Here is a 268,777-nt window from a genome sequence, read left to right as displayed (position 1 = left end):
TTCTCCTTCTGTGGTTCTCCCCAAGGTTTCTCTTTTCTCCTGCCGGGTTTTTGAGTTTTTCCTTACCATGCTAGAGAGTCTAAGGACGGGGGACACCCACGCCGCTCGTCGCTACCTGCTGCCGACGCTTATTGGACATTATATTTGCCTGGATTCACCTGAACTTTAAATTGTCATATTTATTGCTATGTTTTATTGCCTTAATGTTTGGAGCAGCCCTGTGAGGCAACTTCTGTTGTGATATTGGCTATACAAAACCATTAAACTTAAACTTAAACTTAGGCAAATGAAAATGAAACGGTTGGACCGCTTTCATCTGTATGTCTTGAGTCCTTCTTAGTGTTTTTAAAACAGAATTAAGTAACTCATGCCCCTAGAGACCATAAGCGCCACTGCAGGTGTCGTAGCATGTCTTTTTACTCATTAATTTTCCGTAAGAGTAAATACTACGCTGACAGAAAAGACAAAGGGAGAGAGGGATATTGTACATCCAATTACACAATGGAGATCATTTTATTCACTCAAACTTGGCTGTAAATACTGTGGTAGTGGTGCTAGCCCGCAGTTAGCTTTGCCTGTTAGCCTGTTAGCTTCTTCTTCGTGATTCTATTAGTGTGTATTGCACCTCCGGGTCAGAGCAAGGAAAGCTGCAAGTGTGGTTCGCTGGCCAGAGACACCAGAGGGAGATTATCCCCTTAGCGCTTGAATTACCCCAGAAGGATTACAAAAATATTTATTAAGGTAAACGAGTTACTTAGTTCTGCTTTAAGCTGGACAATGACTGACATGGCCATAGTGTCTCTCTGAACAAAGCGCAGTGCTGAGGCAGGGTTAGCATAATAAATATCTCCTGAATCTCTTCCACTTTGTAGGCTGTCCCATTCTCTACCCCAGTAACGTTTCACACCAAGTACCACCTCATAAAGTATTTGACCTTCCAAATACCACGAGGCACAGATCAAGTTCATATCAGTACTAAATCACATCTAAAAACTGTTTAAGTTGCACTTAATTGTAAACACTTATTAAATGCATTACTAAAGCCTGTATTTTACATATCTTTAATAAAAAGAATAATATCTAAAAATTGCAACCATCAACAGACGTTTTAGTACACGTTCCACTGATATATTTTAGTATCAGTGGAACGCATACCACCGTTTGAGAACCAGTGCTCCACCATTACCTCCTGGACGAAAGCTCTCTAGTATGGACTCCGCTTTCTAAAATGTTTTTATCCGGTGGGAGTGTCGCTTGTGTTATTGTGTAATTACAAGATCAATGACAAGAAGAAAAAAAAGCTTGCCCACTTTACAAAATGGAGGCGGCCAATCACCCCAGCTAAGTGAAAATAATTTCCTGTTCTATTCTGGGTGTCATCTTATCAGTCGAGCTTTGCTAAAGGTCGACTAATCCATCTTATGTTTCTTATCAATGTTACAGCAGGATCAAATCTTTCAACTCTGTAAAAGGCTTTTTACAGAGAGCTTCATCACTTTCTCCAAGAACTGACACATATGAGCCTGGATAAACAAAAGAAAACAAACGATCGGGCAATTGTTTATCCACAGGTCACTCCAATCACTGGACTTTGTCTGCTGACTACTGACCATTCAAGAGATCTAATATCAGTTTTGAATTGTTTGGACAACATTTTGAAATGGTATCACTTGTGTAACATCAGACTATCGAAATGGCTCTCCTCACCTTGCCCACAAAAGTGATAAAATTCAAACCCTTTTTCAGTGCTATGAAACATTTCAGCGAGGAGACAAATCATTAGCTTTAGTCTAATCTCTGCTATTGCATGACACATGCTCATAGGCAGCTGTTGGTATCTGTACTGTATCTCTGAAAGATGGGGCCAATGTCTTCTCCTTGCAGTTTTTTTTTACACAGAAATGCTGACTACACTATCCACCATCTTGAAATAACAGACCATATGTGTGCAAGCTGTACAAATGGATCACTTCAGCACCATGGACAGCTCACAATCGGATCCACTATAAGTAATGTGAACTGTCAAAAGAAGAACGTATCTGGCAGAAATCTGAATTGAGCACTATGGCTGCTATGTATTATGTGTGCTCTTATCATGCCCCAGCACACGCAGCAGCTTATAGGAAAAAAGGCACCGCAGAGAAGCAGCCTGACACCACATTCATGCACTCTGTAACTTCGGAAGACTTAAGACAAAGAAGTAAATCCCCAGCAGTTACATTCATTATGAGTTGAATAATCATGCAGAAGGGTTTTGTGGAATGGGTATTCTTGTGTAGGCCTTCAGTCATACAGGAGTTATCCATCATAGTAGAGATGTTTAAATATCATTGACTGGACTGGGTTTTGCAAGACTATAAATCCCTACTACAGTAAGACACAGTTTGATTTGAGCTTAGTTGCGTTCATTTTGTCTCCTTGTGCTACTAGTATATCTTTCAGAGTTCATCTGGTCAGACATTAGGATCAGAGGTGTTGAAATCTTTACCGTTACATATTTCTGATGACGGCCTGCAGATGGCGGCTGAAACACGTAAAGGTAAAGATTTCAACATCTCTAATCCAAGTGTCTGACCAAATGAACTCTGAAAGTTATATTACTGTTTGATATGACCTTAAAAACGTTTTTGATAGCAGAGCCTTACAAAGTTACTTCCGGCAGGGACCTATGACCACCTACTTTTATAATGTAACCATCGTTATGTGCAATGATGACATTTCTATTTTTGACCACCAGGAGAACCGACAACATGATATACCACGTTTCATTTTGCTTCTGTGGCTCTGTGGCAAAGTATTTGTCCACTGATCCGGAGGAGCGCTTCCTCTACCGATTGTCATTGTGTTTGGGCAAGAGATGAGATTTGCTTCCCGACGCACATGAGTGCAGTCCACAGCTGACCCTCACCCAAAGCCATAACAATAGCTGTGGTGTTATAGCTTTAGTTTAGCCAAAACTCAATCAACTAAAAGCGAAAAGCTGCATAAACTCATCGATCTGCACAGACCCTTCATGCTTTAGTTCACAAGGATTGATGCTTTTGACGAAGACTAGACATATACTGTCTGCAGTTTCTTGTCCCTCCTACTCCTGTTGGCGTCTGAGGTGAGGGCTCTGGGAGTGGACCCTTGATATACAGAATCTGAAGAGTGAGCGACAGACATGCACATTCACAACATACTGTCCTGTCCATATAATATAATCATTTAAATTTCAATTTTATATGGAAAAGGGCAGGGTTGTTATTTCCTCATCCATAATACTTTAATTGATCAATTGATGATCTGCAATTGGCCAACTTAAATGATTTCACATAAGTTCTGCTTCTTAAAAGAGATGTTCAAGTTAACTTTAAAAGCCTCACACACTCCCAATGACTACAGCAGGAGAGCTCTCCAAAGCATAAAACAACTCCCCTTCAAACAGAATCAGGTATTTAGAAGATCCCAGATGAACTAATGAACACATGTTTTCTTTATCAAATCTTGTTTATGATCAAAGGCGAGAAACAGAGCACAGTCGGCATCCCTTCTGGTGGCAAGAGTGCACGGTTATTAACAACACTTTGAAAGCATTTTAACTGGAGTCATCAAAACAATGGGGGCAGTTAAGCATTAAGTATTTATAGCTGGTAAACTTGCCATGCATTTAAATTTCTGTTTGTGTAAAAGTATATTACAGTAGAGTGTATCAGTGTTGTTTTTGCTGACTAATAAAAACCTTAAGCCATGTCATATAATGAAGATGTTCTGATTGAATAAAGAAAAGGAAAAGATAGCAAAAATAATCAAAATGTGTATGCTTTGCATATAGTAGTAGTGTTCTTGCCAGATCTGCCTCAATGCAATAATACTAAATGTAGCTCTTTCTTAGTAAATAAGTAAGTAAGTAAGTTTAAGCAAGTAAGTGCTTTATTTGTCATTGTACATTGTACAACAACATTTTGTTCAGACTTTGGGTTAGTCGTAAGTGCTGTGATTGAGTCATTGTGGGCCAACCTGGCCAGCATGTTTTTGGAGGTAGGAGAAACTGGAGCATCTGGAGGAAACTTGGCTGGCTGCCTTTGGTGCTCCTCTGAAATGGTGCATTGGTCAGCTCCTACACCTTTCTCTTCCTCCTGCGCAGCTCCCTCCGCTCCACAACTCTCCTAGTTTGTCCCTTTTTGTTAACTGTAGTTTTGTTTTCCTCTTCTGACGCCTCCACTGTGTGGCAGGTGTGGGGGGCTCTGGTGCTTCTTTAGTGTGTCAGAAGATGAACATTTTTTAGGTCTCAAATGTCTAGCTAGCGTTAGCGGTTTGTTTGCTTTTAAAGGAACAGGCCAGTGATATGCGTACTTGTCTGGTCTTCACGTGCGCTCCGTCACGCAAAAAGACCAAAGATGTTGTTTGCATTTAGCCTCTCCTCCTCTCCTCTATGGGGCCAAACATGGGTGAAGTTAGAAGCGACCAAGCTCTTCCACGTTTTCCTTATTTAAATACGGATACGTGGGTAGTTACACGATCCAAATATAGGTACACAAAATTAAACCTAATAGGATCAAAAGGGGTGCTATTGTAAGGCATAATAACACCTTAGGAGCACTTCGACGTCCGCGCAGTAATATCTTATTCTGAAAATGTGTTATTCCGTGTTACAATATAGTACCTCTTTTTATCCTTTTAGAAAACCGACATATTTTATTTTGTGTAACTATACTTGGATCGTGTAACTACGCATGTAACCGTATTTAAATAGGTTAATTGTGGAAGAGCTTGGTCACTTCTAACTTCACCCCCGTTTGGGGCCAAAGGAATATTCTGGGAGAGGCTAAATGCCAACAACATCTTCGGTCTTTTTGCGTGACTGAGTGCACGCGTAAAGACCAGACAGGTACGCATCAACTCATCTAAGCTCAGGTAAGAACATATCTCAGCATGGAAAAACGTTTACCTGTTCCTGCAGTAAAAAACACAGCAAAGATGTACAAAAGATGTATCCAGTGAAACAGTGTGGAACACAGAAACTACAAACTAGTGTAATTGATGTAGAAATAGAAATAAACTGGGTGATTTTTCTTTTTTTTAAGATGTCTCGTTTGGCAAATTTGATGTCAGACCATCAGATGTACTTTGAAAAGGCCATTCTCTTTTGAAAGTAGCTCCCAAACCTTACGCATTTTCATAATGTTCATTGTCAGTGTGATTGCTGTGCGGAACATCAAAAGTTTCCGAATCTCGTTATGTTAATAGCCATTTGGAAAATGTCAGTAACTACCACATTTGATTAGTTTTAACTAGAACCCAGATGGGAATCAAGTTTAATGAATAGCGATACATTTTCTAAGTAACAAGAACATTATGTATCCCGCATTGCTATTCTTCAGCTGCTGTGTGGGGCCTTGTTTGTTTATTGGGGTTGCCTCAAAACTGATTGAAGTTGACATTTGGGGCGTTATGTCGCAATTTTCCCCGGATCATTATGTGATTATGAGGATGCACATCAGCCATAATATATAATTACTCTGCATAATTGTAATCATCCACTTATTTACATATGAAGTACTAAATCTGACAGGTGACTAGGCTCATGTCTGTCTGGCTGATTGTCAGATGCATTACAGAGAGGATTTCTAATGGCCGCCGTGCTCAGTCAACATCATAAGTGGGTCACTATCGCTTTGAAGTTAACCTCTGGCCCAGCCTTTCATGACTGGTTCTGCTGTCGATGCTCGAGGTTCAAGCTTGTTTTACAAAATGGAGGCCTGACTGTGAGACGATGATGATAATGCTTTGACCTCTGCGCCATTAACTGAATGCAAAATGAAAAGGAAAAATAAAATGGGCTCTGTGGGGCAGACTCAGTCCACACATACTGTGCTCTACACAGGGTGAAAATACTAAAAAGAAAAGTAAAGTCACTTTAAAATAAGTTGAAGGACTTACTTACAAACACTAATAAATATTGCTCTATTCACTTAAGCAACCTACTTTCCTTATTTAAAAAAATATATATTTACATACACATAGTTTGCAGTGTATATGTGCTTTAATACATTTCTTAATACATTTTTCTCCTCTCATTATTTCTCAGCAAGCTCTCCGCTTCCTAGCCAGCCTTTAAGTGTACGGCATGAAATTAAATCCCATGCAATCATGGTGCACACAACTTTCATCAAGATTTAGGACAGAAGTTAAGCTTTGTGGCATTTGTGGCTATAACAAAAAATATTTTAGTGATGTGCAGCAAGTAGAGGAGAGAGAGAGAGAGAGAGAGAGAGAGAGAGAGAGAGAGAGAGAGAGAGAGAGAGAGAGAGAGAGAATAATGCCATTGTGAATATACTTGGGTAAAGGGATCTAGTTAGCTCTGCTTGTGATGTGTTTTCCTTGAGGAGGATGGGGGTTGGTGGTGCCATGGCAGAGGTGCTCTGTTCACTTACAGTGACGCCAGTGCACAGCCGAGTTCAGCACCTCGAGCCATGACTGGAATATAAAGGTCAAAGTCAGTGCATGTGTTCTTCAAAGGTCTCTTGTTACATTTAGGCAAAGGGGTGTATGAATATAGGGGTCAAAACATTAATTATTGTAATGTTCATTGGCATATCACCTGAGGTACCCGAAACCCAATATCAGGCTGTGATGCTGACTCTGCTGGCTTCTTCTTCAGATATCATAGTCTGTAAACTTGGATTACCTTCAATATGTATTATCAAAGTTGTTTTTTAATACATATATAATTATTTTGAACCTCTATAGAACAGTGTGCAGACTGTGTAATTGGTATTCCATTAAAGAGGAACAATATCTGACAAAATCTAAAGAAACTATTACAATGCATTCTGATTATGTAACATGATTTTTAATTTGACATTTAAGAATTCAGTCCACTGGTCCAATCCTGCAATGTTGAGCGTTTAAAAAGTGCCATGTACAGGTTCGATACTGGGGCTAAGTGTCCTTAAAGAGCATTGTAGGACTGGGGCAGTCTCCCCACTATTGACTCATGATAATGGTGCAAACTCTGGGGGAGAAACACAATCTTGACATGATCAGGCTCTTCATTGTGTCGTCCGTATGTCTGAAAGTGACACCAGCCCACGAGGCATGGTCCAGTCAGGCTGAAAAACATGTCCTTCACCTGGAGAGGAGACAGAGGTGATAGAGGAGACAGAGGAGACAGGAAGCAGCATCCACCCCTGCCCCTCTCATGACGGGGCAACAAGGATCTTGCTACCCACATGTGTCAATCAAGATTTTTGGGGGGCTTCTTCTAACACAACAACTTCCTTTGCAGAAAACTTGACTGTTTTGAATTTCTGTTCTGTGTTCTTATTTAGCTGAATTTCCTGATAATTGTTTTTTCATGATTGATACAAAGCAAACTGTTATGTATACGATTAGCCAGCCGAGTTATTGAGGGGCACATCATAGTTTGTTTATTATTAATAATTATTATTCATAATTATTTACGGTCAGACTGTTGCTGTTGGATGTTTTTGTGCATCAGACTGAACGGCAATGGGTCTCCTTCACTTGCATTTGTGAAATGCAGTTCATCTTTCTTCCAATGGCATAAATTACACTTATATAGTCAACAAGAATTTATCTTGTTTTATTCGTCAAACTTTGATCCAACCGCTTTGTGTTGTCTTTCTTGTTTTCTGAGAAAGCAGACAATGTTAGTATCTTGTAGCTTTTTACACCATTACTAGTATATACTATACTCTGCAGTGAATGTGTGGCAATATCTGATGTAACAGCACCATGAAACTCAACTGTCCACACGCAACAGTCAATCCGGTCCATATTATCTGTGTGAGAACATTTTAACTAGTGCTGTGTATGTTTTTTAATGTTATAGAAACTTTGTGTTGCTGCCCGTCTTGGCCAGGTCTCTCTTGTAAAAGAGCTTAGGGCTCAAAGGGACTAACCTGTTTAAATACAGGCTAAATATGTATGTTAGTAACTCTGTGCCATTCAGGCGTTATACATGTAACTCTGCTGTTGGAGTGGAATGGAAGTTTATTTGTATAGATCTCTTCACATGACACAAGTCACTGAGGGGCTTCACGCAATGTTAGGGGTACGTACAGTATGTAGCCACAGTCTATGCACGGATCTGCACCAACGATCCCTATGACCACCACTGATTCATTCACGCACACATCATTCATCCTGGCCTACATGTTTTTAGTGGTAGGGGAAACCGGAGTATACCTACAAGAAACCTGCGCAGAGAACCTACAAACAGACAGAAAGGCCCTGTCGGGGGATTGAACCCAGGACCTTCTTGCTGTGAAGCCCATGCGCCACCGTGCAATCAAGTACAGTATGGTAAAGCACTTTAGGATCAGGGCTTTATACATTTACAGGAGGTGACGAGTGATGAGCTGTGAGAAACAGCGACAGTGAGATGCCTCGATAAAACATTCATGTGACAGCACAGATGAATAAAACATACAGAGATGATCCATGGGTCAAGCAGTCAGTAAATGTGGGTGTGTGTCACCCTACTGTATTGAAACAGGACCAAAACAAAACACATTTGGCTTTCAAGATGCAACGATGCTAAAGAGGCACGAAGTAAACCGACCGTGGTAGATTTACAGTATGATAAAGCAGTTGATTATGTATGCATTGGCAGTGAATAGAGGCCTTGAATAAATGATATGGCTATTGTCAGGCAGAGATAATCAAAGCTCAGGAGATAAGGAGCGGACATTTTGACAGGTGCAAGGGGAAAAGGGTGGGAAACTACAAACAGAATTTTAACTACAATGAGCCAAAGTGTCTAAATGATGCAAAATCTGTCAAACAGGAAGTAAAAGGTTGCAGCATTATCTGAGTCTATGCATTATAATGATTAGAAAAAGCATGAAGCATTATTGTCTGTAAACTTCTCTGCCTTGGTAAAAGTAATTGTCTATATGACTCTGATTATGTCTTCATATCATTATTACACTGTATTTTACATTTTATAATATTTTATATGTGGCAAGATCCATAATAAACATTGTACTGTGATTGCACAGCCTGTAAAGCTTGCAAGGGAATCCTTTCTCTTGTGCTTTGATCGGAGGAAACACTCTTTTGCTGCTCATAATTCCTGTGTATCGAGCTCTTTGTTCACAAACCGTGACTAATGTCTAATATTCAGTGGAAACGGGATCACACTGATCAATGTGGCTCAAGGCTTTCCAAATGGAGCAGCAGACTCCATATTTCCCAGCATTTACTAACTGGTCTAGAAGTGCTCATGCCCTGAGATTCATCTTTGACTATTTCCATTCATCTTTTAACACTGGTGATTGAAGCTTTTCTCATCATTTACTGTGTGCCTAAGGATGGCAACATAGTGGACAGTAGATTTGCCTCCAACTACACATTAAACAGATTTTACCGACCACTTATTCAGCCTGGAGTCACCACAGCACTGGAAAGATGTGGAATCTGACCTAGATTTTATTATATCAAAGCATTAAAATTCCATTATCAAGAATTATTTAATGAGGATGTAGTTTTTTAAAATACAAACACATTTGTTCTACTTATTTCCTGAATCTCGATGAGACTTTCTTTCTTTTGGACTTTCTCAATTGAGGCTGTGAGCCTGAAAGCACACACTTCCAGGATTACTTCTAAATCTTCCACGTGTGCTTTTTTTGTGTGTTTCCTTTGAACTGAATAACTGACATTTGCCTGGCTCACCTTGCAGCACTCCACAGTGGAAGCAGACAAAAAGCTGCCGGAAATAAGTACTTTGTGATTGTTGTGTAATTTTGCAGAAAGAAAAGACAGACTTTTGCTTGGAGGCAGAGCAGCAGTGGTGTCGGAGCTATCTCGGGTCCCAGCAAAACATGAACGCTCTCACCGTTCAGAGCGGGAATGGCTTTGTGCAGCTCAATTATCTTTCCAACTAGAATAAAGGTGTTTTGTCGAAGAGTTCCTGTGTGTTTCTACAATTGGAAGCACTAAGCTAAACATAAAAATCTATTGTATGTTATCCTTCTGTGCCTGAATGGTTTTGACTTGAACTTAACCTACAACTTCATCCCGATGATTCATTTCTCACCTTTTGTTGGCTGGACGACTGAGGGTTTAATTGTTCTTAAAGGAACAGGCCACTGTTTCTCCATACTGAGATATGTTCTTACCTGAGCTGAGTCAAGTTGATTAAATACCTGTCTGGTCTTTGTGTGTGCCCGTGGAAGAGCTTTGTAGCTTCTAACTTCGCCCCATTTGGAGCTATAGGAATACATTGGGAGAGGTCAAATGCTATCAACATCTTTGGTCGTTTTTGCGTGACTGAGGGCACGCACAAAGATCAGACAGGTACGTATCAACTCGTCTAGCTCAGGTAAGAACATATCACAGTATGTAAAAACGGTGGCCTGTTCCTTTAATAAAGCTCTCAATGGTCACAATGGAAAGGTACTTCTTTGCCTTTCGAAGTCTGGATTAACTGAGAGGAAGGTTTATGTCAGGAAAGGAATTAAGTCATGTTGTGATATCAACCCATTGCAAAAACTGTATGTTTGTAGCGGTGTAAGCAACATAATACATCATAATTAATCAAATATTCCTTTACCCTTCAAGTAGCCATTTTCTTGTGTACGTCAAAAAATATAAATCTACCGACCAGAAAATACATCCCAAGCATTGTCTCATGCTTTTGGACGAGACGCCTCATCCATCTTTGTTTAACTAAGTGACTTGTTTGAAACTCCCTATCAGGGGCATGGGGACCCCAGGATATACCAGCACTTTCCAGAAGGTTCTTAATCAATAAGAGACTGCATGTCTGCCCACATCTAAGCCACAGCATCTGTGGCTTTATTTACTAAATACATTTAACTAATGGGTAACCAGCTGGTGGGTCGGGACATAAAAAAGGTTGACAGGACCATTTTCTGCAGGTTTTTCAAAAATGACTGCAGTTAAAAAGTGTTGATAGGTTTTTAAACAGTAGTTTTTCTATCGATCATTGCCTTAAACAGCTGCGCTACAATGGGGCGGCATGGTAGCACAGCTGTTACAGCTCGTGCTTCACAGCTAGAAGGTCCCGGGTTCGATTCCCGCCTGGACAGGGTCTTTCTGTGTGGGGTTTCTGCATAGGTTTCCTTTACCACTAACAGCATAGTACCAGTGTTCTGGTATGGGGCGATTTCAACAATAAGTATTTAAATATTCTTTTCAATGAAAACTTTTGCATTTGCAGTAAAAGGTTTGAATTTCATAGTGTTTTTGCTTGATTTAACACAATACACAACTAAATACCAATAATAATGGGAGTTTAACAGATAATCTTCTAAATACTTGGCCTGGCCAATTAATTATTACAAGGGGTCACATGAGTATAAGCTGTCTTGAATCAGAGGGCCGCACTAAAAACATGAACTTAATTGTGCTCAACATTCTCCCATCGCAAAATGCACTAAATTATATCTGGGACTCGCTTTCTTTTTATTTGGGTCACAGTTTATTATTGACAAAAAATCTCAAGTTGTGATCTGTTCTTGGTCGTATTTACAAGTATTTTTTATGGCGGTCACTGTCATGGTGTTGGTTACTATAGGGTGGGCTCGTGTTGGTACAGCCTATGAATAAGGGATTAGACCTCATGTCCAGTGGGTATCTGAGCGCAATCCCTCTGAGATCCAAGGTCTGCGCTCGAGGGACATCCTGCTCATTCAACATTAACTGCAGCTTAAGGTGAATGAGAGCACACAGACGTGAGAGATGAGAGGCACCGGTGGGGGGCGACAGATAAAGGAAGAATGGAGTGAAGATTGAGGGATTTGGGAAGCAGGTCAGGCTTGAGGATCGAAAAAAAAAGGGGGGGGGGGAATCAATGGACGAGTGAACGACTGAAAGGGAATGCTGAATTAAAAGAAGAACGTCAGATAAAACATACTTGAGGTGTGAAGACTGGAGCTGAGGGAGGAGAGGCAGCAGCGGGGCCAAGGGGTCAGGGGGCGAGGATGAGGAAGAAGCTTGGATGGTCAGAAAAGCTGGAAAAAATAGAGCCAAACAAACCATTGTGAGTGCTCTATGTAATGTAGCAATTACAGAAGAAAAACATGACCAATGAGAAGTGAAACAGGTACCGGTAATTCTCATGTTCAGTTCTAGTCATAGACCAATCATTTTTTGATGCAGGTGACCTTCCTGATGTTTGGAACTAAAAATGCATCTTAAAAATGAAAAGTCAATCAGTGGATATTCTGTAACTACAGACATGTATGGACATCTCTGTTCTGATGTCCTGGAGTTACAATGTTTTTTTTTCTCCTTTTCTCTTTTCTCATCAATAACATTCTCGCCTTGTATGCTCTGAAAGCACAGTGGGGCTGGGTGTACACACCATGACACTTCCTTTGAAACAATTGCAAACAGAAATGTTCCCTTTCATTGATTTCCATTAAAGTGACTTTGAGTCTGTGGATATGTTCTAATTACCGTGATGAGCCTCTGCGATTCAAGGACTTTTATGACATTTACTGCTGTTGTTTTCATTTTGCCGGTATACATGTCAAACGATGTATTGCTATACGTTGAAAATGTCACTGTTAAACTCAGTGCGGCCTTGTGTGACAGTAGATATCTCCTTTTTGGTTCACAATGATCCATTAGAAGTTCATTCATAACCACTAGTGTCCACTAGTGGCACATTAGCAGATTTTTCAAATTTAACAAAAAATCAGTTTTGACTGGTAAAGGAAGTCCTTAAAAATGTTGCCTCTGGTGGGGGTAGAAATAAACTCAGAAAGTTACAATTTCAGGGGAAACTTAGAAACGGCTAAGAACATTAATTAGGCAAAAGTTGCCCGTGACCAATTCAGCCCCAGTTTGCCATTCCTACCAGAGGCCGTTTATAGCCAGATTTTGCAGAGAAAAAATAAAAAACTGAATTCAAGACGATCAAGCTGAGGCCAGGAGCTGATTATTTTATATGTATCTAAATGCTCACATTCACACGGGGTGGAAATCAGCTTCAACAAAGACATTTGCACATGGTATGTGATCAGCAGACTGCTCAGGGCAGTTTCTGTGTGAAGTGGATCAGGTGCATTTAGTAATTACAGCGTGACAGGCTAATAATACATGAACAAACTCGTCTGCTCAGAGCGTCATAGCCCTCTCAAGGTCACAGCTGTTTCACTGTCAGCACATCATTTAGCAGCAAATATTCCATCAAATATAATAATCAAATATAATAGTCTAAAATATAAACAGAACCCTTTTTTATGATCAAAAATTTGTATCACAACCTTTTCAAATTTTAAACAATTTGGCAATGTTTATCTTGGCAGCGTATAATCAACATGTATCTTGAACTTTGATTTGGATTTGTTTTGCCTTGCCAGATAAATGTGACTTTTTTTCTCTAAACTACACCTGGAACTTTTCTGAATGCATCATGAGAGTCAGTAATGAAAGAGGAGGATTTTGAGACCTGTCTTGTGTTTGCATGGATCTCAGACTGGCAGACAGATCTTAATTATAGTGTAATCAATGGTGCATAAGCTCCAGTGAACTGCAGGGTGAGCCTGACAGAAACAAACAATAACTCCATAGCATGTATTCGTTAAGACCTGCCAGGGCTGTCAGTGAGAGGACATCTCCCTTAGCTTCAAAAGAGAGGACCAAATCTCCAGTCTGGCTCCAGAAAGGCTGTCAAGGCACATATTTATAGTGATTTAATTGGGTGGAACTATACCATAGTAATTCCTTTTTTTTTTTTTTTTACCATATGACAGCTTTTTTCTTCTTGCCTGCAAATTCCAAGTGTAAAGAAGTGGTGCAGATTTCCTGTTAAAGGAGTTTCAAGGTTCAAAAACAAAATGTCAAAGTCAGATTTAAAGTGATCTAAAACAAGCCATGAGTCGCTGTCATATGTGTCCTCTTATCAAGCAGCTAATGTAGCATAGCACTGTGTCAGCAAACAGCACAAGTCCATGGATCCTCAATGGGAGCTGTGCTTTTCATGCCTGTCTGTTTTATGGAAATAAGTCTTCACACAAATTTCTTTTTCATGTTTTGGTCCAAAAGCTGCTTTTTCAGCAAAAAGTCAGAAACTGCCTGGTGATGAACTCCAAGCCATATGCCTGAGAAAAGATAATATCTGCTTTGAATAGAGTTCAGCCGTGTCCATGCCTATGCTATTAGGGCTACAGGAACCATGACTTTATTGTCATGGTTACTAGTGTCTGCTAATAAACTACTTTCAAAATGATAATAAAAAAAAAATACAAGTGTTAAATTGCCAGACAGTGTCCATAATTAGAACTTTGCAGACACTGAACCAAATGGATTTGCAACTTAAATATTTCAGTGAATGATGACACAAAACTTGGCTCAGAATCCTGAATTACATGAGCTGAAGTACTTTTTTGAGAAGCCTCTACAAAATCTGGTTATTCCGTTCTAATCATGTTTTTGACCTCTCTTGTGAAGTAACCGTTTTGGGCAAATGTTGCTAATGTTGGAGGCTGATAGTTTATTCCTTCCATATTTTTGACAGTGTACACTGACACTGGAGGCAAGGTGGGTGAAGCCGATCCTCTGATCACAAGACGAACCCACACGCTACACTCACCCTTCATTCCCGTCTGTACACCTTTGTTGTGTATAAACTTGTTTGATGTGTTCCATTTTCCCTTCAATTACATGTTTTCTTCATATTGCACCTTTTTTTTTTTTTTTACTCGTTCTGTGTATTGTGATAAGTGGAATCTGTCCTGAAGACATGTTTACTTCATCTAACTAATTACAACTGCCTGCGTATCCTTTGCAACAACTTTTTAACATTTCTCTGATTATCTGTGGCAGCATTGATGTTTTCGGTTCACATAGTGCCTCTTCAGTGCTGATAATGGAAGTTGAGGAGAGGGCTGAGGCGCAGCTCACTTCCCGAGCCATGGGTACTTTACGCTTTTTGTTAATTAGACTCTCTAAATCCCCAACGCTCCTCTTGGCAAGTTTGACACAACCTGATTTAATTGCTAACATGCAAAGATGTGATAAAAAATATCTGCTGTAGGGTGTTGAGATTATGAACGCTCTCCTTGCAACGGTGTGAGCTTTGGGGATACGTAGCATTGGAAAAGCAAATGTTTATGTGCATGAGCGAGTCAAATCAGATAGAGACGTGTGTATGGTGTGTGTTAAATAATGCAACATCAATACGATATCGAACTCAGTGTCTTCAATGCCGTCAGCCGCTTCCTATATTGCCTTGAACATTGAATTTACAAGCAGAAGAGCAGAATAAGACATTGGAGGGAACAAATTTGACAAGTGGGTTGACATCTTTATGTCGACTGTGACCTTCACTGGTTTATCTGCAGCAGGCTCTAATTAATAGTTTATGCTCAAATACATAAAATAATATCAATCAAGTCACACAATGGATCTGTGCTAGTCCTACACCTGGATAGTGGGGATTGTGTCTGTAAGCAAGTCAAATAGGGAGATTTTGCATTCTTGGGTACATTCTTTTGAGCAACAAGTCAAAACAAGTCTAACCATAACTGAACAAATACCCCAAATAAAATGAATATTTAATACTGACGGCATTTGTTTCTGATACCATTACGGGCTTATGGGTTATGTAACAACATTTATATACATAATATAAGTATAATTTGGTCCATCGTGATGCATTAAGTCAGTGACCCCAATTATTGCAAACCCATTACCAAGTTGCCCTACAAAGTGCACCCATTTTTCACCAGCAAGGGTCACTTTTCAGAACTAGAGCAAAGATAGGCCTATTTCCATATTACAATAATCAGGTCAGATATTAAAACCCAGACTTGATCCCCTCTCCCCGCGGTGTTTACCAGTAAAGACCCTGCTGCAAGGCCACAAATAGCAGCGCTTCCAGCTGATCTACACTGACCCTCTCCCACCTGGGACTGCCCCGGCCAATCAGCTGGCATGAGCCATACACGGAGGTTTGCGAAGAGAAAACACATATGGAAAATGAGGTCACGTGGAGCAGCGGCATACAACACGTTTTCTTTTCAGCTTCTCTTTGTGAGTCAAATAAAGTGGCCATTTTGATGGAGCGGTTTGGACATTGATGTTTTGCTTGTTCGCTTAAATAACTCTGGACCGCAGGGAGAAGTAAAATCATTTTGGTTGGTCTCTGGTTTCCCTCTTGAGTTTTCCCCCTGTAATGTATTCATTAGTGGAGCAATCTCTCATGACGGGGTTGTGTTCCGCTGTATTAGACACGTATAAATAATAATCAGAATCGCATATGCATGGGCAAAGGGGAATGAGAACGTTTGGTGCACTCTGGCCTTATTTGTGCCGACACATGCATGCACACACATATTTGAATAATTCATTTATGTCCACTCTATATAACACATATTCAAATAATTGCATATGAGAAAGTCTGTACATGTACTGTATGAGTGACGTATTTAGAGGCACTATGTATAATAGTCCCTTGTTAATTAAATGTAACTATACAGTAGTTTTATGGTTGTACTTTAACTTTTTGAAAGTAAATGTACTTTCTGAGTGCACAGAACAAAGTGCCTTGACCGCAAGCTAAATAGTCACTCACTCTGCCAATGAGGATGCCCTGGTTGAATTACAGTACAGACAAAGTACTGGAAAGCCTTTGTTGTACAATAGAGGTACAGTGGGAGGAAATACTGAGCACACAGTGTGGAATTTCTTACATTTCTGCCGAAATTGGTCACTAAATGTAGACGATTTTTATTAAAATCACAAGAATGATTAAACAGTGTCTGCTTGAACTAATACCACCCATTTACACTTTATCATATTTCTATTGGCCATAACATGTAAACATTCACAGTGCATGGAAGTACACCGCCCAAATCTCACTTAACTGCAGCAGTTTTGTAAAGAGGAATGGTCTAAGATTCATTCTGATCGTTGTAAGCGTCTCACCTGCAAAAAGAAAAGCACTTAATGCTGCAACAGAAGTGTCAGCCAGCTATAGTACAGGGGTGCACTCACCTATTCCCATGCTGTTGTGAATGTCTAAGGTTTTCTGCAAAATATCTTGATAAACGTATGATTTCCTTTGATGATATCATGTTGTCCTGAGCCCCACACCATGATTTTCCCTGTTCCATACTTCAAAAGGAGCATAGGGTTTGGATGTTGGTGTGTTTGTTGTCCACACATGACGCTGTGTGTTCCTCCTTAACTCTTCAACTTTGAGCCCCACAGTCCACTGAATATTTTCCCAGTAGTGCTGTGGAGCATCCAAAAGCTCTTTCGCAAACCAAAGTTGAATAGTTTGGCTCCCATCTTCACAGACATTTTCAACACCTCCCTGGAGTAATGCCATGTGCCGTCCTGCTTTAAATTGTCCACCTCCAATTGTCCCTGCTCCCAAGAAACCACGGATCACAGGACTTGATGACTACAGGCCGGTGTCGCCAGTGGTCATGAGGTCTTTTGAGCGCTTGGTCCTACCACACCTCAAGGACGTTACCGCCCCCCTCCTGGACCCGATGCAGTTCGCCTACAGAGCCAACAGGTCTGTGGATGACGCAGTCAATCTGACCCTCCACTTCCTCCTGGAGCATCTGGACTCCTTAGGAACCTACGCCAGGATCCTGTTTGTGGACCAGCTCTTCCTTCAACACCATCCTCCCTGGACTGCTACGAGACAAGCTCTGCCAGCTCAGCATGCCCGACTCTCTCTGCAGGTGGATCTCTGACTTCCTGACGGACCGGAGACAGCACGTGTGGCTGGGGAAGATTGTCTTGGACACTTGGACTACAAACATTGGAACTCCTCAGGGCTGTGTACTTTCCCCCTGTCTCTTCTCCTTGTACACAAACTACTGCACCTCCAGACACCAGTCCGTTAAACTGATCAAGTTTGCGGACAACACCACCCTCATCGGGCTCATCTCGGATGGTGATGAGTCCATCTATAGGAGAGAGGTGGACCGGCTAGCATCCTGGTGCAGCCACAACAATCTGGAGCTGAATGCCCAGAAGACAGTGGAGATGATCGTGGACTTCAGGAAAGACACAGCCCCACCGCCCCCCCTCGCCCTGACAGACTCTCCCACCGCCACCTCCATTGTGGACTCCTTCCTTTTCCTGGGCACCACCATTACCCAGGACCTCAAATGGGAGCTAACCATCAGCTCCCCCATCAAGAAGGCCCAGAAGAGGATGTTCTTCCTGCAGCAGCTGAGGAAACTTAAGCTGCCGACCAAGATGAGGGTGCAGTTCTACACGGCCATCATCGAGTCCATCCTCTCCTCCTCCATCACCATGTGGTACCCCGGCACTACAGACCGAGAAAAGCATCGACTGCAGTGAGGGTGATTGGCTGCGAGCTCAGTACTCAGTGCAGACTGTAACCTGCACCTAAATCCGCAGCTATCACTTATCACTGCAACACTTTATATCACTTTATCACTTTATACACCTACACAATATGTAAATCCAATCCTGTTGTTGTTCTTATATATATTTTACCTCTTATTTTTTTTAATCTTATTTATTTTAATATTCTTTATGCATGCCCCTAAAGCCCTCTGTTTAAAGTTGTATAGCTTATTTTCATCTGAACTCTGTGTTATATGTTTTTATGTTTAATGTTGCACGTCTCACCGAGAAAAAATCCTAGTTTGTGAACCTGTTTACAAACAATGGCAATAAAAACTATTCTGATTCTGATTCTTTGGGAGGAACACACAACATCATGTGTGGAGGGAAAATGGAACCGCACATCAACATCAAAACCCTATGCTCACTGACAACACAATGATGAGGATGAATCTCTTTACAAAACTGTTGCAGTTCAGGGAGATTCAGGCGGTGTACTTACTTATTCCACGCTCTCCTGTGAAGTTTACATGTTATGGCCAATAAAAATATGATCAAATGTAAGTGTTTGGGTGGTATCAGTGCAAGCAGACACTGTTTACTCATTCTTTTGATTTTAATAAAGATCAGACCACATTTAGTGACCAATTTAGGCAGAAATGTAAGAAATTCCACAAGGTGTACTTTCCTCCCACTATATACATACAGTAATAGTATTAACTGTTCTGAGTATTGTATTTTTCTGTTTATCTTCTGAAAGCTTAATTTACATACAACAGCAAACAATGGACAGTCACGTCAAAGGCCCTCGAGATCAGCCAGATCCCTCTTGCTTACACTTTTATTTCATCATCAGGTTGGCTACAGATTTGCAGCAACTTCTCCGTCTCACATTACGGCGGCTCTCCTTGAGGTCACCGTTGCCAGGGTGACTGGATTGGCTTCATCCCAGGGCTCGTATCTAAAAGTGACGGTTTGATCAACGCCAAGTCTCTCCCGCTCTCACCTCACACCATTGAGCTGTCTGAGTCTATCCTGAGGAGCCATCTGTATCTGTCCCCTGCTGCAAAAGGACAGCCAGCTCCGCGCCTCACGCCTCATCCTGTAAAAGTCACTTCTCTCCGCGCCAAAACACTGTCTGACAGAGGCCTCAATGACACACAGAGGACTCGAGTGTTGTTCTGCTTTGTTGGTTCCATAGGTGTACCTGGATCCTTCAACTCTTATCATAGAGTTGTTCAATTAATGCAATATCAATGGAATCACAATCTAGATCGGTATGTCATTTTTTTAATTGAAAAAGCTGTGGCAGTAACAATGGAAGAATATGGGTTTGTTTGTACTGAGTTATATACAAAGTTATATATTGTCTTCGCTGATTAGCAGTGTAAAGTTTAAACACTATTATACAGTATAATCTCAAATCTAAGCTGAATCCTATGTGGTCCTTCATCCCAGTGAGCTGATGTCTGGCTTTTGGGTCAGGCTGGGGTGACGAGGTCTCTCAGTCGTGGCACAGGAACAAAAACAAAGAGTAGGATTTTAAATTTAATTCTGAACTGAACTGGGAAGAGAATACAGGACAGGAGTGATTGTTAGTGAATAAATTGTGTATTAACTCTGTCATGGAGCCATAACTTTGGCACTCAGGCACCTGCTCTCAGGCACCATGTTTTGGTTTGCATGTCAAAATGATGCAAAACAGGATACCTAACCCCCTTCATGTGGAAGCATAGTCAGACTTGAATGGTCAGACTAGGCTAGCACAAGATCTTGAATTAATGTCTAAACTTCTCCAGCATGAGACATCCAGACTCCTGCATTTTTTTCATCGACTGTATGCTCTTCGAGACCTTTGTGTTTTCGAGTACAGTGATGATGTCCCTTTGCATGTGCCCTGTAATGTATTGTGGTATCAATTCGGTTATGGTTATGAAACCAAGATCATGTTTAAAAATTACAGATCAAACATAGGTTTCAGTCATACATTTTTTTGTTAAAGGCTTACATAATACGCTGTTATATTGAATGATATGCTGTTGGTTGGCAGCAGCCATCTACTATCATATCTGGTGTAGCTTGTTCATTTGTGCTACTTTTTTATGCAATTATCATATGCCAGAGTGATTATTGTGCAATGTACAACTCAGCCATGGTCTGCTCACTAACTGTATGTCATTATGTTCTATTTGGAATTGCTAAATAACAATTAAGCCTTAGTCATTGGAGTGTATATCTCAATTTGGCATTGAAATTGTTACATCCTATATTACTTTGGTGAGGATATTAACAAAGACAAACAGCCATGGCCTGATGAGTGCTTCATTCTCCTTAATATTTTCTTACACACTATTATTAGAGGAGATCCAGGTACTTGAGTTTTCCTATCCATAGAATAACAGACTGCAACTCAAATAACTACCGGCACGGTAGTACAGCAGTTGGTAAGTAAGTAAGTATGTAAGTGCGTTGTCATTGTACAAGTGTAAAAACGAAATAGGTGAAGGTTCAGGTGTTAGTCTTGAGCCACTGCGACTGAGCCGCGCCGGTGTGGTTTGTTCATTAACATGCACTGTCCCTAAATTGGATTGAGACAAAAACTCAGACTTAATATATATCTGTGAATACTGCACTTCATTCATTCTAAAATCATGATTTTAGATTGAATCGAATGAACTAGCAAGGCTGGTCACTTTGACTATGATCTCTTGGAGAAGTTATTCTGGTATTTATAATCACAGTTATTTATGATTCTGCTTTGACTTTAAACTTTAGCTTTATTGTCTCTGAAGGGCCATGTATTCATGTGTATTCCATGTGTCTCCATTTTGGACTGAAGTAAGTACTGAAGAAATGGAGGATCCTCCTAGTCTTTCCGCTTTAATGTTTGCTTAGTTTTTGCAAATTCTGTTTTCATTTCCCTCGGCTACTAGGAAATGTAGATTTCCCTCAAGCCTTAAGCTTGAGTTTTTCATTCTAAGCCTTGTAAAGCAAAGCTCACTGTTTATATATGGGATGTATCTGTGTGCCTGTCCTCGGGCTTCTTCTGTGATTGTGAATGATTAGTGGAAAAGTGCGTCTGCTTTATGTAAATGTGCCGGCAGGAATATGACAGGGAGTTTTGAACTTTTTAAACTTACACTTGAGCCTCTTACAAAGTTGGAAAGTTGCTGCAGATACTATAGAAAGAGAAAGTGTTAGTCAATGGCACAGTGTTTGTACAATGAAGCTATAGTAACACAACCTGTGTCTGGACTTTAATAATGTCTGCTGCGAGCCACTAGTACCACATGAATCAAAGCACCTAGCTTGGCACAACAGAGACTCCTAACTGTAGCTTTCAGTAGTCTGGGCGTTTGTTCTCCACTGGCGAGACAAACAGATGGACTCACTCAAACAACTCATGACACAAAGTTAATGCTTATCGGGCCACTTTCAAACAAGTATTTGACAATTCAGTAGAACACAGTAGAAGAGATAAATAACGTCCACTACACTTGGTAAAATTGAGGAGAACATATTGTGTATCACCTTTACATTGGACTCTTCAGATGAGAGAATTTAAGTTTCACCCCGGCTCAGAATTATCATTTTTAATCAAATAGGCTTACATTTGACTACGAGAAGAGCGAGAAGAAGATTGTGTCGATAGAAGTGAAACATCCAAAAATCTATGAGCCCAGTCTATTTGACCATTTATTTAGAAACACTCTGACCAGGCTCAACAGAGTTTTCAGAATTGAAACTTGCTTTTGATTGTACCTGGCTATAAAACACCTGCTTCCATCAAATTAATGAAAGCATCTGTGTCCTTTTTCCTCACACTGACTTAATGCAGCCGTGTCTTCCTCTATGGCTCCTGTCTGGCAGCACTGACCTCTCTTTCATTACACTATTCACTTCACAATTCAAATGTTCAAATAATCACAATCTTGCCATTGTGACTCTAAAAGATCTAATCTAATCTAATTAATCTGATCCTTCACATGCAGTCTAAAGCGAATTCAACCCACTTAAAAAAGGAAGGCAAATTTTCAACAGCAGCTGAGATTTCACACTTTCTTTATACTTACACTTAGCCTATTCCCCTGACATGCACCTTATATTAACTCTCATAAAGCTATACTCAGCTCAAAGCCTCAGATCTACTTACTTTTGATTCGATTAAATTGCACTCTTCACTTGCCCATAGGATGGCACCTGGGCTATAAGGAAGTCTTCCAAATCAAATAATAAAACGCCTATTACAGTCTCAGCTTTTAAGAAGAGGTGCAAAAGAAGAGACGAGTTTTGGCTCTGAATATTTTACTTGTGTCGGTTTCATTTCACACAATCAAAATCAAAAGTTATGAGAAGCTGAAAAAGATTTCACAAGCCACTTTGGAAAGATGCGGCCTGGATACAACAAAGCCGGGCCAAATGAATTGACAAAGTGTGATATTTTACAAAGTCGGAGCTGATGCACAATATACGGCTCTTAATTTGTGGATAAAAGCCAAACGCACATCTATAACAGCTTCTGTGCCACTTGCTGCTTCCCTAAACAGCAGACACAGGAGCTGCCAAGGCCCAGCTTGGCACAACTAAAATAAACTCAATAGTCAATCTAAATCCCTGGAGAAAGATTTTAGATTTCAAATGAGAGTTGAATTAACAAAGAGGGGTGTTTAGCGCCATTGCATGTGACGTAGACTGCTGCAAATGCATGACATTGTTCCAATTAACATCTACTTTTGTCAATTACAAAAGTGTATGACTTGCATTCAAGTTATCTTCAATAGAGTAATGAGTGTGAGTAACAAGCTCACAAATGCATGTTTCAGTTGCTGTAGTTTGAAGTACAGTGAAAGTGTAATTGATTGATTTATTCCACAACTTGCTTCAGATCCAAGGTGTTGGCCTTTTTTGCGGGAGGGACATCTTCAAGTCTGTTCTTTCAACACAAATATTAGGAAATGCAGCAATGGCCATAGGTTTGATTGCATTGCACAGCTTTCATTGCTTACCACTGAGAGCTTGAGCCCTGGATCTAACCGCTTTGAAATGTCTCTTCACACTTCGTCCTCATTTTATATATTAAAAAAAAGAAAAATGACAAAAACAAAGGTACCTTTTGAAAGCTTTGTTTGATGACTTTTGAATTACTGTCAAATAAATCAAATAGTTATTGTTATTGTTTCTTTGGGGTGTCTGGAGGAAGGAAAAATTGATGACGTTAATGTCACTGCTTTATCCTGAGATAATCGCAGGGGGCAGCTGACCATAAAATCCGACCCACCTTGTTATTCACTGACATTTGGATTATTGGAATCACTTACAGACTCAGCAGAGGAAAAGGCCAGTCTGCATGTTGGTGTGTGTGTAGTTATAAGGCAATATTCAGGGAATATTATGACACCACTAAATTATGTAAAACATGCATATTTTAAACTTAGAGATATGCTAAAAGTGATAGTCGAAGACTGCAAAGTGAGAAGAGAGTGAAATGTGAAAGCTAACAATGCTCTCCTCATTGCAAAATGAGGAGAGCAAGAACAAAGAAGGATGAAAATGTTTCGCTTTCCTTTGCTCAGCTTGTTCTCCTTCTTTTCAACCTGGCCCCCTTATGCAGGAGCACATGGAGGTGGGCTTTGAGACGCAGCTGAAGTGCGTGAGCCAGACAGGTGTCTGTCAGATCTTGTGTGGTCGCCGTCGCTAATGGCTCTGTATCTTGCATAGAGTTGGACAGATTTCAATGCTAAGCAAAGACCGCCTTTGCTTAGCTCCTTCCTCCTCCTCTCCTGATTGGACAGGCCGGTTCTCAAGAAAGCTTGTCTCATTCAAATTTAAAGAAAATAATTGATATAATTGTCAGTATGATCAACATGCAATGTTTTGGTCATATGTTCTTAGATATCTAATGTAATATTAACAATTCAACAAAATGTTGAATTAGCCTATTCCAGAGTGACAGAATTTGTACAGGTACTTTTAGTAGAAATTGTTCATTAGGAGGGAGAGAAAATAAACCAATAAATAAAATATGTCATTCCATACAACTCTGTATATATTTTTAGCATGTCATTTTTTAGTGTGCCTTATTGTGTGCCTTTTTTGCCTTGTTCTTTTTAATTATAGCAATTTTGTATTTTATTGTACGTTGATCTTGAGTGTATCAAAAGGCACCTCAAATAAAATGTATTATTATCCATTCTCATCCATTCTCATCCATTGCTGGGTCGTGACAGCTGACCCAATCACACTGCACCCATCTCTTATGATTCCTCTGCAAGTGGTGGGTCCACAAGAGGAAGGCCTCACAGTCGTTGGGGGGCGATGTAACCCTCTTGGTGTCTTGGCTTTCGAACCGCTCTTTGTCTGGCCTGCAATCTCGGACCTGTTTGCCATGGGAGACCCATCCAAAGCTACAACATACCCCGACAACATCCAGGATCATTCGGGTGCTCAATCCCCTCCACCACGTTAAGGGGCGATGGTGGCGCAATTGGTAGAGCAGGTCGTCCTATGATCGAGAGGACTGGGGTTTGAATCCCGGCTCCCACATGTCATGTACACACTGTCATTGTGTCATTAGGCAAGACGCTTCACCCAACTTGCCTGTGAGAATGTACTGAGAGAGTGAATGTGTGGCGGTGGTCAAAAGGTCTACCCCGAGGGAAAACAGTAGCTACCATCGAGTATGGAGGGAATGAATAATGCAATGTATTATTATTACTTGCGTGATTTACACAACTAGCTACATATAGTTTGTGCAAAGGTATTAAATATTCCCATTGAATGCATGTTCTGTAACTGTTTACAAACTGTGTAACAATAATCAATAAACACTGTCTGCTGCATTGATAGTGCACAACCTTATTGATTTCTCAGATGAACTGATATTGAAGGGAGGCAATCCCTGAGGACTCTATTAGATGTGTCTTCTCACATGAATGCACAGTCACGGCAAGAACAATTATAGAAGCAGTAACTATCAGCTTGCAGAAATGTGCCATTGTTTCACATCTACAGGTTTGAAAAGGTTGACCCACCAAGAAATGCACAATAAGGTCTATGTCAAAGATCACCAAGTCTGTGGGCATCTTGTTGGTCTCATCGTGGTTTGCAGCAGACATATATTACAATTTTGTGTATGTATGTATGTATGTATTTACTATCATTGACTCAGCAGCTGGTTTTCTTCACTTTATATACTTATTTTTAGCTAATGTTTCTCTGTTAGCTAACAGAGTTTCACTTCATAAGGTTTCCCGAACTCTATGAAGTGAAATTAAACCGCATGGGACTACGGATGGAAAAAAAGCCTTTGGCTACCATCCGGCGTGTTTACATGCATGTATTTCATGTTTGTTCATTAACATGCACTGTCTCAATCAGATAAATAAATAAACTTTAGGAACAGATGTGGACAGCCTGCAGAAATACAAGCAAGCGGCTTTGATATGGCAGATAACCATTTCTTTCCCAATGGTACAATGCGGATGATGTAGCCTACTTTCATATAAAATTAAATTGCCTCTCTCAGAAAGAAAAGTGCTTGTGGCTGCAGCTTGACTCAATACATTTTTGGATATTGTAAGAAACCAAAACACTTTCGAGTTCAGGATTGTGATGTGATATTGCTCAGCATCATGGGATCTGCAGCAATAATAAACAACGGATAAAAGAATTTAGTAGGTAAAATACTGGACTTATTGTTCACATCAAGACACTTGGACACCACAGTGTGTAAGATGTATTTACCATTAGTGACTCAACAGGTAACGGCATGATCCCACTTCTTTTTTTCTGTGTAGCATATGCTGTTTTTAGCTAATGTTTATCTATGGAATTGATGCAAACAGCCACAAACATGGCAGATCTCCATGGTAACAGTGGATTTTCCCGAACTCTTAGAAAGAGCAGAAAGTTTAAGGCAAATTTTACAATGTTTGTATAAACATGACAGCTTCAGCTAACTAAGTATGACCAAACAGCGTCCATAAATCCTACCTGCACTTCTTCTGTCTGTAGTCACTGTGAGATTTTCCACTGGTTGCTTTCACATAAACATACACATGATGATGAGCAGACCCTAAAGGCGCCAGGCCCCTGGAGGAGAATGTTGCTTCACAGTGCAAGATCACAAGATAATCTACTGGCACTGTACACTTAATGCCAAGAGAGTTGTTGTTTAAAATATGCTGGTTATGAATACTATGTCTCAGTGGTAAATAGTAGTCATATTTTTGCTAAAACTTATGCAAATGTGAGTTGCTATGACTAGTGACCCACATTATCAAGGCCTTTAGTATGATGTAATGTGCTGGGCAAATAAAGATTGATTAGCAGCCTGCCAGCAGACTCACGTCACGCCCTGTTGCCGTCTAACAAGAGTCACTCGTTTTACCAAGAATGTAAGCCAACTGTAGGCTATTTTAATTATTACCTAAATTGCGGCTACATTTATATCTATGAAGATGCTATTGTGTAAGATTATGGATGAGGATGGAGGATTTCCCCCCCCCTCCCAAACAGTGAGTAACCCACTTCGTGCCTCTCGCCATAAACGCAGTTTTGGTCCACAGACAGTCGTGCGCAGTGAGCGAGGGTGAATACGAGAGAGGCAGAGCGCGCTCCTCCTCCTCCGCTTCCTTCTCCCCGTCTCTGCTTCGACCAGCGCCACTCGTCCCAAAAAAAGCCAAGCTAAACCGGCACTGACGGCAGACTCCTCACATCATCAGCCTCGCAAAATGGAAACTGAATTTAAACAGCTGTGCCACGTCCATCGACGAGACTTCCACGCCTTCATCTCCAAGGTTTTCTGAGCGTATTTCGTAAAAAAAAACGAGAAATAACTTTTGGGTTTTTTTTTAGCCCAGAAACAAGCCAAGTGTTTTGCACTAAATTGCTTTAGAGGAAGACTGCGTCTCTGTGGATGGATAATTTGATATCGGTAAGTTTTGTCAAATGGAGGCTTGTGGGGCATAAGCTGGCACTTTGTACACGCTGCGTGCAGTTACACCCCGGTCCGTAAAGTGCAATAGTGTTTTCCACTGTCAGACTAGAACTGTAAGTTTGACCCATTTGTTAAAAATACCGCTTATTAAAAGGAAGAAGAAACAGAATGATTTTTTGTGTGGGATTTAGTGTTTTATAAATATCAGTTTCTGGTGATTCAACAGGTTCTATCATGAAAAAAGGTCTCTTTATCAGAGAAATATGATAAAGTCCGTGATCATAACCTTTGTTTTGTGTTTTATCTTATGGCGCTTATTTGCACAATTGTTATATTAATCTACAAAAGCTCAAATAACCAACACTGGCCCTGACTGTTCCTCAATCATCCCAGTGTCATGGAGGTGCTGCTATGGGCTGCCTGTCACAAAGGCTCTAAAACGGATCTTGGAAATGTAACGTTATCTTATTAAGTAATTATAGGGAATGTGATGCTTATTGGAAATTGCACATAAGAGCACAGTATCTTAAAGCTATCTTTATCAAATAATAGTTTTACTATTATACGTATGTGTGCGCATCAACGCCTTTGACTCCAAATCTAAAGTCATTAATGCACTCTGCTCTTTTATCGATATTCTCACCTCTCACTGGCTTCTCGCTCCAGCTGTTTTTGTTCACACATATCCAGACAATTGTGCACAGAGGTTAAATTTAGAATTGTCCTGTCCTCTCCTGCAGATGGTGACTGAGCTGAGGTCAAAGTGGTTGTGAAGGTGCTGGACTTGTTCCCCCCTGTGCCCCCGGCCACACACAGCATGGCGGGAGTAGCAGCATGGCTTCCCTTTGCCCGGGCAGCGGCCATTGGCTGGATGCCTGTGGCCAACCTGCCCATGCCAGTGGCTCCCACTGAGAAGAACAAACGACAAGATGAGCTCATTGTGCTTAATGTGAGTGGTCGGCGTTTCGAGACTTGGAAGAACACGCTGGACCGGTATCCTGACACTCTGCTTGGCAGCTCAGAGAAGGAGTTCTTCTACAACGAGGAAACCAAAGAGTACTTCTTCGACCGGGACCCAGACGTGTTTCGCTGTGTCCTCAGCTTCTATCGCACTGGTAAACTCCATTACCCTCGATATGAGTGCATCTCCTCCTATGATGAGGAGCTGTCCTTTTTTGGCATTATCCCTGAGATCATTGGAGACTGCTGCTACGAAGAGTACAAGGACAGGAAGAGAGAGAACGCAGAGCGCCTCATGGACGATCAGGAGGACAACAAGGATGCTAAGCTGCCCAATATGACGTTCAGAGAGACGATGTGGCGCGCCTTTGAGAACCCTCACACCTCCACTATGGCCCTGGTCTTCTACTATGTCACCGGCTTCTTTATAGCGGTGTCGGTCATCACAAATGTGGTGGAAACTGTCCCTTGTGGTTATGTCCCCAACCAGAAAGAAGTGCCATGTGGTGAGCGCTACACTGTGGCCTTTTTCTGCATGGACACGGCCTGTGTCATGATCTTCACAGTGGAGTACCTGATGCGCTTGTTTGCAGCCCCCAGTCGCTACCGCTTTATGCGCTCTGTCATGAGTATTATTGATGTGGTGGCCATACTGCCCTACTACATCGGCCTGGTGATGACTGACAATGAAGACGTGAGTGGCGCGTTTGTGACGCTCAGAGTTTTTCGCGTGTTTCGTATTTTTAAGTTCTCGCGGCACTCACAAGGCCTGCGGATCCTGGGCTACACTCTGAAGAGCTGTGCCTCAGAGCTGGGCTTCTTGCTCTTCTCTCTTACAATGGCCATAATTATCTTTGCTACCGTCATGTTCTACGCTGAAAAGGGTTCAAGCTCCAGCAAATTCACCAGCATCCCAGCCTCCTTCTGGTACACCATCGTTACTATGACAACACTCGGGTAAGAGACGACACCTTTTTGTCTGCGTCTGTGTGTGCGCTGTTAGCGGCAGCTCTCAGTGTGAGTAAATGTTTGACTGATCTGAAATGTGTTTCTCTGTCTGCTCTGATGACCTACAACTTTTTAGTTGTAAACTGCTCTTTTCGAATTGTGCCGGCCACTTTCTGAATAATAGAAAGCTTTCAAGCAATATCAGTTAACTTTGTTCTGCAAGTGCACTATACATGTCTGTGCAATACTGACAGTATTGGCATGATTTCCACAGTCTAAATTCAACCTTTATTCAATTGCTTGTCACTTGTTTTTTCTGTGAGCTCAAGCATGGCAAATGAAAGTATGTTGGAATTATATACTGGGGTATCATTTCATTTGCTGTTGAACTCTGATGTTTTGATTCAGACGCTGTTACTGTACTGGGGGCACCTCTCTGGTCAGCCCCAACCTGTTTTGCTCCACTTTATAGCCATCGTATATTCCTTCCATCATTTTACTGCTGTGACTGGAACCACAAATAGATCATTAATTTTACCCTGCATGCCTCTGCTCTCACTTCCGTGTGATACTCCACTATTAAGCCTAATGGTAATGTGTTTTATGAGCGTCCCCTGCAGTGGATGGGTTTGCGTATTCGATTCAGACAGGGAGGTTGACAAATTGCAGCATCCTGGTAAATGTCAGACTCATGCAGGCCTTAAATGGCTGGGAGCCCATAGCTGTGACACACTTGGCACATTGTCACTGCCTTTCAAGACCACTTCAGAAATCTGATGTTTGGGTCTGAAATGGATCTTATTGTCTACAGCCAGAAGGGGGAAGTGATTCTCACATTGCTTGAAATGTTTTGAGATGAAAGATATTGCTGCTCTTGTAGTACAGATCTGAATATCGTTAAATGGACTGTCTTGATTGAGTTTGCCAGACGCTTTTTCTTGCGCAAAAGATAGAAGCAAAACTTTGAAAAAACTCAAAACAAATCAATCAACCCAGTCCATTCGACAATATTTTAACCCCTACTTTGAAAATGCCTGGACAACTAAGACAACAAGTATTGCTACTACTACTACTACTTTCTAGAAACTGCCACAGTACTGGGACAATTCTACTAATACAAGCTCACAACTAAGAAAAATTATAAGCATACTTTACTCTTAAAGTATGACATAAAGTAATGTTTGCTGTCCCCCACCATGGTTGGAAGTAAATAACACTGACTCATGGAGTCCTAACAGCCACCGATTGGAGACACTTTTCTTTCCTTCTGTGACCTGCTCTTCCCATTGAATGAGACCTGAGCTGCTCGCCTGCTCTCCTGTTGCATTTTGGGTCGCTGAAGAGCAGTGTGTGTGTGTGCTAAGAGAAGGATAGTGGTTCAGCCTAACCTCATCAATAAAGCTGGGGCCAAAAGTGTGTGTCACAGTGACTAATGGTGTGGTCCAATGCATCTGCTGACCATTGTAGACCCTGCTTGGCATTCCTCTCCCTACTCATAGGTTACATACACATTAATACACAAAATATAATCAAATATAAAAAATAAAGTCTAACGTGATAACATGCAATTTTCATTTGGTTAAAGCACTGGACCAAAAATGACTAACAAAGTTTATTTATGATGACCATAGTGTGATGATGCAACAGGCAATTTACAGAAACACACAAGCACCTGGAGAGATGGTATGGCCAGAGTAGAAGGAGGGTTGGATTTAAAAGGAGGCGATAGCAGATAGCAGCAGAAAAAAGTCTAAGGCCAGTGTGAGATGCATTTGACAGGTTCAAAAGAGGTTATGTGTGTGTAGAAGGGTGCTAAGGTTAAAGCTATAAGACCCAGAGGAAGACCAAAGAAGAGATGTGTACTAGGTCATTAAAATTAGAGCAATAAATTGCTGTTACAATCTCTGCCCAAGACTGAGGCATGTTTTCAGTGGTCTTTTTTGAGGACCCTTTGACCCTTGCTCTGATTATGCATTATGTTTCTTGGCCGCTGCTGGCAGCACTGCTCACATTTATACTCTGGTTTGTGGTTCTTAGACGATTCATTTTATTCATACATCAGCGTGTGTTCACCTATATACCCAGGGCCAAAAAAGGATAACTCCCTTTTTATCAAACAGTTAAAGACATGCATATCTGTCTGTCTATCTTTTTTTTTTCAGCAAAGCATAGAAGTTTTTAGTCTGATCCCTGGGCTTCTTCTGTTTCTTTCTGCAGGCTCAGTCCCTGCAGCTGGCAGTGAGCTTGGCTGTATAATCCACCCCGAGACATTCATATCATCTGCGCTGTTATGTTTAATTTACTGCTATCTTGTTCCTTGGCCCTGGTGTTTGTGATGCACTTGAGGAATGAAATACAGTGATGTATCCATCTATTTTGTATTGAGCACGACTGGCATGTCCCTTCTGTTGCTGTTTACAAATTACGCACAATATTATGGCCAATTGTGCCTATTTACAAGACATAATTTAACCATGGCACCTGTCAGCGGATTCGACACATAAGGCTGAATGAACTGTTGAAATGTTGGAAGCAGGAACGTGGCCATGCAGAAGGATTGCAAAACGTTTCTTTATTTTTATAATTTACAAATAAGGAACAGTGATGAGCTGGCAACAGTCCATGTCTGTGGGAATTCTGGTCTGTGATGTCTGGAGAGGATGTTGGTGCTGGTTCTAATGAAAAACGGTCAGAATTTCCACTAACTTTATACTGTTGTAGTGTTGTTAATCCAAAATCTCTTAACTTTGTTCTTTGAGTTGAAGGTAATCTAAAATACACCCCTGTAAATTAATCATAATTTCAAATGACACAGGATTTATGTGAAAGCATAAAAATGTCCACAAGGCCAACTCTGGAGATGCTGTTCTATTCTATTGAAATATCATCAGCCGCTAAACAGCTTACCACAAATCCTGCAAATGAAAGGCAGGCAGGTGCACAGTGCCAGAGCTTTGGAGAAATTGTTTAGGCCATAGCACCCAGGAGGGGTTTTATTTTTCACAGGTTGCTAAACAAATTGATTTTGACCTTTTGATTATTAACTTCATGCAGCAGTCGCAATTGTATAACCCTGTCCAATGACATTGCAGACGCTTTTTTATTCCAGTACTATTAAACAATAAGTGTCATATGAAATGTATAAAAATATACAGTATGAATAGAATGTATTAGTTTTCATTTAAAATAGATGTGTAATGTTAAATCCGTTATAGACTAAAGGGCAAATAACTATACTAGAAATAAAGGTACATTTACGATAACACAAATCTCATTAGAAATAATTAAATTATCGCATCAAGTTGAAGTTTATATCAGTGGAAAAGTAGCTAGCTCTTCCTCATAGTAGCCAACAACTTCAACCCTAAGTACAGCTTTCTTTCCAATGGTCTTATGACCATGGATTTTAGCTTAGCATCTTCAAAATAAATGTACCTTGTCTTTTTGGTTATGATTTTTTTGAGTGTTTCTTGAAAATAAAAAGGGACAACTTTAAGTTCAGCACTTTTTTGTAGACTTTTATTATAATCTACCTGCTTTGTGAAAGCACAAATAATAGAATAATTCTCTTACCATGTGAGTCACCCTTTCCACTGTGGTTATTTGAGCAATGACTAACAACAGTCTGTATCATTAATTTCAGTAACACCTCTGCACACATTGGGCTGGTATCTTGTATTGATGCGGGCTAGAGTGCTTGTGTTGTTGCGGTCATTAGTGTAGCTCAGGTATGATTAATATCCTTATCAAAGCGCTGTTTCTTTTGATCACTGGGGCTCTAAGATCAATGCGCAGCTCTGAGTCTCCCTCACTCCCACACACAGCCCTTTAACTCCGCTGCTGCAGTAAAGAACTGCTGCAGATCAGGATAAAGCAGTATGGATGTACTATGTAAACCAGTCATCTCATATCAGTGGTGATTCACTACTCTTTCCTTTTAGGCCTGTTTGATAAATAGCAACAGCTGGCATTGCAATCAAGATCACCCTACAGCACTGGCTGTCAACCTTTTTATTGCTGGAAAAACTCATTATTAAAGTCATTTTTACATTTATTTTAATCTGAAATAGTCCTAAATACCCCCTGGTTGAGAAACACTGCCCGACAAGATTGGCAGATTTGGAGGTTATCCACTCACAAAGCAAAACCAGTTTAACCTACCATTAAACATAACATTAGCTTTGGGGGCAAACATCTGTTGTGTCCTGCTAAGAAAATGCTGTCACAAAGAGGTAATCAATGTTTTGTCAATATTATTTTCACCCTTCAATGGCCATTAAATGTTATATCTGGTCAGTCTGTGTTAGATCCTTTCCCTGTCACATTATGGGTTGTTTAGATTTATAAACAATAATTTCAGAGGCGGACAGTTTCTGTAAAACAATGATCAATGCAAATGAGTGAGTATTGATTTGGGCGGGACACAGTATGTGGCAGGAGTTGTTGGCACTAATAGCTAAATGAATGATCACCATGTCAATTGATTTGCAAGATGGTGGACTTTGTTTTCTTTTGTTCTGTTTTTAACAAATTGCATTATTAATTTTGTATTCATGTTTGTCTTTTATTAACATTGGTCGATGGAAGTTATGGGGTCTAAATGCATATTTCTCAAATTTGGGTGGTCAGATGTTACGTACCCCTGCTAATACATCACAGTTGCCAGGAACACGACCATGTTATTCAGCTTTAGATAAACTGATATGGTTGCTTGACATGGAAGTTCACTTCGCTCTTAATAAAACGCTACAATAACTCCTTAGAGAAATAATTGCACACATTTTAGATCTTCTTCAAATTAAGGGCATGTTTGTGTGTCATCTCTTCGTTCTTTGATGCAGATGCATGGTTGTTACCTTTGACCCTAAAACGGTTCCTATACTATCCTGGCCCCGGACTGAACCTGCTGGGATCACAATGATTTATGATCACTGTGGCACAAAAGCGTTTATCTCAAGCTGATCGCCGCCCAGTCAACTTTGACCTATGAGATGGTGGTGCTCTTGTTGCTTTCCACTCCACCAGAGGGAAAAAGCGGAAAACAGGCTGCAATATAGAAATGTCAGTCCATTTCGGCCACTTTTGCTTCTCTCGGGGCAGTTGCTCAGGGGAGACGGGGTTGGGGGTGTAAAGTGGGCCGGTGCAAATCCCAATGACATGCACTTTAAAAAGCCATTTTGAGATCCTTAACCCGGCTCATGGCTTAAGTGTAAAAATAAATCTGGGTAATTGTTTTCTCTCTAAACAATAGTCTACTCTGAGCTACTGTTTACTGTGCCCCCTTTTATTAGCACTCTGAAGTAAGCCCTTCCTCTGTAGAGCATACATGGTCATGTTTTAATAATGTTTAGGATCTGGAAGATTGCTCACTGAGGAGTATATAGCTTCTGCCTTACATTTAATGTTGAAAGAATACAAAATATCTCATTTTGGCTCGGAGTGTGTAATAGCAGAATCGTTAGCATGATTGCACTGTGGGGTTATTGCAAATCCACAAACAACTAGCGTGCAGCATACGGTATATTCTATTAAAATCTTGTATTGGCTACAAATTATAGGTATAATTATTCAAAAATAATTATAGCAGGGTAAAAATGTGCCTATTTGTTCAGCCTCCAGCTACCTGTGAAAAAAAGTTAAATCCTGTCCGTTTATGTCACATACAGTAAAATACACATCTGCTGTTGTTCATACCTACTGCTGATAAAAATAATGTTGAAGGTTGCTGCAGTTACCTGCTGTTAGTGTTTTGTGTTGGCCTGAACCAGTCAATACCTCCAAACAGTCTCAAGTCTTTGCCAGAAATTAGTCTTTTCAGATTCTGAAAAATATTGTATTTTCTTTCACGCAGCACTCTGGGCTGTTGGCCAGTTTCAAAAAGGACCTATTGAGCCCCAGTACTTTCAGGTTTGTGTTAAACATAGCAGCCTTAAAAAGACATTGGTGGGTGAGCTGGCGGCACCATAAGACTGAAGGATAACTGACAAGTAGAGTCTTTGACTTTCGAGCATTGTTGTTTCATCATTGACTCACCATGCATGCAAATGGGGGACCATCAAGGGGCACTGTGTCCTCAGTAACTTAATTTCAGCAAGTGCATGGGGAGCAGTGGAGTGATGGTCCCGGAGTTAAGGCATTGGGGAGACTTGTAGGGGTAAAAGTAAAACCAAATATCATGCAACAGAAAAGACTATTCTAACAATAGAAAGAACCACTACCACTATCTTTGATAAAAACTGCACATTTTATATCTAATTATATGACTATGACCACTAGCCATAACTAGAGGGTGTAGCTACTAATTGCTGCTTCATGCTAAATACTACCGCTACTACAATAACTACTATTACTTATAAAGCTCCTTCGAGTGCTAACTGCCAGTGTCAGTGCTATCAATGATAACCCATGCATATCAAAGAGAATAGCTAGTGGTGGTAAGGGCCTCTTGAAACCGCACCACTTTTCGCCCCCTCCACCAGTTCAATTAGGAGCTCACTCTACAGAGAGGAGTCTGAAAATGAGGCAGCAATTATCAGTTTCCGGAGTGTTTCGTTGAAACCTGGACAAAGACCTCTGCTTTCCAGGTTTAAGATGCCTTTGCAAAGAAAGAGCCAAATGATTCACAAAGTCTGGAAACTTTTACAAATTGACAGGATGCAGTAGACCCCAAACTTTTCTGGAGAGCTTTTCTATTCAATAACTATCTGCTTTGACTTTCTACAACACTTCCAAATATGTTGGGACATGTGCTGCTGGGTTTTGAATGTTAGTGAATTCAACAGATAAATACTTTACATTTGAATTGTGGCTCAATTTGAATTTTAGGCCTGCAACAAGTTGGTGTGCAACAGGAGCGTAAAAGGAGAGTGTCATTTTATGTGGAGTGAGTAACGTTTCACCTCTGTCAAGTTCAAAATGAACCAGTATGTCTTATTGTATTGGCACGACGGCCGAGTGGTTAGCTCTCATGCCCCATAGTAAGAAAGTCCTGGGTTTGAATACTGGACCGGTAGTGGAGTTTGCATGTTTTCCCCATGTCTGCATGATTACTTACTTGATGGGGGAGTATAAGTGAATTTGAATGATTGTTCTCCAAGCTGCTCTCCAAACTGTATATGTAGGCCAAGTTATAGAAATAAATCACCTATCATGTCCCTATGGAGTGTGTTATCTGTTGGATGGATCGGATTAATTTGAGCAGACGTCATTGTTCCAGTTATTACTCTGTCTGTCTCCGTTCTTTCTATCTTAGTGACGTGCATGCATTTGATTTTGACAAACACACATGCTGCCTTGGTGAATAAGCAGTGTCCTACAGTGATTATCCTGGGGTATTGTACAAGACCAAATCTGTAGGGATTAATACACGTTTCTGCAAACATTCTCTGTGCCTGTTGATGTGTGTGTGTGCGTGCGTGCGTGTGTGTGAAGGAGCAGGTCCAGTATTTTTTTGGCTTTTTCTGATCTTCTAGCAAATGCAAATATGTTTCAAATAGAAGCAACTTCAGCTGGAACTCAAAAACAGATTGGGCGCTGGAAAACAAAGGTTGGTCATTCTCGTAAAACTGGGTATTGCATAAATATCGGTGAACATCTCAAATCTTTTCCTCCTCCGGGCACCCATGGTTCTCACTTACATTCAGATTCCACTGAACACAGACACTGGATTTAAGGTTAAGTGTCTTGCCCAAGGATAATAAAGGTGGAAGATCGGCAAACACTATAACAACCGAGCGACCGCATCTGTTGTTTCATGTGACTTACATCTAACTCCTCAAGTATTATGAGCATTGTCAGAACAAGAGTGTAGGACATGCCCTTCAAAAAGCTAGGCATCAACTTTTTTGGGGATCCAGATGTCTTTGTGGATTATCCATGCTGAGGGATTAATGTGTCTGTCTGACAGCACTGAGAGCCAGGAACAGCATAAAAGTCATGGCCTGTAACACCATTAATAGATTTCAGTAAGCCCTTTTTCCTTTCAGGGGTTGACTGCTAATATTAATTCAATCTCTGGAGTAACCTCTCGTCTTCCGCGGTAGGGAATGCGGCCATGGTCCACTGGTGTTCAATAAGAAGTCTACTCAGAGCGTTTTCACTGGAGACAATCTGCATTATGTTTTAATCTTATTAGCATTGAATTACCACCGCATCAGAGGCCTGACACTGGCTCATAAATCCACCCAGTTTGAGGATGATATGCAAGACAGACTTTAAATAAAACACTCAATATTAGAAACGTTCATGTGCGGTATTGTTGCTTATTGGTCGCCAAACAGGCAAGGTTCATGAGTTACATTTCTTAAAGAGGGGGTATTATGCTTTTTTCAGCCACATAGCACCAGTCTATAGGACACAACAATGATGACGAAACCTTCTGTTGGTCTGTCAATGCAGTAAATTAGAATAACTGCCTTGTATAAAATTGCTCTTTCAAAATGGCGTTAGCAAATGACTTGAAATAGGCCTCTGTCTCTTTAAGAACCTCTGACCCTTTCCGACACGCCCCCTCCACACGCTGTCTGTGGCATCACAACAACACTCCGCTCGTTGTCTCAAGTATTGAAACTACGATCGGTGCATTTTAATTTTTATTGTTGGAAAGGACCTACTGTTTATCACTTTGTGAACAATGGCCACACAGGATATTATTTGGAAACAAACCTTCCACACCGGACGCTTGGAAGGGGCTCTTGCCTGAAAAATAACTGCTGTTTGGAGGCTATCTCTTTGCATCTGCCATGCCCTATGGATCTCTAACTATACCCCCATGGACGACACCAGGATCTGCAGGAGCCCATACGATTCAAAGACGGACATTATCTGTGCAAGTGGACAATGGTTTTTCGAGGTTACCCGTTAGCTTGTTATAATCGACTACAGCTCATTGTTGATGAAAAGTCTGTAATAAACCACAAATGTGTAAAGCCAGGCTCATTGTGTGATCATCGTAAAGGCTGCTTCGAGTAGTTGCCGGCTTTATTGACGTTATTTGTGCATAATATGCTGCCTGTTTTCAATGAATGTTGTGAAGGTGAAGGTTGTTAGCTTGTCGCGGCTAATAGTGCCTTAGCTCCGGGAGAAACCACTCGGCTACGACTCACTGTAGATGAAATGAGAGCAATAAACTACACAATCAACAAGCCAGGCTCCGTGTGTGATCATCATAAAGGCTGCTTCAAGCAGTTGCCTGTTTTAGTGACGTTTTCAATGCATAATATGCTTGTATTCAGTGAATTTTCCCGTTAGCTTGTCGCGGCTAGCTTGTTAGCTCCGGGAGAAAACCACTCGGCTATGACCCATTGTAGATGAAATGTGAGCAATAAACTTCCAAATCAACAAGCCTGGCTCCGTGTGTGATCATTGTTAAACGGTTCTTTATGTGTGTGGTGGTTTTATTGACTTTATTTGTGCATATTTCTCGTTTTCACGTGATGACTCGAGGTTTAGCTTAGCATTAGCTTTCTCCGGAGGCTCTGTGCATCATCAAGGCCCAGCGCAGAACCAGACACTGAAATAAGTGTTCTTGTCACCGGTTTTAATCCTGGGTGTTTCGGTAACAGAAACACTGATGTGTGTCTTTGTAAAAGTCTGCTGTGGCTCCGGTTCACAACACATGAAGCTAATCCTCCATGATGACTCTGTTTACATCTTAGGGCTAGACACTGCGGGGAGGGGGTTCTGCTGAGGAGCAGTGGTTGGTTACTCGGCTGGTGACGAAAGGTCGGAGGCGTATCCTGGAGGTCGAGGGCGTTTCCTGAAGGAATCAGGCGTTTTATCCCTAAAATGGCTGCCATCAGAGTTTCTACAGATTACTCGAAAATACGTGAATGTGCCAAGGCAACACTTCAGGCATGGTTTTAATGAGGGAATGACTTAATAACATGATGTAAAGCTTGAAAAAGTCGATTTTGCATAATAGGCCCCCTTTAAGAATAATACACTGTTACTCTCCTAAAATAGTAAAGTGAAGTGCATGCTATATGTAAGTATTTCTGTGGCCGTAATCTTCAAAAGTACAGTGTAGCAAACCCTGCCTTTTTTTTTTCCTGTGACAAACAAATCAAAGTGAACGCTTTACAAGGAAACACACTCTAGCTGTTGCAGGGGAGACGGTGCATAACCTTGATGCCATAAACATGCACGGTTCTTTCATACACTTGAGGGACAATCAAATACATGCGCAGCCATAAGCAAATTGATTTAGTTTCCCTTCAAAGGCACCCTCTCTTTGAGCGATATATAACATAACCTCCATGTAATGTAATGGACTGGGTAGAACGCATTTCATGTCACACAGACAAGAGGGCAGGGAAATACGAATATCAGGGTGAATTTATGGAATATAAATCAAATGTATACCCATCTATTTGTAAAATCCATGCTAATCACCAAAGCAGGCTTTTGATTAGCTGTGGAGAGACCATAATGGAACTAGCAAAATAAAAAGAGATATCACGATTGCGTATCTGACTTGTACCAGGCTTTCATTGTCAATGAACTTCAGAATGCACTCAGTCAAACATTGAAATCTTGCTAAATCGCATCCTTATCTGCACATTTGTCAATAGAAATGACTGAAACCCCTTTGGCCTGATCTTTGTATCTGATACATTCAAATTATACAAATGCTTTCCGTTGCTGAGGCACATTTTTCCACAGTTGGCTGGATATTGAAAAACAGTCTTTGAATAAAGTCTATTCATTTGCTTTACAGTAAATGTTCCATTTGCCGAGTGATGGATCGTGTGTTTGTTCTGTTGCTTTTGTAATTAGAATAACACCACAAATGATGGTGTCAACCCACTGATTGATTAAAGATAATCATCTTTAAATGAAGGCACTCCACATTATTCTGAAGATGTTAGGGTTTTTTATTGTGGCTTATAAACAATTATTGTAGAGAGAATAGCACAGTTTTGAGAGCCCAGAGCTTTACCAATAGATCAAGTCTTGCAATGGTAAATAGTTCCAAAACTAAATCAAATTGAGGATTATTTAAATCAAGTCTGGTATCTCTTTTGTTATGCATTTGATCATTCGATCATTTCAAATTCCTATCCTTCATACCTAGATTACAAAAACAGAAGGTTTCATAAAATCAAACACAAACCAATCGATATTACGTTCAGGAAAACTGCACTGAAACATGAATAATGCTTTTGTTACTCACGCTAAGTTCCCTTTCCATAAAATAGACGGCTACATGGGTTGTCCCTCACTTCTCCAATGACCAGTGTAGTTAATGGGAGTTGGACCGCAATGATAGCAGTGGCCCTAATGTGTGGATATAGATCAGCCGGCGGTGATGGATGCGGTGGTCAAGTGCTTTGGACCAGAATGGATGTTCTGTGGCCAGGTGGAGCGGGCAGGCAGCAGGTGGCTGGAACAAGAGCAACAGATGCCACTAGCCCTGCTGGATGGTGGTTCAACAAACACTTTTTAGGCCTGTTTCATGTTGATCTGATGGATGGTTTGAGGCAGTGTACACTCAGCGTTGGGGGGGGGGGTTGGGACCACTGGCAAAGTAATATATTATTTCCTTAGTGTAGTATAACTTCAGCTCTCTAGAAAAGCTACAATCAAGTTCAAATTGTTGTCTATATATTCTACGCAGTTGGTCATGTTTTGAAGATTAAGATATTATGAAGATATTATTACTATCTGTGGCTTAATCTAATACTTCCAGTCTCGGGTAGGGAGGGAAAAAAAAAATTGTCCTTATGAATCCACATTTTTCACGGATCGGAGCTCTTGTGGGGAGAGGTCACTACCATTTGTTCTACACACAAGGCATGCTGGGAAACGGCAACAAATCTGAGCCAGGCCACATGTACTGTATGTTACTTATGCCAGGGTGAAAAACCATACATGTTCACAGATGGTGCTGCAGTCACGCCAATTGGCCTGTTTTTTTTCTTTTCTTTCTTTCACAGAAACACACTTTTACATGAATCATTGTCCGTAATCGTTTTGTTCTTTAAACAATGAATAGAGTCTACAATAGGGCTCAATATTGGTCCATTTCCGTAATTGTCATGGGGCTTTTTCATTTCCAGGTCTATAGCTAATCCTGTGGCAGTGACAGCACCTGGTTTGGATTTTGGCGGAGCACAATGGAGTGTGTGTATGTGTTTATTTGTTTGAGCTGAGGTCTATCCTAGTATCAATCAAATAATTAAAAGCAAGGTTTATTTTTTAGATGAAATTACATCAAATCAAAACTCTCGACCAAACATGAGAGACAATATTTAGCTTCTTTTATTTTGCGTTATCACCCTCCCCTAGGTCTTCTCTTAAAAGAGATGTCTAATAATAGAAACAGCATTGGCTCCTTCATGAGGATTACAGTTGTTGTGTACAAGAACAAAACAAACGTTGGCGTGTTCTGATTGCACACATACTGTATAGATTACACAGCTGCAGCCAAACAAATGATAATCTATTTGTCATGGTCACACAATGCTGCTGCAGGATGTTTATTTCCCTGGAAGGCTCTCCTGTCACAAACATCTAATACATTTGGGCTTGATCATTTAATCAATAAAACAAAAGTCGGTTGAAGCTGGCTGTGTAGTGAGGAACACTGTATTTTCTGCTCCGCTTCTCTTGTGAAAATAGGACAATGGCTCACCGCCTACCTTTTTAGCAATTTAAGAATTTGCATGTTTGGGCCTGTATGTGAACTTGTGTTTTTACTAGAAATTTATATGCAACAACACACACTCACGCCCTCTGTCTCGATTGGGACACATAATATTAGTTCATGTTATCCCATATATTCAGCGTCCCCCTTTTTTTACATTCAATCCCAAGGCTATTTTTAGATCTGCCCCATTAAGCGCTAAGCTGTTTGTATTTCATGACTGGAATTATGGAAAATGGCGCAACAAATCTGGATATTTGTCTGGTTGAAAAATAAGAAAAGCGCGCCACACCCGTACAACAGGCTGCAGCTGTCACAGTGACAAGTCCCCAACCCTCCCAGGGTCTCTGACTGGATCCATTATTGCCGTGCTGCTATTTTTAGATTCTTTGTTCATGATTGCCGACTAATCTTGAAGTGCACTGGTGTGAAGGGAAGGGGAAAAAAAGAAATTAAGAAAGCATCTGTGATTATGTGACTGGTCTGTTTGTCAAATGGCAGGTCAAAAAACAACGGCTAATTTAAAATAAAATACAATCAAGCTAACGCCACATTGCTGCAAAAATCTATTAAACCGTGATCTGGATCCAGGCTCTTTATATGGTTTCATATTCAATTTTCATATCAAAAATTAACCATAACTATAACTTAGGACTGGGTGATATATCGATATTTAATTATAATAATAATGCATTGGTTTTATATAGCGCTTTTCTGGACACTCAAAGACGCTTTACATGGCACTATTCATTCACTCCATACTCGGTGGTGGTAAACTACTATTGTAGCCACAGCTGCCCCGGATATATTGATATTTTAAAATGAGATATGGAACTATTGCATATATATTATCAATATAGTTTAAATACTTTTTTTTTATTTAAATGTGAACCTTACAGAGCTTTGTTTATGTTTACATTTTATAGTGAGTTTTCAATAAAACTCCTCACATTTGGCTTTGACTTTGACTTAACACTTCACAGCTCTCACTTTGTAGAAAAAATATCAGGATACAATATCGCATATCGATCTTCAGCCTAAATATACCAGGATATGACTTTTGGTCCATATTGCCCAGCCCTACTATAACTAACATATTATTTAAAACAATGCACAATACCTAATATTGATGTTTTTGTGAAGATGTATAGCAATTGTGATCATAGCTGGGTCAGGGCACAGAGCAATTCATCAGGCTGTTTGTTTGTTTGTTTGTTTGATTGATTGATTGACGGAATAAATGCTTTTGCTAAGTGGAGGCCCGTCCTCTGTGATTCATGTGAATGAGTTTCACAATCCAATAGTGAGAGATCATCATTTTGCTGTAGCCTGGAAACAAGGCGAGACACACGTAAAGGTTGTGTTTGAATGGAACGGATGTAAAGTGAATGAAATTTAAGTTTGAAGGTCCCAATGAACAGAAGATTTCACTGTTTTAATGCTCAGTTTAGAACTCTGTAATATTTTGGGGCAAGTCCTGGTTTGACCTGTTTGTTGTGTCTTGAAATTGTCAGTGTCTCCTCCCAGTGACGATGTTTTTTTGTTCCATGAGGGGGATTTATTGATTTATGTCATTCATTAATTTAATCTATTATCATAGCTCTTCCAAACCCTAATCATTTTGGGATTAGCGGCTGATTGAATGGCTTTAGAGCTGTAATCCTCATTTGATTTAATCATGATATGATTTTGGTCGCTGCTGTTTCCATTGTGCACTCCATTTCATTCCAGCACTTTGGGTTTATGCCATTACATGTTCAAGCACTGGCACCTTTGGCAGCAGGAAGAAAAGCAAATATTGGGGTCAACAGTTATCTTTCTACTTTGATCTGAGAAATGGATTTCAATTATGCCGGTAAATTGTGCTTTTATCTGTACACCAATGCAATTTAACAGTGGCGGGGAAAGTCAATTACTTTGGACTTAAAATCTAGATATGCACTCAGTACGTCCACACTATGTATGTTGGAGGATACTGAATACATGATGTTATTGCTATTGTCTCGCAATATAGAGAAATGCTACGATGAAAATATAGTAGTATTAGACGTGGCATGTTTATTTATACCACGCATTTCATGTACACAAGGTAACTCAATGCAGTAATAGCTAAATCATTACACATCACATTTATATATTGTCTTTTCTCCCTCTGTTTGAATTGAAAAAGCTTTATATTAACACACATTAGAAACTGACTTGTATTTTTTTGTTACCTAGTATTAACCCTATAATTGATTTCGGAAGTACATGCCAATAGCTTGGACCACTTATGCTGTACGTACTTTATGAATATTCTCTGAGAGTAGTTTTACTTTTTACATATCACACGTTTTTCATCCTTCAGAACTGCTTGTATGTTTCTCTTAGCTCCGCCCTTAGGATGTGCTTTGAACACCTATTGGCATATATCACACATAGGGACTAAAAATAGCATCCATCCACACTCTCTCTATCACCCCTCCCCCCCAGTGATTTTCTCTCTATTCTCGACACATCCTTCTCCCTCCGTCTCCTCCTCAGCGCCTCCATATCCATTCACACGCACATTTACATACAACGGCTTCTGCATGTCGCAAATGTATCAATTAGGCCGTTTCAGAGCCGCCGAGTTGGGCGTGATGATGTGATTCTCTTTTCTCTGCTTCTTTTATCGCCATTGTCTTACATGTGTCTTTCTAACTACACCAATGTGGCAGGAGAATCACTGGCAGGTGCATGGGCATTACCGTTTATGTGATACCTGTTAGCTATATACCGTAAATTTGATAGAAAGTTGAAGTTAAGCAGGTAAGAGCGAACATGTAACAACAGACAGATGTTCAACGGCACTATACTTTGAGGAACACAAAGTTCTGCTTTGGTTTCAGCTGTTTTTATTGACTTCTCTCAAGGAGAACAAGGTCACAGAATGATGTCCTCTGATTGGATGAGGTGGCACAATGATGCCGTGTTGTCTTGTTCTTGTCGGACCAGTCTAAACTGGTCTTTCTTTCCATTACAACACAAACACAGCACTTTCATAAACTGACATATACCCTAATCGGTAACACTTTACTTTATGGGCCGGTACGTCTGTGGTACTTATAGTGGTAATTTCAGGATAATTTCTAGGTTATTATTGTGGTACTAAAAGTCATAATTACTAGTCATTAGGGTTAGGGGTTAGGGAGACACAGAGTTACCACTGTATCTCTCATTGCTAAGTGATACAGTGGTAACTCTTAGTAATGAAGGTCATACTTCCATGTACTTTGGTACTTTATATGATAGTTTCTAGTAGTTTCAGTGATACATCTATGGTACTTATTGGTAATTCAAGAATACTACAGCAGCAATTCATAAGTAGTAAATGTGGTACTTCTACATACAGACGTAATTTCTAGGATTGTGTGACTATAAAACAACATAAAACAGCATTAGGGAAAACAGGAAGTACAACCTTCATTACTAAGAGCTACCACTGTATCTAGAAGTACATAACTTGTAATTCTCACTATAGTATCCTTTAAGTACCACAGTAAGTACCTAGAATTACCACTGTAATTACCACAATAAGTACCATTATAAGTACCACCGTAAGTACCACTGTAAGTACCACAATAAGTACCTAGAATAACCAGTGTAAATGCCACCATAAGTACCACTGTAATTACCACTGTAAGTACCAAGGACTTACCGGCCCGTAATGTAAAGTGTTACCCATTAATCATCTTGAAATCTACGTTTATGAACAAACACACACATACACTTTTGTGGTCCAAACCGTCTCGTGTTTCGTGAATTGCGATTAGGATTATTTTTGAGGTGCAAAGCTGTGCCAAATGAGCTCACCAACGGCACCACCCCATGGCAGTCTGATAAGCGATGCACTAAGAAGTAAGAATGTAAGACGTTCGAGCATTCAGCCATACATCAAACAGTGAAGTTTCTATGTTCTGTTTGAGTCTGATTGGGTTTCCCATATGAGCCCAAAACATGCGCAAAAGGATAATCCTTCCACAAGGTACTACTGGCTAGATCTGGGGATGAGCTGTGATCTGCAAAGGACAAATTTCCCCACGTTGACAAAAAAGTAAAGGATTATGTGTGACAGTCAGAGTGGCCAATGGCGCAGATTAGCAACCGTATTTCCATCAAGGTGAGGAATCTGTAAATCTAAAGTCATAATTCTGGTTCTGCTCAAAATAATTAGCGTACAAAGAATTTCAGTTTGTTTTGTATGCTACACGTTTAAGCTTTTTTATTCAAATATGAACTTTAAACTGCAAATATGAATTTAATTACCGGGCTGCGTTGATAAAGGAGTGTGCTGTAATTGTGTTTCTTTGCTCATTCTGATCCAGTGCTTGGACCTTAATCAAATGCTGCTGCGTGCGTCTGGCTTGTACAAACACACTCGTGCTCAGTTCCTGTCTACAGCAGACACCTGTTGTGGCCGGCATCGAACAGCCGTAATGATTAATATGTTCACAATGTCACATCTCAGTGGCTCATGAAGAGTGGGGCCAGAAAATCCCTTAAGACAGCATTGTACTTTTTATTGGGAAGATGAATCTGTAACCTAACCGGAGGCAAACCCAACCTTGTTCAGAGATTTTGACCTATAAAAGTCTTCTCAAGCCATCAGTTATTTCCAGTACCATGTTTCTGTTCAGTTAATTTGATTTAACAGCATTCAATATTGAGCTCAGTTTTAGTCTTTGTTCTATCCTAGACATTAGGTTGTGTTTAACAGTTAATGCTATGCTTCATATATTCCTGCGAATCGGGAAAGGTAGGCGGTAGTGCTAACATTCGGCTACCACGCTGCCTTCAGTGGTTGTTTGGTGTCCCACCAATGCCCTTTAGTTTGGCTCATATCTTCGTCTTGCACTTTTTTTTTTGTATAAAGAAGTGATTGTGCGTGCTGTACCTCCCCACAGGCTGCTCTGGGCTGATGATTGCACTGGCCGTTTCCCTGTGTGGCTCTCCCCTGATGACAAATTCACACATCCGCCATCCGCCGCCTCTTTTCCACAAAATCAATAGTCTCTCCACAGTTTCTCTGCATAAGCGGCACAATGGTGGTGTTTGCTGCAGTTTCTTTTTGGATACAGATGGTTTAACAGTATAAAACCTTAAGACAGTGTTGGTGGTGGTGTAGGTTCCAGTGTTGATACATACAGGGTTCTTCTTCTGCAGTTTGATTCCTGAATTCATATAGATGAGGTGTTCTTTATGCTTTTAGTACATTGGTTAAAATGGCATTTGAAGACTGCAACCTGGCTTGTGCAGTTTTGAACCTGATTTACTCATGGTTTTCATTTAGACTGCTCATGTTGGTTAAGTTTGGTTTCAAGTTGGTGTTATCCCTGCATTTCCCTTTTGTATTTTATTCATTTTAATGATGGGTCTGGATTTTTACTATCTGAAGAAAGTGACATTTTAATAGTAGGATTTATTCAAAACATTTTAGGTTCAACTTTCCAGAAGAAAATGGGTATGTTGGGTGTATGGATAATTGTTATTTTAAAGGTGCAGCATGCAGATAGAGAGATACACTATGTCCGATATAGCAAACAAATGGCTACATGAAACATCCATCTATCATAGGTCTGTGGCTGATTCTTACTGTACTCCTCCAATCTATTATTCATCAGCGCAGAGGACGGCGGGGACAGCCATAATGGTTCTTCTGACAGTGCAGGAAAGCTCTGTGCACATATATTTCTGAAAAGACTAGATGAGGAAAAAGTGCTTAACTTAAAGGGACGACTATTTCGTTTGTCGTGATGCGTGACGAAACACATTACTTTCCTATAACTGTTTGTGATGTGTCAAAACCCTCAGCTTGAACGTTTTCCTCTCGATAAGAAACCAAGCAGTGATTACAAATAGTACGGATGTATTTTCAGTTGGAAATTCTTACTTGCAGCTGATCTCAGCGGTCAGCCTCTGTGGGAAGCCAGTGTGTATGTTATTGTCAAAGCATTGGAAATATAAAGGTAGGCAAGGTGGGTGAAGTGCCTTGTCAAACTGAGAACAACGGTCATACTTTTTTTGTTCTTTCTGTAAAAAAAACAACAACAAAAAGACGTTTTCACAAATAATTAGCCACCGCAGTCGAACTTTGGCTTGTGCTTTACTTTATTTGATCAAAGACTGACACAATAGAGAGACAGCCTCGGTGGGCACGTACACGGCAGTATAATGACACTGAGGCGGGCTGTAATCAGAGGCTGCCGCTCCCCTTCAGAGCGGCTGTAGGTGCGCTGTTGGGGTCAGGGGACAGCGCTTCTGATTGGTGTAGGGTTGTCATGGCGCTGGCAGGAGAGAGGCTTTTGAACACTCTGCTGACACCGTCTCCCAGATTGACGGTGGCTGACCCTTCACATCTGACCCCTCCCTTGAGCTGGTGTCTCTTTGTGTTATTTTGGGCACAGAGGGCGTCGCTTCTGTCGGGAAATATAATAAGAGAGAAGGACAGCGTTTCAGACAGGACTTTTTTCATTATTTTCAGCCTTTTCTTTCCGAGGGCATAGCAACTAAGTCTGCCTCCTATTGTCGGGTGATTCAGACGATGTTACCCGTTGGCTTTGGTCTTAAAGGAATAGTCCACCATTTTCACATACTGAGATATGTTCTTACCTTAGCTTTGACGAGTTCTTTAGGACCTGTCTGGTCTTCACTCGTGCCTTCAGTCACGTAAACACAGCGCAGACGGCGTTAGCATTTAGCCTCTCCCTCTCTCCACTATAGCTCCAAAACTGGTCAAGATAGAAGCTACCAAGCTCTTCCACGTTTTCCCTATTTAAATATGGTTACGTGAAGTGTTCCACTACAAAGTATAATTACACAAAATTAAACAATGTGGATTTTCTAAGCGGATAAAAGGGGGAACTGTATTGTAAGGCGTAAAAATACCAGGAGTAATTTGGCATCTGCACAGTAAAGTGAAGATTACTGCGCAGTAAAGTGAAGATTACTGCGCGGATTTGAACTACACCTGGTATTATTACGCCTTACAATATAGTTCCCCCTTTTATCCGCTTAGAAAATCCACATTGTTTAATTTTGTGTAATTATACTTTGTAGTGTAACACTTCACCTAACCATATTTAAAACGTGGAAGAGCTTGGTAGCTTCTATCCTGACCTGTTTTGGAGCTATAGTGGAGAGCGGGAGAGGCTAAATGCTAACGCCGTCTGCGCTGTGTTTACGTGATTGAAGGCACGGGGGAAGACCAAACAGGTCCTTAAGAACTCGTCAAAGCTAAGGTAAGAACATATCTCAGTATGTAAAAACGGTGGCCTATTCCTTTAAGCCAGATGCCATTCCTGAAGCACCAGTCTCTATTAATCTGGACACAATAACTAGACAAGCTTTTGACCTCTTGATGAGTCAAAGACTAAGCTACGTTCACATCTTTACTACTGCAATTGCTTAAGTAAATATAAATATTACAGTAAGTGGGACACACATATTATATTTGTATTCATTGTATTGAAATATCTTGGCTTCTAACTATCCAGGATGCTCTGCCTCAGACCCCATAGTTATGCAATACTTTAGGATACACATGAGCTTCATGGATCACGAGACTCACATTTGATTTATTACCTATGCAGGGATGGGGAGAGGATGTAAAGCCCCACATGGTCCTGGATTGAACCCGGGACCTTCTTGCTGTGTGGCAAGGGCACAAACCTCTCTACTGCCATTGAGAGTGATAAAGGGAGATAACTTGATAACATGGTCAAAAGCCTTTTCCAGTATCGAATTGCCATTAATGTCATTGGTTGACAAATATGTATGTTTTATGCATTTTCTGTCTGGAGGTGGCTACTGTAAATCATCAGGGTTTAATGGCTGGTGTTTAGACAATGCCTGTTATTTGTGTAACTTTTACAGCTTTGTTTTTTTTTTTTTTTTTTTTTTTTTAACAAATACTGCTCTACTGTAGTTTAGTTATGTCATTATTTTACAATGAATGAAAGTTTGTGAATACAGATGTAAACTCTTTTTTAAAATATAAAATATTTATATTATATATATATATTATATAGAATCATTTGGCTATTTTAAAAGGTTATATTGTTAGACTTAAGATTTATTAAAAATATATATATTTTTATGAGTGGAATATTAGAGGAAAGTCTTGTGATCCATGAAGCTCATGTGTATTTTAAAGTATTGCATAACTATGAGGTCTGAGGCAGAGCATCCTGGATAGCTAGAAGATATTTCAATACAACGAATACACATATAATATATATGTTCCTCTTATTGTATTACTAGAGAAACTACAAAAAAAAATATGAGTGGAATATTAGAGAAAGTAATTTAAAAAAAAATAATAATAATAATAAAAATCATTCCTGATAAAAGTCAGTCGGACAATTTGATAAAACACTGATTTGCAGTGACAGTTGTGTTTGGGGTCAAAAATTAGCCCAGGACATGACAGGCATGACAGAGACTGATCAGGTGATCCAGCAATTGTGTTATGTGAATTGGGTTTTGTGGTCCGTAGTTGCCACATAAACCCTTTAAACGTTTTATTCTCTCAAAATCCCTATTGTGAAAATGAATAGAAAATTCTATTTCCAAACCTACTGTTGAGCTCTGCAGAGAGTGTGATTAGCCAAGAAAAGATGCAAGATTGTTATTATCTCTCAATAAAGTTACACAACAGACTTGAAATGGTTTGTTGCCACTTTACGTCAAATTAGTCGTAAAAGTTGCTACTCATATTAAGTATCAAGCCGTAATATATACACTGGAGTATTATAGCTTACTCCCGCCTTCCCCCTCTCCACTCGATGCTTCTTGTACATAAAAGATGCTGAGTGTCGTAGGTGGGAGAGTTGTGTAAGTGAGGAGGCGCAGAATGAGATGGTAGGTCAAGTAGCCCCGATTATGTAAAAACTGTCAGAGGCTGGAAACACATGGTGCAGCACCTTCAGAGAGATTAGATTATAAAAGCTCCCAGCGAGTGGGATACTTCACATGTACACTGATCTGGTGACTAAGTAACTGATTCTCATGCATTTGTCTCAATCAAAATCTGCCTTTTAATATGTTGTTTTGATGCTTTTTGCGGGTATTTTTGAACTATCATCACTATCATTCACTTTGGTTTAAAACAGCGATATAGATCTGAAATGGCTTTAAGTCTCCCATAGCTATTCCCCCGGTTCAACAAGCACCCTCGAAGTCTCTAAGCCCCTCCCCTACTCCCCTTCACAAAAAACCTCCATAGCCGGGGACATCAGAGTGGGCTGCTGCATGCTGCTTTGTAGTAGTGGTTGCCTGTTGGTCTCTAGCCGTGCAGAATGATCTTTTTTCATCTGTTACTTCTAGCTCTTTCATGCTGCTAAGTGTTTTTTGGATGTGCGTGTCTGCTGGGCTTTTGCGTTACAAATATGCTGTATCAATCTGTAATTCTACTCAAATTCGAAAATTAAACTGCGCTGATATCCAATAAAAAGTATTGATATTGGTGCATCCCAGACCATGCACTTAAAGGATAACCACATCCCCCCTTCATAGTTCCCAGGTTCTCGTGTGTTCTGTTTTTCAGCTCTTTGAACTTTGGAAAAGAACCATTTCAAGTGTCCAGAAACTGAAAGGGCTGACTAGATAGGGAACACTTCTTTTGCTCTTCCTTTTGAACACACAATGCAGGACTTCGTATCAAATACTTAGGGTGTAGTAGACGAGAGCAACCCATTGTACATCGATCAGGAAAAATCCCGCACACTGCCAGAACTGGCAGAACTACATTTTATTTCTGAGGACATGAAGTCAACGTTTCGGCACTATATGGCCTTCATCAGGCAAAAACACGTGTTCGAAGCAAGGAGATGAGTAAAAAACGGTCTGTTGAAAGTACCAATCACACATGACTCCTCTCATTGCTATTTCCATGCCTCCTTTATTTAAGTTCTCGTGTGGTGTTGTGACCCGCTGTGAGCACAGACGAGCTACAAAGGAAATCAAATTACCTCCTGAATTACAAATCTTTGCAAGACCTTTCTTTTCCTCCCACATGTGCACTTGTGTTTTTGAAAAGGGGGTCTTATATGATATTGTGTTTCTTATAAATAAACTGAAAAAACTGCTGTGAGGACCTTGAGTGGTAGGAGGAGGTGGGTATGAGTCAGTCTCTTAGGTGGGTAGGTTGCATTTACTTTTGTTACATTTTGAATTGTTGCTTTTAGAATTATTAGCCGACATTATGATTCCTAAGAAAGAACAATATATGTCAGAGCAGAGTACAGGACTGAACCACACTGATTCTTGTTATTGTAAGCAATAAATATGAGATTCTTTAGATTGAAATACAGTCTAAACTTATTTTTCTGAAACATTTATTCTTTCTCAAGAAACTTCTGTATTTGGAAGACTACTTCTTCCTAAGTGGAAGGTTTTATACCAGGGTTCAAAATCGGACAATCTTGCTGTTAACACACCTCTAAATTACTATGATTTACTATGTGGCCAAAATCAAAGCAACTAATGTGGTCGCAAAGGGGTATAAGTGGAAAAATAACAAAACGAGGTACTGTATTAAGAACTAGCAGAACATTGATCACCAAAGGCTGGGATATGAATTGTAAGTACTTTGATTGATCCGAGCGCTCTTGTCTGCCACACTGGGATAAGGAGAGTGGCACGCAGGGAGTTGAAGGTGTAGAGCTGAGATGAAATAACGGATTAACTGTGATTTCCCAGAAGAGACCGAGGCTACAGAACAAAGAAGGGGCTGGTGATGGAGCAGTGAACGCAATGAGGTCTTAATTTATTGAATCTTTCAGTTCAAATGTTGTCGTCACTTGACCATAATGTAACAAGAAGGTTAAAGTTAACCTGCAGAATCCACTGTGGGATACATGGAGCATCACAAAGGTGCTTTAATTGGATTATTACATTCATGCAATCACAGCAAAGCCTCGAACTGAACCGAGCCGACATTTGTTGTGATGTTGGACTTTTAAAGGGTAAATTCATTAATTGAATAAATGCCATAATATTAACCTCTTAACTCCCACCTGAACCAAGCGCATTTTCTCCAGTTTGGCTTTACAAAAATCTAAAAGCTTCTTGGTAAAAATTGTCAAAATGGCAACAAAAATGAGATGAGAACGAGAATGAAAACGCAACAAAAGAGCGAGAAAAACGTGATGACAAAGTGACAAAAACGATACAAAAAAGTAACCAAAGAATAGCAGAAAAGTGACAAAAATTTGTGACGACAAAACAACAAAAACGCCACAAAAAAGCAACAAAATAGCAATGAAAAGAAATGACAAAAAAGGTGCAACAACACAGCAACAAATCAGGGACAAAAGATCCTTCTCGATGAGTTTTGTAGGTCTTAGCTTTCAAATGAGGTGTTGCATTGGCCTATAGGGCGCACACTTCTAGATTTGGGTATAGCTGAACTGGCGAAACTAAGAGGTTAAACAATCCTTGAAAACAAATAATGACCAATAAGCACTTCTATCTATCAAATATCCGAAAGTCCTGAAAATGGCGTTCATAACTCCAAAAAGGTATACGACTGAAACCCATGAATCTTAGTTCTTTGTGGCTGTAGTAATAATCTCGTTATTGTTTTCATGATGTGTTTGTCCTCCTAGATGCATAAAACATGCAGCATCATGCAATTTTGATGCAGATTACCATAAATTATGTTTGTTTAAGTCCATGCTCAAATATAACTGTCCCATAAAGCACTTAATGGCACCGATCAAAACTAGCCTGCATGAATCATTGTGCCACGGCCTCTTTACCCTGCCGTCCTCGGGTAGATGAATGGCATGCCTGAGGTCTTGAGCGGTTACTTAGCTAGCAGCTGGGGCCTGTAATGATAGAACTAAATTAGCCTCAGGAGCACGTTTGCTAAGGTCCCGCTAACCTTGGAGCAACTAGTAAATAGCCTCATTCATCTGCCTGAAGTCTGCAGTTGAATCAGGCCTGAATCATTGATAGAACTGTATCAATGAGACCTGAAAACGTGGATACAGGGGCAGAAGCAGAAGCAGCACTCTTCTTATATCACCAAAGTTATCACCAAAAAGGCAGATTTGACTATGTGCTCTGTTGCAAGTATGATCCTAAAGGTTGTCCAAGCTCGCTCCATTGTAACAAAGTTTTTCAAAAACTAGTCATTTGGAGGACAAATGACAAACCTTGTCCAGATTAACATAACACCTCACTGACTTGAAGCGTAACCTCTAAATGCCATCTGTAATCACATCTAGAAACGCAAGTTCATCGCCATAAAAATGACAAAAAACCAAACTATAAAAGATGCTATACCTGGAGGCCGTGTGGTGATGGATAGATTCGGTAGCCAACCTTCCATCTTGTTCCCAGCGGAAACCAATGAGGAGGTGTCCAAGGCTGCTTGATCTTAGATTAGATGACTGTGCTCTCGCAGTGGGCTTCCTGGCATAGCACGGCTGCCTTGCTCCACACATGGTTTCCCCACCCATGCATCACATACAAACCTAGTGCTACTTTTCTCCCGAGTAGCACGATCCGAGCACTATTATTTCTTGTATCTCTTGAGTGTCTGGTGTAATTTATATTTTTGGTGTGAGTCATATATGAGAGAACAAGTGGTATCTCAGTATCTTTGTGTAAAGCCTGTATTTATAATGTCAGTGTGTTACGTTTGCCCTGTCTGCTGCACAAAGGCCTGCTGGTGTAATTATACTGTGTCGGGCTCGTATTTAAAACGTAAGGTTGACTCATGCCAGCTCTGTATTCAGTGACGTGTGAGCGTTTCTCACAGGATGGAAACGGTTTTGAAAGTGTGTTCTGAAGAAAATTAAAGAAAGCAAGAAATCTATCATGTAAATTAGCATTTGGGGCAGGAGAAATAGCCTTTGGAGTTGTTGTAAATATAGTTGCAGCAGCAGCCGTAACAGTAATAGCAGCGGTAATAATAGTATTTGTTTGGGATGCACCGATACCAGCATCGGGTATCGGGCCGATGCCACATGCTTGTACTCATACTCGTACTCATTAATCTGGTCCCGATACCATTTGACGTGCTGAGGAGAGAAAAGAGCAACAAACTGGAGAATTCTTTAGTAAATACAATGTTCCACGTAAAGCTGACTTTACTACAGACTACACTCCCTAAATCAGAGTCTGTGCTGGATTTAACCAGAACTAAATGTTGTTAGTGCTGCAGCATAGAGTCTGCAGTGTTTTCAACATACAGGCTAATGTTGCTAACAGTTCTGGTGATTCTTAACCCGCTTTATGCCCAGGGGCTTAATTCATCTGTCAATCTAACCCAGCGGCTAAAAAGTACTCAGAAAATCCAAATTAAAGAGATACTGCATGTCCATATTGAGCGAAATTGAGCTGTAGCAAAACAATCAAGTAGTAGCGAAAAGAGACCATTTAGCTACAGTAATAAGTAACCATCTCAATACTATTGTTGAATAAAAATAGATACATTAATAAAGGTATTGAGGTATTGGACAGGAGCTGTTCTATTATGGACAGTGCAATAAAAAATAAAAAATGATATTGAACGAAAAATTGTAGCCTACTTTACTCAAGGAAATATAAATGAGTAAATTAACTAATTACTAAACAATCCCCTGTGAAAAGGTCAGTCGATAAAACCGTCAATTTCAAAAAGTGTGTTGTAGAAAATGCCTTGTCCATGCCAAAGTACTCACACTGGTATCGGTTTTAGAAAAAGTGGTGCATCCCTAGCAGTTGCAGTTTTTAATCCAAATCATGTGGTTCTCGGCCATTGCTTTTTCATCTAATATGTTTTGACACAAAGGGGCCGTGTGTTTCTTTGATTGGTTGTTCCAGTGCATGTGTGTCACTTACGCCCATCAAACATGGGAGAGATAAGGCGGGATACATATCATACTTTATACAGAATATGGAAAGCGTGTTGGCTGGCACACGCTAAGGTAGTAGCACCAGTATTAGTAGATTATCATATATATAGATTCATTGTACCATTAGTCACAACAGCAGCTTGATACAGCTATTTGAATATTTGTAAAAAAAAACGGCTTCCTTCTCTCGTCCCGATCATGTGAATCTGGCTCGCACTGCTATAACAGATGGACCGCAGGCATGACGCTGTCCTATGGGGCCTGAACGCCTGACTTCCAAGCAGTGGGAAACAGGAGAGGAGAGGATTGGATCGCCCCAGGAGCCAGGGTAAGTTCATGCTAAGGCCCATAATGAAAGAAATATAGGGCAGAAAGGCAGGACAAAGCATGAGGGCTTATATGAGGGAAAGGAGGTGGAGAGGCTAATGGAAAAGGTGAGGAGCTGAGCCGGGCCATAGGAGAGGGTTTAGAAGGGCTCTAAGTGAGAGGGAAATGGATGGTGTCCAATTGGACGAGGTGTCACAGTGTGGTAGATGTGGTTGTAGACTAGACGTATTTTACAGGCTACAGAGCGCAACAATAGGCAGGCCAAGTTATACGGTGCAGCGTTTCTGTCGGATTCCACTTCCCCACTTTCACCTATGATGACGGTACAGCTTCCACAAGTTGGCTTTATATCAACGTGCCAAATGTGCATGTTTGCCAAGTGGACAATGGATATTTTTCCTCCACAAAGATATACTACCTTTGTGAAATACTCCCTGGCGATACTTCATTTTCTATGTTGTAATTTGTGTGGGGGTTTGATTGATTACGTGTCCTCCCAAAGTGAAACTTGAAAGAGCTTGAATTTCTGGTACACCAATTCATCCGGATTATTATTTGTGTTGTTCATTTGTCACTTGCTGCATGAGGTTTAGTGATTCAGGACAGTGGTGTCACACGGTGCTTCATTTTGTAGACTCATTTTTTCCTATCTAATTTGGAGAAAACCTTTTTGTGTATATTGATGAGGAAGTCTGTTTTTGGGGGGGGGGTTTTGCTCTGATTTTGAAACAAGCACCTGTAGCTTTGCCATATTTTTGCATTCCGAGGATGAAAAATTGGGGGAAAATAGAGCATCATCATTTGTAACAATCTGTCAGTGTAAAAAAGTGTTTGTCTGCGTCTTGCTGGTGCTGTGCCTCTCCTCCCTGTTTGGTATTCAGTCCTATATGAAATAATAACAAACGATCAGAGACATGCAGTTGCGGTCAACAGGGTAGGGCCATCTCATTCGTTCTCACGCCGTCTCACACAGCGGCACACTTGCATATAAAGCCCGCAAATTAACCCCGTATCCACGGGGCCTCGAATGCAGCACGTCTGAGATGTGTATCTCTTCTCTCGTCAAGTTGGAGATTTGGGAGATTTGCATTTGTGTCCTAATGACCTCTATTAGGAAACAAACCGTGAAGCTTTTACCTCCTGCTTTCCATGTTTTGTTGAAAGGACATTATCTCTCTTCATTCAGCCCGGTTTGCCCTTTTCTTCACCATTGGAAAGAAATGCAATGCTCAGTGTGTTTGGCCTTTAAGCTCATTAAGCCTTGTTCAAAAACACACCATTTATATACAGTAATGTGTTTTCCTGAAATGTTGTCAGATTATACTTAATTTTTTATGTCTCTGGAATGGATAGATGTCATAAGAGTAAAGCATTGGAGCATGCCTTTATTACTTCTACATCGTGCATTTAGAATTTTTTGAGACTAATGATGACACTTTGGATGCTACTTGCCAAAAGTTTTTATCTCATCCAAATCCAGTTCTTTCTTCCCGCATAAAATACTCGCCAACTACCACACTAATAAATCTATCTACCATTACTGTAAAACATGTAAAAAAAAATACTTCTGAAAGTCTAAAATGTGTGTGTGTGTATTAACTTGTTGCCTGGAGTATAGCACAATTACATACTGTAGTGTATATAGATGTGGAGTTGCAGCTTTGGCAGCATCGCCCGCTGTGGCTTTAGTCCGGGACAGTGATATCTGGGGATAACCTCTACAACAGGAGACCTCTGCTATAGTGGGTGTCTCTGTCCAGGACACAAGTACAAGTTGCAATGCCATTTATTTTTGCTGTGGCCTCTTTATATCTGCATTATTGCCATCTTACCATCTTCTCTACAGAGATAAATAAAAGTATAACTTAACTTTCATATACCACAATCCCAAGTCTTGCCCACTTAGTTGAATGGGCAAATCTGAACAAAATATTGACGTATTAATGTGGGTGGCATAGGTCCTGCTCCTGTTCTCTGGGCCAAGGGAGGCTTTTTGTGTGGAGCTTACGGGCCTGATCTTCTGTTTCTAAACTAGCGTAACATTTTGCGCTTAGTAGGAGCACACTTTCAGCTCTTGCCACTCCAGACTCAGCCCTTTTAAGTGCGAAGGTACGTGAGGTGGAGAAACACCCATGACCAATGGCGATGTTATTTACAACTGCCTTTTCCTCCAACCAGACTCCGGCAAGGGGTTGTGGGGAATGGGGGTGACCATGTCTTTCTCTCGGGACTCAAACATTGTCAAACAGAGCCTTTAAAGCTTAAGGAAGAACACAAGGCAAGTGGCACGAGAGGGCGACAGCTATGCCACATGGAAGATGACCATAGCACTTGCGCTGTCCTTATGCCAGGCACAAGATCTGGCCCGACATGTTCTCCCTATGTCTGTGTTGGTTTACTCTAGGTTTTCTAGTTTCTCCACCAACTGAAGCATGTTTTACAATATGGCCCTCTGGGGCAGAATGAATGAAAATGTGCTTGTGAGTGTGAGTGCAGTACAAGATGGATGAACATTAGCCCATGGCTACAGTCCGGCGTAACGTGCATGTCTCGTGTGTTCATTAACATGCCGGGTCCCGACCAAAAAGGTGAACCAACAAACAAGCAATATATTAACAAATTACTTATTGAATGTAACTGTAGCTTGACTGTATGGACATTAGAGAAGTCTCAAAAGGAGATTGTAGGTTCTATCCTTGAAGGAGTCTGCAATATTTCCCATTCCTACTGTGGGTGCTCCAGCTTCCCCCTCTGTTCAAAGATTTGATGCATGCAGAGCAGTCCTCTGAGGACCAAGATAAGGCATTTACTGTCATCACCAGAAAATCTCATTATTTCTATAACTGTAAAACAGGCATTTACCCGTACTCTCATGATAATAGTTGTAGTTTCTGCCTTTAACCAGCTTCACCAATAACCTTTGCTCCGAAGTGCAATGCACTGTATGTTTTTCTATCAGCATAAAAAGCATAGTTTAGCAAAGAAACAGTCATTTGCATTACTCATTACACAGATTCCCACTCTCTCTTACGATCATCATTTCATATTACTCCTCAGTTAGATTAAAATTAATTAGTCAGTTTAGTTAATTACCTGGACGCTTGAGCATAATGGCATCTTCATATAGTGCCGAAGCAAGCACAGCTGTCATTAACCTCTATTCTTGTCAGAGCACTCTTAAACCCACTTTACTACATGGCGTCAATCTTTTACTGAGCAGTCTCCTGTAAAGTCATATGTGCTTCATAAATATTTAACACTGTATATTATTTTGTATCAGTGGTGTAGAAAAGAGTGTTTTTCTTGTTAGTCTTTAACTGTCAATGTCAATGAACCCAGTCTGTGAGCATATATCAGTTACTTTTATTTAAGTTTAGTGTTGGAAAGATCAAACTAGCTATATTTTTGATCCACCAAACCCAGGAGAGAAAAGTCACAAGGAAAGACTTGGGAAGTGTTTCTAGAAGGGCCTTGTGTTGGCAGTATTGGTGGGGTTGGTCGTATCCAGGTGTGTCTGTGTGTGTATGCACTTATCAGTGATGGGAGCTTGTTCCCATTCATATTTAATGAGCAATGAGTCTGTGTTGCTTCCATTAATAGAGAATTAGACTGTGAATAAACTACGGTACTTAAAACCCCGTGCATTAGGAGTGCGGGGTACTGCCTGCATGTGACAAGACAAAGCCCAATAGTGCGGCGAGGCCAATCACTTTGAGAGCTGGAGATGAGCAGACTAGAATGAGGAAGTAGGGGAAGCGAAGGAAGAAGAAGAAATGGGTAGGGAATGAGACAAGGGACTCTTTCAGAGAGCACAACACTGTCAATGAGAGGCAGTGAGCCAGGCCTGCAGTGCAGAGGTTTCCAAGGGATTTATTAGCATGCAACTTTAACTTATGATCGAGTCAGGCCATACCATACTGCCGGCATGTGTGTGTGTGCTTCAATTTGTGTTGAGTTTTCAAAGTCATTTTTCCTTATAGACATGATTACACAAGTTAATCACAAAGCCGCCGGCTGCAAGATTGTTAGCACTTACAATGTCATTAATTCACAGTTGGAACGTTTGAAATTAACCAACATTCAAGACATCGGAGAAGCGAGAATTGCAGTTAACATCCATTTGATTCTGGTGTCATGAAGCTGTTTCCTTTTTTTTTTACTTTGTGAAATCATTAGCCTGCTGGTGTGCAATATTGAATCATTTTGTTCATTTGTCCTACCTAAACCAGCACAGCCTCATCGTCCAAAAAGTCTGACCCTTAAGCACCCTCTGAGCATGTCCTCAAAGTATCGAGGCAGGAGGTGAAGAAGAGGTTGCCATGTTTTAACAAAACTGTCTGAATTTTGACTTACATTCTAAGCTAAACGATATTTTCCACGGCAAACTACTCTATTTACTACTCTACTGCTATCCATATGCGCTCTAGCTTTGTTGTTGGATTTGTGTACTCCCCTTTACAAAAATATGATAACCAAGTTATTTTTTCCCCCAATCCAAATCTTTTCCTTTGAGCTTATAGCAACAGCTGCATGCCAGATGTCGCTACTCTGTCTCCCTCTCTGGACCAGACTTCGCTCCCTCTGAGTGCTGCCTCTGCTTAACAAATCCCAAAATAAATCACACCAGATTCCTTATAATGTCTCCAAAATGGTGCTTTTTGACACACACTTCAAGGATGTACCTGGATGATTGACTCTTTGCACTATCTCAGCTCTGCCATTCCTCTGCAGCAGTGGAGGTTTAGGGGGAAAAAAGAATTCAAACTGTTGCCTTATTATTCAATCATGTTCCTTCTTATGGTCAGTGCTTTTATGTTGTTTTACTACAAACTTGCAACTATTACTGAAGCAAGCACTTGTTGACTGAAGTTTTCTTGTACATTACAGGTTGGTATAACTAAAGTTTATCCCCATTTTATTTGAGTATGCAAAACATTGCTGTTGAGCGTAAACAATCTGCTGATTGGTTTATGCTTCACTTAGAGCTCCATTATTATGAAACAACAATGTTCTTCGTACAATTTTAGCCACTCCTACGTCCGCACACAAGCATCCATTTGTGCCATCTGTTTACTGGATCATTAGCTAGCCAGATGATATTTCAATTCTCACAAAAAAGGGTTGGGCATAGTGATTTCCTCTATAAAGCTGATAGTATTATAACCCATATTAACCCATTTAGACTCCTGAATGGTGCCTCAGTGAGGAGGCTGAGGAGCTGTCCGTGGTGCTGCTGCGGATGCCTTTGTGAATGGTAACAAGGAAGCATTGAACCCTCACCTCAATTTCCACCAAAATGACAATGACAAAGATGGTATGTTGCACAAGTAAAAGGGCCCAAAGTCATGCGCCATCCGGGTAAAAAATGGTCCACATGCCGGAACAACAAGCAGGCGGCCTGATGCAATGGCTGGCTCATTGGTCTTCCTGTCAAGAGGGCAACCAGAATGTATTATTAACCTGCATTGAACGTATTTGATGATTCATTGTCTATCAGACTGGTCTTATGAATGTGTTCATTTTATTTATTTTTTGTCTGTTTTTTTTCCTATTTCACATCTAAAACAATTAGGGTCAAAAAGTTTTAAGATGCCAGAAATTCTATGAACATTTTAAGAGAAATGGACTATAATGAAAAACGTATTTGTCATTTCCATAAAGCCTGAACTGCTATGATATTGTTTGGTGATTTTGAGCATATACAATTAATTATGGAAGAAAATCCAAACAACTGTATTTATTTATTTTTGAGCGGTGCATGTGGGAGAGAGCTCTAAAGCCCCGTCTCTGGGGTGATTTGAATTTAATATGAAATGACGTCATGTGACTGTCATCTAAATACTGCGCATTTGTTCTATTGGACACATGTATATGCAGACTTCAGTGTAATAAGCTGTTAGATCATGTCTCTGTTCTTTTAAATGATTTGTGTTACTCCCAAGTCAAAATACATGTTATCATTGGTAGGGCATCTGGCAGAAAACTTTGCTTTCCTGGACTAAATATTGTTTTATTTTGATATTTAGGGCAGCTTACAATGTGACCTTCACTTACCAAAAGCGTGCTTAAAGAGTTATTAAATCCTGCTTGCATTAGTTGTGTTTGTTTTGCCCCTGTGTCTTTTCCTCTTGAGGATTTTTGTTGAAAGAGGATTTATGGCTTAAACACAGACAAATGGCCATGGAAAGTGAGTGCTTATGGTGCATGCAAAACGACATGAAGCTTAGCCTTGTTTATGCAGATCTCTGTAACTTTGTATGCAGTATAGAGCAGTCATTGTCAAACTTTCCTACAACCACAAAAAAAACATTTGTTCCCTCACAAATTATACAAAATCAAAATGTGTCAAAATCTTGCCTAATCCAAGTCCAAATAGGGCTTTATCGGGACAAAATCAAGACCAGTCTATGTCTATACGAGATCAAAGTCTATATTTAAACCAGGGTTCAACTGGACTTAACCAGAACTAATATCCCAGAAGTAAACATCTTTGGGTTTGATTCCCGAGCTGGGTGGGACCTTTTTGTGTGGAGTTTGTATGTTATGTTCTCCCTGTGTCTGCGTAGGTTTCCTTCAGGTGCTCCGGTTTCTACTGCAACAAAAACATGTACAATTGGACCCCCCTCTTCAACATTCTGAATCTCAGTGGAGCTTTCTGGGATAAATGATAATAAAGTATAGACGTCTACAACAACCAAGAAGCAAGTCATTAGTTGAAATATCCTATTGTGGCCGCACTGTGCAAGCATTCATTCGTGACATTGGGCTTGAGGATCTGCATTTGAGAATGTTGGGGTGAGGTGATGTAAAATTTATAGTGCAGCAGTTATGACTGTGGGCAATAGATTTACATGTGTTCAGTGACAACAATGTTCTCTCAGCCCTTTCGTTGGCAACACAGTTTTCCTCTCTCTCTCTCTCTCTCTCTCTCTCTCTCTCTCTCTCTCTCTCACACACACTCTCTCTCTTTCTGTCTCTTTCTCTCCCTCTCTGTCTTTCTCTATCTCTTTCTCTCTCACTCTCTCTCTCTCTCTTTCTGTCTCTCTTTCTCTCTCCCTCTCTCTCCATCCCCTCTTTCTCTCTCTCTCTCTCTCTTACACACACACTCTCTCTCTTTCCATCTCATTCTCTCCCTCTCTGTCTTTCTCTATCTCTTTCTCTCTCACTCTCTCTCTCTCTCTCTCTCTCTCTCTCTCTCTCTCTTTCTGTCACTTTCTCTCTCTCTCTCTCTCTCTCTCTCTCTCTCTCACACACACACACACACACTCTCTCTCTCTCTCTCTTTCTGTCTCTCTTTCTCTCTCCCTCTCTCTCCATCCCCTATTTCTCTCTCCCATTCTCTCTCTTTCGCTTTCTCTCTCACTCTCTCTCTCTTTTTCTCTCTCTTTCTCTCTCCCTCTCTCTCCATCCCCTCTCTCCCTCTCCCTCTTTCTGTCTTTCTCTCTCTCTCTCTCTCTCTCTCTCTCTCTCTCTCTCACTCTCTCTCACTCTCTCTCTTTCTGTCTCTTTCTCCCCCTCTCTGTCTTTCTCTCTCTTTCTCTCTCCCTCGCTCTCATTCCCCTCTCTCTCGCTCTTTCTCTCTCCCTCTCTCATTCCCCTCTCACTCTCCATCGCCTCTTTCTCTTTCCGACTCTCTATCCCTCACTCACTCACTCACTCACTCACTCACTCACTCACTCACTCACTCACTCACTCACTCACTCACTCACTCACTCACTCTCTATCTCTTTCCCCCTCTCTTTCTCCATCCCCTATTTATCCCTCCCTCCCTCCCTCCCTCTCTCTCTAGAAATTGAAAATAAATGCATGTGAAAAGTCAAAAAGTCTCTCTTTTCCTCTCTCTCTGTCTTTATCTCTCTCATTCACTCTCACTCTCTCTCTCTCTCTTTCCCTTTCCCCCTCTTTCTCTCCATCCCGTCTTTCTCTCTCCCTTCCTTTTCTCTCTCTCTCTCTCTCTCTCTCTCTCTCTCTCTCTCTCTCTCTCTCTTCCTCTCCATCCCCTCTCTCTTTTCTCCTCTTTCTCTCACTTTCTCTCTCCGTCTCTCTCTGTGTCTCTCTCCACTGCTCCACTGCCTTAGTTTAAAGCCCAGACTTCCTGAGTGCCTACATTAGCCACACAGAGCAATTTGGGTTGGATTTGACAGTATAGTGGCTACCTGGAGGCCACATACAAGCACAACAGCACTAGCTTTTTAGAGGGCTCCTTTTTATAGTGCATAAGGGATATGTTTAGTGAGGAGTAGAAAAGTATAACTCGCATTTATTGCGCACAAGTGCTATTTTTGGTGGTCAGTTCAGGACACTTCACACTACATTACATTACTTATCCCATGTGCTTCAGTAGATAGCATACTTTGTACCATATAATAAAGCTCCTTCAGTCCTTCTTTGCTGTTTTGACAGACAGACTACTGGAACCAGCAATGTGGCCCTCAGACTGTGCCATATGCTGGCCTATAAAAATTGTTAAGTTACCTATTCACCTATTTAGGTTTATTCTGTAAGACGTTTTAGGATATAGAAACCTTCAAATATTTCATATTAAAAAATTTTTTTTACAAATCACTGTTTCCTTTACTTTTGACTTTTGACTTTACTTTCATGTATAGTTTATTGTTCCCACATTTGTTCATTGTATTTGGCCTATCCTTCCTTGGCTGCAGATAGTTTACCTCCGCTGTTATCTTATAAACAGTTAGTTAAACAAAACATAAATTATGTGTTCTTGTTGTTACTGCCCTAATTAAAAGTCACTTTTCCGTTTGTTATTTATGGTTTTAAAGGTGAGAGCATTTGACACTTGTCACTTTATAAAGTTGTTTCTTTTTTCCATTTTGATTACAAATCTTGTTGAAAAGGAAAAATCTCTCGCACACTGTATACTTGCAACACCAGTGTTCTTTTATTAATGCAACGTTTCGGCCAGTGGCCTTCGTCAGGCAAAATGTTTTTTGTGAATGAGAAGCCATCCTTAAATAGGGTGTGGCCTGCTGCATCACAGGAAGCTGTCATAATGGCCTATGGCTAAACATAGGCAGCATCTTTATACAACATACATCCAATCACAGAAAAAACAAAGCCAGGATATAGTGAAAAAAGCAGTGAAAAATACACATATATACATATATACAGTAAAGATATATATACAGTAAAGACTTTTTGTGGCACATGCAATACATAAGACAGTTCAAAGATGTGCCTAAATATATACAAAACAATATGTACACCAAGGAAGTGGACGCAGCCTGTGGACATGGCATGACACTGGAATCTCTATAGAAAAACATTCAAAACCAGCTCATCATTTAATCCCTTGGGTGTAAGGGTCTGTAAATTTTCAATCCAGTAGGCTTCTCTTTTCTTCAAAAGTTTGTCATGGTCTCCTCCTCTGTAAGGAGGAGGGACTTGTTCAATGCCACAAAAACGTAGAGCACTTACATCATGATGTGCATCGTTGAAATGGGCAGCTACTGGATATTCTCTGTCATTTCTGCGTATTGAGCTTTTATGCTCGCTTATTCTTTGTTTTAATTTTCTTATGGTTTTACCCACATATGCTAAACCACAAGGGCAACGCAATAAATAGACCACATGTGTTGAAGCGCAAGTTATTACATTGCGGTATTTTTTTACCACTGTGGGGATGCTGGAAGAAAGAGGTTTTATAAGTGTTGTTACATTGTGCACAACTCCCACATCTGTAATTCCCATTAGGGATCGGTGTCAATAACGTCTGGGTAGATGTGACTATCTACAACACCACAATACAGCACTGAACAAGTCAGTTTTCTAGACATGCTGGTGATGAAATCTAATGGTTCCATAATTACTTCACTTTACCGAAAAGAAACAGATAGAAATACTCTGCTATTAGCTTCAAGTTTTCATCCCACACCACTTAAAAAGGGCTTACCTGTTAGCCAGTTCTACAGGCTAAGACGCATCTGCCACTCTGATGATGACTTCATGAAAAAGGCTGATGATATGAAAAAGAGATTTCTAGAAAGGGGTTACCCATCTCCATGGATTGAGAAGGCATATGACCTGGCTCTAAAAAAAACACGTTCGGAACTGTTGAAAAAGACTGAAAAGAAGAAAAAACTGTTCTCTGTCACCTGCATAACTCAGTATTCGTCCCACTCTGCTGCCATAAAGGACACTTTTAAAAAATATTGGCACATTTTAACATCCGACCCTGAACTCTCCACTACGTTCAAGGAACCCCCCCTTTTTGTCAATAGGAGGGGAAAAAACTTAAAAGACTATTTGGTCCGTGCCGATGTCAGTCCCAAAGTCACATCTACCCAGACGTTATTGACACCGATCCCTAATGGGAATTACAGATGTGGGAGTTGTGCACAATGTAACAACACTTATAAAACCTCTTTCTTCCAGCATCCCCACAGTGGTAAAAAAATACCCATTCGCAATGTAATAACTTGCGCTTCAACACATGTGGTCTATTTATTGCGTTGCCCTTGTGGTTTAGCATATGTGGGTAAAACCATAAGAAAATTAAAACAAAGAATAAGCAAGCATAAAAGCTCAATACGCAGAAATGACAGAGAATATCCAGTAGCTGCCCATTTCAACGATGCACATCATGATGTAAGTGCTCTACGTTTTTGTGGCATTGAACAAGTCCCTCCTCCTTACAGAGGAGGAGACCATGACAAACTTTTGAAGAAAAGAGAAGCCTACTGGATTGAAACTTTACAGACCCTTACACCCAAGGGATTAAATGATGAGCTGGTTTTGAATGTTTTTCTATAGAGATTCCAGTGTCATGCCATGTCCACAGGCTGCGTCCACTTCCTTGGTGTACATATTGTTTTGTATATATTTAGGCACATCTTTGAACTGTCTTATGTATTGCATGTGCCACAAAAAGTCTTTACTGTATATATATCTTTACTGTATATATGTATATATGTGTATTTTTCACTGCTTTTTTCACTATATCCTGGCTTTGTTTTTTCTGTGATTGGATGTATGTTGTATAAAGATGCTGCCTATGTTTAGCCATAGGCCATTATGACAGCTTCCTGTGATGCAGCAGGCCACACCCTATTTAAGGATGGCTTCTCATTCACAAAAAACATTTTGCCTGACGAAGGCCACTGGCCGAAACGTTGCATTAATAAAAGAACACTGGTGTTGCAAGTATACAGTGTGCGAGAGATTTTTCCTTTTCTATATTCGGCCTTTATGCCTTCTCTTACGCACCTGTTGAAAACAAAGGAGATGTGCGAAGTAAACCTTCTTTGATTACAAATCTTGTTAAAAAAAATATCCCAGTAGGTGCGTCTGCACACTCATTGACACACAGTACCTGCATATAGACATCACATGGATTTGTGCAGAACAGAAAGCAGGGCTAATATTTGGATGGATTATTGGCCTTTGTGCTTATCAGCCACACCATATTGGCAGCCTAAAACCTTATTACCCATGTATTGAATGAGGAAAAGCATTTCACAGTTATGCACAGACTAGTCTATTCGCCGCACTCACATATTATAAGCCTAGGTTTGAAGCTTAAGTCTCACAACACGACGGAAATAAACAGGTCTGGTCAAAGCTATGTGTGTAATAGATGTTGTGCACTTGCTCCAATAATTGCTTGTTCTCGCATTAGCTCCACTGAAGACACAGTGAATGTTACTCGCAGATGCAAAGCCTTTTTTAGCTTACACAATTATAGTATTCTTAAAATTATATTTGGAATAGTGGAATTTCCCTTATGTGTTTGTGTTGGCTATTACTAATTTTAATATTTTGTTATGCATGCAGCCTCGTCATTGTCATCATTGTCACTATATGCATTTACATTTACAGCATCTATATTCTTCATAGAAACAAAACCCTGACTTAGAGACTTAACTTACTTTTTCCACAGTAAGTACTCAGTCTGTGATCCGCCCACCCCACCATCCTCTTTCTCTATTGATGTGTCAACTCTCCCATTGTAGATCTGTCCGTACATGTCTGGGGTAACCTCTGCATGTGATTAGCAACCTTTGTGTCTGAGAGAGAAGAGAGGGGGTGTGGTAGTCTCTTCCCACAAGGGCCTAGTGAGTAATGAATGGATTTATTGCAGTGAAATTATATATGTTCCCCAGTAACGGACAGAGTGCATGGCAATTGGTCAACGAGAGTGACAGCATAAACATTTAAGAATGAAAGGTAAATGTACATAGGATAGACATTTTTCAGAAGTTCACAGCAGCCTCTGAAAACCTAAAATAGATGCTTTCGAATTGGAAAAACTGGGTTGTTATTCTTCCTGACCCAAAATCCTCAGCGGACACAATACGTCAACAAATCTCCAGCTGAGTTTGTGTCCCGGTGTCATAGAAAGAGACAGATTGGTTCCTGAGTGTAGTAGATTGGGGACTGCGTGTCACAGTGGAGCTATAAGTGTCTGTGTTGACATCATACCTTGTTGCCAGGTCTGCGTTCATTTCTCATTGCTGACAGTTAATGAAAACCCCGCTTTTGATGTGTCACTATTGCTCCTGCCCCGGTACATATTTTGGCAGGGATTATTCAGTGACATGAGTGGTTTACATGACGGGTCGGTGTGTGGGTTTGAAGACGAGAGAGGGGGAGAGGAGTAGGAGAAGAGGGCAGTTGGCATGTGTTCCAACATCAGGCAGATCTAGCAGAAAACACTTCCAGACATTTCACGAGGTCTCCATGTTCAAATGTCAAGCCCCAGGTTATTTATAGCCCGTCTAATTAAACCATGCTCTGTGGCCCTCGCTTTGCTGTCTGCCTTTCGGCTTCTGCCTCTAATTCTGCATTGACCCTTTTCGCACCCATTTACACCAACGTTTCCTGTTAATTCTATTTCATCATCAAATTTAGCATTAAAGGGGCTGAACCATTATTATTCCAGCTTATATCATGCTTTTTGCCCCCTTACAGTATATTGTGTGAACAGACATTTGTGGGGAAAAACTGCTGTATGGCATTTGCAGAATATAATGAGCAATGGTAAACCCCAAAGGAAAAAATAAAGTTGGTGTACCTTTGCTCCCTGAAAGGTATGATACGTGCTTATATGTTCATATTGGCAAGCCGAGTTGTGCTGTGCTTTTCTTCTCCTACGCATTGAGTAAAGTTTCTATTATTTATGAAACTATATCCGCCAGGTTTATTATTTCCTCAGAACCTCCCTCAATGCTGCTCGATTGTGATCTGTTTGTATCCATTTGAGGAGCTCCTTGATAAAAATAGACAGTGGTAATCTGTCGAGATTAGAGTCTGTCTCGCCTCGTCAGCCGCTTGACGAGAACGCAGGAAAAACGGACACACATCGCGTGTGTCTTTTAACTAGACCCGATTGTCAGCTGGGATACAGTTACCATGGAAACTCCAGATGTAGCGCAAGAGGCCAGCTGCAGTGCGTTTGAGCTCCATGCTTCCCTTGCTGTAGCCCTCCGTCCACGGTACACACGCCCAGGAGATTTAACATGGTAAAGGGATGGGTCTGTTGATCATATACTGTTATCAAACACAACTTCTTCTACATGTTATTACTTGGTATATGTTGGCATATTTGATGTTAGAAATTGAGCCTGCAATTTGTCCCTCCCTTTGTTGATCTCAGCAGCTAATCCAAATTCCCGGTGCCATAACGTTGACCAATAAGACAAGTTTTTCTGTGAGCCAGTCGGTCAATCACATGCACAGGGAACGAGAAGTGGCTTTCAGGTCCAATCAGGAGTTCAAGGTTATATCACAAAGGGGCACAAGAACCACTTTTACAACCGGATGTGGAAAGACAAGAACAAGCTAAGCAGTCAGGCACTCATTGTTAGAAGCCTTTCTCCTCATCTCCACTCTGCTGCAAAGGGCTGTGTTTAGGGGTCAGGCTCTCCTTTTCTTCTTATTAATCTATAGGAACTTCAGCAGAGCTTTAGGTGGCTGAGCGGTTAGCGAAGAAGGTTGCGGGTTAAATTCCCGGACTTTGTGGGCCTTTCTCCAATCTCCCAGTATCCGGATGGGTTTCTTCCAGGTGCTCTGGTTTCCACTATCAATCAAAAGCAAGGACAGTAGGGAATTCTGACCATCAGCCTGGCTTCACATCTGGAGTTGGGTGCCTGAGCACTGAGCTTACGGGTCGCTCCAGCGGCATTGATGGATGGATCAAATGCAGAGCACAAATTTCCATATGGGGACAATACAGTACAGATGTGGCACAGTTAACCAATTCAATTTCTGGAAACAGCAGGACACACACTCTTTGTGTTATCGCACCAAACTCAATTGTGTAATGTGGGGTCTCCAGTCTTTACAAAAACTCTGAAGACTGGAAAAATCACAGTATGTCCTGTATACTTGTACTCTACTATACCATCATTACTACCACATGTTTCCTCTGAGGTTAAAGCTGTACTTAGCTCTCCTCGTACCCACACAAATGCAGTAGGTTCTTGTATAATTTTAGCTATGTTTTTATATCCCTTTATATCATCCAAGCATGGTTTGTTCTCTCTACATGGATGAACAGAGAGCAGTCTAATTAGGTAGCTGGCTGTAAAAATTGCCTGGCTGACTAAGACCCTTCTTCTGTTTGAAAACAAATATGTGTTCAAAATGTTATAAGTAAAATGAGCTAACCGTGCATGAACCAGTGTCACTGTCTCTTCTGTGTCTAGTGAGAGCTGTGCCTGTTAATTAAAATCATCAGCTCTGAGCATGTTAGCTACTCTTCAATGGGTGACTTTCTAACACTGTGATCCCAATTGGAGGTTGGAAACTTTTTTTTCCTGACTGTGGGACTTTATTTGCCCATATAAATGAACAAATTGAGTTGCATGATTGTAATTTTTTCTGACCAATTTAAGAGACAAAATATGAACTGCTAAACTAATTTAAAACAGAACAAAGCAATGGAATACCAAGTGAGCTTAAGCAATTTCATAGGTTGTATCTTCATACAACAACTAAAAATATACAATTTATCTTTCTGTGTGGAGTTTGCATGCTCTCCCTGTGTCTGCGCAGGTTTCCTACCACTAAATATATGTACAATAGGTTAGTATTTCAGCCAGGTGATTCTTACCATTAGCCCGACTCCACATCTGGAGATGGGTTCCTGGGTACCTGCCGACTGCGACTATTACTCCTACAGGTTGCCCAAGTGGCATTGACTTTCAAAAAATAAGTAAAATATACCTTAAAAGGACTATACGGAGTTTTAAAATGTCAAAATTATGCATCTTCCATATAGCCTCTCCCAGCATAGGTATAGCTCCAAACTGAGGTGAAGTTAGTTTCTACCAAGCTCTTTCCTTATTTAAATATGGTTACATGAGCCTTTACACGACCCAAGTATAGTCACACAAAATTAATTAAGCATGTCGATTTTCTAGGCGGATAAAAAGGGGAATATTCCAGGGTCTAGTAATATTACTACGCCTTGCAATATAGTATCCTCTCCCTGCAATATATACATACGCTGGGAGAGGCTATATGCTAACGCCGTCTGTGCTCTGTTTACGTGACTGAGGGCACGCGTAAAGACCCGACAGCTACATATCCACCCGTCTAAGCTAAGGTAAGCACATAATCAGTATTTTAAAATTGTGGCCTATTCCTTTAAAATGTGCACGTATACTGCGTCACATCCAATGATTGCTCCTGGTGTAAATTTGACTCTATGCTTATTTAAATTTCAGTGGTTCAAGTGATGCACTCCTCACAGGCACTTAGAATTCCTCAACTCATTTAACAGAAGAGTTAAAAGCCAGTGAAACCAATCAAGCCACTTATTGCTCATCAATTCCCTTTTTATTCCCGGAAATTCACCGCCTCTAATAACAGGAAATGATTGGGACTTACTGTAAATGCAGCATATTATGACACTGTGCACAAGATGTTTTTTATAAATCCCAAATGCTGTTGGTTTACAAATAGGATAGTAAGTTATGGTACACATGAAGAATGACACACTGGTATGAAAATGAGTTTTATCGCTCAAATGTTAGTTGGCATAAAGATGGCCGTTCAGTTTTGTTGTGTTTGTTACATTAGTCCAATCAACCTGAAAGTATAAGAGTTGTGGCTCGCTTCAAATGAGAATGTCTAAAGCTTCTAAAGCAGTTCGAGATTGATGTATCTATTATGTAAGGATTAGGATTACTTTTGTTGAAGTGGGTTTTGTGCCAATAATGCCCAGAGGATCACAGAGACATACCCAACCTAATTAGGCTCGGAAAGGACTGAGCAACCCCCGTTTCTCTGCCGCTAACTTCTCCTTCCCCCTCTGCATTATTCATGTCCTAACTCTGCTCAATGCAACACTAGGTCCTACACCCTCATTTCACAATCGTACCATTGATCTTAATAATAAAACATGTCATGAAACACTGTGTCCACAAGTCCCTTCGTATTGATGTTCTGTATTCAGATATTACCAGGGCCTTGTTGGTGCAATAGCAAAATAACTAATGAAGCCACAGCATTAGATTGTGAAATTAGGGAAGGAATAAATGCCCAACGCGCCTTGCTAATAAACCAGTTGTCTGAGGCACTACTCTGCTTGCTGTGTAGATGTATGTGAGCTTATTTCACTGCATTTAGAAGAAGCTATTTGCTGCCATGAATGTTTAACACAACAACAAACTACTTTCAGTCTTCCGGTTGCCTCGGCGACGGCATTTGTCACAGGGAACATTACCAGGCCTTAATTTGGTCTGTTTGTTTATGGTAATTGTTCTCCATCGCGATCTCGTGTGTTTGCGAACTAGTTTATTAGACTATGTTTCATTTCATTGCATAATGAAAGTGCAAGGCAGGGCTATAATATCCATACAAAGTTGACTCAAGACACCAATCCAATCGACCGTATGTATCTCACTATTAAATTTTAGAATGCCCAAGATATGAACTTGGGGTCTTTAAGCTCCAGCCTATATGCCTTATTCATCTGGCTCCAGTGTCACATTTCATTGTGTATTGAGTCCATTTTAGCATATGAAAACCAGCCATTACTCTACATAAACTAATATGGCTGTTTTATTTTGCTGCTTCCTGGAATGTTTTTTCTTTTATTAGAGTGGTAATGATGAAGGCCCTTCCTAATGCAGCCCTAGGCTTGGGATTGGCACAATAAGTACTTGAAATTGGATCATCTTGTCCTCTATGAATGACCAGAGACGGTTACCAATTAAAATGATTACTTTTAGTCCTTTGCATGATGTGTAATTTCTAGGTTAAAACATTTAAAGAGAAGTTAATGGAGTAAATAGACGGAAAATTCCAATCCCTGTTCAAGTCCACACATGCATTATTGATCACAGAGTAAAACAAGGAGCAAAACAGACTTTGAGGAGATGTGGTTTGACAGCAATAATGCCCCTGCGAGACCTGATTGGCTGCACCTCCCAGCAGCAAATTTACCAGCCCAGGCACCTTCATGCTCCTAAAGCAAGGTCAATGCACTCCACTGTGTGCTGTGTTAGAGCCGCAGAGAGTTAGTGGCACAGACAGACAAGCCAGACAGACGGATGACCACTGTGGACTTAAGTTGTGCAGGTGAGCAGAGCTTGTGCTGTGGCCTCAGGCGCCATGTCCTTAGTGAGCAAAATGAGCCAAGGTTAAAGATTGGGTTCAAGTAAAAAGAAAAATTTAACTAAGTTTTTTGTCTTTATTCCAAAGCATTAGAGGTTCACTAAGTAAAATGGTGCAGAGAGACCTTTTAATTAAATCAATGGACAGTTTCAGTAATGATCAATACTAAGCTGTTAAAACATAAAGAACCAAAAAAACATTACTTTGAGTGCTTGGAATCACTGCCGTGTTCCACAAATACATCTAAAAACTAACTTCCCTTTTAGGGAAAAATAAATATAAAAATCTTTGCTTTACTTTAATTCATTACAATTTAGCTAGTCAGAACTGTAAAGTTAAACATGTTTGTTGTACTGTTGCTGAAGGTGCACGCACAGAGCACCTTCAGCACTTAAACTTGAGACAGGATTATGTGTGATTATAGCATCCCTCTCCTTGTACCTGTCATGTTACACTGCATGTCACGAACACGAAACAAACACCACTGCAGCAGTCAAAACACAAGGGAGAATCACAAAGGGATCACAGGTGAAGACGCAGGAGCGAAGGCTTCGAATCACCAAGGATTGTATGTATAATGTGCTTCGTCTTTAGTCTGCAAGCTCCTCTTACCTTGGATTTGTGATATTGATTTCTTTGTGATAATATGCCTCATTGTGCAGCGGATGGCTCCACTTATATATACTATGCATATAAATACGGTGCCCAGGCTAAAAGCTATTGCAATTTTAAAGATCCCCCATTGGGCCGTAGACTGTGTGATGTGAGGGCACTGTGGGTTAACTACGTGCGGACAGACAGTCTAAAAATAGCAGGAGGTGCGGAGGTGTGACTGTGCAGGCTGAAAGCAGGTCAGTGTGTTTGCTCCCCTCGCGGCGCGAGTGTGAGGTGTCTTCTTACCGAGGTGTGTTATGAACATATTTGCACCTGTTTCTCTGTACACGCCACATATGTCACTGTTTGCATCTGTACTGGTCAATTTGTACCACTGACAGTGCACCTAACCTGTGTCCTTGATACCTCTCCCACCCGCATATAATGAGAATGTAACAGTGATCTAAGAAAGCAGGCAGAAAAAGGGTTCAACTGTGCTGATATTTCCAAATATTGCTCTTGTAATAGTCACAGGGTAGTAATACAAAAAAGTAGTATAACAGTGACTACTACTAATTATACTAACTCTGATTAAACAACACTACTCCTTCACTGCTGCTGCAGTTCATACATTCATTAAGTGCTGCCCTCACATTAGTTTATTACTTCTCCAATAGTGCTTTAATGACAGCTGGTACTATGCACTTAAATTAAGGTTGATGTTGTTGTCTCTAAATGTTTCCCCATTGACTCATTCTTCAATACTGCCGTGACAACCTGAATGGAGCTGTGTGCAAACCCAGTGCAGCATCAGATCCATCTTCAGATCTTGCGCAATAGGTTCATGATAGGGCTGCACAATATAAGGGGGGGAAAAATGTCAATATTGTGAAGTTATTGTAATAATTTACTTTAGTCATTTCAACACAGTTCAATCCAGTAAATGAAACAATAACAAATTGTGATGATGATAATTTGACTATATCATGCAGCACTATGTTGTCATCAGGAGTATATCCAGAAGAAAGGTACCCAGATCATGCAAACTCTACACAGAGGTCTATGAGGCAAACGCACTAACCACTCAGCCACTGGGCCACCACTTTTGGATTCCATTTCAAGATGTAAAATCAAATTGGTGATCAACTAAAAACTAATACAACATATCTGACAATTATTCCAGAATAAAAACAGTGTAATTATCTGGTTATTTCCACCCTCTGAAGTAAGAGGCCTAAAAGCAGGAAAATGCACATTTCTCCTCCCGGAAAGTGTGGCACCGTGAGTCACCATCAATGCTGATTTTTCTTCACAGGTGAGGAAAGTTGAAAAGGAATTGGTGATTACGCGTACTTTATTTAGCTATTGAAAAAAGGGGGAGCGATATCGAGATAGAGAGAGGTAAAAGAGAAGTGAGGAATTCTCTTTGTTCCCACTTCAAAGACCAGTTCATAGGCTTCCAGCATCTCTGCTTCAGTCTGGACCTATCTGCGATATCATGCTGCACACTGGATCCAAGAACCTGCTAAGAAGTTGTGACACTAAAGAGCATGCATATGACACTGAATATTGAGGAGATGAAACTAAAGTTGGAAAAAGTAAATCATTCCCCAAAAAGTACCACCGCTTTAAAGCCGTACTATATAACATTTCAGCTCTGCATGATCTGAGTTACCCTGTCTCCTCTTAGCTGCTGCCCAAACACATTTTGAAAACTTTGTGAAAGTTAAGTTGCCCTTCTGACGTAGCAATCACCATTACTGCTACGACTTTATAGACCGCCATACAAAACCTGTCCTGTTTTAAATGACTATGAAACTCCCCCCTGCTCTATCGATGGTGCATGGAGCATCAAGTGTCAATATGAAAGTGCGTTTGACGTGAACCCTGGTGGAATAGAAACCCATTCACTCCCGGGCGCAGACCCTCTGGGACCACAGCAGTGCCTCTGGGGTGTAAAGCGTCTTCCACACATATAAAGAGGTTGCTTTAGGTAAACTCCCCCCAGGCTCACTATTATCTCACCCCCGTAAGGCTCTCTGTCTCTCATAACTTCATAGGGCCTTGGTCCACTCAGTTCTCACTCTTTGAATCTGGCTTTGTCCGACTGGGCATTCGAACACCACTCCCTGCAGCTAAATGTTGCTCAATTTGGGCATCCTGTATTTCTATATTTTGCCCTTTGTGGCTCAGCTAGAGAAGCTAGTTAGCGACGCCAACCTGCTCATGTAAGCACTGCAGACCCAGCGCTGTGGTATAATTAAGACAACATTTAGCACTGGTGAAATTCAGCACAGAGACTCTCATTTAGGGAGTTTAGTCTTGGATAACGTGAGGTCTATGTGGAGTACTGTATTTCCCCATGCTGTCAGTGTGAACTTTTCTTATTCTGAGCCGCCAGAAACTAAACACCTTTGCTTCACCTTTACCTTTTTACAAATGTCTGTTTAAAGTATTTATGATTTGCCTCGGTGTCAAACTGCATACAGTCGACTTACACTATTCAGTCTCCAACTTTACTTTTCATGAATGTTTGAAGCCTATAAAATCCAGGCCCATAATGCACAGTCACACATAAATGAAAGGCTTTCCCCCTGTCAGTTTCACCTCAGCAGCAGATCTTGTTCTGTGACTTCAAGCCTCTGCCCTGAGCCTTCATTCTTTCTGGATTGTACATGAATCCTGTCACTTCCACCTGATGCTGCTCTGTGCTCTGTGATGCTGCAACGCTCCTGCCAAATTGAGGTCACCGGGCTAAAATAGTCCGGCACTAACGAAATCAAGGGGGGGGGGAAACATCTGAGCTGTTATGTTTTCAATGAGGAGCATAAAAAATGACATACTTTTTGATTGTTCTCCCAAATGTGTCTGTGTTTGTGAATGTAAATATATGCTTTTTCTTTATGGTATTGCAATTAAACTATAGCATCGTATGCAGAAGAAATGAATCTTATGAGGTTGCTTTTAGTGGTGAGTGGAACAGCAGTAATCCAACAATCAGTAACCTGCCACTGCAACTGCGGCTCCGATATCAATACAAAGTTTGTCTGCTCTCCGGTGGGGCTCGAGCAATTTCCTTGATTCCTGGCTTGTTATCTAGCTACGTCCTTGAGTGTACCAAACCACATCCATTACTTCAATCCTGCACCACTTCCCCTTCAGCGATACACAAAGCTGACATTAGGGCTAAAGTTGAATAATCAGAACAGAAGGTAAGTCGGTTGTTGTATCCTTGACTATGAAACCTCACCCGCTGCTAAAAAGCATTATTTTCGATGATTTCAACAGTGTCAATATTATTATACCATTGTTTCTTAACTGGGAAGCTTTCAGGACCCTCCATAATCCTAGGGTTCCAAGCTGCGGCCCACACATGTATTTAATTTCTCATATATCATGTAAAATGCTATATTTTCTCCACAAATTATTGTTGAATTAATGTTAAATAAACCTATAAACAAGTCATTTTCACAGATTCAGTTGTTTTTACACTTTTATAGAAGATTAATATCTTTATTAATTGATTAGAAATGTACTATGGAAGAGGCTCGTGACGCACCTTTGGGTCCCGAGCCACCAGTTGAGAACCACTGGTCTAAACACACATTTATGGTAAAAAAAAAAAATGATGAAAAGGAAAGACGGCCTGAGGCATTGTAAAGGAAAATTAATCATTCGAGCTGTTTTATAAAAGGCGTTACAAAATCGTATATAAATGTTTCAGGCTGAGTAAGAGTAAAAACTTTGGGCTGATTTATGAGGCACTCATAAAGGATGTGTTTATGGAAAGGGTGTTAATTAATTTAGCAATTTCAATATTCAATGTTGTTATCATTTTAGTCAAGTCACGTAGATTTGTGAGAGAATTTAATATCCACTATTGCCTAATTCATCCTAAATAAAAGGAAATCTGGTCAGTGACTAAAGGCTATTTTCTTAAGATATAGTTTGAGACGAATAGTGCAGCTTTATAGATATACGTTTTGCTATTCTACTTTTTATTACAGGGGGCTTAATCTTGTTAACCCCGTGAGCTACTTTTGGGTAACAAAAATGACAGAGCTACAGTAAGTTCACCCTGGGGAGTTTGCATATCGGGTTGCCCTTTCAGGTGCCCTTTCAGATGTAGCACCGTATGGATAACAATATAAATAAATGGAATCTGGAATAAGATGAGAGTCACAGAATGTTGCTGTAAATCCAAACAAGGCTGTCATAGCTGTGAGGATAAGTCTCCCTTTAATGAGTAAAAGAAGGTGAAAGAAATGGGAGGGGGGAAGAGCTATGGCTTACATTAAGCCATAGCTATAATGCACAGATATGAACTTGTTTTGCACAGAAATGTAGATGTTTCAGCCATGCATGCCCATTGTTCTACCCCAGATACATCCATCCTACTAGTCTCTTGTTGCTTTTGATGCTATTGTTATACGTCCTTCTTAATTTGCTTTGTTCTGTTTGTGTCCCTGCCTCTGGCCAACCTACACACCACTCTCGTCTTAACTTAAGCTTCTCATGAAACAGTGTTCAACAGTGCTGCAGCGCAGTACACCAGGATCCAGGCATGGCGCTAGCCGTGTGCACAGCCTTACATGGTTATTCTCATCTGCCTGTGTTAGCGCGCTGACCTCCACTGTTGTATACTGATGTGGTTCGATATGCAGCGTGGGCTGTGTAGGAGTCACTGGAGCTCACCATACAATGTGCTGGATTTAGCTGCGGATTTCACAGGCTTCTTGCTGCGTAACTGTTCTCATTTTTTTCCCCCTGACTGTGTTATGTGGAGTAAAAATGTGACTTAAAAAAACGGAGAAACTATTAGCATTTGAAGTACTGCGCTCATTTGTGTAACATTGTGATCGATTTACCGGGCTGTAATGATTGTGCGGGCTCTCATTCATCCAGAAGGTATTCATCGTAGTGAAGATTAAATTGTCGACTGGACTGGGTTTAGCAGACAGTCCCATTCTGACCATCAGGACTAAGAAGAAGTGAATAGCAGTGAAACGTCTTCAACTCTGCTGAACTCACTAGAGACTGTTCACTTCAAAAGTGTTCAGTGGGTAAGGAAATGTAAGACCAAATCGGGTGTTCTTCAGGACTGAGTGGAGATAATCCATAAAACTTGATGAATTAAAAGTCCGGTCACTTCACCACAGACGGCATTGACTGTGTCTCATTTGCTGTTTCCCACTCGAGCTGCATTTCTACATTACCTGTAATTTATTTTAAGCAACATATTCTTTACCCCAACGTTGGTCCATTCATCACATTATTCACAATTTGTCCATTAAAGATACTAAATTATAACTCGCCATTTAATTTATTGTGCGCGCTCTGTATTTTGTCATGTACCTGAGCAATTACTCTATTTATACCACTTCTTTTGGCTTATACCGTGCTCTCACTCTGCCTCACTTGAACTCACCCATGTTTCGCTGCATTTAGCTTTAGATTTCACAGGCTTCTTGCTGCGTAACTGTTCCCTTTTTATTTGCTGCGCTGCGGTTTTGCATCTTGCTTACATTTAGCAATGCATTGTCACATCACTTTGTCTTATTTCTCTTACATAATATACATTTCTCCAGCACTACTTACGCTCCCCTCCTGTGCGTGCTTTATGTCTTGTTTACAGCACAGCAGAGGCGACAATAGCCCCAGAAGGTTGTTTCACATTTTTTCTGCTTTTCATGCGACCTCGGCTGATTTCATAAGACAAGTTTGTTTTTCTCATTACTTTCTCCAGCCGAAAAATAGTCTCTTAAAATGTCCGCAGGGAAAAAAGCAATTCTTGAGTTTATTTTTGCACATTAATAGATGGCGTGCGTAACTGAGGTTGAGCTGGCTGCACTAGCTGGAGGCAGTCGTCGCCTTTAGCCATGCTGCAGGGCGATAGGACTTGAAGGCAGAACAGATTAAGTGCACCAGGAGTCATTGGGACCCCAAGGGCACCACGTTTTGGCCCAATTAACTGTGTTTGCCAGAGCGTGAACATCCAAGGTCCTTTTAACCAATGCTACAGAGAGAGGACAGGAGAAAAAGGCTGTAGGCCATCAGTGGTTCCAACCAAAACCCCGAATCAACAGCTGGGTACAGGGTAGAGATTTCAGTCTGTGCCTTATGGCCGTGAAGAAATTCATAGAATCAAGTGGGGCGACATGTTGATTAAATAGTTAATTTAGAGTGAAACTAACATGATGGGGTTGAGGAAATATATTATGTGTAGCCATTTCAGAGCAGTGGCAGAGCTAGAAATATTTGCAAGGAATGGCCCAGGGGTGTCCGTGTCTCAGCAGAAGGGTCCATATAAATCAACACATCACCTTATTTGACCACTTTTAGAACCTTTCTAATCAAACTGGGCACCTATTAGAAGCATTTATTGTTATCTATTTCATGCAACCAACAAACAGGATGTGAGCAGACTAAGCAACTGCTTCGGGCCTCGAGGTAACCGAAGAGTTCCTACATTTTTGAAGAAAATATTGTTGTGACTGCAGTACAACGCACAATATAGTTAACAAAACAATGAAGTTATGTTAGCAAATCAAGAAGTAAGAGAGGTTAAATATAGCCTACGAACTGGACCATGCACTTGGGCCCCATGAAGGCCTGACTCAACAAGTTTAATAGTCAACCACTTGTTTCTGGTCTGTGTAACACAGGCAAACACGGACAGAGTCTAAGCATGAATGATAGCAACATAAACGCATGCTTCATGTCAAAGTAGTAAATGCAACAGCAGCACACACTCTCAGCCTGACTTTAACACACAGAATAAGCAGGAAAACACTGCACTCTTCTGTCAATCAGTCATAGAACTTGATGTCCTTACACACTGTTTATCCAATGATTCACACTAGTCTAGAAGGTCATTAGCGTCCATTTGACAAAGCTCAAGTCAACTTTGTCTGCATAATCCACAACTACAGGTCCATCTACACTGCGCCCATCGCCGCTTTATTTACATGTCGTAAATAAGCCATTAACACTTCTCAATGGTGCAGCTACTGTAACCCCGCAGTTGTTTTGGTTCACAGTATATTAGAGCATGTTAGTGTAACCAATGAGGAAGTGCGCAAAGAGCTCAGCTGCATGGGGAATGCATTCAGGGACTGCAAGAAGTGCGGGAATTGAGAGCTGTTCTCCCAAATACTGCCTGCATCTCCGGCGAGGTGTTACTAGGGTTGTCCACAGCTTTTTGGCTCCGCCACTGATTCAGAGTGTTTTCAAGCCAGGCGTTGAGTCGGTGTTGTGACACTAGAGCAGAGCTTTTGGCTGCTGTGACCTCAGGGCCTTTGGGTTATTGTGAAAGTAATTGTGTGGAACTAAACAATGGGGATTCATCCAAAGGCACTGACTGTTTGTAGTTGGCACCAGCACGAGCCACAGTGATCAAAGCTGTTGACTATGATTGTGCGCATCCTTACATTCAATTATAACAGGTACTGTATAATGATAATGTATTAGGGTGTCCCAGCCCCAAACGCACAGATACAAAACAATTTAAGTTAAAATTACTTTATTGTCACATGGCCGTCCCAATAAAGAAAAACGCACCAACGCATTTCAGCTCTTTCAACCCTTAGTCAGAAAAAAACATTTGTGTGTGGCAGTTGTTATATTGGGAGGGGTAGTCCCTATATATTTCAGAATGCATCCTGACAAAGGCTTAAGGTGAAACGTGTTGGTGCGTTGAATCATTAGTGTGCCTTGGAGTTTTGTGTCTTTTTCCATCAAGCAGACTAGATCTCTTATTTCATTTGGAACTTAAACAGCATAATTAAAGAAGCTGTTTTGGCTCTCTGCCCATTCTCGGGTCACAGAAGTTTCCACTAGTGTGAAGAGTGAACAAATGAGCAAATGAAAAATGATTTGCATGCCTAGAATATTCGATTTAAATAATGAATGGTATTGTATAATCCATTATTATAACCAAAGAAATTCAAATTTTCAGACATCAATATCAAAAGTTAATAAAGGTCAAATTATGGTTCAGTGCGAGTCCCTTGGCACTTGTCACATTCACTTCCCTGCCGTGTCATGCAACATAAATGTTTTTCTGCAAAGTACGCATTTCTTTTAACTTAAAAACGAGATTTGTACTGTCAGATAAACCTCAGTAGCAGCTCGGGATTTTGTCCCTTTGAATCAGTTGTAAACAGTACTTAGACATCATGACACAAACAAACAAACGTATTAGTCAACAATAGCCCAGCTTTTCAGGGTTTATCTGCAGTCTGTTGCTGCCACATGCTTGTGCAGATTTGAAGACCTTTGGCTGAAAGACCGTTTGAATTGAGGTTTTGGTGAAGTTTTTATTTGTTAAAGTGAAGTATAAAAGCCAGTTGACATAATGTGAGCATATAGTGCTAATGTGCTTTGGACTATCTCTTCCACGTGTCATGCTGGGGTTGTTTACAGGGGTAGGGGGGTGCATCTTTCACTTGTGATGATAAATGCCATCTTTAGCATTTCTGACTGAGAACAAGATATTTAAAATATCTGCAAATACATGCAAATGTTTATGACACATTATACTCACTTTTCATCACCATTAGCGATGAGCGGTTTTGTTTTCTTTGCTCAATGCACAGGACTTGCTGTTGAGCCTCCCCCACATACACAAGCCCACAGTGTGAGTGAACATACTGTCAGACCACAGGATAGGTAGAGAAAGGTTCATGTTTACACCACAACAGGGTTAATATAGAAACACAGTGTCATGCCCCGATAGCCTCTCTCACATCACGATGCTCTCCTGCAGACTCACATTCTCTGAAATGGAAAAGCTTTTAGCCCCAGTCCCAATGTTTACTTAGTGCCCAGCTGCCTCTTTTCCCTCCCTTTGCATGTCCTATAGCACATGAAGGAAAAGGCAACAAGGAAAGGAAATCTAGATTGAGACTTTTGTGACACATTGACAACATTAAAGGACTTTTTAATCTGTTGGTAATTGAATAGACCCTCCAAAGAGGGGATTTAGATTGCCCCTTGGCTGACGTGGACCATTATTTTATTGTTCACAAAAATTGCTCTTCTCTGAAGTTAGCTGCCATGCAGCACAATCCAATTACACGGTTCATGTCACACTTTTAAAGTCACGATGCTTAAATCAAAGTTTTTTTCAGATCTGCTGTACATATTTTGCTCAAATTGTCTATGCAACAAAATGCTTGTGTCTACAGCAGGTTAATCATTTGGCGCTTGTGTACTGAACTTGTACTGGTGTCTACAATTGCACATGACCCTGATACCTCCAGAACTTGCCATAGTTTGAGAATGACTGGTCTATATTGTTCTTCAGACTGTGTGCTTTTCTAATGCCAATTTGTGTTCGAAGGAAATTCTTTGACCAAGCCCTGAAGTTTCGATGTAAAATTGCTTTAGTTGACTCTCTTGTTCTTAGACAGTCTTTAGAAACCAGTCAGTGGATGATGAAATGAGTAGCTTACAGTAGCTCAGTGGCTCCCTGCTGCTTTCTTCTTTCCATCCATTTTTCAAGCACAACCCCGGCACTCAGAGTATTTTCATGTTTTTTATGGCCTTGCAGTGTTGTCTAGATACCGACAATACTAATATGTGCATGTTACGTGGCTGGAGGTGCAGGTGTGTTAGTCCACTTTTTTGGAATGTTTTGACAGCAGTTGGCTTCGAGGAAAATATGTCAGGACATCACTCAAACTACACTCAGGCCCTGCACCACACTGCCCTGTACATTTGCTAGTTTCACAAAAACAAGCATCTGTCTGCCAGGTGGTGAGATTCCTGTTGGTAGTTTGCTTCTGTATTGAATTCAATACTGCAATGAGTGTCCAACTTGTGTCAAATAATACGCATTTGCTACTGATTTTTTGTGTAAGGCTAATGAGCAAATATAGATACATGTTAAAACTCTTTAGAATGATAAATAAGTACATTTTAATGGAGTGAAAAAGCCCAAGCCTCTCAAAGAAGTGCATGAGGAGAATACCAGAATACAGATTAGAGAGCAAGAGAGGATAAGTTTATCTCTGACTGGTTCAAAAGTACACTGGGATGGTGAGAGGGCAGAGATTGGATGGCACACCAGCTGCTCCAGCTCAGAGACAGCAGTGATGGGAGCAGGAGGCCTGCACATCCAGCTGGAGAGGCCGGGGAGCGGGCGGGACAGGCAGGGAGAGGAGTCACCAGCTGGTACAGGGGAAAGTACTTCATATGCACTGAGACCTACACATTACTTAACATTGTGCAGAAGAATGGCAGAGGGGCATCATAGGCTAATCCTGTTTTACCTAAACATTATCAGATGAGTCAGTTGTTGACTTTTTTTTAAATCCCTGGACAGGGGTCAGGTTGTTCGGAACAGTATTTTTAGAACTTAAAAAACTACACAAAGCAATCTAAATTGTTAAACCCTATTAAACATTACACCCCTTACCAGGTCATTATACAATCAAACTATAAAGATCATGGACAAAATAATTGTTAATAATCCGCTACCATCACTGCAATATTCTTAGTAAGTATAAAGCTTTGAAAGTTATCTATTAATTTATACAGAGACAAAACAGCAACAGAATCACCAGAGGCTTCATCAATAACAACTGCACAATTCCAAACTGCAAAACCTCATTTGGTCGTATAAAAGTGCAAAGTTGTGGAACTCACTTTCCACTGAATTAAAAACCATATTTGAATTCAACATGTTCACCTCTCAGGTCAAGTCTTGACTGAAATCAAAACCAAACACAATTTGTAAATAGATCTGAGTTTGTGTGTGTGAATTAATGATTTGTACGATGCATATCGGTGCGTTTTTAGAAAGAAGTGGAAAATGCACTACTAATTTAATTTAAATGCTTAAAGCAGTACTAAGTAACTCATGTCCCTAGAGGCCATAAGCAATACTGCAGGAGTCGTAGTATGTTGCCTTTTTTTTACTCATTAATTGTCCGTAAGAGTAAATACTATGCTGACAGAAAAGACAAAGGGAGAGAGGGATATTGTTCATCAGATTACACAATAGAGATATTTTTTTTAAAACAAAGTTGGCTGTAAATACTGTTTAAGTGGCGCTAGCCCACAGTTAGCTTTGCCCGTTAGCCTCTTAGCTTCTTGTAGATTGGCCCAACCAGGGACTGGAGTTAAAAATAAGCACTTGCTACACTCTTTTTGCAGAGCATCAGCTACAAACTTATTTTGTACTTGCAATGTCCATGTCAGATAAATAAATAATTCATAAATATATAAATGAGGGTAAAATAACCCGACTAGGAAGAAATTTAAATCAATGCCCATAAGAGTTGTTCAAAGTTGTACAGCCATCTAAGGTTGTAAGTTATCTTTGAAGCTCCATATCTAAAGATAATCCCAACCAAAAGCTTTATTATGATTTATTACATGCTAGCATCACAAATGGAGTTCATATACTAGGTTCAGTTGTAGGACCACGCCTCAACCAACCCATTTTCCTTTCATTTGCATAACCACGCCTCTAATTACCCAGATTCCCTATTTATTACACTGTTAATAAAGTCTTAAAGGGGGGGTATTATGCAAAATCGACTTTTTCATGCTTTACATCATGTTATTATGTCATTCCCTCATTAAAACCATGCCTGAAGTGTTGCCTGGGCACATTCACGTATTTTCGAGTAATCTGTAAAAACTCTGATGGCAGCCATTTTAGGGATAAAACGCCTGATTCCTTCAGGAAACGCCCTCGACCTCCAGGATACGCCTCCGACCTTTCGTCACCAGCCGAGTAACCAACCACTGCTCCTCAGCAGAACCCCCTCCCCGCAGTGTCTAGCCCTAAGATGTAAACAGAGTCATCATGGAGGATTAGCTTCATGTGTTGTGAACCGGAGCCACAGCAGACTTTTACAAAGACACATCAGTGCTTCTGTTACCGAAACACCCAGGATTCAAACCGGTGACAAGAACACTTATTTCAGTGTCTGGTTCTGCGCTGGGCCGTGATGATGCACAGAGCCTCCGGAGAAAGCTAATGCTAAGCTAAACCTCGAGTCATCACGTGGAAACGAGAAATATGCACACATAAAGTCAATAAAACCACCACACACATAAAGAACCGCTTAACAATGATCACACACGGAGCCTGGCTTGTTGATTTGGAAGTTTATTGCACACATTTCATCTACAATGGGTCATAGACGAGTGGCTTTCTCCCGGAGCTAACAAGCTAGCCGCGACAAGCTAACGGGAAAATTCACTGAATACAAGCAGCATATTATGCATTGAAAACGTCACTAAAACAGGCAACTGCTTGAAGCAGCCTTTATGATGATCACACACAGAGCCTGGCTTGTTGATTTCGTAGTTTATTGCTCACATTTCATCTACAGTGAGTCGTAGCCGAGTGGTTTTCTCCCGGAGCTAAGGCACTATTAGCCGCGACAAGCTAACAACCTTCACCTTCACAACATTCATTGAAAACAGGCAGCATATTATGCACAAATAACGTCAATAAAGCAGGCAACTACTCGAAGCAGCCTTTACGATGATCACACAATGAGCCTGGCTTTACACATTTGTGGTTTATTGCAGACTTTTCATCAACAATGAGCTGTAGTCGATTATAACAAGCTAACGGGTAAACTCGAAAAACCATTGTCCACCTGCACAGATAATGTCCGTCTTTTGAATAGTATGGGCTCCTGCAGATCCTGGTGTCGTCCATGGGGGTATAGTTAGAGATCCATAGGGCATGGCAGATGCAAAGAGATAGCCTCCAAACAGCAGTTATTTTTCAGGCAAGAGCCCCGTCCAAGCGTCCGGTGTGGAAGGTTCGTCTCCAAATAATATCCTGTGTGGCCATTGTTCACAAAGTGATAAACAGTAGGTCCTTTCCAACAATAAAAATTAAAATGCACCGATCGTAGTTTCAATACTGTACGCAGAGAACGAGCGGAGTGTTGTGATGCCACAGACAGCGTGTGGAGGGGGCGTGTCGGAAAGGGTCAGAGGTTCTTAAAGAGACAGGGGCCTATTTCAAGTCATTTGCTACCGCCATTTTGAAAGAGCAATTTTATACAAGGCAGTTATTCTAATTTACTGCATTGACAGACCAACAGAAGGTTTCGTCATCATTGTAGTGTGATATAGATTGGTGCTATGTGGCTGAAAAAAGCATAATACCCCCTCTTTAATAGCACCCTTGTTGAGGCGTGATCCTTGCGATTCTGCTTGTCTGTCTTCAAAAAGCGGTATTAGGCCACAACCTGGTTGCCACGGAGTTTTGTATTGAACAAGATCACGTTGAAATGTGTTGGGAGTTCATATGTGTATCTCTGGAGGAAAGCCAGACAGGGATCGAGGCCAAAGTAGGAAGACTTTACCACAGCACATCAGAAGTGGGTTGATGCAGCGGTCCGTCTGCCCACTGAGAGCTGCAGAGGTTAATGCAATCCCTTTAAGTGGACACAGAGCCAGTTTAGAGTCAATCTGAAGGTTGACGGAGGATGTCAACTTGTGGATACTGCTGAAAATCAGTATGTGCATTGTTTTTTTTTCAGACATTTTGAGCTTCACTAGCTAGGCAACAGGCATCAGGCATTAGGGCCACTTACCAGATACCACCTGCTTTGTTCATCATTATTTTGTTTTGTATTTTAACATCAGAAAATACATTGTAGAGCTTAAGTTTAGTCTAAGAGTTGTCTTCTTAATTTAGTGTTCTTATGAGTAGATGCCAGGGAGGCGTGTGGCTGCATGGGCGACCTGATAGATTAGTAATCTGCAGAATTAGTGATGGCTGTCGGATGGATTAGTGTCATTGGCATTACACTGATGTGTGATGGAGAAGATTTGTGAGGGTTCCTTGTGCTTTTCCTTTGAGACAAGAGCTTTAAATCATCCTTGGGCATCCCAGGAGGGGGTCTGTGTTGCATTATTATTGCTATACCCTTACCATTCAAAAGGCATGTACGACATTTTTTACCACAACCATTTCATTTTCGTTGCTTTGTGCTGATAAAAAGCTCTTTCATCACCATGGTTACTAATTAGTATTTGCCGAACGCGAAATGGCCGGCTCCTGGTTCTCTGGCCTAAATCTACATAAAACATACTATTGGTCTACAATGTGTGTGAATAGATGAATCATTTCCCCCAGCTCCAAAGATGACCTTGGTTTCAACAGTCTCCTGCGTGGCCTCCTTTTTCCATGTCCAGCCTCCAGCCTTCAGTCCCACCTACAGATAAGGCCGGATGCAATCACATGATCAATAAGAAATGTACGTGAGGACTTCCAATATAGCCTTGAGGGTGCTCTAAGCATTAGCACTGAATAGGACCGGATTGAAACCTGGATAGGCCTATTCCTGTAAAATTTCATAAGGAAAGAGGGACAGAAGTATGTCGTAAAATGCAAAATTCTGTACACTGGTTTAAAACAGCTTGTGACTTGTATCTTTTACAACTTTATCTAAACCTCAAAAAAGCAGCTGGCATGGCAGTAATTGGACGGTACACATTTCCACAGTTTTATATTTCATTCATTTCATTTACAGAGATGGTTTAAACCCACTTTAGACCAAATTTTGTCTAATTTAGATCTTGTTTTAGACCTGGTTAAGTCCTGATTTGATCTCGGTCTGGTGGTGTTTGGAAGGTCAGATATTTATGTGGTGCTTGGTGTGAAAGGTTTAAGAAGTTTGAATTGAGATTGAACATTTCAACATGGCTTTTTTTGTAGTCCAAAAAAGTAAATGACAGAAATCGAGTAAATAGGTTGTGAAACACACCTACCTTAAGATAGAATATTATATATAAAAAACAAAGTAGGTCACAGTAAAGTGGTCAGGGATAGAAGTGGGTCTCACAATTAGACCAGTTGGGCTCGAGCACCACTGCTAATAGTCTTTTTATACTACATTTTGGCAAACACTGCTTTTCATATTGTGTCTTTGACAACTGAAGACCTTCCCTTCAACACGGTTTAATTATATTGAATTTTAAACTATCATGATTAAATATAAAACTTTATGCTGTACAGTGCAGTTCATTCAATATTTGTGCCCTTGATTGAATTAGCGGTGATCCCAGACATCTTGAGGAATGACATCTTGACTTTAAAGTTCCTGTAACATGGTCAGTGTCCTTTTCCCTTATAGGTTGTGCTGAAGTTGCTGCTCATACCCAGCTCTGGTGTTTTGGGCCTTTGTGATCTCGGTCACACTTATCCGTGTCCACAGGTGAAGGTGCACACAGGCGTGGTAACTCAACTTGAGCTATCATTACATGTCAGGATACATGACCGGCTAATTTCTCATCAAAACCTAAGCTGGTAACCCTACACTCTGCACACGCCCACATGGATATCCCTGCTGCCATTGACTGCTGCAAGTGCCGTGGTCAAAGATCAAGTAGCCACGCATGACTCTCACAGTAACCTACATCTTCATGATTCGATAGCAAGTCTCGGTCACATAGGATAGAGTTACACGGTGAGACAAACCCTGTTTCACATATTGACTTACAGCTGAAGCTAATACGTAACTTGGCCGTAGCAGTAAAGGACCAGTTCAGAGCTTATTTTGTCGGGAAAAATGCTTGAGATGAATTAGTGATGACTTGGAGTGGAGAGAACTCGTAGATAAACAGTGCTATGCACGTATGCTTGAGTGGGTGTACATGGGGGCGTGCACGAGCTGTTCTCAATGTTTTCTCAGTAAAATAGTACAGTGACACTCAACTGTATTCCTTACGCCCACGTGGCCAAACAAAAACACCTACAGCCACACTTCGCACCTGTCAACGATGCCATTTTGGACTCCTATTGTGAGTCATATGCCCCACTGGAGCACTCATGGACACCATATATGAACAATTGTATAAATGCATTGGGGTGCATTCCTATTTTCATATATGATTTTCTGTCACTGCCGCAGTTCTTTGGCCACTTTAGATTGTTATTGACCACAGCACATCCCTTGAGAAGCTGTCACTATTAAACCCCTTTTCTTCATATCAGCTTGAGGGTCAATATATATTTATTATGTGCTGCTCCTATCCGTATACTTCCCTGTGTTATTTTTTTCATCCATCAGTTGTTGTGGTTTTTGTTGTAAAGCCTGACTAGGGCTGGGCGATTTTGGAAAAAACATAATCACGATTATTTTCCCCATTTTGATCAATTTCGATTTTCAATTAGATTTTTTTGGTTTATAAGAAACCACACAATAAATGTGTGTAAACACACATTTATTGCGTGTTTACAACACACAATAAATGTGTTGTAAACTCCAGCTAACTCAACAGCAAAAACAAACTCCACACTTCTAGCGTCACAGTACAGCATCCCCTCACAACAACACGCTTAACATCTGCAAAGAAGAGGCAAAACGTTGGAATGTTTGAAGAATGGAAGCACATGGTTTGTGACGTCACGGAGTGAAGCGCTAATAACTTAATATGTACATAAAGAAATTAGTAAACCACGCATTTATTTGTAAAAAAGACGATCAAACTTACAATTCACTGTTAGAAGTCCAGTTCATCCACCGCTGCAGCCTCAAAACAAATCCACATGGTCCAAATAGCGATCGATAGTTTTCCTCTTCGAGGTAGACTATCGATACTATCGATAGCGTGCGTCTTGTTCGCCGCATGTTTCTGTTTTGCCCATTTGCCCATTCTGTTTTCCCCATTAGCTCAACTTTGTAACTGATTTTGCACTTAACATCTCCAGGTCCTCTCCTCTGGCTGCCGCATGTGCCATCCTGGGCTTCCTCTTTGTTTGGGGCGATTGATCCCTGGGATTGACCTGTCAGGCGCTGCAGCATTGCAGCGTACACATTTTTTTCCAATATGCAACAGGATTGGCCAATTCTCCTGTCGATTAATACGCACCACACGATATTAAAATCACGATTAGATAAAAATTTGATTAATTGCCCAGCCTTAAGCCTAACTATTTCTATGTTTTTTATTATTCACCAGACATGAAGATGGCTATTTTTAGTAAACAGGGTCATCCCTATGTGCCCCAGGCCGGGTGTTCTGTGAAAGAATAAACATATCAGACATGATAAAGAGCGCAGCCGAAAATAGAGAACATATGCGGTAATGTTTGAATTGTTCAGCAGAGCAGTGACGTGCAGACACATTTTGAGGGGCCTTACAGAAATGGGCTGTACCATTCTCTCAAACGGGGAAACACGGGGACAGCACAGCTGCCCCTCTGTGATCAGGCCACACATCAGCGGGCTGCTGCTCGTGAGGCAGAGGAGGAAGGAAACACGGTATCAGGTTGTTGAGCATTCAAACTGTATTTTCAGCACATTTTTGGAGGAAAAAGAAACTTTGGTCATGAGAAGGGAGCAGGGTAAAGGTGGTGCTTGAGCACCACCTGCTCCTTTCTTAGCAAAAGGTGTACGAGGCGCCTCATTACGCACATGATTAAATATACATTACAAGTAGAACGGACTGCAAGTATTGTACATCTGTATACTGGGTATATGGGATAAATATTAGAGAAGGAAAATGAGGGGTTGATGCAGTTGGTCAGGTCTAAGTTCACCAACGACGTACCCGAAAATGGACTGGTCACCACAGAGTCCAGATCTTAACCCCATTGCGAATCGTTGGGATGTGCTGGAGGAGGCTTTGCGCAGTGGTCACAATCTTCCATCATCAATACAAGACATACATCTCAGTGAAAGATTAATGCAACATTGGATCTTTTGACATTACAGAAGCTTGTTTAAATGCCACGACAAATGCGTGCAAATTCTGCCAAATCAAAGCTAAATGTAATCCAACCAAATATTTTAGCTTTTTTTTGTGGCAACTTTTTTTTTGGTCAGGCAGTATATAAACCAATCCACATACAGGTGACATATTGCAGGGCAGTTTTTTCCAGTTTGCGAGCACAGACTGTCTGACATTTGGTCCAGTCCCTGGGGGCTTGTGCACTTATTCTGCCCCAGCACAGAAAGCCTGTCGCTGAGCATTGTCACTCCCACAGGTATCCTCCCCAGAGCTCACCTGTTATCTCTCAGGCCCCGTGCCCCTCCACAGCCCAGGGTGCCCCTCTGTTGATCACATGTGCACACACTAACATACATGCACATGCCAGTCTCGCCAGGCAGGAAAATAGGACAGAAGGCAGTGCTGGAGACACCTCTCCTGAGTCTCTCTGATGGCCTAGTTTCTTTGTAGCCTACTTTTGCATCGCTAACACACATTCAGACAGTTTCCCTCTTGACAAATACTGACGCGTTAGTGACATATTGTTGAAAATTCACAGAGCTGAAAGATAACATGCTTTCTTTATTGTTATTATCGGATTGGCCTTTTTTACCCTTTTACCCTGTGTTGCCCTCCTTGACAGTCTCTCTGATGACTCTACCCCGGAGTTGCCACTCTAACCAGTTCTCGCCCACATGACAGGCTGTACAAATTAGCCATAACATTATGACCACCTGTTTTTAATTGGTGGTCAAATACACAAAATAAATATGGGAAATACTGTCCATTGTGAACCAAGAATGCCCCACAGCACTGAAGCTCACAGCCTTGTCAGAAGTACTACACATCAGTTTAGCTAATTCTCACTTAGAGATGTCCCAAACCAATATTTACTTTCTATTTGTCATGGTCTGTTTAGTTCCTTGTGACACATGGAGGCTTTTCTACAGTATATTGTTCAAGGTTCAATGTACTGGAAAATTGCAGCATTGTAGCACATTATTACCTTCAACAGACAACTGTACTCCAACCCATAATCTGTTTAAATACACATGTCAAGCTGATACAACATGTTATCTTGGCTGCTCCAGTGCACCTCGTATCGACTTGTGCAAAGCACTTTTAAAGACACCAGTCCGTTCTAGTTATCCATGGTGACCATATCTACAGTCATAGATCGGCACAGTCAATAGGACTCTCACAACAGACGTTGATGAGGAGAGCCGTGTTGGCCATGTTCACAGTCAATAAGTCAGGCAGCGTAAAACACTGTGTGATAAGGCTCAACTCACAGCTGCCCAATATTCGCCGGTTCGGATAAACAATCTGACACGGACAGATCTTTGAGTCATGGAAAGATGAGCAACAAATTGTTTGCAGCACCTCTTTGTGTCCCCTGAATCCAAAGTGAGTTCAACCCGTTTCTCTTCGTAAAAATATAAGCATCACCAAACATTGTGTATTTTTTGCTGCCCAGCCAAAACAGAAAATCACAATCTTGCATCAAATTTAATAATAGTAATTTGTTGCATTTCCACCCGAAAGCTTCCTCTTTCCTCAGCCAACCTAATCCCATGCCCCAAAGCAAAACATGTAGTCAGTTTTGCACCTGTCAATGCTACTAGACAGTTATGGCTGACGTATTCATTAAGTGCTCTGTATACTGAAGCCCTTGTGTGAGCGACACAATAAAAGTGGACCAAGAGTTAGACTGAGGCTAAGAGTTAGCTTTGCCTCTACAAATGTGCTTTACTGACTCCAGTGTAACCTCCCTGGTACAATAGCCTTTTAACCACAGTGACACTGCTTCTCTACGCCTGATGCCTACATCAAACTAAGAAACAATGAACACAGTATTTTTCTCTAATGTGTGTAAGAGGACATACCATACATACATTATAACTTTAAGAAAATGTGATCGCAGTTTATCTTAAAGTACACAATAATACAGGGAATAGATTATCATTTATATGGCTTTTCACGTGACCCACGCTTCAGTAACAAGGGATATTGTTTCCATAATAATACTATATTAGATCCTGGTAATTTACAGTCTTGATACTGGGTTGAGGATTTAGAGCTGATTTTAAAAGATTCTTTTTTTGTTTTTAAGGCTTTGCACGCACTGGCACCCGTGTACATCTCAGACCTAATCGTTCCCTACACTCCCAAGCGCTCGCTGAGGTCTGAGAACCAGCTCCAGCTCATTGTCCCCATAACCAGGCTTAAAAGTCAAGGTGACCTGGCATTTTCAGTTGTTGGCCCCAGACTTTGGAATGCCCTTCCTCCTCGCATTAGAACAGCGCCCTCTGTTGATGACACACAAAAACACACTTTTATTCACTGGCGTTTAACCCAGCATAGAGATTGTGTGGTCCTCCTGTCTGTTTATTGTAGTTAATTTATTTTATAGTTCATTAAATGTTTATTTTTTTGATAGTTACATCTTGCTTGTTTTATGTAGAGGTGGATTGGAGGTACGGATTAGGTACCACGCTATTACTGTGCTGTAAATTATAAAGATACAAAATATATTTTTCTACTGAGCATCCATTTTTTGGTGTGTTTGTCATTGTGTCCTGAATGAGTCAATTTTTCCCCATTTTTATTAGTTGTGTTAAAAAAAAAATTGAAATACCTTGTCATGCTTTGTGTGCAAATAAAAATGCTATACCTCCTTTGTATACACACAGCAACTCTTTGTCCAACCACAACATTTTCATGAATTGACTGCAGACAATTTAATCAACATGATCCATGAGTGGATGTGTAGCTGAGAAAATCACTTCACCTGTGGAGCCACGGGGGACTGCCCGAACAGCAGGCTACCGCTTAATTAATTCCCATCTCCATTTGGGAAAAAAAGTCCAATTGTTCAATAGTTACGTCAAGTCAATCTTTTCAGAACGGCAGCACGGGGCAACTCATATTGAGTTAGTTGGCAGGTTTGGCCACTTATTGACGTGCCAGCATCGAATTAGTCTGTGAGAGGCTGGCAGTGGTTCACCAGCAGAGACCAGGACCAGCGAGGGGAGGGAAATCTGTTGCAAAAATAATCACATTGCGTCTGAGAAAGGCTTTATTGCATTACAGTCATATGAAGTGCACAAAATAAATAATAGCAGAACGGTTGCGGAGACACACACACAAACAAGAGTAAGCCACATGAAGCTTTGTGACAGAGGGAAATGGCCCGACCAATAAAACAAACGCTATTACAGAGGCCTGAGAGGAAGACACCTAAAATAGTCACAATAATGTCATGTGTTTCCGACCACCTGCAGTATTGTGTGCACAGTGGCATGTTTCTATCACATTTCAAGGTTCAGTTGTATGATATCCCTTTAAGACCTCCTTCTTCTTCAATACACCCACTGCTTCCTCGAGTCTAGTTAATCAGGCACCCCCTGGTTCACGCATCTGCTTACAGTGGGCGTGCCTTTAGTGCTGGATTTTTAACTTGTTTGGCTTTTCAGCCATTATAAAGTTCCAGAGAATGTATTTTGTTTTTTGATTTCAGCATTTGATTTCACATTGTACAATTAAAGTGGGCAACCCATATTTTATTGCATGTTTTATAATTCAGAATATTGTTTTAGCATGTAAACAACACTCATTGCCATGCAAATACATTCCTGGTAAATGGGACTGCTCTTGAAAGCATATTGTATCTTGCTTAGAGTTCCCTGCTTGCACCAAGGAGAAAGAACAGACAAGCTCTATTTTTTATATATCTCGCAGCATACTAACAAATGGTGCCGTACAAAACAACGCAAAGCTGCTCTGAACTTATCCGGGGATTGTTGAAGGGCTTTAAAATTATGCAATAATATGCAGAGTCCCAACCAGTGGGATTTCGGCTGCTGAGGGGGAAACAGGTGGATTACTAAAAGCAGTCCATTGGCCATTTTTGATGGTGCAGATGAGGAACACAGTGGACTGGATGTAATTTGGAGATAATTTGGAGATGTTCTTACCCTGTGGCTTATATACTTTGATTCTTGTCAAACTGCTTCTAACTTGTAAAGGTTTTCTTTTTGATCAGACCTGTGCGTTTTTCATACTGGACCGTTTGGACTGCACACTTTCTGCAATCTTCCTCAGAGTTGGTCACATGATATTATGATGTGACATGTGTATCCCCCGTTACAAATAAACACTGGTGTAACTAGACAAAACCTGATAAGTTCTTTGGTTTCTGTTCCACATTGTTTTACTGGATACTTTCGTACATCTTTGCAGTGTTTTGGTGAAGGTTCAGCAGATTTTCTTACTGCAGAGTGTCCATAAAGGTCCTGAAGAAAGCAGCTTTTTAAATGTAAACAAACAGCTTCTTCTGAAACACTGAAGAAGCACCGAGAGCCCCTCACACCTGCAACACAGTGGAGGCGTCACAAGAGGCGCTACAGGAAATAAAAAAGGGACAAATGAGGACTCACAGCTGCATTGCCTCTCGAAAGCTTGAACTTTTGCACATTTTGTCATGTTTACATCCATAAACATAAAGATTTTATTGTATTTTTTACTGAAAGTTCACACACAAGTAACAGACAACTGTGAAGTGAAAGCAAAATGATACATGATTCTTTGAGTCTTTTTTTTATTTTTTATAGAAAACTGAAAAGTGGGGCGTGCATAAGTATTCATACAGCATGAATGAATACTTTGTGGAACCCCCTTTTGCTGCAAAAACAGCAGCAAGTCTTTTGGGGTCTGACTCTACAAGATTTGAACATCTAGAGACTGACATTTTAGCCCATTCCTCTGTACAAAACAACTCAAGCTCTGTCAAATTAGAAGGAGAGTGTTTGTGAACAGCAGTTTCCACAAATTTTCAATAGGATTTAGGTCAGGACTTTGATTGGGCCATTCTAACACATTAATTCTCTTGCTGACTCCACCAGCAGGTTTTCCTCCAAAATGTCCCTGTATTTGGCTCCATCCATCTTCCCAACTATTCTTACAATCTCCCCATGGGAGGGATGGTGCACTCGATGATGAGCAGTGTTAGGTTTGCTTCACACAAAACGTTTTGCATTTGGGCCAAAAAGTTCAATTTTTGTCTGACCAAAGCACCTTCTTCCACATGGAGCTGTGTCCTCCATATGACTTCTAGCAAACTTCAGGATTTCTTATGGCCTCTTCTCAATATGGCTTTCTTCTTCCACTCGTCCATGAAGGCCAGATTTGTGTAGATATGACTTATAGTTGTCCCATGTACAGATTCCCCCAGCTCAGCGGCAGTACTTCACTGCTCCTCCAGAGTTATCATGGGGCACTTGGTTGCATTTCTTACCAGTGCTCTCCTTGTTCGGTCTGTTAGTTTAGGTGGACGGCCGTGTCTTGGTAAATTTGCAGTGGTGCTATACTCTTTCCATTTATGGATTGGATTGAACAGAAGCTCCGTGAGATGTTAAATCTTGGTAAATCTTTGTATAACTTAACGCTGCTTTAAAGTTCTCCACAACTTTATCCCTGACCTCTCTGGTGTGCTCCTTGGCCTTCATGATGTTGTTTAGTGACCAATACACTCCGACCATAGCTCTGAGGCCCTCACAGAACAGCTGTGATTATACTGGTGGCCTCTATTTAGCCGTTAGGGTGAGGCGTGAACATTCTGCAGCCATTAGGAATGTTATAAAGGTAATTTAATGCACTCAGAAAAATGCTGTATGAATACTTATGCACGCCCCACTTTTCTTATAACAGAATCATGTATCATTTTGCTTTCACTTCACAGTTGTCTGTTATTTGTGTGTGAACTTTCAGTAAAAAATTCAAAATAAAATCTTTATGTTTATGATTGTAAAAATGACAAAATGTGCCGTGGTCATCGTCTACGGATTTCCCATCAACCAGTGCTCCTCCTGTGACCAAAACAGTGAAGATGGCGGCCGCGACACAACGATCTTTCACCAAAGAAAAAAAAGAGTGGTGCGCACTGAATGGGTGCTACTGCCGGATGCTCTCTCATCGAATGCAATTTCTCCATCTGTGAGATCAATAAAGTACCATCTTATCTTATCTTAAAAGTTCAAGGTGTATTAGTACTTTCGAAAGGCCCTGTAAGCCACACATGCCTTCTATTCCTACTATTGTTGTGGCTAATGGATGTTCACTGGAGAATAAAACAGATGAACTGGCGACAGTGGCACAGATGGTAGAGAGGGTCGTCTCATGATCGGAAGGTCGGGGGTTCGAATCCCACCTCCTGAAAGTGCACATTGTCGTTGTGTCCTTGGGCAAGACACTTCACCCACATTGCCCCCAGTGTCTGCGTACATTGGTGTATGAATGAGAGTATGAATGGGTGAGTGGATCCTTGCTGTAAAGCGCTTTGAGTGCCTAATGTAGGTGGAAAAGCGCTATATAAGTTGAGACCATTTACCATTTACTGCTAAGCTCTTCCCAGAGGACGATGGAAGACTGTTGTGGAGCAGAGGGAGCAGCGCAGAAGGAAGGAGGAGGAGGGGGAGCTGACCAGTGCAGGGCACCACGCTCTGAAATAGGGACAAACCCAGGAGACTGACGGCGGCCAGCCAGGTGCTACGGTTTCCCCGACATCCAAAAACATGCTGGTCAGGTTGGCCCACAGTGGTGGCGCAGCTCATTCATTGGACATTCTGAAAATATGTGAGTGTGGTCTTCAAAAGCCAGTTTTAATAAAGTATTTTCAACAAAAGACTTCAAGCGGATTTGTTATTGATTTAACCACACTATTACGATGCTGTAGCTTTTCTTCTATTACCGTACATTACACACACAGCCTGTGGATAGGATTTTCACATGATGTATGTCCATTTCACTGTCGGCTAAGCTGAATTCATGGGACTAAATGGGTCTAATTGGTGTAGCCTTCTGTGGTGGAGCTGTGCATCAGGGCGAACGGTTGGCTGCTCCACAGCTGCATCACACTGAGACGCTTTGACCCTCGCCAAAAGAGCCGCCACCATTATTTTCTATAAGAGAATTAAACACTTAAATGAAAGCAATTTAAAAATAGGTTCAAAACACTCCAAAGCAACTAAATGACCGGTCATAAAACAACCTTGTTGAAATAAAGAAATAAATGAAATAGGTTTTATTCTAAAGATAATTCAGAACTATATATTGTAGATTGACTGTCTGTTGTCTATTATGTTCAATGTCTGTTAAGTAAATTGCCGGCTTTTCCGTTTAAACATTTTTTACTTTGGCTCTCATTTTGAATTACTCACCACTCTTTCGAGGAGATAGGACAACAGCACCGTCTGCAGTCCAACCTCTTCAGTGCAGAGTCCCAGGTGTGTGAAAGCAAAAAGGCCCCTTCATCCCGGTTTACTGTCCCAGGGGCAAACACCTCCTTAATCTAACCCAATCTGTCCCAGTCCATAATGTAATTCTCTCTTTTGCAATAGTCGGACATGTTTTTTTTTAGATATTCTTGTTTTGCTTTTAGGTGTGTTGCTCTTGCGCACGTCGTTGCAGTCTCCTATCTGTTTCATCTTCCTTTTTTCCGAGTATTGAAAGCTCTGCCTGTTTTCCCGATATGTTTTATTGCATGATCTACATGGAATTTTGTATATGTTACATTTCAGGTCTAGTTCTGTTTTGTCTTTTGGGCGGACTAGTATTTGTCTCAATATTCTATGTGGTTTGACTAGTGTATTAATAGTATGTTTTCATTGCCCTCTGTACTTTCTCTGTATTGCCCCAGATAAACGTAACCCCCTCCTGTTTCCTTTTTCTTTTCTTTTCTCCTATTTCTCCACAACTGGCCGTCTCACTCTTTTTATTGCCCAATTTGGGTACCCGCAGTTTTAATGCCTTTGAGATGTCTTCCCTTTCTTTTTCTCTGCCCTATTCATCTTTTATGACTTTGGCCCTATCAAACAGCATTCTTACAATGGATAGTTTGTGGGCTGTGGGGTGCTCTGAAGTCCATATAGAAGGTATTGGTCTGTATGGGTTGATTTCCTGTGTATTTTTGATTCGATGCTGCCGTCTTCCTTATGTGTTTTGTTCATGTCCAGAAACTTTATTGCATGATTTCTTTCCTGCCCTGAAAGTGTACTGCTAAAAAAAACACACTGGTGTGATTCAAATGAACAATTTTTTTTCTATAAACTCCTCCTAATCTTCCCCATTTTGCCTTATAAATTCCTCTCGCTATGTTTTCCAAATTTGATTTCCTTTTTATACTAAAGACAAGAGTAAAGCACTTTTCACTTTGACTGAGAGAAATGGCCTGATCAAATAAAGTAAGAAAATGCAATCACGGTGGCCGGTGTGGAGAACAGGGATACTGTATGTGTCACAAATGAGCTTTTACAATTCTGCCTCTGTTTTTTTACCATTCAATGTCTATCTGAATCCCAGTCACACTCAGGACGTCCCCAGCCCTTCATGTACAACTCGCCCGGGTCCCTGCCTCTCCATTTGCATCCCCCTTTCTTCTCCTGCCTTTAATGTGTTTTTTTCCTGTCCATCTTTGATCTCTGTGTGAGCCATGTTCGTCACCTTGTTTGTTGTTATAGGTTTATTGTCGAGCGGAGACGACCCCCGAACTCTGGCTTTTGACCGTTTACTTTTTCACCCCTGGTCTTATCTCTCCACACACCCTCAAGTCTTTTTATGTACGAAGATCTGATAGAGCAGCAGAGTGGTTTGGGATTACAAAAGGGCAGAGTGAATCAAAGCAAAAACAAAAACACATAGAATATTTTATCTTGGCAGCCTCGTTGTAATTATAGATTCTTGCTTGAAAACTAAAGACACCTTTGTCTTTCTCTCAAACACATCAGACAGTACAACAGTTTGGGGGATGATATAGATCAGCTAGCATTGTGACCCCAGGAAAGGTTGTGTCTATTCTGTCAGTTTTTCAAACTGTTTTCAAGCTCTGCTATGTATTGTACAATTTGAGTGTTGACATTTTGAATAATGGCAGCAATGAGAAATGGACACTGTTTCATATATTGTAAATTGTTTTGATTTAGTTAATAGTATAATTAATTGTTTTTGGAATCTGGTTCAATTGTATTAGCTAATCCTGTATCCTCTTCTCCCATAAACGGTGTTCAATAATAACTCGCTCCATCAAGAAGCTAAAGACATTGCCAATCGTCCCAGCCTCCCTCGGTTCTTTGTCTGATCCCCAAATGCGGGCCGTGTCATGGCCGCTTCCTCGCTCTTCTCTTTTTCTGTTGTCTTTCATCCAACACAAGACATCAATCACACAATTCAAGCATTTCTCCGGAGATCCATGTTTCGAGCCAAGCACCGTTAGTTCTTGTTAGCAGCTTAATTGAACCACATATCAAAGTAATTGTGCCCTAGCTCCTCAACCCCTTTCCTCTCCTCCTCCCTTGCATCCCCCATCTCTCCTCAATTCAGCAGTGAACACAGGCTCTCAGAGATGGATGGCTTGCTGTTTCAATTACCAACAACCATTACAGGTTTTATCCATACATCTACTTGTGTTCAACCTTCAGGGCTAGACAACGTTTGAGCACTTGTAAAGCAACTTGTCCTGTTTTCTGCAGTGCAGTCAGAATTATCATATGCATCTGGATGTGCATGAAAGTCTTAATGCTTGGTGTTTGCTCGGCTGTTAAGTAGACAGGCTCCAGGCTTTGGGGATACTTTCAATTGGCATGGATGCAATTCATATTTAAATGTTGTTTTGCTCCTATTCTAGTAATTGTCTTTGCACTTCGTGGTTAGCTTTCAAATGGGGAGCCATTGATGTGTGCTCTTGATAGCATTCTTGTAAACGCTAATTTGCAAAGGAGTCACATAGGCCTCTAAAAGACACAGGCACAAATGAGGAAGGCTCTTAATGGGCTCCCTATTATTATTCACCCACATCCTGCCGCCTAATGGTGGCTATGTTTGCTTTTGGGCTCGAATGGTCACTTTCCTGGCAAACAGTAGAATTACTTTTCTTTTTTTTCTGGACCCACACATGTGAATTGTTTTTGTTTACAAAGTCATTAAAAGCGTAAACTTAATTACTAATAAAGAAAAAAAGTATTCAACAAATATGTCAAACATCTGAATTCAGATAATTAAATATATATATTATATATAATAGTATTTAAAGTTAAAACAAATGTATGCCATATTTGAGTGACCAAGAAAACTAGAGATGCACCGATCCTGCCGATGTATCTGATTTCTCAACAACACCAGGAGACTTTCTTAAAAGTGGCTTTCTCTGACTGAAAAATGTAATTTACTCTTCCCCATTGTAATATCAATAAAGTCATTTAATTGTCATGTTACAGATCAATTATCAATTATATCTATTGATAAACTCTTGGACAAACATTAAACAAGGATCTCTGGACTTTTCTACACTAAATATCCTTGGTACATGACAGGCTTTAGGTTACATTAATATAAACAATTCACATTAATTGAACTGATCATTACAAATATATTAGATCAGTTATTTCTTAAACTAAAGCACAAGCACTTGGCTTCAGCATTAGCATGCTGCAGCGGTTCAATTCTCCAAGTTCTTAGCTTTGCAATGACATACAGCATTCCTATAGTTCACTTAGATTTAGATGGTAAAAGTTGTGTTTTTATGGTGTTGAGAGCCAAAACTGGTATCAGTTCAGTATCAGATATTTGTAGCCGATACCCGATATCGTATTTTTTCCAGTATTGGCTCCGATATCTGATTCCAGTATCGGAACAGTGCATCTCTAAAGAAAACAGAATACTACTACCAAGACCAAACAGTTCATAATCACACTGGATTGGCAGATGCTTTCTCACAAACATGCACTTTCTCACTTTGTTTTTTATAGATCTTTAATGGTGGCTCATGTCCAGTTCATTGTCAATCACGGTCAGCTCATGTCACGAAAACTCAACAGTGTGACGAGTCGTTCTCTTGTTTCGCCAACACTGCGGATGATCAGCCCTTCTCCCTCGGACCAGCCTCATTACGTTGTATGGCTGTACTCATTCCTGGACAGACAGAGGCAGCACTGTAATGGGAGCACCACTGTGTGACTGTGAGCCAATGGCAAATGGTTAAACATGGCTCACAGGTCAAGTGGGAAGCACGGGTTCTGTATATCTAATGCCTCCGGGGAGACGAGAGCCAGCTCTGGCAGAGAGAAAGTACTGCTAGAGAAGTTTCCTCCTCTGCTCACTGTGCTAGGTGAAACTAATGGTGTCCTGGATTAAAGAATAAAAAGGCACATTGTACAAACTTTAGCACTGTTCACCTCAATTATTTGCAGACACCAAACTTTTAAAACAACAAAAAGCAAAATAAGTCATGTTCCTCATCCCAGTTTTGATGTTATTGTAGCGTGTGAAGGTTCGCCTATTGCCTTTCGCCATTGTTAACGCATTCCAGAGAGCAGCTCAACCCCCACTCCAAAACTCCTAGGCCATTTTATGACTTTTGGGATGTCGTCACTTCCTGTCTTGTGAATGGCTGATAAGATCGAATACAGTTAAGGAGAAAAAGACTGTGACGATCTATCCTAACCCTCACAACCAGAGATAAGAACTCTGTATTGACCTTCGAATTGGAATAAAGACTGAATCTCAAACATCCGATTTGAGTAATAAGCCAATTCTTCAATTCATGGACAGTGAGAATGAACTCAACCAATCTGTTCTAATGATGAATTCTTCCCCAGGTCAACAAAGACGCAATGTACAAACATACTGTCGAAATGTTGTTTGGAAAGTTGTGAAGTTGTTAATGTGTTTATCGCAATAGAAATGTATTTCTTGAATTCTCTCCCAAAGACATTCCCACTTGGGATCGTCATATCGAATTACGGACTGAATCGATTGGTCGAATCCACGGAGAAAAAGGGGCCGCCCCCTTGGTATAAAGGAAGGCGAAATAGCCAGAAACCTCCCTTACCCTTGCTCTTCTTTAAAAAACGCGCTTCTGAGAGGGTTGGAGAAGGAGAGACGGCAGGATGACATCCCCCGCTGAACTCTGACCTCTCCTTTGTCTCAGATGGACCACAAGAACTTTAAGTTTGAGCCCGTCGTTTGACGTGATTTGTAACTATCTGTTACTTCTTTTAAGAACATTTGCATTTTTCTTACAAGACAACAACATTTTTGATTGCTGAGCTTTCAGCGAAACCAATTTGAGTCTAGCTGGTCAATCCACACCCCAAGGCCCCGAGGAGCTGGAGAGAGAGAAACCCCAGCCTCGCCTGCATCAGCTTGAGAATCGCCACGCAAGAGACCACAGGCCGTCGGACACCAGGACTTTGGAACGCCTGACCACAGTTGGTGTGGAAAGCCTTTCTCTCACGGTCGTAAGCTCACAGACCTAGCTCAGTAAGACTCACATAACCTCTAACCACCTTACGGACTTTCAGATACAATTTTAGAACATTTTATCTAATTATTCATCCTGTTAGGGTTCCAAGTTATTCTGTTTGCACTTAAATATTTAATGCCGTCTGTTAATTGATTTTGATCATTAAACCTCCATAAACCACAGTTTGCTTTGGTAATGTCTGTGTTTATTATTCCAGAATAAGGGTCCATGTGTACGTCCAAGACCTCATTTCCTTCAGATAAATCTGTAGTTTAGCCTCCTATTCTTACTTTTATTTTGTTCGCTTTCCGAACTGGTGCCCCGTTAAATTTTAAGGCTAATCTACAACTTATTAATTAATTAATAAACAAATTAATTGATTAATAAACCCTCATACCCTACATATTTTTGGTGCCCCGTGTGAGGCGTCATAAACTCTATCTGTTATTAATGATCACTGATCATTCCAAAGCAAACTTTGAGGTTCAATCTTATCAAAAAAGTTGTTGAAAAAGAAAGAAAAATGCATTTTAAAGGTGTCCATTGAAAACAAAACTCTCTGCGCAACTCTCTCTCAATGCTACCGTTTACAGGTCGCAGCACATTATTTTAAATGTGACTTTCAAACATGCATGTTCTCTTTGTGCTATCAAAAGCACAATTCTCAAAGGCCTTAAGGTAATCAAATTTTAATAGCTGCGAATTTTCCAGTATTAAAAATTACCTGTATTTTGCAGTAAGTAATATAATTTGTCTGCGAGTTTTCCAGAAATTGTAACTTTAAACTGCATCGGTGTTAAACTGTCCTCCCCTGCAGGAGCTCAGATAACACCCCTGAGACCCCCTCCTTACAGCTCTGGTCAAGGAGATGTTTCACCCCTGGCCCTTGGCGCCAGAATGAGTCAATCATTCCCCAGAGTGGGCCGGTCTTAATGACATCACTTCCTTAGAGCCCGCCTACCGAAGGCTGTGCCACTATCTCTGCCCCCTACCGTGAAGGAGGAGACAGAGGCAGAAGTGATTTTAAGTGAGCTTTGATCACAACGCTCTCTTCCAAGTAAGTAAGCTTTACTTGAGTAACTTAGACAATAAAACTTAAACTATAAAACATTCAGTTGTACCTTAGTTTACTGTTGTTTTATTGAAAATAAAGCCAAAACATTGTCCTTTTCCATCTTTAACAGTTACTGTACTGTTCTTCCTTCTCAAGACTAACACTTGTCTTCGGCTTTAACTGGTCTTTTCTGATTGGGTCTAACTTAATGACTTGTTTTGTGGCCACACTACAAGCTCTTATTTGCCTTTATCTAGACCAATGCTCAGCCTTGCAATTTAAATTGCAATCTCAAATTGTAACGCATAAAACTTTACAATTTTTAAGCTAAAGGGCTCAATTCAAATTTACCCTCTCTAAGTAAAACTTAGTGAATTTTCATCCACCTCTTGAAATCAATTTTAACTGACTGACTGCTGGACAGTCATCAATCAGTTAAGTCAAATTTTGATATTGAATTTAATTAATTAATTTGATTTTAATTCAATAATCACTCTCCAAAATGTCCATGTCCTTTCTTCTCATTCATTTTGTCCCATTCTCCTTTCATGTCTTGCTTCATTCCATCTATCAACCCTGGTTGTAGTTAAGCACAATTAAAACTGGTTTGTTTCATTGTGACCCACAGAAGGTCAAGTCAGACTTTAAAGTTGTCTGAGTTTTGATAAAGCAACATGCCTCCGAGAGAACTAAAGAACCTCGCTGTCTACAGACCAGGCCAGGGAGACGTCCTTGACTGTGTAGACAAAATGCAGGGAACAGATCCCTCCGAACTTGAATCCATAATTACATCTTTAGTAAGTATAACATCACTTACAAGAAAACAAGAGGAGAATCTGACATTGTTAGCTAAAATGGCAATTGCAATGCATTTACAACTTAAACAAACACAAGAAGCATTGACTGACACAAGGAGACAAAATGATGAACTTGCATCACAAAATGCCTCTCTCCAAGAAGAGAATGCAAAGCTTATGAATGACAAAGAAACTAAACATCTAGAAAACCAACAGCAAGAGGTAGGACAAAAACTCTTCGAGCAAGAGCAAGAACTGAAATTTGCAGATTCAGAACTTGACAAAACTAGCAGAAACCTCTCGGAACGAGAGGAGGAGCTAGTGACAGCCCATGCTGAGCTAGACAGGACGACTCAAAACCTTAACAGGTCTGAGTGCCTGCTCAATAAAGCCACCCTAGAGGTAAGAGATTTAAAATCGGAAATTTTGATTCTCCAAGAAAACCAAGAAAAGGACAAAACAAAACAAACTCACATTCAGAGCCAGCTTACAGCAGCTCAGATTAAAATAGATCACACGACGCTACAGCGCACGATCAGTGAGGAAGAAAAGAGCTTTAAAAGAGAGCAAGAAGATCCTCCTGAAAAAGGAGTAAGATCTCAAGTGTATCCCCCGGGAACACTTCAGGAGAAAACAAATAAGTTCTTCAGGGACTTTTCTCCTCCACCTGCTTTAACATTGAACCCCAAGCCACCGCACCTGCAGCGGTTGGACAGGCTCATCCCTGAGCCACCTGATCAATGTTATGCTTCACAGGAAACAAACGATCCCGTCAAGATCTCCACTGGTGAGTTTGAGCGTGGATATCGTGTTCCAATCAAAGATCTTGACAGAATTGCACAACATGTCATTCGCTTTGATCCCAAGTCTGATGGTGCTAACGACACAAGCACCTACTTAAATGACATTGACTTTTACCTGCGTAGATTTCCAGACTCTACGGCAGAAGATAGAATTTACCTAATCAGGTTTACTTCAAGTAGAAATGTGGGAAGTTTCATTGATAGACAGGCGCGTCACACAAAGGCAGACTATGGTCGCCTTTGCCAAGCTCTCACAAAAGAGTTCTCAAACTGCCTGACTACTGGCCTAACTGCAGCCTTAAATGTGAAGCAGACTCGACAAGAGTCTCCACAGGCTTATTACTGCAGACTGCGCGATGCCTACTTTAGTTCAAATGAACTTGAGATGGAGGAAGATCTCCACTTTAAAACACTTTTTGTTCTAAATCTTCATCCCACAACAAAGTACCACCTTGGCATCACCGCAGATCCCGCTACTCAAACGAGCTACCAGCTTCGTGAACTAGCGATGCGTGCTTTCATGAAACACAAACAATCGATGATAAAACATCCAGAACCTTCCCCAGTTCTTAATCTCGAGTTAAAGAACTCACAACAGATAAGAACTCAAAACTGCAAGCCAAGCAGTTCAAACATGCGTTCTTCTCCAGCAGAGAAACGCAAAAGTGAAGTAAAACCGGCCCAATGTCAACAGACAAATGAGAAGCATAAGCAAACGCTGCTCTCCAGCCCTGAACTTGAGTGTAGGCAAAACCCCGCCTATGGCAAACAGTGCCAAACAAAGCAGCATCTCCAACAGGGGGGTCATTACACTCATCACAGTAAGAACAGAGAAAATCGGGATAGCACAAAGCATCTCCGAATACACACAAATTCTCAATTCTTCTCGTCAGGAGAACCTGAAAGAAATCAGAATCATGGCTGTCAAAACCAAGTCAGTGAACTTGACAGCTCAGCTGATCTGACTCACTTCAGTGATGAAAATGACACTTTTATTGAACAGACTCCAGACAATGATGGTAAAGCTGAGCTATCCTCATTAGCCTCTTTAATCCATCAGAGCTGTGATAAAATGTCAATTAAACAACCTTTCAAACGTTTTCTGTGTAATCTCACTGAAAAAGGTTTGGCTGGAAAATTTTACATGCCAACCACTATTGAGAATGCTCTCCAAGAGGAAGCAATGCTTGACACAGGTGCTGACGTCAGCATAATGTCAACCTCTCTTTTTAGTGAAATTCAGGAAGCACTACAACATAAAAGAAGAAAAATAAATCTTCACTCTTGCTTCCTTGAAATCCAGCCATATGCAGACATTCAAACTGCATTCACAGAAATGGCGTACATTCGCTTGACAATTGGACCGATGACAGTGGTCCATCCATTCTTTGTGTCTCCACTTGATATGATGCCTCTCCTTATCGGAAAGGATCTCCTCAATCGATTTGAGCCTCTTATTGATTTCAAAGAATCAATACTCTATGCACAGGTGCTGAAACCTTGGCCTTTCTCACATCCAGGAAACTATGGTGAGATCTTTCAGTGTGCCACTCTAACACATACACCTGTCCCAAAACATAAGGACTACAAACACAAGAAGTCAGGTTCTGACCCAACTCAGTCTCAGAATAACGTCTGGAGACCCCAAACCAACTTCTTGTACAAGGACACAGTTCTACCTGAGCTGAACTGTCCACAAATGCACCCAGAGAAGACTCAAGGTCACCCTTGTGACCCCAGACAAGACAATGAACTTCAAAGTTCATTGAAGATCTTATCCAAGCAGGCAGTCGTTGATGACAACGCTTTAAAGGCTAGCCTAGAACCCCAACTCACCCAGCCAGGTTCTGTTCAGCCTTTTCCCACCCTTCCCACCCTATCTTCTATTGTGGCCCCTCACGCTGCCTCATTGGCCACCTCAACCCCCTCCTCCACCCTTTCTGAGCTTCCCTGCTCACACTTATCAGACCTTGCCTCACCTCGGTCTGATGCCTTCTCCAATGTCGTCCCTAACACAGACACTGCTTGTGAACGATCCTTACCTCATGTTTTCGGCCTTTGGTCCCGCCAACGGATCCAGCCTGGCCCGGACACACTCACTTCTCTTATGCTCATGGTGCACCCGAACCACAGGGGGGTAGCGCTGGCTCAAGCACATAAATCCTCTCTGTCGGCCCACAAAGGCACTCAGACAATGCGAGAAATAAGGCAAAAGGAATCCTGCTGCCCACATGCATATACAAATGCATATGATAAAGGCACGATTAACAGGTCAACCTGCAGCCAATGTCAGACATCAGGTCTGAAGAAATGGGTAAAGCCCACAAACCAAATGTTTGGAGACAAACAGAACGATCTCCAAAAGCAGAGACACTTAACACCTGCCATTACCAAACCAGTATGGCATGGTAAGTTATCAGGGAACAAGGTAAGTTATCGCAACTGCCTCCAAGCTCTGAAACAAAACATCTAGTCCACTGGACAGATGAACTTGGTGCTCCAGATGCACACTTGTAAATAAACAGGAAACACAGCTCCTGTTTGTAAATAGACACTAGCCAGTCTATTCAGTGTCAATAGCAATCACTAAAGTTTTTCAATAGCAATTCCTTCTCTAACCAAAGGGGGGAGCTACTTTAAACTTTTCACTAACCTCTGCTACCCTCTATGCATGCTGTCATAACCATTGAGGCTTTGTTTTCAGTTTGATTGCAGTTAAACTCTGAACAACAGAATACCATTCAATCAGCAGTCAGTTGTCAATGCTCAAGTATTGCTTAAGACTCTTCAATTCATTGTGCAAAATCTTTTGTTGTAAAGAAAATCTTGGTGAACTCGCAGCCTTAGATATCAGCAACTCTAGAGACTTTGTTTTCCAATGGACCGCCTCAGTAAATTTAGCACTTCTACCGCTTTTCCAAATTTAGGTGTCAAACCTGAACCCTTAGGACTTAAGTCGTGCATAGTTGCACACAATGCAACACATATAGCTTCTAGCTAACATTGTAGCCACAGCAACAAACACGTAAGACTAAACCTAGTCTGTAAACACACTTGCCTATTGCTACACACATTTAGCCTAATATTGCCACAGTTAGCAAACACCTGAGCCGACTCTGTGTCAATGAACATCGGGCATCGTCTTCAGTCAACGGCCATCCCATCACATCACGGAAATGGCGTGCCAACCTCCGCCGTAGGGTGGAGCCTGCCACGAAGAGGGGACTGTAGCGTGTGAAGGTTCGCCTATTGCCTTTCGCCATTGTTAACGCATTCCAGAGAGCAGCTCAACCCCCACTCCAAAACTCCTAGGCCATTTTATGACTTTTGGGATGTCGTCACTTCCTGTCTTGTGAATGGCTGATAAGATCGAATACAGTTAAGGAGAAAAAGACTGTGACGATCTATCCTAACCCTCACAACCAGAGATAAGAACTCTGTATTGACCTTCGAATTGGAATAAAGACTGAATCTCAAACATCCGATTTGAGTAATAAGCCAATTCTTCAATTCATGGACAGTGAGAATGAACTCAACCAATCTGTTCTAATGATGAATTCTTCCCCAGGTCAACAAAGACGCAATGTACAAACATACTGTCGAAATGTTGTTTGGAAAGTTGTGAAGTTGTTAATGTGTTTATCGCAATAGAAATGTATTTCTTGAATTCTCTCCCAAAGACATTCCCACTTGGGATCGTCATATCGAATTACGGACTGAATCGATTGGTCGAATCCACGGAGAAAAAGGGGCCGCCCCCTTGGTATAAAGGAAGGAGAAATAGCCAGAAACCTCCCTTACCCTTGCTCTTCTTTAAAAAACGCGCTTCTGAGAGGGTTGGAGAAGGAGAGACGGCAGGATGACATCCCCCGCTGAACTCTGACCTCTCCTTTGTCTCAGATGGACCACAAGAACTTTAAGTTTGAGCCCGTCGTTTGACGTGATTTGTAACTATCTGTTACTTCTTTTAAGAACATTTGCATTTTTCTTACAAGACAACAACATTTTTGATTGCTGAGCTTTCAGCGAAACCAATTTGAGTCTAGCTGGTCAATCCACACCCCAAGGCCCCGAGGAGCTGGAGAGAGAGAAACCCCAGCCTCGCCTGCATCAGCTTGAGAATCGCCACGCGAGAGACCACAGGCCGTCGGACACCAGGACTTTGGAACGCCTGACCACAGTTGGTGTGGAAAGCCTTTCTCTCACGGTCGTAAGCTCACAGACCTAGCTCAATAAGACTCACATAACCTCTAACCACCTTACGGACTTTCAGATACAATTTTAGAACATTTTATCTAATTATTCATCCTGTTAGGGTTCCAAGTTATTCTGTTTGCACTTAAATATTTAATGCCGTCTGTTAATTGATTTTGATCATTAAACCTCCATAAACCACAGTTTGCTTTGGTAATGTCTGTGTTTATTATTCCAGAATAAGGGTCCATGTGTACGTCCAAGACCTCATTTCCTTCAGATAAATCTGTAGTTTAGCCTCCTATTCTTACTTTTATTTTGTTCGCTTTCCGAACTGGTGCCCCGTTAAATTTTAAGGCTAATCTACAACTTATTAATTAATTAATAAACAAATTAATTGATTAATAAACCCTCATACCCTACATTATGCTATAAAAAGCTGTTTTTAAAGAAGTACTAAGTAACTTGTTTACCTTAATAAATCCTTTCCGTAGTCCCTCTGGGGGTAATACAAGTGTTAATAGGATGATTGGAGGGTCTTTCATCTCCCCCTGGTGTCTCTGGCCAGAAAACCACAATTGCAACTTCGCTGGAATCACGAAGAAGAAGCAAACAGGCTAACGGGCAAAGCTAACTGCGGGCTAGAGCCACTTTAGCAGTATTTACAGCTAAGTTTGAGTGAAAAAAATTATCTCCATTGTGTAATTGGATGTACAATGTCCCTCTCTCCCTTTGTCTTTTCCGTCGGCGTAGTATTTACTCTCACGGACAATTAATCAGTAAAAAAACACCTGCAGGGGCGCGTATGGCCTCTTTATTATTTAGTACTGCTTTAACTGGTAAAAAAAAAACTAACTTGTCATGAATGCAGATATTCAGCTTGATGGTTTTTGCATCTTTACTTTGTCCATGAAATACAAAACACTAGCAGTGCTTTGTGGAATATTTGCAAACCATTATTTACTGTTTTACTGTTTTCCCAAGTTTTTCATAATTGGTTTGCAAAAGAAACTGAAAGTGCATTGCTGTTTTGTTTAGGACAAATTAAACTTGCACCGGAGCTTTGAAACAGTGTGAAAGTAAGTTTTAATGGGAACAAAGCTCTGGGGGTATCTGTTTGTCCGGGCTCCTGGAGATTTGTTGAGATGGGAAAAAATACAAGCTGAAAGAAGAAAGGGCATGTTGGGGGTGCAAGTAATTTATTTCATTTCATTTGCTGTAGACGTGGTGCATTTTCTCCATTAACATCTGTCAACATTTTTAAACCTGCCCATTTTTTATTCTGTAGAATTTCCACTTTATTTTGGATGTAAACTAAAACCAAGTGATCAAAGGCAGTTGCCACCGTTGTTGCAGAGGTAGAAGTGGCAGTAGTGGAAGTACTGCAGTAGAAGGTGTGGTTGCACAAAATGAGGTAATCAAATCAAACTGAGTTTGTGTAGCTCAATATCACAGCAGCAATTGGTTCGCGGTGCTCTAAAAACATTGTTGCTGATTTGGCCAAACAGAAGAAAAGTTTGGAAATCAACAATGAAACAGACAAACAAATGTAATGAGCGAATTAACAGGCAGCAGTGAATCAGCAGATGGCTAGTTCCCGCGGGCATCCCCATCCTTAGACGCTTTTTACGGCAAGACTTGTAATAATAGTTATAGTATATTGCTTTAGTAAAACAGCTCAAATTTGTATCACTTGTTGTAAGAAATGCTGCAGATTTCTTCTTCTTTTTCACCTTTGTTGACCTGAGCTTTCCCTGAACCAAAGACACCTGCAGTTACGTTAGAATGTACAACGCTGTATAGAAACTCTCTCCTTCAGACTGATACATGGGGAGATTGTGTGTGAAGTGACTGATGATAGCGACCTTTCAAAGGCATAGTGCCGTGTGTGAGCAATGGCCTTCACTTTATCAGCTTATCTTTGTGTTCCTTCCCTCCATATCCATCTCGCGTTTGGACAGATGTAAATGAGAAAATCATCTATAAGACGGCAGCACATCTCAGTCCAACAGCTCTGCACAGAAGATAGAGGAGATTTACCGCATGCACATACATACGAGTCATGGTGAAATTATGGTTGTGTGTAAAATAGTATCTTTGTATTGAAGATCATTTTACATAGAACTAATGCTACCAACAGTGAAAATAAAATACTAAATGCAATTCCTGGTTTTATATCATCATCTAAATCTAAAATATAGTTGGAGTTTTACCATAGACTGTATTATTTCTCTGCTTCTATCAGTCCCCAGGTTTGTGCAGAGAAGGTCAGTGTAATTAGCATGCTATTAGTAAGCACGCGAAGGTCATATGCCTCATACACAATTTTCAATTGACTTTTGCCTCTTTTTTCTTTTCTTTTTTTTCACTAATTGTTGGTTTCTTTTGCCTCGCCAGAGAATTACACAGTTTGATTAGGACGGGTCCGATGCCTTCTGTTCTTTTGTAAAGTGACCTTGCTAATCATGAAATTACTTTCTTTTTTTTTATTGCTGTCACATTCGCCCACCAGCAACTGCTTTCTGACTCCCAATTAGCAAGTGAGTTAAGGTTTTATTGCTTCATTTCAAGGTGATTTTTAAGGTGATAAAATGCCTAACCACCCCACACACAGAACATGAATTTATTGGACCACATAATAGGAGTAAAGCAAAAGGAAAATAAAGGATAATAAAGGAAAAGTAGGAAGTATTTAGTAAGGTTGCTGTGGCCACTCCTTCAGTTTGGAGGTAACTGCCCCGAGTGCCCCAATGACCACGGGCACCGCTGGTGCCTTCACCCTCCAGGCCGTCTCCAGCTCTTCTCTGAGCCCCTGGTATTTCTGTAGTTTCTCGTGTTTCTTTTTCCTGGTGTTGAAATTGCTTGGTATTGCTATGTCGACCACAACAGCTTTCCTCTGCTCTTTGTCCACCACCACGATGTCCGGTTGGTTCTGGTCTATCTGGAAGTCTCCTGGAAGTTTCCCACTTTGACCTTGGGGTTTCCAGCCCATACTCTGCACAGATGTTCCTGTACACTATACCAGCCACTTGGTTATGGGGCTCCATGTAAGCTTTCCCTGCAGCATCTTACACCCTGCAGTTATGTGCTGGATTGTCTCATTGGCCTCTTTGCACAGTCTACACCTGGGGTCTTGTCTGGTGTGGTAGATCTGGGCCTCTATTGCTCTGGTGCTCAAGGCCTGCTCCTGTGCAGCCATGATGAGCCTCTGTGCTGTCCTTCAGTCCAGCTCTGTCTAGCCATTCGTAGGATTTTTTGATATCCATCACTTCAGTTATGTTTCGGTGGTCGGCCTCCAGCACCTCATCTTCTTTTCGCCATTGTTTGAGACACTCACTGAACACGTCATCTGTTGGAGCCTTGTCCATGATGAACTTATGGATCTTGGATGTTTCATCCTGGATTGTGGCTCTCTCTCTCTCAAAAAGAAAAAAACTCTTTCTCACCCTCCGCGGGCGGTCTCTCTTTCCTCCTGCTCGGGTCCTCTACCAGAGGCCTGGGAGCTTGAGGGTTCTGCGCAGTATCTTTGCTGTTCCTAGAACTGCACTTTTCTGGACCGAGATGTCTGATGTATTTCCTGGGATATGCTGGAGCCATTCCTCCAGTTTGGGGGTCACTGCCCCGAGTGCCCCAATGACCACGGGCACCACTGATGCCTTCACCCTCCAGGTTTTCTCCAGCTCTTCTCTGAGCCCCTGGTATTTCTCTAGTTTCTCGTGTTCCTTTTTCCTGATGTTGAAGTCGCTTGGTATTGCTATGTCGACCACAACGGCTTTCCTCTGCTCTTTGTCCACCGCCACAATGTCCGGTTGGTTCGCCATTACCATCCGTCTGTATTTGGAAGTCCCACAGGATCTTGGCTCGGTCATTCTCTACCACCTTTGGAGGTGTTTCCCACTTTGACCATGGGGTATATATATATACAGAGAGAGAGAGAGAGAGAGAGAGAAAGAGAGACACTTACTTAGAATAGATTATTTCGATTAATAAGCAAAGTCATATTTTATTCCATATTTTAGTTGTATTTTTGTATTGTCTCTGGCGTTCTTATGACCGCAAATTTGCATATTCTTGTGATCTATGGCACTATTATTATTCAGTGACCTTCCTCGTTTCATTGAGAAGAGATCCTTGAATCTTAAAATTACATACTGGCTTTCTCAAGATCATTATGAACCCCTTGACTTCTTCATAAGCGCACTTCAATGCAACAACTGTTCTCACACTTAGTCCTTATCTACACCTTTGTAAATCAGGAGCAGAGTCCATGACTGCGTTTTGCTGCGTGAGACTTAAGACTAATTTTAGAGTTGTTAGTTAATCCATATTAGTGTGTGTTTTTCGAGACAGATTACCTGAGCAAGTCTGACCTTTGCGTACTGTAAGCAGCAGGTTTCTTAGGAAAGTGAGGGGGAAATGCAACTAAAATTGCTTTATAAATTGAATGGCAATAGCTTTTGTCAGCAATGTACCTGTAGATATTACATTGTTTTATGGTAAGATGCACCAATTTGTAGAACAGGTTGATAAACGTCTTTTTTTTTTGTGTGTGTGATCAAAGGGATGACTTACACTTACACTTGAATCAGATGATCACATTCTTAATTGCAATAGGACATGCTTCATGGCAGAGTCTACTGTGTCTAGAGTAAAGCCACACTGTGAAACGTTCTTGGGTGCACGTTTTTACGACTAAAACTCGAACGATAAACAATCAGAATTGGTTTTATTGCCATTGTCAGTTCATGCAACATTAGAGATAGATAATAAATCATAAAAAACATAAAACTATAAGGGCATGGATAATATAAAGTTCAATATAAAAAATGAACTTTTTTTTTACTGTTTATACTCTCTTTGTTGGAAACAAAGGGAAAATCTTGTGTTTGTTGTTGTCTCATGCATTGATAAACCCTATTTGTTGGTAGCCTTTAGTACAGCCCTACCAGTTGTTGACCCACTTCCTCTTCTCTCCAGTTCCTGTATGTGACATTAGTGGGCTTGAGTATAGATGGCTGACCCATTCCAGTAGAGCCATGTGTCACCAGAGTTACTTTCATCTGAGTGACTGGCAATGAAATGTCACAGGAGAGTACTGATGGAGAGGTGGCTGAGGGCTAGAGGGCTGGAGACACCATCTTTCACTTTATGTACTTAACCTGGAAGGGATGAGCTTCACTGGTCTATGTGTGGCTGTCTCTCTTGTCAGCCAGGTTTGGATCTCCTCATGCAACTGAAAGAAAATTGTTCACATTCCCTGTTGAAAAACGATGTTAAATGAAGGATTTTGATATAGAGTTTTCAAATTAAAGTGGAATGAATACAAAAATCAATTTAATTTTGTTCTTCGTTAATTGATATTTTGCCTCTGTGTAATACAGGTCGCAGCTGGCTGGAGCCTTTGCAAAGACTCTAAAATATGACAGTGATGCAAAACAATCTGTGAACAGCTTTCATAAACCTTGGGAACTGTCCATGGTGCTGAATGTCAATACTGACTCACGTTTTTCTTTTTTCTCGTTGGTGTATTGTATTGTTATTGTCATTGTGTACAATGGACATACAGACCTTTTAACCCGTTATATAAGCTGAACCTCCTACATGTGCGCCTTTGTTCCTTGTGTGTAATTTTGGTAATCTCCGAAGCATCAGAAAAGAAATGAGAAGATTGCAAAGAAATGTCAAGGGACTCAGTGTAAATAGAGACACACTGTTCCCGACTTCATACAGAAGATCTTTGACTGCCATCTTCCTTTAATGGAATTCAAGGCAATGTGCAATAAACGGGTCACAAAGCAAAACCTAACTAAAGCTTAACCCTGACAGTATAGTATACCTTCATTCAACACTTCTACTTTGAGGTTGGTAGCTTTTAAATGCTTGTAGATAACTGAATCTATCTGCTTCTTCTGACGGTCTGATGCTCTTAAAGAAATTCCCATTCATGTTTCCCATAGACTTTGAGCATGGCGCTGCATTAAACTGGAGAACCAGTGGCTCAGGTATGTGGGCATTTGTCCATGGATTCAACAGGCTGGCGGTTCAAATACAGCTACTACCCCACCTTGTAGTGTGTGTTCTAGGGTCCTAGAATCTTGCTCGTGAAAACAGTATACACCAGTCAACTGCTGGTGCAGCTCGAGACTAACAAGTTGGTTGTTGTATTTGAACGTGTTAGTCTCCCCTTGGTCAGCTGTGGATACATAGATATCTTACCACCACTATATGTGGAGAGTGAATCAATATTGCCATGTTGTTTAAAGGCGCTGAATTACGATATAATTTCTCCAATTGGTAGATTTGTTATATTGCAAAATGTTTTGTCATATCCCGTCTTTCTCTTCCACCTGCTTCTTAGTTGGAGTTTAGTGGGTCTGAGTTATTCTAACCTGGCGTACTCTGACCTCCCATCTCCACTGCTCCGTCTTTCAGAGCTTCTCTTCTAAAGTCATCCATCACAAATCCACTCTGACCCTCGCAGAATCCAAAATGGAGCCTTGTGGAATCATAGTCAAGATCAATGTCTCATTTAGTAACTTTTCTGTAATGTAAAGTACACACTGAAGGAAGGCGCGTCTCTCCGTATCTAAATAGGAGTCTTGACTTGACCCACACCCAGGTCCAAGTTGTGAACAAATGTCTCTTGCTTCTTTTAGTTGATATTTAGTTCTGGCCGATTAAGTAATGCTCATTGTTGATCTAGCACTAGAAAAGTTGTGTAGCTGATATTAATGGAGCAGACTTTGATTGTTCCCTGCACTTGGCGCTCATCTCACTCCGCTTCCCCTCCTGCTTTCAACACTTGGCCACAATAAGCTATGAAACTTATTTTATAGCTTATAGTTACAGTATGAGGCATGACTCAAAGGAAAGCCATGCCTCATACTGTAGTGTATGGAGAGTGTGTTTGTCTTCGACTATGAAACATCTTTTGGCATTTGTTCGCATATTGAAGAAAGTGACCTGAGTTTGTATCTTGGCGGGAGAGGAGGATGTGACATCAGAGCATGCTTATCGGATAAACACACAAACCACTCCACCTCTATCTGCTGCTTTCGTGACGCGTGTGGGCCCGCTTTTATCTCCGTGACATGTATAATGGCCTGGAGATGGTATCACCACAGACAGGCCAGCTTGACTAAATGGGAGCTGCAAATTGAGTGCAGTATTAGAAGGGAGAAAGGCTTCTATCAAGCCATCTGAGAAGAGCCCATTACAGAAGACTTGCAGATGAATATGATTAGCTGTTCATTTCTACTAATGGGAACACTGTCTGCACTGGGAGGAGATGAAATGTTTGTAGCGGTATGGCTTTTGTACCACTGATGGGATAGTTATTGCCTAATTTGGGTAAAAAGGCCATTATAGTTCTTAGACAAAGGGAGGGTGGCAGTTGGGTGTGAGTATACTCTGGTTTGGGCTGTGGACCTCTCTGTGTGCTTCCATGTTAAAAGCACTTCTCTCCAAATGGTTTGACATTTTGCACTCAGTCCAGATGAATGAGTTTTAACACCATAAACGAAGGAGTATTTTATGATGGTTCATGTTGTGTTTTCATCTTGTATTGTTGTGTCTCCAACAAATTGTTTGTAGTGTTTCATTAGGTTATAAAAGCAGAGGCAAGTGCTAATGCTGATTGTTGTTCCTTTATGGGAAACCTTCAGGGGAATGTTTACTACATTATTAAAACATATTGTGAGGGCAAAGCTTTCTGCTTTATAGTCCCGTTCAACATTCTTGACAATTCTAATGTAACATCCTAAAAAAGCGGAGCAGAAAAGGATGTCATTCTGGAGATTTTCTTTTTCACACATCTAAATGTAACAGCGTGTACCTTTAAGCCTGTTTGTAAATATATCTCAAGTACATCTGGAAATAAATGGGCTGTCTAATGATAAATGCATGTCCATGTGGAAAACAAACACGCAATGTTTGGCCTGAAGCAATCCTAACATGTGCATACATGTGTATACTGTCACTACATATATGTCTTATGGCTACAGTATTACACTGTGCTATTTTCTCTGTACTGCCAGCTCCAAAGGATGCTCTGTAAACTCAGCTTTTGTTGAGAGAACCCTACTGTATGCATGAGCCCAAGCTCTAAATTCATGTTTTCGTAAGAGAAGCCCCAGACAAAAGCAGAGTGTTTGTTTCAAACAAGTTTGAGATTCTGTCGAGCTTTGGTACACTGAGCCCTGCCTCACAGTGCCTCCTGTAAAATGCAGTGAACTGTCAGTGTAATGAATCCAGCCATGCAAAGGTTTCTCCTGAAAACAAGCTCATATCCATGACTGTGATCGGCTCTTTCACAGAGACCTAGTTTATACATGGCACTTGTTGTATATAGTGGAACACTCACAGAATAATAGTTATTAATTCAAAGATTTTGTGCTGAGTGCCTTTTGTAGGATAACATTTCAATACTTCTTGCACAGATATATGTATAACAAAAGTTGGTATCGCTTTAGATTAAGGTGTGCTCATTAAGTATTAAGTAATCCTTTTGGGCTACGGGTTAGGGTAAGGGTTACGGTTAAGGTTTGGGTAGGCTATGAATAAGCATATTATTCATGGCCTATTAGCATGGTAGTTGATAACAATATAATGATCAGCCTATTAATATCTTTATTAGCATATTTTTAATGGCCTACTAGTATGTGAACAGAGTGTTAACAAGTGTAGCAAGCAGCATATTTATACTTTACAAGCATATTATAAATCCCTATTAATTACTAATGCTTATTATTACTTTATTAATACTTAATGAGCACACCTTAATATACAGCGTTACATAAGTTTCATATACTCTATTTGTACAGTAAAGTGAGGTATGTTACATTTAACTAAACAAAAGAATACCCAGCTCTCTTCCAAAAAATAGAAATGAAGCCTAATTGAACTAAAGGTTGTTTTTCCAAGGCAATTTGTGCATTTTCTTTTATCTTTGCTTTGATTTCCTCCGTCTTCTGTAACGTCTTCTGAGGACAAGACAACCATTTGTTTCCTTTCTTTTTTTTTGTTGTAGATGAGATTGCATTTTGACTTGAGGATATTTCAGCTGAATTGAGCTAAATGACTTTAGGAAAATCGTCCCTACATCCATTCAGTGACAGCGTCTGTGCGCTATTGTTTTTATTTGGGTTTGCAGCAGTGTTTTCAGCTTTACAGAGTGTACAATTTGAGTTCTTTCTCTGATAAAAGTAGGAGAAATGTATATGCTGCATTAGGGCAGGGCAATATGGCCTAAAATCTATGTCATGATATAAAAAAGAAATATCATGATAATAATATATTTGATATAATTGACAATGGACACTTCAAAATCCCAACCTTATGCTTAATGGGAAGATTAATTCAGTGATATTTTAGTCTTTCTTTTTTTTTTACACGGCATACTCATTTCCTCACAAATATGATGAGGAAACTACTCAAGCAATTCACATCCTTGATTTCATTTTACTTTTTAAACGCCTGTCCCCGTGTTCTACAGTCAGTGTTTATGCTGCTCTGATGGAGCTGAGTGTAACATAAATTATATCATGTCCACAACGATATAAAGAGTGACAACGAGATAAAAAAAATTGTATTGTCACAACGATATGCGATGCGATATGGCCCACCCCTATGCTGCATAATATATAACAACATATCTTATGTTCTCCAACTAAACAGATTTAAAGTGAATAGTGTTTTAGTAATAACCGTTGTAATGTTTCCTTTTTTTCCCTTGAGATAATTATCCAATGTCAAAGCAGAATGAGCCCCACACTGGTTTGCTGTTTCCTTTGAATAAAACCCGATTGGAATAAACATTAAAGGAATAGGCCACCGTTTTTACATACTGAGATATGTTCTTACCTTAGCTTTGACGAGTTCTTTAGGACCTGTCTGATCTTCACCCGTGCCTTCAATCACGTAAACACAACGCAGACGGCGTTAGCATTTAGCCTCTCCCTCTCTCCACTATAGCTCCAAAACAGGTCAAGATAGAAGCTACCAAGCTCTTCCACGTTTTCCCTATTTAAATATGGTTACGTGAAGTGTTACACTACAAAGTATAATTACACAAAATTAAACAATGTGGATTTTCTAAGCAGATAAAAGGGGGAACTATATTGTAAGGCATAGTAATACCAGGAGTAGTTTGGCATCCGCACAGTAAAGTGAAGATTACTGCGCAGTAAAGTTAAGATTACTGCGCGGATTTCAAACTACTCCTGGTATTATTACGCCTTACAATATAGTTCCCCCTTTTATCCGCTTAGAAAATCCACATTGTTTAATTTTGTGTAATTATACTTTGTAGTGTAACACTTCACGTACCCATATTTAAATAGGGAAAACATGGAAGAGCTTGGTAGCTTCTATCTTGACCTGTTTTGGAGCTATACTGGAGAGCAGGAGAGGCTAAATGCTAACGCCGTCTGCGCTGTGTTTACGTGATTGAAGGCACGGGGGAAGACCAGACAGGTCCTAAAGAACTCGTCAAAGCTAAGGTAAGAACATATCTCAGTATGTAAAAACGGTAGCCTATTCCTTTAAAGGACTAAAATCCCAGAACCTGTTTCCAATCAAATCCTTTGCTAGTGCAGTCCTCCAGTCTGAATTCTGGAGAGTCCTTGAGAAAGGTTAAGTCTACAAACTTGAACTTGTGCCCATTCAGTTTAAGGTAACACATGTTTATTTGTCATGTGTGGTCACTTTTATAAACCAGTAAGAGAGTATACTTTTTAAAATTTGGCTTGAGTGAAAACAAGTGTAGTTATTTCTTATTCTGGTGCAACAGATTGTGTTAAGCACATGCTGGAGCCTCTCATTCTCTTGTCTGTTGCAGGTATGGAGACATGGTTCCCAAGACAATCGCTGGGAAGATTTTCGGCTCGATCTGCTCTTTGAGTGGTGTGTTGGTAATTGCCCTGCCTGTCCCTGTCATCGTCTCCAACTTCAGCCGCATCTACCACCAAAACCAGAGGGCGGACAAGCGGCGGGCGCAGAAGATGCAGGTGAACAAAGTTTGATTTCTCTTCACCCAATGAGAAACGGGACCTGCCTCATCCCACCTGATCTGAGGGGCGCGGCCAGAACGCCTTTCTCCTTCTGTGATTTTCAGGTCTTGCTACCAAAAACTACACAACCCACAGTCACAACGATTCAACACTTTGTAACTTAACTTTCAAAAATATATTGTATTATCCGTTCATATTCACACTCCCTTTAGCTAAAGAAGAAACAGAAAGACCAAAGAGTTCTGCATACATTTATCTTTATAAAACACAAAATAATATTTATACACCATTATCCTCTCAGCGGTCTGCAATATTGATCCACCATCGCCAAATGAAGTTCCACAATGTTGTGAAGTATTGGCATTTTGTTACACGCCTATGGCTACTCCCGCTCTAAATTAAGGTTATGTTCGTTTACTTTCACCCAAAATGACCTGGCGTCGTTTTCTCTGTCAGCCCTTGAGAAGTATGGTGTCTGCCCAGAGAAAGTTAGCTGTTTATGCTTGCAAAGTGGCCATAAATCATTCCGTGTGAACTACAGACGCTTTAGTCGCTCTCTGTCTTCCCCTGTGTGCTAATGCTGTAATGAGTTAGCACAAACGAGATACATAGAGGTGACATCACGCCCTTTTTAGAGCTTGGTAATAATTTTATAGCTATACTGTGTGTCCTGAGCTTTTAGAAATCTGTTTCTTTCCATTTCTATATTACTACCCTGAATATAACCATGTATCCTATTAATTTAGAGTCTCGGTAAAGTTTGATGGCAGATGCATCTTCTCTTCATGTGTAGTTACCGTGTTAGTACACTTTCAGCTACGTTTCTTTTCCCTCCAATTACCATGCAATTACTGTGCCGTAAAGAAAAGTGCTACCCTCCCGTTTGCTTGTTCCTACTTGACCCGCCGCTCCCTGCTGCATTTGCTCATAAGCTCGTCTCCGTCTCTCCCCTGTGATTACTCTCATCCATCTCTGCACACGCAAATGTGTTTAAAATCCCGCGCTTCAGCCTTTGGCCCGAGCGCTGCCCTGCCTTAACTAACCATAACCTTTATGCGTCGAGGAAGCCTCCGTAATGTGCAGGAGACATGAGCGGGGCTAAGTCTGAGGCTTCGTGTTTGAACAGGGATCAAAGATAATGAGGCGCATGCAGTGGTAAAGGAAGTCATGGTGTTGTGAGGGGATCGCTCGAAGCCATGTGCGTCCTAATGCTGCGCTTTCCTGAAATAGCCGTCACCCAGATGAGGTGCTGGCCCCGAGGAAGGTGTGTCTCCTTGTCCTTAAGTACAAATAGGAGTAAGTGAAGAAGGGGAAGAAGGGGAAGAAGCAGTATGCCCATACCACAATACTGAAAAACTGATGATTTGAATTTGAATGTTAAGCTAACATCCATCTTCACGAAATGTATTGTTTTGCTCCAGTGGCATGGTAAATGGAAAAGAGAACTACAATAGAACATAATCTTTTGCTCTATTCTGTGCAGCCAAGAGACATTATTTTTTTTATAATTAAGTACTGTGATCTAGGGGCCTCTTGTCTATATCATAATACATAAAAAAAATAATAATAACATAATTCTTGGTTTTCTTCACAAAGAATCTATGACTTGGATATTGTTAAATTTACCAGAAGAGAGTTGCGGAGACGTTGCAGAGACGATGCGGAGACTAGCAGTCTGATTGCACGCATACATAGGGCTTATCTCACCAGCAGAGAGACTATTTGGAGGATCGAGTTGCCGTTGGTCACGGAGATGTCTCTGAGATATCCTCTGGAAATGAGGCGAGTCTCCAGGTAATCTTGGTGAAAACGAACAGGTTCCATTGCAGAGGAGTCTCCACATGGTCTCTGAGAGGTCTCCAAGAGGTCTACGCAGTGTCAAACAGTTGTGGCAACCAGACGTATGGAGTCTCTTTGAGCTCTCCTTGGCATCCAACAGGTCTCAGAGACATTGCAGGGACCAAAGAAACATCGCACTGGTTGAAGACAAATAGTATTTGCGACACTGCATGCTGAAATCGAACGTTTTTTTGTTTTCACCAATTCTACCTGGAGTCTCGCTTTATCTCCGTGACCACTCGAGTCTCCAACTAGTCTCCAACTATTCTCCAGGCCAGTGAGATAGGCCCTGAAACAATTGATTGTCATGCCACAAGAAATACAGCCGAGTAAGAATGAGTGGCTTTAAAAATGTATCTTGATTTCAACAATGTTTTTGTATTATTATTATGTCCCGCTTGCACTATCATTTCCCACTATACCCTTCAATCTGCCATTACTGACCACTCCCTTAACATGTAATGGTCTTAATGCTCCATAGCTTTAGAGACATATGGCCCTCATAACCATTAGAGCAACCATCTAACAGGTGTCACCGCTCGTTCTCTGTCTGAAAACATCATTTGTTCTGCGTTTACTACCTGCATATGCTCATTATTCACTGGGAATACATTGTTCCCTGGATCATTTCTTAGAATAAGGCGGCGCGTAAAACAAAATAGCCGTTGAAGATTGCCTTTCACAGCAGTTAAGCAATGATGAGGGAACAGGAAGGAGAGGAACCACAGTATTAGGTCTTTGCAGCTCTTTCTATTCCGCTCAATTTTCTATTCATTCTGCCCTGTTTTTTCTCCCCATTCTCCCCAGCCTCATCCACATCCATCTTCATATAGGTCTAATTGTTAGCTGTTCTGGGCCCCCATTACAATTAGCCACCCATCTGGGCCGTGCAGCAGAGATGGACCTGATCGGTCATAGAGCACAAAGCAGAGATACATGAGCTCTGCCACGGGGTGCAGTGTTCAGTGAATAGAAACACAATGTCAGAGCTTTCTAAAATGTGCACGACAGCAACGCAGCATGAGCAACCTATAAAGACAGTTGATATTATAGTCAGTGTTTCCCACAGATATCAGTCGCGATAATGGGGAAACTGTTGAGAGTTCCATAGATTAACACAGCAAAAAACACACCTTTATCTGAATCTTCTGCTGAAATAAGAACAGATAAAAGACCGAAAACTGTTTTACACCTAAATAGAATAATATATCTCACCATTTCTCCAGGCAAAATTAAGATATTTTTATATTTAAAATAAGCCTTTATTGTGTATGAGAAAAAATATTTGATAATTAATGTCAGAACAGCATAACTTAAGAAAATCCAGAGTACATGTAATGTACTATATATATATTTCTGGGTGATCAGATGTTGAGAAAGAGCCTTGTAGTCGGCTCTACCACAGGTTAAAATCAGCTAAACCCCATTATCGTGAATACAACTAAAGCTCTGATGCACCTGGAAGTAGAGTGATGACATCATCACTTAACAAACGTAATGTTTTAGATGTTAATGATAAATAATAGCAAGAATTGTTTGTCACACTAGTTTATTCTGTTCCTTGGTTTTATTAAAGTAACACATTCTTATGCAAACACATTTGCATAAGAAAATATTTCTGCTTTTATAACAAACTTTTTTTTTTTTTTTCTGTAGGTTACAGTAAATCATGACTGTGTATGAATTTGAGAAGCGGTCCTGATGTTTTTGGACAGTTGGGGTCCACTGATCCAAACACGCTCTGCTCTATCTTCTCTCCAACTGTTACCGAGCTGCAATTTAAGATGAATCACTCTTTTAAGATTAAGTCCACTGGATCCACGCCAGCATAAATCTTTTACCCCACCACATGCTGCCAGGGCTGGTGCTCAGAACTGGCACAACCTGAGCTAAAATGAGAAAAAAAAAACTCAAATGCAGTACACTATCACTTCACACCTCTCGAGCTTTTCATCCAAGCACATCTTTATAGAAGTTAATTTTTCAAACCAAAGTTTTAAAAATTCATAGCACCTTGCGAGGTACAGAACTGCTCGAGCTTCTTGATAGGATTTGGCTGGGAGAAAAGTGGAGCAATCGAGTTTTGGGACCAGATTAGGTTGTGCCTCAGGCTTGCCTCCCAACCGTACGACCATCTGATGAGTAAGCTAGCACACAAACACACAAACCGCGCACAACTCCATACACACTGGATTTGGTTTCGCAGCTGCCACTCTTCTCCCACTCTCGCTTTTAATATGTGTTGACATATCTGCCACGAGGATAGGAAGTCAGTTTCTACGAAGGTATACTATAGTATGTTTTTAGGGGAGAGGTTTGAGACAAAATGAGCTGGTGCTAAATACATGTGGGAGCTGGCGAAGGCGAGATGCTTAGAAGGACAGCGGCGAGAATTGATTTTGGGGAAAAAGCCAAGTCCTCGGCTCAGAGATGGCTTAACCTCGAAATAACAGGAAACACCTTAGCGGAACTTGGATTATGTCCCTTATAGGAGTGTGAAAGCGTCGCTATTCACAACTGTCTGCCCCAGCCTTGACCCCCCACAGCTGTTCATGGAGTTCAGACACCTCCATTTCTTGTTTAGAAAGGCAAATGTAGAATATAGTATCTGGGCTTTTGGATTTTATGGTTTGCACAAAGTCTGAGCCACTGAGAAAAGCAGAGTAACTGTCATTTTAGAGTTAAGAAGTAGGGCACAACCAGTCCAGTTATAGTTTTTTTTATTTTTTATGTAAAGACCATTTGCTCATAATTTGATTTCAAGTGTGCAAGAAACCAAATGTCTAGTGTACACGATCCTCAGGAGTTTATGCTTTCAATCAGTTACAATCCACTGGTGCATTTCGGGATCCAGTTTCAACATATTAAGAAAAGCCATAATCAAAACAAAAGATAGACATCTTAGACAACAGTTTTATCCTGTCAGAGTTTATAATAACGCAGCATATCCTCGCACAGTTCTGATCTCAATGATTGAATTTACAGTTTATCAAAACAAGTGATTTTTTTCAAAGAGCTATCACCCAACAAAATGAACTTGCAACACAGTTTTTAATCTGCAGAACCACTGCTTTAAATGTCACCTTAATGTTGAATTGTTGAATAATGTTGAACCTTTAAATGTTGAATCAGAGAAATGATTAATTCAATTCTTTCACACGGCAACATAAACATGATGCATCAGCCCAGGAACCCAGAGACCTACCTTTACACTAATATACGGTAGTAATACCACCAACTGCACACAGTGTGTTGGCTGGTTAGCGGAGAGTATATAATTTTAGTTTGATCATGTCGTCCCTTGCTTGCTCTTTCAACTTCCTCATTAAACATGCGCTCTCTGTGGTGTGTAATTACACTGAGTGCATCAGAGTATAACAGTAGTTTGTCAATACGATTGGTAGTCTGAGGTCTTTTTGGAAAAACATAGTGAAAAGTGCCCCTTTAACCTACTCACTCAATATATTTGTGAACGTGCATTTCCCTAGAATTTAGTGTCATGTTCATAACATAGTATTGCTTTTGCAGGAGGTGGCACACAAAAGCACATCCCTGGGCCAATGTGCTCTGAGTCTGAAGGTGACTGCATGTTGTGTTGCCATTTACAGCGTGCTTGATTCAGTCTGTGTAACCTGCACTGACCCTGGGCCTTAATCAAATTCCCCTCTTTGCGCTTCCGGTTGACTCCGTTGTGCTCTAAATGATGCTTCAGCAAGAATCCAGGCCCAATCTCTCTCACTGAAGGCAGAGATGGGCCTGCGACACCAGCGCCTTGGTCCCAGAGGCCCAGAGAATCTATCAAAGAGCCCTGCACAAGTAGATTGAATGTGGTGGGACGTGTTCTTAGCGTCCCCTCCATTACCAGCGCCACCGCAACAGCCTCCGTTTGCACGGTGACCCCAGAGACAGGACGCCGGTGGGTAAAGCACAATGCCATCCTAGAACACAACGTAGGGTTATCCCAAAGGCCTATGGGACTGCTGCGCCAGCATAAATGTGCAGTGAAGTCAGAGGAAGAGGGCACAAAACAAAGCAAAGTTGTCAAGGAGAGCAGGGAGTGAGAGGGAGCAGCTTACAAACTTAAAAAATTCATGAAGCAAGAAAACAGTTTGCAGTGATTCTTTAAATTTCCTTTGGTTAAATACAAGCACATCATGCATGTATTTAATCATAATCATGTTTAACAAGTGACGTCAGTGCCGTTCAGCGCTCAAAGGTTAGTGCTTGTGCTTCAAGGCAAGAAGGTCGTGGGTTTGATTCCTACATGGAGGGTGCCTTTCTATATGGAGTTAGTGTGTTCTCCCCGTGTCTGCGTAGCCTTCCTCCGTGTACTCCACTATAAACATGTACAATAGGCCAGGATGAATGGCAAGGCAAGGCAAGGCAAGTTTATTTGTAGAGCACAATTCATACACAAGGCAATTCAAAGTGCTTCACAGTTGCATAAATACAAGAAAACAAATAGAATCAATAAAAACATCAACATAAAAATAATCAATTTCAGTAAAAGGCGAGAGTGCAGATAAAATACTTTCAGTCATATGCATCGGTAAAAAGAACTGTTTTCAGCCTGGATTTGAACATTGTCAGAGTTGAGGCCTGTCTCACATCCTCATGAAGACTGTTCCAGATTTTAGCTGCATGAAACTGAAACGCAGCCTCACCGTGTTTATTATTGACTCTGGGAATGAGAGTGTGTGTGGGACAACGGATGAAAATTTGCCCATGGCTACAATCCAGGGTGGCTTGTTCATTAACATGCACTGTCCCAACAAAATAAAACCAACAAAATTTAAATATAAAAAAATGTTTAATTGTTGAAGCAGGAACAACGCACAAGGATTGGAATTGAGTTTGAAAGAGGCAATATGGGCCAGATGACTGGATCTGATTGTCCCTAAAACTGCTGGGATGTTCCCAGTCGGCAGCTGTCATCTTACATCTTACAAAGAGGCCCATGAAAGGAAAAGTTGTGAATTGGCAACAAGTGATGCAGGTGGGAAGTGACACCAACAACGTTGATTTGCACAGATGGCAAATAAAGCTGATTTTGCTCTCAAAACACAGTGTGTTTTACATTTTGCCCGTAACAGTTCAGACAAGAATTTAGGAGCCGTTTGTGCACTGATGCGGCAGTGTACATTATCAGCATGTGTGTTCATGTATTTATCTCCCCTGCCTGGTTTTAGATTACTAAATCACAGCTTGAGCTACCTGCAGGTCAACAAACATTACCATGCTTTAAATGAAATCCTTGTGAGGGATGAGGCCAAATTACCATACATTTCCATAAGCTCACTGTGGCGGCTACAGCATGTGTGTCGGATTTCTGAGAGGGTTATATATGAAGGAAAGTTCACTTATGGATATAAATATATATGTATATGTGTATATGTAGTGTGTATCGTATGCATATAGTGCACGTTGAGATATGCAAACACGAGCCACTTGCTTAATTAACCCCACTGTGGAGTGTGCTCCCAGCTTAAGAGTGCTCTGCTTCTGTGCCATGTCCACACTTCACTGTATATTTTACCACTGACTCTTAATTGGATTCCATTTTGTTCTATTTTTATAGACCAAGCAGCACACTCAAGAACTTCACAGATTTCATGAAGTAACTGCATTGATTGACACTTGACAAGGAAGTTGAGTAAATTTTAAGAACTAAAACATATACTACTGTGAACAGGCATAGGATTAGTAACAGGTGAAGGTCTGTTTGAAAATAAACTGATTACGACGCACTGGGAAAGAGCATTGCTAAAAACTGCTGCCCTGATGGAAGATTTATTGTGCTCCAGGGAAGGCACATTGGTGAGTTGGTATGCTCGAACAAAAGGTTAACTGCAGCTCCTCTATTAAGTAAAACTCGATCTCTGAAATACACACATCCATCCTCGTCACTGTACACAGTTACTTGTATCCATCTCCAGCTGTTGCACTAACTGGTCTCATCTCGAGAGTGTGAGTAGCATGTAGTCAACATAAATGATTCATAAGTATTTCAAGAGATCAGAGTGAATGGATCATGAGACATCAAAGCGAACGTCTCGGCCGACCATGTTTGATTTAGTGTACAAGATCGCACCTGTATGAAATATTGGCATGTTGTACCTTGAAATCACGGGGAAGTGTCAAAATTATCCCAAGTGCATCTGACACGCGCTGGTGAATGTCTTACTGAATATGTTTTTTTGTTTTATTTGTATAGAAAGCACGTTTGGCCAGAATACGAATCACCAAGACGGGGAGCTCGAGTGTCTTCCCCCAGAGCAAACGCAACGGTCTGTTCAACGAAGCCTTGGAGCTGACGGTAAGAACGACTCCACAACGTCATCTCTGTGCTCCGTGGGTACACTTTGAAATCAGTTTATTATTGCCAATGCTAAATAACTCATGGGACAAATATCTGTTTCAAGATTTATTGTGGTACTACTACGAGAATGTTATTGGAATTGCTCTTTTTACAGCCCAACCCATGTGTATTTATCTATTTATTTATCATTATCAGCTTAAGCTACACCTCAAAGATCAGTGGTCCTCAAACTGTGGTACTTGAGCTCTTTCTGGTCATACTCAGGGTCATTCTTAGGCTTTTAATAACTTTAATTAGAGATCATGTCATTTATGCTGTAGTAGTGCAAAGACTCAGTTAAAGTAGTACTAAGTAACTTGTTTACCTTAATAAATCCAAGTGTTGATGGGATGATTGGGGGTCTTTCATCTCAGAAAACCACAATTGCAACTTTCCCTGCCACCGAGGCGGTGGCCCAATACACACTAATGGAATCACGAAGAAGGTAACAGGCTAATGGGCAAAGCTAACTGCGGGCTAACGCCACTTTAACAAGTTTGAGTGTAAAAAAAATATCTCCATTGTGTAATTGGATGTACAATATCCCTCTCTCCCTTTGTCTTTTCTATCAGCGTAGTATTTATTGTCACGGATAATTAATGAGTAAAAAAACATGCTACGACACCTGCAGTGGCGCTTATGGCCTCTAAGGGCATGAGTAACTTAGTTCTGCTTTAAGTCCAATTCTGTTTTTTTAGTTTTTTTGTTTTTTTTTGTATACCCATGTTTAGTTCTGATTTGATTGTTCATTTTGATTGTTGATTCAGGCTGTGATGTGAAAAGAACCACTGCCTTAAAGTACATATTAAATACGATATGGTACAAACCGTCACCGTCTAGCTCATGGGAAAAGCTCACAAGGAGAACTGCCTACTAGCCTCAGTTACACAGTGATAGGACCGAAACAAAAAGCTCTAAGAGGTTTAAGAAGGGTTTTCTGTTGCTCTGTTCAGCACAGGAGAGCTTTGCGTGTCACTGAAACCATGGTCTCCCACACTTAATTCATTAGTTCTCAGAATGTGCCCGGCCAATCGTCTCCGTCAGAGAGGCAAACTGTGTTCTCATTTGATAAGCTGGAGCTTCTTTGAACCCAGCTGTCCAACGAGGAACATGCCCCGGGCAAAACACACAAAATGTAAACACGACAAAACCGCTCCCCGCCTCAAAAAATGCTGCAGTCACAGACGCTATAGTGGCCTGGAGCAGACACACAGCAAAACAAAAACATTGGCTTCAAAACTAATTTTCCACCATCTTTCTGTGTTGGAAACGTGGTGCAGCAGCAAGAACATTATTTAGAGCTGTTTCATTCTTCGATCCCACATTTGGTGGTTACTGTTTTGCCAAGAGGATACAATAACTAAATACGAGAAAAATAAAGAAATTGGGGGAATACATAATAGGAAAGAATCACATAGGTTTCTGTAACCTGCATAATAAAGCTGACACCTGTGTTATTGCTGTTAGTTATGAGTTTCCTTTATTCATGAATAATTGTTTGTTTTTCTTACTCTGTGTGTTTGACAAACCATTCGTCTAACTATGTTTTTTTTTTAATTATGCTATTGATATTCAGTCCGTGCCAGCCACTTAGACGTAGCTCTTCATTCTTTTTCACACAGTCTTCTACTTTATTACAAAGCAAACACTCGCTGCTATGGGGACATTTGTGTTGCTCTACTAACTTTATAAGTGTGTGTTGCTTTGAAGAGACATTGCTATTCACCTGCAATTTGCATCCACACGATTTCTTGCAGATGCGCTGTCCTGATTTACAAAAATACTTGTGATTGTTCATTTCTAATTGGTTTCTGTGTACTTACCACATGCACAGCCCCATGCAGAGAGACAGTGTTCTGTGGCTCAGCAGATCAAGCTGTTTCCACTCCACAGTATGGTGGCCACCTGGGGGGTGAGCCAGGCCGCCTCCAGACTCTGTGCTGATACGGCCCTTTGTACAGACAGGGACTGAAATAAATCCATCTAAACACCTGCGTTTTACTGCTGCGTTAGTTTCACGTGATGCATAACACACAGGTGAGCACTCAGAAATACGCAGAAGTTGTCAGCTTCTCAAGAAACCTCTTCCTCAGCAAAGGCACTTTTTAATACATGCGCAATAAATATGAGAATTGCCTCCACAAATCTGAAAGCGCAAGTAATCAAGGTAGTATATTTTCTGCTTTTAATACAACAGTATAACTGCAAATTCTTCTGGGACATGAGTGATGCAACACATTGAAAGAGTATACATTTGAAACAGGCTCCCAAACACATCTCCTGACAAGTGTTGGCAACCCACCAGACGTCTTCTCGGGAAACGGATGGGGTTATGATTGGCTATGTTTGTAGAAGTACAGAGGGTTGTTTTGATCCTGGGAACAAGGCCTCGACTTTGAAGAAATATCATTGATCTTATACCCTATGAAACATTATCACAGTGGGTTCTGTGCTGTGTGAGATTGGCTGCATTTTAATATTTAAGGGTGTGAATTCTGTGTCGTTGCACATTGTGTTCACAGCACTTTGAGATTTGAAGGGTGGGGCAATTATGTAATATTCTCCTCAAACATTGTCTTAACTCATCCACAGACAAAACCCAGTTCTTTTTATGTTGGACGTATTATATTCTTAGTCCAACAAAATGAAATTGTACTGACCTTCTCCCTTCTTTGGAACAGGTATGGGAGGCAGTACAGCCAGCTATGACTCATCAGCCATGTAGCTCAAAAAGATGATACTAAATTATCAATACATTTTTACCTCCACAGTGGGGGGAAATAAATAAATAAATAAATCTCTCAATGATGCACGGAGATACAGAAAAATACACAGCCCATTGCCAGCGGTAGAAAACAAGTCATTAACTAGTTTGCTGCAGGCTATAAGAGATAGAGAGAGAGGCAAATGTCACGATGCAAAGTGCTATATAAGGTTGGTATCCATTAGGTGTGTCTTAAAGTGGCGCTTCCAGCTCAGATCAATGTCCTGGCTCCAATGATGTTTGCAGACATGTCTCTAAGCTTCTGAATACTAATGTAGGTTACAATGGCATGATCAAGGCCCCTAAAGCCTCTCCCTTTTTGTCTCCCTCGACCTCCGAAGCATATCCCTTACAAGATCGACCTATCAGAAAAGGTACAGAGAAAGCAGTCGGCCGCACACCGAACAATTTGGATCTAAAGAGAGTTGTTAATTGGTTGTTTTGAATTGTCTTTTTACAGGGCTCTAACGAGGAGGAGAAGCGCTTGAGCAAATCTACCTCCCTAATAGAGAGCCAGCACCACCACCTGCTGCACTGTCTAGAGAAGACCACAGTGAGTCACATGCCACATACAGATGAAAAAACACTTTCAGATGCAGGCCAAATTGGGAATGAAGTTATTTCAGTTTTCAGTTTATTCAAATAGAAATATTCAAGATATTCAAGGTTTTTTTTTGGACACGTTTTCATAAATGGTTTGTGTTGAATGCTTGTTATTGAAATAGACACAAAGTAGATCAGGGAAGTTGTATCAGCCGTGTTCTCATAACAAAGTTTCACAATTCTCCTTTTATCCAAGAACCTTCCTCATGCTTCTGTGTTCATCCTCTGGCCAGTCATTGTCTGGTTGTTAACTCTCCTCCTGAGGGGAGGAGGAGAGTTAGACCTGCTATAGCCCCATTCTGTCGCTTTGTACCCTAAGCCAATTTAACAATTTAGATATTGTTCTAAGCTGGCGTGAAACCAAGGATCGTTGACTCTTTGTGTCACTTACGGCTCATTTCACAAAGAGTTTAAATTTTATTTCTGATATTTTCCCTGAAGTGTCTCACCTCAATAAATAAAACAGAAGGGGCAGCCTTCCAGACACACCTTGTTTTTATTTTATTTTCTGTTAGTGACGAGGTTGTGTGCAATGAGCTAAAATTATGATGCATAATGAGTGTTTTGTATTATGTATAGGCCGTTTGCTTGATGTCCAGTACGCTGCATTTCCCTGAAGATACACACTCGTCTGCATCTATTTTTAAATAACCCATTCAGTGGTTCAGTGGTCCATAAACTCAACATATTCATCATATGTTTGCATTGAAATGGAAATCAGATTTTATACAGACACTATATGTGCCATGCTAATGCTGTGTCTTTCCCTGAAAATACATATATCTGTACGCTATTGCATAATTCCTTGAGAAATATGAATGAGGAATTATGCAACAGTTTTTGCATATCTGGCTCATCTTACAGATAGCAGTTGTCTTTATCTACTAAATGTGAATCATTCACTGTAAATGAATTTAAAATACTGAAGTCTGTAGGTATAAGACAGGGGTGTCCAAACTTGTTTCAGGGCTGTGTTTTGAAGTTTGTACGGCATTGAGATCCACAAACTGGTGGTCAACACATTAAAACATTCAACTGAATGCATTTGAAAGCTGTCGTAACTGTGTATCACACCTTTATTTAGACTTGGAAGCAGCTCTGTCTCTCAGAAAAATAGTAGTTTTTTAAGCAATAATTGTGCAGTATGATTACATTTGCAGTAAATCTCTGTGATACAGTGATACAGCTCAAAGGTTTACATACCCTGGCAGAATTTTGGTCGATTTTGTTTGATTTTGTTTCATATTCTTTTCAAAGAATATGAAAGATAACACCAAACTTTTTTTTTTTCACTCTTAGTTTATGGTTGTAAGATAAGATAAGAGATAAGATTTATTGATCTCACAAAGGAGAAATTCACTTGTTACAGTCGGCATTCAGGAAGCCATTTGTGTGAAGCCATTTGTGATGGAAAAAAAGAGTTTGCTCTTTTTCAATCATAATGAAGACGAAAAGCACCAAAATGACCCTGATCCAAAGTATGCATACCCCAGTTCTGTGTATTGCCCCCTTTAGTATCAACAACATTACATTCTATTATATATATATATATATATATATATATATATATATGCCATTTATATCACCACAAATGGCATCACACAACCCTAACTATGAGTGAAAAAAGAAAATTATGCTTCTTTCATATAAAAAATTTAAAATTCTGCCTGGGGATATAAACTTTGAGCACAACTGTATGTGCAAATTCAACAAAAAGCTTGAGGGCCACCAAACATGGGTCTGAGGGCTGCATTTGGCCCCCAGGCCGGGCACCATTGTTGTAAGAGAGAGAGAGAGAGAGAGAGAGAGAGAGATGTTCCAGCTCCTTTTTAGGCATTTGTTTAGCTAATACTTTGTACCTTTTTTAAAAATCTCTATTAATTTGTCTTTTTCCTTCTTATTTGTAGAACCATGAGTTTGTAGATGAGCAGTATTATCAGCAGAGCTACCTGGAAGCGGGGCTACAGAACTACCCCTCTCAAAGCCCCTCCCTCTCGAGCCAAGATGGCGTCACTGGCACGTGCTGCACACGCCGAAGCAAGAAGCGCCATAGTCCTTTACCTAACGCCAGTGGGCCACCGCACTTGCAGCCTCTGACCCACACGCACCCACACCCGCATGGGCTACAGGAGCTCAGCACCATCCACATCCAGCCCCTCAGCACGAGGTGAGTGAGGGACCCCTACCAAGGCACACAGTAAGTAAAGCAAGTCCATTCTCCATCTTGGATCCCTGAAGGAAATCAAAATGCACTGATAATAATCATTGCAAATTAATACATTTTACTCACAATTTTGCGGAATTTATCACAGCTTCAAACTGATGGGGAACAACATAGAATTCACCATGTTAGTACACATTTTTGTGGAAGGTCATTGGATAATCAGTGAAATCTGGTTATTTGAAAAGATTTCTCTTGTTCCATTAAATATCGAGACCAGATATGTAAATTTAAAAAAACAAAGCAGGTTGCGTGGGAGTGGTATTTGTGTTTCATTTCAACTATCTAAGATTGTTTTTTTGCATTTGCTCTTGTGCAGCCGCTCCAGTCTCAACATGCGAGTGGACGAGCAGGCGCCGCTGAACTGCCAGGGCAGTCAGATCACCACAGCCATCATCAGCATTCCCACGCCACCGGTGACCACTCCTGAGGGCGACGCCCACCTCCCCGCAGGCCCCACCCTCCAGAACGTCGTCAAGGTGTCGGCACTGTGAAGACAAACGTGAAGCTGGAGCCATGGAGTGAAAAACAGACAGGACTCTATAGAGTAGAGAGGAGGCTGACTGGGGATGACTTTCAAGTTGATAGAGCCTGCCCTCTGCTGGTCAAAAACTATAACGACACAGACTCTGTACAGATGGAGGATGGCTTTTAGATACAGTATATTTGTGTTTTAGCGATCAGTGTGAGCGACTGTGAGCGCGAATGCTCCTGGGGAAGCCGTGTGGATCATCCCAGACTATTTTATGTGTCACTGTGCACAAAGCACCTTTTATGATTTCATTCGCGTGGCTATACAGTAAGTATTTTCAGCAAGAGGTGTAAGGGAAAGTATGTTTTCAAATCTTGCCCTTATGTTTGGTGTCTTCTATTAGATTAGATAAATATGCCACTATTCAGGTTCCATATTACAATTCATTAGGAGATGTGGTAGGTGTGTCTGTAGTGCGTATCAACTTACCAATGAGTACGGATGGTGGGTAGAGAAATTGAGATGTTACGGTTCAAAGTGCGAGAGAGAGTGTGTGCCTGATAGGATTTGTGTCAATTGATCGAAACCTTCTGGAAGTCTCTATGTGCGGTATATTTGACTAGCTGCCACACTAAGGGCTCTTTGCACACATTTCTGTCCAAAATTCTCAGCCACAAACCTTTTTACACGATATGTGCCTGGAACAATGAAGAGACTTATTTCTTTTATAGAGATTTTATTTCTGAATATCCCTCCTACAGCCCACAACCTTTGACTTACTCTGATCTAGAACCAAAAATATGAATATAGTATATTTTAAATTTAAACTAACATAGTCAAAAGCACAAGGCAACTGCTGAGAATTTCCGACACAAATTTGTTCTGAGCCTGGGTTATTGTGAATATTGTTAATAGACTATTTTGTAATATTTGACCATTGTTTGGCAGAGCTAGTAAAGCTGTCTTCTCCTCTCTCTTCTCTGTTGTAGTCGTCCTGTCCCGACCTCCTGTGTACACACCAGTATGCTTTCAGTAGTCTTTATTGTTGTTGACTTTTTCTCCCCCAAATTCTCAGCGGGCATTTTCCAGAGTTGTTGAGTATGTGTATTCTATGTGGTTAGGAAAACTTGATGTTTGTACTTTAAGTCCTATTTGGTGTTTTAAAATGTTATCTTTTGTTTGACTTTTTCCTTCTGGAGAACTTGAAGCAGGGAAGTCTGTCTCAGCATTGGCAGAGGAGGACATTATGAGCCATTTGTAGACCCAACAGGCAGATCAATATGACCAGATTATTTCTTCATCATGCCAACTGTCAGTGGTTGTGTGTGATACAAACAGTTTGTTCTCTAACTGTGTGATACATCAAGCAAACAGTTTGTCCTCAAACATGATGTTGTAAAAGAAAGGACTGCTATGTAAGCATTTTAAACAAAGGCCAAATTGTGCTCGATACTCATGAGGACGAGCGCATCTTTAAACCTGCAGCTTTGCAGTTGTCTGTATCTGCCCAAAGTCGTTCAAAGTAGTGATGGGCTACAGGAGTAGTAATCAGTGGTAAATGGTTTCTACAGCGCTTTTCCACCTACATTAGGCACTCAAAGCGCTTTACATCGAGGAACCACTCACCCATTCACACGCACACAGGTGAAGTGTCTTGCCCAAGGACACAACAGCAGTGTGCACCTGTGGGTGCCAGGATTCGAACCGCCAACCTTCTGCACCATGTAGCCTACCAACAATGTGTGATGCAGTGGGATACAATCATGAAACTGTGTGACACACACCATAAGGTCTACGATCCCGACTTCAAAGCCACAGCAGCACATGCATTTATGCAGGTTTGCCCTTGGTTTGAACAGATGAGCACTTTTATCTAAAATTATTAATAGTGATAGGCCTTTCATGTTCGCAAATTTAGAAATGCAGTATTTTATTGCAGAAAATATCATGAACCAAAATAAATGAAGCCCATTTAATGCCACTAGTACAGTGATCCTAAAGCATGTTGATTCCAGTGTGTGCTTTTTTTTAATACATGTTTTTATGTTGCCAACTTAACCATGAGCTGAAATAAATGAAGCACAATATAAGCGCTTAATTTCAGTAAACATGATGTTAATACATTTTGTTGGGAGACAGCAGGTCCACACAAAAAATCCTCACAAATAAAAGTACACAGCATAAATTTTAGGCCTAAAAAATACATTAATGTGTCATATTTATTTCAACAGTCATATGATGAACAATATAGTAAATTGATTATATATTGATAATTCTGACACTGACAAGCTTTGGAGGTTGTGTTAGTTCTCATAGACAAGATCAATGGCACATAACTACCAATAACAACTACACATAATAGTCTGGTGGTCAATAATGTTTTTGTCTGTCCCAATAAGCATTGCAGCCCACTTGTGTCTCTTATCAGGGCCCTTCAAAGATGACCTTTGTAACTCTGAACACCAACCTTTTACCACTGCATACCGCCCACTTAATGCTTCTTTGTTGGCCTTTTTATTTCAAATGTCATTGTGAGTCCAACATAGGTCGATCTTGATGTGTGTGACCCCACCTTAGGTCTCAGTATAGCATTGAAGAACAGCTGTAGCCCGGGCAGACAAAGACCCTTAGCTTTATGCAGGTGAGGCACTGCAAGCACACATCCTCTTGAGACTTGAGATGCATTGGAATAGCAGCTCTCTTAATCAGCCATCGTCGTGACTTACAAGCAATACATTAACCAAATTTTATACGCAGCAAAAGTAGCTACAGTAAAGTAAAAAAAAAAATGTATAAAAGAGAAACTGTAAGTAGTAAATAGAGCATTTAAAACTTATACTTGTATAATGAGCTAATAAAAGCTGATTTTTTTTTTATTACAATAGCCATATGACACTAGAGCTCCTCATGATAGACTAGTGTGGCCATCAATGTCTACGTTAGTCCTTGATCCTGGTTGAAAACTCATTTGACACATCCCTCTTAGTGATGACTAGTGCGGGATCAATAATATGCACAAAAAAGAAAACTGCCTAGATACAGCATACTTTAGTCAGTGAATTAAACTGACAAGCACATATCATCAACTTTTTAGGTGTACTTTTCAAAGTGGTGTTTAAGGGAATCACTTCATAATCACGTTTAGACATCACAGTAACAGGGTATGACACAGGAAACGAGATCTATTTATAATTGCCCTTTACAGTGTTGCTCGGACTATAGTTACCAAGATTTATTTCTCACTTCCCTGTTTCAAGGCAGCAAGACATGTGGCGTCGCACTTCGATAACAGACTTTGAATTATGTAATCATCTTTTTACTCAGTGTCAAAGAACTGCATTATGATTTAGCAAACAAGTCTGTAACTGTATTTCTTGTCTCTGTGTTCTGTGCTACTTTAATTGTCCTTTTATGGCCTTAGACAGTTTTCTTTTACTCTTTGCTTTGCCCTCCTGTTGTTGTTGAGACTACTGCTGTGCGTATCCTGTCAGGTGTTGAATATTATTTATGACCTTGTCTTGTGTCCCGACTGTGAAGCGCCTGATAAAACATCAATATCTGCCACAAATACAGTGTCTGTAAGTTCTGGCTTTTACCTGTCTCTATCTTTGTGTGTGTAAGTGACAGCTAACAGCACTGCAGAGTCTGGTGCATTAGGATTTTAAACTAAAAAAAAGAAAATAACATACGAAAAGTCTTGCAAATCCAGCCTCATTATTTAAAACGACAGCCAGGGATGGATGACAGGATCTTGGTGAGTTCAGAGCGAAACTGTCTGGTGACCAGTGTGTAGATAAGTGGGTCCACTGCAGCCTGCACACACGTCAGCACCACCGCTGAAGTCTCCAGCTCCAGCAGAGTCTAGGAAATAATTGGATTAAAAAAAAGAAAAGAAGATTGGACTACTGTATTTACCAACTACGATGGTCTGAAAAACACTAATGTGTGCTCATATATAACGACAATGACTTAAAATGGTTAACTTACATAATTGAGTTATTAGATGGAAAATGTGCTTATTTAAGGAAAACTTAAAAGCATTAATAGGCCTATACTGGTTTGTATTGGAATGGGGACATTATGTCTCAAATGAATGTAATGAAGAGACTCACTCTGCTCTTGTCCTGCCATGAGAAGACGTGCATTAGCAGAATTACCACGACGGGCACCCAGAAGAGTGTGAAGGCAATTATGATGTATCCAAAACGCTGGGCAAGTCTCCCCTCCATCTGTTTCTTGCCCTGCTCTCTGGCGCTGGGTGTGAGGAGACACACTGCTCCAACAATCTCCGGAGCCTGGGTGCTCTCTGAGCCCACATCAGAGCCACCCTCTTCGGCAGCAAGCAGCTTGCTCCTACGAGGGGGGAGTGGGCTGCTGGAGGACACCTGAGGAAGAGATCTGAAGAGACCGGGACGAGGAGACACACTCAGCAGGTCCCAGACATGCGCAGACACTGTGGGTTTCAGCTGCACACCATGGCAGAACACCTTTTTCCGGTGTTGTCTCACAAACTTAAATATGCGAACATAATGTATGATAATTACCACTAAAGACATTGCCCAGAGAGGCACAAGAACATAGGGCCCAAATGGATCAGAATAACGGTGATGTCCTTCATTGGCCCACATCATATAGGGCCGACAGAGCATGTAGAACAGTGCGTTGTTGGACAACATGAGTGAGATCAGAGCCAGAAACACACCCCAAGCCCAGATGGACATGATCCAGAGGCGCACCCTTACCCTCCTCCTGTCAGTCTGAAAGGGGAAGGCGACAGCATGGAAGCGCTCCACACTGATGCTGACCAGTGTGAGCAGCTGAACGCAGCTACACAGGGCGTAGGTGAACTGCTGCAGTGTGCACAGCGACACTGGTGGCAGAGCGCAGTTACCATACCACAGGAAAGTGAAGAGGAGTAATGGTATGTCCACAGAGCACTTCAGGAGGTCACTGACTGCAAGACTCACCAACAGAGCATTATTAGAAGTCTGGAGGCGCTTAGTCCGAAACACAACCCAACAGACCCATAAGTTTCCAGGCAAACCTAAGAGTAACGACAGACTTAAAACTGAGCAGTTAAAAACAAGAAAAGCGTTCTCCTCACAAGCCTTCCAATGCCAGGTTGTGTCATTCCACGTGCGTACACCCATCATCTGAACACTGCTTTACTTTGTGGTTAATCAGTCATGGCCCGTGGAGCCCAAATGGTCTTCCCATGCCTAATCATTTGATTAAGGGACACAAATCTACACATGGCTATGTGAAGTGGACTACTGCTATGCATGTACTTCATCAAGGGCCTCACTGATTGGATGACTACTGGCTGATTAGCTTGTAATCAGAGACAGAGGTGGATTTGTCTAACCTTGCAATGCCCTTTTAAACAAGACATGCACTCATTTGTAGTTATCCACTTCCCACTGACCTTCCTGGTAGCAAAAAAGTGAGAAGGAGTTATAGATACATTTCAATCCCTATCACACATTAGAAATTCATTATTTTTCCACTTATCTCTGGATGACGTCTATGCCAGCAACTCTGGGCCTCAGGCAGTGTACACCCTGGACTATAATCCGACAGTCACAAGTTTTGAAAGAGAAAGAGAGTGTAATGATATATATTCTTTCTTTTCTATTCTGGGTGTGGGGCGCAAAAATTGAGTAAACTTCCAAGACGGGGACACACAAATCCAGTTGTTTTTTTGTTTTGTTTTTTTATGAGATTGAATCAGCCACCTTGATTACTGATAACTGATTTATTCTTATACTGTTTATTGGATGTGAATAATGATATTAACAATTAATCTTATTTGTTGCGGCCTTTATAACATCCAAGGTCATCTTACAAATAAAACAATAAAAGACATTAAAGCAGAACAATGTCTTACATGCATTTAGAAATGAGGAGTCACAAGGACATGCAAACCTGCAGCTTCCGATGTTAATTTATTACAAAACCTTGGCATAGATTGTCATCAATTTACAAAACACTACATTTTCCCTTCTCCTACCTTTCTCATTTTACAGTTAGTACTTGAGAAGTTCTTCGATATAGGCTGCATTCATACGATACGCTGCCATCCACTGAGCTGCACTGTAGTAGCTGTGGTACGCATACTGCTGATAAGGGGAGTACTGACCCCATGTGCGGTGCCACTTTCTCCAGTAACTATCAGCACTCCATTCATGCTCCGCCTCCTCCTCATCTTCTTCTTCTTCTTCTTCTTCCTCTTCATAGTGTTCAGCCTTTCTACTTTTGTAACTATCAACCTCTTCTACGTCATTTTGCTTATGTTTTATTGTTTCTCTTTTAACGTATCTGACCTTGGTTTTGTCACTGCGCTCTGAAGCCTGTCTGTCTGATCGCCAACTTGACTTAGCATCACTTTTAGCTCTATTCTTCTCCATGTTTGAGGAGTTATTTGACACACTGGCTGTCTGCAAGCGTTTTGGCAGTTTGTTTACAGTATCAATATTCTTGATCTGGGGCTCAACTGCAGTTTTAACATTTTCTTCTTCTTTTGGACGCACAATTTCCATGTCATTCTCCTCCGCTTCTGGCTGAAAGCTCGGTGATACAGTCGATGAAATGATGTGTTTCCTATATTCACTGTTCCCTATCATACATTTTGCACTATCATCATAAAGGGTGAATGACTCCGTATGCCCATCCATGTCTTCAGAGCCGTCTTCATTTCTACCTCCATACTGTCTGATAACCTCCACTGTTCTACCCAAACCCTTCGTAATGAAATCCTCAAAGTCCCGCTCTGCTTCCTGAAATGTCATGAAACGTGAGTTGGAAGTCTTAAAAGAAGTCAGTGGTGGTATCTTGGGCAGAGCGTCTTGCAGTTCTTTGCGTGATGTTTCATTAGCGACTATGGGGCGGATATTAGACGGCTTCTGACCTTGTAGCGCCTCAGTTTTAGGATGCAAATCTCGTTCACCTTGGCACTTCACTTTTTGCTTGGGTCTTTCTTCATTGTCCTTTCTTTTTGCAGTTACAGCTTCCTGCATGGCCACATCTTTTTTCTTATGTTTCTTCTCAGCCTTGGGAATTGCTTGTAAAGTCGGCACATCTGCATTAGATGCATCAGTGCAAACATCCCAGTCACATGGCTCCTCCATTAGCCCAGCCTCCAGGTTGTCTTAAAAAAATAAAACAAGACAGTAGCACACATTAACATTAAGTACTGAATTGATAAAGCTTTAAAATATCCACACACTAGGCTAGAGTCAAACTGTAAGGAGTTGGAGAGTAAATTCATCAGTGTCAAATAAATACATAACCCATGATTATGTATTCATTGCTTAGAGTAGACTGGACCAGTGGTTCTCAAACTCTGGGACATGTACCACAGGTGGTACTTGGGCTTCTTCAGGTGTTCTAGAGGTTCATCTGCAATTTTACTCCGGCGTTTTCGGATTTAAACATACATTCGACAAACATGTTAATGCAACAATTTTGCTTTTGTTCGAATTTTTCATGCACTGAACTCAAAAGACATAAAACTTTTTCAATATACACAATAGACCCATTTCTCTGTCAATATTGTTCACAATATTGTGTTTGTGAGCACTTGTTTGTTAAGAGAATCGATCCCACCTCACAGGTGTGGCATTATCAATATGCTGAGATTTGACGGTAATGTTTTATGTCTTTGAGTTCACCCCATGAAAAATGAGAGCAAAAACAAAAGTGTTGTTTAAATGTTATTGAATATAGTTTACATCCAGTTTAGACATAACCTAGTCGAATTTAATTCTGTTTTAGCAGCAGGTGGAACAGTTCGTGGGCAGGATAGGAAGAGTCTGCTGAGGTAGCGTGAGGTGGCTCTGTCTTCTAGACTGGCAGGGAGGAACCACTGGGCTTCTTAGCTGCCTTTACAACTCCTTGCAGCCTCCTCTCCATGTTATTCCTCCTAAGCAACCTAAATAAATTAAGTCGCTGGTGAGACTTCTTCACTGTGAACAAGGCTGGTGAGGTCCTCGCACAGGTGGACGTCCAGATATTTAAACAACTCCATTAATTCCTCGCATATCCTATTGATGCGCAGTGCAGATGGGTTCAGCCCCTGCCCCAGTATTCACAGTGATGGCATAGGATGTGTGGGGACCAAGCTTGACATATTGTCTTTAACCCAGTTGCAGATGGGAGGAGTGGAGGAAGCACAGATGGAGCACCTTTCTTGTCAGGATTGCTGTCTTGTATTGCTTGTATTGAAGAGCTAAAGCCAAAAAAAAAAAAAGAGCATCCGCACATAGGTTTGCCTCTGATCCAGGTGGCACCGAGCAGAAAGGATGCAATGGCATCCTGCGTTGACCGATTAGCTCTATATGTAAACTGACAAGAATTGAAGGAGCGAGATTGGCTTTAATATGGCAGAGTACAAGCCTTTCAAAACACTTCATCTCAACAAGATTAAGTGAGACAAGCCTGTAGTTGTTCATGTCCGTGTAGCCAAGTTGTTGCACTTTTTAGACAAAAAGGGATTCTGGCCAGTGTTAAATATCCTGGCAAAGACGCTTCCAAGCTGGGCAGCACAGGACAGGATGTACTTTACCAGGTGCACCGTTCGGGCCGCGTTCTGGCTTTATAGACCACTTGACAAGACTAGTGATATTTATTGCAGGGGCTTTGCATAGATAAAATAAAACAAATGACCAATGACAGAAACATCTTTGTGTACTGCCTTTTTTACGAGTGTTGCGAGGTATATTGAAATCTTATTCAAAATAATGTAGGTTGTGTCACTTACCAGGTAAAGCAGATAAACTCAAGCCGCACTTCTGAGAAATGGCCATCATCTTATTCTCCTCTTCGCCATGGCAACAATAGGTAACAGCCAAACCCTGAGTGCCTACAAAAAATAGAGAAAATTAGGAAAATTGCATGGACATTAAAGAATATTGCTCAAGTAGCATTTGGACAGCCTATGAGAGTCTGGACTAAAATGACGTCTTTCCAAGAAAACACATGCAATCCCCTGTAATTATAATTAAATCCAGGATGATGAGGAAGCAGTTGACCTTGCTACAGGAACCCGCTTATGCTCAGAAGCTAAAGCTAATCTTGTAAGAGATGGTATTGCGCCAAATTAAGTAGGCCGGAGGACAAGAAAAATTACTTCACATTACACAACTTTGGAAGAAGCGCTGCGTGGGTACTTGTGTAGTACATGTAAAGTTTTACATGACATGCGCTCTATGGAATGGCTATTTTGTGGATTTGGGAAATATGTAATGGTTTGTATGGTTAAAAAGGACCCACAGGTAACAACAAAAGCCTGGCTCTGTTCCTGATGAAGGCCACGTTGGCTGAAACGTGTAGCTGGTGCGTATTTTAATTGAGGGCCATATTACAAAAAACATAACAGACAGACATTTTTTTCCAAATCGGCAAGCAAAATTAGTTGAGGAATAGAGTATAAAAGACATTATAAGATATCACAAAAAAATGATCTACCAAAACGTCCAGCTCGTCCAATTCGGTGCATGTAGGTTTCCCAGTCCTGTGGCACATCCAGATTTACGACCAAGTTTACCTTTTCTGCATCAATACCTCTAGACGTCTGGTGGAAACAGAACATGAATATATAAACAGCTGTACCATGATATTTGACAGGCGTGAAAGTAGAATGGAGGCTGCATCTTACCAGGTCAGTGGAAATGAGCACTCTGCACTGATAGTGTTTCAGTTTGGACATTGCTTCCAATCTCTGCTCCTGACTGAGTCCCCCTGCACATAATGCCACAACATATAAACTTTCTGGATAGCATATAGATAAAGGGTGCATGCTTTATTTATGTTGTGAAAATACAATTACAGATCATTGTTACTCTGCATCACTGATCAGGGACAACACTTTGTAAAATGGCCAAAACTTCCTACCTGAGATGCAGACTGAAGGTAAGCCTTTAGAGGACAAGATGTCTGCCAAATTTTGAGCCCTGACAGGACCAAAGAAACAGCAAAAATTATAGCTCCAACAGCATGTGCATAACATTTACATTTTGAATTAGAAATGCATGCAGACCGACCTTGTGTGGAGGTTGGAGAACACCAGAGCTTGGTTGAAGGGGATTTTGCTGAAAAGCTCAAGTAAGTGCTGCACCTTCTCCTCAAAGACCTTGTGTGGTAAAGGATGGCTCTGAACCAGTTTGTAAAACTGCTTTAAACCTTTGGGAATTAATAACAACAACAAAAATTGAATCTTGAAACTTAAATTGTATTATCATTTCATTACTTCCTGGGCTTTGGTAATTTTTGTTACCTTTAAGGCCCATATCACTGGGGTTCAGCCGGACAAATGTCGGCTCAATCATGTAGCGAGTAAGATGCTGAGCAAGGGATTCTGGGTAGGTAGCTGAAAGGGCAAGCATCTGTTTGGTCAGGGGCAGGGAAGAGAAAATCCAGCTGTGCAGAAAACAAATCAGGTTTTACTATCTCATGATTATTTTGTACATCATGCGAGAGTGCCTGCTCAGCTAACTTTATCTGCTCTTGGAAGCTTCCCTCCTCCAGTAGTTTGTCTGCCTCATCCAGGACAAACAGTCTTATGCTGGCTGTAGACAACAAGCCCAACTCGATGAGCTGCTTGATGCGACCTGCGTGCACAATGTGACATGTTAGCTCAGGAGCGGATTGAGTTTTTACTGTCCTTGTGTCAAATTCTGGCTCATACCTGGTGAGCCGACAGCGATGTGGCACTTCTTTAGATGCGCCTTGTCCTGAAACACAGGCCTGCCCCCAATAAACACATGACAATTGAGGCCCTCCATGGCGCTCCCTATTGCCATTACCACGGAGTGAATCTGCACAGCAATCTCACGTGTCGGCGCCAGCACAAGTACCTGTTGAACAACAAGTGAAGTGATTAAAAAGTGAAATGCGAACAACCACTTATGTCTGATTGGGGAAAAGATTAGGAGAGCAGGTGTGAGGCAGTCCCCTTCAATAAAGTCCCCCAGATAAGATGATTACAGACAATCTCACAATGGAGCCTTACACATTTACTCTACTACGTGTTGTGTCATTCCCACTTATGCACCATGCAGGCATCCTACTACTGAAGTGTCCAAAACAAGGTGAATAAAATGTGGAAATTGACAGTGTGAGCAATTTTATTACAGTGTTTGAAGCGCATCTTACTTGTGTTGCAGGGTTCTCCAGAATCAGGGAGTCCAGAGCAATAGTACAAAACACACATGTCTTCCCTGTTCCAGACTTGGCCTGAACGATCAAATCTAAAAAGCAACAAAAAGAAAACATAAGAGACATCTTCTGCATTAACTAAGAATTTAGAATTTTACAAATGAACAGAAATGGTTTGAAGTTACAAGTGAGTCTGTATACAAAACAGGTATGCCAATATTATATCAGCAAAAGTCAGTATAGTTATCTTATGTCTGCATCACCACAGGTTTCACAAAGGTCAATAAAAAAGCAAACACCAAATATCAACTCGAATGGTCTAGTATAAAAGTGGGCCTGTACATGTAAAAGCATTTACACTCTGTGTGTACCAGAGTGACTATTTGAATTGTTTTATAGTCTGTAGCTCGTGCTCGCGTTGTTGTGAACGCACCGAGTCCGCATCGGCCCAGGGGGATCGCTTTGAGCTGGATGGGCGAGGGCTTCTGAAAGCCCGCAGAGGACAGGCCCTGCAGCACGGCCTCGGACAGGAGCAGAGAGCTGAAGGTGATGCCCTCCGACAGAATAACATCATCGGTGCGTTTTCGTGTTTCGATGTCGTGTGCGGCTGTCCTCACGGCAGCAGCCATCTTCACTGTTTACTACCGGAGTGAGTCAGCTCGTTGTTTTCAAGGAGATTCCATTATGTGCGTTTGCGCCCCCTGGTGTCAGGGAGCGGAACATACTCATTTTCTATGATGAGAGTAAAAAAGAAAAAAAGGCCCATTGCCTATGGCAGGCCAAAGAACACGGCAAGAGCATTTTTGTTGTGGCCGAGCTGCATTGAGCAATAGCTGCATTATATTGTCTACTGCAAATGGTTAATATTTAGTGTTTTTTTAATTACTCATAGCAAGAAATTTGCCTTGTGTGATACTGCAGAACATATTAATAATAGAATTATAAGGACATATCTACACAACCTAAACAAACTTAATGGGCTACTTTAGCTTACTCAATTGAAAAAAAAAAATTTTTTTAAATGTGTGTGTCAATCTGTAATTTCCTTATTAGAACACAAACAAACCTGTACAAACATCCCTGATCCTAAAGCCCATATTGTTTTTGTGGAGACCTGCACTACTTAGTGGAAACTGGGAACTCCTGCCAATCAAGGAAAGTGCCGTATTACAAGATATTAGGCAGAATTATTTCTTCACAATCCGGATTTGCTTTGAACAATTAAATATCATGAACTTAAGTCCCTCCTCTGCTTGGTTTATCAAGAGGGTCCCACTCCTACACACTGCTCATCCACTCTGCTTTGGTCAGACAATGTGACAGCAGTGGAGAATAGATTAAGCCAACTCTTGTAACAATCAGTAAAGGGGCTCTGGAGACCTTCTTTTTTTAACATTTTAAAGGAAACCTTTTCTTTCTTTTTCCCAGCAAAATGGCCATCTTTTATCTGAATGCATCTGATGGTCCTAACACACCTTTTTTGTCTCAAACTGGCTACAATGTATTTGCTGCCATAATGGGTGTCTTTTCAGTGTCTGGGATCATTCTTAATGTTTTGGTGATTGTAGTAACAGTGAAACACAGACAGTTGAGACAACCCCTCAGCTATGCTTTAGTTAACTTGGCCATTTGTGACCTTGGCTGTGCTGTTTTGGGGGGACTACCCACAACTGTAATGACTGCTAAGGGATATTTCAGCTTGGGACGGGCTGGATGTGTCATAGAGGGATTTTCTGTGTCCTTCTTTGGTAAGTCAGTGTCAGTCTCAAGCTTTTATTTTATTCTTGTGTTGATTTGATTCAGTGTTTTATCTTATTTAATTGCAGGAATAGCAAGTTTATGCACAGTAGCAGTGATTTCCGTTGAACGCTATGTTGTGGTATGCTACCCAATGGGATCTGTGCTTTTCCAAACAAGGTAATGCTTTTTTTCTAATGTGTTTAAAAAGCAGTGACCAAAAATAATTAATTATTTTCACAAAAACTTGAAATTGTGAGTTTTGCTTAATTTTTTCCTTAGACATGCAGTTGGAGGAGTGGTGTTGTCCTGGATTTGGTCTTTTGTCTGGAACACCCCTCCCCTCTTTGGATGGGGCAGTTATGAGCTGGAGGGCATTAGGACCTCCTGTGCCCCCAATTGGTACAACCGGGACGTGGGTAACATGTCCTACATCATCATGTACTTCTTCCTCTGCTTTGCCCTGCCCTTTTCCATCATCATGGTGTCCTACTGTCGGCTGCTGTGGACTCTGCGACAGGTATGACAGGGAGGGACACTGAGAGGTAGAAATAACTTCTTTATAGTCAATTTCCCAACAATCTTTCTTTACTCTCGTATTAATCAGATGCCTCAGTTAAATCTAAGGTTGCATGGCCTACAGCATTTGTATGGGCAAGTGGGCATTAGAGGTCAGAATGTCTCACAGGTCCAGTGACAATGGGACTGTGCTTGGTAAACCCTAGACTGGAAAGTAAGAGTGGCACTATCAATGGTGATACTGATCACTGATGGAGAGATATTTGCTACAGTCATTTTAATATTAAATGATCTCAAATGACATAATCTTGATTATAAACAGCAGCCTGTCCTGTGTCATAGGTGTCAAAGCTGAAGGTGTCCGAAGGGGGCAGCACAAAGCATGTGGAGGTGCAAGTCGCCCGGATGGTAGTGGTGATGGTGCTGTCCTTCCTGGTGACGTGGATGCCGTACGCGTCCATGGCCCTCGCAGTCATCCTGGACCCTACCCTCTACATCGACCCCGTTATAGCCACCGTACCTGTGTTCCTGGCCAAGAGCAGCACAGTCTATAACCCCATAATCTACATCTTCATGAACAGACAGGTAAACAGCGTATTATTTTTCATCTCCAGTGTGTATGAAAATTAAAGCTTGTTTTGGTCCAGCTATGGTCAGGGCTTGTATCTGAAGTGGTGGTGTTTCAACCCTTTAATGTCAGACCCTAGAAATAACAATCTAAACTGTTGAATGCTGTATTTCCTTACGATTTGGAGATCAAACATACATGACAATAATAAAAAATATTTTGTTTTAGTTTTGAAATGACAGACTTCTACCAAATGTTTGAGCAAGCAATTTATGGTACCAACCTGCTCTAAATCAGTCAAACCCACCCTCAACCAGTCCAAGCCTGATCTAAACCAGTCCAAACCTGGTCTCAACCAGTTCAATCCTGGTTCAAACCCGGTCTAAACCAGTTAAAACTTGATCTAAACCCATCCTAACCTGTCTAGACCTGTTCAAACCAGGTTCAAACCCGGTTTCCACCAGGCCAAACCAGGTCTAAACCAGTTAAAACTTGATCTAAACCCAACCAAACATGTCTAAACCAGTCCAACTCCAGTCTAAACTAGTCCAAACTCAGTCCAAAAATGATTCAAATAAAGGCAGGGACGCAAAGCATGCTCTACCAAACGGTTGAGGAAACTATTATAGGGTCTTAAGCAAAGATTAGCCCAAATTTCAACCGTGGTTGTTATTCTAATCAAAATAAATAAACCTTTTTAGACAATAGTCCTAGTCATAGTTGGTCCTCGCTCAACCTATTTTGATTTAGTCCTTGTTCAGTTCTGGTTTGATCCTGTTCTTGTTTCCAGGTCCTTTGAAGTATAAATTACTTTAACATTTATTTGACCTATTGAAAACTCAGTCAAATGAATCTTTTACAGTAGATTACCCTTTGGCCTCGTCGACTTCTTGCTTATTCCCAGTTTCAGCCCAGTTTAAATATGGTTCAAACCTTGTTTAGTCTATGATTTTTTTAAGACTTTTCCCTTGTTTAGTCATGGAATACTGCTTGAGCTTTTGTGTAGTGCACTAGTATAATATTGTTACTTTTTAACTTGTGTCATCAAAGTGACAATCACATTTTTTTTTTCCCAGTTTCGGAACTACGCTGTTCCAGCCATTCTGTGCGGATGGAACCCCTGGGCCTCAGAGGGACAGCAGTCAGAGGGAGAGACCACAGTGTCGTCCATCAGCAAGAACCAGAGAGTCTCTCCCAAAGAGTCGCTCAAAGAATAAAGTTATACAAGGTCCTTCTGTAATTCACTTCACAAAAAAGGAGTTTTAATATACATAGCTGAGGATACTTTACCAGATTTCTATGATGCACTTTTTTTTTCTCCACTCGTTTATCTCTAAACATTTCTGAAATTATATCTCTACTATAATGAATGTACTAATGCACTGTACTGTTGGTATAAATTTGTCAAAAGTTGCAATTTAGTGTGAAGTGAAAATCATTATAGATAATGTTAAAAAGAAAGACTTTCCATGTGATAATGTTTTATGATAATTCTATAATAATCTTTTCAGCAAAGAACTGAAAGTGAATGATTTTATTTAAACAGATTTGTTTGAGTGTGTTTACAGGCCCTCTCCAATCTATTTGTGACTAATTGAGATAGTGTCGAGAATGGATTACTTGCTTAAGAAGATTACCCAAAAGTAGGAGCTAAAAGTACAGCACAAACTTGAACTAAATGGATCCTAACCTGCATAGATTAAAACTAAATCATCCATCTTCTACACTATTTTGAGGTTTTTACAAAATACCGCAGAGAAATTTGATTGTTTTTTGTACAAATCCCCCATCCGTGAGTTGACCTTAAAGTGAGATAAATAGTGTCTAGACAGAGGTCGGTGCCGCCTCAATACTTCTACTTTTGCACCGCATGAACAGCACATTTACAATGAAGACAAAAAGTATGAAGGCCTTTTTAATTAGGTTAACACCCCATTTTGCTTTATTAGGTCTGTGCTCAGATGTGATCCTCTTCCATTCACATAATTAGCAGACCTTGGTATGACCATATGGCTTTTACTGGTAAAAATAAAAAATAAAATCAGTGTTTCTTTGTAACGCAAAAGTACACTCCAGCTTCCTCTCTTTTTTTTTCTTTTTTTGATCCAGCATTTCTCTCATCAGTTTAGTCAAGTCTCACAATTCAATCATTCACAGAAATGTTCTCTCAAATCAAATCACCTTGGCTTCTTAATTTGTAATAGAAATATTGCTATGAGATAATAAAACGAAAGCAATGACAGCAGTATCAAACCTGTACACTATATTTACAGCATTATGAGGGCTTTGTTTTTTCGTACATGCTACATACTGCGACACTCTGGGTTAACAAGACAATGATAAAACAGGGGCTATGGAAGTTTGTTTGCACCACATGAAAAGGGTAAATCATCAAACACAGAGACATATTGACAGGAAACTGAACCGACAGTGTATTTATCATAGATTTCCCAGCATGGAGCCCATTTTCTGCTTACCTGCATGTTGGAAAGTAGATTACACGGTCTAAAAATTGTTACAGCATCTTTTAACTACAGCCAAAATGCCTTTTTACTTGTTTTGTGCTTTTCGCAGACATGCACTTCATAAAGGACTGTCGTTGATTCACTCTCCACACTCGACAATAACACCGTAACTCAAAAAAATCTCAATAATGGCTTTGAACAACATACTTTTGAATATTGCCTCGGATTATAACTTTTCAACTTGACTAAGTGGAAGCATGACGGTGGCAGAAAGAAGCTTCCATAGCCCACACTCACCAATTTTCAGAACTAAAGCGGACCAAAAGTCTGGGCAACAAAGACATCAAACACAACCCTGTAATATACAGTACATGTCACAAATGGTGTAAGAGACAGACATGTGCTTTTCGCTTTGGTCCTGTTGTTTCTGGCAGCTTGAAAGGTATTTTTCTCAAGAAACAACATTGTTCCTTGTCCAAAGCACTGGGTTACGCACTGTGCTATAGAGTAGGCTACAGTGTTTGAAGATTGTGATTTGTCATTGCCATTATAGGTGTGGAGTGTACCAAATGTAAAAACATGCAAACCAGTTGAGGATATTTCATTGATGGTAAAAGTTTCGAGAACAAACTTAAAACTAAGACATACAAATAAACACATGCTCAAAATGACAAGTATATTACGTGTGACTGGAAAATCACCGTAATGTAATCAAAAAGATCATATCATTATGACTATCTAGCTAATACACTGCACGTATCTCCATCTTTGTATTGAGACATCTTTATCCAAATTAGCTGCTCATCTGTCCCAGCTCTCAGTCTCTATCCTCTTTTGTCACGGAGCTGGCCATCTTTAAGAGTTGGCTCTCCCGGCTCATGGTGTAACTCAAACACCACCAGAAGAGCTGCTAATTTGGAGATGTTTGGTGGAAAACTCACCCAACTTATTAAGATGGATAATAATGAAGAAAGATTTAGATTAGAAGAGATTGGTTGTCACTTTGAGCTAGCTTTGCGAAGGGTTTCCCAGCTAAACTACGCAGGACACAAAAAGACATCCTTACTTAACAGCATTCAAAAGATCATACCATCTCAATGAGTCCTGAGCTTTAAAAGGAATGTGCAACAAGTCCTCAGTCGTACAGCTCCGAACAGAAATACAATTCAAGAAAGGGTTTATCAATATACAGATTAAACACACACAAAAAAGAAAAAAAAGACAAAACTGCAAGTGAAATCAGAAGAGGTTCCGGGTCTTCTACTTGGTCTAAAGAGGTAAAATTAGGTGCAAAAAAAACGACATTTAAAATAACGCGCAGCAAATCAGGACATCGATAAAGAGTAAGAGAAGGCAAAAAAAAAAAGACATATGCAGGAGTGGTTTGGACACATCCTTGAGATCTCCATCCATGGAGTGCTAAGCAGTAAGCAAGCTTTTACAGCATGTTTCTTCATGTTTTGTAGTGATTTTATAATAGTGTCCTCTATCTTGCATCTATTTTTTGTTCTGTTTTTCTTTTTTTTTGGTTTACTTCTTCATTGTGAACGTCCTTGCTGGATGAGGTAAAGTTATGACAGCCACCCTGACGTCTACTGAGCAATAAGGTGCTAAGGTTTATCGATGTAAACTCCTGTACGAGACACACACTCTAATTGGACAGTGTTTGGTGTGTCCTTTGGGGGAGTGAGACTGTATGGTTCTGATTTTAAATAATAAAGGGCAGAGAGGTGCAAAAATTCAATATTTTCCATACAGCTCACTGATACAGCAAGTCACAACACTGCCCTCTTGTGGACAGCAGTAGTAGTAGCAGCAGTAGTAGTAGCAAGGAAGGAGAATCCTACTTGTAAATGGGTTTCTTTTTTTTTTTAATCAAGTATCAATTCTTCAGTCGTACTTCAGTGTCCTTTCCATAGGTTCACATGGAATACAGAGTGTGTGTGTGGGTTGCTCCTTCAGTGTGGACAAATGGCAGGGGTAATAGGTGACTCTGGACAGGACAGTTTCAAGTCGTGTCCGTCCTCTCTTGTCCTCATCTGGTCATCCTCTCGTCAGCAGCGTCACCGGCGCTAAAACAGCACACTCTGCCTCCTGCTCTTGCCCTGACCTACAAGAAAAAACAAAGATGGTTAGCATTGCATAAGACTTTCAGAGTGGCATTTGAACGGCAGACGCCCAAAGCAATGACACAGCAAAATTAGCTTGTCAAACGGCTGAACTTGGTTCCTTGTGAAGTGCTTTGTGATAAGTGTGTCCGCGGTTTTACAATGCAAAAATGTTTGATTTTCTTTTTTTTCGTCCCCAGTCAATGAAGCAATTTTAAAATAATAAATCAATATTTGTATATCTTTTCAAATCTTCAACAGTCAAAAATCAGAGATCAAACATCTTCTACATCTTCAAACATCCGAGCTATCAAGGCATGAACAATCGATCCTGGATTACTGTGGAGCAGAGAGGCTGGATGTTTCTTATTGACCTGACTCTCTTGTGGACTTTACAGATGAGAAATGAAGGAGAGATTTGGACCCTGCACGGGTTGTTCTCCAGGATCGTTGATATGAATTTTATACTCTGAATGTTGAGTGTTGTATTTGAAGGTTTGAATCATTAAATCATTAAAAAATATATACACACTTAAAATTCAGTGACTGTACTATTTTAGTGTAAAAAATAAAGATTCATTAATTGATGTTTCAAATTCAAAACACTTCCACACAAAAGCTCCATAACAAACAGATTCTCTTACATATTTTTTTGCTTTTAAAGTTAAAGACACAGCAACCAAAACAATCGTGCATATTCTCTATAAATAGTGATGGGGATCAGCATAAGTGGTGGCACTTTACTTTACAGCATAGCATTATGGTAATTGTGGCAATTACATGGAAACTGTGTCATGTATTCCATGGTAAAATGTGTAATATTAATAATAATATTAGCCCAACTTTATCTCTGCAGCAAGATTAGAAATGACCATAAAAAGGCTAGTTGTTTGGAAAGGGGACTGCACAAGGCATCATCACTCATTACTAATGCCGTCTTCCTATTTCCGTGTTATTACTGTGCTGTGAAGTAAAGTGCAACTGCATATTTAAAATACAATAAACTACATTTTTATAGTTTTCTTCTTTCTTTCTAAAATTTCAAGAGGAGGTAATTAAAGCAGTACAAAGTAACTCATGCCCCTATAGGCCATAAGCGCTACTGCAGGTGTCGTAGAACGTTAAGTTTGTTTTACTCATTAATGGTCCATGAGAGTAAATACTATGCTGACAGAAAAGACAAAGGGAGAGAGGGATATTGTACATCCAATTACACAATGGCGATCATTTTTTTCACTAAAACTTTATTATAAATACTGTTTAAGTGGCGCTAGCCCGCAGTCAGCTTTGCCTGTTAGCCTGTTAGCTTCTTCTTTGTGATTCTATTCGTGTGTACTGGGGCCTCCGACCCGTGGGCAGCGAAGTTGCAATTGTGGTTTTCTGGCCAGAGACACCCGGGGAGATGAAAGACCCCCCAAACATCCCAATAACACTTGTATTACCCCCAGAGAGACTACGAAAAGGATTTATTAAGGTAAACAAGTTACTTAGTACTGCTTTAATGAATAGTTCATGTACTGACTTAGATTGTAGTTGTAGTTTATTGTTGGTAAGTAAATCCCTATAACATCCATCAGGGAGCGAATGAGAACCTATATCAACCAAATGAAATCATGCTAAAACTAAATATATAATTTAAAAATAATAATCACAATTTCACCTAGTTAAAATCCAACAAGTCTGAATATCTCCATCACTATTTATCATGTACAAGAACGGCACACATGGACCCTTACCCACAAGGATTTATTTAACAACAATGCTACATCTCTCGCTGGAAGAATCTTAAGAAAACTGCAAGTAAAAATTATCATTACTCTCTTCATACAGCTCTGCTTTGTCTCATGTGTCTTTCAGCTCACAAAAGCAGTGGGGTGGTTTGCCTGATGTAAAATGAGTTTGGGTTGTGAAAAATGAGATGCTTGGACTGAATATGGTGGAGTAAAAGTCAGGATGTACTCTGCCATAGCCATGAAGTCATGTATGAAGAGTTGCATCAGCTTTCAACAGCGAAACACAAACATCAAGTAGCTGATAACGCAGAAGTGGTAGATTGGTTGTAGAAAAGGGAAAGCATAGAAAGAATTACCAGAAGGGACGCACACTCAGCCAGTGGAAGTGGAGGAGAGAGAGTGGCTCTGAGCCCTGGGATTGGCTGCCTCTCTCTGGAAGTACTGCGAGGGGGCGGAGCCAAGCTTATAGCTCGTGGCTTTCAAAGGGTTTAGGAAAAGAGAGAGGTAGGAAAGATTTTAATGTTACAGAAAAGGAAATAAGAGCAGGAAGAGAGAGCATCAGGAGCATGTGCATCACAGCAGGACAAGAACAGGATTAAGAAGAATGGGCCGAATAGGGAAGAGTAAATGCAAAGAGCAGAGACAGACACAGAGGTACATCTATGGGGGTGTGATGTGAGACACTTCAAAATAAAATGGTATATAATCTTATGACCTGACAGCCCAAAATGTGACTGAACAAATGGAGTTTCTTGTGTTTCTTTTTTCCTCCAATAATATTTAAAAAACGGTAGTTCTGCTTGTATGCGTAAATAAACAAAATCAATACCTATATGCAAATACACACAACTGAGAGCTTCTACAAACAGACACAGGGAATGTCAATTAATTAAGACTTAAAATTAATGCCACTGTTTATATTAAATTATAAACCCTGATTTGAAGGAGTTTGACGGATCAGGTACAGATTTAGGCTTACTTAAGACAATATTCTTATTTTTGTGTGAGCCTTATTTGTGCTGCCTACATTCCTGTATTGTCTTACTTGATTCTGGATGGATTGAGGATCTCTTCCCTGGATCTTTCTGAAGCGCAATGCCTTTTACAGAAAATATGGATGCAGCTGAAACAAAAACAAAAAATACATTGGAAACAGAATCTCAGAAAAATTGCACAAACATATAAGAAAAAAGGAAACATTAGCTCTTACTGTCTGCCAGTGTTTGAACTTGTTCCCCAAGACTCCTGAAATAAGGATGTTTTAGAGCTTCTTCCGCTGATACCCTTTTCTTAGCTTCAAACTAAAAACACAAGAATGAACTTATTATACAATATTATACCACAGTAATGTGACCAAGGGGTGAATGCATAAAGGAAGTTATGAGGTGCGCCAAGTCATGACTGACTGGTATGATTTAACATGTGCTTTACCTTTAATAGCAAAGAAAGCAGGTCATGGCCCTCGCTGTCTATCCTGTGTGAGGGAAAAAAATACATTTAAAAAACGCGAGAATAGGCTTCTATATTTTCGATAACAGTTTCTATAAGATGAGCAACAGCCTAATTTTCTATAGAATTTAACAAAGGCACAATCAGTTACTTTGTCCACTGTCTGTAAATCCAAATGTTGTTCTTATTGTACTTTCCAGATGTCAGTCGATGTAACCCTAACAGATTGCACTGTCAAACGTTTGCTCTTGGGCGCATACCTTGGTGCGTGGTTCACCAGCGGCTCCACTTGGTACTTGGGGAAGTTGTAAGTCTTAAACTCTTCACTTGTGGTGATTCCCGGCCAAGTCACCTCTGTAGGGGTACCTGTAAGACACAGTGGTGCATATATCAACACACTAAATGGAAAATGCTGTAAATTAATAACAAGTAGATTCAATAATAGTGATATGGTCTCACCAAGTATACGAAATATGAGGTGAAGCTCATCCTCCACGGTTGACCCAGGAAACAGGGGTCTGCCTGTGATCATCTCATAGAAAATACAGCCCACACCCCTTCGCAATGACAAGACACAGCATATATTATCATTCTGGTAAATGGCGCTTTCCCACCTACATTAGGCACTCAAAGCACTTTGCAGCAAGGAACCACTCATCCATTCACACTCTCATTCATTCACCAGTGTAAGCAGACACTGGAGGCAAGGTAGGTAATAACGACAGTGTGCACAGTGTGACCTACAATCCCATTTTTGTAGTATTAGCATAAGCATTGGTTTGAATGTTGTTTCTTACCACATGTCGATGGGGGTGGAGTACTCAGTAGATCCCAAAAGCACATCTGGGGGTCGGTACCATAACGTCACTACTTCATTTGAGTAGGTTTTTGTTGGCACAGACTTGGCTCGTGCTAAACCTAGTAATCAAATAATCCAGCATTAGCACATAATCATTAGTCGGAAATTATTTTCTTTTATGTGGAAGGTGTGTAGTATATACACAAAATACAAGTTTTAAGTTAGTTTAGTTATTCTTTATCATTTTCTATATTTTGGGGACCAAGAGATGGTGTTATTGCTGTTTCACTGGTTACACCAAATCATTGGATAATTGTTGCATTTTTAGCATCTATGTGACCAGTCATCTATCAATGTGGAAAGCGGTTTCAGATCGACTGGCTAGGCCATGTTAATTTGTTAAAGATAATACAATACACATTTTCTTCTCGCCAAATTAACCATGAAATCTGCTGTAGAATTTAAAAAAACTTCCATGTACCAAAGTCTGCTAGTTTCAGCTCCCCCTTCTCGTTAATGAGCAGATTTTGTGGTTTCAAATCTCTGTGCAGGACCTTCCTTTTGTGGCAGTATGCTAAACCCCGCAATAGTTGGAACAAGAAGATCTAGAGACAGAGAGAAAGTACAGAAAAAATAGTGTATAAGCTAAACTAATAACAAAACTAATAACACAAAACCTCCTCGGCTTTATTAGCTGTAACAGACTTTTCCTGCACATGTATTTTGTTCATTACCTTGACATTGTGAATGCTCATTATGCTCCCGCAGTCGTCCATATACTGCTTCAGGTCTTTTTCCTGAGGATATTGAAGCAGGTTAAGAAAGCCAATTGAACATTATCATTACTGACAACTCGGCGCTGCACAGCCACTTACCAGGTACTCGAACACCAGAGTCAGGCACTGGTCTGTGTGGATAATGTCGTGGAGAGTGACAATATTGGCATGCTTCAAGTCCTTCAGCAGAGACACTAGAGAGACAACATCACAGTGTGTCAGTCAAACAGACTGGAGGGAGACAGACATTTAACGGTCCACATGCAGCGCAGAGACAAGCCGCTCGACATTTCACAGTTTCACAAGAGCAGAAGAGCTTTGTCACAATATGGTCATAGTCAAGCTCCAAAGCAGCTAGTACAATTTTTGACAGTTCAGTTTTTCCTCACTCACAGATAAGACGCAAGTAGTAGTAATATGCAGTATATTCCATCGGTGCATCTAAACAGTTATTTATGCTTATTTATGTATTTTTATGGCAATTCAGATTCAGAATCTTTTTTTATTTTGTCTCGCAGGGAGTCATTTGACTTGGAGAGTTGGTTGCAAACATAAATACGAATACAATACACAATACAAAAAGGACATTACAGAAAACAAAAGCTCCAACAGTGACATAAGGCTTAATGCAGTCTGCACATTCAGTTTTTATTGTTCATTAATTTGATAGAGAGCCAACAAAGGAGAGTTTTATAGCCTTTATTTTGTGTTTTGGTTTGTTGCAGAGAGGAATCCTAAACCTCCTCCCAGACTGCAGTAGAGCTAGTGTAGAATCTGCGCTAACCCCAAACACTCTTAATCGCCTTAGAAAATGCAAACAGTGATGTATTTTTTGCACACACATAGTCATGAGCAGATGAGCTGGCATGAACTTGTATGAAAAACAAAAACAAATGCTATTGGATATATGGATAAATCGAGAATATGCTCGTTTCGAATTATGCCCGAAACGGTTTAGTTGAATTTAGTTTAGACTAGATTTAGCATTACTATATTATTTATACAATTTATACAATAAAAGGTTTCATTTTAAGAATCTAGTCGGGAGAGCAAACCTATTTATCTAGCTAACAAAACAGTGCAGAGTAGAGGAAAAACAGAGTCTTCATGCAATTCTAATCCAGCAAGTCACAGTAGTCTAGTACCTTCTCTGATGGCTGTGCAGGGCGCGCCCTCTTCATGCTCCAGTCGGATTTCCTTCAGAGCCACAAGGTTGTCTGTTAACTTGCTTCTGCCTTTGTAAACTGTGGCGTAGGTGCCCTAAAATGCATGATATTAGAAAATAACTCATTGGAAAATTGTGTAAAATAATGAATGATTCAATAGTCTCACCTCTCCCAGTTTGTCCAGCTTGATGTAGGTTTCGAGTTTCCCAAAACCGATTTCCGACTGGACAAAAACAAAAAAGAAAAGCATTTTAGTCAACGTGTAGTGTATAGCAAGGACATAAGTAGCCTTTGGTAGTAATTCTGCAGTACAAACACAAACACGTGCAAATGCAACAATTTCTTCTATGGTAAAAAATAAAGAAATAAGAAATGCTTGCCTTTCCACACACCATCCATGTTACTATAATATTTTGACAGTTGCATGTCACTATTACCCATCCGTATTCACACCCAGGAGGAAAAAGCTGTTCATTTTTTCCTTTTTTTTTCCCGCTGCTTTTTTGTCATTTGACCTACAGCTTGAGGGCAGTGTCTCATTCTGCTCAAATCAGATCAAACGTGTGTTTTTGAGTGTGCAGATGGGTGTTTATGCATAAATTGCTCCATGTTACAACTGCTGGCATTTATGATATCAGCATATCAGTTCAGACGTTGTGCTAGACATGAGAGTGACACTACCATACGCAAGTACATTGAAATAAAGCATAGTTCAGTTGATTTTACTTCAAGACAAGCCACAGAGACCAGAATACTTTATAATGCAGGTTGACCTATTGTAATTATCAGTTAAGTAGTCCCTTCAACACCACACTCCTTACGGCTGCCACAGAAGTCTTGATTTTTGTTGCTTTGAATTTAACTTATATCATAACCATCTTTCCATATTATTACTGCTTTTGATCGTACACGCAACATATACCAGTGACTGAAAACGCAATGTAAAGGTCATAAATGTGAAGAAAAGTCGAGATGAAATCCGTTATTAATAGTTCAGCTACATAATGCATGTGTTTCTGGGCTCTAGGTGTTGAATAATGGATGGCGGTGGCTGTATCAAACTGTGATGTGCTCAGACCTGCTGCTGTTTACCGCCCCCTGCCTGTCACTCAGGACACCAACAATATGTTTTCACAGTGGGCTCAAAAGTGAAATCATCCATGTTGGCATAATGTGCGTGTGGAGAGGGAAGGGCGTTGGACGAGTTAGCATTTTGAAGCGTGAGCTAAATGTCAATATTTTATTTGGATTAATGACTGGGCGATTCTCTTTTGCGATAGCCAAATCAAATAATATGTCAACGTCAGTTTAGGTTAGTGGATGGAGCCCATAGCCAAATTAGGTAACATACTGTACTGTACGCTACAATAACAATACCATTTGTTGAAGTCAAATTAATTTAGTGATGAGACATGACAGGTAAAAGGTGTGTGAGTGTCTTATCAGGAGGGATGACTAAAATTCAAAATATATAATAACCTTTGCGTATACACAAAGTAAGTGCACCGGTAGTTCTTTCAAAGTTTTGCACTGTACATGATCAAATATTTGTTAATTTAAAGCAGAACTAAGTAACTTATGCCCCTAGCGGTCATAAGCACCACTGCAGGTGTCGTAGCATGTTTTTTTTTCATTAATTGTCCATTAGAGTAAATACCACGCTGACAGAAAAGACAAAGGGAGAGAGAAGGATATTGTACGTACATTGTGCCACAACCCACTGACACAATGGAGATCATTTTTTTTCACTCAAACTTGTCTGTAAACACTGCTAAAGTAGTGCTAGCCCGCCATTAGCTTTGCCAGTTAGCCTGCTAGCTTTTTCTTCGTGATTCTATTAGTGTGTATTGCGCCTCCGGGTCGGAGCAGGGAAAGTTGCACAGGTGCTTTTCTGGACAGACACCAGGGGGAGATGGAAGACCCCCCAATCATTCCATTAACGCTCGTATTACCCCCAGAGGGACTAAGAAAAGGATTTATTAATGTAAACAAGCTACTTAGTTCCTCTTTAATGATTCACACAACTATGCTATGTTTTTCTAACTTTGATTTGGATTTTTTTCTCTATTTGGAATAATATTGTGAAAAACATTAACATAAAATGCAGCTTTGTCCACAGGGTGAGCATAAAAAGAGTTATGTTGAATACTGTGTATATATAAACAATACCAAAATAAATACATCAGAAGTAATGTGTGGTGGGGGTTCAGGGCTCATTGTAACCCCAGTAGCAGAGACAGACACAGGGTGCATACACAAACAGCCCCTGTGGTTGTGACAGCCGCTGTCAGGGGCTGCAGCTCAGAGCCTCATTTAGAAAGACTGTCAGCATCAGGCTGGCACATGAAAGAAAATGCTGTATAGCTCATTAAAATAATTGCGCATACAATATTTATCACATTTAGTATCTTCAAATATTATAATGTTCAAACTTGAATCTAAATTCAATAGATTATAGCAATAAATTATAGCAATAAATGTAGTTGCAATGGTGAAAAGGCTGTATCTGGACTTCAGGTGTCTTCAAATACAATGAAGGCCGCTTTATCCACTAAGTCTCAAAGTCTGTATTTCACAATGGAAAAAAAATCTTCTGACCTTTCAACCATTCAGTCTCGAGTTAGAATTGGCAAGCAAGCACACGCAACCAGTAAATACGTTCTACTCACTCGTTGCCTTACACTGGCATTTTAGAAGTAAGACATACTGTATTTTGAGAAGGATTCTTATGTGATCCTATCGCCTGGCCCTGCTTTGGTTCGGACATACTATCAGTGAGGCTGCAGATGCTCCTGAAGCCATTGAGTTCATTCAATCCAACGCTCCAGTGAGCTTACTCAGCAGATCTAGGTCAGCTTAAAAGTTTCAGAGCCAAAATTACTGCACACAGAGAAGCAACCGTTACAAATGATAACAAGCACAACGATGGATAAAGTGGTACACAGGATCTTTTTAGCTGGTAAATAAGTAAGGGATTTTCTAATGGTAAACAGAAATAGCATTATTGTTAGCAGCAACTGTCAATGTCAAAGAGAGCATTAGATACCTAATATTTACTAATCTGAGCACTTTTACTTTTACTAGTAGTAGTACTTGGACTTGAGAACAGATTTTTAGGAAATGATTGGTGAGTAATGATCACATATTTCAACTGTGACATTCAATGCACTTTCCAAATGCACTTCTTAGAAACAAGATGCCCATTTTGTTTTTATGGTATCCTCAGCACGCCGTTGGATATGACTTGCATTTGGTTTGTTGTAAATAATTTATTTTCTTTTGGCCACATTGGGCATTAGTAGAAAGCTGACACGGAGCTACTTCATAATGGACGTGGGTAAAAGATCAAAGTACTGTGTCTTACATGACAGCATCAATCATCAGCCCCATGACACCTGGCGTACAGTGCTGCCTGAAAGTGGTGTAGTAAAATAGAAAAGGGTACATAATATAATATGAGTATTTGAAATCTCCCTTTTTATCACTTATATAATTAAGGTTCAGTTTTTGCAATGATAAGCAAATTAACCTTACACGCTCAATCCAAAATACACCTGTATTGTGACAGAAAGTTTCGAACAGACTGAATTCTCCACAGACTAGGGCTGCACAATTAATTGCAATTTAAGTAAAATTGTGATTTGAATGGTTGCAAACAGCAAATCACAGACTCCAGACACAGCCTTATTAAAATGAAGTACAATATCCCTTGCAAATAACAGAATGTTTTGTCTCTTTAGGGCCTTATTATATGTAAAACCTCTAAAAAACATGTAGTGAAATGGTGCTTGTATTATTTTAGTAGTCTTTAAAATGTTAATGTTAACCTTCCTAGACATGTGTTTGTGCAAAGTGATGAACTGAATCTAGATTTCAAAACATAAATTGCAGTTTTGCTTCAAGGCATTTTTCCAAAGCTGTGCAGCCCTAGTACAGTCTAGTATTTTCAACCTTGTCATTAACTTATGTCATCAGTAGGGTTTATTCCCTTCATCTGGCTAGAATCCCTTTCCCCTATACCACGTGCAGTGACTTCCTTCAAGGTGCCCTGGCATGTAATTCTGTCAGGATCGGAGCAGCGGACAAATGTGATGCAGCCACTGAATTATTTACCAGTTGATCTGTTACATCATACAAACATCCGAGAGCCTTGAACAAGGGGACACAACAAATGATCTGCATAAGAGGATAATCGGTCTGGACATCGTCTAGTCCGGTGGTTGTCAGAGGGTTTGATCAGAACAGAAATGTAGACCAAATCTGTATTGGTTAATCAGCCCTGGTCCTTGTTTAGATCGGATTTAGCACTGGATTAGCCTTAGTGTGGGATCACAAGATACAATAAAACAAAATGTAAATAAAACGTAAGTTACAATACTTCAATATCAGCTCACTGTTCACATGACTTGAGTATATTCTGTCATTTGCATCACATACTGTTCCCAGGCTAACAATGTGTTGAGAATGATAATGTGCACTTGAACCGAAGAAGTATTGGCATAAAAATGTGCATCTCCATTCTCATTCACAGGCATAAAGCTCTTGGCCACGCATCATTTATCCCCTACCGGGCTATTGTAACCCCATGACATGGCTCTCTTGTGTTTTTGTCTACGATCTTTGTTGATTTAATTGACATAATAGTCATTGTCCATCAATTTACAATGGCATCGCTAGCTTGTATTACCCATCTGAAAAACAACCCAATCTCACAATTGCAAAGTACACTCAGCTAAATACACAGGGGAGAGAGTAATTCTGTTGTTTTGGATCTGGCCATGAACATGTAAAACATAAGGGACACTGACCAGTGAAGCTCGCCGTAGCCTGCGGCTCATTGGTTTGTCAAAAGGTGGGCTGTTCATGGCAAACTTCTCCAAGTAGCCCTCAGGTAGTCTGATATCCGCCGGCAGAGACAACCGCTTGTTAATATCCTGAAACACACACAAGAAATACATAACATTAGCCAGTGATATTTTTCTATGCTTTTAGCGTAAGTAGTCTATAAGTTGTATTATTTGTCTTTAAATGGAAATTAACAGTGAATAGTATATCAGAACGAGGCTACCGCGTGTTTAAGTAATGGAAATAGTAGTCTACCAATTTACATGAGTAGGCAAATGTTAGAGGAAGTCCTGTAGCAAAGAAAGTTAAAAATCTATCATTGGGCTTTGCTTTCAAGTGATTACAGTATGTGGACGGTGATATACAGAAACATACTAAATAAACTGAAATGTATTTCAAAATGAGATGACAGATTCTTTATTTGTATTTATTGTAGCTATAACTAACTTGCACTGTTTGGATGCAAACTTAGGTTTTCAGGAAAGGGGCCAATCCATCTTGTTTACTTGTTTAGCGCTTCAATGTGTGTTATTTGTGTGTATGTTTACATGTATATTAGTGATAAGGGAAATTAAATACAGAGGGTCTAGATGTGTCTAATGATTTTCAACTTATTACAGCATGTTATATTATCAGCAATAACGCAAGGGTACCGTGGGTAAGGTTACATTTTTTTCAATACTATTACTTTAACGATACTTGGTTTTCGATATTGACACCTGAACAATACTTGGTTTAGATACCGATAACTGAGCGATACTTTATCTGATACCTATACTAAATATATGTATATAAATATTTTTTGTGGCAAAAAAATAGGGGGGGGGAGAAAACAGGCAAATATTAGTAATAAAAATGAGGGGGAAAATGGGAAAACGAGAAAAAATTGGGGCAAAAACAAGTTGAAAAATGGAAGAAAAAAAAGGAGATAAAAATCATGCTGGTATCGTTTAACGGTACCGAACCCTATGGCCTGTCAAAAGTAGGTAAGATTCAAGTCACAGGTATGAACTTTCAACTTTGACCTTCAGAAACATGGTAGATACGGTTTACTCAACACACCTCGATACAGCTTCTGCACAGGACAGGATAACAGTGCATTATGCATAGTATTCCCAGCGGTATGGCAATGCAAAACATTGCTTACTCGATATATATTAAAAAAAACCCAGCGGGCACATATCGGGGGAATAATAAGACACTGACACAAATGCTCTGTAATTCATTGGACACACACTGAACAATGGGCCGCTATACTCACGATGCAGAGCAGCTCTAGTAAGTCCCTCATTGTCCTTCTCCTTAAACGTGTCTCGCTACACAATCACACTGCACTCACGCGCTCTTCCACGCTGCATGTCTCTGATGTGCCACACAGTGACAGGGAGCAATGGTGAGAATGAGGGGTGAGCGAGGCAGCGAGGGAGGCAGGCTGGCACTATAGGGCATTACAAGGATGAAGGAGTGTCTAATGTCTTATTTGAAACTAATGCATTGCTTTATTAATTATCCATCATGACTAATAAAGAAGAATGTATATCAAAACCTGTTCAGGCTCTGATAAAGGAGATCTTTATTGTTCAAATGTTTATTTACTTTGAAAAACGTATCATTCACTATAATGACGCCCAAAATTTCACCTAAATAGTCAATTTTTTGCCAAGATAGGAAAAGCATTGAAGTACTGGTGTAATTTCTTAAATAGATAATAATCTGATAACTCAAATACATGTAACTGTTCACAAACATATATTCAGTTTTTATGTGTAAACTAAATAAATAAAAATGCAGGGGGAGGAGCTTAGAGATGCAGGACAGATTCCTGAGGGCTTGTGGGGGGAAGGGGACACAGCAGCGGAGCCATGTTTTGTATCACTGATCCCCGTTCTGCAGTTTCTTTTCATCTTTGTAGCCTTGTTCCCCCTGTGTCCCACCGATAATTATTCTTACTTCCATAATTACTGTCTATCCTGCGCCACCCCCACCTCTGCTCCGGCTCCTTCTGAGATAAACATGGTCTAAATTAGTCTCATCCACAGCTGACTGCCATCAGAGTACAGTGGCTCTGTCAATGCAAGGCTGACATCAACTCATCATCACCAAAAAACCCACAGTAAAGATAGGTAATGGTATTAAAATATATGAGTATTTGATTGTGTGAATGTGAGTACATATAAAGAGAGAAGAGTACGTAGCAAGAAAAGATTTATGATGTATTTTACAGTTACCGTTTCCAGTGAGAACTCGGGCATGTGTTCTAAATGGCAGCCAAAATAAGTCATTTCCAGACGTTTGATATCAGAGGTCTGATATCACAGGTCAATTTACTGAAGGAATGGGGTAGTTTTGTGAGAGTCATCCATTACACATCCTCGTGAATAAACTGTAGTACCAGGCTGTGAAAGCTGTAGTAAAGTCTCTCTGATAAGTGGAGCATTCATGTGTGCAGTTTGCAGCTGAGTAAGGGTTTTCACTAACCTCAGTAGAGATTCTCCGGTGATGGTTGTTCCTCATCCTGACCCGGACTGGACTCTGGACTTCATCAGAGGACGTCCCAGATGCCTGGTCACTCTCCCCATCCGACCCCATCTTCACATTCTCATGGACAATACCTACAGAACACACAGAATGAAACTTAATGGAAGTATACACAGTACATATTTGTGATATATTTTCTGTGTATCTCATGACCCTTTTAATGGTGTAAATGTAACCTAAAGGACCCTCTACACAGACACCTGATACTAATTGTCATGTTGTTTTTTTACATTAATTGTCCATGAGAGTAAATACAACGCTGACAGAAAAGACAAAGGGAGAGGGATATTGTACATCCAATTATACAATGAAGATAATGTTTTTCACTTAAACTTGGCTGTAAATACTGTTTAACTGGCGCTAGCCCACAGTTAGCTTTGCCCGTTAGCCTGTTAGCTTCTTCTTCATGAATCCATTGGTGTGTATTGGTGACTCTGACCCGGTGCAGGGAGGTTGCAAGTTTTCTGGTCAGAGAGACCAGGGGGAGATGAAAGACCCCCCAATCATCCCATTAACACTTGTCTTACCCCCAGAGGGACTAGGACAATAATGTATTATGGTAAACAAGCTACTTAGTACTGCTTTAATTAGATGGGGTGCAGGCATCTCATTCAAAATTTCCTGAAATGTGGTTTAAAGGAAGTATTACCTGCTTGCTTGTATGTATTAATCCCAGTCCCAATTGGCCTTATGAATTACACTACCAGCAATGTATGTACAGCAGCAAATGTATGAGGGAGAGCAGTCAGAAATCAATAATTCTATGCAATGAGATCTCTTTTCCTATCCCCACTCTTCTTCCTGCTCTTCCTCACCTTCCTCCCATCAGAGTCTGTCTGATTAATGAGACACAGAGGGTGGACTCCTTCGGCGGGGTGAGAGCAGTCTCTGTGAGGGCCACAGAGAGACAGAGCTGTGGGGGAAGGGCTGTGTGTTTGGCAGCTCCCAATGCAAGAGCTCAGGTCCTGCACAACCAACACACACTACCTGGATAGTAGCCCGGGAACCATTAGTAAGAAAAGATATGTCTAGAAAATAAGATCCATATCAAATCCCTTTTAGGTGAGATTTTTGAATATATACTGAATTTATCATTCAGAAATGTATAGTGATGCTATGGAGACCAGTTGAGATGTTTCGCTGCTGTTTAGTTTACTTTTTATCATTTGTTTTGGCTAATGTTACTCTATATGCGAACAGTGAAAGATGGCCTTGTAGTGAGTGTTACGTCAGTGCAGTGCTGGGAACAGTGGGATATAATAATAGTGAGCAGCACAAGCCACACCATTTATTACAGGGGCCTGTTTGTCAGCTGTATCAGGGACAACACCGGAGGCTGATTGTAGGTCAGTCCTGTCTGTGCCTCAGTTATTTACTCAAGGTTAGGTTAAATTGCTCACATGCTATGATCATTGTGCAGTGTGATCAAAGTATTTCAACATAACGTTAGTATGCAACATCTAGTGCATCTCAACTATATGAGCTTTCAACATTCAAAGTCTCCTCTACAGTACATAATGTTGACAGCTATATTGAAACATGCTCAACAACACAAAGCAATTCTTAACCATTATACTGTATGTGTTCAATGTACTACGCTCTGCTGCCATTGTCTGAAAAGTGATCAGTCAATGGTCAGTGAAACATTAAACTGCTGGTAAGTGACACCAGAGAGGGAAAATCGATCCCGATACGTGCCCGCTGACAGACGCACAACGCGGCTCCCAGATGCCCCTATTATGTCACAGGATTTTGCGACCAGGACCAGGTGTAGTGTGGTGTGTTTGTGTGAAAACACTGCATACAGGTGAACTAAACTGCAAGTGATATAATGACTTACGCTCGTTTTGTGTAAAGTGATTTGTGAGTCTAAATGTTCATAGTAACACAATCGAGAATGAGTAGTATAAGAATGTTTGACAAATGAGGTTCTTCACAGTTCAGGTCAAAGACTATGTCCGAATTAGTCCACAAAGTAAGTAACTATTTGGATTTTGTACTAGGTAGAACTTTCAACATGTCACTAAATCTTATGGCAAACAGTTTTTTTGTAATTCTGACAAAACATTATCCAATGAACTTATTCTCCTCCATAAATAAGTTAACTAGAAACTGTAAGTTCGTGGCATATACAGATACAGTACAGTCTCCGTCGATGTGGGGCAAGGCTGGCCTACTTATGGTTTGACTTCCTGCTGGCCTGTCTTGAGGAGAGAGGGGTGATTTAGGAGCTGTCCTTACCTCACCCTGTATATAGTGAGACCAAGTTCAGCACAAGCCAAAGTAAGGTATGGCATAACACTGGTAATTACAGTCAATTCTTTAACAACATCAAACAATTAGTCTTTTAGTAAATGCGCCAGTTAAAAGCCCACGGCAGCAAAGCAAGTGGAGCAAAAAGGGAGATACTGCAGCCATTGTGCCAACAATAAAAAATTTAAAAGCAGAACATGAGGGTCCTCTCTGGAGTCCATGTAACAGAAACATGTGCACTGCCTTGGGCAAACTTCTATTGATATTGAAGCTCTGATCTATAAGTCACTTCTTAAAGGATGTAACATTAAGAATACTGTTCAGACTGAAAACGTTAGAAAACCTGGACAGAAGCTAAAGGCAACAGTTACACAACATTGGTTAAAAATACTTTTCTAAACAAAAACTCACCAATGCGATTTCCAGGAGGACGACATGGGTCCAACATCCGGAGCATTCGGAAAGGTGACACTCGCAAAGGGGGCTCTCTTTCTCCAATTCTTATACCATCTCCCGCTCTAACCTCCCCCGTCCTGGTGTCCACCACTCTGGGCACCTGAGCAGGACATCCCGGAGGGTTTCCTGAAGTGTCCATAGTTTGTAGAGAGACAGCACTATAAACTAAAGTGTATCACAAAATTCTGTAGAAACCAGATACATTTGAATTGGTCCCATCTGTAAAGGAGAATGTCTTTACTAAAATGACTTGTGCGGGTAGTATGCACTCTCATCGCAATCAACTCCCCTGACTACTACTCTACTTTTCACTGTTTTCCGGTGGACACTCCCTTTCTCCGCCTCTCCATCTTTCTTTCCATCACCACGCACTCACGCAGCCAGCTGACTAAGGAAGGTCAAAGTCATACCAAACGCCGCAGACTATCAGCTTCAGACAAAACTGCTACAATGCCACGATAACAGGTGTCCTTCCGGTCTCCTTAATGATAATCCGCAAATTGAGAAACATCCATCAGTATCACGGTCATGTTGCCATTTTCTCGATTATTCCCAGCGTTGTCCTTCCTGGTATCCTCGTGTAACAGAGCACGCTACTCTCTATTCAGGCTGCGCTCTGCCGTCCACTTCTCCCTGCTTGCCTGTGGCTCCCCTATCAGTGCTTCCAGTGTTGTCGATGCCTGTATACCCTCCCCACACCTTGCTGCTTCTCTCCTCCCTCTCATGTGATATAATATACAACACGTTTCCTCTCCTCTCTCACTCTCCAAACTCTCCCTGTGTCGATCTCTGTCCCGCTCTAGAGGCGACTGATGAATCTATATTATCTCAAACCATTTCTGACTGATGAGGCACTTCCTCTATTTCCTTTGTTGCCTGGTCTACGGCATCCAGCTGATTATGAAACTGAAACCTTAATGTGTTTGGCAACACCCTGGTATAGTATCTCTCTTCCATTTCCCAACCACCTTGCACAACTATGTCGTCACTATTAATAAAAACAAAAGGAACTACCACTCGTGTGTTCTGGACACAATAAGTCTGATATCAATATGACAGGAATTGATGTCCTAATATCAAGTTTCACTCAATGTTATCCTTCACCACAATCATTCATCTTCTATATTCCAGAGAGGGACAACCACCACCCACTGCTCAATGACAAAAGCACTGACCACAAGCCACAGTGCTTCCCAGCAATAAGTTGTTCTCATTATTAAAGGAACAGGCCACCGATTTTATGTACTGAGATATGTTCTTACCTGAGCTTAGACGAGTTGATGCGTAACTGTCTGGTCGTTGTTTGTGCGCTCAGACACGCACAACGACCAAAGATGTTGTTAGCATTTGGCTTCTCCCAGCATATTCCTATAGCTCCAAACAGGGGTGAAGTTGGATGCTACCACGCTCTTCCATGGGCACGCACAAAGACCAGACAGGTGCGTATCAACTTGTCAGCTGAGGTAAGAACATATCACAGTATGGAAGAACTGTGTGCCCTCAGTCACGCAAAAAGACCAAAGATGTTGGTAGCATTTGGCCTCTCCCAGTATTTTCCTATAGCTCCAAATGAGGTGAAGTTAGAAGCGACAAAGCTCTTCCACGGGCATGCAAAAAGTCCAGACAGGTACGCATTCATTCGTCTAAGCTCAGGTAAGAACATATCTCCTGTTCCTTTAAAGTAACAGCATATTACTACTGTTTTTATTCACATTCAGTTTCAACAGTAAAAGATGAAGTCCCATGTTTCTTTGCCACTCCATAGATAAACACACTTTACATTTGTTGTAAAGTGTGTTTACAACTTACACAGAGGTTCACATAATTCTTTTACATTTTGGTGCGACTTCTCAACAAATGTCCACTTCCTGCGCTACAATGAGAATCGAAGAGCATTTGACATCCCTGTGGACAGACACACCCTGACAGAACAAGAGGCAGAGAAATATTATAGGCAGCAGTAATTACCTCTAAACCTTTTATCTGCATCTAAGGAATCCTATTATTCAATTAGTGAGACCAAAGAGCCTCCAGTGAAGATGTCAGCTCCAAATGCAAGCGTCCCCTATGTATAAAGCCCCTTCCTCCATAAGACTGCTCCAGCTACATTATGCTACAGGCAGCATCTAGGCTCACACAGGAGCATACGCGATCAAGAATATACTGTAAAAGCAAGCCTCTCTATTGTTCTTATTAAATACAAGAGTAAGCTCAAAAGGCCGTGCAAATGGATTACTGAGTGCGGGGAGTGAGGGCGGCAGCTGCTCTTAATGCAATGAACCTATATGGAAAAGTTGCAGTATATGGATTAATAAAGTGCACTGAACACTAACGCCTGTGTCATATAAAAATAAATAAACCGTATATTTCACAACATTTCTTAGGCAAACAGAAATATAATAATAAAAATATAACTACTTTTTATGTGAAATATGTTTAAAATCAGTTCACAGTCCACATTTTAAACAAGTGAAGGAGCATTACCATTTGAGAGATTGCTGACAAGAAGCAAAAATGACATGCATTTCAGATCATGTTTGTATTGAGCAGGTTTCATATTTGTAAGACGCAATGGAGACAGGATGATCTGCAGAAGATATGATCTAATGAATTGCAATCGTTGAAATTTGCTAATTGCGACCATTAAATGTGTGATTTTGATTCGATAGCGAGCAGTTGTGCAATCATATTTTACTACAAGCATGGCATTTCCAGTAACATATAAGGCGCATTAATATGACCATCGTCTGAATACTATACCAACAAATACTAATTTCAGAATACTAATAATACTGTAAACCTTTACTACAACACAACATCCATAACCAAGATGTAACAATAGTGTATTCTAATGTAAGGAGTACAATGAGTAGCTCATCAGACTCAGAGCAAAAGACAATATGTGTGGCACCGTCTGAAACAGCTTTCTGTGAGAGGAAAGCTTGTTCTTTTCTGAAGCAGACAGAAGGGACAGCTAATCCTCTGCAGTGTAACTACACACAAGCTCTGGACTTTCTTTACTGTGAGCAACTGTGAAGTGAGTAGGAGGAAGGCTGGCCCGGATTTGAAAAAGATGAATCACACACACAGTTAGTTCAGTGTTTCTCCAACTGTGATAAACCTGAAGTTATGTGGTTATCTCCAGGTGGCACAGACAATACTTAATTTGGTTAGTGTAGTGACTCTAAAACTTTTCACACCAAGCACAATGTAAGAAGAAGAAAAAATACCACCAGATCCAAACCATGGCTGTACCCGGACTATATAAGTTCCATAATGGCTGAATCAGGTCTAAAACAGGACTAAACTGTGGTTAAATAGTTCTACCAGTGGACTAACCCAAAAGAGGATGAAAAACAAACATAACAGTCCCAATTTAGACATGATTCAGCCTTTGTTTGTCCCTGGGTTTAGTGCTGTAGTCATTCCCTAAAGAATATTCCAACGTTTACTGCTCTTGCTCGTTGAAGTCCAGTATTATCCTCATTCATTGTGTACTGTACAAATAGCACTTTGCCTCCAAACAGCATGTAAACCTTCACTTCATCTGCACAATACAGGCCAGCAGTCAGAACTACTTACACAAATAAGCTGTTATGAACATAGGGAAGAAGAGAAAAAGAGAGGAAGACAGCAGTAATGTCTTCAGTGCAGTAAATTGCATCATCATCACGTTGCTCTTTAAATTCTACAGCATGCGGCGACTGCTGAGTGGCACACGGTGAGTCAGCGAGACACAGCAAGACACACTTACGCTGCCCGATAACATTTCAGACCATGCCTCAAAACTCTCTAAATATCCGAAAAGTATCTTCATCTCAAGACGTAATCTTTAAAGCCCTGTGAGCAGCAGCATTTATGCATGTTTTTGCACACACTTTTCCAGCTGAATCAAACAAGAAGAACGCCTGCGGTCACTGGAGATTGTACTCTGATTATACGATATGATGGAGACATGCTGGGTGAAATGCTTTTTACTAAATATTATAAAATATCAGTATGCAAAGTATGTCATAATAAAAAATGAAGTCAGTCAATTCATTTTTAAATCAAATGTCCTCAACAAAAAGATAACTATAGCGGTGACTACGATTGTGAATAATATAAGTAGTAAATATGAATGCGTATAGGAAATAAGGTATACATGTACATTTTTTTTTACATAAATTAGAGTAAACTACGGCAAACTACTGTATAGTAAGGTCACTCTGGCTTTCTGAACTGCTCTCTATCTTCTTGTCAGCTCAAGGCCCTTAAAATCATCCTAATCTTCCACCCCTTATAGCGCCAATGCTGAGAAGCACTGAATTACTGCACATTGCAAACTATTTACCATTGTTACCTCGAAAACTTGTTTTGGGCAGCATGACAAACAGCTGTTAGCGATCATGCTAATAGTTTGTATGTTCTCCCTGTGCCTGTGTAGTTTTCCTCCTGGTACTCTGGGTTTCCCTACCACTAAAATCATGTACAATAGGTCAGGATGAATCAGAGTGAGTTTTTGTGTGCAAGTGTGGGACAATCGGCTACAATCTGGCGTGGCATGTTTACATGTATGAGTCCCATGTGTGTTCACTAACTTACCTCTCCTGACCAAATAAGTCAATACATACATTTCTGATATTTTCTATAATATTGACAATAAATTCTTTCATGGTCTTTCAAAAACTCTTCATCATAAAGCTTCTAATATAGTAAGGGGGAAAAAAGGATTGCTTAGATTCATACAGCCAGTAACCAGAATCTGTTGCAATACAACTGGATGATATGTCCCTGTGTGTCAATGGGGTTTATGAGTCTGTGTATGTGTGCAAGTTGGATTTGGGTCACTACATATTTATCCACTCAGATTGGGAGTATGTCAGAAGAATAATCACTAGGGTTGTCGGTAAGCAACGTTTTACATAAATGGACATAAGTAGGGAATTAATAAATACAGGATACTATCATGAGTTTAAAAGGCACAATGGAGGCTAATCTGCTATGGTAACTAGTGACTATAGCATAAAGATTAAAAATTTCCATCTGTTGTGCCCCATTCACAGTCTTAAACACACTCTCACTCATCCTGGCTTATTGTACACACCGCAGAACACCACACAGAAAGGCCCCAACATTATTTTTCCCTTTGCTTGTCTATTTCCCCAAAACGTCTATAAGAAAAAATAAATACACTATACTGTTGGTATAGTCGGTAAACCTGCATGAGGATGCCCTTGAAAATGAGATGGTTCACCACAAGGGGTTACTTCTCTTAAATAAATAAAGGCCAAATAGAGTAGTAGCCTATAGAAGTGATAATCCATGTCAGTGTGTGTTTGTACCGAGAGATCCGGTCCTGTGCAGGTCGAGGTACGCTCGGTCTCTTTCGAGCCCCCCTCCCAGCTCCCTGCGTATGGCGGTCCGACCCAAGTGTCCCGCGTACTGCCGCAGGAAGGAGGGAGCGCTGTGGGAGGCAGGAGGGTGCAGCGAACACACCACCATGGGCTCTGAGACACCATCCCACAATACCAAAACATAGGCGGGGACGGGAGCAACCAGCCAAAATAATATACAAAATCAAGGGAGGGATGACAAATTAAATGAAAACACACAGGGAGAACAAGAGATACAACATCACCACAGAGAAAATTAGAAGAGTAGATACAATACAGTTTTAAATATAGCAGATAAAATGTTGCAAAATTGATGCAAACACCGTCATGTTAAATGAATGAGAAAGAAGTGATGGTCAAGAGATGAAGGAAGTGGTAAAATGGATTGAGTGCACAACCAACAAAGGTAAAAGAAAAATATGTGAAAGACCGACATGTAAAATATTTCTTGCCACGTGCAGCAGAGAGGCAAACAAAACTGTATTGCTTTAATGGAATCTGTGAGGGTTATACAATATACCGGCTGCACAAAATAGTTGCATTATTTCTCTATGCATGTGGGTTAAGATGAAATTGAAAATGTATGAATGAGAGCGCATTATTCACATGCAAAACAATCTGATTTCCTTCTTCACAGTATAGAGTATTGTGCAAATGGACCACCAAGTCGCTGCAATGGCCAAGTGGGCATTGTAAAGTCATCAGGATTCAAATCTTTCAAAATGAAAAAGGAACAAACCCGACACCTTTGACCACAAGGTACTCCTATCATTACCATGTTACCTGTAACTTATTAATGTTATATTTTGATGAAACTGAGTGAATTTATTGGAAGAAGACCACAAAGAAGGAAGTTCAGACGGTACAGCAATTTTAAAACCTCTGTTGTACTTTTACCTCATTAACCGTATTATTTGGACAGTGGTGGCGTCTGTAACCAAGGACGACTACAGATGGAAATTAGCGACTAGTTAGAACCTGGTGCAGCACGTATTTGTCTCTATGAGCTTAATGTATTTGTACATTGTCTCTAAAAAAAAGATTAAAGCGAGTATATAATGTTTGCAGATTACTGAATTGTAAAACAAGCAGATGGCATCCAGGACAGTTCAGCGACGGTGACAAAATGGGATGGTGATGGAATGGTAATAACAATAAAAAATAGCCATCAAAGTCAACATATGATGTGGGAAAGGGTTTAGGAACAAGCATGTGATTACTGTGTCTTAGTAGTTTATCAAAAACATCAGGCAGTGAGAAGTGAGCTGTACAGTAGAGATTTTTTAAGTTAAGCCAAGTATCTCAATTCACTTCCCTTGTGAATTAGTATAACTATCTATAACCTAATCTTCAGTGATGGTGGTATTAATTTAAAGCTCACCATTGTCCCTGGCAGTGGTGGTCTCATCCAGCGCCATCTGTTCTGCCAGTTCGGACAGAGAGTCATCTACAGGCCGGGCGCTCCGCAGAGACATGGACAGCCTCCTCTTGATGATTTTCATTCGGTCCATCTTCAGGACCAGAATGAGGTCCAAAGACCTGAGGAAAAGACACACGTAACATTGGGATTGCTGTCATGAACCTCACAACACATTCAACCCCATCATTACAATTGCGACAGCCACGACCAGAACCTGCTCATCTTGATTGCCAAAAGGAAGAAACTACAATGCAGTTTTACTACATTTCCCACTAGTGCAACAGTGCATTAGGCTGTGAGGCATGTGTGTTCACTGTCCTACATACCCAATCCTAACAAAAACGTCTAAAACATGTATGCTGAGTTGCTGACAATAACAGACAAAATGCCTACCTCTGGAAAAGTTGAGAACAGAATATTATATGTTTTGGGTTTTTTTTTAGTTCAAGAACAATATACCGAGGAAGCTTCTGGAAACATGTGCTTATATGCCACTGCTACAATTATATCTTTCTCTACTCCTGTCATTATGAACATATGTCACTAACCTCTCATTCGTAACTTAAGTTATTGAAAAACAATGTATGGTGAACAGCACACAGAGTAGACAAGGGGTCTCCTTCCAGTGACTCTCCTCCCTTTCCAAGTAGCTTTCTAACAAATGAGTCAAATGTGCTTTTCTGATGAAAAAAATCTATCTATCTATCTATCTATCTATCTATGTATCTATCTATCTACAGTGCCTCTCGTAAGTATTCATACACCTTGAACTTTTGCACATTTTGTCATGTTTACAGCCCTAAACATAAAGATTTTATTTTACTGAACGTTCACACACTAGTAACAAACAACTGTGAAGTGAAACTTTTCACTTTTCTATTTTTTGAAAAATAACAGAATCATGTATCATTTTGCTTTCACTTCACAGTTGTCTGTTACTTGTGTGTGAACGTTCAGTAGAAAAATAAAATCTTTATGTTTAGGGTTGTAAACATGACAAAATGTGCAAAAGTTCAAGGTGTATGAATACTTTCGAGAGGCACTCTATCTATCTATCTATCTATCTATCTATCTATCTATCTATCTATCTATCTATCTATCTATCTATCTATCTATCTATCTATCTATCTATCTAATTCACTACCCTAACCTTAACAGTGACTAAGTAATGTGCTACGGAACTCTCTTTTTTGTTGTAGTTGATACTAGCTTCTAACTGAAGTGTCCCACAGCCATCTCAAGTATCCACAAAACCGACTACTTATTATTTTTTTAAAGTATCTTATGGATGAAAAATTGTTGGCTACCCCTGCTGTATAACTAACAAGTCAAATACGTATTTAGCTTTTGCTTTTATATTAATTTGTATGTTATGAGTATAAGAATGCTCACTGGTTTACATGTATGTGTAGTTCATCAAACTTTTGGGCAGTTTAAGTCTAATGTTTCACCACTTTACGTTTCTTGCCGAGAGCCACAGGGAGATACGGGAGAGTATTTCTGTCTCACTTGAAACTATCTTGTGCATTAGGGCAATAACATGCACAAGTCCACGCACATGCACATCACTGCTGCCATCCTCTTTGTGTGCAACCTTGAAGGCTTCAACAAAAGCTATTCATCCTTTCAGGCTGACTCTTTCAGGCATATTAGAGACGGCATGTTCTCAGAGAGAATTCAAACCCAGTCATCCTTGTGCAGGACAACTGTTTTTTTGTTGTTTTTATCAGAAAGATGGTCTAAGCCAGTATATCCTGCAGGACTGCTCCTACCATGCACTGAGTCATAGGCCGGGTGCCGATCTCGTGGGTGCTGCGGGGCTTGAGCACCCACCTAAATCTTTGGGCAATGGGCACCAAGGCAAATTTGCCCTAATTACATAATGATTCAATAGATAACTAGTAGATCGCAAGAGGTGACTTTCTTTTCCTCTAACATGCATGTGCGGGTTTGTCCATTACATTAAGATAGGTGGAGCGGCGGTGCAACGTTCCGTTCATTTAGCTCAGACCCCAGACACTCTGGCCACGTTTTCTCTGTGTTTATGACCCTTGCTCTGTGTAAACGCATTGCCTTTTTCCTGAGTTTTGACATAGATTTCATTAAAAGTGAATTGGAGCGGCCACATTGAGCTGTGCGTAACGTGCGCCAGGGGCAACGCACAGGACACATTCCTTAAAACAGAACCAATCATATTTTTCCACGCGTGCGTTAAGCGTTGAGGCGAGCGCCCGGCGCACAACTTTTTGTGATTGATTCTGACAATCATCTTTTTTTACTTTTCTTTTTCTTGACTAGGCACTCACTGGGAAAAACATATATCAGCACCGATGGGCTGAGTTATATGTGGTATGCAAAGCTATATATAATCTTTAGGAATGGAACAGAGAAGTATTTCATCTGTCAATGGAACAAACCCGTCCATCCCCCGTCATTTGCATGAATTTCCAGGCTTCAGTAGCAGCTTTGAAGACAACGATTTTCATCTAGTCTTTTCAAAACCTATTTTTTAGCTATAAATAATCATTTAAAAAAAATTATTAATTGTTATATAGTTGTATTAATATTATTAATTATGATAGCAAAAATAACAAGAAAAACAAGAACATTCCTAATATTGCTGTAGCTTTTACTGATGTCATCTTGTGCAGTCCAAAGTTTAAACAGGTTAGGTTGTAATAAAGCAATTAAAGCTGCACTTTCTTATTGGCTTACATAGGCACACCCAAGAAGAATTAGATCAAATTTATTGAAAAACCACACTGCAATTGTCTTGCTAGGGGAAAGTTTGTTAAATCTCTGTCCTGAAAGAGTTTTTGATCTATTGGGATGACAAAATCTTTTGAAGAATTGTTTGCATAAAGATATATAAGCCTAATGAAATCAACTGACAGATAACAATTTAGGTTGATGAAGAAAACATCATCACCAGACCAGTGTGATTTGTTTCATACTACAATTACAGTGTCATGTGATGTTTCTGTGACGTGTCTTGGACAGCAGATTTGTCTGTGTTCTTACTTGGGGCAGTAGGATGACAGTACCATCTGCAGTCCGATTTCCTCAAAACTGCATCCCAGAAGAGTGTGAGAAAGTTGGTATGCCCTCTCGTCCTGGTTGACAGTATTCGGAATGCGCTTCTGGATTGTTGCTCTCTGTTTCGATGATAGAGAGCAACCCCAGACAGTAAACCGGGACAAAGGGGCATACCAACCCTCTCACACCACGGATGCAGTAGTGAAGAAGACGTAGAACGTGGAACTGAAGATGGTGCTATCATTCTACTGCCCCAGTAATATCATCATCATCATCTTGCGGACATCTACAGTCACCTCATATGCAGGCAACGAGAGACATAGAATAGCTAAAACATTTACCAAAATATGACCAACTTTACGTTGAAATCATTTTACTCAAGAAGTAAAAAGTAGTAACCAAAGTAATTACTCAAGTAAGAGTAAAAAAGTATCTATGGCATATGCTACCTGAGAAAGCCTACTGTGAGTACTGACTAACTCAGCGCAAAAGTTTTAATTCATGATTCAATAGTGACATCAACTGTGAGAAACAAAACATTAAATGATGAGAAAATACCTGTATTTCCAAAGGAAATGCCAGAAAAATATTCATCCATCCACTTCCACTTGGGGTCATGGGGGCAGCTGGGTCATGGGGGCTTGAACTTTTTTTTTTTGCACTGGTGTACATATTTTTATTTACCCAATCTATGTTTTTCTACAAAATTTCATATGAACCAGCTCAGGCTCTGAGATCCTCAGGGAGGGATCTCTTGGCGGTTCCTAGAATCACAACTAAACACAGTGAGGCTGCATTTCAGTTTCATGCAGCCAAGGTCGGAAACTGTCTCCGTGAGGATGTGAGACAGGCCTCAACTCTGACTATGTTTAAGTCCAGGCTGAAAGCATGGTCATGTACAGCTGCTGCCTATGGCAATTGAAAGCATTTTACCTAATGTTTAATGTAATTGTTTTCATCGATTGATTTTATTCTATTGCTCTTCATGGTATCTTTGTTTATTTCGTTGTATTGTTTGTGTTTGGTGTTGGTCTGAGGCACATTGAGTTGTCTGTACAAATAAACTTGCCTTGCCTGTATTTTTATTTTTATTTTGTTTTTTTGCACTTTTCTGCTGCATGTCTCTTTGTATTGTGAGCAGAATTATTATTTCTAGGTTTCTTTGTATGTTTGCACATGCATGCACAGAGAAACAATAAAGGTAATCTCAAATTCAATATTTAATCCGAAGACACTGCCAAAGTGTGTTTAACAGCTACCAAGACACACCACATGACACTGAGAAAAAGCAGCCAAGTGCGGCCAAAACAAGTGTTATTTTAACTACTTTTTGTTATGCTTTTAAATAGACTACATCTAATCTTACCTATAAACATTTTTAAACTTCCAGGTGTTTCCATCAGGCTACTATGTGCTGAACTTTATAAGTTTGAAATAACAACTAATTTGTGTTTTTCGTAAGCTCATGTTAGCTGATAATTCATTTATTACTAATGAATGACACAGTGCCGTGCAACAGACTGGACTTCCCATCTGTCCCACAGGCCATGACATGTATGATGTAAAGGTATGAAACAAAACACACAGGTCTGGCTATAACAATTTCATCATCATTACCATCAGAGGACCCAATGAACTTAATTGGCCAAACAATTTTCGTTCAACAAAAAGCATCTTTCTTTTAAACTCATTTCAGAGGATGCATTCTTCTGCAGTTCAGTGGCGTATCATATGCATGCCTGCACACACAGAGTGGACTGGGCACTAAATCTGAACAGTACTAGAGCACTGGCCTGGGGATACATGAGTAATAACCCAAATCTGTCCAACAAGACAAAATCTTCCAAATAAGTTATATCCTATAGTAGCAATATTCTTATATGTGCTTTTCTCTTGAGTGTGTCACAAGGGCTAAGTGTCCAAACAGCCCCCCTCCCAAATCTGGACGTTCCATTTTGACAATGTCATAAATAATGCATGGTCTACTGATACTCCCAGCACACTGCAAAGAAATACAAAGTATAGACATTACGACAGATACACCTCTTCGTTAAAATGTACTTGACATTGCTCTCCTATGATATTGTAAGCCAATTATAGTAGTGCGAATGGCTTAGTGTGTGATGCCCTATCGACCGCTCGAGTCAGCACCAAGGCTTACAAAAATGTGCTTCCCTGGCAACAAACCAATAATTTCTTTGTGAGTTTAACACAAATGCTTCGGCCTAACTTGTAGGGCCTTCTTCGGGACCGGTTACTCTCTCTGCGTGTTTTCCTGACGATCGGATCCGCAAGGAGGAGAGGCAGGCAGGGCAAACGAAAGTTACACCACCACTTCACCGGCAGGAAAATAGGGCTACAGCTACTTTAGAGATCCGTGTGAGCTTTGAGGTAGCAACAGCAGCCGACCATAGCGAGGCTACACGCAATTATTTTCAGGTTGTTAAGTATTTTAATGGAGTACTGTGACTATTCGCTACATTTTGAGAGAGTTATTTAAATAAAGTTGTCTTTTACGCACGCGGAGGTATTTACGCAGCAAAACGAATCGCACAGCGAAAATGCCTCCACCAGTAGTGTGCCATGCAGGACGATTCCAGTCGTTTCCAGCCAAAACGACGTCATTGGCAAACGACAAAAACTTACCCTGGACAAAACAAAATATGACTGCTGACCTGAGTGTTTCTGCTGCAGAAGACTATTGTTCCTCTTGTGTGTAGTAATCCGGGCAGCACGCTGGGACCACTGCGACAAGTTCCTCCAACTACTTGCCGTAAACGTGGCCGGTGGCCAAATTGTCTCTAGATTATGCCCATCACGATGCTAATCTATGCGTAACGATGTCCAGTGGCGTGGAAAAATACATATTTAAAATGTAATAACGCAACTTTCGCTTACAGACAGCACTGTCCCGTCTGGCGATGATCAGCCATATCACTGGCTGCTGCTGCTGCTGCTGCTGCTGCTGTGGATCCCCGGGTCCCAACTGGAAACAGATATGCACGAACACCACCAGAGGGTGTAGAAGAGCACGTGGAAGAAACTGGCGTTTTTGTTTTTTCATTTTCATTTGCCACCAGCGCGACGCCCACATCACTACACGACACGCCCACTAGTACACGACACGCCTCTCTCTTGCAGGCCGCAGATAGCTACACTTGACCAGCAAGAGCATGATTCTACTTCTTTCAACTTAATGACGAACCACTTAGACGCATGACGCCACATTGCATTTTGTTTGAAAGCTGAAATGAGTTGAAAATGAATCAGATCCTCAATTACAACAGTAACACGCATATAGCCTACTCTGGTTGGTCATTCACGGACAGATTTTGTTTTTCCTGGTCAAGGAGTCGAGCCTCCTGTTGCCCAAAGTCAAATTTCGCTTCATCATAAAAATATCTTGGCCACATGTATTTTAGAATACAAATTAAGAGATTTTTCAGTAGCCTATTCCTTAATAATTTTTAGCGGCTAGATCCCTGTTAATGCCATAGACTGTAAATATAGTGAGGCCTACTTCTTAAGAGCGTAATATTTGTGCCAGTATTAAGAGAAAGGAGGCAATTAGTTGGAGCGCGTGAAGCTGTTCTGTAGTTTTCCTCACTCTCAAAACGCTTCTGTGCTCTTGCATTCTGGGTGGATTTAATTCTGACGTTCCGCAGTGTGGTTTTAATCCTGTTGATATTCTGCAGTGTAGATTTAAATAGCAGTGCAAAACAATAAACAAAACACATTGCAGATTAGAACTCGCACCAACAGCCATGTTTTGGGTATTTTGGACGCTTCCAACAATAATTTTGGCGTATTAACCATTCCGCACGCTTGGGGGCGCTATAGGTTTAGACACAGGACCGAGCTCGCGGCTTGTTTGCAGTCGTTGACTCCGTGTTGTGGTTGTCAGGGCAGCACACCCCCTACCTGAGATGGAGAGCGATTTCGGGATTAGGTGACCTAAATTCTCAAAAATACAATAAAATAATGCGATATTAAGCTATCGAAACATGTCTCATAATAGGCGACAACGACATCACCTTTATTTGAACCCACTGTGGAGCATCATTGGGCCATAGGTTTGAGGCGAATATTGAATTATTAGCAGTTAGCTAGCACTTAGCTTTGCTCTTCCGATACGCGTTCAGTGATTAACAGCTTCCCCTTTTTTGATTCATTCTGATCATTCGTAAACCACTGGGATTCTTGTTGCCTTGATTAATATGGAGGATAATTTGGAGGATTTTAAAGAACAACCTGAAGTAGAAGAAGATGAAGAAGAAGAATTTAGTGAATTCGATAAATTACCTTTCCCTCCTCCTCGCTTTCGCTCCACTCGCCTCCACATTCAGAGAAGCAATGTGTGTTCTCGGGCATATTTCGTCGTTGTTATGGTCTTTTTTCATGTTTATATCCTAAACGTGATCGCATTGCTACTTTACGTGCATTACAACAACGGACCCGAAGAGCTAATGCCCGGTGAAGGGGCTTCCTCTTCTTCGGCCATCACCGATGGTGGCAGTCCATTGCCCGGATCCACTGCTCCAACATCAGGAGATCATTTGGACGACTACAGTCAAAGTTTTATCCTGCCTCGCATTGAGGGCATACGGGTGAGCCTGGACGATTATTAGCTATTGTAACACACCATATAACGCAAATATGGTAGTCAAAGTTGTTATATGGGTGTAGGCTAATTACGGTGCATTTCATTTCTTCTGTTTAGGTGGGCCATGTCCAGCGGATTTCTTCCATATCAGATAAAGCCCTTGAGATGAAGACCCTAAGTTTAAAGCCTCTGATATTTGGTATGTTACTACAACACAGTATTACAAGAAAAGTAACTGTTGTAAAAAAAAAAAAAAAAAGACTTTAATTTTGTATAAAGCAATACAAATATAAAGCAAGAAAACATACATTTTTTGTTTGTTTACTTTACATTTTTATCCAACTAATAAATTTAGGCGTTTGACTAGAATTACAGTGTGCACCTATAATCATTACATACAGTGCTTAATTTGTAAATGAGTATTTTCAGGAACACTTTTGGTCTGATGTGATGAATTGGGGGAACAGGCCAAAACATTTGCCGGAACACTCTCATTAGACACCATTATATCAGATACAATTCTTGCCGGATCCTCCTAAATATTTCCTGGATCCTTTACACTGAAAAAAACTGAATTGGGGGAATGCGTTCCCTCAAACAGGGGATCAAATTAAGCACTGATTACATATCAACAAATCAAAATAATGACTTATGAAAAAAGTTATAGTATATAATTACATTCTCTGTAATATTGAACCAACACAGAGTGATTGTTTTAGGTGGACTTGAGCTTTCTGTTTTGACTTCTGCATTGGTATTGTTTCCATCTGCGAGCAGCTGCAGTCAGAGCTTTGTTGCGCTTGTGCCAGTAGTAAGCCTTGTTCACCACCAGGCGTTCTCCCTGCACTGTCCCAGTTACTAAAAAGGTTCCTCCCTGTGAATGGCGTCGAGTCATGTTCCTCACACAAGTAGCATCTCTCTCCAACCACAGCTCAATACGGGAGCGAATCTGTCCTACAAGCTGAGGTCCATGCTTCAGAACATCGAATTTACCAGTCAATGAGAAATGAGACAGACTTGCTGGGCTCGACTTGTGTCTTGTAAGGCGCAGTTTCACAACTGGACAGAATAAAGTTAACTTAGGAATTAATGCTAACAAACAAGATCATGTCTATTAGGTATTTGAACTCACCAAAATCATTTCGGCAGAAAGTGTCTAGTGTTTCCTTTGTAGTGGTACTTTCTTCAAGTTCGCAATCCCGACAGCTGGCCTGTGGAACTGACATAGATCATACATTGATTTAAAAAATATGTATCTTATTCAGTCTAGTCAGATTGCTTATGTTAAGTTTGCTACCTCTCTGTCTCCCTGGCTGAACAGTAACGTTTGTGATTGAGGAGATGCACATGAGCTGGTCTGCAGGGTACTGGTCACAGCGCAGGATTTCAGGCCAAGGATAACCATAGCAGTTCATGATTGGCGCACAGCTGTCACGTACACTTTCACACAAACTCCTACAAGGGGATATAAACCTAGAAACACAATTGCTTCAAATTAAATTTTGTTTTCTGCAGACAAAAGTTTGTTTGCTGAAGACTAAATGAATAAAAAAAACAGTTACCTGTCGAGGCAGATTGGTGCAAAGAGAGAGCAGAGGAAAATTCGAGCATCTGGATGGCATTCCCGGGCCAGCAGTGTTAGCCAGCTGACACTCTGTTGAACAGCCTCTGCTGGAGATTCATGGCCCAACAAGTTGGGCATCCTCATGTTTTCATAGCCAATGTTTTGGCACAGAGCCATGTTTGATGGGATGGGAACACAGCGAGAAGAGATTCGGGATTCCCACAGGCTGCCTTCCTCAGAGTTGACAGATCTAAAAGCAGCATCTGTCCCAAGGTCCCCCCAGATTTCAGTATCCTTCCCCACCACTGGTTCCACTTCTGTACTAGTCCTTTGGTTTCCCCTGTGATTCAGACCTGATCTGATCAAACCAAAACCTCGTCTGTCTCCTCTTGCTCTTCCTGAGCTAAGGGCTGATGGGCTAGTGGAATTAGCAAGCATTAGGAGAAAAAACAGGGTAACAAAAAATGAGGACATGTTGAAAATAAACTGAGTTTCATCCAGTTGTTCGTTTTCCAGTGTGGCAGAGTGATGGGATTTCAGTATTTATAGGAGGTGATGATGGCATATGCATTGGCTTGTGGGCGGAGCTGAGAGCATTTTAATGAGCTGATCGTGAACGATGATCTTGAGAATAGAATGGCTTTGTATTGTTTTCTTTTAAATCAGAATTAAAGTGAAACTAGGATTATTGCTAATCACCAAAGCACATGGTTTGATATCTTTAGATTATATAAGAGTAACTTGGAATAAACAATAAGTACTCTGAGTGTGTTGGACAAAAACAAAAAATAAAAAAGTTGGGCTGCCCTGCTGTGTGTCCATGGCCTGATTCCTGAGCAGGCAAGCAGGTCACTTCCTTTCCGGAGAAAATAATAAAACGGTGTTGGGAGGGAGGAGAGGACTTGTGTTCTCTGTCATTCATATCAGTTTTCAGAGTAATGAGGCCTGACTGGACAATGGGATTAACCAAATGAGTACAGTGTAAAGGCACGGGTGACAAAGGCCTCCACTGTACAGGAAGCCAATTTTCCGGAAGGTTTTTATTAGGGATTGATGTAATTAGAAATACACAGAATGCTCTATAGCTGAAGTTACTCAAGCTTGAGCTGGGGATGTGTTGTAAATGTACTGAATATGACTGTTGCAAGATTTGACACGAAGTTTGAAATTTATGTATGATATGATAACATAATAATAACAATTAAATACCCCAAACAATGCACTGCGGTAGTAGCTCAATTTACCTAAATGATCAAAATACCCTACTGGTGGTACTTCTTTGGGTGGTGTACTACTTCTGAAATCACATAATCACATAAATGAATCACTTCATTTATGCTTTAGTAATGATTTAGTCTGATTTAGGTCTATTTTAGAACCACTTCAGTCCTTGATCTTGATCCTGGCCAGGCAAATGTTGTATGATGTGGTACTTGGTGTGACAAGTTTGATAACCATTGATCTAGGGGTTGGTCAAGTCAAACTTATTTATCACAATAAAACACAATTAATCACTTTTCACTTTAGGTGTGGTGAAGTTTCTATGCTAATGCAGTTTAATGTGGCATCTAAGGTAGGGTTTCAGCACCTTATTGTTCAACTTTTAACTAATCACCATCTACAGGTTATAGATGTGAGAGATTAGGTCTATCTGCATGCTTAATCCTTAATACTTTCTATTGCTCACTACTAAAACCCTAACATATAGACTTGTCTTTGCTTATTCTTGGTTAACATAAACTTGTTTTGTGATAGGAACAAGCGTTTATTCATTAATTCTTTGCTAATTTCAAGTTTTCTTCTTAAACATAGTGTGTGGCTGGATTCATTATGTCATCATGTCAGTTCATGAGATGTTTCCCCTAGGCTACTAAACCCAAGTGTATTTGTTCTGCAGAGATCCCTGGTTTTCTCTCAGAGGAGGAGTGCCGTGTGGTGGTGCAGTTGGCCCAGCTCAAGGGCCTCATGGAGACTCACACAACAGGTCCTGTCCAGGGGTATGTGGAGTCTAACCAGCTGTCTCTCAGTACTGATGAGGTCTTTGGCCTGCTGGACCTTAACCAGGATGGACTATTACAAAAACAGGAGGTTGGTTCTATGTCCATTAAAAAACTATTGCAAGATTGTTGACCTTGTGTATTCCTTACTTAGATTGTGAGTCATTCTCGCTCTCGAGATGGCACATGGTTGAGTGCAGACAGTTTACGGCAGATACTCATCACATTGGAGGCACGCACAACAGGTTTGTTTCTAAACATATTTTTTTTATCTGTCTTTTAGATGTATTATTATAAAAAACATGTTTTTCCATGAGATTGTAACTGTACTTCTTAAAGTAGTTTTATCATATAGTTTTTACTTTTACTTGAGTAGTAAAGCTTCATTTTGTTTCTTAATTGTTTCTTCATTTTGTTTCTTGTTCATAATCATTTCTTTTTCTGTATTTGTATGGTATCCTCTTTGGATATATGAATATTTTGACTTTATTTAATGTTTACTTTTTCATAATTTATGTCACTACAGGAACAGAAATCAGACTTTTACACTTAAACAATTACTCAGTAAACTACTCACAGTACACAAGTAACATTTTCAATACTTTTATCTTACTTGAGTTATTATTTGGGTCACTTCTTTTGACCTACTTCAGTAAAATTATTTTTAAGCAACGTTATTCTTACTTAGGAGTAGATATTTTGACGACTATACTCACCTCTGCCCGTTACTGACAATTAATATCATCAAATCTGGAAGAGGAGGGCACTATTTTTCAAGTCCTTGTGCTCTCCATTGTGTTTGTCCTGTGTCGGATGTGCCTCTACCCTCTCATTAAAACCGGAACCCCCACCCCACCTCTTCTCACCCCATCAGTGTTGTTGTGGATGAGGTTAGGTCTCCAATTCCCCCCATTCAAGGTTATGAGAGCTTTGATTATTAACATACATTAAGGAAAAGTTGACATTAATGTCGAATTAGATGCCAAGCAAAAGGCTGAGCTTCCACCCCATGTCCCATAGTAAGGAGGTTGTGGATGGTTATGAGTTGTTCCATGCACAAATGGCGTGTCAGGCCCCACATCCTTAGATAGAAATAATAGAGAATGGACACATTGTTGCATCCTGACAGTGTGTTTGATTGACAGGTACACTGAACTTGGAGGATTTTAAACGCGTCTATGCTGAATCTCAAAGCACAGAACAACGCATTGGAAAGCTCACGAGTCAATACAAACAGAGAAACAAAAATACTTGGCTCTATCAGAGCTCGGGATCTCACCATGTGCTTCAGACACTCAAAAAGAGGTATGTTTGTTTTTGTTTTGGTCAGTTGTACTGTTGATACATCATTATACTTTTCACTGGTTTTATTTCGAATATTCATTGTGATACATTTAAATAATTTAAATTGTTATAATTCATTACAATTTCAAGTTAATTGTCTTGTTTATTGAAGCTTTATGTATTTCTTGTCATTTTTTCTTCTCAGAGTGATCAGCCTGACGCGTCTGCCTTCAGCTTTGGTTGAGCTAAGTGAACCTTTGCAGGTGATTCGATATGAACCTGGGGACTACAGTGATGCCCACTATGACAGCAGCTCCCCTAACCCTGAGACTTTCTGTGCGCACACCCGCTTAGCCAGCAACGCTTCTTCTCTCAAAGAGGTCTCCTGCAGGTATGCTGTAAGGTTTACATTAATGACATTAGAAAAGATCATATCATATATTTCTTACTAAAATGTTCATAGTTAATTTTGTGGTCTGTTTTGTATTTTTGTTTTTGTTTTGTAGTCAATATTATAATACTAATCTTTTTTTTTGCATCTATTCTCTATATTCATGAATCTTTTCATGTTTTAAGGTACCTGACTGTGCAATTCCACCTCAGCTCTATGGAGGATGGGGGTGAGACCACCTTTCCTGTGGCAGACAATCGCACCTATGATGAAGAGGTTAGTGTAACTTCAGTCCCTTCAAACTTTACTGAAAGAAAAATTATGTCATTTTATTGTACATATTTTATAACATTTTGTGACATAACAAGGAAACAGAGTGGGAAACACTGGTATTAGTAATTCCCACAATTACAAAATATGACTCCTGTTGGATTTTTTTATTTGAAGGGACTGGTCCAAGATGGCATTGATTTGACTGATACTCAACAAACCTGCCACAGAGGAAACCTTCGAGTAAAACCAACTGTTGGCACAGCTCTGCTTTGGTACAATCACCTCTCTGATGGAAAAGGTAAGCAACTATTCTGGCATAATGCATATACTGATTTCTGTATTTCCGGACTATAAGCTGCTACTTTTTTTTTTTTTTTTTTTACACATTTTGAACCCTGTGGCGTATATAATGATGCAGCTGATTTGTAGATTTTACAGTCATACTGAACATGTCATGTTATCAACAACAATGCCCAGGGTCCAAAATTACGTAGCTATTTCTAATTGAAAGAACACGGACATGAAAAAATAACTGCTGCAAATCCAAACATTAAGTTGTGCAGATGGAGACCATGGAGAGCTGCAGGTGTCATGCGTTTCCCTCCGAACATTCCCCACTCATCAGCGCAAGCACAATTATTCAAAAGTCAGCTTCGAACAATTCTCCACAGACCCAACTTTGCACCCACCATTCTCTTATTTGGGAAAAGTCCTGTATTTGAGGGCGCTGATGGTGCACTCAAATACTGCACTTTGTGGCAACGTGGGCATCTGCGGTTTAAGGCCCTATGTTTTTGAGCTATTAAACTCTTTAAATTTGTCTCCCTCGCGCTAATTTTGTCATAAGAGTTGCGTGCTGTTTTATCAACTTCTTTCTATCAAACTTCTTTGGGACATAAACAGAAATAAAAAGGTGAGAGGACAATACAATTCACTTTTTTTGTTTTTTTTTGGTCGGGACAGTGCAAGTTAATGAACAAGCCACACCGGATTGTAGCTTCGGGCTAATTTCCATCCGTTGTCCCCCATGTGCACTCTCAAACACACTCTCATACATCCTGACCTATTGTACATGTATTGTACAATTTACTACACGTATGTCTTCGATGAAGGTTCTTGAGTCTAAACGTACGCTACAAACATGTGCACAGTGCAGCTATCGGGCGAGGTCTGGGGTTTGGGTCGTTTCAGTGTAGATGTTGCTCTTAACAGGTGAGACGGGGGCCCCCAAACAGCAACAGTGCATTGGGTTGGTGTAGAAAAGTGTGCCCTATGTATTTAAAAAAAAAAAAAGTGTTTTAGATTTAGTTGGTGCTTGTATTCAGATGCGCTCAATAGTCCGAACATTGCAGTATATCGCATTCTTTTGTATCTTGATGTGCATATTGTTACTCTATTACCCTTTTGATTCTATGATATCATGTATTAAAAACGAATGTCTATGACTGGGCCACGTGAGGCAGATAGAAGTGACTCACTCATTCCTCATTTTCAGGTTGGATGGGTGAGTTGGACGAGTATTCCCTCCGTGGAGACTGCCCAGTCAAACGTGGGCAGAAGTGGGTGGCCAGTAGCTGGGTAAATGTGGATCCAGATCACCTCCAACAGGCCCGTTACCAGAGACTAGTGGCCCAGAGACACCAGGCTAAATCAGGCCTCGAGGACTATTATCATCCTCTCTCACACAACAACCTCCACCAGGATTTATAGCCAGAATTATGGTCACTTTGTCCTGTTTTACAATGACACTGTTTCAGGCAAAGTTGTTTCCTCATTTACCCAATTCAATTGTATGTAGTTGCAGATGAAAGTTGTCAGACTTCATATCTTTACCATGACATCACTCAATCTGTTTTAAGACTATTCTTTTTTATTATTATTATTATTATTATTATTATTATTATCATTATTATTATTATTTATTCATCATATTTTTTCATCACCTAGCCATTTTACTACAGGTGTTACGGATATGTGCATTTTTTGCAGTTCATTAAAATAATTGTCACACTTTGAATTCATTATAAAAAAAGATATATAACTATATTATATCATCTACAATATTAACACAACTAAAGAAAGCAGATTTATTTTGCTATTTTACTGATGAACTACTGAATGATACCATATCTTATTTGCACACGCTTAAGAGTTATGTAAACATCTGCATGTGATTTTGTTAATATTTCCCTGGCCCAGTGGTATTAATATGAAGAGATGCCACAGTGTTTTCGCCATATCATGAGATGCATTGGAATGTTGTAAACGGAAGACTTCAGGCATATTTTATTTACAAAAGGAATGAACGGAATAGGACTTATAAACCAGATCTTTGGTTGAGCTTTACAGGGACCTACTTATTTATTTATTTATTGTGTTTATCCTCACAACTCAAATATGTGTGTATTTATTACGTCTCAAATCTTTTATCAGTGTGTTATTACTTATGGTATTTGTTTACACAATTTGCTTATTTATTAAAACATGTTGCACATGAGTCTACAATTGTTTCAACTCGGTGGTTCGCAAGTGTACATGTGCCACTGGTGGTACTCAGGGTCAACTGCATTTTCAGACTCATATGAGATAATTGCATGAATGATTCAGTAATGCATTTAAGATTGGGTTTCTTTCTGCTTTAGACGGGGTTTAGGTCTTTTTACATCCTTTTTAGACCTGCTTGGTGGAACTTGGACGGTCACATATTTTATGAGGTGGTACTTGGTGTGAAGAGATTGAGAACAACTCTTCTGATATAAGTTATGGGAGTAGTAAGTAAATAAAAAAATAAACATTTCTGTTGCATTTTTCCTGTCATTTTTGCAATTTGAGCAATAAACCGCTAGATGGCACCAGTTGTCAAATGCTTTGTAGTCTTAAACTGGAATAATGCTTGATTTGAAATGTATGTGTCATACATAACTGAATGTTACAAATTACTGTTTAGTGCTAGCTGGGACAAAAGCTGTAACCTACTGCAACTTTCTGCAATAATGGATGTACAGTAGTGATTACTTTTGTAACACTCCATAACAATCAGTCTAAATTAGTTTTACTTTGTCTGTAATGACCTATGTATATCCTGTCAGCTGCTTCCGGGCACCTGTGGGCATTTATCTACAGTTATTTGCGTGGTTTGAGGTCAAGGACATTTGTAGCGTAATAAACCCATCCTTGTGACTCCTGATTTGGCCGCTGCTGCTGATGCTGTGCGCACCGCACTGCTCCGGTGCGTCCAATCCCGTCCACAGCAGCGGGAGGGGGCGGGCTCAGCCTCCGTGACGGCTCGCTGACAGCGCAGAGGGTCACATTTTAGTCTGTCGAGGAGCGGCATCGCGCACAGGTTTATGGTCCTCTGACTTCGCTTTTTCAAAACCAACACGATACTCTTCTTAAGGCGCAGTATTACTTTCATCTAACTGTTATCCATGAGATTCTTCAGGCTTACCTTCAAGTGCTTCGTCGACTGCTTTTGAATCTCCGGTGTCTACGGCTACTCTGACCGCGGCGCTTTGTGAATTTCCATCTTTTGACTGAGCCAATAAACACTAAACTGAGAAATTTGAATTTATTACGAGAAAGTGAAATAAACTCAGAATAAGCGGTGCGCTGCGAAGTGCCTAACGTTACATCCTAGTCTGCCAGTGAAAGCCCGCCGGTGTTCTGTTTGAGCCAGACATAATACAACTTAAATTGCCTCTGGCTTTAAGAAATATTTGGTCTAGAGCCTTGTCCTAACAGTATGTCACCTGAAGTGGAGGACAACAATCACGGTAAGTACCATTTCATACAGTTATGGTCATGTAAGGAGCTCCCGGCTCCACATTGTGCGTCAGTCTTCAGTCCAGTAATGTATTCACCAACACGTGACTTGAGATCAATAGTTTTTTTTCTTTTTTTCTTAAAACATAAGCTTTATCAAGTAAAATGTGACTTTGGCCGTTATTTCTCCACTAGACCTCGCTCCAAGCCCCCTATAATTAAACACAGCATGTATCACCAAGACTGAAATCCTGTCAGAGTCTGGTCGTTACCAATGACCTGGCATCCCTGTGCGTATCCCCGTTTACGCTCCCCCTCAAACTGCTCTGATCTGGATTGAGCTGCCTTGTCTTGCGTCCAGACCTGAGCGGCTCACTTGATACCCGAAGATATGCCACTAATGAAGCGTCCGTTTTGTTTTCAGTCATTTTAGTGACATGCTGAAAGACCTAGTTTAAAAGGAAACAGCCCCGCCACAGTGGGCACGAGCAGTGGCGCATACAGTATTATCCACATTGCTTTGCACTGCAGCTCCTTTATCCCAGTGTCAGACTGTCAGATAAATTAACTCTATTTAATCAAATTAGCGGATTTGGTTTTTTTTCCCCCTCAGATTTTAGTGTAGTAGTGAATGGTCTGGTAAATTATTATTATTATTATTATTATTATTATTATTGTTATTGTTATTGTTATTGTTATTGTTATTGTTATTATTATTATTATTATTATTATTGTTATTGTTATTGTTATTGTTATTATTATTATTATTATTATTAATTGTATCACTTTTAGGGTTCATTTTGTCAGACACTAGGGTTAGAGATGTTGAAATCGTTTTACTTTTACATGTTTCAGCCGCAAAAAGGAAAGGTAAAAAGATTTCATCATAACCCCAGTGTCTTGACAAAACGAACCTGTGATACTGTAACACGAGTAGACACAATGAACATCATAAATGTTTATTATTATTATTTATTTATTTATTTATTCTATATTGTTTTGAAGATTTTATGACACTCATGAAGAAGCTCAAGTCTGAAGTTCTCCTGGTCTGATAATTGGAAAACATACTGCTCTTTAGGGGAGGAGTTAGACATGCCCTGCTTTGTTGTTTATAATGAAGAAAGTTTGAGTTCAAAGATTCCCTTGCGGACTCCCCAAACTTAAACCAATCAATCACAAGCTATGTTTTTTTTTTTTTTCATATCTTAAATGCTCACCTCATGTAATGCTGATTTTAAAGGTGGAGGTGCCGCGCTGAACAGAGGTCGCTGCTGTTCTCTCACTCAGAAGAGACTTGTTTCTCCCATACAGTATACTGCTCATTACAGTCATTGTAGCTAATGGAGTACAGCACATTATTCTGTTACTAGGAGTTTTGCCTTAGCAAGAACTCTCTTATATGTAACTCCTTTCCTCTGGAGGAGTAGGCTTCATGTTCCAATTACCAGACCAGGCGAACTTCAGAAAAGTACTTGGTGGGTGGCAAAATGTCTTGCGCTCAAAGCAACAAAATCAAGATTTTTGAAATGTTTTGCTCCAATGAAGGCCTCCATTACTGAGAATTTATACAAACTTCATCATCCTCATCATGCACAAACTGAAAATGTTTTACTATGTTTAATCGAAAGCTTCTTAGTGTAACATGTACTTAATATACTATTTTTCTTTTTGTCAGTCTTATCTGTCTCCTTAAAGGCTCATGTAATCGTTACTATTCTGTGGGTCCAGGCGAGATGCCCCTTCCTCAGCTGGAGGCAGGGACTCTGTCAGATGAGGAGGGCAGTGGGTCTGTGCGGTCCCTGGTGCCCAGCGCAGGTTCAGGGTGTGGTGATGGTGCTGGGGCTGGCCCTCCTCCAAATTCTGATGGCACTGCAGCTGCAGCCAATGGGAGTGTGGCGGTCCCTGTAGTGGAGAGAGAGACCTGGACCAGACAGATGGACTTCATCATGTCCTGTGTGGGCTTTGCTGTGGGCCTGGGGAATGTGTGGCGCTTCCCCTACCTCTGCTACAAGAATGGAGGGGGTAAGGCTCAAACATCACCTAAGAAATGCCAAGCCAAAGTATAGATTTGTTCTTTGCATTCTGGAATACAATGGAGTGATTGCAAAAAGTTTACTGGAAAGCTGGGAAGTTTATTCTTAATTACAGTAATTACTGCCCACTTGTTCTCATATGGTATTGACCCCCCTTTGCAGTTGGAGACCTTTGACAATACTTATTTAGCACTGGTGTAACCGTTTAATATGGTTCCCTGGAACTCAATTTTTATTGCTCTTATCTGTCCTTTTGTGAACCCTCTGTAGCGGTAGCAGTGTACAGTCACAATGCTTATCTTTAGCCCTACCCTCTGTTTATTTTGTGAATGTACAAATGTGCCAGAGCAGCTCCCCCTCCCTGGTGCTGTGTCTTGTGACCCAGGGCTTTCATACCCACCTTCTGGTATCGTATAACAATGGCCAGTCTCACACAGTGCACCCCCGTAACTCCTGCCCAGCATTAACTCCAGTTACCTAGCTCTCCCCCTGATAAGATCCTCCAGGTTTATGGCACACTGTAGCTGACGTGCAGGCGGATCTATGATAGGATTCATAGTTCATAAGAAAGAAGTTGTTTACGAGACCATAGTATGGTTTAGCCCTGACCCAGTTTTAAGTTAGTCCCGGTTAAGACGTGTTATGTTCTTGTGTTCATGAGGGTTTAAAGATGGTTTGACCTTTAAGTCTTTCCACTAGAAGACAACTTTTTTTTTTTTTTTTAATGCAATTAACATTAAAACAAACAATAAATAAACATTAAACATTTAAAAATGCCACTGTTTGCAAGAGTTAAGCCGTTTCAGGGATTGATTTATTTAGTTAAGTATCTTATAGAACAACCAAAAGCAAACACATAATTGGGACATTCATATGGTTTTGAGCAGAAACACTCTGGGCAGATTGGGGTCGTATAAGCCTGCACAATACTTGTATATAAGGCCCAGAATGCACCAGGAATTTGCAAGTGTTTATTTCACACTTCCAAGGGGTAGGCCCTTAGTTAAGTGTTCACTATATCATCGTTGATTTAAAGGACTGTGCACAATTTTAGGAAAATACAAAATATTATGTTTTGTTTGGCACATTCCAGTCCTAATTCAGATACTTTGTCTTGACTATTGCGAGATAGAACGATTGCCTTGGCTGTAGTCTGTGCTCCAGTGTTACCAGTATTCATATGATTTTAAAAAAAACTACCTTTATTCCATTCGCAACTTTTTTTGCACCTTTGCTCTGTCCTTTCTGTCTCTCCCTCCCCTTCCAGCTCCACACACACCATGTTTCCTTATAAGGTTATGAGCCCTATTTCTCACAGAAAAAAACAGAATGAAACACAGGAAAAGAAATCACATATATTTATTAGTGGGATTATTATTCTTAGTATAGTCATGTCTTTTTTTGCTTTTGTTGAGCCTGTTCAACCTCTGCTTTGTCCTGTGTAAATGTCCGTCCAGTGATGTGTCCGTCTTTCCTTCCTTTTCTCTCTGCGTCAGAGCAAGTCATGTGACTCCCCCTCCCATCTGTGCAGACTGTGTTGGCTATACCCATTTGTATTATTATATCCCTGGAAACAGACAGAGTCAAATGCCCGATGCCAGGTGTTAAATATAGATTCATTCTTGTCGAAGTATTTTTTGCTGCAAGTGTGTTACGTAAAAATGTAATGCAGGTTATTTATAGTTGGGGCTGTAAAAGGCAGGCTACATTGATGAATGCATTGAATGTCAACAACAACTATAGACAGTTGGATTCAGAACATTTCTAATTCAATAAGGAGCCCCAGTAAAGCATCAGTCCTCTACCATACAGTTAGAGCACTGCAGTGATTGGTGACATTATGACTTAATAAGACAATTTCTCTATGTTTTGCAGGGGTTTTCCTTATTCCCTACCTGCTGATTGTGTTTATTGGAGGCATCCCAGTCTTCTTTTTGGAGATTGCTCTTGGACAATTCATGAAGCAAGGAGGGGTTTCTGCCTGGAATATTGCACCCCTTTTCAAAGGTAAACATTCTCAAAAGGTATTTTACAACTCCAGCTAGTATCGCAGTTTCCTATATATATTTATCATTACATTTTCCCTAAATTAACGGGCACTAGAGTCTGTGTCATATCTGGGGCAAAGTGCGTTTGAGAGTGCAAGGTTTGGGAGTAGGACCTCGGCAGCACACCTAAACAGACAGATCAGGGGCAGTGTTTGGACTCAAAACGTCTTTATTTGACAAAAAACAGCCTCGTATTCACTGGGGAAGAAGAGTTAAGGAAATTAGTACCAATGCGGCTATCGATCCAACACGTGGAGCTCTAAAACCGGTGCTTCAGTGCCAAATGAGGAGAGAGAGGTGCAGTGAGAGAAAGATGTCTAAGCGAGATGTCATTATTGAAAAATAGCCTCTTTTTTTCACATTTCTGCCTCGAACACCAAACTCACTATCAGTGGCCCTGACTACAACGCTAAGATCCCAAAATGCTCACCTCTAACTTGCAAAGACTGCTATTATTTAAGTAATGTAACCATTGTATTTGCTGGGCTTTAACTGTTTGTAAAGCAAAATTGCAACATTTACAATTTCTTTCCATCCTCTCCCCTTTCAGGTTTGGGCTTGGCCTCTATGGTGATTGTGTTCTTCTGTAACACCTACTACATAATGATTCTGGTGTGGGGTCTGTACTTCCTGTTTCACTCCTTCACAAATCCTCTGCCCTGGGCTACCTGTGGTCACCCCTGGAACACGCCCAACTGCACCCAGGACTTCAGACGCTCCTGTCTTAACCATTCCGCCTTATCTGGCCCCATCAGCTCCTCCAACCTGTCGCTCTTTGAATCTATGAACTTGTCTACTGCCCAAAGTCTCCTCAATGCGACCTGCTGGGAGCACGAGGGCCTGCGTTCCCCTGTCATCGAGTTTTGGGAGTATGTAGTTTTCTATTTCGTATTTTTTTTATAGTGAAAGAACTAACAAACAACTTCATAATTACAGTAACATCCATAGTGGGTGCGTAATATGAGAACAATAATTAAATAAAACACCTGCAATAAATGTATTTTTACTGTTGTTCTCTGTAACCATATTAAAAGTACCTGTGCTACATATGAATGAAAATAAAAGTTACCATTGCATCGATTTGTACATGAACAAAATAGTTCTTGGTTACATCAGTTTGTATCCATAGTATAATATGTTTCATTGTGGTTATAATGATATACTGTTTGTTTTTCCATAGGCGTAAAGTGCTCCGTCTCTCTGGAGGTCTTCATGAGCCCGGCGCCATCAGCTACGAGATGGTGCTGTGTCTTCTTGTCACCTGGATCATCGTTTACTTCTGTATGTGGAAGGGAGTTAAATCCACTGGCAAGGTAAAGGCGTCTCTGTTGACTGTGATATAACATGTTGTTGTTGTTGTTGTTGAGGGTCATAGAGTAATGAGGAACATTACTTGTCAGACCAGATATGAAGCTTTTTACTTTGATCCTTAATCAGATTGAATTGTACCGAGGGTTCAGACTTATGTGAAATCATATTACACATAATGACTGAGGCAGTTGTAGTATGTTTTCTTCCTGGAAAGTGTATTATGCTGAATTTAAATGGCTGTCCTCATTTGCACTCATGTAGTTATTTGTCAGGTTAGAAACTGGTATATTTTTTATTTAAAAGAAAATTGAAAGAATATCAAAACCTTAATCATTCTACTTCCAAAGATTATAAATTAATGCTAAAGCTAATGAAATGTCTTAATTTTCCAATTTAGAAACTAATTTGTTTGCATCATTTGGTGTAAGAGCTTCTTGGCAGAAATAATGGAGTCAAAGGCAGCAGCTTTAAGCTGATTTGTAACTTCGGGTCAGAAAAGGGATTTGCACTTGTTCACAAAATGAAACATTAAATGTGTTATGAGTGACAGATTTGTGTAGTTGATCACAAGGGTCATATTTGTCTGGAAAGGTTGCCAAAAACCCCTGCTATTGCAGGAGGTTTACAAATTGTCTGGCTTTCCATTTACAGGCTACCTTTTCTCCAATGTAACATGACAGGCCCATTACATCTCCAGGAGGGACCAAATGGGCCTCTTCTTATGAGTATTTACAGCAGGTAATGCTTAATACAAGTGATCATGTAAAACATTAAAAACATACTTGGTAAAACCAAAACATTAGCAGAGCATTAGCCATTGGAGCATATTATTAACCTGTTTGAGTAAGCACATTTTTATATTATACTTGCTGTAGCTGTGTAGTTTAGCTTCTTTAACTCAAAAGGTTAGAAATATTTCAGTTCTCCCCTCTGAACAGAACACTAATATGTTGTATGTTTTGTTCTTTTGTAGGTAGTGTATTTCACTGCCCTGTTCCCTTACCTGGTCCTGGTGGTGCTGTTGGCCCATGGAGTCACTCTGCCAGGAGCTTTGGACGGGATCGTTTACTACCTGAAACCAGACTGGTCCAAACTCGGAGAGGCACAGGTGAGAGATGTTAAACCACCCTAAAGGAAAACAAACAGTCCAATGATCTCACAGACGTTCCTGCTTCACTTGCGTTAGGTTTGGATTGATGCTGGAACTCAAATCTTCTTCTCTTATGCCATCGGTCTTGGGGCTCTGACTGCTTTGGGCAGCTACAACCGCTTCCACAACAACTGCTACCAGTGAGTGTGGACACAACACTACTATCTCATGATCCTCAACACACAGTTCACTATTAAGAAGATATTATGGCCTAAGCACAGTTGCATTCCCAGCGTTTCATAGTTTGACAAAAATCGAATTGGATGAGGGAAGAATAGGGTAACATTAAGTATGGATACAGTAGGTAAAATATGTCTCCCTATCTATTCTTGTACTTACTTGAAGATACTGCCAAAGATAGTGCTACTCCTTCTACTATTCATTCAAGTCTATGAAATTGCTTTAGTAAATGCTGTTGTGTTGGGTTACACAGTTGACAGCGACCACAATGTGTCCATTGCTTCAGTAATAGCTTGTGCCCTGTAGCACCATGGACTTTGGAATTTACTATTGCAACAACTTTATTGCTAAACAAGTTCCTTCACATCATCACCTTTGAGGTGTGATTTAATAGATGTACATCTACAAGTGATTCAGCAAGGCAATAAATAGACTGCAACTGCAATGTCATTAGATATGTTTGTGGTCTCATGTACTTTTTCTACCTTCAAGCATTTCTATTCATTCCACATACTTATTTATTTATTTATTGACACATTATGCTGATGAACTTTTCTAAACTTAGAGACACTGAGTTTTAATGTTGACAATATATTTTTCTATTTGAACACCAGCCATTGGTCTTCATGCTCGTAACTGTCTACCTGACAATAACAACTTTAGGGAAAGTGGTATTGATCTTAGATCCCCCTCTCTACTTAGGTCAATATTCACTTGCATCACGTCATAAGCATCACGTTGCAAAGATGGGATTGTTTTTTCCGTTATTCTGTATTCTATATGACTTTCCTGTACTTTTGCAGGGATGCGTTCATGTTGGCCCTTATCAACAGTGGGACCAGTTTTTTTGCTGGTTTTGTGGTGTTCTCTGTGCTTGGTTTCATGGCTGCAGAACAAGGTGTAGACATCAGTAAAGTAGCAGAAAGCGGTAAGAATACAGATTCCTTAAAACTGAAATTACCTTACCAATACCAGGAGGTATTATGCACTACTTTGTGCTTGCAGGTCCCGGTCTAGCCTTCATAGCCTATCCGAAAGCTGTCACACTGATGCCGCTTGCGCCTCTCTGGGCTGCTCTTTTCTTCTTTATGTTGCTCATCCTGGGCCTGGACAGCCAGGTAATACACTGCAGTTAAGACGAAACTACCGACCACGACAACTACTGCTGCTCTAGTTAATGCTAAAACTATATACAATATTTATTACTATTATTATCATCACAACTACTACTGATTTTTGCTTTATTTTTAACTCTTTCTGATATTAATTTCATAAGATCCCCAAAGTGACGTTTATATGTAGGTCAATCTGAAGTAAAATGTATGTATGTTAAACTAAGAGAGTAAAAGCACCGTTACTCTCACCATCTACCCCCAAGTACACTCAGACCCAGACTAGACTGTCTGTGTTCGACTGTGTTTCTCAGACTCTAGTTTGTTGCCTACGTCTATTGTTTTTCAGTGGAGGGATTTGTCAATGAGCTTCTGTCTGATTCACACACAGCAGCTGTCTGTGTCAGTCCAGTCACACACTCCCACTCTTTTTCCAAACAGAAGAACTAGATGTGGAAAAATAATTTTTAAAAATGACTAAATTCTAACCTTGCGCAAGATGAATAGCCACGAGATTTGTGTTTTCACAAACTCCCAAAAATACATCTTGAAAGACTCCAATATGGTGGCCTTGCAGTGAATAGGCGGGTTATAGGTTAATTTTACTTAACCGATAACAACAAGCACTTATATCGATACTAATTAGCAACACAGTGACGCCTAAAAAACACAAGGTGCTGATATTGTATTTTTGCAGTCGGTTCAATTTTTTCTGGTAATTTACATTTTAGCTGGTGGTTAGGGTAAGCATAATGATTTCATCCTAGTACTATATTATTAATGTGCTGTAAAGTAAAGTGCTATCATTTCATTTTGTCAGTAATTTAAGTTAGTTTGGTTTCCTGTAGTCAACACATAGGTCACTGTGGACACCTTAGCCTCCTGCACAAGTGTTTCGTTTTAATAATGAAACGACTGTAATTTCAGTCAGTGTAATTCTACCCGAAGCCTCACTTTCTCTTCTGAGCGTCTGACTGTCTTTGTCCTCTGCAGTTCGTTGGGGTGGAGGGGCTCATCACCGGCATCATGGACATGTTACCTCCCAAGTCCGTCGTGGGGTCCTTGCAGCGAGAAGTGGTAGCGGCGATCTGCTGCCTGATCTGCTTCCTTATTGACATGTCAATGGTGACCGAGGTACACTAAATTTTATATTCCATGTTTGTAATATTTTGTATTGACCTTCCTGCCTAAAATGGTCAGTCTAGCATTAGAAATAACAGTGATGAAATCGAATACATTTGAAAAAGTGTGTCAGGGAGGCTTGAAGGAGAAAATACTCTCTGTGAAGGAATGCAGTTGTATGCAGAATGCAATACGTGATTGTTTATCTGTCGGTGTGTGGCTTCAGTGGCCACTCTTCAGGGAGCGCCGCATCTCGCGGCCACAGTTGCTGAGATAAGCTCCAGCCACCTGTAACCTCTAACTCAAATAATCTTGAGAATATAATCACTGTTGCACATAGAGGCACAAGCAGAACTCACTGGGAGCTGAGAAGGAAGGCTAGAAATAGGACTTACATTAACTATTTAAAGTGTGGCCTTGTTGAAGACAGTTTTATGTGTGTTTTTTCCAGGGAGGCATGTATGTCTTCCAGCTGTTCGACTACTACTCTGCCAGTGGTATCACCCTCCTGTGGCAGGCCTTCTGGGAGTGTGTGGTGATCGCATGGGTTTATGGTGAGAACGTCATAGATTATATGTAAATGTGAAACATGGTGATGAACATTACATTTACAACTATAAAAAGTCTGTGATGAGACTCCATTAACAAATACATTTCCAAAAATGGGATGAAATCAAACCAGGTCAATTTTTTTGCTCTAAATTGGAACAAAATTATGAATAAGTCATGGCAGTTTTAAATAGACACTATGGAAGTATCATAAGTAAGATGACAATCGTTCACTTCTTGGCCTATTGCACCTTTACAAGCCTGTGTCACCAGTTTCTTAGTCATTATTCATTCATTTCATACTTAGTGGTAAGCCACTATTGTAGCCACAGCTGCCTTCGGGTAGACCGACAGAATCAAGGCTGCTAATCTGCACCACCATCACTAACTCAGTCACTCACTACATTCACATAGGCGGTAGGTGAAGTGTCTTGTCCAACCCTGTCTACCATCTGAACCACTGACATTCAAGACTATGTGAAGCTAAATCTTTTTGCAGCTAAAATTCATCAGATGACCGGTGCAGAGCTAGTTCTGTTTTTCAGTTTAGACCTGGTCAATTTCAGATTTAGTCTGAAGCTAAATCCGTTTGTTCTTGTGCTAGTCCAGGTCTAAACTGTTTTATTTTCATTTTGTTCTGATATGACCATCTTTCGTAGTTGCATTCATTTGTGTTGTTTTTTTACTCACATGTAAACCCGATACCGTGGTTTGTTGCCATGAGCTAATTTACATCTATAGTTCTACACTTGCACTCACAAATACACCCCTCTCTCAATCCTGGCTTCAGAAAGCCGGGACGTTCTTGTTTTCATTTAAAATCATAAAATACTGACGCGCCAAGTGTCTATTTTAAAATTGTCTGGTATTTATTGTCAGGTGCTGACCGCTTTATGGACGACGTTGCTCGGATGATCGGGTACCAGCCTCTTCCGTACATGAAGTGGTGTTGGTCCTATATCACTCCTTTAGTTTGTGTGGTAAGTGCGTCTCTTTTATTTTTAGAACTGTCATGACAAGCTGCTAACTTTTTACTTTCATTCATTCATTCATAGGGCGTGTTCTTTTTCCACGTGGTGAACTACAAACCCTTGACCTACAATACCGTCTACACCTATCCACTGTGGGGAGAACTGCTTGGATGGGCCCTCGCACTGTCCTCTATGCTTTGTATCCCTCTCACTGTTCTCTACAAATTGCTGCGATGTAAAGGATCTTTGCGGGAGGTCAGTACACACAATATGTAACCTAATGTTTTCTGTTTACACCTTTTAACATCTCATAAAGCATGTCTCCTGGGTTACTCACGTCAATAAATCATTTGTTCCCTAGTAGCAGCAGGCCTGTTTTGGTTGGTTTCTCTCATTGTACGACTTCATTTGGATATACAGATCAGCATAAAATGAGCATTAAATGTATGTTCTGTATACAATTTTGCAGAAAGTGTCCATCTAAAACACCATCACTTTACACGTAACAGACAAAAGTCATAATCACTCATGGTTTTTGATACTTGAGCTCTTAACTATAATTTATCTGAGTACGGTCTGCATGTCCTCCTTGTGTTGGTGTTTACTCTTGTTTATCCTCATATTTTCATGCACTCCTACATACACACTACTGATTTGTTCAATAATGGGTACATTGCTTTATTTAAATCAGCACAAAGTAACCTGTTTACCATAATAAATCCTTTTCGTAGTCCCTCTGGGGGTAATACAAGTGTTAATGGGATGATTGGGGGGTCTTACATCTCCTCCTGGTGTCTTTGGCCAGAAAACCACAATTGCAACTTCGCTGCCTCAGGGTCGGGGGCCCCAATACACACTAATGGAATCACGAAGAACAAGCTAACAGGCTAATGGGCAAAGCTAGCTGCGGGTTAGCGCCACTTTAGCAGTATTAAGTTTGTGTGAAAAATGTTCATCTCCATTGTGTAATTGGATGTACAATATCCCTCTTTCCCTTTGTCTTTTCTGTCAGCGTAGTATTTACTCTCACGGACAATTAATGAGTAAAAAAAATGAGTTACTTAGTACTGCTTTAAACATGCATGCATCCTAGCATAATTGCCCAAGTAAAATGTATAACTATGTATTTTTTACTCTCCAAACAATGCTGCATCTTAACATCACTGGTTCTGTCCTCAGCCAATCACAAGGCTTGTTAAGGCTAAAAAACATACATTCTACTTTCCCCACAAAAAAATATTATTGTTTTGTTTGGCGGTTTTGATACGTGATTCCTCTGCTTCATCAAAGGTTTTGAACTAAAGTCTCTACCTAACATGATAAACACATATCAGGCTAATGATAAAGCTGTTAATAATTCTTTTTTTTTTTTTTATGATTTTATCTCTTCTTTTTTCCCTGTGTTTCCACAGCGATGGCAGCACCTCACCACGCCTGTGTGGGGACGACACCACCTGGAGTACCTGGCCCCTGAGAGCGAAGCCAAGCTGCTGCCCTCTACAGGCACAAAGAGTACACTGCTCTTTGAGAGTGTCATCTAAACACCAACAACAAAGCAGATGTTGCCCTTTTCATAATCAAAACACAGTCTGAACACAAATTTAGTGACATATCTTACTACAATATTTGACTTTCAAAAGCCCCCGGGCAAACGGACCAAAGATAAGATTGACACAAGACACAATAACTTGCTTAGCCCACAATATTGATAGGATGCATCCCGAGCTTGACTTCTGACTCTACCTCGTCCTTCTCTTGCCCCGCTGCCTTTGTGCCGTCCAGTCCCGTCTGTGGTGTGACCAGTGTTGTTGCTGCTGCCCTTATCTTTCGCTTCGTGTAAAACAATCATTTAAGTACCATAAACTGTCCTGTTGTAATAGCCTAAGTAGCCATCGTTAGAGAGCTGCACAGTATTAAAAACACCAGCAATAATTTTGAAATTGAAGAAGTGATTGGTGACATTTGGATTTAGGAATTTGAACAATTGATTTCATAAGACCATCAGCTTAAAACGTCCAATCTTAAACTTCCAAAATAAATTCAGCTTTGCCTCTGGAATTACCATGATCATCATGTAAATCAAATACTGTATTTTTATCGTTTAATCTTTATTTATATTTCAATATGATATTTGCCAGTATTGCAGTAAGAATTGATTTTCAATATTGTGCAGCCCAATGTAAAAATATGCCATATTTGAATGGAAATAGCTTAGATGCCATTAAGTATACTTTGTGTCTCCTCGTTTGGTTCGCTTGGTAACACTTTTAAATAACTACGCTCTGTAAAGTCAGTATTTTAAAGCAGTCGATTTGCCTCGTTGCCAGCACTAAGTCAGCATTATCCACTCAATGTATTAAATCATAAGTAATTCGATCAATGCAAAAGTATTAGTGTTCAATGTGTAATATCAAGCCTAGATTAACAAATACATGTTTATTAGCGCTTAATGACACAATAGTGGCGAGCTATTGCAAAGTGTTACTAAAAGCTCTGAACCATGGCATCCCCATTTCACACTCAGCATTGTTTTCTACCAACTGTGTTTCTTTGCACAAAAATAGCTCCCATTACTGACAAAGAGAAATTAAAAATAGACATTGCATCAGCGCCGCAACCAGATCTGTGTTTCGAAATTTCCTTGTTGTATTGTAAAAATCTGTGATCAGTATTTCCACCTTCAAATGAGAAAAAAAAGGAGAGGTTTTGATGTGCAAAAGGCAGGTGCAGGAAAATGAGGTGACAGAAATTTGTGGAGAAAATGTGAGGAATGCAGCAATAAACGGCCCAAGATGGACTTTTCCTTTTGTATGGCTCTTTATTTACATTATTAAAGATTATAAAAAGTCAGACCATTGAACACAATAAAACAATGAATAGAAATAAGTGAACGATATATTGGCATTATGACGCATAGGAAGTGTCCTGAGGTTATCTGCAGTGTAAAAGTTCAAGTCAGCTTCATTTCCTTCTTGCAGCACTGCATTCAGTTTCTTTCAGAGTAGCAGGAAGCCAAGACGTCAAACCGCAAGTCCCTCAGTTACTAACAATAATTTTTAGCTTATATAAGGCATTCCCTTTCAGATAACATTTACAAATACATGTGGCAAATGATCAGTTTAGTGCCTCCATACAGTTTCATAATAAAAAGTAGGTAGTCATTTCATTTTGAGAGTGCGACAGAAATGTTACAAGGTAGAAGAATACAAGGCAGCTCGGAAATGTCACATGTCTAAATGGGGAAACCCACACTGACTGACGGCAAATACATTTCCAATGACACACTGACTCTCAAAGGGACAGGGAGCAGTGGAGGTCCTTCGTGTGATCAGGTTTCATTTTAAAATGTGGCTAATTTACTCTTGTAATGTTTGAGTCAATAACTTCGGGAGAATGATACAATAGTGTGATTGTTGTTGTAGTGCCCAATCAAAACTGTGCAAACAGTGCAATAGAAAATAATTATACAATATTACATTAAATACTGTTAAATATGTGCACGGTGACATATTTTTGTGCCAAAACAAACATTTAACATCATTAATTGATTGATTGATAAATTAGTTTAGACTAAATTTTGCCTCCTTTGACTATAAATGGCAAATTTTGAAATATTTTATGTGCGCTCAAACTACCATTGTGCAATATAATCCAGATCCAGAAAAAGAGCATTTACCCGTGAACTACAACATTAAGAGTCATTTTGGACACAGGAGTTAACCATTGTATGATATGACCTGTGTATGATACGATCCACTGTATTTCCCTGACCCAGTCCATATTTATCTATATGTATCAGTGGCTTGTCAGGCCAGTGTGTAACTCTCATTCCTCCCTGCTGTCCTCTTTCACAGCGGAGGAGAGCAGAGCTGCAGTGATGACGTGATGCTGCTCCATCTCATTATACAATATCATAAAAAATCTTGTTTCCAAGGGCAACCGGCGCCATGTTGTGGAGGTGGTGCATTTTTCCCTCCACAAAGAAAGAGGAGGAGGAGGAGACTCACAGCAGCAGTGAGCTCAATGTTGGCCATTGAGCACCAAGACCAAGGATGGAATATTTTGCCCCCTGCTGGTTACATTTGCGTGATGCAGGTAATTTCCTGAAACAATATTACAAGTAAAAAGTTATCAATAATTATATGGACAATATATTTACAAAATAATATAATATTAAGTATTATGTTTGTGTTTTTAAAACAAAATCAAGTTTTGAATTTTAATAAATTGAAAAATATGTAAACGCTATTCAAATTGTGTCAATGACGTACATAAAAAAAGGATTAATGATCCTGAACCAATGCTCTGTACTGAATACACATAGTAAAAGATTATGCGAGATCTTTGCACTTTCTACAATCCAGTTTTCTTTAAAAGTTCACCAGCTTCATTGTTGTAACACAGGGGTCACCGACCTTATTTCAGCTGAGGGCTACTTTAAGAGCATTAAGTTGTTCGAGGGCTACCAGTTAAAAACAAATCCTAAAGACTTAAACGTACACTGTTCATTTATAGGATATTGACCCCATATTATATTAAAATAGCTTTATTTTAAACTCATACTGAGTCACAAGAACCGAAATAACTGTAATTTTAAGAATTTGATTCAAGAAAATGAAGTGTTTTACACTTTAAAAGTCCCAAGGGCTACTGGACATGCCCCAAAGGGCCCCTGGGTGCCCGCGGGCACCACGTTGGTGACCCCTGTAATGTAACACTTATCTACCCAAATGCTCACTCATCATATTTTTGCACAGGCTGAATGTGGCCCCGCAGTTAAAGGCCCTGTACCTGACTTTGTCCAATAGTTGAATAAAATTCATTAAAACCATTTGCGAGCAAAAACCATTGTGTACAGCTCATTTGTATCGATTGTACAGACTGGATGTTGTTGCCAGCTAGTTCTCCCTGAAAGTCATGAAACGTGTTCATAAACTCATCTCTGTGACAAATTGAGACGTAACGAATGAATTAGAAAGTAAAGAATGAGTTTGGACCACAGATAAAAATGTAAGTTCATGCTCACCCCTGGCAAATATATTGTCCTCTGAATGTGAAGAACTGCATCATGGACCGTTACGAACAGTCGTTTTTTCGGGATGGAGCTTGTGAAGAAATTTGCCTTCTCAAACTGCTCAATAACACAAGCTGAAAAAACACACACAAAAGTAAATTCGAATTATAGTATGTATTGTACACAGTATAGCACAAGTGCTCAATGCATAAATTAATATTATGCATTTTATAAATGTTTTATTTTCTTTATTTAATGAAAAGTGTCAATCATCCGTTTTAGAAAAATGTTCAACATTTTAATAAAGCTCCGTGAAAAAACTTCAAACTAGAAGGTCACTATAATCACTATAATGGTCACTAGATTGACCATTGTAAGAAAGGACCAAGTCTACTCTCCAAGTTTTACAACTACTACTTTTTTTTGATAACCCATACTCAGATATGTTTTAACACATGTGGGTGATATACCCATACAATCGTCATGTTGTTAAATCACTGTTGCCACTCACCTTGGCAGCCCGCAAGATAGATGTCCACATCAATCTCTCCAAAATCCCTGAAAATCTAAAAGAAACAGCCATGTCACAGTCTGTTCTTAGTCTGTTCACACAGACCTTATGTGCTATACAGGCACACAACAATTCATTTACTGTACTGCCAAAAATATAGCATTCGGGTGTATACTGTACAGCACAGAAATCTTTTCTACCTAAACATTTACTTGGAACTCCATTACAATCATCTACTTTCAAACCTTCAAAAAATGTTAAACTAAAAACCGTAACACACTCCTGCAAAAGGCTTTAGATTTGTTATAGCAAAAGTGTTACATTTTTTTCTGAAATGTGTCAGTACAGTAACCTGTAACATTCAGCTATATAGCCACATACTTACATTTTTCAAGGTCTTGACGGTCACCGTGTCCACAAAGCTGGTCGTGGACAGATCCAGGATTATGCTGTGAGTTTTTTGCTCTTCATCGGCCGATACTTCGTCCTCAATTTGACGAGTGTCTGTGTCAGATTCTGTGTCTAAAGTGGCTGCGTCGTGTTGATAAGCCCAGTTCACTTTGCCATTAGTTTCTGCCATTAATGATGGAGCACCATTTCCGTGACTGTGTCCGTTCAGGCCTGTGGGGACTTTGCTCTGGGACTCAGTCAAAGTGAAGCTGCCAGTCGCCTGGTAGTTGGCGTGCCTTTTCTAGCAATACACATACAATACACAAGATTTACTGGAAGTGGAAAGGAACAAGATTCTAATTTACTTTCATGCACATGTTGCTGTTGTTGCTATTAGATGGTAATTCTTTGAGTTAAGTTTATCACTACACATCGTTTTGCTTTTTTACATTTTTACATGATATAAAATCAATTTTGTTGATTACTTTTACTTGTGTATACTTGTGTGCACATGGTTGTTTCTCATGACTGTGCTATACAATTTACACAAGCAACTTTTAATTGTAAAAATAAGTTTGTTGCGTACTTGTTTCTTTGCATCTTTCTTTGCTTTCTTTTTCTCTTTTTCCTGTTGACGCTTCAGCTTGGCTCCTTCCTTCTGTTTCTTCATCAGCAGTTTTCCGATTTCAATCCCGCTCTTTTCAAACGGCAGCACAACACCGGGGAAAACAAAGTGAGAGGACAGAGATAATGAGAGCCGTTAGCAGTGTTGATGAAAGCACAACAGGGACCAAATGCTGCAATAGAGTTTATGAACTCACACCTTCTCTTCCAGCGCGTCCAAATACATCTCAGCATTTGTGTAGTAGATGGTCGCAGACGAGCGGAAGATTTTTATTCCGGGGATTTCTTTTGCCTGAAGAGACACAAAAAATACTGGCATTTTCAGGTCATGTAAATAAAATATAACAACCACTTTCAGATGTGCGAAAGCAGAAATATTATAGGATTTTAAAGCTGCATTATGTAACTTTTTATGTGGAAATGAAAGTTTATATTTGTGCATATTTGACTTTGTATTGACACAGCAGCTGTATCAGTGGTCAGCATGGCGCCTTTACTTTAGATCACAGTGGTCTCTCCAACACTCCAGGATCAACTGTTTTGTAGGTTTTGTGGTGAGAGGCTCCGTCAGCAGTGAAAACCTTCCAAACAATTGATCCTGGAGCATCCTGTGATGGAAAGTAAAGGCGCCATGCTGTCCACTCGTAGATCTGAGTCAATACAAACTCAAATACACACAAATATCAACTTTTTTAACCCCTTTATGGAAGGGGTTACCACACTTTCCCAAACTGACCCCCTTTTCACTCCCTCATTGGTAAATTCATAAAGCTTCTCTTCCCTCCACAACATTGTAAGAATCAGCTCATACCTGTTTGTAGGTCTCCGTTTCCAGATACAAGTCGGTTCCTGGCACTTGACCCAAAACAGAGTAGCGAGGCCTGTGCAACACAAACCCGTGTGTTAAAGAAAGATTTCATTTAATTACAGGTTGACAGAGCAGAAACTGTTGTCTGTAAACTATTATACGCCCATGTATTTGATTGGCTTCACTGCTAACTACCAACTTGACTACAAATTACTGTTTCGTCGATTTGTCCCAGTGCTATAATGACAAAGCTGTCTGAGGCACAGTAAAGAGGAGATTACAGTATATTAAGGAAGACAGCGGTATTAGTGGCCATACCCAGGTAAGATGGGACAAATAGACAATGACTATTTTCCCCATGAGGTACTACCAATACTTTTTGTTACACACCCCGTTGAATCTATAAAATGTACAAATAAACAAAATAAATTGGTAGTTACAGTTGTGTCCTGAAGATTACGGTCAGAATGGAGAACATAATAGAAACTGCAAGGCCCAAGTCCAAGTTCAACAGGATGGTGCTTACAAATGTAATTAGCCACACGAGCTACAGACGAATAAAACAATGTGAAATTAGTGAAGTTGACTTTTTTGTATAAACTTTTTAATAAGCGAGGGAAGAATCAGCCTACCAGATCCACTTTGTTGGATCTCCAAAGTTGAGGCACATCGGTAAACTGCTTGAACATTCCTTTGAGGTTCACAAACACTATTGTAGACAGGACAGCCTTTCAAAAAAAACAAGCATGTACATATCACTAAATACAACAATACTCAACATGAAAAATGACAACTAAGTAAAAAGGAAAAAAAGTAATTCAGTAAATAAATGGCAACATGCACTGTCACAATCTTAATATATACAGTTCGCCTGAAAAGTTTACATACCCTGGCAGAATTGTTTGACTTAGTTTGCTCTTTTTAAATCATAATGAAAAAAGAAAGTACCAAAAATGACCCTGATCCACAGTTTACATACCCCAGTTCTGTGTAGGTAGGTATGAAAATAAAGTTCACCAAGTATCAAGAAGAAGTCCAAGAATCTGGAAAATCAATTATTTCTCCGCTTTCCGAGAAATGTTGTTGACAGTCACTATGACAACGGCTACAGTACGACGACCTTTTACTATAAGTACTTTTACTATTGACAGCTTGGAGTCTTGTGTGGTAGTTGTGGAGAAGGGTCTGCATATAATCTAATGGTAAAGCCGCCCAATTCCTCTTGATCATAATCTCATTTTTGGTACTTTCCACCACAAAAGGCTTCACACAACCACTAACTATGAGTGACAAAATAACTTTTTGTGTTATCTTTCATATTCTTTGAAAAATAGTCCAAAAATTCGGCCAGGGTATGTAAACTTTGAGCACAACTGTATAACTATTAATTCAGGGCGTGGCATCACCTTTGGGAGATCTTCAAAGAGCGCTCCAATTTTCAGAACAATAATGAGAACAAGGATGGAGGAAATAAATCCAGCTACCTAAATAAAAGAAAGAAAAGATGGATACAGTATATCATCTGTATTTTGCAACAGGTTTCTAGTGTCTAATTCAAACAATTCTACATTACTTGTGTCTTTCCCCCAGTGCTTTCTTGAACCAAACTTCGACTCAAGGACGATGTGACGCTGTAACACTGAAAACAGGCTCCAATGGAGTTACTCAGACCAAGGGCAACCAGTTCCTGCAAGACACAAAATGCAATACATTTTCATAATTTTGACATCACCGTCCTTGACCAAGTTATCTAAAAATGCACTATTGATTAGTTATTTCCTCAATCATGCTCAGTGATAGCCATTCTGTGCATACGGCCCCTCAGACCACCCTCAGGAACAAAACCATGTGCGTCATATGAGGCGAGATGAGAAGAGTTTGTTTCAACAGAGGCACTGTAATTCATTTCTGTTTTTGACTGTTTTTAGCTCATAGGCTTTATTAAAACAGGAGAGCACAGAGTGAATAGGGAGGGGAAATTGCCAAAACCGGGACAAAAACCCTCCACACTGACGAAAAAACGGTGCGTACATCGGCTGCCCGTCCATGTATTTTCCCGGAGGCTAGAGTTTCTGCCAGTATGAGTGCACCTTGGAGTGTGCCAGTGACCAGTTAGGCAGACAATTTCACATTCTTTCGGTAGCAGTCACAAATTATACATGAATCTTTTTGTAGAGTGGGATGACGTCTGTGACGACGCAGAGCCGAGCAAAAAATACATGATTTGAACAATTTGCGCATATTTTTTCCCATGTTTTCCATTTTCATAACATCTTTCCAGTCACATGAATGTCCTATGCGCCAATTACATAGCACATATAATCCTTTCATATGGCATTTACTTGTTCATCAACCCAGTGTCGCATCAGCACAGAACCTCAAGACACATCTGAGCACAGTTGACTGCGTTGGGCTTGTTGAGCATTAATGATTTTGCAGAGCAGCACTTAGAGCTTGAGTGCTCTCAGCCCAATGATCCCGGTCACATGCCTCTGCAAGTACTGTGTGCTTGTACAGAGCTGTGTGCCCACTGCGAACAGTAACTCACTGTTCACTCAAATACTCCGATATTATTAAAAACTGAAAGGGGCTTTGACGTTTTATCGGCCATTTAATAGCAACAAATTAAAAAACAGTGCGGAGTGATGGTGCAAAATAAATAAAACATTATAACAATATAATCTTTTATACCATAATATTATGCATTGACATAATAAGCAGGTGTAAATAGACCAGCGCACCATCAAAATGAATTATTTAAAAGTAATAAACAAAAAGGATGATGAGCATATGGTCACGATTGATTGTGTGTATATTTCTGAGATGGAAAACTTGCCTTTAGCAATATTGTATAGCATTTTAGCATTCTAGTCTATACTTGAAACGTGAAGCCCTTAAAGTGTTATTCCATGTTTTCTTTGTGCAGACGCCATGATAGTGTATGTAGCAGAGTATGAATGAAACAGGAGCCATCACTGCTGGATTCGAGTAATACATCGGGCCATCTGCTTACAGTAAAAGGCCGTCTAATTCAATTGTCATAAAACCAGACCACAACACAGTCACATGACAAGTATAGAACATACAGTATGAACATTTTGACCCACCTTTTTCAGGGAGTAACTACAGTTGAAATCTATCCTGTGGTTATGCATATTTTATAATGGGAAAATAATATTCTCTTTTATAATATCTATAAGCTTAGTGATTTTTGATACATTTGGCTTTTGTTGAAACCACGCAGCATCGGCGAATACTGTGAACTCATTCTAACGATAAAGGTAGTTCTGTATATGCTGCTCACCTGGTTGCTGTCCACCTTGTACCCATGTTTTAGGGCAAATGTCTTTCCCAGAGAAATGTTAATGGCGTAGCCCACAATAGCCACAGCGAAAGCATCACCGATCACCTGTGAGAACAAACCAACGTCTGGAGCTCGTGGGGCCTTGAGTCTGCAGCAATGAAGAGTCAAGAAACAAGCATTTAGATACAGAGCACGAAGTCAGGCAGTCTTGGCATATGATATACTGCCTTTGGGGCAAATCGCACTTTACTGTGACTGATTGGATTAGACCCTAATGGAAAGTGAAATGAATTTATCTAACAAGCCTCACATACCCAGAGTTCATGTCTTTGGCTCTAACTAATATCCTGTAGCTCAGACCTTGCAAATAGTGTATGCAGCAATATCAAACAGAAATACAGTTTAGATAAATGGAATAAAATAGCTACTGTACAGCACTGTGTATCATATAACTTACAATATGAACTAATCAAAGTATAGATAAATCAAGTATTGTAGTGGGTAAAGTATTACAAGTCTGTGTGAAGGTCTATTCGGTCCACGGCCGGTATTAAGAGTAAACAAAAGAGTTAATAATGACCACCGCAGTAAAGCAGTCTCTTATTGCCTCCCACGGATGATAATTTAGAGCAGGTTTCCAGCCCTGTGGCTTTACTGGGAAGCTTTTTTGGAAACACTTTGAATACAGAGTCAGAGTGACCCTGCTTGTACCACGTTGTGATATTTTATCAGCTGCTTTGTGAGGCTAAAACCAGGATCCCACACGGTAGAGTCAGTGTTAAGTCTAGTCACTGTTTTTTTGTCCCTTTGAAGGTGAAAATAAGAACTCACCCACTGGGAATCTCTCCAACCACATCAATGTGATACAACGCGGTCAATCCAGCAAAATGCGTGACGATTGTTGCTACTATGACCTGCAGAAACACAATAAAAAATTAAAACAGAAAACAAAACAAAAGATTTCTTCTACAGCAGTGGTTCCCAAATTGTGGTTACAGTTTTTGTGCAATTTTAGTCATGGTTCAATGTATGGAATTGGTTAAGTCAAAAATGTATTTCACTTACTTAAAATTACCACTATTTACTCAAGTATGTGCTTTTTTGTGTTTGGGAATCACTGCTTGTACACTATGAGAATAACTTGGGTTAAGGTGCCCCCTGCTGGACCACAGAGGACCTACCACTATGAGTTCAATTGGGATGGGAAGAGGCAGCTTCTTTGCATAGCAACCATTGACTTCTTTGACCACAACAAGAACGACAAGAGCCACAAGACTGACCACCAGCTCCGGGATCTTGGTCTGAGGCAGAAGGCTGCAGATGTCCACAACCGTCTACGGAGTAAAGGAAACCAGCATTAAGGGTGGTTGCTGTTGTTGGCTGAATAACAGCTTTTGAAGGCAATCATAGTGTATCAGTTATAGAAAGTGGTGCATGCATGTTGGTTGTGGAAAACGGATGTAGCCAAAGCTGCTCAGGGTAAAACCAACAACGACCACTGATTCACCTTATTCATGGATAGGCGAGTGAAATTGTACAAGGACACAGAAACAAATACTGATCAAAAGCAAGTATTTGACCTAATAAAATTTTAATCTGTGAATTTATGCTCCAACCACTGAGCCACTGAACTAAAAGTGCTTGGCTATAGACCCTTTAATTCACGGGTAGGCATGTTTGTGTCATGGAGGGCCAATATTCTTCATTGCCAAAACACCAAGGGCCGAAACACACAACTGTAGCCCAAAGTAAAGCACCTTTTTTTCTACAAATATAAGTTTTGCACATAATATACGGCCTAATGGGGTGTTTTGCTGGCAAATGTGAAAAGATTGACAGTATTTTCCACATTTTAGAGTCCTTTTCATGTATTTGGTCTCTAATTAATGAATAAATGTTTCTTCAAAGTTCTCTTGGGGGCCAAAGGTTTTATGCTGGAGGGCCGAATTTGGCCCCCGGGCCTGACGTTGCCTACCCCTGCTTTAATTGTTTGTAAACATTGCGGGTTTAGCTGGAGGTGGGAAGCTCGATTCCCATCTATTTAAATTGTAGCTGTTGCCATTGTAACAATAAACAAATGTCTAAACTGATGTTGGAAATATCAGATAAACCTTATTTTATCGTCTCAAATGTCATTCCTCTTGTTCCTGCACCTTAAGCCACAACAGGACCACATTATTTAGTTGTAGTTTTACACTTATAATCGCTAGTTTTAGTTTAATCTTATTTCTCATGATTACTTCCTGCCTCCAGCTGATGTCACTGATGATGTAGGCAGCGAAAGGCTGTATAGGCAATTAGACATTCGTAGTTACTGCTACAAGGTACTGCTAACTACAAGTATAAGTGACTCTGTGCATAAATTCAAATCATAACAACGCCACCCAAGAAGTGACTTCCTGTTTCGATCCAGCATGCCAAAATAAAAGCACACAGCTCATCTCATTGATTAGTTCAGCAGGTACTTGGAACATCACAAGAATATAATTAAATACACATATTGCAACTGTTTTATCTGTTAATAGTTAGGCAGAAAGAAAGTTGAACTAATGAACTGCTGAACTAATGAATAAGATGGTGCTTTTATTTTGGTGTGCTGGAGCAGGAAGTCACTTCTTGGGCGGCATTGTTATGATTTGAAGGTATGCACAGAGTCAGTTTCATGGCCTTTATCAACAGGAAAGTAGAGACTTGAAAAGGAAATCTCAGGGATCCGTAGTTAGAGGAATTACCCATTTTATAATTTGGTGAGTTATGAAAGTAAATCAAGTAAATTGTACTAGTCCCTTAGCAGCAGAACACGTCACAAGTATTTCAGTACAATAGATAATGAAAGTTGCAGTACTAACATTGACGAGCTTTGTGATATGATAGGTGAAATTAATGTCTGTGTGGTTTTACTTAGTTTATATATCTATAAACTAAGTTTTACTTATTAAATTAAAAGAATGATGATCAACAGCAAAGTGTATGATGTACTCACATAAATCAGAGAAAGTGGTCCGTTGTAGCGCGAAGGCGAGACTCCAAAAATATATTTCAGTTGGGACACAAAGACATGGCATGCAGATGCCGTCGTGTAGCCCCGGACCAGCGGCTCTGACAGGTAATTGACCACAAAGCCAAACCTTACCACACCCAGCAGAATCTGTTGTCATAGAGAATTTGTTGACACTGGCCACGTCTAAAAAAGTAACTATGGGTTTCAAATCTCTTTAAAATAGTGCAGGAATTCCTTTTTTGCTTGCTTGTTTGTTATCTAAGTAGCAACATGATACTAAAATTATGCATTAAATGTCTATTGTAACATCTCTATTTATCACACATAACATAAACATTTTACAAAGTTTTGAAAAATATTTTAAAAACTAGATAACATTTCAAAGTGACATAAGAGCCATACAGAACTACAAACCCATTCCACTGCTCTCCCTCATAGCATGAATAAATAAAACACACGCACAAACCTGGAAGATCCCAACCAAGAGTGTGAGTGAGCACGCGATCGTCACTCTGAAAGCATCTCTGGCATCAACGTCCACTCCTCCCGTATTATTGCTTTGGTCTAAAGGAAAGTCTGAGTCTGGGCCGAGTCGCTCTGTCACGCTACCAACCATGATGCTGATCACAGCGAAGGTACCTACACATAGAACAATTCAAAGTGGTTTGGCATGCAAAGGGAAGGACTGATTTTATTTAATCTCCCGGATAATACTCACCAATTGAGATATGTCTGGAAGTGCCGAATATGAAGTAAACCAAAACTGGGAACAACGAGGTGTACAGGCCATACACAGGCCGTAAGGAGGCCAGTAGTGCATAAGCCATACCTGGGAGAAGAAGCAGAAATTAGTCACTAGTATCTTAAACTTAATTAAAGTAATCTACAAACTCTCACGCATACATTATCTGGTATTTTACACTTATTTAAACATTGTATTTTATTTATGACAATTCATGTTTTAGATATAGGTGACTTTTGGTTGTATCATCTATGACTATATCTACCTGACATACTGAACAATGAGACCCTTGTTTTGTAAAGAAAGCAGTGTAAATGCATTCTTGGTCAAGCTACAGACCTTGAGGCAGGTGCATAATGGCCACGCTGCAGCCAGAGACCAGGTCCCCAATGGCATTTTCTCTGATGGAGTATTTGGGGAGCCAGTCGAGCACAGGAATCCACCTCTGCAAGATCTGCTTCAGTCTGGGCACTGAACATCTGCCACGCAAAAACATCACTGTTTGTATAAAGGAAGGTGGTCGGGAGTGCTGCACTGGGTCTGAAAAAAGTTCTTTAAAAGTGTGTTAAATGCTAAAAATCAGATGCTCTTTCAGGATGACAAACAAGGCAGTCCGAGGCACTCTGATAACGATAAAAGTCCTTTATTAGGACTCTATTAGGACTTAAATCCGAGTGCCTCGGATTTTTTTCCTCATGCACTTTACCACTTAAGGCAAGTCTATTCCTCTGCTCATCACTGTTTGCATGTTTATAGTGTGGAGAGATTAAAGTTTTCATTAAATGACCATGCTACAATAAAGGCCTTTTAACCATTGATTTTCTTTGAGTGCCTCAGTTTTGCATCTTTTTTGTAGCAATTTTAGTTGTAATGACAAGATTCTGTTCAGATTGCACTTTTTAAATATGTTCAACATTTGGGAGGGAACCAAAATACCGTATTAACTGCTAAACTAATGCCTTCTTTAGGTTCATCCCCCGATGAAGGCGAAAGGCTGAAACATGTTGAGGGGTTTATGTGCAGTCAAGAGTGTTTCTTTTAGTAGAAGGGGCTTTTCACCTCTTTTTGCAATTCAGAACATGTTTGCAGAGGTCTCAACTACTTTTGTTTTACACATAAGACAACCAGATGGAGGTCTTTTTTTTTTTTAAAGGGATATCCAAATTGCAGTCTTTGTACTTTACCAATTGCAAAAATTCAAATAGACATTTACTTTGAGGAAGAAGGAAAAGAGGAGACTCAAGGCACAACTGACTTGTAATAGTCCTTTCTCTCATAATATACTGTACCTATACCTATATCCAATAGCTCCCAGAACTGAACAGTAAGTGCATGCAGCAGTAGACTATAGAGAAAGTCAACAAATCTCTCATGAAACGTACATCTTGGTATAATATTCTTTGTGCGTTGATGGAGTTGCCTACGCTTCCAAAACGGCAGCATGTGGCTTGAGAATGTGAGCACCTGCTTGTGCTGTGTCACTATGACCCGGCCTCGTAAAAAAGCAGATAACGTTTGCTCACCAGCAATGTGTAACTGTTGGGAACATTATTAATGACTTTATTAATTTGCAATTGATTTTCTGAAGCTCAGTTCACCTTTGAACAACATTGGTTGGTGCAACAGTTCACATGTCATTTACATTAGGGATACGAGCTTATTATCTGAATTCAGTTTAGTTAGTGCAATCAAAGTGCAAGCAAAAAATATAGTTAGAAATCTAATTTCCATGGGACTTTCCTGCCGGAAAAGTTCATTTCAGCTTTTTTTTATTTCTTTTCCAGAGTAGTCCTGAACCCTGTTTTTTAGCACTTCATTTTTGAGTCTTCTTTCAAATATTAGTGGGTGCAATTAAAAGCAGACAGTATTAAAACATACATTTAAAGTTTTTATAATGTCTATAATTTACTTCAACTTTTACATGATATACTTCTACGGACACACTTTACAACACTCTTTTCATTTATTCAGGCTTGGCAACACCACAATGCAAACCGGTTTCATGAAAATGCCTTGGACTGGATTATGTAACAAATAATTAAACTGGTGTTAAAAATGGAGTTTAAAAAAGAAGCAGGTATACTGTAGTTTTGTACCTTGTGAATTCCTTTATCTTCTCCCCCACAGTTGGTCCGGTTGAGCTTATGTCTCTTTGGGCGACTTCATCCAGGCGCACCTCATCAAACACCTCCCGCTGAACAAAATACTCCTCCATATTGGGCTGTATCTCCTCTACTTGTGACCTCTCTGTGGACACCGCACATACAAACTGAGCCAGCGGTTTCCGAGCAGAGGGAGTTAGTTAGGGTCCTCTTTCAAGTTTGCCACTGATTGACAACGTGTTGTTCCTGTGTTGTTTTTGAACGATGGGACTCATGACCATAACTCACTCCAACCGGAAGCCGTCACATGTCACCTGTCGAGCAAACACAGAGGTTTACAATTCAATCACAATTGCAAAACAGACTTTATCAATGTTTTTATCTGTTTTCACCAGGTTAGCAGTCTTGAGATAAGGATGAGGACTGGACACCTCAACACAAATCAGTGAATTTGTTTAGGATTTTTAAAGGGTCTTCATTGTACTTTTTTTTTGTGATACTTTATGCAGACTTCCCTTCATTCCCCTGATCTTCTTTGCAAATGTATTTTCACTTTGTCCTGAATCAACCAAGCAAATAAACATGGGCTCTGCCACGAAGAAGCCCTTATTGGTAGCACGGTAGCTCAGCGGTTAGCACTCTCGCTTCACAGCAAGAAGGTCCGGGTTCAATTTCCACCTGGACGGGGCCTTTCTGTGTGGAGCTTGCATGTTCTCCCCATGTCTGCGTAGGTTTCCACCACGGGCCTGTTTCTCCTAGCACTAAAAACATGCACAATAGGCCAGGATGAATGATGTACTTGAATAAATGATGGGGGTCAGAGGGACCGTTGGCGCAGATGTGTGCAGTCGCGACAGCGCTTCTGCCAGTCTCCCCCAGGGGAAACTGAAGCTACAAAGGTAGCTTACCACCACAGACTGTGGAGTCAATGGAAAATGATCTCATGTAAAGCGCTTTGTGACCATGTCTGTGAAAGCCTCTATGTAAATAAAGCTCTTATTATTATTATTCCAAAATTATTATTTTGCTGTGGGAGGGACTATATACTGAAAAATTAAATAAAGTAACTATATAGATGCAGTTATATGTGTTTCATGCTTGACATTGCCGTCGGCCCGTGACCCACAGGCACACAAAAAAGTCCTTCACAAAAAAGTTACAAGCAACTGAGAGGAGCCATTCATGACAAATACTGGACTTATGTAAGCAAGTTTAGTTTTGAAGGAGGAGTTACTACTGTTGAGGACAATTTTACAATGTTCCTCAGAGTGACTAACAACAATGGATAATGTTGTGATAAACGTCACAGACACTTCACATGGACTCATTAACTCACGTTGCTCACATGTGAAGGTGTGTGATTAGCTGCACGACTCTGCCTACAAACGTGCAGACAGACACGCCACCATAAAGTACTTTACATCCAACAAACTGCTCATTCAGACAGTTTATATAACACTCTGGGCATGTATGAATCGTTTATAATAAGCCTATGTAAATAGCTAGATGCGACTATTATTAACCAGCAATTGGATGGTATCGATGGTATGTTATCTCCCCTAAACAGCCCTTATCATTATGTAAATGCATGGCTAAACTATTGAACTGCTGGCACAGGGGGTCAAGTGGTTGATAAACCCAAAGGGGGGTAATAAATTCCATTGTAACCATTCCCTTAAGTGAAACCAGAAAATGGTTTGTGGTAATTGGTGGTTTTTGCATTGTGCACATCAGAGATGGCTCACAGTGCACATAGTTATTCGAGGTAAATTGAGTTGACTTTCGAGGATAAGATAACATTTTTACAAGTATTTCTTAATGGTAGAACAAACCAGCTAAAGGAACTGTCTTCAGCACTTGTGTTCGTTCTCACTGGGGCAGGTTTCCTTGCCTGGGCTCTTCAGTTACCCCCTGACTTTTACATGTCTCTGACTGGTTGGGACAGCTGAGTATGCACCAACAGGAAGCACTTGCTTTCAGCTAGAATTAAAGGGCCTGTGGACCATGGGCTACGGAGGTTCAGCTAAGTTCTTGCTTTTCCAAAGGAGAAGAAGCATGACTTGAAGCGTGTTTTCCACATTTTAAAGGTAAAAGGAGGCTTACAATGTTTTGAAAACCAAAGTTGTGTGTGTAGTACAGATTAATGAGTAAAGTAGAGACGTGAAATTAGTGACTTATGAGCTCAGCTGGGGAAAAAACAAAAGTGGTGCCAAGTGGGCTTTGGCATCAACTCATGGCCAGCAATGTTTTGGTGTTGATTTTTACTTCAGGTGGCTTTGCATTTAGGTTTCCATTAAAGCATATGTAGGTAATAGTGGTCAGCTTTCCAAACTTTTAGAACCGTATTAGAATAAGGTTCTTGAGGTCCTAGAACCGTCGTTCTTCAAAGGATTCTTGGTATGAAAAGTTTGAGTATGACTAGCTTTAGAAAACACTTTTCATTGATGAAAATGCGCCTACAACTGAAATCAATCAGAGCCTTGCTGTATCTTAGGCCTGTCTTTCCGTGGAAAAAACGACCCCCTCATGGAGACAGAGGGGACATCCGTTCAGGGGGACCATGGAGCCCTTCTGCTCCGGCAGCTAGAGAGGATGAGGGCCACTGAGGAGCTCACGGATGTGGTTCTGGTGGCGGAGGGTGTTCCCTTTCCATGCCACAGGGTGGTGCTGTCCGCCTTCAGTCCATACTTCGAAGTAAATGTTTGAAGATGTTCTGCCTCCGTTTTTGTGTCCAGTGAAAAGTTGCATTTGCCTTAATGATGGAACTAAAGCCATGTGGTGTGTAGGCCATGTTTACGTGCGGTCTGAAGGAAACACGTGGAGGGGAGGTGCCTCTCAGAGACACTCCTGCCCAGAGTCTGCAGCTGCTGCTGGGGTTCATGTACCGGGCAGAGCTCCCTCTGACCAACGACAACATCCAGGGAGTGGCAGCCGCCGCCTTCTTGCTCCATGTAGACGGAGCATTTAGGTGAGAGTCAAGTCAGCAATTTTACTCTACTATTTCTGAAGGACAAAACACAGTTCCTCCTACTTACCTGTTCAGGATGTGTCAAAACCACATGGAGGCGCGGATGGACCCCTCCAATGTAACAGGGCTGTACCACTGGGCTCGAGACCTGGGGGCTACAAATTTAGCTGACCTAGCCCTGCGGTACCTGTGTCAGCATTTTACACAGGTAAGAAAAATATGAATGATGGAAAAATATGTCTTTAATTTAGAAAACCTTAAAGGTTTTTATTTTTTAATTAAATAAAGAAATTAATAAAATGGACTCATAGTATTATGATGGTTTGAAATACGGCCTGTAGCCTACTACTACCACTAGAGGGCACCCAAGGTTATCCATGTTGTAAAAATAATAATTTCACAGATTACAGATTAAAGTCCAGCATGTTCTCACTGTGTATGGGTGTGCATGTGATCTAATAATGCTTTGTCCTGCAAGGTGTGTAAAGAGGAGGAGGTTTTGGACTTGGATGTGCACCGCCTGGGGGATCTGCTTGCCTCAGATGATCTGAATGTGTCCCAGGAAGAAGTGGTGCTGGAACTGGTGCTGCGTTGGGCGGAGAAGCATAGAGCAACTCCCGAGTGTGAGGAACAAGCTGAGGAGTTGCTGCGGCGGGTCCGAATGGAGCTGGTGGATCCAGGGTTCCTCCGAAAGGCCAGGAGAAGAAACCCGGTGAGTGAGAGTTTCGTAAAGCTAATGAATCTACTTTTATGAGTTTATTGGTTTGTAGCCTATGTCAGTCACCACAATTGAAGCATTTTCTTAGAGCCAAGATCATGATTTCATCATAATTCATGTAACTTTAAAGTTTCACATTGCCTTTAAGAAGGAACTAAAGCCATCCCCCATCTCCATTGTTTTTTTCCAAACACATATCTGCTTGCAGTTATGTTATGTATGTTATCTATTGTCTTGTTTACTGACGTTATGGAGAGCAATTTAAGTTCTTTTAAAAGCTGAGCTGTATGTGAAATTATGCAGATCAATAAGAAATGACCCTAATGCAATGTTTTTGTTCTGTAATAATGTCCATGAGGTGCTGCTGCGAGATGCTGAGTGCTTAGGGAAGATTGATGCTGCTCTCCAAACATCAAGCCTCAGAGAGATCTCAGGTCCTACTCGCCCCACACTGCGTTACGGGATGGAGACTGCAGATCTGCTGCTCTGTGTGGGAGGCATTGATAAAGACGGTGTTACTGCTCGACGCGGGGGGCAAGCTGATCTCAGTTTTTGTTTTGCCCCACAAACCAGGAAGACTTTCTACATTCCCTCTCCTCTGAAGGCATGCAGTGACACGGGCCAAATCACAGCTGGAGCAGTGACAAGAGACAACAACATTGTAATCGCTCTTGAAGCAGAAGATGATCGCAGAAAGAAACGCCTGGACCTCTATGGGTTTGTATTTATCAATATTATCTCGTGTTGTACAGTTACTGCATCAGGCCATGTCTTCAATCGTTTACATAGTGCCTTGTCCTGGCACCCAAAGTGGAGGCCAGTGTCACCACGTTCATCTCAATTTCTTCTCTGCGCTCTCAGAAGCCATCCATCCATCCATCCAACCAACCAACCAACCAACCAATCAACCAATCAACCTACCAACCTACCAACCTACCAACCAACCAACCAACCAACCAACCAATCAACCTACCAACCTACCAACCAACCAACCAACCAACCATCTAGCTAACTATCTGTCTCTCTGTTACAGGTACGACAATTCAGAAGACAGCAGATGGTCGCTGTTATGTTCAGCCATGTACAGAGACATGTATGGTCTTGGTGCCATCGGCGAGTCACTGTATTTGATTGGAGGTCAGATGAAGATACATAGCCAGTACATTATAACAGGCAAAGTGGAGAGGTGGTCTCTGAAGAGAGGGGGCAGCTGGCTCAGTTTTGCCCCGCTGCCCCTGCCCTTGGCCTGCCACTGCACCGTCAGTGTGAAGGAACTCCTGTATGTGCTCGGAGGATGGACACCACAGGTAAAAGTGGTTAATATTTGTTTCTTTGGTGTTAAATATACATAACTTGTCAGGACACAGATGTTGCACAAGAAGGCAGTGAATCATTACCAATGTGACACATGTTTTAATGTAGCAACAATGTTCTTTGCAAATATCCTTCCTGCTTATTCTATTTTCTGAAACTTTATTGATGAATGACATGTCAGTTGTGTACTCACATCAGAAAACAAACCTCACCAACATCCCATAAGGGAATTGAGCTAAATGAGATAACTTAATCTACCTTTGTAAACTGTTACCCAGATTTTCTTCTTGTAAGACAATGCTCTTGCTATTAGATGTAAATGGTTTGTGATTTTATAAAGCCTTATTTGGAAGCTTTGAGGTGCACTTGCCAAGGTTTCTCATTGATTTTGTCCAACATGGTACTTTGAAATCAAAATATTTTCTGTTGTAGTGCTTAGTGAGCTTTAGCACCCTCTAGTGGTTACAGAAGGGAATGTTCTCGTGGTCAATATGTTGTGCAGTATTATCTTCAAACATCTGGCATTCAGACAATGTTTTTAATCATTATTTTCTTTGCAACTTTGTCCATTTTTAAGGAGGAGCCAGACGAGGAGCCAGACAAATTAAGTAGCCGTGTGTTTCAGTTCGACCCGGGTAAGGACAGATGGAGGGAGTGTGCCCGGATGAAATACTCTCGATACCGCTGTGGGTCTGCAGTGCTAAACGGGGAGATATACATACTAGGTCAGAGTGCTTTTGTTTATTACAGGGCTGCATGTTTTGAGAAAAATATGATATGGCCTTGTATATTGAATGGAGAACATTGCAACATGAATGGTGAGATAATTTTATGTAGGCCTGCTATAAGTAAAGCTTCAGATCTAACTGAAAACTGAAAAAATAATAATAATGATAATATACTATTCTGGAAGACTAAAACAGAAAATCACAATGAAATGGGGACAATTCTTTATTGAAATAAAATGTTCAAAGTATTTTTATAATATTGATTAATTTTGTTCTTAGCATGAAAGCGCATGTTGGTGTGATATATTTATTTTCTTTTAGCATCTTATAACCCAAATGTATTGATACTGTAGGACTCTCATCAGCCTTGTGTTCTTCAGGGGGTATAGGGTGTGTTGGAGAAGATCGTGGACAGTCCCGCCGCTGCCTCAGTTCTGTGGAGATCTATAACCCAGACACTGACACTTGGAGGGAGGGGCCAACCCTTCCCACGCCACTTCTCTCCCTTCGAACCAATGCATCTAATTTTGGGGTAGTGGACAGCAAGCTTTACCTTTGTGGCTACTACAAAGGAGCTGGTAAATACTGGACATTGAATGAAGCAACTTGTTTGAACTCTTTAAATTGCTAATTTTGTGTTACAATCTATGGTACACTAAAAGTGCTGTTACACTAGAACTTCATATCAGCACATTCTAACACACATCTAACTTGCCAAGTAGGTACATACCAGTCAAACCAACACGTCACCATTGTGGAGGGTGCCGATATTAGCCTATCAACATACCCCATTGATACTATGTCAATGGTGTGTGATGATACAGTTGTTTTTTTTGACCGATTGTGATTTTCCAGGAAATGCCTTGTTTGGTTATAACACCCGGTTATATATGAGCATTTGCGCATGTGTTTATCACATTTTGCTCACCAATTCCTCACATACTTTCTGCACTGACTGCAGGCCGTCATGAGATCATCACCAAAGAGATTTTGGTGCTGGATCCGGTCGATAATGTTTGGACAGTCGTGGAGAAGAGAGCATCGATGCACGACTGCTATGACGTTTGTCTGGTGGCCAACCTGAATCCTAGAGACTTGCACGCCTGATATCCCATCCTGACTGTGAATAAATAATGTATTTGCTATTTTTTGACATTTGCACAATTGATGGTTTGATGGTTTTGAAATACATCACATCAATACGTACAAACATCAATATGTCTTCCTATGTGTCTGATTATATAAACATAGTAAGTTTTGTGCCAAATCAAAACAGTCTTCCTTTGTCTGTCAGATCATCTCAGTGGAACAGTCCAGACTGAAAACACAATTCTTCTCCCTGGCCTTCAATACTAGCTAGTTGAGTGTATCTTGGCCTGTTATCTTTTACCTGTATTTTATTTCTATGCCACCTATTGTTATTGTGAAGCACTTTGGTCGACTTTTTTAAATGGGCTATACAAATAAACTTGAACTGAATTGAAAAATATGGTATGTGTGTCAGACATGGTCCCCCAAATTGGATTTTAGCATCAAAATTACGCAGATGGTATCCAAATAAATATACGATGGAGAGGGGGGTATGTAGGCCTATATATGTAAACGAAAAAATAAGTGTGGTAAATATTTGGAAAGTGTTTTTATTGCTCATGGGACTAAATAGGCTTGTTTTGAGACACAGTTGCGTTGGATGTTGCATTGGCTCCTCCTCCGCCCCCCCTGGAGTGAGCCATGTGGTCACTGTTGACTTTGCTGCTGTTAAAGCGGAGAGAGAGCGCATTCAGATGGAGCGTCTCTTCAGAAGTCTTCCATTAAATAGCGAATACACGAGCGGTTCACAATGGTAGGCAACCACTGACGGACCTAAAACCCGATCAGAAGTGATGGGTAGACGAGAAGCGGACAGTAGAGGCGCGATGACCACCAGCGAGCGCTCCGAGCTTGGGAGTCTATTGCGGGACGCGGTATCCACTTCCAGCGATGCCAGCAGCGGCCACGGGCGTCAAAGAAACTCCGAGAGTGTGAGAGCTTCCCGGGAGGGTGAGGTGAAGAAGCACCAGCACAAACACAACCTCAAGCACCGGTATGAGGTGATGGAGACGCTGGGGAGAGGCACGTACGGCAAAGTGAAGAAGGCGATGGAGAGGGCGACTAAGCGGACGGTGAGCAATTAACTATAATAACAAGCAATCACGGTATTTTACTCAAAGGTTCCAGCCCCAAGCCTAGATAAACTGGTTGTGGCAGAGAGGGCATCCGTGTAATAATCAGTGTAATCACAGTTATTGCAGTAAATCACTGAACATGGGACTTTTCATGTTGCCAAATGTAGTCTTTCATTTTGGTTGGATGAGGAAAAAGTCCTGCTTAAGATACAGTTATGTTGCGTGTGCTTGTTTTGGTCTCGGTTTGTCTTGACAAAGGTGCAGTCTATCTTTGAGGTGAAAATAACACACTACTGGAATTTATTTTATTTTATTTTTACCAAATCTCCAGCTGTACTTGTTGATTCCTTTGGTATCAGATTTGTCAGTAAGTCTTAATTCACCTGCAAAGTAAGTAAGGTCTTCTTTCCTCTGCACCAGCTGTTATGTTCCTCCGGACACTAGTTTCTAAAAGGTGTGTGACTGTGTCTGTATGTATTGGGTGGTGAGATCATGAGCCAACGCTGAGCCCAGTGCTTCCTGTGCTGCCAGGCTGAGATGCCTTTGGCCTGACTCACTCAGCACTTCAACAAGAGGATAAAATTACTACAATAGGCTTCTCCTATAGGGCTCATTCCCCTTTCACTGTCAGTGGGACACTCAAACAACCCAGAAATGCAATATATTTAGTTCCACAAATATTGAAGTTAAAGCTGGTTTTGGTGCCAAATTATTTATCAGGCTCATCCTGTACGTAAAACGTCTGGAAATTGTTTTATTGAGTGTTAAGCTTTTCTACCAGATTCATTTTATTGAATTGGAACAGTACTACACGGAGTTTCAAAAATAACAATGTTGTTGTACTTTGGAAGACAATATTATGTGATTCTGAAAAGTAAAGAAGACTGGTCCATCTCTGAATAGGCACAAGGGAAAATGCAGGATTCCTGAAGCCAGCAGCGGCACATACCAAGGATTCTTTGAAACAAAACGGATATTATTTTTGGAAACCAGACCAGGGCTTGTTGTCTTAAGAGTTGGGAAGTGGGACAGTGGGGAATATTTTTCAGAACAAGGAGAATAAATGTTGCAGTCACTTGTGCATTTGCCGATCCATTCCCATGTGATGAATATACAGAATTTGAAGCCAGAGGATTGCTTAAGTAATTATGTTCATTATAGCAACCACTATTAACATTTGACATTAAAGAAGGTTCTTCTACTTCAATAATTGTTATAGCAGAATGACCCTTGTTGCCATGATTGCATCACTTATAGTAATGTGCTCATTTGGTGTAAAAGTGTACCTGTATGACTCATGCGATCTCAAATTTCTGCCTGCAGTTGCAGCGGGATGTTTCTCAGATATCATATGAAAGATTGTTGTTTATGATTATAATTATCATGATGAGCATCATAGCCCTTCGTTAAATCCTGTTTTTTTTTTGTGTTTTAGTTTTCTTTGCTTCTCAAGTTGTTTTGGACATTGTTTTGCTATAGCCCACGTATCTTGATCTAGTTCTATTATTGATTTATAGATAATATCTTCTGTGTTTTGGCATTAACTGGGAAATATGTGCAAACAAGCTGCTGCAAAGCAATACAAACTCCTTCACTTCGTCCACGTGCTGCTGAAAAATGCTTCTAATTCCTTGGACTCTCAACAATGCCCAGCGTCTCGTCTGTGTGTGGCTGAAATGGATCTAGTGTTGAGCTCACAGCTGTAAACTATGCACCAAAGCCTCTGGAAGGGCCGCAGGTCAAAGATTCATTCACAATAATACTGCATATACTTGTTTTTTGTTTTTATTTGTCTGGGGGTTATCAAAAGTGAGTTTGTTTTATAAGACATCACAATACGGCACTCTTTGTGCGAGTCCTAAACTCAGGAGAACAGTGGTTTGTCTTGAGAAAGGGCATTCACCAAAAATCTGTGTCAAATGTAATACATGTTTGCTTGTTGAATTTTGCCTATTTTTCTATTTCAATTAGGGATATTTTTACCATTTCACCCAAGTTTTTAAAGATATTTTTCTTTTTCTTTCTCACTTGAACTCACAGATGAAGGCTAAATGTAAGAAATGTTAAGGACAAAACTTCCTCTGAGTTTTTCGAAGTCAGGTCACTTGGCTCGCTGTCGTTGATTTGAGCGATGTTATGTAACTGCAGCGACTAATAGAGCGTGTGAATTGTTTCTCTCAGTGTTTCATAGACGTTTTTCCAGCAGTTAAGAACGCTGGAGTTCACAGTTCAAGCCTCCGTCTTCCGCAGGGACTCTCTGCTCCAGATGATCCTGTGATACTGTTTGGTTTATATACAATATACAGTAAATTAAGTATTAGAATATAATGTTAACTGGCCAGACAACCCATATATCCTTAAGAGGGACCATAGTTTGATGCGAAGGGGGAGGAGAGGGAAGGCAAGGGAAGGGAGAGAGTTCAGCTTCCTGACAGCCGGAGGCTGGTCTTCAGTCGGCTGGACCTGGCCCATAGACTCCGCAGTCTCCTTCTTGAAGGCAGGCAGTACACTGAAGAGACTGTGTGAAGGGAGCAAGAGACCCGAGGGGTGCAGTTTATTGTTACATGTTATGCTTAGAGACTAGATGCAAGTTGGTCATTTTTGTACTCACTACTGCCACCTCAGGTCTTATGCGTAACTGCAGTCTCTATATTAAGCTCGTGCATGACACCACTTTGGACCGAAGCAACAGCTTTTTGAGTGACAGTGCAGGATTTTAGAGGCAGTTGTGGTGAATAGGTCTGGGCTCATTCTACACACTAGGACATTGCTGGAACATGTAGGGGGAGAAAAATGCTTAGTTTTAATATATTTAAACTCTGTATAGTCCCTTTAACAAAAGTGTTTGTCTTCTATAGGTGGCCATCAAATCCATCCGTAAAGAGCGCATCACTGATGACCTGGACCGTATCCACATTCAAAGAGAGATTGAGATCACGTCTTCCCTGCGGCACCCAAACATCATACGCTTCCACGAAGGTAAAGTTACAGCTCGAGCAAGTACGCACACAACACCACTGCACATAAGCTGAAAATGCCTTCAAAGCCAAACAGAAAGATATGAATGCGGTTTTACTGAGGTCAAATGTTTATGCAGTTTTATAGCTTACAGCAGAGGTAGAAGCTCTGTTTTCTGTTATCCATTAAATATACTGTTATTTTGAAACTGTAAGACTTTATCATGTGCACATTCACTATGATAACAAATATAATCCATAATTAAAAGTGCATTATCTAACTTTTTATATGGAAAAAAGTTGATATTAGTGCGTAGTTGACCTTTCAGTGACCCAGCAGCAGTATGAGTGGTCATTATGGAGCCTTTGTTTTCCATCATGGTGGCCTCTAGGATCCTCTTTTTCCATTAATCAATATTTTTATTGTAATCTTTGCACGTATGCCCTGTTTTTGCCAGTGTTTGAGAGCAGAGACAAGATTGTGATTGTGATGGAGTACGCCAGCAGAGGAGAGCTATACGATTACATCCAGGAGAGAAGGAGACTGACAGAGACTGATGCTCGCACCATCTTCAGACAAATCACGTCCGCTGTCCACTTCCTTCACAAGGTTTGACAGGACACTAATATCAATTGATTATAATCTAATTTATTGTTATTTATTGCCATATGACTTCTAATATGCTTGGAATACCGTAAGGAGGTCTTAGGCACGTGCTGAGTCACATACAAGCAAATACAGTACGACTAAATCCACAAAATCCTAATCCGGCAAAAAAAACTTGACTTGGTCTGTCAGATCTCTCTGGGTTAAGAGCGCATTAGGAGCCGATTCTTTGGTACAGTCGTCACACACTGACACATTTCACCCGGGCTTTTCCCTTTCCGCTGTTGGACTGTATAATGCTATAAGCCCTGGCAAAGAAACAAAATCATTATTGTTTAGTCGATTTTTTATTGTGTGTGCATGAATTCAACATAATCAACCAAAACAGGATTTTATTGTCAATCCTACTAAAATAAATGTGTCTAGCCAAGTCAAGCGGGACAGACAGTTGTTTGTTTTTCATGAGTATTAAGAGGAGCTGTTTAGATGTAGTGTTTGTAGGATTATGTGCTATTTATTTATCATCACAAAAGGAAAAGTATTGCATTTTAAGATTCTTTCATTTTAAAATATCTAGTTTTGTGCCTAAACGTTATTTTTTTTGTACATTACTGCACATCTACTGAATGTCCATACACCACACTTTTTGTAAGACACAGTATGTTTTCTTTCAGCTTCAGTAACTCAGCCTCAAACGCCCAAAATAGAACCATGATTCGGCCATGTCTGAATTATTGAATGTGCTGCAGAGGTATTCGGGACACACAATCTTTTCTTAAAGTGACAAAAGACTGTTTGAGCTGTGGTTTACTGTCCTCACGTGCTGTATATACCCATCATTAGTGAAAGGAAATGGGTCACTGTTGTTTTGCAGCTTTAGACTGCAACAAACTTCATCAGCCTGGTCACAGCGATAATCTATTGTGACTAGAACTGAACACATTTGTGGGAGAAAGTATTTGTTTTGTATTTGTTCATAATAATCATATTATATCAATCAACACAATTTATATGAAATGTAATGATAGAAGAAGGTATGTTACATTTAGAGAATGTTTATTTGAAAGATTTTTTCTTTGTAGAACGGTGTTGTTCATCGAGACCTCAAGCTGGAAAACATCCTTTTGGACCAAGATTTGAATGTGAAGGTAAGGACTCCAAAACTACTAAAGCCTGAGCTGCACTTTCAACATATACACCCTGTCTCGCATGGGCCTTTCAAATATACTTTTTGGTTTGTGTGTATATATATATATATTTTCAGAGAGCAACCTAAAAGTGTTTATAGTGATTTCAGTAGAAAACCACTGCATGCCTACAATGCCGGTTCAAATCTAATTCTGCCCTTCACTTGTGGCCTTATTAGGAAATCTCTTTACTTACACAAGACTAATGCACGCTCAAAGGAGAATCTAAGGAATCTGGGGGCAACTATGCCAATATTATTAAAAGTCTGTCTCTGAAAAGATTAGCGCTGGATTTTTCATTGCAAATGTTGTCGTGTATGTAGATGTCTGTACATATTTAAGTTTTATGTTAAAGGGATATTTCAGGATTTTTGACATAGGGCCTAATTTCGTAGTTATCCAGAGTGTTGTTGATTTCTAGATTTTTTTTTTTTTTTTCTGTCATGCAGTCCTTATATTTGAAGAGTTTAGTGGTGCTTGGCTAGCGTTAGGCTAGCGCATGTCTATGGTTACTAGTAGCCTGCATTAAAAACCTCTTCAAAATCATCAGGTAGTCCTCCAAACGTTGCCATATCTGATTTGTAGAAAGCTCCTTTGTGAATTCCTCGTGTAGTGATGCCAGCCGCAGGTAAGCAAACTATGGTTGATCCGGTAACCGAGCAGATCACCCCGCTGCTACGTAGCTTACAACCAGGAAGCTGATGCTGCTCAAATATAAATTATTTTAAATGCAAAATGGTTGTATTTAAAAAAAAAAATCAGTCAACACAGACATTTATATCGGTAGTCTGGTGTTATAAGTGATTTGCCTCAGGTGCACTGTGCTTGGGTCAGACTAGTGTTTTTAATGCCAGCTACTAGTTACCATAGACATGCACTAGCCTAGCACTAGCCTAGCACCACTAAACTCTTCACATAAAAGGACTGCAAAAAAGTCAACATCACGTCCTCGCTGTGTGAACCATTAAGATACCAGCTGCAAGTGCTGCGATATGGAAACGGTTTAACTTGTGTTGATAACTCTGCTTGAACACGGAAACAGAGCTGATGTTTTATTGGCACCTGATAGTGGGTTAATAAATAGGTTTGTGGGCTTGTGGATAACGCAGCCTTCTTGGCCTCGGCTGAGTGCTTGTTCCGTTACGTGACCTCTAAATCCTCCCCTCTCTCTTGTTTTCCTCCACACAGCCTCATACCTCCACCAAAGTTTTTGTTGCTATTTTTAGCCCATTTCAAGGGGAGGTATATTAGTTTTTTCCTCTTTGGGAATAGTTCAAAGTATGTGGTCGATGGAATGGAATTGTAGATGACTGCACATGATCCAAAAAACATGAGAGATCAAACCTCTTAGTTCACAGAGGGCAAATTCCTAAATCTAACTTGTAAAAGGAACACGCTGAATAAAATAGACCACTTACAAAGGCGCTGGTTCCGTCTTGCATAAAGATATTGTGCCTTGACCTGGAACGAAACACTATGATCATCTAATTTTACACTGGTACACATTTAATATAACTGATTTGTACTTGTCTCTCTTTTGCAGCTGGCTGACTTTGGGCTCTCCAACCATTTCCAAAAGGGTACTCTTCTGCAAACATACTGTGGGAGTCCTCTCTATGCTGCACCAGAGATTGTCCAAGGTCTGCCCTATCAAGGCCCCGAGGTAGGAAGCTTTCACTTTAACTTTTAAGTAAAACGCAATTGCACCACCAAATACCAACAGTAAGGCAATGTAGGTCCCAGGCCTGGATAAAAGGAGAGATGGTTGTTGCAAGAATTAAATCCAGTGTAAAAAAAACAGTGCATAATCTTTATTTCTGTGCTCAAAGGGAACAGAGAGCATTTACATTTGTTCTGCTCCACATAGTGTTAATTGCATCAAGGCAAATATTTTGTCTTAATTTTAGACAAAGTAATAGTTTTGCTGATTAAAACTAGACTAAAACTAAATTTAAAGTGTGGAAATAAACCTCTGACAAAGCAGAACAACCTTACGGTCTCTGTAGATAGAGAGGAACTGGTGTCTCAGTTTAGGGACCTTGAAATCATACTCATATCGTACCTTCAAGAAACATTATGACAGATTCACCTCTAACATTTAAAACAAATCAGGCCTTTTGTTTCCAATGTGGGGGCAAAATCATATCTGCATTGTATGATCCTCTTTTACATCAAGTACTGTTTTACTGTATGGTCATCTGCTGTTAAAACTGCACTGAAACTTGCAGCCGTAAACAGAACAGCATCATCTTTTGAGGTGTAAAAACATGCTACAAATCCATACATGTTTGGCTCCCTCCCTTGGAAACAAAAAGAAAGTAATTTTAGAACCAGATCAGCCACTAGAGGGGACTGTCCCCTGAATGCCTGACCTGTGAGAGAGTGCACAAAGTTCATTAGATTTTTAGTACTTTTAGATCTGGCACATTTACACAGATGTACTGAGTGTTCATTAATGTGCTCTGTCCTTTCCAAGTAAACAAATAAAGAAAAGTGAATGTATCATAGATTTACTAAACTTACTTACATTTTTTTGTTGACTAAAACTAGACGATAAGTTGATTTAAATTATTTAAATCTTGAACAAAAAAAGGCTTAGAATGAACACTGTATTAACACTGTATTAATTGATATTAATTGATACGATATTAATTCCATTCCTTCTTTTTGGTCACAATGTTTGTCTGTAAATGAAAACAAGTTCATCTTAGGGATCCATAAGTTATTTTGATTCTGAGAAAAAAAGATATATATATATATATGTTTTTAACTTTCAGGTTGATTGCTGGGCCTTGGGAGTTTTGCTGTACGCTCTGATGTACAGCAGCATGCCTTTTGACGGCGTAAATTACAAGATACTGACAGAACAAATTATCCACGGTCGCTACCGAAGGCCAAACCCACCCTCAGGTTAACACTGGTTTATTTTATTTTTTTATAATTAGTAATAATAATAATTTGTTTAACATAATTGTAGTTGGAACTTACTTATAGTCTTCATATGGTAACCCTGTATGAACTCTGCACAGCTCTGCCTGGGCAAGATTGAATATGATTGAATACTTTTTTGTAGTATGTGTAAGTTTGGTTGCTTGTTGGCTGTAGTTGGATCGGGCATCCCAAAGCTCAAATCCAAAACAAAAACTGCCAACATAAACACCTTTAATTTAACAACACTAAATTTGTTTTTAGTGGAAAATTGTCATAAATTGTCATCAACTAGTTGTGACTAGAGAAATATATTAATAACTATTCCACCCTACTACAGTAACTACTCAAATCATAAATATTCTGGTGACTTTTGTCGTGTGCATATTTGAATTTTGATTCCTTACTTCCACCTCTGCTACTGCCTAGATGCCTGTGCTCTTATCGACTGGCTACTGAGTGTGCGTGTGGAGGACAGAGCCACCATCGAAGACGTGGCCAACCACTGGTGGGTGAACTGGGGTTATGAGGAGAGTGTGTGCGACTGTCCCACCTCAGTGCAGGACTGCCCCTCTCCGCTGCTCGCCCGCTACATCGACTGGCAGAATCAGGTCACTGCAGCTGGTGACGAGGCCGCTAACCAAGAGTGCTTTTCGTGTTCCCATTACGGCAGCCTTCCCCTGAAGGCAGAGCGTGGAGCACGAGGTGCACGGACACATGTGGGTAGCCTCAAAAAGTCTCGCAAGGAGAATGCGTTTGGAGTGTTTGAGAGTGTGATTTCTCCTCCTGTGGCGTGTGCAGCGTCTCCCATTGACAGAAAAAAGCCAAAAGGTATCCTCAAACAGCAGAGAAGTTTTGACTCCGTTTTCCACAGCACGCCTGGAGATGCGTTATCCCAGACTGAAAGCACGTGTCGAACCCACCCCTCAGACGCCCTGTCCAACAGACTTCCTCCTACCTTCAACTACCCCTCTTCCAAAATGCCCAAAAAGGGTATCCTTAAGAATCTCTATGGAGGTCTCACAGATTATGGCTCTTCCTTAACTAAAACTAATTCTGCAATAAGTATAAAAGATGCCGATTTATGCTCTTTCAAATCAGATTCGGGTTGTTCTGCAGCAGAGGATAGCCCCAATTTGCGCACAGAGGCAGTAAGAAGGCGAAAAGGCATACTTAAGCGTAACGGCAAGTTTTCCCGCAGCCTCGACCTGCCTGACAGCCATGCCATGTCTTTCCAAACCACAACAGAGACCTTGCAACACCTTCATTGTGCTGGAGCCAGAGAGGCGAGTCGTCCCTCCAGCGTCGTGAGCGAGGACAGCCTCTTCTCCACGGACTCCTTTGACACACTGGACCTCAGCGCCCAGTCGCGACGCAGACTTTTCTCACGGGGAACACGGCAGCGCAGTGGCTGCAGCTCAGAGGAAGATGTGGAGTGTCGAGATATGACCAGAGAGACGTGAGAACAACTCAGAAGAAAATACATGAGCTACTGTCATTAAGGTTAAAAATAGACCATAGGGCCACAATGAATTTGCATTTTTATACCTGTATACCGCTTGAACAGGTTTCAGTGTTCAACCCTTGCTTATCTTTGTAGTCGCGAGTACGCCCGTTTTCATTTCCCACACTATTGTTATTGTTGTAAAATAAAGTAATTATTTTATTTATTCAGTAACAAACTAAAAAACACCTATGACTGCAATAATGTGCAAAACCTGTTTGTGAATGACTGATAATGGTGAGAATATACTGACCTTTTTGCACAAATGTTATGATTATGTTTGCAAGAGAATACATTTCACTAGCTATAATTAATGCTGTATTTGAATGTAAAATAATATTTCTGTAGTCATGTATTAAATTGTTATGTATTGAATTTAAAAGATATTGCTGTGTCAACTTGATTTTTACTCATCAACACTGATTGCATCTGAATTATGATTACAGTCTGTACAATGTATTGCATGGGGGAAAATCCTGAAATAAAACAATTATTATTTATATACAGTGTATCACTGTAACACAGGGGTGCCCAAAGTGCAGCCCGGGGGCCAAATGTGGCCCTCAGGCTTCTTGCTGAATTGGCACACATCACCAGAGATGTTACTTTTCAACTGCAAGTTGATTGATGATTACAACCTCAAAAACTAACATTTCCCTGTAGGCAGAGATAAAGTCAAGGCTCCAACCCTAAATAAGGGTGTACGGTAATGGTTTAAACCTCTATAATGGACCTAATAGAATACACTGGCCCTCCAGTTTGGACAATCCTGCTGTAGAACATACCAGTGTTGTTATATCTTACATAAATCATTTTTATCACATTTTCTTGTATCTTGGTAAGTATATATAAAAACCTACAACACCCCATGCTACTACGGGGCATAAAGATAAAAATACATCTAAATCTAAAGAAATTTAGACTATCTTCTAATTTGTATTTTTTTTTAATGTATATAGTACTTTAACGCCTTTTAAAGTGTTTTTTTTAATCGTAGAAAAGATGTATCTATTTACTATAAATTGTTTGCACATTTTCCTGACTATTGGTGAGCCTGTCAATTTCTCCCTTGTGAAATTAATCAAGTTCTTAAGATTCATCCACCCATCCATCCAACAAACAGACAAAACAGCGTTACAGGAACATGTGAATTTAATTAAGACCTCAAAAGAAAAGTGCCTCGAATTTACAGAGGAGAGAAACCGCAGGTACAAAGATGTAACTTGAATATGTACAAAACCATAACAACTCAGTTAAATACAGGCTTCGAACTGTAAGAAAAAAACGTAGTAGTTTCACAAAATGCAACAAGCTTTTTTTTTTTTTTACTTTTTAAGTAAAAATCACAGAGAGGCGTCCAGTGTCTAGCAGCTACATACAACCCTGTTTAAGTCAAGTTCAGCTGATAACTTCTTCACAGATTAGGCTCAATTTCTTTCTTTCACAAAGCTAAATTTAAACATAGAAAATCAACATGCAGTTATCTGGAAGTGTGAAAATCCTTCAACTGATTCTGACAAGTGCAACACGCCTTTGGAGAGAAACAGATGAACTTCATTAAACCCAAGCTTAACTCAGAATCCACACAACAGGCACTTTTAAAAAACTTACCCGAACATTCACTGCACTCTTAACCTCTCCGTAATAAATGAAGTCAGTAGGACAACAATAACGCCAACAATACAAGTGCAATTTGTTTGAAAAATAAATCTCAAGGCTTATTTTAAAACAAATTTGCCTCTTGTCTCACATAATCTACAGTTTGACTTGACAACTAAGTCCTTCAACATGTCTTTTGTGCTTTCACCATTGCCCTTGTTTGTCATAAAAGAAAAATTGTTTTGATACATTACGCCTTCACCCAATGGAGTTTTAAATAATTAAATTTTAAATAAATTTGGTATAAAAACGCTGGGTCACTTGAAGATGTGTGCCATGTAATGGACTGATAACAACAAGTGAAAGGGTTGAGTCATTTTAAACTCAAAGGTCTGTGCTTTGGGCGAACAATAATTTAAAACGGCTCCATCTAGTGGCCAAATCTACCAGAAATTTACAGAACACAAACAATGCACTTAATGGGAAAAATGTTATTGCTCTCAATGTTGGTGCAAAATGGTATTTTATGCTTAAGTAGGATTACACTCAAAAAACAAGGGGATGAAAACCAGAGACCAGCATGCTCTTGGTGTTTCCATATTACTTGTATAAAAGAAAATGGGCTGCACAATGTAAAAGGAATTGTCAACACAATGTACATATTGCATTAGTCCAGTGACTTTGACTCTTGATTCTAGACTAATAAATGTAGTTTCTTTGATCAACCCAGTGTCATAACAGTGTATCAAAAATATTGCCAATCATACTGCATATAAAGCACATGTTGTATTGTATTGCGCAGCCCAAATAGGGACAAATCTCCCGCCCACATCTCCCCTTCAACATAATGTTTCGGTATCACATCAGAAAAGGCAAAGAAAGCTTTATATACAAGTGCCTAGAATCAGTGTCTTCAACAGGACCATTACAGCTCCAAACCCCAACGCTAGGCCCTGCCCAGAGTTCAGATTTCTGCTTAAGACCCTACAATAAATAACTCGATCAACAGAATCAGAAATTGAAGGGAAATACGAGTACTTCAGACCCTCCATTACTGCGCCCCCCTCTGGCCTACGTCCCGGGGCGCCTTGGTACATTCATGTTTGAAGATGACATCAGGGGCTCTTTGTCTGTCCCGGGCTGCAGCGCGCTGAAGGTGAAAGGGAGAAGGCTGAGGACAGACGAGGTGGCTGCCCCAGGGAGGATGGCCCGTTTACATGGAGCTCAGCTGAGGGACAGGTTACACCGGCTATTCAAGCATGTCCTGCGCACACAGAGTAAACAACATAGTTAAGAAGTCAGGCAGCACACGGCAAACATTAAGCCATGTATTTGCATTGTGTTTGCGTTGTGTCTTAACAACAAGGGCAAGTATAATGAAAAATGGATAGTTGTGGTTTATAAAAGTGTTGTTATGAGAACTTATTAAGGAAAAGAAATGTATAAATGCACTGTACTGACTCTTAAAGTGATCATTAAGCTGTAGTTTGTCCAACAAAGGGAAGGGATAAACTCCCTCGTACTTCCCCACCCAAATTATGCAAACAAGGACAACCGGACAAACAGAAACCTGCTTGTGAACCAGGATCTTATCCAAGGGTAAAAAGAAAGATTGTTTTAATGCTGATAAATCTTCTTTTAATCGGATCGCAAACTTGCAAGTTCAGTACTTTTGAAATTTTGCAATGTTGTTGATGGAACTGGTTATTGTAGTGAATTAGATTTGTTACTATGTTTTAGAGCAGTGGTCGGGAGCACTGGTAATAAACCTTCAACCAAACATGAAAGGCAGTGACACAAAAAATTATATTTTGACCCCGTTAAAGAGGATGTTAAGTAGTTAAATAGTAAAACCACTATTTCACCATTGAGTTTAGTTTATTAAAGCAGTGATCACAACGTTGACACTCAAAAAATACCTCGACGAGTTGACAGAACAGGGCCGCTCCGTTGATTGTGATCAACAAAATCCTAAATGAGCAGCTCGACATTTGCAGCAAAACAGCAATAAACCTAAGATAAAACACGCGGCTTGACTCCCTACATAACTCAATTTAGTTAGAAGTCTGTGTTTCCCAGAGGTTTTGCAAAGAGCAGAAGTGTTTTTTTTGTCCATTAAGCACCAGAGCAACACATAATTGTTTTAAAATGAAGAACAACAAAAACTTTAACAATCTTCTTGTGTCGTTATTGAAGGGTTATCGGGATATTTCTAGAGTTATGTTTATAAATGAGAGATTGCTTGCATCTGTAGCCTTTCTAATACAGAAAAACACTGGGGGTCAAATCTAGGACACTAAACTAAAAAAATGTGTTTGTGTTTCAATAAAAAAAAGTTTATTTAAAAGGATAAATGTCATCATAAACCTTGGTCAGTAAAGTGTAAAAAGGCTTTAAAACCGGCTGTAAATATATTATTGTCCATGCATATCCAATAAAAAACACATTTGAATGAAAGTGGGTGGTGTAATTGAAGCAGCCGTTTTAACTTGCGCCACGAGAACGTTATCTAACGAGAGAAAGTTATCTGATGAAGACGTCTTAAAATGTTCCATTCATCATTGTAACATAGAAACAAATCATGCTATGTTGAATAAATAATCATGTGCATGTACCTCGTCTGAATCGTCGTGAAACTCGATCTTCCCGTTGCGTGCGTGGTTGGTCTCCAGCGGCTCATCGAGATCTCCGTTCTCTGCAGCGTGTTGCTGCAGCACCGAGTATCTGTGAACCAGGAACCTGAAACAGACAAGTTCAATGGTTCACCCTTTCACTTCTCAGACTGGACCGTTGAGAAAATGGTATGCAAACACAAAACGTACTCAGATAGTGAACACAAAGGCCAAGAGACCAACATGGATTATAAAGACGTACCACATGAGGTTAATTTAGAACCGTAATTTAATTCTGTAACACAAAACTTATTTAAGCATCACATGCTCAAAAAGAGGAAGAAACGACAGAAGGGTTGGGCCTCAAGAATCTTTAATGTAGGGAAATCTTATTTGTATCTTAGTGAGTCAAAGCACTTCACCAGGAATAATTACTCATCGGGAGGTTTCGGTTTTTTCATGTTGGGCTGCGGCACGTTTAGGTCAGAATAAAAAAATATTAGGTTATTACAGACACTCACAGGTGTGCTGTTATCAGCCTGTAGGTTTTAACAGGGCAGCCGCAGGAGCCTGGGCCGCTGTTTTAGACATAAGTGCATCTCCATGATGTGGAACTATTGCACTTGATTTTACCACTAACCTACGCAGACACGGGGAGAACATGCAAACTCCACACAGAAAGGCCCTGTCGAGGTGGAAATCGAACCCGGGACCTTCGAGCTGTGAGGCACGAGCGCCAACCGCTGCGCAACTGTGCTGATTTACACTACTCTACTCTCAGGGAGAGACTATTTGGGTCTAGCGGAAAGAGAAGAGCCTGCGTTAGTAAATAAGCAGACGAAAAAAGGAGGTGGCATTATTCCATGGTCTGGGTGAATACTCGATTCCGATTGGATGGAGGGTGTCGGTTAAAAAGTGATATACTACACCTAAACGATTGAGCTAGGACTAGCTTCATGTAAAACAGATTAAAAAGTGAAATAACTCCTGCCCAAGATTTTTTTTTAAAAAGCAAACAGGCTGCAGTGAACAGTTTCAGTTTGTGGGATGATGGTATAAGCGGGATGATGCACTCCGGGGTGTCCAAGGCTTCAAGAACAACAGACAAAAGTTCTCATTCCTCCTGAACTCTATGTCTCTTTTAAACAAACTGAATGATAAAGAGCAGGTGAAGAGGCCATCATAACTAAGATGAACTGTATTGGAGTATTGTGATGTACTGGTTGTAACTGACTAAATGAATGTTTTACATGAATGGTTGTACTGTATGTGTGGCAGCTGCGGGCAATGAGCACAAGACAAATTTCCTCATTGGGGACAATAAAGGCTATCAATCAATCAAGCAATCATAGAATCATAGAAATAACTGGACTTTGCGGTAGCAACCGTTCACGCCTCCGCGTTGTCCAGTTATATCTGATAATAGACACCTTGTCAGGCATTATCCCTCACTTAGTGACCCATGTGCAATAAGCAAATAAATAAATGAGATATTTTTCGGGGCTTATTGTATTTACGAATTTACAAGGTGAGCTTAAGCTCCGGGGGTTAATTGTGGGTCTAAATGAGAAAAGTCCTAGGCTGAAATGATGTAACAGCCCACTCCTGACCAGAAAATAAAATTATAATGCAACTTTAGCATGCTTTTTGTTGATGGGGGAAACTGGAGCAGCCAAAGGAGACCCATTCAAAACAGAGAGAACATGTAATTCCGCACTAAACCTCAAACGTTCCATGATTTAATATTGTTTCATTGGAGTCTTCCAATAACAGTTTTAACTTTTTCTCCCAATTCATCGCACCAGTCTTGTATTTTAATAGGTTTACAATTTCAGCACCATGCCACTGAATGTATAGATTGCACCTTTATTATCCTCTCTTCTCCCATTAGGAATTGCAGTTCAAAGAAACGTTGACCCACCTTCCTCCACAGACATATTTCTTGATGAAGACAACTCCGGCCACGACACTCAGGAGCATAATGATAACAATGAAAGTGATCACAGCAGGCATCGATTTGGAAGAGGTTGAAACCTGTCAAACAGTAAAACAGGACCTCAGTACAGCCATTATAGAGTGCACTTAAGAACAAGGAGAACACATATGCAATACTCCAGCAAAAACATAAATAAAGTTTAAATGTAATGTACCTGTACATTGGTCTGGGGTTCGAGCAGGTCACTGACGCAGTGCTGCCGGAGGTCAATCTCCTGCCGCTCTGGTATCGTTCCTCCTTCACACTTGTCACCGGGGATTTTTCTGTATCTGTAGATGATGAGATAAGCCAGATCATTTCAGACTGACTTAAGAGCGACTCAAAGAAAATACAGGAGAAGAATTTATGAAATTCAAGCGAATTGCCAGACTTGTGAAGATATAGATTTGTAAATAATGCAAAAATGTTGTCATTAATACATACTTTCATCTTCTTCCTACATGCATTCAACATACATTTTACAAGTCCTTTTCCATCTGGTTAAAGTATACGTTACATTTATTAGAATGTAAAAATAAAAATATGTGATATTTGTACCTAATAATACAAGCAGCCTATCAAAGAACAAGTCATCTCCGTCATCTCAGACAAGTGGTTGAGTCAAACCTTACACTTACAATGTCTCGCCACAACCCAAATATAAATACTTGACTTTGAACTTCATACAATAAACATTTTTGGGCTGAACATTTTTAGTAGGCTCTATTATTGTATCAAACATTTTTTTCTGTTGATTTCAAGTAAATTAATAGCCTTACTATTAAAAACTATCCAAGCAATCAATCAACAGTTCACTTCTCACTGACAAGGATCCTGCAACCCACTTTGGGGTCTTGACCCACCAGATCGAAACAACATCAGGTTTTATCTCTACATTTTTCTATCCAATTGCCATATACTATGATTGAATCCATAAATGAATCCATCTGTTTTATTTTAACCAAGCCCCTGACACATTGTCGTAAATCTATGATGGACAAAGGCCATACCCCTTGGTCAGAAGCTTCTCCTCTTTGCCGTACAGACAAAACTCCAGCACCTTCCCCTTCAGATCAGCCTGCTCCACACACTCAGAGCTGTTCTCTTGACGGAAATATCCAAAGTCACTGCAGAGAGAAAGAAGAGGTCAACATTACTTTGGGCATTTGGTGGTAAATAGAAAGCTCATGTTTTGTAAAATAGGTGCTCTGAAGCTCTCTAAATCAGCATGACCTTGACTGAAGCTATCAATGTGCATTCTTGACACACTGACTTTGTGCACAAATTTTATACTTTGAACTTTGTTACATATTAGCCTTTTGTTGCCTTGACCTTAACCAGGAGTGTTCAAACTTTTTTTATCAAGGGCCGCAAATCAAAGTGTATAAGGCATGGAGGGCCGAAGACTGGGGGTAAAATGCAGTGAAACATTTATATTTCAAGCCATGAAGCCCATCTTATCTACTGTCATCAGGTTTAGTGAATGTAGCGTCTCTCTCACCAGAGGAAGTCGTCGAGAGTGCAGGAGCAGGGCGTGGGCTCCTTGTTGATCAAATAATCACGGCCGTTCCAACAGACAGAGTCCTTCCTCAGACGCAGAAACTTCTCTTTGTACCCGAGCATGCAGCCATCGTTTGGGTCACTGATGTCATCGGAGTGCGCCAACCACTGCACATAATCGGAATCAGCACCTGGAAAATATTTAGCATTGAACAACATATTAGCAGGGTCAAGGGCCATGCAGAGATGGACACGAATTCATCAAATTAACTACTTGGAGGTGGAACATTATTTATTTTCTTCACATAAACAAGCCACCAGAAACCTTGTACCTATTGCTACATGAATGAAATTGAAAAAGACAGCAAAAAAAATTGTTATTGAGGTTTGAGTTGTTTTGCAATGATAAATGATGCAATAGGGATTATCGCAATAATCTGTGGCTAAAACGTCAATGTTGTTTTCATAGCCCCTTGCCTTAACCAAGTGCATTTTCTAATGTTTATTTGAAAGCTAAGACCTATAAAACTCATCTAAATCGATAATTTTCCTCGCATTGTCGTCACTTAAAATAAAAGAAATTTCCATTGTTTTTTTGTTGGCTTTTCGTAACATTTTTGTCACTTTTTCGTCTAATTTTGGTTGCTATTTTGACACTGTTTTCAAGAAGAAGAAACCGATCTGGACAAAAAGTGCTTGATTCAGGCGGGGATTAAGGGGTTAATTAAAGAAATATTCTGATTTTATTCATAATGTTTTATTCAACAAAGTGGAATAGTGAATAAAGTGTGTTTCTGTGTCACTCACAGTCTCTGGTGAGCAGCTCCCTGAAGTCGATGGTGAACGAGATCCAGAACTGTGACAGGAAGGAGTCCTGGTAGCCCCACAGACTGACGTTCATGGAGCGGGCGCCCGGCTCAGAGGCCAGCCCTGTGAAGTAGATGGGCTCTTTGGTGAAGTTGTACTCGTGCCAGCACTGCCCTTCATCTGTGGAGAACCTACGAAGACACAAAGGTCACAGGTCTAAATGCATTGCACCGCAGCAGGCCCGAAACAGCAGCCTGTCCCAGAGAAGATTACTCTGTTCGAGTGTGACCTCAACTTCAAACCGAGCTAGCTGTTAGCATTTCAACACATTAACAAATATCTACAGGTGCAAGACAAAGCAACAAAAGAGTGGGTATTTCAATAGAGCTCGGGATTGTGACATCAAAACTACTGTGATTTCTGGAATTCCTGGTGCATTACATAACAACAAACCAAACCAACACTGCCGTTAAAATCTCAACTAAAATTCATAATTCCTGGACGACTGAGAGCTGTTATGTTATTGGTTACATAAAATTTGTTAGATGTTTTTATTAGAAGTTCCTCGGCTGCTAACAGCTTATTTCTCTACTTTATTCTTGTCGTTTAACTTAAAGCAGTAATAAGTAACTCATGCCCCTAGAGGCCATAAGCGCCACTGCAAGTGTCGTAGCATGTTACGCTTTTTTATTCATTAATTGTCCGTGAGAGTAAATACTACGCTGACAGAAAAGACAAAGGGAGAGAGGGATATTGTACATCCAAGTTCACAATGGAGATAATTTTTTTCACTCAAACTTGGCTGTAAATACTGTTTAAGTGGCGCTAGCCCGCAGTTAGCTTTGCCCATTAGCATGTTAGCTTCTTCTTCGTGATTTCAATAGTGTGTATTGGTGGACCTGGTGAAGGAATGTTGCAATTGTGGTTTTCTGGCCAGAGACACCAGAGGGAGATGAATGACCCCCCAATCATCCCATTAACACTTGTATTAACCCCAGAGGGTCTACGAAAAGGATTTATTAAGATGAACAAGTTAACTCTAGAGTTGATTTAAAAGTGAAATCAGTGCACAGAGAAGTATCTGTATAATATCACTGTACTATTTGATCCCCAATTAAAAAAATGCAAGCATTAAAACACATTTACTTATACACAACAGTTGTGTGTTACAACTCGTCATACTTGATGGTGTTGATAAGCTCGTTGGGTTTATGCTCCACAGCGACCAGCAGCCCTCCGGAGTCCAGGATGGCATAGTGATGAGGTCCATCCAGGGCTTTGATCCAACTGTATCCCCCGTCATCAGACACGTACACATCGGGCTTCATCACTGAGATGGCATCACCTACACTTCCTGATGGACAAAAAGAAGAGCACAAAGACACGTTAGGACAGCTGTCAACACAAAAGTAATAATTATGCTGGATTTCCAAACAAATCATAACATTCTAGTGTCCTAGTATTAAAATGGGGATGAGAAGGACAGGCTAAATTACTATGGAGGGAATTCACACGCAACATGCCTGGATATCATTTTTATTCAAACCTGCGAAGTTTGAAATTGTTGTCAAATTAATTGAGTGTCAAATTAAAGACCAATACAGACACTCATTTGGCTTCTGTTGCCATGCTGCCGCTAAGCTGTGTTATCAGGAAACAGAAATTATAAGGCATCCAGGCAGATTTTATGACACCGTCTAATAAATTGAGACAACAGCCAACGTTTCATAATCACCCAAATGAAATCGCTTCTCTTCATGCATGTTCTGAAAAAGTCTGTTTTACTGACCACAACTTTGACACGTCTAGTGGGAGATTCTGTAACCAACCTAAGCCCAGAGGAAGTGATTTGGTTCAACACGTCACAAGTTTGTTTTACAGTGAGAGGAAAAAGTATGTGAACCCTTTGGAATTTCTCGTGTGAATGTTATGGCCAATAAAAATATGACAACATGTAATTGTTTGGGTGGTAAAAGTTTAAGCAGACACTGTTTACTCATTTTAATAAAGATCAGACCACATTTTATGACCAATTAGGGCAGAAGAAAAAAATTCTAAATACTTTTTCCTCCAACTGCAACAGAGAAATACTGGCACACATCCTTGATTTTAACGTACAATAAAGTGACAAAAGTTTACCATGAGAGAGGATGAGCCCGACTGCATTGGGTTCAGACAGAGGCAACATGGGGACGTTGAGCCTCTGGGCTATGCTGTATGCGGCGTGAAGGTGGAGACTGCACTGTGGACAGAAAGAAAACAACATTTACGTTTCATTTTAAATTCTGTTATATACTACAATACGGGGCAACAAGACTTTAACGCTAAATCAGAAAAGGTTGGTAATGGTTGATCAGTTCACTATCTTTTGTAAACCTCTTTCATGCTAAACTCTGACTGTGTTTGCGTGCTAACTGTTGCTGCTTCTGCGATGCAATAAGGGAATACAACAAATCTGGGCCTGAAAATCGATTTGCTTAGGGTGGCTTTAACTATATCTATACAAAAAATCTTGGGCTTTAAGAGATTAACACTGTAAAACATGCATCTTCTCCAACCTGTAGCTCTCCAAAACTTTCAAAGTGAATCCCTAAATATATTCTAGATTCTCTTTGTTTGGTAGGTATATTTAGTTACACGCAGAGGATGTGCTGAGATATTATCCTGGCAGCAAACTATTGAGGGTGAACTCGATAGTTAGGCCATAGTTACACAAGTGATCCGTTTTCTGAGCTCAGAAAGTAGTGTCATAAAGATATTCTAGCATTAAAGTATTTCAATTTTGTGGGTATGTTGTGGGCAAACTACAATTGTGCCGTTGTTAGATTGTAGACATAGTAATACATCACAATAAATATATACAGTATTTAATTGCGTAAATAACGCCTCCTCAGCCTTGGACAAACCAGTTTTTACCTTGTCTGGGTCTTTGGATGTACCATCGCATATGGTGTTGGCAGGTTTTTGCAGAGGGATCCATTCTCCTCCCTGATCGAAGGACACCACCGACTTCACAGAGTTATCTGAAATGACACGCAGACTTGTTTAAAGTGGACCTATCATGCATAATTGTGGCCTAAAAACATTCTTTATGGTACCTCTGCATTCATATTTCATGTTTTCAAATTTCTAAAAAACTTAATGTACGCAAAAGACATTAAGGAGAGAGAAACTGAGCTAGTCAGAAATTCAAATTGACTTGGAGTGCTCACTGCAGGCAACAGTGTGAATGACATGATAACAGTAACAGTAATAACAGTAAACACAAGCTTTCACATATACGCAATGATATGGTAGCAAATCATTGGCGCTGTGATGGACACACTTTACGAACTGCTCAGAACGGGTCAGATGATCAATTAAAGCAATCTGTTATGCTACAAAATCCTGTAAAAAACAGATCAGAGAACTTTGAGAGTAGAAAGAAAACACAAATTAAATTAAATGGGATGACGTGTGAATCGGATAAAATCAGGGGCGGTTCCTCATTGACTACAAGCTAAGCTGAGCTTCCCCTAAAACTTCATTATCATTTTTTATTTTTTTTTAAAAGCAATAATGTGCTTTATTTCATAAGATGGTCACTCGTTCATCAGCTGTCCAACAGTGGTCTTCAATATAATCCTTGTCACTTAAGAGCTGCTAGAAACATACGATGAGAAAAACCGTGGAAGCTTGGAGAAACTCATTATGGATAATGTTGGAAAATGCAGGCTCTGACTGGCTTGGACAGATGGTTTAGAAAACAGAGCAACAAAGGAGGGGCATGTTGTAATTCCCTCTATTCTAACAGGGATTGATCAATCCAGGCCTAAACGAGTAAACCACTAAGTCAGGTCAAAAACAGGAACTAAACCATGTTAAAAACAGGAACTAAACCAGGTCTAAACCAGATCTAAACAAGGTCTAAAGGAGTAAACCACTAAACCAAGTCTAAACCAGTTCATCGTAAAGAGGTCACTTTAAAAATAAAATACTTTTAAGCCAATTAAAAAATGTAGTGGAGTAGAAAGTACAGATACAGGCTCTAAAATAAAGTACAAGTAAAAAGTGTTAATCATAAAATTTACTTTTTTTTTTTAAAGTGAAAGTACCTATAATTTGTACTTTTTACTTGTACTTGTACTTTTTACTTGTTGCTTTCCACCACTAGTGGCAACATAGGGAAGAGTTTGTATAAAATCAGTGTAGCCTACAAAAGTTGTGAATATTGAGTTGGAGTTGATTTTCAATTTTGAAAAAGGAAAATAGGGGAAAAAATTAACAAAAACGTGTTATGTTTGTTAACATTATTTTGTTGTTTTGCTTAACATAGATAAATAAAAACGCCCCCTCGCCCGCCGGTGATCATGAGCTTCCCACCTTTCATAGAACAGCACTGGTTAAAATACTATTAAAGATATATTTTTGATCAGGTAATAAGTGCAAGAAATAAGTACTAAGTGAGAAACGAGATACAACCAATCAAAGGCCTTAAGGCTATGAAAGAGTTAAGATTTGGCAGGTGATGTGAAACGTTTCAGCTTAAGTGTCAGCCATTTGATCCTGTCTGACAGCACATCTAACACCGTGAAGATAATGAAATATTTACGCAACACCCAGCCTCCACAGCAGTATGTAAAAGAGAGCGCCAACCAAGATACTTGAGCAATGGCCAACGCTACAGTTCATTTGTCTGGTTCAGAATTACAGACTTGGAGCTACCTTCTGCCAAAATGCTGGTGATGAAAACCCCTCGCATTGACGTGACATTGGTGAAGTCAGTGTCGCCCCCTGTGGTTGTGTAGAGGTGGCGCTCCAGGGATTTAGAGTACACAGTGCCACGATCATCAGAAACGTAAATGGTGCCAAATCCGCTATCTGTAACAAGGACATAAAAACTGCTGTACGGTTGTATTTGGTTGTAAAATGTTACGAGGTGACAGTGGATGAGTAATTACCTCCAGATTCGTCAACATGCATGAAAACCATATCATCGCTAGCGGCCAAAATGGAGTAGAACTGTTCGTGACCCACAGAGGGAAGGTGAGCCATGTTCCACGAGTCTCCTTGATCCACTGACACCTCGATCATCCTCATCATGTCCTGGAAACAATAGAATACTGTGAAGATGGCACTTTTATGCATACTTTTTAAAGAGGGGGTTACACAACATCTTATTCAGAATTCCCCTCTCTTGGTATCCGCTTTGACACACATTGCAAATCAACTCTGTCCCTTTCCCTCAAGTTGTTTTGTAGTGGCAAGAATAGAAGTGGCGTGACAGTGTCAAAAGATATGATTTCTCAAACACTACTCTAGGTATGTTTTTGATGAAGGAACAACATGGTACAAAGCACTGATATTATACTTTTTTTAAAGTTACAACTGTGTGATGAAATTTGATTTGATTTAATTGAAATACTGCATACTGTTGAGTAGTAATGTAGCCTTAGAGTCATATATTGTGTGATATTAATGTATGTAATAATCAATACAGTTTATTAGGTAGTTCCCAAAAAGATGCATTGTTATCAGCCAAAATAAATAGGGCATATTCTTCCCAAAGAAACTCCCCACTATTTACGCAAAAGGCTGATTACATTTTGTAATGTTAGATATATAGAGCCTTCTCAACTTCCTGCTATTATTCTCAGATACAGTTTTCTGTATAAACACGTTAACTACTAACTCAATACGGGGGCCTTACAGGTGAACTGTGGATTAATAGAGCAACATGTCGAGGTGTGTGCTATTAAAATGTTCATTTGACCCCTAATCAAAGCAACTACATTTTAAAACAATTAGGTTATGGACTAAGACTCTTGTGGGACACTACCAGAGCCTTGTTAATACAGAGGCACATGGGTGTGAAGCGGCCACTGCTTGGCCAGATCATGTTTCACTGAGACACTGACCTTCCCAGTCATCACCGAAGCAAACAGGAAGCGTCCACCAAGACCAAATGAGTAGATCTTGCTTTTCACGGTCTCATTCTTATTCTCATAACCGATGATCCTTTTCAGATCCAGCGTCCCACGGTCACCTGCAGTCATAAATATGCACTTCAATATTCAAGTGAACAATCCATCCTAAATGTATTACTAGAACTGAACTTAACAGCACTTGATCTAGGGGTCTGCTGTTATTGTAAAGCATGGGTAGGCAACATCAGGCCCAGGGGCAAAATCCAGCCCGCCAGCATGGAACCACGGGCCCACATTTTGAGAAGTAATATTACACAGATCAGGGGTCAAATACGTGTTGAAGTGCCTAAAAAAGGCTGAAAATACTGTCAATTACTTCAAAATTTCCTAGAGGATGCCCCCAACCTCCACTTTGGGACAGATGAACAACACTGGGAAGTGAGAAAGTTTTACTTTGAGCCACGATTAGGAGATTTGGCCACTGATCTTATCATAAGGAAGAAAATCGGCCCACCATTAAGTTAACTTGCCTTACCTGTGGTATACTATCTGAAAACTTAAGTCCCGTTTAAAAAAAAAAAATGTATCAGGCAATGGAAATTATTAACTTCTTGAACATTGTAAAAATATGTATTTAAAATATATATATACATTTTATTAAGACTGCATATATGACCAAGGAAGTAAGGAAATAGAGTACTCACTGCAGGAGCCGTTACTATTGGTTGTAAAAAAGATGGTATTTTTGGCACCCCTAAAAGAGAAAGAATAATGTTTTTGAAGTGAGTTAGAAGCAACACATCCAGAGCCCTACATTAAATATGCAACTAAAGATTTCTCCAGGCATTACAAATGTTATCAACTAGTATGTGACAGTAAGCATTAGGGCTGGGACGATACACTTATGTCACAATCATATACGTATTGCGATACATTAAGTAATTATGATAAGTAATATGTTAACCTTAAAATGTGTCCAAAGTTTATAACCCAAATTCCATTCATTGAAGTGTTAAGACAAAAAATAGCATTAGTACAAAATGTAACAAAGTGTTGTGTCACTGTTACTAGAAAACAAAGAACTACATGATAAAAACGCCTCAAAACACAAGTATTGAAAGTATTGCGATACGTTATCTAGTCCCATGCTTAATAAGCATCCCCTGAAGGCTGTTTACCGTCAACCCAATAACTTGTCGCCAAGCCCTTGTCAAATATGTGTTTCCCTGTGTGTCGTGTTTGAGTTCAGGAAATGTCGGTCAGTTATTTAAGCACTAGTTTAGACTGGGTTGAGTCATCCTTTGGATTTCGGACCAAATGTAACCAGTTCTGGTCAGGACTGAGTTAAGCCCTGGTGTAGTCCAGGTTTGTAGCCCATTAAAAATGTTTCTTGTGTTTTTAGCAAATATGAGCCTTAGATTGAAACCTTATATATATTTAACTCAATTACATTTATTATTGTCAATTCATATTAAGCATAAACAAATGTGCTCTCAAATCCTTGGTGTAAAAAGGAAATAGTTAACACTATATGGAGAGTAATATCTCATACATGTACACCATGTATGAGATATTATGAGGGAGGGAACGGGAGAGTTCAGCTTCCTGAAAGCCTCGTGGGAGGTAAAACAAGAAAGGTTTGCTCAACGGTATTGTCTACATGTAGTTTAGTCCTTAAAGGCATTTCAGACGTACACTACTCAAAATGAAACCAGAGCTGCCAAAGTAGTTTACAGGGAAAAGTCTGCTTAGGTCTTGGCTACCTTTCAACAGACTCCTGCACACTTGTGTCAGTCAGAGGTGAAGGAAAGGTGCACGAGCAATCTTTAAAGCATTTTGAGCAAACACTATTAATAAAAATCATCCAACAACTGCAGCGGGAGAAATACTTGTATACTTGAGAACTGCAGTTCTCAAATGCGTAACTACAGGTCAAATAAATAAGTAATTATGGGTGAATAGTTAACCTGGTTACATTTTAACAAGTCTACCAGTCTCAAATGTGTCTCAAAATTAGTCGGGACACTAGAGTGTAGAAATATATATACAGTAAATATTCTGTGCAGTCAAATAATCTCTTGGATTAAAATGCAATCTTAATAACAAAATTCACAACACAATGGTTCTTTAGGGCAAGATGAAGATTGTGCCCCAAATAATGATCTGTACAGCAACACTACAAACCCTCACTTTGCTGTTTTTTTACTGACAAGACATCAGCTCATCTCTACCTACTGTGTTGTGGTTTGCATCGTAAGGCTTTGAAACGGGACAAAATATGCTGCCATTTTTATATGAATAAGAGTCCAGTCCCAGTAAAGCATAGAGCTAAAAACCTCTGCTTACATTTGCTCTACATTATCTAAGACATTTACCACTTAGTTACTGACACTTCTGGACTCAATAGTACAGTATGTCAAGGAACAATCTGCATGACCACATCTAAAGATAAATACAAAAGAAGTCGCTTTAGGGTTTTTGGTATGTGGTTAAGATAAGTGCGATTACATTCAGACTGACATTTGTAAACGTTTGAGTTGGTTCCTTCCCAAGTTGTGTTTTGTAGGATAATGTGCTGATACTATGTATAAAACAAAGTGTCTCACCATTTGACCAGGCACGCCATGTCAGAAAACTTTTTCCAGGTTTTGCCGAAATCTTGTGACAGCCACAGTTCATTCTATAATGTAAGAGATATTAGTGAAGTAAATTCCATATGTGCTTTGTGTTAAGATTACACTACAAATCCTAAAAGTTAATGGGTGTCTCTAACATAAACATAACAATGATTCACCGAAGAGGTTAGCACAAAGGATGTGGCCTTTGCTCAAGAAGTTTACAACTTCACTCATTTCAAAGTGTAGTTTATTGCAGTGGTGGGATTTGTGCGGCAAAGGATGTCACACCAAATTGTTTTTAGTTTTAGTGGTAGAACAGGAAAAATCACTGTATACTTGCAACACCAGTGTTCCTTTATATAATGCAACATTTAAACCAGTGGCTTTCATCAGACAAAAGTTTTAGTGGTAAAAAAAAATCAAACAAACATAAAAAGTCACTAAAATTGTGTTAAAATGTCTTTTTATAAGACTGTAACATTTCAATAAGCGTCATCATTTGTATTCATCATTATTATTGAACACTTGTGCGGGGTTCATGAACTTGTAATTGAAAAAGAAACCAAAAGTTTCACTCACCGCGGTACTGAGGGCCAAAAGCACCTTACAGTCCTCAGGGTTGTATGAGATCTGCGTGAGGGGACTGAAGGGCAGGTCATGGTGAGAGAAGCTTTCCCCAAAGTCACTGGACACAAAAATACGGGTCCTACGCGTATCTGATACTTCTGCCGTCAGTATCACCTACAAACACAAAATAATGCTCAGCTCACATCACTCTACTGTGTTGTTGGCCTTTTAATACAAAGAGAACATTACTGACTTTTCCAGAATTATCAGGACTAATGGCAATCCCAAATTCTGAGCGGATGAAGGTGTTGTTAATGAGGTCTGTCACATCCTGAAAGGATTTCCCATAATCCTCACTGGAAACACATTCAAATTACATAAAAAAAAACTGCACAAAGCATGCATGTTTTACTCATTATGAAACAAGTCTTACCTGCGATAAAGCTTGGACTGTCCGAAGCGTATCATGAAAAATGGGACTTGAAAAGTTGTCAGTGCAAGTATGACCTGCCAGAGAGAGTTCATTTAAGGACAATTGATGTGCATATTAAAAGGGACTGCATCTATTGTTTTTATGTTTTTATTTATATACTCGTAGAAGAGTCAAAAACAAAAAGATGAGATATTTGTTTCATAGCTAATTTAAATGAGCAACTTTAAGATAGTCGAGTAAAAAACAGAAATATGTGATTTGATATTTTGATATTCCACTTGTTGTTTTGGAAATGAGGGGATTAGTGAATGAATGCATCTTTTGCTTGCATTTCACACATTGCTCAGACTTATTCTGGATTAAGTATTCAATGACACTTACCCCAGAGCCATCTCCAACCCAGGCCAGAGACACAGATCCACTTAAATCTTGGAGGGTGTACTGCAAATGGACAAAACACAATTAAACAGATGTGGAGTATAATAAAAGCTCTGTTTATTAAGCTCAGAGGACTAGCCCCGGTATGAGTGGCAGTGTGTTTCCGTTGACATTGAGTTCAAGTGGAGTTGACAAAAATGTGAAGCACCACTTATTCGACAAGACACACTTTTCAAAAAAATAACGTTTTAACAACCAACGGCTCACAGCAAATACATGCTATATGTTTTCCATTATATGATCAATTTTATCTAATAAAAAAAAGTGACAAAATGTTCCAGGCTCAGAACAAAAGGGTTTTGCAGCAGGCTACTGTTCAACAACAAACAAGCAAATGAACATTAATACAAGAACAGTTCAACACAATCAATCAGGCTTTGAAAAAGAGCATGAGCGAGAAAACTGAAATCTGTACTCAGGTAGGCCTATATTATTATTATATATACAATGACAAATAAAGCACTCACTTTACTTTTATTAGCCTACAACTCCTTTACGACTATGCTGTTTTGGTGGGTCCATAAAGGATCAGTCAGAGCCTTTCTATCCTAGAACCAGTAATTCAGCAGTTGGAATCCAGCCAGTTCACAGTAGTTCAGCTCCGGATGAACATTTTGCAAGGTTCGCCTAATTTGATACGTTAATTGTTTTATGCCTTCTTTACAGTTAATTACATTGTTATAAGTGGATTATAGATGAATCAACACTAAACTAAACTGGAGTCTCAGGACTCCAGTCACCTTTAGGTAATCGAGGGCAAGTATACAAAGAATTCAATGCAAAGTCGATCACATGGTCACGAGAGGCAAATGAGCCGCACCGGACTCCAATGACAACTACTTTGTTTGGACTTCTCTTTTACAGACACAGAACAGAGAGTGAACATCCTCCTATATTCATTTGGTGGCCTATCTGCTGTATAAAGACATACAAATGAATGAGGAATCCAGATAAGTCTATCAGCCAAAAGTCCCTTCAAAGTTTTACATTGACAGGTAACTACCAAGTGACAAATATTGGGCCAGATCAAGGATTTTACTCTATGAAGGCAGAATTCATAAGTAGGTTAATGTTTTTTTTAGGAGGGTCAACTATGAAAAATGAGACACACAATTAATGTGAGTCATCATGGCTGTGAGGTTAGACTGGTTTGGTGAGACTCAGAGCCAAACTAAAGAATCCCATGATTCTGCAACAAGTAGTTTCATTTCTAAAACTACAGCCTCCAGATACAAAGTCTCCCACTTGTTTCTTTCATCTGGTCAGCAACTAAAAATTACAACTTAACTGAAGGCAATGCGTTTTAGGTTTCTTCTATTGTTTATAGGAAGGTGACAACTCAACAAAGTGTAATGTGTCCTTTTAAAGTCTATGGGCACAAAGGGGGTATTGTTTAATAGTGTGCTGTGCGCCCATGGGTGAATGAACAGTCCATCGCAGTTTCTAGGTGTGACTCCAGTGAGCACTTATTAGGCCTGAGATACACCTGTGTTGAACACCTGCAGCTCATTACTGCCAGGGAGTGAGAAGCGAAATAGATTGGGTAACTTACAGTGTGGGTGTTGGCGTCTAACTTGGCCCCGTATTCCTGCAGAGCGTTGCAGGAGTCGGCGCTTCTCCGCTGGATGATGTGCTTTGGGGATGTAGGAGCCAGCCACTCAGGCAGAGACCTCTTCACAGCCTCCACCGCTTTCTCCGCAATGTTCGAACTCCTCTCAAAGCGCGATCGTCCGGCGGGACGTGGGTCCTGCAGAAAATCTGACCCGGCGGCGAAAGTGCACAGGGATAAAGCCACAAAACACCGCAGCACAAGTCCCATTCTCGGTCTGGGATCTGCGGCAGCCACGGCAAACGCAAGAACAAAAAGACAACCACAACTGTCTTTGTTTATCTCGGTCCTGTGTTGAAATTGAAGGTCGCTACAGCTCCACTGCCGCGGATGACATCAACACAACAGTCCTCCTGACAGCGACTATTTCAGGCTTTAAACACTACGCGCTCGCAAACGCTGCCGCCGCTTCACCCGGTTTCCCCCGAGGACAAAATCTATTGCGCTAAACCACAATGAAGCATCAATTTCCCCGAATCTACCACATCAATTACCTGCGCTGTTAGTCCCCGGCCAACATAATCCACTGTAGCGATCGCTCAAATTGTGCCACGGAGTTGTTGTGACCGAGCGCGAGAGTAGCGCACCGTGATTGGTCAACTTTCTCCTCTGTCCACCTTTACCCCGTTATGATTGGTCGAGTGAGGAAAGAGGCGGGACAAAACTGTAACTCTGCATAATTGGCTGTCAAAGATTCTTCAAGCTCGGTTGAGTAATACTATTGAAATGTCAATAAGTCATTTTTAGGATTAAACACAGGGGGCTTGGATTCTAGTGGCCTAAGTGTATAAATGCAGTGACTGTGGCTGTGTATTAGCGAGGCATGCATAAAAATGTGTGTTCAGTAATTTGCTACTTTCACTTTTGTTAGAGGGAAATGAAACCAATTTCCTCTAACAAACCCCCAAAGATTTTAAAAATAAACTTTGGTAAATAATTTAAGTTTAATGTTTGTCTCTTTTAGCATTAAGTGAAAGTAGCCCAAATATGACTTGTTCCTAAAAACTACAAATTGTAACTCGTGTGATTTCGATTATTAGAGTGTAGGAATAACATGACCTATAGCTTCCTGAAATGAAGAACTATCTCGTTTTTTTGTTTTGTGTGCTTTTTGTTTGGGTTGTTTATGGTGAGGGTTATTGTATCTGATTAAACTGTGTCAAATGGAAATGGAATACTTTCTCTTAAGTTGGGGATTAAATGTCAGGGCCTGTTGTGATGCACTGGATTAAACAATGATTTTGTAATCTCTCCACTGGGCTCGGAGTCGGCACTAACATCACACGATTTTTTTTATTTTTTTTTAGGATAGGCCTGTACAAGAAGTAGAGCAGTTCAGATTATTTTGTGTGTGTGTGTTTGTTAAATGTTCTTCCTCTTGGCTCCTCTGACGGTGGTACTATTATGATTGTTTATTAAATCTGTGCTTGTTATAGGATTGAGTCTCGTGATTCGTGATTACCAGTCATGGGTTTTCGAGAACTTCACTTTGGCCAACAGTGCACTGCTACTCCAAATATGTTTCCCCATATTGTGTAGCAATTCACCCGCATTCATGCAAGTGACCCAAACCTGTTTAAAATATGGATATAGGCTAAATCTAAACCTATGATTGCATTTTGAAGGCTGATTGGCCCGTTGAACAAGTGCGTCTGTGTAGCTATTTCAGCCAAAAGTGAAATGTGGATGGACAGGTTTGACCAGTGCGTTAGGTAAAACCCTTTGCGGGCTGTTTCATTTAGGCTTATGGCCCAAAAGTGGCCTGTTGAATAAGAAAAGAGGACCCGCGTTTTAATAATGATTTTTAGGGACCATAATAAAGAAAAGCATTCCTCCACAAGGGGGCTGTACATTACATTGAATGCCCCTCCCCCATTGCGGCCCAGGACAATGTTATAAAGGTGGAGAACAAAGCCACTCTTATGCCTTGGAGATGTGGTTGGGCGTTGAGCAAACTGGCTTCTTCCTGTCACGCCACACACGCACATAGCCTACTGTAATTTAATAGAAGCAATGAGACAACCCATAAAACTAGGCTAATCTAGGGAGTGGGGATTTGCATCACAGAGACAGTCAGGAGCCTGTTTGAATAAATACAGCCTTGAAACTTGCACATGGAGGAGAGACTGTGCAGAAATAGGGACCTCTAGTGGATATGAAGACGTATTACTATTATAGCCATAGATATAGGCTACAAGCTCACCCCATTGCTTTATTTATTATTATTATTATTATTATTATTATTATTATTATTATTATTATTATTATTATTATTATTATTATTATTATTATTATTATTATTATTATTATTATGCTATTATAGCTAATGTTTAGTCTTGGGCACATAAAGTCAATGAATGCTTCGAAGCCCCCTTATTTGTTAATGTATTTATTTATTTACTTATTTATGTATGTTTGTATAAGTATGTTTGTATTTATCTCTCTATCGCCCATGGATAATAACGTTTTCTCCCGACGAGCAGCGGCGCCTCCGGCAACGTCTTTACGTCACTGATCACGTGTCACCGAGGAGTTGGAGCAAAGTTGTACAAACTTCGAAAGGGCGACAAAAGAAGCGACAAAAACAGTCAGGAAACGATTCCAAGTGCTGGTCCTCATTGACCTACACTCGCCATGGACTCTATGGCCCAGGTAATAGCATTTGCAACACCGGAAAACATGTTTTAATGGCGCCTGTCACTTCGTGGCAGCCTAACACGCCTATTTGTCTAAAACTACTCCCAACTGCGTTGTTGTAACGTTGATTTTATATATTTTTTCTTTTATAGAAAGTGTTATCTTCCGGGTTCATGCTTGACTTTGGACCCTTAAAAGAGCCCCTCGCCTTTATACGTGTGCTTGAATGGGTAAGTTTTTCTTTTCGCCAACATTACTGTGATATGGTTCTGCGTGTTATAAGAAGTTGACCATCCCTAGAAGCAAAAATACCTTTCAAATTGATTATGCGTACATCTTGTGACATAGTGTGTGCTCAGTACGCAGCTGTAAGTCTTTCCAGACCCTTTGAGATATGGTATGCAATGAAATCAAATGGATTCACCTGCCTAGATATTAGAGTCACACAGCATATCTTCAAATAGTGTTCATTAGTGGCACCTGCCAGATCATACAAGGACTTAAGCACATGAGTGGGAGGTATAATGCCTACTCTACACTATGGAAAAGAATGGCTCTCTCCGCTTCCTGCGTTGCACACACAAAACAAGGAAGTATGCAGATGTCCAATATTGTGCAACCCTTTAATGCACGACTCTCACTCGCTCTCTCTGGTCACATGACTAATGTGTTTAACTTTATCTTTCCACAGGTGTTCGCCATATTTGCCTTTGCCACTACTGGAGGATACAGCAGCACCACCAGCTTCATCATTCAGTGCAGTGGTGGGGAGCCGTCAAAGGCAACGGAAATAACTGCACACTTCAACTATCCATTTAGGTGGGTAGCCCTAAATGGGGGTGGTGTCATGTGGGCACAAGATGCAAAAAGAGTTGCAGTGTTGTGCAAATTGTTATAGTTGTGATCCCCTATGTAAGAACTGCTGTTGTCTTTTTGCATGGCATCTATGCCTTCCATATGATCTGGGAACCCACAGATTATCTGGGTGCAGGTTCTTTATAGGGTGTGGTACTGAGCTGTAATAATATAATTGGACTATACGCTTCACACACCTTGCCTGTCGGAATATAAAGTGTTATATAGTGGTGGTCAAACTTCCTAAACTAGAAATTTCATGTGCTATTCTGCCTCTTTTGGACCTGTCATTTCTTGTAGGATGGCACAGAACCCCTACAAGGCACCTAACTGTAATGGAAGTGAGGCCGAATACTTCTTGACCGGAAACTATTCTTCCTCTGCCGAGTTCTTCGTGTGCATTGGGGTGTTCTGCTTCCTGTACAGCACCGCCATGCTCATCCTGTACCTGGGCTATCAGCATGTGTACAGGGAGTCCAGCCGCGCCCCAGTGGTGGTATGTATATCCTGTACTATAATGCTGTAATGATTCAGTATGTTGTGCTACACTACTTTCTATTTGTTGCAAACATCCTGGTTAACTTTTTAATGTGTTTTTCTCAATATATATTTTCCTATTCCTTTCTTCAGTGTTTTCTACGGCACATATTTTGTATTTGAAAAATCACAAGGCACAAAACAAAAATAACGTCGCACAAAGTTATTTTATTGAAATATGAATGAAAATCTAGTTGTAGTTCAAATAGTTTATGATAAACTCGTCGCAGTGAAAAGGTTGCCACGTCTATATGGTTTGTCATAATCTTGTCACATGTCAGGTACCATACAGATTACTTACTGCTCGGTTCCAACTAATGTCAACGCAAGACATTTAGGCATGAGAGGCAAGGAATGGTATAGATTTGCATCATCAATTGATTGCGTTGCAAGTAATTTTCTGCCTCTTTGGTGTAAAAATATTCCTGAGAGTTTCATTTGCTATAACTTTTTTCCCATTGTCATGAAACATTCTCTAAATGCCGGTATAGATATTGATTCAGTTTATAAGGAAATTAAATTAATTATGTAAAAACAATGCCAATCATATAAAATGGTCATACATCTCTTTGAAGTATTATATTTATTTATATGAAATGTATGGGGGAAAAACCGCATACAAAGTTCTGGACCTCTTTATCCTATGGTTGTGCAAAGGGTCAGTCATGCAGTTGAGGGAGTTGCCAGTGCTGTGTTAATGAAGGGCCGTGTGACCCTTTATAACAGTAAAAGGTGCATTCATGTTCTCATTCCAGGACCTGCTGCTGACTGCTCTTTTCGCCTTCCTGTGGCTGACCGCGGCCTCTGCTTGGGCCAAAGGGCTGACAGATGTGAAGACATCCAGTGATCCTACGACCTTCTATGCTTCACTGGATGGTTGCAAAGACCCCAACAAGTGCTCTGCCGGAGCTCCGCCTCACATGGGACGACTCAACGCCTCAGTTGTGAGTTCATCAATAATTCTACATAAAAACACAGTCGATTTTTAGGTGTTGCTTTTTCATTGAATCTCTCTTCATAAAATCTTTAACCAGTAATGCTTTGTCACAGAGAATAAGCTATTGAAAAAAACCTAAATGCCAGCCAAAAATTATAATAATTAGTGGTGACAATTTGCCTCAGGGATTATGGTACAATGATAATACTCGTATAATATTTAAATGTTTGTTTTTCAGGTCTTCGGCTTTCTCAACCTCATCTTGTGGGCTGGAAACTGCTGGTTCATTTACAAGGAGACACCTTTCCATAAAGAGGCCGATCCGCCGGCGAATGTGGAGGGAGGAACCGGCCAATCGTAATTCTCTTGCACCTGAGTTACTGATTTAAGTGTTCAGTACTCGGTTCAAAGAGAATCGTGCAGTTAGTATGTGCAAACTGACTGTGTGTGCGATCTGTTCAAGTCGTATGTCTTTATGTTTGTTACATTTCAGAAATGACTAATTGCAATAATTTAGTTTTTTCTGGCTAATACAGAGTTCCCACTGGGCTTGGAGAACGTGGAAATGTAACTTGCCATTTGTCCTGCAGATTTCAAATATAGTCAGTTATATAGATTTTGTACACGTGTCTTAACAATCACCTTGAACACGGATTCACTTTCATTTAAGAAACATCCAGCAGGAACGAGATAGCTTTTAGATTTGTCCTTTCAGCAGTGGCGTAATTGCTATTTATATTACAAAAAAAATGTTTTAGAAAGGGTCTTTGGAGTTTCAGAATGTGAAGCCCTTTAAATGAAGAAATTGTGGCACTCTTTGTTTAATTTGTGTTATTTATCGAAGACTTGTCAACAGAAACACAACGTTTTCCTATTTTGTTATCTCTTAAATGTGCACTGGCACCGACACATTTTATGAATAGTTTAGGCTGTACATCTTCATTATATATGTACAGTAACTTTGGTTTTGTTTTTCAGATGTTTGAGGTCTGTTTAAGCACACATTGAAAAGGCTCTGCAGTTTTTGTACGTTTTGTCTAAAACTATATTAAAAAAAAACACCCTAGGCAATTATGTTTCACTAAAATAGTGTTCTTATCTTACATTCTTATAAATAGAAAACATTATTTGGTTGCCAAACTTGAGATTGTTAAAGGTGCTTTGTTAAATCTAGTTTCATTGCTGTTTTCAGTTTGGTGTTGGTGTGTGACTATTGGTTCTACAGAAAGCTGTGTCCCCTTTTTCTATTTTTCTAATGTTTGGAGATGGACCTCTTGGTGTTAATTTAACTGACAGGCAACTAATTTGATACTAATTTGTGTCGTTTATTTTTTGTGTGTTTTGGTTTTAATTATTATCTTTGCTTTTGTCTGGCTTCTACCTCCACTTTGGCATAAGGGAAGGCAAGCTGTGTTGGCTTCGTGTTGCTTCTTAACTTGCCGGTTTGCGATAACGGTTCTGTTATTGTCAAAGAAGGACACTGCGTTAAAAAAAAAAATGCTGAGCAACATTAAAATCAAAGACCTGGATTTATTACTGTCTTCAATGTCTTGTGTGGTCATTACTGAATGGGACAAGGACAAATCCTCTTGTAGAGTAGACCAGGGGTGCCCCTTTTTGTGTCCGAGGGCCAAAATGAAAAAGTGCCTGTGGGTCGCGTGCCAAACATGGCGATGTCAAGCGTGAAACACATATAACTGCAAATAATGACTATATTTTATTTTTCGGTATACATTTGCATTTGCATATTCTATCAATGCAAATAACATGCTATATTAACCTTACCTCATTCATTTAACTCAAATCTCATCAATTATATTATAAATCCATTTTTAACACATACTTTTGTTGATTTCAACAACCTTTGCAATAAACGGTGGAAAACTGGGGGTTGATGAAAACACCAAGACCAAGTGCTTCCTTAACTTTGCGATAGGAGTGAAATAGCGCCCCCAATTTGACGTACTGCATCCATATTTACCATTGAGAATGAATGGGAGATAGGGTATTGATCAGATGTGGCACAAAACTAGGTCACCCTCTGGCGGGCCACTTTGGGCACCCCTCGAGTAGACTTTCAGCTCACAAGAAAAGAAGAAAAAGACCTTGCTTTAATCTATGTTCATGGCAGAACATAAGTTTCTACTTTCATTTTATCAGAATGGAAACCTCTCTAGGGGCCGATTCTGTACAACCCACTCTGTTAAGTCTAGTGCATGGATGTACAGTACAGCTCCTGTTGAATTGGCCAAAATGTTTGGTGTGCAAGACTGATGAGAAGGAACATGGGCTGGTCGAAAAGTCCACAGTGAAACCTGCTAAATGTGGATTTGTCACCAAGGACGCCATAAAGAGGTGGAAGGTTAGGACTATTCTAAGGGCCTAGAACAGGGGTCACCTACGGGACAAGGGGCCCTTTGGGGCATGTCCAGTAGCCCTTGGGACTTTTTCTAAAGTGTAAAACACTTCATTTTCTTGAATCTGATTCTCAAAATTACAGTTATTTCGGTTCTTGTGACTCGGTATGAGTTTAAAATAAAGCTATTTTAATATAATATGGGGTCAATATCCTATAAGTGAACATTGTACGTTTAAGTCTTTAGGATTTGTTTTTAACTGTTAGCCCTCAAACAACTTAATACTCTTAAAGTAGCCCTCAGCTGAAATAAGGTTGGTGACCCCTGGCCGAGAAGAACAGCCCTTTTGTGTATTTTGGCCATTTTGACTAACAAACAGGGTAATTTTCATCGGGTTAAATCTTCTCTGTAAAAAATGTAGGGGTGCCTCTATAGGGCCCAGAATTTGCTGGCGGCGCCCCTGTTTGTCACAAATTCTAGTCTGACTGTGGTCCTGCTTCATTTCCAGCATAGAAAAAGCGACTTTGGCTTTGATCACAAGAAAAGAACACCTCAGAAATTCGGCAGGACTTGACAACACTGACTGTAGATACTCAACCTAGAACATTTCCTCGTTTTTCTTTTTTTCAATTCAAAAGCACAGTCACATTTTACCGTTATAATAAGAAATATCCAAGACAAAACGGTGCCAGGGTGTCAGTGTTATGATCCCTTTAGAGTGTTCAGAAAGTCCATCCATGGTTTCCAGCAGTCCTCAAATCAGTCATATTCAAGTCTTAATGCAAATGTTAACTTTTCCATCTGGCCAATTTCTTTCACAAGGTCTATCCATTCTTCTAATGTCGGTAGTTTGTCGGTCATCCATTTCCTTGTAATCACTTTTTTACTTTTTTTTTACTAGCGACCTACATGATCTTTCATAGATACAATTTACAAAAACCTTTTATGCAATCTGGCTGTTAACCTAAAAACATAATCTCAAAATTTAAAGGAGTTTTTGTGTTTAAGACTTTGTCAACACTACTCTAAATTTTCACCCAAAATTGAGTCAGTTTAGGGCAACTCCAAAAAACATGATGGTGCTGGGCCCATTTCCTCGTTTTTCTACCTTTTTTCAGCTAACTGAAAAATAATGCTTTTAACACTCTTTAAAGAAGCTACGTACCACCCACAGTACTTTCACCATCAAATGCATACCTATAAGCACCACAGTCACATTGCTCCACATGTTACTAGTCAAAATGATAGATTTGGGTAAGACAAAGGTCCCCCTATAAAACGCATGGACTTATCCATGTAAAAATTGATGTACACTGTTAATGTTTACAGATATTTTTGACCTGTTTGAAATATATGTTCAAGTGGTAGTATTTTTATAGGCTCAGAGTGTTTTTTTGGTTCCCACTTCTATTGCAGCTGTGGACCTTTTATTTACATCAAAACAGGAAAAAGAAAAGTATTATTTTATTCAGTACTGTAGTTGTGCCAATACTGGCATTGATAGTCATGCTGATTGTTGTGGGTACAACTAGAGACTCACATGCAGAAGAATTATGTAAATTCCATAAGGGACATTAACAGCAATGGTTTTAATTTGGAGACGTCATTTTACAGGCGAATGAATCAAAATGACCTACTTCAGTAAAGGGTTAAGTACAATTGTGTGGCATAAAATGTTACAAAGGTGTTAAAAAGGTCCCACATTTTTCTGGGCTGATGTTATGGCTGTAGTGCGCGCGCACGACCGCCAGCGTCAGACGGGAGCGCGCAGGAGTAGCAATGGCCGCTGTGGATCGCCGGATGCCTAATCTCGATGATTTTGTCGGATTAAACTGGAGTTGTTGGGTCGACAGACTGGACTTGGAACCTCCGGATGGTGAGTCACGGCCCTCACACTCTGCCTGGCCCCTGTCCCAAACGAAAACCTCTCGCCTTTGATTTATTTTCCCACTTCCAACGCGTAAAAGACCGACTCCAAACGCAACCCAAACAAAAGATCTGCTGGGTCCTAGCGCTGAGGGAGTTCGCCAACATCATCCAGCGGCGCGCTCAAGAAGAAACAATAAATACATATGTCCTTGTCTTATTTTTATTTATATATTTATTTTTGCAAAGCGAAAATCGTCTGAAAGTCTGTCTTTGGGCAGCAGCAGCAGCCCAGGATCAGCCATGTGAGGAGAAGCCCGTGGCCAATATGCCACAGCATCAACAACAACACGGGGTTTAGCTAACAGCACTAAAATACCAACAGAGCTTATGGCACAAGTTATTGGGGTTGTAATTCGTTTGAGAAGCTGCTGCTCGTTAATTTATTAGATGATGGGTCTGTTGTTTACATCTGGACGTTGCCTAAATGTTATGAGACGAGCATAGCCTTGACTCAAAACTACAATTGAAAAAAAGTTCCATAATTTGCCAGATATTTTTAGCGTTTGGTTTGCACTTGGCCATGTGTAATGTTGCATGTTTTTTCTATCATAAATGGACTGACAGCTCATGTGCACTGGCTCTTTGCTCCTTTGTATCCAGTCCAGCATGAAGACACTAAATCTGGGAGGGACCGCTGCGAGACCATGACCCTCAGGAAAGAAGGTGAAAATCAAACCACTTTTGCACCTTTATGAGTGAAAATATGATTCACTGCTGCTTCACTGTTCCTGTTTTTGTTTTTTGTTCCTGTTCTTTAGACATGCGCATATATGGCCACTGTCCAGCGCAGGACGACTTCTACTTGGTGGTGTGCAGTCACTGTGGAAATCTGGTGAAACCCCAGGCCTTTGAAG

At 40.3% G+C, this 268,777-nt stretch overlaps 14 protein-coding genes across 21 annotated transcripts in view; 8 read left to right on the top strand and 6 right to left on the bottom strand.

Moving 5' to 3' along the window:
• Positions 1-26,884: 26,884 nt before the first annotated feature.
• Positions 26,885-138,560, top strand: kcnd3 (potassium voltage-gated channel, Shal-related subfamily, member 3). 2 transcript variants are annotated; one of them, XM_079559185.1, is made up of 8 exons: positions 26,885-27,253; positions 27,997-29,173; positions 121,857-122,025; positions 130,082-130,183; positions 133,331-133,363; positions 133,450-133,542; positions 135,500-135,759; positions 136,133-138,560. In XM_079559185.1, exons 2-8 carry the CDS (start codon positions 28,074-28,076, stop codon positions 136,305-136,307), a joined length of 1,932 nt encoding a protein of 643 aa, XP_079415311.1. In that variant the 5' UTR covers positions 26,885-27,253; positions 27,997-28,073; the 3' UTR covers positions 136,308-138,560. The 2 variants fall into 2 exon arrangements, with proteins under 2 accessions (XP_079415311.1, XP_079415312.1); XM_079559186.1 differs by lacking the exon at positions 133,331-133,363.
• Positions 138,561-138,692: 132 nt separating this feature from the next.
• Positions 138,693-141,833, bottom strand: LOC306964450 (5-hydroxytryptamine receptor 2B-like). The gene is made up of 2 exons (XM_079558440.1): positions 140,398-141,833; positions 138,693-140,146 (listed from the first exon to the last, which is right to left on the bottom strand). The coding sequence occupies exons 1-2, from the start codon at positions 141,436-141,438 to the stop codon at positions 140,000-140,002; spliced, it is 1,188 nt and encodes a 395-aa protein (XP_079414566.1). The 5' UTR covers positions 141,439-141,833; the 3' UTR covers positions 138,693-139,999.
• Positions 141,834-142,250: 417 nt separating this feature from the next.
• ddx20 (DEAD (Asp-Glu-Ala-Asp) box polypeptide 20) lies at positions 142,251-148,087 on the bottom strand. Its single transcript, XM_079558631.1, has 11 exons — positions 147,873-148,087; positions 147,437-147,531; positions 146,970-147,138; positions 146,778-146,892; positions 146,559-146,701; positions 146,326-146,464; positions 146,177-146,235; positions 145,941-146,023; positions 145,751-145,856; positions 145,044-145,145; positions 142,251-143,432 (listed from the first exon to the last, which is right to left on the bottom strand). The coding sequence occupies exons 1-11, from the start codon at positions 148,066-148,068 to the stop codon at positions 142,312-142,314; spliced, it is 2,328 nt and encodes a 775-aa protein (XP_079414757.1). The 5' UTR covers positions 148,069-148,087; the 3' UTR covers positions 142,251-142,311.
• A 784-nt stretch (positions 148,088-148,871) lies between these two features.
• parapinopsina (parapinopsin a) lies at positions 148,872-151,572 on the top strand (the record flags this gene model as incomplete). The annotated part of the gene is made up of 5 exons (XM_079558385.1): positions 148,872-149,187; positions 149,266-149,356; positions 149,459-149,696; positions 150,038-150,280; positions 151,340-151,572. The coding sequence occupies 5 exons, from the start codon at positions 148,872-148,874 to the stop codon at positions 151,478-151,480; spliced, it is 1,029 nt and encodes a 342-aa protein (XP_079414511.1). The 3' UTR covers positions 151,481-151,572.
• Positions 151,573-152,962: 1,390 nt separating this feature from the next.
• Positions 152,963-183,712, bottom strand: LOC306964998 (cyclin-dependent kinase 17-like). Of its 5 annotated transcripts, XM_079559189.1 has the most exons (18): positions 183,358-183,711; positions 177,608-177,765; positions 176,176-176,340; positions 168,083-168,216; positions 165,568-165,693; positions 160,926-160,982; positions 160,739-160,853; positions 159,693-159,787; positions 159,552-159,614; positions 159,299-159,422; positions 158,816-158,936; positions 158,478-158,575; positions 158,279-158,384; positions 158,001-158,043; positions 157,780-157,870; positions 157,615-157,692; positions 156,926-157,045; positions 152,963-154,838 (listed from the first exon to the last, which is right to left on the bottom strand). In XM_079559189.1, exons 2-17 carry the CDS (start codon positions 177,735-177,737, stop codon positions 156,942-156,944), a joined length of 1,650 nt encoding a protein of 549 aa, XP_079415315.1. In that variant the 5' UTR covers positions 177,738-177,765; positions 183,358-183,711; the 3' UTR covers positions 152,963-154,838; positions 156,926-156,941. The 5 variants fall into 5 exon arrangements, with proteins under 5 accessions (XP_079415315.1, XP_079415316.1, XP_079415318.1 ...); XM_079559190.1 differs by lacking the exon at positions 156,926-157,045 and having other exon boundaries at positions 183,358-183,712; XM_079559192.1 differs by lacking the exon at positions 176,176-176,340.
• An 851-nt stretch (positions 183,713-184,563) lies between these two features.
• On the top strand, positions 184,564-192,671 carry LOC306965073 (transmembrane prolyl 4-hydroxylase-like). The gene is made up of 9 exons (XM_079559317.1): positions 184,564-185,289; positions 185,403-185,484; positions 188,747-188,937; positions 189,001-189,091; positions 189,992-190,151; positions 190,336-190,521; positions 190,707-190,797; positions 190,969-191,092; positions 192,290-192,671. The coding sequence occupies exons 1-9, from the start codon at positions 184,900-184,902 to the stop codon at positions 192,502-192,504; spliced, it is 1,530 nt and encodes a 509-aa protein (XP_079415443.1). The 5' UTR covers positions 184,564-184,899; the 3' UTR covers positions 192,505-192,671.
• On the bottom strand, positions 185,955-188,040 carry LOC306965074 (secreted frizzled-related protein 5). Its single transcript, XM_079559318.1, has 4 exons — positions 186,848-188,040; positions 186,583-186,758; positions 186,418-186,504; positions 185,955-186,344 (listed from the first exon to the last, which is right to left on the bottom strand). Exons 1-4 carry the CDS (start codon positions 187,321-187,323, stop codon positions 186,001-186,003), a joined length of 1,083 nt encoding a protein of 360 aa, XP_079415444.1. The 5' UTR covers positions 187,324-188,040; the 3' UTR covers positions 185,955-186,000.
• A 1,408-nt stretch (positions 192,672-194,079) lies between the features above and the next one.
• On the top strand, positions 194,080-207,221 carry LOC306963915 (sodium- and chloride-dependent creatine transporter 1). The gene is made up of 14 exons (XM_079557676.1): positions 194,080-194,567; positions 196,288-196,581; positions 198,468-198,599; positions 199,191-199,509; positions 199,821-199,953; positions 200,925-201,059; positions 201,138-201,241; positions 202,085-202,209; positions 202,287-202,399; positions 203,387-203,527; positions 203,967-204,069; positions 204,944-205,044; positions 205,120-205,290; positions 206,448-207,221. The coding sequence occupies exons 1-14, from the start codon at positions 194,537-194,539 to the stop codon at positions 206,574-206,576; spliced, it is 2,031 nt and encodes a 676-aa protein (XP_079413802.1). The 5' UTR covers positions 194,080-194,536; the 3' UTR covers positions 206,577-207,221.
• LOC306964391 (solute carrier family 26 member 6-like) lies at positions 206,728-221,644 on the bottom strand (the record flags this gene model as incomplete). The annotated part of the gene is made up of 19 exons (XM_079558384.1): positions 206,728-206,865; positions 210,062-210,183; positions 210,561-210,615; positions 210,946-211,251; positions 211,537-211,647; positions 211,774-211,866; positions 212,386-212,455; positions 212,823-212,929; positions 213,015-213,110; positions 213,789-213,866; positions 213,956-214,069; positions 215,687-215,834; positions 216,518-216,600; positions 216,868-217,020; positions 218,670-218,834; positions 219,154-219,326; positions 219,406-219,516; positions 219,769-219,908; positions 221,526-221,644. The coding sequence occupies 19 exons, from the start codon at positions 221,642-221,644 to the stop codon at positions 206,728-206,730; spliced, it is 2,382 nt and encodes a 793-aa protein (XP_079414510.1).
• Positions 221,645-224,104: 2,460 nt separating this feature from the next.
• LOC306964634 (kelch repeat and BTB domain-containing protein 12-like) lies at positions 224,105-228,517 on the top strand. The gene is made up of 9 exons (XM_079558715.1): positions 224,105-224,225; positions 224,318-224,499; positions 224,575-224,707; positions 224,978-225,211; positions 225,576-225,934; positions 226,251-226,524; positions 227,109-227,256; positions 227,640-227,837; positions 228,221-228,517. Exons 1-9 carry the CDS (start codon positions 224,124-224,126, stop codon positions 228,364-228,366), a joined length of 1,776 nt encoding a protein of 591 aa, XP_079414841.1. The 5' UTR covers positions 224,105-224,123; the 3' UTR covers positions 228,367-228,517.
• Positions 228,518-229,031: 514 nt separating this feature from the next.
• LOC306964065 (NUAK family SNF1-like kinase 1) lies at positions 229,032-238,864 on the top strand. The gene is made up of 7 exons (XM_079557911.1): positions 229,032-229,421; positions 232,283-232,403; positions 232,840-232,991; positions 234,071-234,136; positions 235,719-235,838; positions 236,953-237,085; positions 237,533-238,864. The coding sequence occupies exons 1-7, from the start codon at positions 229,143-229,145 to the stop codon at positions 238,564-238,566; spliced, it is 1,905 nt and encodes a 634-aa protein (XP_079414037.1). The 5' UTR covers positions 229,032-229,142; the 3' UTR covers positions 238,567-238,864.
• A 1,633-nt stretch (positions 238,865-240,497) lies between these two features.
• LOC306964211 (sortilin-like) lies at positions 240,498-259,246 on the bottom strand. Its single transcript, XM_079558176.1, has 20 exons — positions 258,615-259,246; positions 257,006-257,065; positions 256,625-256,698; positions 256,445-256,547; positions 256,204-256,365; positions 255,613-255,686; positions 253,711-253,760; positions 252,998-253,125; positions 252,041-252,185; positions 251,805-251,960; positions 250,017-250,123; positions 249,240-249,342; positions 248,283-248,454; positions 247,101-247,291; positions 246,295-246,484; positions 245,804-245,920; positions 244,969-245,083; positions 244,740-244,852; positions 242,822-242,945; positions 240,498-241,470 (listed from the first exon to the last, which is right to left on the bottom strand). The coding sequence occupies exons 1-20, from the start codon at positions 258,879-258,881 to the stop codon at positions 241,456-241,458; spliced, it is 2,466 nt and encodes an 821-aa protein (XP_079414302.1). The 5' UTR covers positions 258,882-259,246; the 3' UTR covers positions 240,498-241,455.
• A 1,938-nt stretch (positions 259,247-261,184) lies between these two features.
• On the top strand, positions 261,185-264,509 carry LOC306964603 (synaptophysin-like). Its single transcript, XM_079558679.1, has 6 exons — positions 261,185-261,323; positions 261,461-261,538; positions 262,000-262,127; positions 262,464-262,659; positions 263,456-263,644; positions 263,876-264,509. The coding sequence occupies exons 1-6, from the start codon at positions 261,306-261,308 to the stop codon at positions 263,996-263,998; spliced, it is 732 nt and encodes a 243-aa protein (XP_079414805.1). The 5' UTR covers positions 261,185-261,305; the 3' UTR covers positions 263,999-264,509.
• A 3,180-nt stretch (positions 264,510-267,689) lies between these two features.
• The window catches only part of LOC306964528 (ataxin-7-like protein 2), a 4,645-nt gene continuing 3,557 nt past the window's right edge, over positions 267,690-268,777 (top strand). For 2 of the 3 annotated variants that reach the window (XM_079558550.1, XM_079558549.1), the window contains exons 1-3: positions 267,690-267,870; positions 268,524-268,586; positions 268,682-268,777. The exon at positions 268,682-268,777 is cut by the window's right edge and continues 196 nt beyond it. In XM_079558550.1, the coding sequence (XP_079414676.1) occupies positions 267,774-267,870; positions 268,524-268,586; positions 268,682-268,777 (256 nt within the window). In that variant the 5' untranslated portion in view covers positions 267,690-267,773. The remainder of the gene's footprint in view (positions 267,871-268,523; positions 268,587-268,681) is intronic. The other variant, XM_079558551.1, reaches the window with a different exon arrangement.

This window comes from Gobius niger (assembly GCF_951799975.1).
Source record: "Gobius niger genome assembly, chromosome: 6".
In the NCBI taxonomy this organism is placed as follows: Eukaryota; Metazoa; Chordata; class Actinopteri; order Gobiiformes; family Gobiidae; genus Gobius; species Gobius niger.
Note: the sequence above shows the minus strand (reverse complement) of the source record. Positions and strands in the feature narration are given on the sequence as shown.

Coding starts and splice junctions, on each gene's coding strand:
- kcnd3 (XM_079559185.1), top strand. CDS start 28,074: ATGGCGGGAGTAGCAGCATGGCTTCCCTTTGCCCGGGCAGCGGCCATT. Junction 130,184..133,330: donor ACGAAGCCTTGGAGCTGACG/GTAAGAACGACT, acceptor CGACCTCCGAAG/CATATCCCTTACAAGATCGA. Junction 135,760..136,132: donor ATCCAGCCCCTCAGCACGAG/GTGAGTGAGGGA, acceptor GCTCTTGTGCAG/CCGCTCCAGTCTCAACATGC.
- LOC306964450 (XM_079558440.1), bottom strand. CDS start 141,438: ATGATGGGTGTACGCACGTGGAATGACACAACCTGGCATTGGAAGGCT. Junction 140,147..140,397: donor CATGGCAGGACAAGAGCAGA/GTGAGTCTCTTC, acceptor ATTATTTCCTAG/ACTCTGCTGGAGCTGGAGAC.
- ddx20 (XM_079558631.1), bottom strand. CDS start 148,068: ATGGCTGCTGCCGTGAGGACAGCCGCACACGACATCGAAACACGAAAA. Junction 146,236..146,325: donor TTCTCCAACCTCCACACAAG/GTCGGTCTGCAT, acceptor TGGTCCTGTCAG/GGCTCAAAATTTGGCAGACA. Junction 143,433..145,043: donor GAGTTTATCTGCTTTACCTG/GTAAGTGACACA, acceptor TATTTTTTTAAG/ACAACCTGGAGGCTGGGCTA.
- LOC306964998 (XM_079559189.1), bottom strand. CDS start 177,737: ATGGACCGAATGAAAATCATCAAGAGGAGGCTGTCCATGTCTCTGCGG. Junction 168,217..176,175: donor GCACAGGACCGGATCTCTCG/GTACAAACACAC, acceptor TGTGTTCTGTAG/GTATTGTCCATGAGAATGTG. Junction 157,871..158,000: donor TGCTTTCTTTGCTATTAAAG/GTAAAGCACATG, acceptor TTGTGTTTTTAG/TTTGAAGCTAAGAAAAGGGT.
- LOC306965073 (XM_079559317.1), top strand. CDS start 184,900: ATGGAGGATAATTTGGAGGATTTTAAAGAACAACCTGAAGTAGAAGAA. Junction 190,152..190,335: donor CTTCAGACACTCAAAAAGAG/GTATGTTTGTTT, acceptor TTTTCTTCTCAG/AGTGATCAGCCTGACGCGTC. Junction 191,093..192,289: donor TCACCTCTCTGATGGAAAAG/GTAAGCAACTAT, acceptor CCTCATTTTCAG/GTTGGATGGGTGAGTTGGAC.
- LOC306965074 (XM_079559318.1), bottom strand. CDS start 187,323: ATGTCCTCATTTTTTGTTACCCTGTTTTTTCTCCTAATGCTTGCTAAT. Junction 186,759..186,847: donor GCACCAATCTGCCTCGACAG/GTAACTGTTTTT, acceptor TTGTGTTTCTAG/GTTTATATCCCCTTGTAGGA. Junction 186,505..186,582: donor TCAGCCAGGGAGACAGAGAG/GTAGCAAACTTA, acceptor GATCTATGTCAG/TTCCACAGGCCAGCTGTCGG.
- LOC306963915 (XM_079557676.1), top strand. CDS start 194,537: ATGTCACCTGAAGTGGAGGACAACAATCACG. Junction 202,400..203,386: donor TCCTGGGCCTGGACAGCCAG/GTAATACACTGC, acceptor TGTCCTCTGCAG/TTCGTTGGGGTGGAGGGGCT. Junction 204,070..204,943: donor GGTGATCGCATGGGTTTATG/GTGAGAACGTCA, acceptor ATTTATTGTCAG/GTGCTGACCGCTTTATGGAC.
- LOC306964634 (XM_079558715.1), top strand. CDS start 224,124: ATGAGGGCCACTGAGGAGCTCACGGATGTGGTTCTGGTGGCGGAGGGT. Junction 225,935..226,250: donor AAACGCCTGGACCTCTATGG/GTTTGTATTTAT, acceptor TCTCTGTTACAG/GTACGACAATTCAGAAGACA. Junction 227,257..227,639: donor CGGGGAGATATACATACTAG/GTCAGAGTGCTT, acceptor TGTGTTCTTCAG/GGGGTATAGGGTGTGTTGGA.
- LOC306964065 (XM_079557911.1), top strand. CDS start 229,143: ATGGGTAGACGAGAAGCGGACAGTAGAGGCGCGATGACCACCAGCGAG. Junction 232,404..232,839: donor CATCATACGCTTCCACGAAG/GTAAAGTTACAG, acceptor TGTTTTTGCCAG/TGTTTGAGAGCAGAGACAAG. Junction 235,839..236,952: donor TGCCCTATCAAGGCCCCGAG/GTAGGAAGCTTT, acceptor TTTAACTTTCAG/GTTGATTGCTGGGCCTTGGG.
- LOC306964211 (XM_079558176.1), bottom strand. CDS start 258,881: ATGGGACTTGTGCTGCGGTGTTTTGTGGCTTTATCCCTGTGCACTTTC. Junction 248,455..249,239: donor CGGGCTCATCCTCTCTCATG/GTAAACTTTTGT, acceptor TTTGTCCATCAG/GAAGTGTAGGTGATGCCATC. Junction 245,084..245,803: donor GAGAAGCTTCTGACCAAGGG/GTATGGCCTTTG, acceptor CATCATCTACAG/ATACAGAAAAATCCCCGGTG.
- LOC306964603 (XM_079558679.1), top strand. Junction 262,128..262,463: donor CACTTCAACTATCCATTTAG/GTGGGTAGCCCT, acceptor CATTTCTTGTAG/GATGGCACAGAACCCCTACA. Junction 263,645..263,875: donor GACGACTCAACGCCTCAGTT/GTGAGTTCATCA, acceptor TTTGTTTTTCAG/GTCTTCGGCTTTCTCAACCT.